This window comes from Rhinolophus ferrumequinum, chromosome 9 (assembly GCF_004115265.2).
Source record: "Rhinolophus ferrumequinum isolate MPI-CBG mRhiFer1 chromosome 9, mRhiFer1_v1.p, whole genome shotgun sequence".
In the NCBI taxonomy this organism is placed as follows: Eukaryota; Metazoa; Chordata; class Mammalia; order Chiroptera; family Rhinolophidae; genus Rhinolophus; species Rhinolophus ferrumequinum.
Genome location: NC_046292.1, coordinates 69,224,567 through 69,512,924, shown reverse-complemented (window position 1 = coordinate 69,512,924; position 288,358 = coordinate 69,224,567). Strand labels below are relative to the sequence as shown.

The following is a 288,358-nucleotide window of genomic DNA, read 5'->3' as shown; positions in this document are numbered from 1 at the left end:
ACCAAGGTATACCACTGTCTTCTTATATATACAATGGAAACAATATTAAGACATTTCTGGAAAATTATGATATGTTTACAACTTAGTAATATTAGTATCTTTAATAGCTTAATCAATAACTTATTTCTGTCCTTTCCAAAGCAGACTACTAGTTATCAATAAAATTATCAATAAAAATTTATTCTTATTAGTTATAATTTTCTGTGTTCTACTAAACAGCTGAATCATAGTTACTTGACAAAACAGAAATTTAATATATTTTAAATACATGTCTAGATCTCTCCCACAGCCTCCTTAACCCAGTAAATTACAGACCTCTGATTTTCTTGAAATACTTTTGGTTCCTTTGTATTCTGTTCCAGATGTTTCCGTATTAGTTCCTGTGTTCGAGCTTTTACTTCTTTTTCTATTGCTGCTTTTCTAAATTGGTTGAAAAGCTCATCTGAGGATTTAAGTACACTTGAAGTTTTGACTGGTTTGCCTAAACTTTTCCAAGAGTCTGCATTCTTGATCTTTATATCCTAAAACAAAATTTGATTCAGTCTGTGTCTACAGATGTCAACCAAATTTTGGAAGGAAAACAATGTTTTTGATACAGTAATAGATCAAATTAAAACTCCAAAGGCTTCATGTAATTTTACTAAGCTTATAAAGTTAAAGTTTACTGAAGTCAGAAAAAATATGAAAATATAAAAAACAGGTAAGCTAAATTCAATTATTCACCTAAGACCAAATTAAAACAACATGATTGACAATTATTTCAATTCAATGTAAAACATGTATTAAGGATATGACAATCTGCAAGCAATATAAAAATAAATAAACCTGTCACTGTAATGAAGATATATATGATCTTATAGGGAAATAAAAAAGCAAACATACAATGATTAAATAAGAGGCAAAGTAAGATGATGCCATAAGAATGACCGTATTTTTTTGAGCACTCAATAACATAGCTATTTTTTCTTTCTTTGTTATCTAGAATAAATTAACGGATTGTGACCACTGTTCTTAAATGAGGTATGCCATGGTCTAGATGAGTGCTGCCCAATAGAAATATATGTAGTTTAAAATCTTCCAGTACCACATTAAAAAGTTTTTTGTAAAGTAAAATCTTAACGATATATTTTAGTTAACAAAATACCCAAAGCATTATTATTGATATGCAATCAATATGAAAGACTAAAGATGATTTTTTTCAAAATAAGTCTTCCAAATTGGTATTTATTTACATTATGTTATCAGTAAAACTTATTTTGTTCTTACCCACAGAATAGGCTAAAATACCAATTCCAGAGTTCATTTGACTACTCAGGTCAGTTAAAGAACCTCACCTTCAGATAGAGATTTGAAACAGAATAAGTAATACCTGTTCTGTAGAATCCTTCCTATTTAATAGGAAATAAGCAGAGGATTTCTGGCTTTGTGCCCGAAATTTGTTTAATTGGAATGAAATTTTGGCAAACCCTAAAACAGAAAAGCTCTTAAGTAGGTTTGGAGTACAGGGCAGTTTTTCAGGTATCAGAGAGTAAGAAGACTTTTAAAAGGCAGAGATGAGGATGGAAAACATTCCTCATTGAAGAAAGAATATAATTAAATGTATTACTAGTTGTAGCTAAGAAGAAATGAGTAGTTCAGTTTCAGTGAATTACAAGGCATATAGTTAAGACTGAAACGCTAGATTGGGTTCATAATGTAACAGTGTTTAATCTTCATTCTGGAGAAAAGTTAGAACTGACTGAAGATTTCATACAGATGACTAATTTGATCATAGTAATTCATGAAGAGGAACAATGTGATAATGTTAAAAGCGGTATGAATTAGAACACCTAGGAGGGTTAAGTTAGTCGGAACAGGTATGAATGTGAAAAAGAGCTCAGATTGAAGGCAATAAGCCCTCCTTTATGAAGTGGAAGTGGAAAAGGAGACATCTTGAAAGTAAAACCCAAAGAATTTAGCAGCTCCTTGGCTGTAGGGGATTGAGAGTCGTCAAAAATGATGACAACTTACAGGAGGTGAGGTCTGGAGGTGTATATTTGAGACTATAACTGAAATCTCCATAGTGGATGTTCAGAGAGAAGTAGTAAAGACCCTCGTTTCTCTCTCACCCTTTGAAATTTTGGGGAGGGAGTAAGCAATTTTAGAGATCATTGGTTCCTCTGATAGGGCAAGGATAGGAGAGTGGCTAGAAGACAAATAAAATTAAGGCATTGGTTTTCAACCGGGTGTGATTCTCCTCTGCCCAGGGAAGATATCTGACAGTGTCAACACCCATTTTTGGTTGTCATATGGGATGGGGGAAAGGGTATTACTAGCATCTAATAGGTAGAGGTTAGGGTTCCTGTTAAGCATCCTACAATGCACAGGCCTACCCCCAACAAAGACTTATCCAGCTCAAAATGTCAATAATGCTACAGTTGCTATCCTGGTTTAAGATGTAAACAGGCAGTGGGAAAATAAGACAAAAGGAATAATAGCTAGAGACTATAGACATGGCAGGAGAGCTCCACAAACTGCTGAATGAAAGAAAAACTGAGAACAGAGATAGATGAGTTGGTCTCAGCAAAAAGGGATGCCTTTTCTTGAGGTGGAAGTAAGTAAGAGAAGAACGGCAAAGCTAGGACTTCTGAATAAAAAGATAAGAGACTGAGAGTTTGATGAAATATTTGGTTTTAATCCCAGCTCTTATTTGGGCAACATGCTTGAACTGTCTCAGCCAATTTATTCATAAAGACTAATTCTCAAAGATCTCTTCTGGCACCAAAATTCTGGATCCTCTCTTTTCAAAAAGTGAATGTGCCGTGATAGTGAGGGAGCAAGGGTGGGAAATAATGTCAAGAATGGAAACAGTTTGTTGTGAAGAGAGCAAGCCACACAATCCTATTCCAGCGTCAGCTTTCATTTCAACATTTTAGTTCCTACTACATGCTAAGCACTGGGAATAGCTGGCAAATACCAGCATTATAGAATGTATAGTTAAATACAATCATGGGGAAAGATGGTAGAGGAGGGGGGAAATTTTGTTTTTCAAAAAAATAAATAGGCAAAAATTAGGCTTTGAGATCCAAAAATCTCATTCAAGTTAGGGCTTAAAATACCTCTTGTGCGTGCCACTTCCATATTTTAAGATTTCAAGATTTGTGGGAAAAAACAAAAAAACATTACTCTTACCTTCTGCACGGGAACTTGACATTCAGAATCTAACACCACTGTATCATCGCCAGACTGATGCATCACAGTTAGGTCATTCAAGCGTTGTTCAGAATCACCTAAATGCACATTTTTAGAATAGTATAAAGATTTTTCATCTTGCTTGTCCAGAATGACTTTTTCCCCCCTCTAGGTCAGAAACTATGGAAACAGAATGACTAATTTTTTGATGCTTCTTAACTTTGCAGTATTCTTCAGTTAGAAACCATTATACTGTAAAATAAATACTTTTCATTTGAATTTTACCTCTTCTATTTCTTTTCCTTTTATTTGACCTCCCTCTGACCCCCATTTTTTCTGGTCGGCCAGATTGTGGTTCACCCACCAAAATCTGTTTTATTTGTGCCCATGGTACAGCAGTCTTCCAGTGTGCAGACTAAGCTCAGCTCCAGAGACGGGTCTCTATTAGGCCAAGCCAATCATTGTAACCCCACCCTCCTACCAGTCAGTCAGTCATTTAGGAAAAAGAAGCCCTAAGCCAATGTAGGGCCTCCAGGGAAAGATGCATCCGGGTGGCCAAACTGAAAATAGAAAATACAAAGAATAAAAGAAGACACCAGACACCTATAATAGCTACTGAGGCGATGGGAGTAAGAAATGCAAAGGTTGGTTTAGCTCTGATGTGAAGAGAATGAACGATGCAATCCTGTTAACTAAGTTTCACGTATTTCATTTATTATGGGTGAAGATAACTACAGAAAAAGAGCTTACACCTTGGTTAAACCATGCCTAAACAACCGACCTACCCTGGGACTACTAGTTGTGTATGCTAACAAAATTCCTTATTGTCTAAGCCAGTTTGAACTGAGTTTTCTGTCATTTCTGACCAAGAGAATCCTGATACATAAAACTTAATTTGGTCATTTTTGTTTCAGTTTTCTCTAGTTTTTGACTATAAGTCCTAACTAGTGGCAAAAAGACAAAGGCAATAAATGAAAACTGAATTGCTAATTTTGTTAATTGACTCAAGCTCACAAAATCCTGGCCACTTACACACTGTATTTTAAACTTCTACCACCTATGAATCCTTTGAGTGCTACTCTGGGTAAATTACACTAGTTGAAGTTGAGGCTTGAAGAGGGGGACATTAAGGGATAGGAGTGAGCATGGAGGGTGGGACAACACCCTGCCAAAGGATGTATGAATGAAAGAACAAAGTTTAAATTTACATGTCCCTACGTGGCCCAATGTATCTGTTTCCTCAGTTCAACAAGGAATGGAAAAACAGGGAGGAAAGCTATAAGTACAGAACTACATTCCTTTTCTGTTTAGGGCCAACTATTATTTATGAAGTAGAAAGTATATATGTCCAGAGAAATAAAGTCTAAATGACTCTCAGCTTGCTGACTCTAAGTTGGTAGGTGCGGGCAAGTGCTATTATCAAGAATTAAAGAGGAAAGATTTAAACGTGGGGATGAAAAGGGGGAAAATTCAGTTTTGATGTGCTATGTTTGACATGCTTGTGTGATGTTTAAAAACAGATGTTTAGTAGAGTTGTATAAACATGCCTGGGGCATGGATGCTTGAGTTGTAAAAATGAGACTAGAAGTCATAGACGCCAAGGAGATCACGCGGGAGGAGTATATGGATCACTGCCTTCCAATCTTTTTACATGTCATGTTAAGCAGGAAATAATCAAAGTATGGGACACCTGAGTAAATGGGAAGTTGGCTCCAAGCCTATTGCTCTGAGAGCTGAGAGGATCACTAGCTTAGTAAACCTATGTTTTGGAACTAGGCTGGAAAGCCCTGGAGTAAAGTAAAAAGATAAGGTGCTTAAGGATGTATTATAACTTTTAAAGGGAGGTAGATAAGAAATGTCTGTAAGGAACATCCAGACATGGGATGGTTGAGAGAATAGTGTCACAGAAGTTAAGGAGGTATGTCAAGGGTCCAACTCTGAAAAACATTTTCATGTGGATGATGACCCTCTGGTACTCAAAACACTACAGTACTCATCTTTCCTCAGACATCTGTGTTCCAGGTCTAGCAACCTGGACCAGTATCAGGCTAGTATCCTGAGCCACCAAAGCTATATTCCTTTGCTATTAAAACTTAACATATATTCATCTATTGCAGACCTGCTCGGTCTACCCTTGTAATTCTTTCAACTTTCCCTTTTTCTTTCATCACTTTACTTCATTTCCCCCCCTACCTTTGCAACAGCCCAGTTGGTCTCCTCCTTTTCTGTTCTTTATGCCCCATTCCTCTAAGTGACCTACATAATAATGGCCGATTACTTACCGTGAGGCACACCTTTTGCTCAAAAAAACCTTCATTGGCTCCCTACTGACTATACCATTACTATTATGTCCAAAGTTTCTAGATATCAAGGTTCTTTATGATTTGAACCTAGTATACTTTTCCAAATTAATTTCCTTGTATTCCTGTTTATCCAACCAGAGCTTTAATCACATCGAACGATTGGTTGCCTAAATACCTTTATTCATGTTACTTTCACCATACAAAATGCCTTCCAATCCTAGATATACATAGATAAGTCTTACTTTTCTTCAGTATGCAGCACAAATGATACTTATTCTGTAAAAGACACATCTGCTAAAGAGATCAGTAACTGCTTTCCTCACCTCCTGAAATTTCAGTTTTGCTTTTTTTAGGGCATATTATTTTTAGTTTATACTCCAGTTGTTTATTTCTCCTACTAGATGGCAAACTCCTTGATTTATCTTTTCATTTGCCATGCTACTTCACATTGATATGACAGCGTAAGTATTTGTTTTTTACAAAATCTCGATACAATTAAGTAAAGATTTTTATGAGCTGGGAAAGGTTAAGTTGTAAGGATAAGGTAGTAATCCTTTGTGACTAAAAACATTAAGTTATTTTAAGGAAGAAAATCAGACATCTTTCAGTTCATGTAGAGATAAAGGCACAGGTTTTGAAGAAAAGTGGTAACACTTAAAAATTCAATTTTTAAAATCTTTAATATTTTGTCAAGTTATTTTTTTGTTTAAAAATTTTAGTAAAAATTTTCTTACTTTCATTATTTAAAGGTTTAACCAAAATAAATGTATTTCCATCAAGACTAAACTCCAGAAAAGAAAAATCTATATGTATTTTATAGCTTACATGCACTTGAGTTTCCCTTGGGGATAGTGCCACCTGCAGTTGGCAAATGCAAACTACTTTGCTTCTGGAAAATTTGCTAAGTGCAGAACAGCCAGCCACTCTAGCAAGATCACACAAACCTTCCCTTTACACATTATGTTACTCACAATCACATGTAAACAGAAATGGAAGTAATACAATAAAGTGATCCTGACTGAAGACTTATTTAAAGCCTGACTTTTCAGAGGACGTTTTCTTAAAAAAAAGAGAATCTTGACTGCATTCTTTCTATTGTTTTCCATTATTTATTCTTCAAGGCTATCCCCTACCATTCTTCTATGAACTCACTATAATGAAAAGAGAAACTTCTCCCTATCCTTGTTCTTCTAATCAACCTTCAAACATGTTCAAATCTCTCCGATTCAAAAACTCAAAACAAATGCTCCCAGTCTTATTAAGAAAAAAAAGTCACCAATAAACTTCTTGAAAGCGATTTATATTCAGATTCTATTACTTCTCAATTTACAACAATCTGGCTTCTGCCCCAATTACAAATGGCTACTAAAAATGCTTTTTGCAAAAGCAAAAAAAATCTCACATTCCCAATTTTAACCCTCTCTCCTCATTTCTCATCCTACTTTAATGCTTTGTAGTATGTGATACTCTTGATGATTTTCTCCTAAAAACCCCTATTCCTAGATTTCCATTGTACCAATTTTCCTTCTTCTTTTACCTTTGATTACATCTTTTAACTTATTTTTTTCTACTTTTACTGAGGAAGTTTTTGTTTCCTAGAATTTTGTCCTTGACCTTTCTCTTCCTGCTCTACACATTCTCCTGGGTGTTTTCATTCATTCATTCATTCACTCACTCCTCATGGCTTCAAGTAGCTTCTACATACTGGTAATTCCTAAATTATAGTTCTTTTTATACCCTGCTAGTTCTAACCTATTTCTAGTTGTATATTTCCAATTAGATATTCTGCAGCACCGCACATGTCCAAAATAAGCACTGCCTCTTTTTTTCAACCCAACTATTGTATAATAAATACCCTGGTAAGACACTCATTCTAACAAAGCCTATCAATTCTGCACAAAAATATCTTTCTAATTTATTCACATCTTTTCTTCTTCTTTTTTTTAATCCACATCTTTTCTATACTACTATTTTAGTTTTGGTCCTCATAATTTCTTTCTTAGGCTATGGAACTCAGCTTCCCTACTTGACCCAACTATATCAGAGCATCTTTATCTTAACCCACGCCCCCATATAGTAAGCAGCAATCTCTTCCTAAATATAAAATCCGATTTTGTTATGCTCTTGAAGTTACTTGTGCACAAAATAAAAGACCCACATTTAGCACTGGCAATTCCCATTTGATTCATGACCTAGAATCAGTACATCTTCAGTTATTTTCCTGAGTATCTTGAAAATCTTTTTCCAAAAAAGGATATAAATATTTTACACTTTGGATCTTTGTTTATTCTTCTTCCTGGGATGCCCTCCAGTGTTGCCTTCGATATTTTCTCTCTTGATCTCCACTCCCTTCTCCACAATGAAGAGCTATAACTCAAGTTAAATACAAAATGGAATACTCAAACACAGAATAGTAGGGAACTTTTACTGGAAGCAATAAAAGGAGGATCAAAACCTCTCTGTTCCTCCTACTCTATGCTTCAGTAAAACAAGTTAGAAATTTCTTCTGCTTTGAAGAAACCCTTGCCCTTGGAAGGCCAAGTGGAATCCAGAGAGCAGCCTAGAGGGAAGGAAACATGGATAAGGAGTATCCGCATGACCTCTAGTTAGGCCTGAATGCATTAGAGCAGGGGTGTCCAAACTGTGGCCCGCGGGCCAATTTTTATTGGCTTGCAGCAAATTCCAAAAAATATATTTAGTTTACTTAAATAAACCAGGTGAGGCAATACGTACTTCACCTCAAGTGAGTGGCCCGGCTGTTTGTGTATTTTACCACATATGGCCTTTGGCAAAAAACATTGAAAAAAGTTTGGACACCCCTGCATTGGAGTCTCAAGCTCTCCCTAGGGTGGGCTCATCACTACCAGAAGTCTCCTTTGTGCCATGTATCCCCAGGAGCACCATGTTGAGACAGACAGTAACTTCACTTCTGACAAGACTAACAGAAGATATTTATAAAGTCAAATGAATTTAACAACATAAAAAGTTAACCAGCTTTGGAAGATAATTTTGGTAAATAGGAACCATTAGACAAGCATTTCTGGCCCAAGTTTCCTTAACTGTAAACTATTTTTAATGTATATAACTTTATTCCTCTATCTATGGAATCTCTAAATATCTTTTCCTTATTCCATCCCACCTTTCCAACCCATATAGACATAGGTGTCATAGGAATTAGAGCAACATTTCCCAAGTCTGCTTAGAACTTGGTAGTATGGCCTCTGGCAGTGACAGGTTTTAATGTATGGCCCACATGTCAATGTATGTAATGTACATGAAAGTTGCATGAGAACTGTACATATAATTTTTCATTCAAATATAAAGAGTACCTTTGGGTATAAATTTCTAACAGTGTCCTTCAGTGATTATTTTAACTGGGAATTTACTAGTTACGATTTTCAGTATCCTAGATACATAATAATTAAGATAAACTTAGCATTTTCATATACAGATTTAGAAGTCAGTTTCTCAATTGCGGTCATTTACTTGTTAATTTCTTACCTGAGCGAGGCAAGATTTGTATGGGTGAAATGTTTTTCACACTCTGTAAATGTTCTAATTCTTGATGAATAAATGCTAACTGGTAGTGATTTGGTAGCGTACCTCTTGAATGTACAGTTTGATCAACAAGGGTAGTAGAACAAGAGATTGTATCTTGCATAGAAGATTGTATCTGTTAAAACAAAGTTGAATAAAATTATCTTTCAGAGTTTTAACTACACAATATAACTAAGAAAACAGAAACACAAGAGGAAAGAATATAATTTAATACTATCCTTGAATATATTATTTAAGTCACATAAACTTAAAAGGTATAAGTATTTCTATGTTACAGATGAGAAAACTAAGGTTTAGAAAGATTACATATCTTGGCCATCATATTGCTTATAAGTGGATTTAGTCAAATCCTAGTATCTTAGTTATTATTAGTACACATTATTAAACAGTGCTGCTTATTTTCAAATGCTTTCCTGTGATCTACTGAAAATAAAAACTTAGCTTTTATACCAAATCTAGAGACACATCCACTTTTACTCTTTTTTCCTTACTGAATTAGGCATAAGTGGGGGAAGGAGTCAAAATCACATGATGGTCAACCCATACCAATGTCAACAAATTCTGATTCAGCACTCAGTTAACTATTAAGTAAAAGCTGTATTATAACAGCTAAAATTTATTTAATGCTTATGATGTGCAAGGCACCAGGCTAAGCCCTTTATATAGTTTTTTAAATTTTCACAATAATCCTTTGAGTTCAGTGTAATTATTATCCTCACTTACAGTTTATAATAGGACTTAAGATATAATGAAAGCAAGTTAATCAAAATCTCACATCTATTCAGTGGCAAGCAAAGTTATGGTACCAAAGCCCAGGTACCTTATACTACACTAAGCTTTGAGTTGTAGATGGTAGAGGTGAATAAGACAGTCTTTCTCTTCTGTTTAATGAAGGGGTTAGAGTACTGAGTAGATAAGGAAAGTGTTTGAATACTTATGCTAACTTGAATAAAATTAATGCCATAGGAATGTTTATCCTAACAATAATGTAGATCCAAGCCCAAAGCTTAAAGTCAAATGCTGAGGTTTAAATCAGCAAAAAAAATCACTTTCTGAAACAGAGAAATACACACACACACACACACACACACACACACACACAATCTGTATTGATTCATGATCCTATAAATATATTCCCTCTTTTATCATAAATGGGCATTCTGTTCCTCAGTGAGTGACACTGAAAAATTTTTGGCCACATACAGATCACAAAAGTAGCATTCTACATGCTATGTATTGAGAATGCTTCCAAAGTTCGTTCATAACTTGACATAATTTTCTGATTCTGCTAGTACCTATGGCAAGACAGGGCTTGAGCTCTTGCTCTTAACAACGTGGTTGCCAGTTCAATTCCCGCATGGGATGGTGGGCTGCGCCCCCTGCAACTAAAGATTGAGAATGGCAACTGGATTTGGAGGTGAGCTGTGCCCTCCACAACTAGATTGAAGGACAATGACTTGGAACTGATGGGCCCTGGAGAAACACACTGTTCCGCAATATTCCCCAAATAAAAAAAAAGTATTTAAAATTAAATAAATAAATAAATAAATAAATAAATAAATAAAATTAAGTCCCTCATCTGTATGTCAATATAGTAACCACTTCTTCTCTTTCCCTGTAATATAAAAACCATTTTAAGCATTCCCTCCTTCAGGTAGTGTGTGTGTATTTCTTTTTTGTTACTTCTTGCAACTTGGAGCTCCTTCAAGACAATGTTATTTATGTTGTATTCCCCTAACCTATTTAGATGTTGTTAAATAAGTTTGTAATTTAACAAAAGTATACGCCTGTAATTTTGTTATTTGGGAGGGATACAAAGAATTAAAAGTTTTATGAGGATAACAACCTGAATTAGTAAAAGATAAAATAAAATCATTTCTATCCTTTTCAAAGCACATCAAACACTAATCAATCAAACAGAGATGTGCTAAAATAGCTGGTAATTACAAGCTGTATCTTTAGAAATCCTAACTACCATTTGCCTCCTATCTTTTTTTTGAGAAATTCCACCCTACTGTACATAAAGCTACTATACCAGTGAGTTACAACATACTACATAATTTTTAAATTAAGGTAAAAATAAAGAATTAACTTACCTTCACTTTCTCTTTAGAAGGAGAATCATTCTGTTTTACTCCAGTAAATTTAGATAACATTTCTGCAAATGTATATAAATAAGTATTTCAATTTGCCAGCTTCAAATTACATCTAAATTATTTTTTTCATATTAGAAATAAAATGATGATTAAGAAAATGCCTTTAACACCAACCTCTTAAATCAAGAGGATCTTTTATAGTTACCAGGTTTTTGCCCTCTTTGAATCAGTCACAATTTCCAAAGGGATACTTGCTTTTAAAGGGGATATTTTCTTTACATAATGGAATAAATATCCACTCACATATTTCAATTTGTTTTATTTAGGCAAAAAAAAAAAAGTGTTACTTCACAGTAAAGAGCTTGAAATGTGATGCTTTAAAAGGAACAAGTCACAACAGAGAGATTTTAAACAAACAGTACCAATTATACTAAAATCATCTTTACCAAGTAGTCAGAAATATATAACCATAAGGTGTTTGATTAAAATAAGAATTCGCTATAAGAGAAGGGTGTGTTATTTATCTAAGAGGATAGTCTTTTATCACAAGTGAAGCTATTTGATTTCAATGCTCTGCTTGCTAAGCATTATAATAAAGATCCCATCTAATTAACACTCTAGTTGCTTCTCAGCTATTTGGGAGCCTCAACTATATCGCAACAAATGGGTTTTATAATGAACTCCTTTATCTTTACAAATACCTTTAAAGCTGACACTGGCAGTAGAGTAGGCATATCAAGATATCTCTCTGACATGGTGCTCATAGGTTCTTTATCCTAAAATTGATTATTGTTCTATCCTTCCCAGTCGCAAGCTTAGGTCAATGTGGTAAAGCACCAAACTGGTAGTTGATGCCTTGACCCATCTCCCCAGGCCACCTTTCGTGAGTACCCTAAGCGTTATTTGCTTCAGGCTCCAAGGCACCAAGGCTGGTCAACACGAAATCTTATTCAAACTTAAAACATTCTAATTTTAATAATTACCTTCTGCTTCCTGAAATGCCATCAGTTTCCACTGGATGTGTTACTGTTCTTTCCTCTCCTAAAATGTTTGATGCTGGACATTGTTAAAATTGCTAAATGCCACTCAATAACGTGCTTTAAAGAATTCAAGTATTTAAAATGACATGAACCATATTAATGTCACTCCACTAAATATATTTAAGTGTTGGAGGGTTAGTAAAAGGAGAAGGGGAAAGGACAGACTACAAAGATTGAGGTAGCTTTCACATATAGGGGAAAAAATTATGGTTTCATCTTTAAACAAAAACAGACTTCATTAATATAATCACATACTATATACATATCTTCACATCTAACTTAATTATTCAAATATGTGCCTAAACTACATTATTCTATGATTTAAACTCTAAAGTATAATAAAAATATGACATACCATATCAGTGTTCTGCTAAAAAACCCAAAGGGCATTCATTATCTTGGGTTTCTGACATATAAAACTAAAGCTCCAAAATACAAAAATAAGCGCCTCAAAATCTGAAGACACTAGCAAAAGACATCAAAGAATTTTAATCATTAAGAAAAAAATCAAAACCACCTAATATAGTATGTCTCATAAAAGTCTTGCAGACTATAGATAGATGAGTAAAGATAGCCTAAAACATAGCATTGTGCTTCTCATTCTACTCTTACATCACTGATTTTACAGGAACATAGTAAGTAAACTTCGTATTTCTGTTTATGAATTCCTGGCCTTTGGAATTAAAAGGCAAACAAACACATTTTCGCTCTCCAGCTTAAGATCACATTTCAATTAGCAAAGAAGCCCTACCAGGTCTTGCAAACATAAATGAAATTGAAACATATATGAAGTGACAACATATACACTGTCAACTAATTTCTCTAGGGAACTGTGATAGCATGCATACCTACCTTATGAGGATCAAATTGCATAATATACACAACCTACTAAACAAACGCATACTGTACACATTATGTAATGTGTTTTATTTTCACATCTCCCCAAAACCCCAATATAAAAGATTAATTGGAAAGTCTTCATTCTAAACTAAGGCAAAAATCACAGAATAAAAAAGAGAGAGCTGAAATCATATATTTGATGAAAGGGCTTGTTTAATACCCATCACCTATCAAAGCATTGAGATAAATGCTCCAGAGATACCAAATATTATCTGCAAGCCAATATGGACTTAAAAACTAGACAAGTTGAATACAAATATAACACTAAAATTCAACACCAGAATGTAATGCCATATGTAGCAGGAAAAAAATTACAGAAGCTTTTTAAATTAGAAAAACAAATCATACTTCCGTTATGTAGAGCAGGGTATAGAAAAGTGATTGGAAATCACTACCTGGTTCCGCTACCTCATTTTATAGGAAAGAAAGCATGTCCAGAGACGTGAAAAGATTTGCCCAAACAAGCTTATTACCTAAGCCATGTTCTACTGATAAAAATCAAACAATTTGTTTTTGAGCTGAAAAAAACTGGTCTCTTTAAAGAATGTTTTTACAACTTTCATTGAACTGTTTGGTGCTTATTTTAATATAGAACAAACTGATTATAAACTGTCCATTCCTTTTACCAAGGTAATTTTAACTAGAATTAGAAAGTGGAAACCAAAGGAAAAAACTTAGATTGATGGTTCTTAAACATGGCAGCACATTAGAGTCACTTGGGATATTGTTAACACTGCATATACCTGCCCTCTTCTCCAATCGATTCAGATCTGGACACTTAAAAGTTTTACAAGTGTTTCTAATATACTGCCAAGGTCGACAAACACTGTTCTACACAGCCTGTTTATTCAAGAAGATCCAGTTTGAACAGAAAAATTTTCAATACACAAGACAAAATTTATCACTATTTATAAGCCTCAAGGCTCAACTATGGACCTCAATATATGCAAATTTTTAATCAAGGCTGAGTCCTTGAATTTATCCTTTTGGTGCTTTGAAAACACTTTGATGAGAACCTAATAAAAGTTTTAAAAATTTAAATGATGAACTCTATCATTTCTCTTAAACTTTCTAGCTTGAAAGGCAAAGATTACTCCAAAACTGTCATTTTGTATTTCCTACATTACTAAACCATCCTCTCCCTAAAAAGGTAAAACATTTAGACTCAAACTCTGTTTGTCCATTTCCCTTTGTACGAAAAAAAAATCACATCCTTGTTACTTCTACAGAAGATCTTGGTTGTGGTACTGAAAAGAAAAAAAATTGTTTTCTTTTATTCTCTCACCCATAACTAAAATGTCATTTTAAAAAACTATTGTTAAAGAAATTCTTGAATTTCTTTCTCTGAACATTACACCAAAACCAAAAAAAGCAAAAAATATAAAGAGGTGACAAATTCATTTTGTCTTCACCAGATAAAGAATTGATGCCATAACCGTTGAGTTGCTTTGTGTGTTACTGTTTAGCAATTGAAATTACAAACATTCCTGAAAAATATTCTATTCCACACTAATCAAGTAGCTGAGCTTACATTTAGACAGTTCCTGAAGTTATCTCCTATAAGATTTCAATCAAAAGCACTACTACCAATGAGTTGCTTCGTTTGATTGTTCTCAGTAATATTAGTCACAGGATTAAATCTAATAATTACATTCCTATTACATCACTCAAGATAGCTATTGTTGAACATTAGAAAACTCTTAATAGCTTATTATGCGTACATACTAGCACAGCCTAGCTTACAAAGGATGTACACATATGGAATTCATTTTGTCAAGCCTCATTTACATCTTTGATCTGACATTTAATGAGATTTTGATGGTTATGAAAAATAGTTTAGGAAAGTTTTATATTTGTACCAATGTTTAATAAATTTTCTTGACTTATCTATCTGCACATGACAAATTGCATATGCTGATGTCAGTCAGGAATATAATTTAAATAAGATCACATCACCCTGAAGTTTGCAATTAAGTACTGCTTTTAGCCCAAACTTCTCATTTATATTTTTCAAAGATATGGGATTTCTTTACTACTCTATCTTGGAACTGACTTAATATCTTGTTTGAAATGATAATTAATTTTTTAAATAAAACTTTCCTGGGAAATCACTGCTCTGCCACTAATTTATCCTATTTAACAAAGAAGAAATAAGTCCATGTTTTTATAATAAGGTCTGAGAATACCTAGAAGATAATTATTTAATTAATGTGGAATAAAGAGCTCTAACACTGTTTACAACTGCTAAGTGTTTTTCACAGATGTTACCCTTAAAACATTTTGGTACACCTAAACAGAACGATATTGCAGCAAAGAGAGACCAACTATAATACAAGATAACTGTAAGAAGAACTTTAAGAGTCAGTAATGTTAAGAAATTTAGGAAAGTTAATTTAGAGCCCTGTTCCTGATAACCAAAATTATAATAATTTGTAAAGCTATAAAATCTTGTATTTTCAGTTAATTTTTACTTATGCAACATAGTTTTTTGCTAATGTATCTAATTTTCAAAAATTCTATTTTCTCAGTAAATAGTCCTGTTTTCCCACACCTTGAAACTGAGACTTGGGGATTGGTCATTTCCTTGAGAATGTCATGTGCATAATTAAGAATGGTAGATTGGTAGATGTTTTACTTATTTTTACAACAGTTATTATTGATATGGTCTGACGATTATTTTTCATAGCCTACAATCCCTTTATTTGTAGTTTTTGTTGTTCTCAGGAAAGTGAAAAATGTTCTTAGCTTACACTAGAGATGAAGCCTTACAGTATTTTAATGGGTACAAGTGAAGCTAATATTTAGGACAAAAGGTCCTAGTGCTACATTTACTAATTTATTAAGCAAAAATATAATTGTTTTTCCTCATTAAGTTAGGCATTATGTTTAGAATTTATCACTTATATATGTAGTGTTTTTTCCAATGAAGTACAGTTTGAATGTTCATAAAACAATGAAAATTTCAAAGGTAAATGATAACTCAGACAATATCATGTTAGAAGATAAACTGACTTTAGTGTCACAAACCTGTATACTATTGTAATGCAGGCTGAAATATGAAAATTTGCTACTTGGATTTTAACAATAATGTTTTTGAAACTAGCCCGTTACTTGAAAAAAAATGACATTAAACAAGAATGTCAGTCATAATAAAAATTCAACACAGTATTTTAAAATTAGAATTCCAAGACTGAAAGTTAGGAAAACATATAATAAATATCACATCATTTTAAGAAAACATAGTGGATGATAAACATTCTTTCCTTTAAGCTGTATACTGGAAGATTCTATCAGAAACTGATCATTCTAATTAAAATTAAGGTACTATATTGAAGCAGTTTGTATATAGTACTATTCCTCCAATACTCAAAGCATTTATTGATCAGTAGTCATACAAATTAGATAATTCAAACTAAGTTTCAATAAGTTTTATCCTACAAATAAGAGACAAAGTGCTCTAACTTATTAGGCCACAAATGCTTTATTAGATGAAATTACAAATGCTAATTACAATTTAAAATACTAAATGCAACTTAGAGTTTTTCCAGCATTGTTTTATGCTTAAAAGTCAAATGTAAGGAAATAATGTATAATGGCCCTAAATTAAAATTTTTTTCTAATGAGAAATTCCAATAAAATTGAAAGTTCTGTTTATTCTAACAAAAATGTTTACCACTATATACTTTAGAAATCTAAAAACAAAATGCAGCAGTCAGCACCACATAAATGCAAACTAAACAGAACCAAAAGTGAAAACAGAATGTACGAGCCAGCAGACCCTTACTACCAGACCAAAATAAGAAAGGCTTACAAACTTGATGTAACAATATTCTCTACGGGATATGTGTTTTGTTTTTTTAAAAAAACAACAACTGAATTTCATGACAAACAAGAAACATCTCATTAAAAATAAAGTAAAATTTTAGGCATAAAAGTGCTCTAAATTCTGAATTTGCCTTTTGGCAAACTGGTGGAATGCCACGCCAAGTCAGTGTCCTTGGGGCAGTGATTACCTGTCAACTACATAACCATCAATGAAAGAGCACGAAGAAACATGAATGAGTTTGATACAGATGACAATGAACTATACAAGGTGTATGTTATGTCAGCATAACTGAGAATCTGAATTCAAATACATTTTTCTATAAATGGAAGATAATATTCTACAGTGAAGAAAACAGAGGTGAAAAAAAAGTCTGTTTTACACAGCTTCCAGGATGACTGGTCTCTTAATTCAAAACGATTATTCAATTCAGAATATATTGTCACAACAGGAGGTGCTTTACAACATTAGCATGATCTGCTATATCATGAAGAGTGAAGTGAAAGACGTCCTCAAATAATCTTACATTTTATAAAAAGCAGATCAGCGTTGTATTATTTGATATTTTCTGGTATTAAGATCTGGTGTTATATTAAGAGACTATCCCACCTTTAGTAAAATTATTTTTAACATTACAAGCCAACAAGTCACATACATATAATATGAAGTTTTATTTTACACAGTATCTCTTTTAAGGAAAATAGTGAGACCATCAACATTGAATTAAATAATAAGTGTGGCATCCAAGCCATAGATTCTGGGTAAATAACAAACATGTCTTCAAAATGTAAGTCTCAACATTACAAGAAAATATTTCCCCACAACCAGAGGTACCCTTAAGGGGACAGCTAACCTGATTCGGAATCACTGCTGTCTGAAGAACTTGAATCACTGCTACTACTTTCAGACTCTGATGAGCTGCTGCTGCTGCTGGTTTCACTCAATCGGGATCCACTTCCAAGAGACTTGGCTGGTGGAGTTTTCTCAGCTACAAAATACGGAAACACATTAAAATGCCAATAGACATAAAGTCACAGAAACATTTGAAAACTGCCACCTACATTTTGCTTGACGTTTTCTGGAATTTAACTGATTATTGACATCCAGTAACCGCTTTTCCAACTCCTGTTTTTTCTGTAACTGAAGTTCTTCTTTGGACTTCATTATTTTCTTACCTGTGTGATTTAGGACAAAAAAGAGTGAGTATAATAACTCACAACTAATGAATACCAGACTAATTTCTACTAATATACAGAAAAACATACCACGAGGTTTTAGTGGTCTTTTTCTTAGACATGAAGCAACATATTTTTCTAGTTCTCTCAGTGTTGTTGTTTTCAGTGTTTCAAAGTCTATCTCTATCTCATCAGGGTTGGAATTTCTCAGTGAAGGTTCTCTTGATTGTATTATATGTACAACTTTCCCCAGTTTATCTCCAGGGAGTTTGTTTATATCCAAACTTAACTGCCTTTTCTCATCATAGTTCATAGGTTTAACATTATCTTCATCCTCCGATTTCACAGGAAAGACCTGTTGTTTCCTCTTCTTTGGCTGACTATAACAAAAATTAAATTTAGTCAAATTTGTTTTAGATAATATTATTGTTTTAATAAGGCACCATAAAAGACACTTACTTGCTCTTGGACTTTAATTTCATTTGCTTAATTCTTGGATTTTCATCCCTGTTATTAAACTTTTCTTTTTTATTTTCCCTTTTAGATTTCTCATTCTTTTTCTTTAGCTTATGAAAAGGTACTTGGGACAGAACCTGTAGTTGTTGATGAACAGCTTTAAGCTGATAAAGGAAAAAAACATCATGGCTCTAAATAACTAAAGACACTAGAAAAATATGATGCACTCAAAAGTCAAGAGTGTCCTTCATGAAATTCTTTTCATATTACATTGCTTTCAGGTTCTTATTTCATTTCACAAATTCATTATCTTGAAGGGCATACATTAAATTACAAACACTATCATGTGCTCAAACCATAAACTTAAATATTCATCTAAAACTAGACTAAGAATAATTAACATTTTCAGGTAGTTTTAAGTTTTTAATCTTTGATATTTCAGGCCTAAGCTTAGAGCAGGTTAACATTTTATCACAAAAGGTAGCAAATGCTAAACAAAGATCTCATCCATAATTATCTCCAACTGTGTAATATAAATCGTTTCAATGCTAATCAACTCATTGTGGTTAGGAATATAAATAACAGAATTTTAAATAGATTTTTTTTTGATAGGAAAGACTATTAAGCAGTACAAATATACCAATACATAGAGCTACAGTTGCTAAGTGATCTAAATATAAGAGCTTTTAATCTATAAAAAGGATTTTATAAAAGATCAGCGGCAACAGCTCATAGAAAGAATGTAAAAACTTGTATCAATACAATCAGCTACCTGCTCCTGAAGATTTGCAAGGCGCTGGACTCGTTCATCTTCAGAATCACCAGAATTACCTTCAGAGGAAGACTCACTACTGCTTTCTCTACCAACGGTTTTAGTGGTATCTGTGCTGATGTAACATACAGGCATAGTCTCAATAGGTTCATCTGGGATCTTTGCAAAATGCATTTCAAAAACATCCTATAATGGTGGCATATGAAAAGAGAACAGGTTAGCACTCTCCTTGACAAAAACACCCTAAAATGGAAAATTAAGACTGTTTCAGTTTTCTGCATTCTTTATTTAACGCAGCAATATTACCTTTAACAAAAGGTAAATTTTAGTGTCATATTTTGACAATTCTATTTTTCCTTGTGGCAATGATTTTGTAATATACACATATATCAAATCATTATGTTGTACACCTTAAACTTATACAATGTTATATATCAATTATATCTCTATAAAACTACAAATAAGATTTACCAGAAGACATATAAGACTCAAGCTTCTCTGCCTGCCAATCTTAGCAACTTTTCTCCCTTTTCCACGTAAGACAGCCCTCTCACGTTATATAGGGGCCCTTCTCAAGGATCTGCTGCCCTGTGGTTGGTGCATGATTCCACTTACCTCCCAATGGCTCAGCCTCAAAAACCCGGGCCTTCCCTTCAGTGGGTCATGGAATCCAGTCGACCCTATCTCGGATATCTACTTGTGCCCTTTTCACTAATATTTCCTCCAATATCCTCTATATGCAGGCAGCTTTATTAAAAGATTTGCTACTAAAGGATGCTATACCTCAAAAAAAAAAAAAAAAAAAAAAAAAGAAAGAAAGAACAGAAAAGACCCACACCCTTCCCAATTTTTAAGAGTATAATTTATAAATTGTGTCTTACTACTTGGGGCGGGGAGAAGTGGGAGTGTGGTTACTCTTTATCTCTTGAGTTATAGTTCTAAAATTTCTAAACTGTGTTCAGAGGAAATGCAGGTTCAGAGCACATGTAACAAGTCACCTGGAGCATTTTGGCCATTCCCACTACTTCGTGATCTGGAGCATTGTATTTGTAGCAATTCATGAACATTAATCTAACATCTGCAGCAAAGTCATACGCATCCTTATATTCTTGCTTATCCATTTTTCTCTAAATTAAGGAAAAATTAGAGTTCATAAACAACATAGCTCGATAATTATTTCGGCACATATATTAAGTGTTCATATTATGAATTCAAACATACAGATAATGCCAAAACAGATACCCATCATCTAGATCTGACAAATGTTAAAATTCTGTTCTATTTGTTTCATATGTTTAGACTTTGAAAAATCCAATAAATTCCGACAAGTAGAGATAAGAAGTCATTCAAAGTAAGGAAAAGAACAGTAATAAAATCACAAAAGCAGGAAAACAGGATATTTCCAGATAATCTTGGATAGACAAGTCTGATTGTAGGAAAGCAGTGAAAAGATAACTTAAACCAACCTTTAACATTCTAAATTTAAGATTTATATTAAAATTATCCTGGGAATTAAAAAACAGTAAAAATTGAACAGAAGAGAAGTATCAGCACAGGTTACATTTTTAGGTAGCTGCATATAAAGTAGATAGAAGAATGGGGACGTGGAAGAGCCAGTTAGGTAGACACACTAAAAAGAAAAACAAGCAAACATGTAACAAAATCCTATAGACTACTGGGCAAAATGTGTGTATATTAATGGGTAATTCATAAACAAATACAAAAAGCCAACAAATAAATATAACACACCAGACCGCTCATTTGTAATGAAAGAAATGCAAAACTAAAACATGAAATGATTTTCTACCAATCAGATCACTGGTGATTGGGAATGATTTCAGAGCACTAAATTAAAAGTCACCATCTTCTTACCCTTGGAATCCTATAATAGCCTCCTAACCAGTCTCCACATTGCTGCTTGAGAAATCATTCTAAGAGTCAAATATGAGGACATAATTCTCATGTTTAATGGCAGCTCTTGGCCTCTTTACAATGAGGGTCTTTCATATTCAGGCCTGTTTCCTTCCAGTCTCATCCTCCCCTAGTCACTGCTTCATATTCTCCATGTTCCACGTTAGACTAAATAGATGATTCTGGATATGCTTTCCTCACCTCAAGGTCTTCCAAGTTGCTCCCCCTGCCTGGAATGTCCTATACTTAAGTCCTATTTATCCTTTAAGATTCAGTTCAGGTTTACCTAGTGCAGGTAATGTTTCATGACCTCTCAATCTGTTGATATACAGGGAAAAGTATAAAAGCATGTTTTGAAGAGAAAAATGGTTAAGTGGTTTTTCAAAACTTAAAACATGAGCTTCAGATTGAAAGTGCTAATTTCCAATCAAGATTAATAAAATTAAATGCACAACTAGAGAGAATAAAGACATATTACCTACAAAGGCACAAGTAGACTGACAGCAGATTTCATATCAGCAATAATGGATGCCAGAAATATCTTTCTAATGCTGAGGGAAAATAACTGTCATTCTAGAATTTCATAGTCGAAGAATCATTCAAGAATAAAGACAAAATATAGACACATAAGTACTTGGGGATGAGCCACAAAAAGTTTGCACTTTAGCAAAAGGAAAAACAAACCAAGAGGAAAAGAGTAAGATGAAAGAAATAAGGTTGAACACAAAAATTAGTAACCTGTTAATAAATTTAAATGTTGATGACAAAAAAATAAAATTGTTTAAAAGAACCAAACTTCTAGACAATAAATAGAGTACAATGAGTAGTCATTCATGGGGAAGGTTGATAATAATTTTGTAAATAGTACAGTTCTGTGTTTTCAGTAGCTTCCTTTAAAATTAATATAAATGTTGCCAATAATTTAAATCTTCCAAATCAACAATAAAGAAAACTTACCAATCCAGCAAAAAACAAAAAAAATGGAGAGAGGGTTAGAAGCTACATAAATGCCTTACCTCAAAAAAATTTTTGAATTAGAAATATGCATTTATTATAAATATTCCTGAATATAATGAGAAAACGTCCACAATATAGTAAGTGAAAATTCAGGGTACAGAGGTATGTACTGTAACTCAAATATTGTGGTAAAGAACCATGGATGTGTTTGAATAGAAAATAAAAGGATACATTTTTAAATGTACCCATGATTCACTCTAGGTGGTATGACTACTGGTGATTTTATTTTCTTCTTTATCATTTTCTGAATTTTAAATATTTTTACAAGGACAAATTACTTTTATAATCAGGAAAAGAAGTCTTTCCTATTAAGACAATATTTACCTTGATAGTTCCAAGATCCATTGGATTTTTCACAATATCATAGTAGTTATGGAGTCCCAATGCATTAACATCAACAGGATTATAAAAGGGCCATGCATAGGAAAAGTGTTTCTTTGCAAGCATTTCTTTAAGAATCTCACTACAGTGCCTTAATTGTTCTGTTACGTTAACACTCTTTACAATGTTACATTGTTGCTGAGACTCTGGCAAACCATTCTTTAGCACAGTTTCTTTTATAGGTGGCATTTTCGCTGATTTTTTTTCTGTAAGTGCTGGGGAATATTCATCACTTGCTTTAACTGCTGAAGTTGTAGGAGTTGTTGTATCTGCTTTCCTCTTCACACCCCTTGTAACCTAAAACAAAACAATTCAACAACAAAAAAACCATAATTAAGGTGACATTCAGAATGATTTTCAAACTTTTTTTTGATCATTACCCTTATCTGTTAAAAAAACAAAGGAAAAAACAAAGAAAGGAAAGGATTACTAACACCAAGTCTTCCATATACTAAATATTAGTATAAGTTAATTTCTCTTTCATAGGCAAAATGAATAGTTCAAATATTTTTTCCCACACCCCAAAGAACTATCTTGTGTAAACCTCTGAGACAAATGAAATACAGAAAAAAAGTCATGATTATACCAAAAAGCTTTCTGAATATGTGAAATCAGCTAGGGTATACAAATTTAAAGACAGTTATCAACCCACCAAACTGTGAGTTAATAGAAGTTACATCACACACACAAAAAAAAGAAAGAATAAAACTACAAAAATACTAAACCTCTTCAAATTCTACCTAAGAAATCTACAGAATTTGGTTCACATCCTCGGTCCCTGTTCACAAAACATATACAAAGGGATTGATTGCTGCATGCTGAAGACCAATTATCAACTTAAAAAAGGTACAGATATCACAACAACCAAATTTACACTGAAATCTTTTAAAGCTACAGTAAACTTACCTGGGTAACTGTTTGTGAGGTAGAGTTGGGTGGAGCACCCTGTGCCATATCTAAAGGAGAAACAGATGTTTCAGGAAATACAGGGGGAGTCATTTGCCTCTTAAATACTTTTTCCGATGCTTTAGGGGACTGTTTTTCTTTAATAGAAGAAACTGCTACATTCTGTTGGGTGCCTAGAAAGTGTGAATCAGAGTCAATATTTGAGTAAAGTATAAAACTAACACATTTTTCTCTTAGTAGTCTATTTTAAATTCACTTAGTTCAGCTTTTGAGAAATATAAACATGGTAGACTCCCATTCTCCTTTGAAAACTTTCCCCACACACTTGCTGATAGTGTTAGACCAATTTAGGTATATAGAAGACTTCAAAACCTGTTACTAATGTAATGGTAGGCTGATCAATTTTACTCAAAAAGATGTCCGACTTAAATTCAGACTAAAAGACAGGTAGCTGTAAACATAAGCAAAAATTTCAGACATCCCAGGAGTATTTGAGATCCTGCTCCCTGGCTGGCATATGTCAGTTTGGCTCAAATAAACTTATAAAACTTCAAAATTTGTTTTCAAATTCTTGGAGACAAACTATATAGTACTACGTGAGGTCTTCAGAATGCTTGGCATAAATATCCAAGGATTTCAATATTGTTCCAGACAGTCTATCACTGCATCAATATAGCCTTTTAGACGATTCTGTCAAAGGAACAATTGTGCATGTTCTGCCCTGTATGTTCCCAGAGAATGCTATGAATTTGGATCACTTCATTCTGAAGTGTATTTCACAAATCTATTCTTCCATCAAGGCAACTGCATTCTTCTAACTGCTCAGTGCAAACACCTTGGAGTCATCTTTGATTCCATTTTCTCTCAAACCCAGTAATATCCAATCCATCAGCAAACTCTTTGGCTCTACGTTCCTATCCAAAATCCAGCTATAAACTTCTCACGAGTGGTAATTACCCTGATCCAGGGCATCATCTGTTCTCAGCTGGATTATTGCAATGGCATCCTAAGAGGCTTTTACATCCTGTAATCTATTCTCAAAATAGCAATCACAGTGAACTTTTAAAATTCAAATATTACACTTGTGCTCAATGCCCAGTCACTACTAATCTTCTCTCCAAGTGAAAGCCAAAGTCCTCACAACGGCTTGTAACCACTTGTATGATCTCTCAGCCTTCTTCCCACTACATCTGCCCTCATTCCAACCTCACTTCCTATCACTTTTCCACCTCACTTATTTCACTCCAACTTACTGGTCTGGCTGTCTTCAAATTTGGTTAAGCATAAGCAGACTATTTGCTCTGTCTGGAAACACATATCCTCATGACTCACTATAGCTATATCATTCCCTTCAGGCCTTTACTCAAATGTCACCTTCTCAAGCCAGCCTATATAAAACAACCCCTTTCTACCCACCACTCTCTAGTTTGTTCTCTTATTCTTATTTTTACCACGCCCTTATCATATTTGACATACCAATATATAGGTATCCCTGACTCTCCATATTCTTGCTAAACAAACTCAGGAACCAAATAGATTTGATGAACCAAATAGATTTTAAGATAGGGTTGGTATTACTCAATCACTGAGTTCTTACTACTCATTAACTAAATCTTAGGAATCAAAAAGATTCAGACATCCTTATATGCTTTGATATTCTCCCAACCGTTGCTCTTTGAAATCAGACATGTGTAACAAGGAATACTTAAAATTACTTAATCTTATCTATTTCCTCAACTAGGACAAAAAGCTCTGTGAGGGGAAGGGGACTAAAGGCAACCCACTGAATGGGAGAAAATAATTGCAAATCATATTATCTGATAAAGGGCTAATATCTGAAATACAGAGGGTGCCAAAAAAAATGTATACACATTTTAAGAAAGAAAAACTGTATTAAAATTTTAATACTCAATATATACTAATAACAAAAAATGAATACAAGTCACATTTGACTTCTGCAATTACAAGGGGTGCTCAAAATGGTTACCATCAGCGTCCAGACACTTCTGATTACAGCAAACTACTGCTTGAGCAATGTTGATCAAAGTGTCCACTTGTATACATTTTTTGGCACCCCCAGTATATATAAAGAACTCATAGAACTTAATAGCAAAAAATCAACAATCCGATTAAAAAATGGCCAGAAGATCTAATAGACATTTTTCCAAAGAAGATATACAGATGGCCAACAGGTACATAAAAAGATGCTCATCACTAATCATCAGAGAAATACAAATCAAAAACCACAATGAGATATCACCTCACACCAGTCACAATGGCTATTATCAAAAAGACAAGAAACAATAAGTTTTGGTGAAAATGTGAAGGAAAGGGAACAGTACACTGTTTGTTGGTGGGAATGTAAACTGGTATAACCACTAGGGAAAACAGTATGGAGGTTTCTCAAAATATTAAAAATAGAACTACCATATGATCCAGCAATTCCACTTCTGGGTATTTAACCAAAGAAAAAGAAAACACTAATTTAAAAAGATATCTGCACCCCCACATTCACTGCATCATTACTTACAATAGCCAAGATATGGAAACAACCTAGGTCTCCAGTGATAGAAGAATGGATTAAGAAATTGTGCCACATAGATACAACGGAATATTATTCAGCCACAAAAAATCTTGCCATGTGACAACATGGATGGACATTAAGGGCATTATGTTAAGTGAAACAAATCAGACAGAGAAAGACAAATACTGTATGATCTCTCATATATGGAATCTAAAAACAAACAAACAAATGAAGCTCGTAGATAAGAAAACAGAGTGGTGATTGCAAATGGGTGAGCTTTTTGTTTTAATTTAAATAAGCTGAATGAAAAATTTAAAAGGCAAAAAAAACGAAAATCAACCTCTGCATCACCCCACACTAAAAGTCTGTATCTCAGCCACTTAAATGTATAGTTTATACTTACAACCACAAAAGCTAAGTCTTTCCCTGACATTATAGGTGAGAAAATTAACATGGAATGATAAAACAACTTAACAAAGGTTATACAGCTTGAATGAACCAAACATAAACCAACATTTGATCTATGACAATCTGGTTAACCTCTACAATATATCCATTTGACTAATTCAGAATAATTTTGTAATTTCATATTTAAATATTATGATTATTAGCTGTAAACAGTTTCCCTCTAAAATTTTTTTTGAGTTAATAAAAAGAGGTATGTCAGACGGTAACATTTCATTCATATAGAATCTTTCGTTACAGAGAACATTGCAATTTTGACCCTCTTATTAGTATAGCAGATACAAGATCCACTAAAAATAGTAATAGTGGCGATGATTTATTGGGTTTGGATGCTTACTATGTGAATGGCACATGCTGTCAGAAACTTGGCTCCCAAGTCATAATCAATGCAATCTTCCCTCATCTCATATGATAGCTATCCTTGTGCTCAAGGTTTAGCAGACTATTTAAACCAACATTTTATACCAATAGAATAGGATGTAGAAAGACTTTTGGATGTCTCCTTGAGGATTTATTATTAAGTTCTAGCCATTATATTTACACACACACACACTCACTCATATATATATATATATATATACACACACACACTCATTTCATATATATATGAAAGAGAAAGAAAGAGAACATAAACCTTTTACTGGCTTACCTTTCTTTATTCTTTCCTTACCACCTACAACTTGTTCTTCTTGTGGCATATGAAATAATTTCTGCTTAAACAACTTCTCTAGAGCTTGTGCCATAAGAACAATGTCATCTCCAGGCTAGAAAAAATATAAAATATACCGTAAGTTTATACAGTATGGTCGCTATACCCAGTTTCTATAATTCAGGCTCTTATAGAAGGCAATAACAAAGTACTGTTAGATAGTATGTATTAAACAATATTTATCAGTTATAAATTAAGTTTATTTATACACACACACACACACAGACACACAGGGTGCCAAAAAAAAAGTATACAATTTTTAAGATAACATCTCTTAAAATGTGTACACAGGGGCAGCCAGATGGCTCAATTAGTTAAAGCGAGAGCTCTGAACAACAGGGTTGCTGGTTCAATTCCCACATGGGCCAGTGAGCTGCACCCTCCACAAGTAGACTGAAGACAATGAGCTTCCGGAGCTGGATGGCTCAGTTGGTTAGAGCATGAGCTCTCACCAGGTTACCGGTTCAATTCCCACAAACGGCAACTGGACTTGTAGCTGAGGTCCGCCCTCCACAACTAGAATGAAGGACGATGGCTTGGAGCTGATGGGCCCTGGAGAAACACACTGTTCTCCAATATTCCCCAATTAAAAAAAAAGAAAAGAAAGGAAAGATTAAAAAAAAAAGTGTATACATTTTTTTTTGGCATGTCCGGTATATGTACACACCAAGGGTGCCAAAAAAATGCATACACAATTTAAGGGAAAACTATTAAAATTGTAATACTCAATATATACCAATAACAAAAGATGAATAAGTCACGTTTGACTTCTGCAACTACAAGAGGTGCTCAGCGTGGTTACCATCAGTGTCCAGACACTTCTAATTATGGCAAACTACTGCTTGAGCAACATTGACCAAAGTGTCCACTTGGCATCCCGAGTGTGTATACAAACACACACACAGAGTAACACTGATAATTATCTTGGGAGCAAATCAAAATCTATTATATTATAGTTCAGTGTCACAAGTGATTCTGAATAAATATGGTATGTTTTAAAACGTTTAGATATCATAGAAGAGCTTGAAAAGGATGTAGTATTCCTGGGAACAGGAATACTATATGGAGGAAAAATTGAATACATAAATCCAATTTTATAGATGAAAGCAAATGTGAAGATTATATTCAAAATGTCCACATACATTATCATACACGTTAATGCATTAATACAAGTGCAAATACTACTACTGGGATATTATAGAAAATATGTCCGATCTTTAAATCAATTTATTATGAAGTTTAGAAGTATGTAATTTGTTTGGTTTCTTAGGTTATGGCTGAGATCCATACCGTGAAAATCTAAGCAAGATTACTGTATAATCTTACAAGTAAAATGGCAGAAGTGCAGTAGAGAACACTGAAATAATACTTTACTCACAGAAAACAACTATCATTGGTATTTCATTTTCTAAAATATGTTATTACAGCTATTCAGGCGGAAATATAGCTAATAGATTGCATAAATATTGACATGAAAATTATGAAATGTGAAAAAACATCCTTAAAAGTATGTAAAATACCTCAAATTAAGACTTGAAATCTGAAATCAGCATGTTTGTTTAAACACATCTCCTATATGTAACAGTAAAGAATTAGCAAATACAGCATAAGGCTTACATACCTTGTTATATAAATAACAATTTGAGAACATTTTGTTGAAGTCTTCTATACATTCTGAAGCTTGCACATAATATTTATGTTCCAAGCGCTTCTTAATTGTACTTAAATCCATTGGGTTTTTTATAATGGTATAATAATCCTGTGGTTTCAAAGAAGACATTATAAATGTATTAAGAATGAATGCACTACAACTATTGGCACACAGAGAAATTTAAGAAACTACACACCTGTAACTAGAGAGAACAATTGACTACCTTTAAAAAGCTGTAATCTGGACACCAAAACCATTAATAATGAGAAAAAAAGCTGATTGCCATGACATTATTTTTCAGAGGAAAAAAGAGCCAAAGAATAACTAACACAAGAATGTAAAAATGGAAACCATCCTGGAAAATTAAAAAATGAAAGGCATGAAGAAAAAATAAACTAGTATTTGTGGAATCTGACAGATCCAGAGTACAATCCCAGCACCATGGGTGCTAGCTGTATTACAGATTACTTAGCGATTCTGTTAGCAGATGGCTGCAAATGCCTAACCTAAGACCTAAAGTTGAATTCTGTGCATGATGCAACTAAGCCTGCCAGGAAGTGTCAAGAGTGACTTCATGGAGAAGGTAATATTCATGACAACCCTGCATTAATAAGAACAGCATGTACTATAATTTACCACAAACTGATAAAATAAGAATTTCAGTGCTCAGGGGCCGGCCCGGTGGTTCAGGCTGTTAGACCTCCGTGCTCCTAACTCTGAAGGCTGCAGGTTCGATTCCCACGTGGGCCAGTGGGCTCTCAACCACAAGGTTGCCAGTTCAATTCCTTGAGTCCCGTAAGGGATGGTGGGCTCCGTCCCCTGCAACTAAGATTGAACATGGCACCTTGAGCTGAGCTGCCGCTGAGCTCCCAGATGGCTCAGTTGGTTGGAGCGCGTCCTCTCAACCACAAGGTTGCTGGTTCAACTCACGCAAGGGATGGTGGGCTGCGCCCCCTGCAACTAGCAATGGCAACTGGACCTGAAGCTGAACGGCGCCCTCCACAACTAAGATTGAAAGGACAACTTGACTTGGAAAAAAGTCCTGGAAGTACACACTGTTCCCCAATAAAGTCCTGTTCCCCTTCCCCAATAATAATAAAAAAAAAAAGATAGTGCAATTGGGTGTCCATAGAAACAAACAAATGAAACATGACCTAGGTCTTACACTTTATACAAAAAGTTAAGTCAAAATGGATCATGGACATAAATGTAAAACTATAAAACTTAAAAAAAAAAAAAGAATTTCCGTGCTCAGAAAAAGGAGTTTTGGTTAGGTAAAAATACTCATTGAGATATTCTTCAGTGGTGTTGAAAAAATATATTAAATATATTTTATAATATTAAGGACCAGTTTATTTCTTTCAGAATTTCACAAGGTTTTCTTTTTTCTGTTTTTAACTAACATAACTTTAAGACACACTTACAGGCAACTTTAGTTTCACGGCATCCACAGGCTGCTGAAAAGGCCAGGAAAAGCTATGCTTCCATAAAGCCTTCAGGACAACTTTTTGTAGATACTGTAGTTTATTTGTCAATCGTCCATTTTTCTTAGTGTTTACATATTCTGGTGGTGGAGGGTTAACAATAGCTGTTTGTCTACTTGGCAGAGACATTCTTAACTGCTTCAAATCCGGATATTCTAATGTTTTCTACAAGTACATGTCCTAAAAAAAAACACATACACACACACAAACTGAGTTACCGTCAAAGTACTTTTTAAATGGTTTGTATAGAAACTGAAAAGTGTTATTCAACATTAACAGAGTATTTTTAAAGCATATAATAATTTTTAAAAAGCCAAATGATAAGTGAATTCATTTTTAAACAAATACAAACCTTTTTCTATATGAGTAATAAAAGTTGTTTCATTCTATACGCCTTAGTTTTGGATGATTTAAGTTATTTCAATCTTTCACAGTATTTATGCCTTTCTAAAACAAATAGGTCTTAATAGGAAAAGTCTGTACATTCCTGGTTAGAAAAAATAACAGGGAATGTTAAAGGTAATATTAGTATATAGTGTACAATCATTAATTCAATGAAGGGAGAAAGGTAAAACAAAGGCTTTTTCTGGCTAATTTGAATAAAACGATTTATTTTAGAACAATTATAAGAAAAATGACAAGTGTTAAAATACTACTCTTGAGTGCGTATTACTACACTTAAAATACTTTAAAACTTCACGAGTATTTTAAAAAGACAGCATCTAACATAACTAGACAGCATTATTATTTTAAGGATAAAAGAACAAAGGTACTACCAAGTTTGTCAGCAAAATGAAAAGTATGATTATCAAATAAATTATCCATTTTTATAGATCAGTGTTATATTTAACCAACATATCTGTTTGCGTTAAAGCAGTGTTAGTTCTCAACTCTTTCTGCATATTAATCACTTGTGGATCTTTTTAAAAATTCATTAAATTTTTTTCAGTGACACTAGTTAATAAAATTATATAGGCTTCAAGTGTACACTTCTATAATACACCAATATATTGCCTTGTGTTCACCAAAGTTTTAAACCTTCAGTTACCATATATCTGACCCCCTTTACTATCTTCTACCTTTCCTCCTCCCCCCTTAGCTTCTGGTGACTACTTATCTCCTTTCTGTTTGTCTTGTTTGCTGCTTGGTTTTATATGCCACATGCGTGAAATCATATGGTTCTTGACTTTTTCTGTCTTACTTCACTTAGCATGATAATCTCAAGATCCATTCATGTTGTCCCAAATGGTAGATCTTTTAATTGTGGCAAAATACACATAGCATAAAATTTACCATCTGAACCATTGTTAAATGGTGTGAAGTACACATATTTTTGAGCAACCAATCTCCAGAACTTTTTCATCTTGCAAAACTGAAACTACATACCTATTAAAAAACTCCTCATTCTCCCTCCTCCCCAGCCCCTGGCAACCAACATTCTATTTGCTGTCTCTATGAATTTGACTACTCCAGGTATCTCATGTAAGTGGAACTATACAGTATTTGTCTTTTTGTGACTGCCGTACTTACCTTAGCATAATGCTCAAGGTTCATCTGTATTGTACCACATGTCAAAACTTCCTTCATTTTATAAAATTGTATATATATATATGCCATATTTTGTTTACACATTCATCAGTGGACACTTTGGTCCTCCTCTTGGCTATTGTGAATAATGTTGTGAACATGAGCATATAAATATTTAAGATCTTTCTTTCAATTCTTATGGATATATCCCCATAAGTGCATAATTGTGGGATCACATGGTAGTTCTATTTTTAATGTTTTGAGGAATCGCATATTGTTTTCCATAGTGGCGGCACTGTTTTGTACTACCACCAACAGTCTACAGGGCTTGTTTCTTCACATCTGCACAACACTTGGTATTTATTATGTTTATTTAAAAGTAGCAGACCTAATTGGTGTGAGGTGTGGCTCATTTTTAAAACAGCAATCAATGCCCAGGCCCCAACTTCCAGAGTTAGGGCTTGGGAATCAGTTTCGTTTGCTTTTCAGGTTCCTTGGTGCTGCTGATCGGTAGCCAGAATTAACTACCACATTAAAATGAACTAACTTGGAGGTGATTACCAATCTTATAATTTACTTCATCTCATGATTTCACTTTTCTTCTCATGTGATACATATATGAACTGGAACTCCTACAATCATTGAGAACAAAGGGGATATTCTAGTGTTTCAACTGAAATTGGCTCTTATTATGGTTTTCTATTTAAAGCTAGCCTACTTTTTGAGTGTTCCAATCAATACACCCTCCCTCCTCCATTCAAGATAACCACTGCAATGACTTCTATCATCGTATATTAAGTTTAGTGACTTCTTTTGAACTTTACATATAGTAGTTTTACTATGTATTATGTTGTATCTGTCTTTCATCAACATTGTGTTTGTGAGATTTAGCCATGTTATTTATTGCCTATGTTGTTTGTTCATTTTCTTTGCTGTGTAGTATTCTACTATAGAATCACACCATAATTTATCCATTCCAACTGGGACTTTTGTGTTGTTTTCAGCTTTTGACCATGACAAATAATGCTGTTATGAACATGGTTGTAGTGTACATGCATTATGTTGGTTATAAACAAACCCAGAAGTGAAATTGTTGTCACAAATTATGTGTTAATGTTCATCCAAGGAAAAACTGCTCTAAATTAAGACATAATAACCAAACTCAACTTATTCTATATCAAATCTTAGAGATAGGCTACTGAATATGTTTTTGGGATTAGGGAATTGTTCTTTTTGTTAGGTGTGAGAATATGGTGATTGTGTAGGAAAAACGTTTAAATGTAATCTCAAAAACATTGGTGTTGAATAGTCACATCTGTAAAGTACGTTTAAATGGCTTTGGGGGAAAAAATCTATAAAGACAAGCAAACATGGCAAAATGTTGACTATTGTTGGTAGATATCTAGTACTCAGTACTATTTTATGTTTTCCTATGTTAGAATTTTTAAATAATAAACTTAAAATGCACTGTGATTGAAGGCTGCAGATGGACTGGCCATGAGCAAGGGCTTTGATAATTATCACTGGGCGAAAGAATAGATAATGTTGATAATCTAATGATCTCAGGAGTAAACAATCTTCATTACTTGGCTGGAGGCCCCGGTTTCTAGTAAAGTGAAGCTCTCCAACCAGCAGTAAAGGACTATAGATTGTCCTCTTTACAAAATATTCTTCGAAATTACCCCAGTCTTACTATTCAAAGTATTTTAGTTTTGTTTATGTAAAAATTTTTTTACAGAAGCTTATGTGGCTTTTTATGACACGTGGCAAATTTCTGTGTTAACTGCCAATTTCACTAGTTTTCACTTTCTCTAAAGTCTTTCATTATTAATGTAATTATTAAAACAAAAAATGTCACAATGGCCCAGCATCACATCCCAAGAGATTTTCACCTCATCTTGACCTTATGATGAGTCACAATCAGTAAGGTGACTGACAAATTATCAGAAATAATGTCCTTCATTTAAATAGATGGGTTATTTCAAGGTTTTCTCTAAAATCACTTATGAAGTTACAAGTACACTGGCAACTACCATATTTTGCTGTGTATAATGCACTTTTTGGCCCTAATTTTGTCAGGGAAAAATAAGGATGGGCATTATACTCATAGATGGGTGGTACTAATTCCTTATCTATATAAATGTTTTTAATTCTTTCATTTATGCTTATGAGTTAAAAGGAAATCTAGAAATCAATAAAAATATCCATATGCAAAATAATACCCTGGAATATGATCATCTGTTTTGTTGAACTTACTACAAACTCACACTGATGCAGAGTTCTTGGCCTTCTATGATGCATAAATATTGTAAATTTGTTACGGTACATAAAATTTCTTGTACCTTTTATCTGTTCTTGTGTAATTATTTCTTACATAAAATTTCTTGTACCATAATATGTTAAAAAATAAATGCTAAAATTCCTTTATAATGCAAAAAATAAGTACCTAAATGTAAACAAAAATTTGAATTAAAATGAAAGACTTTTTCCCCCCCTGAAAGTTTGGGCCAAAAACATGGTGCGCTTTATACACAGGATTTCATTATACATGGCAAAATACAGTAGACATAACCTGTCTATGTGAAAGTCCACTGTTGTTTCTAATGTTTATGGTGAGTTGTCATTTTATTGTTATTTCTGCTTTCAAAACAGTTTTTATGCATGGGTACATTTCTAAAAAGATGGCACGGGCCGATGAAATATAATGTCAACAAGAACTGAATGCTATGTAACAATCATCAGTTACAATTGATCAAACTATGAATCATAAATGCTGATGAAAAGTTCTGGTTTACTTTGATGAAGACAATCACATAATAATGTAGCATCACCGTGTCAAATCATTCCATGGTTCCATGAGCAAGTTGCCTGAAAATCAGATCCTTTTTGCCTACTCAATAGCTCACCATAAAAATCTTGGGAATTCTGGAAAATTCTTAAAAATAAATGAATTTATTTGAATTGTAACATCCACATAGTATAAAATTTTGATGAAAATGGTATAACAACAGTTTCCATTCCCATTCTTGACCCCCAACCAGTCTTCCTCCTTACTGTTAACAATTTCATGAGTATCATTTTCAAAAATAATCTTTTTACAGAACAAGAGCTCTGCTAACTATCAGAGCTTAATTCATCTCAGAAAATGTCCCACAGCAGAACCCTCCCTTTAATGGCTGCCTAATGTCATATAATGTGGACATACAGATATTATATATAACATTGGAACTAATATCCTCATAAATACATCATTGCATATATTTGCCAATACCTGTTAGATACATTTCTTTTTTCCTTTTTTTTGCCTGGCCTATTGGATATATTTCTATTAACAATTTCTGGGCCAATGTTTTTAAATTTTGCTAGATGTTTAATTGTTCTCCTGAGGTTATTTATTCCAACTTCTATTCCTATCAACAATGTACAAGAATAAAATGTTAAACTTCTAAGAAAAAGAGAGCCTTTGAGGTGGTTGTGAATATTTCAAAGTCATCCATGACAAATACATACAGACCAAAGATATCCCAAAATGCATGCATAAGCTAAAAATTGTTTCCAAAATGTTACAAGAAACATAAAAGTTCACTGCTAATTCAAAGGACGTGCAGAGTCTAATCTCTTTGGCAAAAGTTTCCCACTTTCAAAACCACCAGGACCAACTTCGTGGGTTTGCCAAGAAAAGTGTTTAATTCCTCAATTACTACGACCTCAGTAGTGCAGGTATTAAATTGTGTTGCCCTATATGCATACTGAAGTCTCAAGGAATCAAGCTGATTAAAAAAACAAAAATAGGTTAACCTATCTTAAGCCTGGAAGCCTCAATTTTAGATATATTTGAACTTTTTGAGGTTTTGAATAAAGATTGTTTAAAAAATATTTTCCATCCATTTCAATAAATGGCAGAGAATAAGTTATTCTGCTGGGTGGTGTCACTTTTGGCTGGACTTCAGAGTAGCTCACACATGAAGGGAAGCAGTACAGCATGAAACTAAAGAGTTTGGATTGTGGATATCAGATGGCACTAAGGCTTAGAAAGGTCAAAAGTCATCTACCCTGTGATGAGCTCAAATACTCTACCTCCTGCATCATCGAATGAGCTGTCTCCAGTTCAAGAGAGAAAATGGTTTCTTCAAAATAAAATCAAGCCTCAAAACCTGGAAATGGAACTACCTTATGACCCAGCAATTCCAGTCTTTGGTATCTATCCACAGAAATCCAAAACGCTAATTCAAAAAAATGTATACACCCCTGTGTTTATTGCATTGCTATTCACAATAGCCAAGACATGGAAATAACTGAAATGCCCATTGGTAGTTGACTAGATTAAGAAACTGGTACATTTATACAATGGAGTAATAGTCAGCTATAAAGAACAAGGAAATTTTACCATTTGGAACAATAGGGATGGACCTAGAGAACATTATGCTAAGTAAAATAGGTCAGACAGAGAAAGACAAATACCATATGATCTCACTTATATGTGGAATCTAAAGAACTGAATAAACGAGCAAACTAAACAGAAATACTCTCAGAAATACAGAGGAAAACCTGATGGTTGCTAGATGGGAGGGAGGTGGGGATGAGGGAGAAGGTGAGGGGATTAGAAAGCGCAAATTGGTAGTCACAATGTTGCCACCAGGATATGAAAGCGTTTGGGGAATATAATCAATAACGTTGTAAAGACTTTGTAGGGTGTCAGATGAGCACTTGTTGTATTAGGGAGACCACTTCATGGACGGTATAGATGCCTGACCACTGCGCTGTACACCTGAAGCTGAGTAATACTGAATATCAACTATAATTTAATATATATATATAGTCACGGCATATGGAGTACAGCATAGGGATTAGTCAATGGAATTGTAACAGCTATATACGATCATGTCAGAGGGGTAATAGATTGCGGGAGGGGATTATCACTTTGTGAGGGGTATAAATGTCTATTACATTGTTTTGTACACCTGAAACTAATTTAAATAAGTAAATAAATAAAAATTAAAAAATAAAATAAAATCAAGCCAAACAGGTAATCTGTAAAAAACGTATATTCTTCACATTGATTCAATCTTCTCATCTGCTCTTCTGTTCAGTCTAAGAATGAGGTATACCCTTCCCATCTAGAACTCTTCTCAGTTACTCTGGATAATGACGCCGCCTCCCGAAGGTCCTTGTTCTCGACTGTATGTATCTTCAACATTTCTGTACTAGCTTACCTTCCATATGAACTTTCTTAAGTCTCCTTAAAATTCTTCTATTAATCCTATTGTCTCCTTGTAGCCTTAATCTTCTCTTCTATACCTCACACCAGAGCATCCTAAAAATGACATTGTCTTTACACCCCACCTCACACTTGACTTTTCCCTGCCATTCCTCTAAAATTCCTTTTATTCTAAGATTAATACTTACCATACTTAGCTGTTACATCCAATGTATTCTTTTTGAATCCTCTCTTACTTGACCTCTCAGCAACATCTGTCACTGGACTATTGTGATTCTCTTGAAACTCTTTTCTGGTTTCCAGGATACATTTTCCCCCAGATTCTATTTGTTCATTTATTAAATATTTATAAAGCACCTACTACAATGGGGCTAAGCACCCAGCTAAAAATTGGGGATATAGACCCTTTATAGAGACTTATAAAACAGGCAATTACAAGATGACACATATAATTACTGCTATGCCAGAGGTAAGAACAGGGTGCTAAGGGAACAAATAGGAGGGTTAGAGTGGAATTCCAGGTCATCTCCTTCATAATCTTATCTTCTGTTAATCCATTCATCTTACCCCGTTATTTCTTTGCCCTCTTTTTTATTCCATCTACTAACTCCCTTAATGCAGATCTCATCCACTGCAAGATTATCAAATACGTCTGCACAAATGACTACGGAATATAACTTTACATATCCCGAATACTGTGTTCCTATCCTTCATCCTCCAAACCACTTCTTTTGTTCAGTCACTTGTTACTTCCCATCTGAATTAATGCAATAGTGATGTTTTGATTTTTGTTCATCAATTTAAGGTCATACTGTTCAACTCACTGCCTGTCATGATGTACAAATATATAAACCCTTTTATGGCCCCTTGTGTATCTCACTAGACTCATCCCTTGCTACACAACCACCAACACTGGGCCAGCCACAATGAACAACCTGCAGCTCTTTACTGTCCCTCTCTACTGTGCTCCCACATGCCCAAGCCTTTGAATATTTTCTCCTGACCAGAGCCTCTCTCATCACTCTTGAATCTAACTTCTTTGTCTCCCAAAACACAGCTGTTAACCCCTTTACCCAGAAACCTCCCTCATTCCCTTCCATCCACCCATGCCCTTCCCACGGGTCCCAAAGCACCCTGTACATACCTCATTTAAATTTGAAACACAAGCTAGTGCCTTGAGGTCAGGCCCACCTCCAGAGATTCTGCAACACCCAACAGAAGGTTAAGCGTGTTCCAAGGACTTGTTTAATTGAACGAATAAATGAATCAAGGACGGGAAATCTCCTTGTCCCAAAAGATGACGCCCAGAATAAACACAACAAACGCGCCAGCTGCAGCCAAAGCTCCGTACTCTCTCCTGCATTCCCAGACTACAAGAGTACAAGCTGAGATCCAGCAATCCAAGACCTAAGAGAACTACAAAGACTGTGGGTGTTTTTCGAGATGGAAAGGAGGTGGCTGCACAACTGGAACTCCCCAACCTCTAGCCCCACCCCCCTTCTTTCCATCCCTTCCTTACAAAAAACAAACAAAATAAACCATACATTTAAGAGAAGAGCCCCCTCCTCAAATTTTAAAGCGTCCATTGAGGCAATGAGCTTGCAGTTGGTAAGGCCAAAGGAAAGCAACTGGCAGCTCACCTGGGCTGCTGGCAGGCCCTAACTGCCGGCCCTTCACACGATGTTGATGGGGGAGGGGAGGAGAGAGAAAAACGGTTGTTCCCCACCCAGGGACCCCCGCCCAAGAGCCCGGATCCCAGGATGATGCTCCCCAAAGGAGCCGTTACCTCTCGCGAAAAAGGATCCTGGCCAATCGCCCCCTTCCGCTTGCACAAGATGAAGTGGTGCAGGGCAACGGTTCTCCACCATCCGTCGCCACCAGCTCTCGCCCTAATGGCGGTAGCTCACCAGCAGCGACAGGCGCCTTTATAGGAGACCCGCTGCGGGTGGCCCGCCCATTGGCCTGAGCGTGTCACGTGGCCCACAGAACAGTGTGTGAGGTCGGAGCTCAGCGGCTTGGGTTGGAAGTCTTTCACTCCCTGAGTTCACGGCTGTGGAGCACTTACTGAATGCCAGGTATGGTGTAGAGCTAGGGGATTAGTAGGAGCGCCACGCTGGAAACATTGAACATTGACACAATTCTTTCATGTAATCATCAGTCCTATGTTGTTATTTTGGAGATTGGTGAGTTTTGGTTTGCAGTGTTTTCATCATTTCACACTTTTCTCCAGCCCTCCCCAAAGCTCCAGGCTTTTTTGCGTGTAGTGAGAGCTTAATATTAGGTAGCAGCTGAGATAGGAGCTGACATGAGCTCACTGGGTTTAAAAGGGCACTTAAGAGCAGTTTCACAACAGCTGCCTGAGGAGAGTGAGTTAAGATTTTGAGAGTCATGGTGACTACCTCCTCATACTTTGTATACGGTGTAGTAGAAAGATGTATTTAGCACAGTAGTTGCCATTTGGGTCCAATTGCAAACAGTGTTTCTAAATTCTTAATCTATTCATTCCTAGGTGGATGAATGCATGGAAGGATAAGTGGGGGAAGGGAGGACAAAAACAGCTGAGGAGCTGCGGGATAAACCTGTCAAAGCCAATCAATCGCTAGTTTCCCTAAGTGCAAATTTGGGCGTCATTACAGCACAGTTTGTCTTACTCAGTTGCTTTTATGGAAGAGTGAAGGTCCTCAGGAATAAGTGTTCACAAGAAAGCAACACACTACTAGAGGTCACATAAATAACTGGAGATGCAGGCATTTTTACATAAGAAAGGCTCTTCTTACTCAACACACTGAAAATGGCTTGCTTTAGTCAAAGAAAGGGTTAGAAGGCCTTTATTTCCAAGTAACCCAATGAGCAAGAAATATCCAATCTAAACAAAATAGAGGCTATGGGAGAGTCAATACCATACCGGTCCACTTTGTTTAGATTCAATATTTATTCTTGTTTTGTTGTTTAAAAATCTTATTATGTAGGGGAAAGACAGGACTTAGGGTGTGTCTTAGGTACAGACCTAGGTGTGGCCCTCACACCAGGAAGGGTCTAAGCAAGGTCAAAGAAAATAAAAGCCAGTAATGACTCAGGGCAAATTTTGTTCAACTGTCAACTTTTCGGCTCTTCTCCTGAGAACCAATGGAAAGGAGAAGTTCACACACCACAGAGAAGCCTGAGTGATCTTTTAAAAAGCTAAATCTCATCTTGTTAACACCTGTAAAACCGTTCAATTACTTTCATTACTTTTAAGATTAAGATCAAAACCCTTAAGATGAGTTACAAGGTCTAACATGATTTACCTACCTTCAGCTCCCACAACCCCACCAGCAGTGCCCCTATCTCCAGCCACACTGACCTTTCAGCTCTTCCCAATGTCCTGTGTTCTCCCTTTCTCAAGGGCTTTTATAATGAACTCTTCTCTCTTTTGTCCCATCCCATACTCAGGTATCAGCCTAAAGTAGTTTGAAGGAGGCCTCCACTAGATTCTGTCTTCCTGTTACTCTCATTATGATTGTAGCACTTATTACGATTGTAATTATATAGCTAGGGGTATATTTAACACCTATTTTCCCCCACTAGACAGTAAGTACCACAAGTACAATGCATCAAAATCCTACAAAGTGTGTTATATCATTAAGTACCGATATTCTATTCTTCGTCCTGACAGGTTTTAAGTCCTGTGACAAATCGGATTTGAATTATGGGGAGAGGGAGATTGACTAAACCAGATTTGAGTTAAAACAAAACAAAACAAACCTTAGAATGGTTGCAAAATAAAGAATATGGAGAATGGATTTATTTGGTGTTAGGGTGGATGTGAAGATGATTTGGGACTTATGGCTTGAACACTGAAGGAAAGCACCTTTTACTGGGAAGAAAATTGTAGGAGGGAAGCAAGTTGAGGGAAAAGGAAGATCATTAGTTCAATTTTGAACATAATGAATTCAGGGTGCCTGTGAGATATCTGGATAGAGTTTTTGAAAAGAGTTTATGACACAGTTCTAAATAGTCTAAGCAGGAAAGAGCATAGGAGACTGGAAAAGGTTTAGAATAGTTATTACGGAGATTGGGCATATGTGTTGATAAAACACATATCTGAGACAGTTAAAACACAGAAATTGGTGAGTACTCATGAAGAAGTAAAATAGTTGCTTTTGTACAATATTGAGATTTGCCAGGGATGTGTGACAGAAAGACAACAGAGAAAAGTAACATAAAATATTGAAAAGGAAGTGGCTGAAGATCATCATATGGAAATAGTTGTCGTTAGGTTTTTTAAAGCATCAAACATAGTTACATAAAGTATACATTTTCATTTAAGTCAAAACAGCACATGAACACAGCTAAAAGACATTTAAAATTTTTCATTTTCATTCTAGCATCAGACTCAACAAGAGGAAGTCCATCTTTCTTGTCTCCTATGGATTCATATGTGTCCTCAGAACTCGCAGTTAAAGAATTTAAATTTACAAATAGTTTTATATAGGAACTAGGAGGCAACATAATACATTTAGACATAGGGGATGATTTATTACTACAAATAAAAATATTTACCTCTGTGTTGCTAAATCCCAAAGTCAGTTCTTGCTGATTTCTTCTTAATCTTCCATTTTCCAAGTTGGAATGCTCTAGTGCTCAGTCCTTGGAACTCTTCCCTATTGATAAAGCCTTAGGAGCACATCCAGTCTCAAGGCTTATTTGCTCTTAGCTTCCAAATGTATATGCTTATCCTGACCTTTTTCCTCAACTCCAGACTCATATATCCAACTGCCTACTGCGTATGTCCATGTGGAAAGTCTCAGAGGCATCTTAAATTTAGTATGTCCAAACCTGAACTCCTGTTATCCCCCTTCAAACTGCTCCATCCACAGTCTTCCCCATCTTAGTGAATGGCAACTCCAATCCTAAAGTTACTCAGGCCAAAGGTTTTGGTCATTCTCTTGTCTACTTGTCACATCCAGCCAACACGGGCAGTGAGAGAACGAGAAGGGGCGGCGAAGGGTTAAGAAAGAAACAGAAGTTAAGAGATTTATGCACTAGGGGCCAAGGGTCTCACAGCCTCAAAGGACTGAGAACCCCGAATCAGGCCACCTTGTAGCTTTTATTGATGTACACACAAGGAAGTAACATTGTTTTCTCCAGTCTGTGAATTTCATACATTATACTAGGAAACTGATTCAAACCAATCACCCTTGCCTGCGAGCAGCCAGAACCAAAAGTCCCAGGATATCTTAGTAATTGTTGTATGTATATACCTCCCCAAGGCACAAAACCTTTATGCTGAAACTTACTGATATGAATAGATGGAGAACTGATGTTATCACATCACTGAATCTCTTCCCAAGCAGGTTGTGGGAAGGAATATAGCCACAGAGACAGAAGCTCTCCTTAGCTGGGGGAAGGTGAGGGTCTATGCCCACCTCTATCAACCCTGTGAGTTCTCCAGATGGCCCCTATGTGACTGTGCCTGGCTTAGGTTGTTCCTTCCTTGAGGAATCGTACCCATCATTGACTAACCAGCCATCCTTTGGGGCCAAACAGGGAGACATAAGGTGTAAGCACAAAGGTGAAGAAAAGTCCCTGAAAGGGACAGTCTCACAGACTCTCCTTTCTTTAGGGGCATGTACGACGGGACAGATGGGTAGGCTGCCGCATGACAACATCTACTGTCTTACAGCCCATCAATTCTAAAAGGATTTGATTCATCAGCAAATCTTTACAGCTACATTTTCGAAACCTATCCAGAATCCAACTAGAACAAGTAAACACAATTTTCCATTTATTTTATTGCAATGGACTTCTAACTGACCTCCAATGCTGTTGCTTCTGCCCCTCCTTCAGCCTAGCCTCGACTCAGCAATGGAATGATTTTGGTAATCAATTCATGTCACTCCACCACTCCTCAGAACTTTGCAGCGGCTCCCCATTTCCTGCATAGTAAACACAAAAGTCCTTGCATTGGTCTTCAAGGCTCTACATCTTCTGCTCCTACCCTCCCTGTTGTTATTTGATCTTATCGCCTGCTACTCCCCTCTCCCAATCAGGTTAACTCCACTGCAGCCAAACTAGCCTCCTCCCTGATCCTAGAACACTCTCTAGGGGTGCTTCTGACAAAGAGCCTTTGCTTCAGCTGTTCCCTTTGCCGGGAAGGCTTTTCCTCAAAGTGAACAGCTCACTCCCTCATTTTATCAGGTCTTGCCTCAACCATCAGCTTCTCAGTGAGATTTTTCAAAGTTGACTTATCTAAATTAAACATCACATACATACACACATACACATATTTATTTGCATTCCTGCTTTACTTTTCTCCTTAATTCTAATCACTAACATACTATGTAATTTATTTACCTACACTACTAGATTGTAAGCACCTCAAGGATTTTTATCAGTTTTGTTTATGATATGTCCCAAATACCTAAACCAGTACCTGGCATATAACAGATATTCAATAATTATTTGATGAATGAATTAGTTAACACATACTTGGATTGTTCTACTGTATCACAGAAAGAAGCCATATACTTATGACCATTTAATATGAAAAAAGACAGTTGAAATAAAGAGCTGGCATAACCTGTGTTTTTACGTATATCATCATAGGCCAGTTTACCTGGGAAAACTTCCTTAGTGAATCATATAGTAAGAATGAGTCAATTTTGGGATGCAAGATACTCAAAAGAAATACAAATATGATTTTGAGAAAAGAGAATGATACTAGTGACAGACAGGCTGCTCCATAATTGTTTGAAGAAACAAGGCCTGTTAGTTGACAAAGCATAAGAAAAGGTTTTGAGTCAGGTAACACATAAATTAACTTCAAAAGAATCATAACTTGTAGTCCTTATCTTGTTTCCTTCTTATTCAATTTCATAGTTTAAAATTTTGACCTCTTATTTGCATTTGACATCAGTATTTTTATAGCAGCTTTTCAGCTCTGATGTTTCTATTTCTTAAAAGAAAGTGAAATTAAATGAGTATTTAAATTATTTTGACAATAAAATATACATTTACCACTAGGTATAATCTTATAATTTCCTTTAACATATTTATCTTAGAAGGAGTATTAAATATAATTAAATAAAGTGTTCCTTATATATAGCTTAAAGCACAGAAGATTCAAATTTGGATGTGAATGCATATGTATAGGAAATAATGAATTATCTTAATATAATCATCTCAAATCAAAAAGGATTACAAATATTTTTGCAAAGTGGGCAGTAAACATGGACCTCATCTGTAAGGACAGAAGCCATAAATTTTATATGGTACTTCCACAAAGCTTAAGAATTTAGGGGGCGGATGGGTGGCTCAGTTGATTAGAGCGCCAGCTCTGGGCAACGGGGCTGTGAGTTCGATTCCCACATGGGCCAGCGAGCTGTGCCCTCTGCAACTAGAATGAAGTCAATGAGCCGCTGCTGAGCTCCTGGTTGGCCAGATGGCTCAGTTGGTTGGAGCGCTGGCTTTCAATCACAAGGTTGCCGCAAGGGATGGTGGGCTGCGCCCCCTGCAACTAACAATGGCTACTGGACCTGGAGCTGAGCGGTGCCCTCCACAACTAAGATGGAAAGGACAACAACTTGACTGGGATAGAGCTGACGAGCCCTGGGAAAAACATACTACTGTTCCCCAATAAAGTCCTGTTCCCCTTCCCCGATAAAATCTTCAAAAAAAAAAAAAAGAATTTAGTTCATCAGCTTAAGGAAATTTGTAAGATTCTGTCCCATTAACCCTATAAATCAAGATTTTTGTAAAGAGCAAAATAACACTGGAAAACATTAAAAGAAAGTTAATTTTGCATCTAGAATTCTGAAACCATATGACACAAAGTATTTCTGAGAGCAATAAAAGATATAAATCAGGTACAGTAGGAATTTACAGAGAATGTGTGGGGACAGAGCCAGGAGAGCAGTTTCCAGGCTCTCGCTCTCACGTGGAAAGGTGTTCACTCGGGTAGTAAATGGCCATCAACTGTGATTGGATGGCCATCAGCTATGGCTACTTGGCCGTCAGCTGTAACCAGTGAGTCATTGGCCACTAATATAACTGCCATGGCTACGCCAGCAGCAAACGGCGTCTAGCAAGAAGGTGGTGGCTGAGCTAGCAAGCGGCAGAGTGTGGATTGCAGATTGCAGAGAAGCGGATTGCAGTTAGCAAGTGAGGTTGGTTGGCAGAGAAGGGGACGGCAGGTTGCGGATCGTGCGCCTCCTGCTTCCTGTGTCTCCAATCCAGCTGCCAGCGAGACTATAGCAGTATGACTCCCCTATCTATGGCTCCGTGGGTGTTCCTTTTTGGCCTCACCATGTCCTGCGTTCTTGTGTGGGGAGCGGGACCAGTGACCCTGCCTGACATCCTGCATGACAAAATGTCTCTGTGAAATAGCTGTGACCTAATCTGTAAATTCTCAAAAATTCCTGAGTCAAAAGGATGCCTGTTATTTGGCCTTGATTGCATTTTCAGGCTCCTCCTGAGAAGAGGAACCATTATGGAGGAGTATGTGTTTGCCCAAGCCTGGATTCCTAAAGAGCTGAAGAGAGATTTTGGTGATCCCCATCCTCCAAAATAAACCCCAACAGGGCTTCTGATTTCCATCCCAGAAAGAAATTAGGAACCTATGGACTCCAACAATTTTTCACCTCCACTGGGATCGTTAATCCATTAACCCTATCACCTTTTCACTATTGGTCTTTTGTCTGCTGTCCTCTCTTCCCTTCTTACTCAGCTTTAATGCTATGCTCAATCATAATAATCCCTTCTTGCAATCACCCTCAACTCCTCTGCCTCCTCTTGCTTTCTCCTCATTTCACGCTTGGCAAGATCACAACCTTTATTAAATCCTTATTAAACCTTAAATTAAATCCTTATTAAGTCTGCATCTACTCTGTGCCCTTGTAGCTCAGTGTGACTAAAGGAAAAGTCACAACTGGGCTGTTAGGTCTTCCTTTAAATTTATCACCATGAACCTTAAATGGGCAATTATACTATCTTTCTTAATTCATCACTTTTTCACTCACCTTACTGAGACCTTCTCTCACCATTCTATTTAAAAGAACAACCACCACTGCTACTCCCAAACTCCCTATCCACTTTCCCTGCTTTATTTCTCTCCATAACAATATAACCACCTGACATACATATATAAATGTTTGTTTAATACCTCTCTGTCCCTTGAATGGAAGCTCAGAGAAGGGATTTTTGTTTTGTTCACTCCTTATCCTCAGTACCTAATAGAGTATGTATCTGGCACATAGCAGGTGTTCAATTAATACTGGTCTAATAATGCATAAATGATTTATGCCTAAAGAACCAATTACACCAAAGGTGAGAATGGAGGGGACAAAGAGGTAAAGGGAACAGAGAAATCCCTTTGCCAAAGTAAAATTAGAAGATGGTGCCCTAAATTGGGCCTGAGAAGAGGCTTAAAATTCCCTGACATGGCTCTATATTTACTGTAGAAGAGACTATCTTGTACTGAAGAATGGACCAGGAAACTGGTCAAGAGGTGTAAACTGCCAGTTCCAAGATGAGTAAGTCCCAGGGTGTAACATACACCATGGTGCCGATAGTTAACAATACTGTATAGGGTATGTGAGCATTGGTGAGTAAAACTTACAAGTTCTCATCATATGAAAAAACAATGTCTAACTGTGTAGTGATAAATATTAACTACACTTATTGTGGTGATCATTTTGCAATATAAATATGTATCAAATCGTTAGGTTGTACACCTAAAATAAATACAATGATATATGTCAATTATATCTCAAAACAATAGTTGATCCTTGAACAACACCGTTTGAATTGCATAGGTCCACTTATATGCAGATTTTTTTCAATAAATGTACAGTCAGCCCTTTATATCCCTGGGTTTCACATCCAAGGATTCAACCAACCGCAGATGGAAAACAGTATTTTTGATCTGCAGTTGGGGATCTGCAGATGCAGAGGGCGACTGTATGCATTATTCTACACTATTTTATATACGGGACTTGAGCATCCATCCTTGGATTTGGGGATCCGTGAGGGGTTCTGGAACTAATCTCCCAGGGATACCGAGGAATAACTGTAGTTATGTTTTGGAGGAGTCAAAAGTCATACTCAGATTTTCAACCGTATAGGGCGTCAGCACACATAACCCCCAGTTGTTCAAGGGTCAACTATATTAATAAAAAAAGAACAGATGGAGTTCCTAAATAGTTGCTGGGATTGTCCAGCAATTTAAGCAAACTACCAGCATTCAAATATTGTTGAAATTATCAAAACCCCTACTAATTGGCTGGAAATTGGCAAGTACATTATCTATTGTATTGGAAAAGCAAATACACCAAAGGAAAAATGTATGCATGGAACAATGACCTGGTCTTTTGGCTAGTTTTGTCAATTACGATCCATGTCAAGGGACTGAAGAAGATACCTTCAGTGATTCAGTGGGTCTTTCTCACTAAATTCTTTGATCAGAACTAAAATAAGTAGTTCATAAAGGGGAAAAATCCCCTCTGACAGAATCAGAGGAAAGAGCCATGATAGAAAAATTAGTTATAGCATTTAAAATAAATTTAAAGAAAAACAAACCGTCAAAATAAAATTTTTTTATTGCTTATTCATTTCTTAGGAGTCTATTATTTAGTGAATTCTCACCCCTTATCCAGACCCAATAAATTCTAAAGATGCATTTCTCTTAGAAATTTGCAATTGTAACTCAACCACTTCTTTTTTCCCCCCCTGTTTCCCCCACCCCAGTTCAACTTGTGGGAAGCATTTCACCAGTGACTTAAGATGCTTCACAGACAACAGCATTAAATAACAGGGAATCACATGGTCATAAAATTATTCCATGTTTGATTCTCTTTCAATTCCTCTTATTAAACTTAGGAGAATATCTTAGTTTAGTGCTGGTATGTCTTGAACACAAGGCTCAGGCAACGGTATTTAGGGGGTACCCTGAGGGATTCTGATGTAGAGGTCTACAAACAACGCTTTGGAAAATCCTGGCCTAGACTAATCCAAAATTTTGATCAAGTAACCCATTAGTAAAATATTTTTAGCATACACCCACAATATTTAATGTAATGAGTGATAATTGTGAAAGCAATGCATTTATACATATTTGCTATTTAAAAAAAATCTTGGTTAACACTTGTGATACGGCAATTTAAAGATCTAGTTCAGGGGCGGCCGGATGCCTCAGTTGGTTAGAGCGGGACCTCTCAACAACAAGGTTGCCGGTTCAATACCCCCAAGGGGTGGTGGGCTGTGGCCCCTGCAACTAAAGATTGAAAATGGCAACTGGACTTGGAGTTGAGCTGTGCCCTCCACAACTAGATTGAAGGACAACAACTTGGAGCTGATGGGCCCTGGAGAAACACACTGTTCCCCAATATTCCCCAATAAATAAATAAATAAATAAATAAAGATCTAGTTCAGTTTATTTTGGTATTTGGTTTTAATGAAGTCCTAGCTGATAAAGATATCTTATTAAGATACAGATTCAAAGGGAAATACACTATTGTCTGTATTACTAAGTCTTGATACTCATTCTGCATTTTAATCTACCAATTTTGCAAAGTTTTTGTTAAAATCTGGCTAATAAATTTCTTTACTTCCTGCTGTGTCAATCAATGTTTTTGTGAACTAACTGAGAGGTTTTGTGTTTTTAATGTTTTTAACAAATAGTTTCAAAACCCATTGAAACTTCTAAACAAATGATAAATTATGTCTCACTATGCAGATGAGACTTTAGAAGTAACACGTTATATTGTTTTAGGGAACAAAATTACCAAACAATGAAAATAATTTCACACATCAGTTTTCAAAATACTCTTTTCATAACATGAGTTTCTTTTTAAAAAGTAGATAATTTCTTATTCATTAGGTAACTGCTTGTAATATAGTATTAGATTGTCACACTGTTTTTACCTAGCTGATAGAAATCTTTTTCACTTTTGTCATTTTCTTATTTGCTTCCATTTGCATTATTATTATTTTCAATACGAGGTCTGACAATTAAGTTCTTGAACTTACCCCCATGCACTTACATTGGTAGCACTGTACAAACAGCTCAGTAAAATGTATCAGTGTCTCACAGCTGTGTTTGTGTCGACATGTGGTGGTGTGTTGCTGAGTGGCGTTCATTATTGTTGTTGCGTGTTTTTGTGTGCCGTCGCGAGAATGTCTGAGCTTGAATTAGAGCAATGAACATTAAATTTCTTGCTAAACTTGACAAGAGTGGAAGTGAAATCAGGGACATGTTAGTTCAGGTTTATGGGAATTAGGCCATGAAGAAAATGGCAGTGTACAAATGGATTAAACGTTCTTCTGAGGGGAGAGAATGTGTCACTGATGAAGAGAGGTCAAGGCAGCCAGTAACGAGCAGAACTGATGAAAACATTGCAAAAATTCGTCAAATTGTGAGTCAAAATCGACTGACTATGAGAAGCATAGCAGACCAAGTAAACATCGATAGAGAAACAGTTAGGAAAATCTTAACTGAAAATCTTGGCATGAGAAAGGTGTGTGCAAAAATGATCCCGAAGGTGCTCACCAATGAACCAAAGCAAAGGAGAGTCCAAGTTTGCCAAGACCTTTTGGAGAGGCAAGACAATGTTTCGGGCTGTGTTATCACTACTGATGGAACATGAGTGGACCCATACGACCCTGAAACAAAGTGTCGAAGTGCACAGTGGAAGTCAGCCAATTTTTCACGACCAAAAATGTTCCGTGAGTCCAAATCAAGAGTCAAAACAATATTGCTAATCTTTTTTGATATCAGAGGGATTATTCATTATGACTTTGTACCAACTGGACAAACAGTTAACCAAGTTTACAATTTGGAGGTGCTGAAAAGCCTGTGTGAAAAAGTTAGACAAAAACAACCTGAACTTTTTGCCAACAATTTATGACTCTTGCATCATGACAATGCACCAGCTCACACAGCACTCTCTGTGAGGGAGTTTTTAGCCAGTAAACAAATAACTGTATTGGAACACCCTCCCTACTCACCTGATCTGGCCCCCAATGACTTCTTTCTTTACCCAAAGATAAAAGAAACATTGAAAGGAAGAGATTTTGATGACATTCTTGACGTCAAGGGTAATTCAATGACAGTTCTGGTGGCCATTCCAGAAAAAGAGTTCCAAAATTGCTTTGAAGGGTGGTGCTAGCATTGGTGCATAGCTTCCCAAGGGGAGTACACTGAAGGTGACAATTGTGATATTCAGTAATGAGCTATGTAGCACTTTTTCTAGGATGAGTTCATGAACTTAATTGTCAGAGCTCGTATGTGTCTTCTTGGCAAGAAACTTTTAAAATCAAACTAGATAATATTCTGTGTGGTTTTGCTGAACCCAACAACCAATTCTTCAACATCAACTTGACTTCCAATAATTTAATTAAATTCTGACACTAGCTGTCAGGAGTCAGCACAGACCTCACAGGTTAAAAGTCTCAGTCCCACATGACTGCCTCTACTTTATTTTTTTCTTTTGTTTTTTTCTTCCTTTTTAGGACTGCCCCTACTTTAGATGCCAGCTGCAAATTTGGAGCCCAGGCTACCCACACTTCTACCTTGCAGACTAAAAATTTTGGGGTTCCCATGACTCGCTCCTTAGGTTAGTAATTTGCCATAATAATTCACAGAACTGAAAAAAAAAACACTTTACTTATGTATCAAGATTTATTATAGGGGGTCGGCCCGGTGGCTCGGGCAGTTGGAGCTCCGTGCTCCTAACTCCAAAGGCTGCCAGTTCGATCCCCACATGGGCCAGTGGGCTCTCAACCACAAGGTCGCCAGTTCAACTCCTCGACTCCCGCAAGGGATGGTGGGCTGTGCCCCCTGCAAATAGAAAAAAACAGCAACTGGACCTGGAGCTGAGCTGCGCCCTCCACAACTAAGACTCAAAGGACAACTTGACTTGGAAAAAAATCCTGGAAGTACACATTGTTGCCCAAAAAAGTCCTGTTCCCCTTCCCCAATAAAAAAATAATTAATTAAAAAAAAAAAAAAGATGTATTACAAAGGATACAACTCAGGAGCAGCCAAATAAAAGAGATGCCTACGGTGAGACACAGGGAGTGGTGAGGGGTCTCACAGCTTCCGTGTCCTCTCTTGGCAGACACCATTTTAGCACCTCCATGTATTGACCAACTGGGAAACTCTCTGGATCTCCTTTAAGAGATTTAATGGAATTTAGTCTCTAGTCGCCCTTTCCTCCCTAGAGGTCTGCGCAGGGGCTGAAAGTTCCAATCCTCTAATCAAGTGTTTGGTCTTTCTTGTGACAAGCTCCCAATCTGAAGCTATCTAAGGGGCCTCACCCTCAGCTGCCTTGTTAGCATAAACTCAGGTGTGGTTGCAAGGGGCTTGTGATTAACAAGAAGACACTCCCATCACCCCTGTCATTCAGGAAATTCCAAGAGTTTTAGGAACTCTGTGCCAGGAACAGGAAAAAGACCATATAAATATATATTTATTATACCACATAATACTCTATATGACTCTTAACCATGCCCCCTGTAAACTGCAACTGCAATGTGCTTACAATGAACAACTGAGAGTGGGGGCCACTGTTAGCTTCCAGTTACCACCAAGATACCTGGCTGCATCAGTTAGGTTTCTAATTGCAAAGAATAGACTCCACCCTAGCTAATTTAAACAGTAAAAGGGTTTATTAAAGGCTATTAGGGAGCTGACAGAGTTGTTGAGAAGTTTGGAGAAACCGACTCAAAGAGTCTGTTTTAAAAGTTTGAATCACAAGAAAAAATTTTGTAACCATGTGAGGTGATGGATGTTAACTAAGTTTATTGTGGTAATCATTTTGCTATATATATATATCTATATATATATGTATCTATATAGATATATATATATCTATATATCTATATAGATCTCAAATCATTATGTGGTACTCCTTAAACTTACACAATGTTATATGTCAATAAAATTGGCACTTATATCTTAAAAGTGATAATTATATCTCAATAAAACTGGAGAAAATAAAAACAATTTGTTTCTAGAACAAAAGTGACAGGTATATCTTATTAAGAATGTGAAGAAGATGGCACATCTCCATATCCTCAAATAGTTTAGTTGCATCTTTTATTTGCCAGACTACCCATGTATGTTATATCTGATTAAAAAAAAAAAGAGTATCCTTTAAAGAGTAAAAACAAAGTCCAAAACATACCAATTTATACCCCTCCCCTTCCCGAAAAGACCTTCCCATCATGCCCTCCCCTATGATTTCTCACTGGATGTCTCTTTCTGTGCTCCTCTTGAAATGGTCTGAATTCCCAATCTGTGTGAGCCTCCTGCTCAGGTTTGCAGAGTCCTGCTCAGGTTTGCAAGGATTTCTCACCCTTGTCCAGCGTTGGGCCCACTTTATTATTGCCTCAAACTACTGGTTAGTTACTCTCCTTAGGCCTACTGAAAGGGTTATGACCCAATTCCACCGTGGGGGACACGGGGTTCCCTAAACCTGTAAATAATTCTTGGACACCAGCTGGGTGTCCAAGAATTTAACTCAATTATGGACACTATCCATGCAGGGATAGCATCAGATTCCACAGGTTGAGGGCTCAGTCCTACAAGACTGCCCCGCCCTCAACCCCTCACTTCAGATGCCGGTCAGAAGCCCAGATTGTGGCTTGTGCTTTTGACCAACTAACTATTAATCGGTTTCCCACACTCCCTCTGTAGGTTCGATTAATTTGCTAGACTGGCTCACAGAACTCAGGGAAAGTTTACTTACATTTACTGCATTATTATAACAGGTATGGTAAAGGGTACAGATGCACATCCAGATGGAAGAGATGTGTAGGGCAAGGTATGTGGGAAGGGACACAGAGCTTCCACGCCCTATTGGGGCATGCCAGTCTTCCAACACCTCCACGTGTTCACCAACCTGGAAGATCCCAAAGCCCCATACTTACAGGATTTTAACAGAGAAGGCTTCATCCACAGGCATGATTGATCATTAACTTCATTTAACTCCATTTTCAGCCCTTGTCAAGAGAATGGAGGGCGGGGCTGAAAATTCCAAGCTTCTAATCGTGGCTTTGTTCCGCTCAACCCCATCCGCCCTCATCCTGGAGCCCACAGTGAAGTTGCCTCCTTAGAACAAAAGACACTTCTCTCACCCAGGAAATTACAAGGATTTCAGGAGTCCTCTGTCAGGAACTGGGGTTAAAGACTAAATATTACAACAAAAGATGCTCCTAGTGCTCTTATCACTTAGGAAATTACAAGGGTTTCAGGAGCTCTGTTCCAAAAACTGTGAGCAGGGACCAATACATATCTTCCATTATCTCGTACCTATTTACTTCTTTCCACCTTGCTGACCACCTAGTAGCTCCTAGGCCTACATCCTTCTTCTAACCATGAGGCTCCATTCCAACCTGGTTAGTCATTTTAAGAATTCCATAGGCTCACTTTCTTTTCTTGCTGGTGATGTGCCAAAGCAATGGGCTGAAACTCAGGAGTCTTTGTTCTGGGTCCAACTCTGTCACTAACCAGTGGGATCTTGATGGATCTGGTTTTCCTCTTTTGTAAAACAAGCCTGCTGGATTTAACCATTTCCAATTTTCCTTCTAGTTCTTTTCTTCCTTTTTAAAAAATTGAGGTATAATTGACATATAACACTATATTAGTTACAGGCATACAATATAATGATTCAATATTTGTATATATTGCGGGCCGGCCCGGTGGCTCAGGCAGTTGGAGCTCCGTGCCCCTGACTCCAAAGGCTGCCAGTTCGATTCCCACATGGGCCAGTGGGCTCTCAACCACAAGATTGCCAGTTCAATTCCTCAACTCCTACAAGGGATGGTGGGCTGCGCCCCCTGCAACTAGCGATGGCAACTGGACCTGAAACTGAGCTGTGCCCTCTACAATTAAGACTGAAAGGACAACTTGACTTGGAAAAAAGAAAGAAAAAAAAAGAAGTCCTGGAAGTACACAGTTTTCCCCAATAAAGCCCTGTTCCTCTTCCCCAATAAAATCTTAAAAAAAAAAATTTGTATATATTGCAAAATAATCACCACAATAAGTCTGGTTAGCATCCATCACCATAGCTAGTTACAATTTTTTTTTTCTTGTGATGAGTTCCTTCCAGTTCTAGAATTCGGTGAGTCTATAATCCCAGCATAGCCTCTTGACTTTCTTGGGTTTTGTCCTAGATGCAGGCCACCTCTCCTGGACCCTGCCCTTGCCCTGTTTTCCCTGCCTCAGTTCCTGCTTGGTGTGTATCTCTCTGTGGCTCATACATTAGCACAGTCCCTTCTCCTAAATGCTTTGGTCTTGGCTCTAGCTCTCCCTCAGCATTTATATATTGCCTTATATTATCATTTCATATGCATGTTTTTTATTTCCTAGTTGTATTTTAAATGTTTTAAGGTTAGAGCCCTGTCATGTAACCCAAACCGACCTTTCCTAATCACCTGGACATTTAGTAAAAATTAATTTCTTCATTGAAGAGTGTCTTGAGAATTTATGCACCATTCTTATGAAAGCATTTTAAAAAAAATCTTGAGTAAAAGAAGCTTTGACTTGCCTGACTTAACTTGTTTCAGTGTAAAAATGCTATGCATTCTTCCTCTATAACCCTCCCTGTGAGTTCCCTTCAAAGAGCTGTTTTCACAAACCTTTTGAAAAATTTGTGTTCTTATGGGAACCATTTCTCCTGAGGCGTTCCATTAAACTCGTCTGTCAGGTTATTTGGTATTTTATTTTGTTTGTCAGAGAGTTACTCAGAATTATTGGTCATTTCCCTACTCAAAACCCTCCAGTGTCTTCCTAGTTCTCTCAGAGATTCCCAATGCCAAGTGTGAGTTCTCAACCATGACCTATACTGAGCTGATATCCCCACCACCTCTCTGACCTTGCCACCCCCTCACCCTCCGTTCCACTGGCCTCCTTGCTGTACTTTAATCATGTTAACCATCTTCCTCCTTCAGGATTGTGTACCTTCTCTTCTCTTGGCCTGAAGAACTCTTGCCCTCAAATATCAGCGGGGTTTACCCCTTCACTTCCTTCAGATCTTTTATTGAGAAAAGCCTTTCCTGACAACACTATCTAAAGTGGGGCACACAACGCCTTGTCAGTCATTCTCAAGTCTCCCTACTCTGCTTTGTTTCTCTTCACAGAATTCATCATCAACTAACATATTTCATATTTATCCATTGATTGCCTTCCCCTCTACAATGTAAGCTCCACTGAAAACAGGAACTTTGGTTAGTTCTCTGCTTCTTCGGCACAAGGTAGCACCCAATAAATAATTACTCTCATGTTAAATGACTATATGCTGGAAAAAAAAATTGACTTGAAAAAACTGTAGTGGTAAGACAGGTCATTCATTTTAGTTCAAGTAAATTACACTTACGTGATTATGTTTCTGCCACTAGTTTTTCTGATGAATTAGTGATATAATATTGACAGAGTCAGTAAAGATTAATTAAAATTGGATAAATTGAGAGGATTGGCTCAAAAGTTCTAAAAATCTTAACAAGGTACCTTTCATTTATTTTAATACCAAGAGCATAGTTAAACATTTCTTCATATGGACACTGGGTGGCAGGATATGCACACATACTTCGCAAATGGAAGCGTTTGTCCCAGGTTCACCTTTAGCTGGCAGTAATACTAATTCCCTCATATTTGATAGAATACTTTCACAAGCACTATCTCCTGATGCCCCTGTGAAGTAGCGAAGACAGGTATTTGTATCTTTTTATTGTTAATGTTTTCTTTTTAAACAGGTTAAACTGCAGCTCAGAGTTTAAGGGGTTTGTCCAAGGCAGTAAACAGCAGAGCTAGAACTGGAACCCATGTCTGGGCATCTTAGTCCAGGGCTGTTTTCACAATTCACTCAAAGAGGGGAAGGTAACCTTCCAGGAAATTTGATGTTGGTTCTAAACTTGCCCTGATGAAATAGTCTGGAAAATATAATTCCTTTTTAGCTTAAAAAAAAAACCAAAAACATAAAAATGTCCAACTCCTCCCTTTTTATTTTGGGATGGATCCTGAAATGCATCTCCTTTTCGGTCTCCCCAAACTTCAAAATATGTTGAGAGGGGAAAAATAGTTTGTTATGAAGCTTCCGCACTATGTCAGCAGACAGGTTCAGTGGGTAGCAGAGTGTCTAGTCATGTGACAACAAAAGTTTCTGCCTCTTAAACAGTTGAGTGCTTCAGTTATGTTTTGTGTGAAGAACTGGGGTGTGCGTTTCCCATTAGTATTAATGGGAACTGCCCTGAGCCCTGGATGAATCTGGAAGAATGCTAACGTGGAATAGCAAAAAAGTCACCTATATGTAAAAAAAAAAAAAAAAAAACCATTTAAATCTGTTAAATATTGCTCTTAGGTTTTCTATATTTACCATAAGCAACCTATTAGTGTATTTTTAGCACAAGCTTCTATTGGCAGAAATGTGATTTAACAAAATTCCTTCATTGACTGTCCTTGCTATAGTGTCACGTGGCATATTAGAAATAACTTAGGCTTTGAGGCTAAATTCTGTGGTGTGGTCCTAGTTTAGCTACTTGCTGATTGTATGATCTTCAGTACACAATTTAATCCCTCTGATCCTCACCTTCCTCGTGTGTAAAATGGGTATAATACTACCTGTTTTACAGAGTTGGTTTGAAGATGAAATAATTATTATGAAAATGGTTTCTCAACTAAAATTCCTGTATGTACGGTAATATTATCAGAGAGGCAGGGTGAAAGCATGGGATTTTTAACCTGGAGGACTTGGGCTTTGTCAATACTCGCTGTTGACCTTGGGTTACTTTGCTTGAATTGCTGAACCTCAGTTTTCTTGCTGGGAAAAAAAATTAAATAATCAGCAACTCATTTATTATTTCCTAAGTACCAGAGACTTAATTCTTTACATCTAAGTTCATGTAATAGCTAGTTTAAATCTCTACACTCATTTATGAAATGGATTTACTAAAATTGATTGATTATTAAAATCTTGGCATTTCAGAACTAGGAGAACCTTAAAAATAATATGTTCTAACCATTTTATCTTACAAATGAAAAGAATAAACTACAGAGCTGAGACAGTGCTTGAGATCACATAGCTTGTTGTGGGCAAAACTGAGACTAGAAAATAACCACTGGCTGGTGTACAGGACATTTCATTGTCTCAATTGCTATAATGGTCAGTTCAAAGAAGTATAAAACAGAGAGTCACTTTTATACCTTTTAGTCCAGTTGGAGGGATAAGTGAGACTCCCCTGAGGCAGTGAAATTGTGGTTACAGCAGCTTACGTAGGAAACAGCAGAGAGGTGGGAAAGAATAATGTAGGTGGAGTGATGACAGAGGGCTTCCTGGAGGACGAGAGGTTTCAACTGGGCATAAAAAAAACAACTAAGATGTGGTAAGAAAAAGGGAGAATAGACATTTCAGAAAGAGAAAATGGCATATGTTAAAGAGGAAATCTACCATGTGCTGTGCTCAGCTGGGCACTAGATATATAATGCTGAACAAAAGGGGTTTGGTCCCTGCTTCTGGGGGTTCAACGTAGTGTGGAGAGATGGATGAGAAACTGGTAAATGAATTGCAGGTTGAGAAATGCTATAGAAGTCATGGGGTGCTGTGTAAAGAGTAGCAGAGAACGCCTCCTTACACAGGGCAGCCGGAGGCAGCCTCTCTGAGCAGTGAGGAGGAGGTGCATGTAGCTAGAGCGCTGTTAGCATGAGGGGCTGGAGGAGAGGCTGGGGCAGGGAGCTGCGGCTGGATAATGCCGGACTTCGTTCTAAGTGAGCTGGAGGTTTAGAAGCAGGTGAGTGATAGGGTCTGATACATATTTTTAAAAAGTCACTCTTGGCTACTGTCTAGGGGATGAACTGTGGAGAGAGGGTGCCAAGAGTGGCAGCGGGGAAACCACTGCTGCTAGGGGCTCCTGGCAGAAATTCTCAAGAGAGATAAAGATACCTAGAATCGAGGTCATAGCAATGCAGTAATGAAGCATAGCATCTTCATAGCAATGAAGATGGGGGACTTGTCTGAGAGATACAATTTAAAGGTGAGTTCTTCAGGACTTACGAATAAATTGGCTGTGAGGGGTAATGGAGAGTGAAGTGGGTTGAATGATGGCTTTCAAAAAAAGACATCCATGTCTTAATTCTTGGAGCCTGAGAACGTGACCTGATATGGACAAAAGGTCTTTGTAGATAGAATTAAGTTAAGGATCTCCAAATGAGATCATCCTGGATTCTCCACATGAGCCCTAAATCCAATGACAAGTGGTCTTACAGGAGACACTGGAGAGACACAGACAAGGGTGGAAAAGGCCATGTGAGGACAGTTGCAGTGGTTTTAGTGATGCAGCCACAAGGAACACCTGCAGTCACCAGAAGCTCCAGAGCAGGCAGGAAGAATCCTCCCCTAGAGCCTCCAGAGGGAGCATGGCCCTGCTCATACCTTGTTTTCTGGTTTCTGGTCTCTAGGACAATGAGCAAATAAACTTCTGTTGTTTTAAGCCATCAATTTTGGGGTAGTTTGTTACAGCAGCCACAGGAAACTGCTACAGGAAGTGGGGAGTCCAGGATGGATCCCCAGGTTTCTGGGTATTTGGTGTTGTCATTTACTGAGTTGTGGAATTCTGGTTTGTGGGGGAGGGGGTTGGTGCAGGGATCAAGAATTCTGGTTTGGACATGTTAAGTTTGAAATGCTTGTGAGATGTCCAAGCAGAGAAGGTCGGTAAGTAGCTGGATGGAGGAGTCTGGAACTAGAGGAGGGCCAGGAGGAAAGATATAAACTTGGCATCATCAGCACACAGATTACATTTAAATCACAGAAATCGATGCACTCTCTGAGAAAGCGTGTAGAGTAGAGCTGTGAAAGATCTGTGAACAGTGGCATGTGTTTTTTGGTCCACCTGTGGGAAATTGGTCAGTCCTTTGCCTTCTGTTATTTCTTTTTCTCACCTCTGCTGCCCACCTGTGGTAAGAAAGGCAAATAATAGGAAGAGCATAGCTACCTGGGAAGGTAGTGTCATTTCAGAACAAAACAATGCCCTTTTGCCTTCTCAAATACTATCTCTGGCTGCTGACTGATGCCCGACCTTACATGAATTGAGATTCATTTCTTTAGGTATTAAAACAATTATTCGGGGGTAGCTGGTTGGCTCAGTTGGTTAGAACGTGGTGCTCTTAGGAACAAGTTTTCCGGTTCGATCCCCACATAGGCCACTGTAAGCTGCGCCCTCCACAACTAGATTGAAACAACTACTTGACTTGGAGCTGATAGGTCCTGGAGAAAAACACTTAAAATAAATGAAACAGTTTAAAAGAACAACAACACATAATTATTCTTTGGGAGAAGACATTCATAACCTTCTCCTTTGCATCTTAGTGAGAATTTGTCCGATACTTTCCTCAGAGCAGGTGATGATGTGGGAGAGCAAAAGCATGAAGTTTGGGACATAAATTAGGGAGGTTGAGTAGGAAAGGGCAATCAGGAGAATGTGGGGACCCTGAAGTCTGACCACGTCTGCTCTCCAGCTTTGCGTGTGAGGGGAAAAGCAGCTATAGAAAGATTCCTCCCTTCCCTGCCATAGCCTGAAAACTCACTAGCAAACTTCTTTCCTCACCCCCTAGTATAGCACTGATGGAACCTGAGCTTGACATGCCCGTCTCCAGAACGAGAAGAAAAGTGAAAGAAACACCAGTGACACACAACAGGTGGCTTTAGACTATTACGAGAGGAAATCTGGTGCTTGGACTTCGCGGCAGTTTAAGGGCTGTTCTGAAGTTTCTGCTTTCTCTGCGGTGATGGTTATTTTCCCTGGACTGTCAATAGTACCTCCTTTTGTCTCCATTGCTACCATCATCAGTGTAGCAGCAGCCCCACTGGGATTCCCCTTAAAGTATGGCAACAGATCCCCACACCTAGCTAGGCTCCCTGAATTGCCTGTACCTGCTCCCAGATCATTCTGCTAGCTCTGTTGTCAGAATGAGGGTTTCAAAATGCAAATACACGTCTCACCCTTCAGTAGCTTCTCGCTGCTCCTTGGATAAAACAAAAACAAAAACAAACAAAAAAGCCCTAAAGTTTTTCTTGATCTAACTAGTGCCTATATTTCTGGTTCCATCTCATGCTCCCTTCCTGCTCACTTTGCTCTCTGAGATCTAGTTGCACTGGCATTCATTTAGTTTCTCCAACGCCACAAGTCCTCTCCTGCTGCTCCCTGGGTCTGGAGTGCTCTCTCTGCCCCCACCCCACCCCATCCTCCCTCACCCCCATCCCCCACCCCTCAGTACAAAGAACCACACACTTCATTAGGGAAGTTGTCCTGACTTCTCCCCCCTCCCCACTATATCCAATCCCCCTATTTTCAGCCTAATGGCACTGTATACCTTTTCTGTTTAGTCCTTACGACGGTTGTAAATGTGTGTGGGGGGTACACATTTAAACACAATTATTTGATCATTGTCTTTCCCTACTAGACTTTACTCTTCATGAGGGTAGGTATCTTGTTCGTGGTGGCATCTGTAGCATTAGCCACCTTGGCCTGTTATAGGGTCTCATTGTATGTTGGATGAATGGACATATATTGCCACTAATTATTGAGTTACCAGGTGAATTCTCAGAATTCTTCGGATGGGTCACTTCCATGTAGCTCTTTAGGGTTTGAAAAGCGATTCGAAATAATATTGAATCTGATTCTCCCCTCCTGGAGAGAGCTCATTCCTGGCGCACAGGGAGGAGAATAGTGCTGCCTATCAGTTTCCACTTATGAGGATCAATTTCCACCCCAAGAGATAAGGAGAGAAATTCTTAAAGGCCCAAGGAGACATGGTGTCACTTTTGTGATAACAACCATGTGGGGACAGAGCCCCAAAAAGCAGTTTCCAGGCTCTCGGCCTCACATCGAAAGGTGCTGGCTCAGGTAGTAAATGGCCGTCGACTGTGATCAAATGGCCATCAGCTGTGGCTAGTTGGCCGTCAGCTGTAACCAGTGAGCCATTGGGCACTAATATAACTGCTGTGGCTACACTAGCAGAAAAAAGGGGGAGCTAGCAAGAAGATGGTGGCTGAGCCTGCAAGCGGCACAGTGAGGATTGAGAATTGTGTTGCTCCTGGTTCCTGTGTCTCCAACCCAGCCGCCAGTGAGAGTATAGTGGTGTGACTCCCCTCCTATGGCTCCGTGGGTGTTCCTTTTTGGCCTAGCCATATCCTGCGTTTTTGTGTGGGGAGTGGGACCAGAGACCCCGCATGACACCCTGCATGACAAACCAGCAGGACGGATTTCTCTGGCTATTAATTATGAATGAAGAGAAAGCCCAGTGAAGGGTGATGTCTCCCTCAGCACACAGAGATACCCCCCCAAACCCCCCACTCACACCTAACAATATGCACTGGATACTTGAGGATGTGTTTGGCCTCCTGAAATAACACAGATGATACCCAAATATAATTGCTTTAAATAAAAAGGGGAACATAGTGGCTAATCATGATAAAAATTACCAAAGAAACATTAATTTAGGAAAAAAGCAGCGTGTCTCCAATGTAGTTCAAATGTTGTTTCTTTTGAATGTGAAGTCTCCAATCCATGACCCCAGTCCTCAGAGTGATGAAAATATGGTGTACATCTGTACATTTGTTTTCTCATGGTTTGTGTTTAATTATCCACACACACAAAAAAATTCACAAAATGTTTCATGTTCTTCTCTTTTAACTGCCAAAACAGGAACTTCTGAGGCTTTCACAGAATTGGTTACAATCCCTTTGAAAGTTTTATTAACGTAGGCAGAGTATGTTTTTAATCTTTTGTATTATGATCACTAAAATGTATTTTCTATGATTTGTTTATGTTTGCTTCTATCATGTTTTAAGTAAACAAGGAGTCAGCAGCTTTTACCTTATAAAATATATTGGGCTTTTAAAATTTCAGATGATGATTAATGAACAAACTAAATATTAAATCAGAGGATTCTTCCTTGTCTAGGACGGAAAGGAAGTCTTGAGACCTTTTGAGAGATTAGGATCTACATTCATTTTAATGTAAACATCAGAGAAATTCCACTCTGAACATATTTCTTTCCTCTAAAAAAATTCTGTATATGGATGTTATATGTTCTGTATATTTGTGGATATAGAAATGTAAATAAAGTGATCACTTTTTTGTCTCAATCGATATTTTGACTCAGCAGTTGAAACTTAAAGCAAGAAGTGTTTTTTGTAAAGTACTCTTAAAAACAACAGTGTGCCTGAGAAAATGTTGAATTCTTAGTATAGCTCACCTATTATCATAATTGTCTTTGTTATTCATGTTTTTCAAAGCTGCATTCCAGTTTTACAGACCTCATTGTCAGGGTCTATTTAAAGTGTTTGGAACACAAATAACTGGCTACCTATCAGTAGTTGCCTGAACTGATGTCTTCTAGATGAATCTGTAAGAAGAGTTTAGCTCAAACAAAATAGATTTCTTAGGTTAAGTCTCAAAATAGACATAATTAAGGTAGTTTTAATGTAATGCCCAAGCAAGAAGGTACTTTAGTGAAAATGAAGGTCAAAACATTTGATTCAAATAAGGTAATACCATCTTTTTTTTTAACTAAAAGTTTTTTATCTTTTAATTTTTTTTAATTGGGGAATATTGGGGAACAGAGTGTTTCTCCAGGGCCCATCTGTTCCAAGTAGTTGTCCTTCAATCTAGTTGTAGAGGGTGCAGCTCAGCTCCAAGTCCAATTGCCGTTTTCAATCTTTAGTTGCAGGGGACACAGCCCACCATCCCATGCGGGAATTGAACCTTGTTGTTGAGAGCTCATGCTCTAACCAACTGAGTCATCCGGCCACCCCTAAAAGTTTATTTTTAATTAACCATTTTGACCTTGTAGAGTCAAAGCCTCAGATCTTTGTTTCTTTTTTATTGTTGTTAAAATTTCACTATAATCTGTATCTACGTAAGTTTATAAACAAACAAACAAACAAATAAAAACAGTACTTGAACAGATCTTACCTGTGTTGCTAGGTTTTACAGAGATGTGGATTCTCTAGCCTAACAGACCATCGAAGGACTGAAAGCATGCCTAGAAACGGAAAATCAACAAGTTCTAAACTTCAGGTTACCTGAGATAAGAGTCCTGACAGCATGTCACAAAGAACCATTTTCCACCATTCTTTTATTTACCAGTTGAGCAAGTATTCAAGTGCCTCCCACATACAAGGCACTATTCAAGGTGTTGAGGATACATAAGTGAACTAAAGAGATGAAACCTGGCCTCTGAGAGCTTCTCTTTGGTAGGTGGAAGTGAAATGGTTAACATTTAACCGCATCGTTTTCTTAATCTAAGAACAATTTACACGCTGTTAAAATAATCTCTAGATCTTCATCATAGATTGAGTTCAAGACCACCAATGGGATAAATAATATATCACCATATATTATTTTTCTTGATTTAGAAAAGTGTGACATTTCACCCTATTAGCTCATTTGACATTAACCATAGTCGTGGTCACTTTCTTTATGATTCAATTTTATACATCTCCTTAGGAAATTATGCTTTTCTCTGTATTTTGCAAAGGAGAGCCAAAAAGTTTAAGGTTATCCAACTAGTTGGTGGCAGAGCTGGTAATAGATTCTGATGTTTTATCTGCTACCCTTTGATCTTATTAGTCACTTTATTTTAAATTTAGAACGTTGTTAGCGTGATCAGTTCTGAATTGGAGAGTGGGAACTGCCATTTGTTAAGTACCTACTGTGAGCCCAGTACTTGACATGTTTGGAGAATCAGGTATGATCAGACATAATTCACTTTTCTGAACGCAAATAAGACCGAAGTTGGGACATTGGTCTTCAGCTTTCTACTGTGCCAAACCACAGCTAAATGAAAACAGAACATCTGTTTTAAATTTAGATTGCCTTTTAGATCCCAAATAGAGATATAATTAACATCTAAATTAATGTCTAACAACAGATTCTAATGATAACTAACATTTAATAAATACTTGCTGTGCTAGGTACTTTGTATGGAGTATATCATTTAATCTTCACAGCAACAATTATCAACCCTAATTTATGGATGAGAAAATTGAAGTTTACAGAAGTTAAGTGGCCCTTGCTCACACTGTTAGTAGAGACAGGATTCAAACATGAGATTCTTGCACGCTCGAGCCCAGACTTCTAACCCATTTCTTCAGTAAATGTCACCAAAAGGAAATGGTAAGAGGGGTCAACTAATGGAGGGAGGACTGCTACCTCTGGGACAACATTGCAGGTGCGAGGGCAACCTCTTTCCTGGGAGGAAGGTCCTTAGTATGATGCACACTGAGCTGAGCTGTCCTTCTCTTTCCAAACCTAGATTCACCAATTTAACTCAAAGGGACCCATAGAAAGGAAACTCTGACTCGAGACTTGATGTTGTAAACTGGGGTGGGTGGGGTGAAGATCTACAAGGGGTTTACTGGAAGACAACAGAAGGGTGTAGTTCTCTGCTTGAGTCATGAGCATTTCCTAAACGCTCTCATGAAAGAACAAAATCATAGTTTCCTCACATTGGCACAGCAAAATGGGAGTTGACAGCAGTGTAAATGCTGGCTACAAATACGTATGGGGGACAGTATCTTCTATGTTTTGTAACTTTTCAGGGATTTTAGACATTCATTTAAGGACTACTTTCTGAACACCTAGTGTATAAGTGGCTCTGTGCTCGACAAAGTGAGGACACAATGGCACACTTTGCAGGAAATTGGACGTGCAAAGAGAAGGCTACAACCGATTTAATCTTAATCCAAATCTAAATGGATTTAAAAATCTAAATAAAAAAACGAAAGAGGGAGTTTACAATGAAATTGGAATGTTTAGCGAAGAAACTTGATCATTCAACATAGCTCTAACACAGAATTATCCAGAATAGAATAAATAATCTATCTTAATTATGTTTACTGAATAAATTGCCCAGTCTATCTTTCACACTTAGTTGTATAGATACCATCAGTAAAGGGCGGAGTGGTTACATTTTATACCCCATTTAGGTAAATTGGGATGGTATAGGTAAGGTACTGAAACTCTTATGATAGAATTTAGTAAATATTTTGAGAATATTAGAGGAAAAACTAGATTTTTATAAAGTGATTTTAGTTACTTACCATGTATAGTAAGGCATACCATGTATAGTAAGGCATTCTGCTTCAAAAGGGCTCTGGAAATACACCAAAAAAGTCTTGGTGTTCAACTCACTAGTTGCAAAAGCTTTCTTTTATTTATTTATTTGTTTATTTATTTATTTATTTAAATTTATTGGGGTGACAATTGTTAGTAAAATTACATAGATTTCAGGTGTACAATTCTGCATTACATCATCTATAAATCCCATTGTGTGTTCACCACCCGGAGTCAGTTCTCCTTCCATCACCATATATTTGATCCCCCTTACCCTCATCTCCCACCCCCCATCCCCCTTACACTCTGGTAACCACTAAACTATTGTCTGTGTCTATGAGTTCTTGTTTCTCATTTGTTTGTCTTGTTCTTTTGTTGTTTTTGGTTTATATACCACATATCAGTGAAATCATATGGTTCTCTGCTTTTTCTGTCTGACTTGTTTCGCTTAGCATTATACTCTCAAGATCCATCCATGTTGTCACAAATGTTCCTATATCATCTTTTCTTACTGCCGAATAATATTCCATTGTGTATATATACCACAACTTCTTTATCCATTCATCTATCGAAGGACATTTTGGTTGTTTCCATGTCTTGGCCACCGTAAACAAAGCTGCAATGAACATTGGAGCACACATGTCTTTATGTGTAGATGTTTTCAGATTTTTTGGGTAGATACCCAGGAGAGGGATTGCTGGGTCATATGATAATTCTATTCGTAATTTTTTGAGGAACCTCCACACTGCCTTCCAGAATGGCTGCACCAGTCTGCATTCCCACCAACAGTGTATGAGGGTTCCTTTTTCTCCACAGCCTCTCCAACACTTGTTACTATTTGTGTTGTTGATGATAGCCATTCTGACTGGGGTGAGGTGACATCTCATTGTGGTTTTTATTTGCATTTCTCTGATGATTAGTGATGTTGAGCATTTTTTCATATGTCTATTTGCCATTTGTATGTCCTCTTTGGAGAAATGTCTCTTCAGGTCCTCTGCCCATTTTTCAATTGGGTTGTTTGTTTTTTTGTTGTTGAGTTTCATGAGTTCCTTGTATATTTTGGATATTAGCCCCTTATCGGAGGCACTGTTTGCAAAAATCTTCTCCCATTCAGTTGGTTGCCTCTTTATTTTTTCGATGGTTTCTTTTGCTGTGTAGAAGCTTTTAAGTTTCATATAGTCCCATTTGTTTATTTTGGCTTTTACTTCCATTGTGCAAAAGCTTTCATCATTGCAATATTTCAGTTCTAGGATACCAGTTTATTACATATTCATTAATTAGTTAATGTTTGAATTTGATGCCTTCCGGATGAGATTTTTATGCAGTATCTTGGTTTAGGAAGACCCTCTGATGTTATCAGTAATAAGGTTTCAAATTTTGGATATGTCACTCTTGGGAAGATATCTTCAGATGGTTCCTCTCATTCTTTTTTGTGTTTCCATTGAAAAGGGTGACTTTGCTTTTTTCTAACTTCTTCCTCATATTCTGTTCCCCATTTTCAGATAATCCAACTCAAACTGCTTGCTGTGGGCATCTATTATTTTTACCTGCTCACTCTGCCATCCTCCTTTGTCAGGACTAGTCCTTATTTGGATTGTGTACCCCCATATACTAAGTTCAGAGAGTTTATATATATAGTATGGATTTCTTTTTGGTTTTTTAAAAAAAGTTGTATTATGGAGCTTATGTAAATATTTCCCTTTTTCCCTCCCCGATCATAAACTTTCCCTCACTCCTGGATTTGGAACATAACCAAGCTGAAAGATGAGATCATGTTTGCAGAGCACAGCGAGACTCTTCTAATTTGAGAGGCATCAGTATTTTATGCACTCATGTGCTAAAATGCTGAAGAATGAAATCAGAACTTTAAAAGTTATTTTCAGCATTGGGGCTAAATAAAGGAGATAGGGTTTTCTTTTTTGTAGTTTTTTTTTATATTCAAAATTACTTACTTTCCCTTGCAAATATAATTCTGTTTCACTTAGAAAAATTGACTCAATAGTCATTTATTAATGCAAATAATGCTAATGTCTTCCTTTTATTTTATTCTGGTAGTATATATAATGTTAACTCTTTTGTTCATATTTTGAAATTGGCAATATTTTAGACTATCATTTGTTAATTGCCTGATTTGCTTTTTTAATGTGGAGACATTTTTTCTTGTTTCTTTTCGTGTAGTTGTACATGATATTATTTATTAATAGTCTTATTTGTTTATTCAATATGGAAAGATGATTTTCCCTTTTTTCGTGTAATTACACATATGCTGTACTTCTTAGGATACAGAACGGATGAAGGTAACTATACTTTTTTTTTTTTTTTGCAGCTGTTTACACACGTGGAGCTTAGCATGAAGAATAAGCATCAGTCAAGTATGCGCTGCCCCAGTGCCCCTTTGGAACATTTTTATGTGGTTCCATGAAATAGTGCATATTTTAATAGATGGCCTGACATGATGGCCATGCTGAGGTCTTTGTTTTCAAACAATCCAGCTCAAACTACCTGCTGTGGATGTCTGTTGTTTTTACCTGCTCACTCAACCATCCTCCTTTGTGAGGAATCAGATCTTGATTTTCTTCTGGGAATCATCTGTCCCCAGGCCATGTCATTCTAGTGAGACGACCATAGCGCCCACTTACTCTGAACTAATAAGAATCTTCTCTACAATTGGTTTCTCTAAGATTTATAGCTACTAGGAGGGAGAGGAGCTCCCTTTCTCTGGGCTCTCGAGCTAAAACCACATAAGCCCGAAGCTTATGGTCCTAACCCCAGGCTTCATGGAAGACGCCCTCTGATAATGATGCCAACACATGGAGGGAACCAGAGCTCTGGCAACATTTAGCACCCTCTGAAGCTACATCAACCCTTAAAGTTCCCAGTTATTAGAGCCAATACATTCCCTGTTGCTTAAACTAATTTGAGTTGTGTTTCTATCACTTTCAACCCAGAGAGATTTGCATGTTGCTTTCTGTCTAGATGTGAGAATGATCAAGTAGGTGCCAGTGAAAATAACTCCTCAACAGTTCTGAGTAAGAGAAAATCTTATCGAAATCTCCTTTGGATAAGTAGTCAGTTTTTGTTGGTTTAGAATCCTAAATTTAGAAAGCTCAAATAACTAACATTTTTATGTACCCTAGAGACAAGTGTTAAATAAACTAACTGATCCCGAGGATTATTCAAAGATGTAATTCCAGGTTATGTCAGAATGTCATTATAGATTCAACTTAATCACCTACCTTTTCAACATTAATGGGATTAAACTACAGGAATTGATGCCAGGAGAAATGATCCCAAGGCTCTGTGCTAATAATAAGCTTCAACATATTGACACATTCTATGTGCCAGAAAGTGTGAAAAGCCTGTCATTATTTTACATTTAATTCTCACAGAAATCCTAAAAGGTAGATGTTATTGTTCCCCTCTTACAGATAAGGAATTTTAGAGAGGTTCAGCAATGTGCTCAAGTTCACACAGCTGACAAACACGAGTAGAACCGAAATCTAAGTCCAGGTGTTTCTAATTTTAAAGCCCAGGCTTTTAATCACTGTTCTCTAAGTTTCTGAAGTTCATATGAATCTGTTCAATTATCAATTTTCTTAACATATTTTGGAGATATACCTGGCTCATCGTAGATATATCTTTATCGATGTAAATATAGATGTATAGGTATAGATATAATAAATATAGTATAGATAATATATATAGTAAACATAAGTTCTTATAAGCTTATAAACATACATAAATATACATTAACATGAATACATAGAAATATATATTTATATCTACTATGAGCTAGGTATAAGAATTTCTAATTCACAAGGCAATCTTATTTCAAAACTCTTATGGAAAAATCAGAATCGGCCATCGAAATTTCAATATCTGCATTGTAAATTTTTTCTCTTATGAGAGAAAGAGGCCTAGGCTGACATTAAAAACAAACAAACAAAAAGCAACCAGTCCAGCAGACTGCCAGCAGAACCTAGGATTGCTGCTTTTTCCGAAAATGCACAAACCCTTGGTGGTTTTGGAAAACTTGGAAGGCATCTCAGCCAATCGAATGAGACGCTAGGCATAGCAGGCAGGAAGAGGGGAGTGGAGAGTCTGGCACCGGCCCCCATCCACAACCTTCTCCTTGCAGAAGCCAAGTCTCTGGTGCGGATGTGTGCTTCTGACCCCCATCATCTGGATGTGTGGCAATGCCTTGTTTTCATGCTGACTTTTCACAGCTGGGAGCTCTATTGGCATTGCATGTTTGTTTTAACTTTCCGCAGAGGGACCAATTCCGAAATGTCATTAATTGAGCCTCTATTTGGAAAAAAAAAAATGTGTTCTGTGCATCTGGAGACCCCAAAAAGATGTGTAAAAAAATATCTTCAAAACTGAACTAATTCAAATAGAATTATGTTTTCTAATGGAGGAGTGAAAAGAAGTAGGGATTTGGAGAGAGAGTACCTTGCTTTGACTTTTGGCTAACCACTTCTTAAATATATATCTTTGGGCAGATTGTTTCCATCTCAGTTTTTTAATAATAATGTTATAGGGCCCAGTTGGGACCCCCACAAAAGAGGCCTTGCAATGTCCCTTGCCTTGCCTCTCCCTGCCCTAGAGCTTAACAATTGTTCAATCCCCTCCCTGCAATTTAAGCTTGGAATGGCGCCTGTCCCTGTTCCTGAGTTTAGAATATCCCTTGTCCCAGTTCCTTGCTTTGGATAATTACCCTGAAACTTATGCTTGCTTATGATCACAATACCTCATGCTTACTGATCACAATCTCTATAGCCTAGCATTCCTTCCAGGTTACTGTCATCATTGCTCCTAGGTTGATGAGCAAGTTGGAGAGCCACATCGCCAGAGGGAAGCCTCTATGTAGACTCCCGGAGGAATGCCCAGATTTTCCCTTAAATATCCCAGGCTGGTTCTGAGAATGTTAAGGCAGTTTTTGGAGGTGTTAACCTACTGCCTTCTCACACCACCAGTGCTCTGATAATATGACCCAACTCCTGTGTCGGTCTGTTGGCTGAGTGGCTCAGGCAGCACAATCCCTGGAACTCGTTTGGCCTCCAGTTTCGATAATATTCAGCTCTTAAGGATGTTGGGAAGATTAAATAAATTAACACGCATGCTAGTACTTTGTAAGTTTAAAGCACTAACGTTATTATAAATTAATAGACCCTTCTAATATTAATAGGAAAACTTCCTAGAAATCCCCTGAGTATCGGGGAACATATACCATTCATTCTGGTATGTTTGTTTTAATAAAATTTCAAGAACAGTTGAAAACGTCAGCTTAATATCTTTAAGCATTATAATGCAGTATACGATAGGGTTTATAATGTTTAATGTACAATGCCATTATTTAAACAAATAGCTGAGTAAAAACAGATTTAAATCCTTGTCATCTTGATCATATAAAAGATCAAGCAGTTGCAAAAAAAATTAAATTGTTTTATTTTGATTTTGGGATATAGTTTCCCTTAATTGTGTATTTGTAGATATTGTTTCTTACTGTGCTTTTCTTTTATGCTGGAGAAACCACTTATTTTTCTTTAGAGACCATTTGTATGTGTTCCAGATAATCAAGTATCTGGATTAATGAAGAGTTATTACATATTTTCCATAGAATTAGAACCAATAAAAACACACTTAATAAAAACTACATATGACTATCCAAAAAACAAAAACACAACTCAAAAAAGAAATGTAAGGATGTGGAGTAATTGGAACCCTTGTGCACTGTTGGTGGGAATGTAAAATGGTGCAGTTGCTATAGAAAACAGTATAAATATTTTTTATTATATCAAAAAATGAAAAATAGAAATACCATATGATCCAGCAATCCCACTTCCGGGTATGTATCCAAAAGAATTGAAAGTAGGATCTCAAAGAGGTAGTTGCACACCCATGTTAATGCAATATTATTCACAATAGCTAAGAGGTGGAAGCAATTCAAATGTTCATCAGTAAATGAATGAATAAACAAAATGTGGTATATACAAACAAGTGGGATCTTATTTGGCCTTAAAAAAGAAGGAAATCTTGTCACATACTATAACATAAATGGACCTAAGGACATTATGCTGAGTGAAATAAGCCAGTCACAAAAAGGCAAGTAGTGTATGATACCATTTCTCATCTTCTCTCTGGAGCTGAGGAGAAACAGCTCAGATATTTGACCCAGACTACAAGGGTCAGAAGTATGGTGGTCCTCATATCCCGTGCTTGACTCAGGAGGAGATGCGGGTGAGGTTTCAGGTCAGAGAGTTTCTTATCACTTTGTAAGGACTAAATCCAAGGCCATTTGTAGGGGGGAAAGGGTGACACATGCGGAGAAAAGGGCCTGAAATTTGGTCCAGAACTCTTTCTCTGAACACGTGAGTCAGGGACACCATTCTGAAACCTCATTTTAGTAGATATCAGTCATCAGCAAAGGAAATATTTGTTGATGAAATACACTGATGAAATGCATTGTTTAAATCAATTAATAAATCATATTTTTATCCTGTATCATAGTTTCCCAAAGTGTGTTCTGTAGAACATTAGTCCTATGGGTATTACCTTTTTAAAAAGGGTTCTGGGGTCAAAAAGCGTTTGGAAAAGGTAGGGTTAAAAAGCCTTCTCAAAGGCTTTACTACGTTAATATTAATGTTACTATGCCACTATTAAATATTAGATGTGATTATTTAATGTTTAATATGTTGCTATTCGTGTTAATGTACAGCAGGTCCTCGAATAACATCGTTTCGTTCAGTGTCCTTTTGGTATAATGTTGATGAAATGTCCTAGGAATTCAATTCAAGCCTATGGCAAAATTGGTTTCCTTACACGCCATTTTGCTTTCATTCCAAAACCGAGGACGACATTGAGGATTTACTGTATTAATTAATATTCATGTTATATATCAATATGTTTTTCTTAATCCCATTTGACCAAGGAAGCAGTCCTTGGCACACCAGTGTGAGAATGCTGCCCTCTATCATAAAAGGCGTGATATTTTTGTCAGCGGCTTTCCTTAAGACAGGAACTTTCTTTCATGTCTTCTGAGTTTGCTGTGAAGCCCATTCCTTTCACTGTACGTACCACTGGGGAAATAACCAGAGAGTAGGGCAGTAGCAGTTTTAGTATTTGTTATTTTGAGATACTGCAAAGCTACATGATGACTCAGCTTACCTGTAACGCCCAACAATTTTCCAAACAGAGAGCACCTGTTTCCAAACATGGACTACCTTATCGATTTTGCATGGGTGGCAACAGAAGAGTGAGTCAAGAAGACATATTGCAAGGTGAAAATGGTCAAGGTGTGGAGTTTCTTATATGTTATACTTTTCTGTTTTGTTTTATAAGAAAAAACAAGGTACTGCATTAGGACATTACAGTTGGCATATTTTGAATTCTACTTACTAGAGATTTTAAACGTTCCTGGTACTAAAATGATGATAGTTAGCTTACAAATGGCCCATTTAATAGCTGAAAAATTAGATTTGAATAGTTAAGCTTCATAAGAATGGAGAGTGATCTCTAGGAGTATATTTTGGAATCTGAAAAGAAAAACAATTACAACAAGTATCTGCACACAAAATTCAACCAACCCAGCAATAAGAGAGTCGAAGCAGTTTCTTGACATTTTAAGATGTCTTGCCATGTGTTCATTTTTCAGCTAAAAATTCAAGGTTGCTACAATTACACTCAGTTAATGACCTTTGTTTTAATTAAAGTGAAAACCAGGACACAATAATACAGGGATGGAGGGAAGCCTTGTTATAGACCTTTGATGTAAGTCCCTGATAAAAGTCACCTTTGGTTAACACATTAGCACTAGAGGCATTTGATTTTGAACCTGAAAAGTAGAATCATCATCTAAGTCATTACAAGAGATGATGTGATTAGGAGAAAAAAGTATTGACTGTATTTTTAACTCTTTTTTACTGTATAGTTTAATCTTTAGGAGAGCACTATTTCTGAAATTCCTCTTCTGAAATCACCTCTTACCCTGCTCTTTTTATTTATTCCTTCAGCAGGTATTTATTGAGTACTTATTATTTGCTAAACATTGGGTTGAGCACTGAAGATATTTGTTTTGCTATCATATTTAGGAAGCATATTATTGTTTGTAGTAAGAAAAATTAAAACAGCTTATTCCCCATGGTGCACAAAAATGAAAAAAAAATTTAAGATACCAGTTTAAATATTAACTATATGTCAAAGTTTTAGTATGATTGCTTTTTGATAATTGTTTTAAAATTTCTTTTAAGATTTTTTCTGTCTAGGAACTGAACATGCATCACTGAGGAGGAAAACTGAGTGCTTAACAAACATGAAAGCATGTTCCACCTTAGGAGGAGTCAAGGCAAAGCAAATCACTCTTCAGATTAAACAAACCTGGAAAGTCTAACAGTATCAATTTGGTGAGGATTTGGACAAGTAGATGGCTTGTTCCATTGGAGGGAATCTAAATTAATAAGACCCCTATGGAGTACATATTGACAATATCTGTACAATTTTAATTGTTTATATCCTTTAACCCAACAATTCCACTTCTATTCATACATCATAGAATAGATATGGGGACAGAGTCCCAGAGAGCAGTTTCCAGGCTCTCGGCCTCACGTGAAAGGTGCTGGCTCAGTTATTACATGGCCATCAGCTCTAATCTGATGGCCATCTGCTGTGGCTGGTGGGCCATCAGCTGTTACCAGTTAGGTTAGCCATCAGCCACTAATATAACTGCTGTGGCTACGTTGGTTGGTTGGTTGGTTGGTTGGTTGGTTGGTTGGTTGGCAGAGAAGCGGACTGCAGATGGTGGATCGTGTGGATCCCACTTCTTGTATCTCCAACCCAGCTGCCAACGAGAATATAGTGGTATGACTCCCCTATGTATGGCTCCGTTGGTGTTCCTTTTTGGCCTCACCATATTCTGCTTTCTTGTGTGGGGAGTGGGAGCTGAGTCCCTGCATTACAATAGAGAAATTGTTGCACGTGTGAACTGGGAGACTGTACAAGTCTCTTGGTCATTGAAACATTGTTTGTAATAATAGAAAGTAGTGTCATTCAGGGACTCTAGTCCTGCTCCCTGCACAAGAACACAGGATATGAGGCCAAAAAGGAACACCAATGGAGCCATAGATAGGGGGTTCATACCATTATATTCTCGCTGGCAGCTGGGTTGGAGACACAGGAAGCAGGAGCCACACGATCCGCAATCCGCCTTCCGCTTCTCTGCCAACCAACCAACCCCCCCACCCCAGTGTCAGTGACCCTCCTTTCCCAGGACAAAAGCTGGCATGTATCCTCCCAGGTGGAAGGGATTTGCCATTGTTGGTTCCTAAGACTACTATTTCTTTCTGCCCGTAGGTGCGTGTAGGCTAATATGGCACAGGGCTCCTCGTGGAAGACACTTGTCATGTAGATTGTGAGGCCAGACCCTGAGGGGTGGAGTGTGGGGACAGAGCCCCAGAGAGCGGTTTCCAGGCTCTCAGCCTCACGTGGAAAGGTGCTGGCTCGGTTACTAGATGGCCATCAGCTGTGACTAGTTGGCCATCAGCTGCTACGGGTTAGCCATTAGGCACTGATATAACTGCCGTGGCTACGCTGGGCAGGGGTGGGGGGGTTGGTTGGTTGGCAGAGAAGCGGAAGGCGGATTGCGGATCGTGTGGCTCCTGCTTCCTGTGTCTCCAACCCAGCTGCCAGCGAGAATATAATGGTATGAACCCCCTATCTATGGCTCCATTGGTGTTCCTTTTTGGCCTCATATCCTGTGTTCTTGTGCAGGGAGCAGGACTAGAGTCCCTGAATGACACTACTTTCTATTATTACAAACAATGTTTCAATGACCAAGAGACTTGTACAGTCTCCCAGTTCACACGTGCAACAATTTCTCTATTGTAATGCAGGGACTCAGCTCCCACTCCCCACACAAGAAAGCAGAATATGGTGAGGCCAAAAAGGAACACCAACGGAGCCATACATAGGGGAGTCATACCACTATATTCTCGTTGGCAGCTGGGTTGGAGATACAAGAAGTGGGATCCACACGATCCACCATCTGCAGTCCACTTCTCTGCCAACCAACCAACCAACCAACCAACCAACCAACCAACCAACGTAGCCACAGCATTTATATTAGTGGCTAATGGCTAACCTAACTGGTAACAGCTGATGGCCCACCAGCCACAGCAGGTGGCTATCAGATTAGAGCTGATGGCCATGTAATAACCAAGCCAGCACCTTTCCACGTGAGGCCGAGAGCCTGGAAACTGCTCTCTGGGACTCTGTCCCCATATCTATTCTATGATGTATGAATAGAAGTGGAATTCTATTTCCCGGTTTGTGGTACCAGACCTTTATGGCAGTGCTTGGGAACCCTTGTGTAGTTTCAACATGTAACAGAACAAGGGATCCCATAATAGGCCATAGCGAGAGCACATAGGTTCCTTGCAAAGTCGTCCCGGCATCGGGACCTCAGTATACCAAAGTCACTTGCGGTGGCCACTCAGCCACCATCCCTGGCGTCACTTGCAAATCATGGGTCAAACCAGCCCCCCATGGAGCTGTTAGGCCCAACCACCAACAGTGGGGGCTTTTGATCTGCCAGGGCCAAGTCCATTGCTGCCGTTCCCCTGCTTTCAAGCATGTGGGTGCTGGCAGCAAAATGTTTCCATTTCTGCCACATCCTGGGTTCTTGTGCGGGGAGCGGGAGCTGAGACCCTGTATGACAGTAAAAACAATTGAAATGGGAATTGATTAATTTTAAATGTTATATTAATACTGTGGAATATTGTCTAGCAGCTAAGAGAAATGAGCTAACTCCATACGCATATATAACACAGATGGATTAAAAATCATAATGTTGAATGAAAAAAGCAAGTTGTAGATTATGTGCTACTTATGTAACATTTTAAAATGAACACATACATTCACATTATAAAGCATTACTCTCTATATATACATATATGTGTGTATGTACAAACACACACACACAAACATATATGTATTTGTAAAAGTATAACAAAACACCTTGAAAAGATATACAATAAATTCATGAAAGTGGTTTCCTCTCAAGAGTCTGAGAGAGTAATTGGTCTGGACTGGAGTTGGGAGGAGGTCATGTGGGCTTTAGTTTTTTATCTGTAATGTTTCATTTCTTATATAGAAAGACAAAGAATTTGTCAAAATATTAACAGTTAACAGTTCTGGGTGTTGCCACATGGGTGTTTGTTAGATTCTTTGCATTTTTCTGTATTTTGAAAATTTCTTGTAAACAAGATCTCTTCTTTTTTGGTGGGGAATCAATCTTCTCCTTTGGACCTAGGTTTTGAAAGTTGTGCACGTTTCAGCACACACAATAGTGATAAACAGGTCTTGGAGTGAAACATACATAATCCTCTGCCTTGCTGCATGGACACAGTCTCATCAAGCCAGACTAAAAATAACTGGGGAGTAAAAGTATTATTGGGTAGAGGCCCCTCAGATGACCTTCAGGACTTTTGGGTTGTCAATTCAGTTAATCTTGTCACAATCATGTAATTATGAGGTTGGTTTGAGCTTAATGAACCCAATATATACAAAGAAAATATGCTGTAACCAGAACTGTGCCACATCAAAGCCCTTGGGACATGATGCTTTTCTAGTGTTTCTACATGAGGTTTTCCTAAAAATAACAAAGCCTTTTAAAATATGCTTTTCAGGCATATCACTCTTTCTAACAAATATACCTCTTTCCCAAGTCAAGTTGTATATTCCTTCCAAATTTGCTGATTTTGCACATCACCACATAAATACCTAAATGCCGTTATCCTAGTGGGCTAGTTTGACAGTACATATAAGACCTATAAAAACAGTGGAGCTGCAAAACTCTATTGAAAAGACTATTCTCTGAAAGAGAATCTCAAAGCTGAAATACCAGTTAGTAAAAAATACAGGAAAGAGAAAAGCAACCAGGCAAGGATACAAGTGCACTCAGGCGACACTCAAAATTCCAGCTGAGTTGAACTTGGAGTTATTTTAAAAAAGTCAAATATCTGAAGAACCACTTTGGGAGCTTCAGTCTGTCTTTTTTTTTTTTTTTTTTCTTTCTTTTTTTTTTAAAGATACATACCACTTAGCTCTCTGGAAAAAAAAAAATGCTGAAAGAGATTTCTAGCCAACATAATGAAACCTGAGACTATCCCAGGTCAAATGTGAAGTTACCGTTCAGCATTCCCAGTGCAGTTTTCTTCCCTCCAAACTTTGTATTTTGAAAAATTTCAGCCTTGAGAAAAGTTGAAAGAATACCCAGTGAAGTTTTGAAGCTATGTGGCACAATGAAAGACTAGAAAATAATTCATATGAAGAATAAAAATCTATAAAATGTACTAATGTATATGTTTATTTTTACTTATGTGCACAGACTCTACAAATGTATATCTTTCGCTTACGCACTTAAATTTAGTAAAATTTCATTTAAGCAAAAACATTGGAAAATTTGGTGAAGAGAAAAGAGAAGTGAAAGAAATGAGCAATAAAATGCCATATAGAGTGCTTATGAAGCTTTTGGTTTTTAAATAGACCTGAAAAATTGGTTTGCTTGATGTTTAAAACAGAGTTGAAGTTATTTTCACATTCTATCGAGAAAACTGAAGGTGATGCTAGTGGGACCGGGTAGTGTAGAGGACCAGAGGCAAAAAAGGAACTATGCTGTCTTTTCTCAAAGGGAAAAGGTGAGTGGGAAGGGAGGAGACTGTTTAAGTTAATGAATGCTTCCTTCCTTTTTCTCACACTTGGGGAGTAGCCAAAAACCTTTTAAGATCTATTTCTTTTTCCTTTAGTATCAGGGCTTTTAGCACTTCAAGATGGCCAGCATTTTCCAGCAATAATAGTAGTTTGGATATGATTTTTGTCTCTATCAACGTAGTACAAAATAAGGGTGATATCTAAGACATTACACATTATTCCCGCTCTTAGTGTTACACGACTCTCTCTTTTCAGCTAACTTTAGTCAGCATGGTGATTTGCTCCAGCCTGGGGTCTTGATTTATCGACTCTCTTTTAACCGGCTGAGATAAGGGAGCCCCTTCCTCATGCTAGAAGCTCTGGCTTCCAGGTCACGCTTCATTCATGCTGCCTGGACAAATTGGTGCCAATTCTTCCAGGTCCGATGTATTCTGCTGCCTCCCAAGTCCTGGCCTGCATAATGTCCAAAGCCTGTGGGTCAGTCTCCTGCTGAGCCTCTAGAGGTGCGTCTCTTTCTATTGTTGTTGCAAAACCACTATTCTCTTCAGTTTCTCAACTGGTGAGTATCATCTCTGGAATGAAGCCATCCATTAATTCAATGTTTATGGGATACCTGTTAGATGCAAGACATTCTGCTAGGAGCCTGGAATACAGTGTTGATTAAGATAGCCATGGTCCCTGTCCTATAATACTTGTAGTCTAATATAAACATATAAACTTACATAGGAAGCTTGCTCTAAGGAGGGGCCAGGTTTTATTCACTAAAGTGCACTGAGCGTAGAAATGACGGAATACGTTTGTGTGCATGCGTATGTACATGTTGGTGGATGGGAAGCCAGATTAGAAGCAGAAGAGAAGTAAAATAAACTTCTCGGAGGAGAAGAGAGTGAGCTGATAGTACGATTGTTGAGCAGTGCTAAGAGCCTCCTGAGGATTGTGGGCATACATGTATAGTGGTCAGTCACTGCGGAAAAGCCGTGGGGACAATGGATTAGAGATCCTGGTGGAGTCAAAGAACTGCTGGAATCGAGATACTAGAGGGAATGAGTTGGAACAATAGATGGGTGATCAGAGAGGAATGCTTGAAATTGAGATTCGGGAGGTGGAACAGTTATTTCTAATGAAAACAACCTGGACATAATCATGGCACTAGGAGACCGAAGTAGGGCAGAAAAACAGGGAGCTGGAAGGGAGAACGTCAAGGAACTGAGAGACCAGAGTTTTCCAGAAGGGGAATATACAAAGGATTTTATGGTTAATTTGTCATAAATTCCAGAGGGCAAACTGGAAGGGTTTGGAAGGTTGAGAAAGATTGAATTAGGGTAGGGGATGTTCAGAGCCATATCGTGGTAAGTGTTCTGGTGATAAGCAATGACAGAAGGCTTGGACTTCTTATGGAGACGGACGGATATGCTCCTGGGAGGTCCTCATAGTCTGTTATGGGGAGGTGAACAATCTGTTCTTATTCTAGCTTCTTTCTGGGGACAAGTTTCTGAGGCATCCCTGCTTTAAAGCCTTAGGATCCCTTTGCCATTGTTCAGAATGTTCTTTCCGTTCTCTGCATCCACTGTATCCTCATGTTACTTCTTACCTTGCTCTAATCATCCCAGACGAAGGATCATCTCAATCCTTCTAGCACTTACAGTCACATTTGATAGTTAACATATAATACTTTTCTGTTCCTTACTTATCCTTTTATTATATTTCCCGTTACCTCTGTATGTATCTTTCACCTCTTAATATGGCTTAGCAAATGTCAATGAATATTGGTTGGTTTTTGGAACACGAAAAAAATCTAACATCTTCCAGAAAGCAGCATAAATTGTATGACTAAACTGGGGAAACTTTAAAGGAAATTTTAATTAAAAACTTTATAGCACATTTCTCAAACGTTTACAATGTAAGTACCCCTTTTAAAGAAAAAAAATTAGGGGCCTCTGGGAATAAGTTTCCTACTTTAAAAAACACTGACTTAAGAAATTAAAATATTTTATTATGGGAAAGTCTGTTGGTTTTTTATTTCCCCCAACCCCCAACCCCCCAAAAAAGAGGGTAAAATACTTCTTTTTAAGATTACTAAAACAAAAATACAAACTGAAAACAAATTTCTTATAGAATTTATCACTGAATCTGGGACCCAGTTGAGAAACTCTCTCTCTCCTTAGATTAAAAAAGCATTGAGTGGACTAATGAAATGTTATAGCAGGTAGTTTTATAACAAATGCATGGAAATAACCATTTTCAAAATATGTCGGGAAATACATTTTAAAAGGCTAGGCTTACAACAAATCCTTGCACAGAGTAAGTGCTCAATAAAGGATAATAATAGCAATAATAATTTTTCAATTTGGGTATTTTTAGAAGTAGAGTTTTAGCATTTCTTGTATCTGTTAATATGAAGGCAATGAGATTTGTAACATTCACAGATACTGATACATGTCTTGGGTGCTCCTCATCATTTTTTGTTTCCCTTAAACACAAAATAACAAGTGTTTAGTTCGCGATTTTTTTTTTCTTCTCCAGGTCAAAACAAAAGTTCTCTGCAGGGCAGCTATGGAGGTGGAGGCCGGGGCGACGTCTTCCCTCTGGAATCCCTGCTCCGGAGGCCGGCCGAGAGAGTGGAGGCTCTGCCACACCCCCTCCAGAGCTAAGACCACAGGGATTCAGGGGGCGTCTCGCTGTTACTTTGAAATTGTGTGAGGTTTCCTGCTTTGTCAGAAGTCCTGCAGAGGGGGAAATTGAAGGTGCATTGTGGAAACCTCCATTGGAGCACAGGAAATGACAAGTTTGCAGGAACTCATGATTACTGTAAGGAAATTTACTTTGGATTTTTCTTTCCAAGTTCTCTGAGGAATGCCCCAGGCCTGAATCAGGTGTCTGTTTTGGGCTCTGCTCTGCATACAGGTTCATCTGATAGTATTTTTTCCTCATTAATTTGGAATTTGCCAGCTGCAAATTTTATCAGAGAAAACCAAATTCTAATCTTGGATACAGATATGAAAATGTGGTTTTAGATTATGGCCTTAGATTAAGGTGATATTTAAAACACCTACAGGCACGAACTGGAATCTTTATGGGCGAATTTTAGAAATAAAGTAGTAAATCTGTCTGTAATAATCAGTCAACCGAGCAGAAAATAGGCTCACATGCTATATAGTTTGTAGACCAGCATGCTGTCACAACAATTTTGGAACATTTGGTTCATGTTCTGTCACACATTCTTAAGAGTAGTTATGCAATTGCTTCTAAGACATTGGCTGTTTCAGACAAACTTTAAAGTTGGTTCTCTTCTCCCCTCTTTACTGGACGAAAGGAATCTATTTTTATGTGGTGGTTCAGGGGCGGGGTGGGGGGGACAGGGATAGTTCTAAACAAACTTGTTTTTCCCCCCCTTTCTTCTACCTCCCCCCGCCACACACACACACTCTGGTTCAAGCTGTTGTTTCTCAGTCTAATTGTGTAGGACTCAGCTCCCTGACCCATGCTGGGATTATGAGCCTTGCGCCCCCACAACCCCAGGCAGTGGGTCACTAGCTGTTGGTCGGCCGCTCAGGTCGGCCGGCCGCTCACAGCAGCTCACGGCAGCTCTTCCCTGCTGCCGGCCGTTCACGCTGGCTGCCAGCCACTCATGCTGGCAATCGGCCACTCATGGTGGCACAGGGCAGCCCGTAGCAGCACACAACAGCCTGCGTGGCACCACTCAGCAGCCCACGGCAGCTTATGCCAACCTCCGGGTGCGCCAACCTCCAGCGCAGCCAATCTCTGGTTGCTCACCACCGCCCAGCTCTAGGGAGAGCTGTTGTTCACAATCTTAACTGTAGAGGGCGCAGCTCACTGGCCCATGTGGGAATCGAACTGGCGGCCTCAATGTTAGGAGCACCCCATCCAACCACCTGAGTCACCGACCCGGCTCACAAACTTTGTTTTTATCATTTGAAACTTTTAAAGAATTGGGCTTAAAAAAAATAAGACTCTCTCTATGATTGGAAGAGGGCTCCCTTTCACCTGTCAGCAGCACAGAGTAGAGGTTCAGAGCAGACTCTGGAGCCAGAGCACCTGGCTCTACCACTTGCTGGTTGTGTCACTTTGGGCAAGTTACTTAACCTCTGTGTGCATCATTTTCTAATCTGTGAAACTGAAACCCAGGGTCCTTATGACTTTGATTAAAGTTAGCTTTAAATCCTAGCTCTAGAAATCATCTCTCTCCATATGTATACTTCTGACAGACCTAGCCTCCCCGCTCTTCCTCCCCACCCCCCACCAATAATCAGCAACCCGAGGCAGCGAAAGATAGTAGCCCAGACCTGACTAATGGTCACCAGGTCTAGACCTCTAGCAGGCTAAAGATAACAGCTTGAGCTAAGTTATGTTTCAGCTCCTGAGCTTGAAGGTGGAATGACCCCCTGGCTACTTTACCATGAGACCAAAGGGATGCGGGAGCAGACCTCAGAACTCTCCTCAAGACCTGAAGAAATGATTTATCACCCTTACCTCACCTACAATCCATCAACTCCCAGCATGCCCCAGGCCCCTAACCCACCATGTCTTCTGATTTTGCTCTATCTAATCTGTAACCTATACACCATAGTCACCAGAGAGTCGGGTCTTTAGAATATAAGCTCCTTGTCTGCAGATTGGCCAGTTCAATATTAAACTATTTTTCTTTCTATACTGCAAACTCCTGCTCGTGCATTTCTTTGGGCCAGTGCGGGCAGGCAGATGGACTCTAACATTGGGGTCCTGGTAACAAAATGAGGATAATAGGGCTGTTATAAGCATTTAATGAGTTAGAATTTGTAATGAGCAAAGCATGTGCTAAGTAAGCACTATATGAGGACTTGTTAAAAAATAAAAAAAATTAATTTCTTTTAGAAATTTGAGGTGTTTGCTTCTGTAAGGAGCATAAACAGGTTATTATGAATTTGTTCAGTTGTCTGCTAATTAAGAGAATCCGGAGACATGCCAGTAAATATGAGTCATCATAAAGGAGCAGGTTGGTACCTATAGGAGGGGTGGTTTCTTGGGAGAAACACAGCTTCAGTAAATCACCGAAACTCTCTTCTGTCAAATGCTTTTATACAAGTGAGATAAAGTGCACCTTGTTATTTATGCCCCCCTTCCCCCTGCTTAGAATTGTTTTTGAAAAATTCGGAACAAATGACTGAGATACCACCTTGGATCAAAGGAAGCTTGTATCTTACAGTAACAAAAACTGTAACTTGAACATTGTCCTAATTCATAAGAAACCAATGAAAAGACAGGATTCATCCCCTTAGAAGTCGGTTAATACTGCCATTAATAAAAGGTAGGGGAACCTTACTTCTAGAGCTTTGCTGGGAAACCAAACATTTAAGTTTATATTTAAACCTTTGTTCTATGCTTCAGGTGTCTGGATTTCTGCAAATAATATCACATTATTAGTGTAAAGATTTAAAGAGACAACGTCTCTGTAGACATTAGTTTTAGAAATATTGATATAAAATAAATTCTTGTGTTTTTTCATATCTTCTACAGAAATGAACTAAATAGCCCTGAATTTTAAAGATGTTTCCCCCCCCAAAAAAAAATGTTCCAACCAACCAACCAACCAACCAACCAACCTCTTCCTCTAAGCCTTTCATTTTGCCAATATGTAAAGCTCTTGTAGTACGTATGCCCTGGTTTGAATCCTGGCCCTCCCACTTATTAGCTATACTATCTTTGCAAGATGTAAGGCCTCAGTTTATATGTAGGTTTGTGCACAGCTTTATAGAGCTGTGAGAACTAAATGTGTTCACACATATAGAGTGTTGCAGACTCTGCTTGGTACAAAGTAATTGTTCAATACATGTTCATGGTACACTGTTGAGAACCTGGCTCCATTGTGAACAGTCACTTCATCACTCTTTGAAGACAAGACACTCCTAAGTTATCGAGGATTTGGTTTTTCTCTCTTCTTCTACTATGCCATTTTATTTAGAAATTAGAAAGCCTGACTTAACATGATTGATACATTCAAATGTAGGATTAAATATTCACACCCAGTTCAAGTGTGCATGTCTGCACTTGAAACTAAAACTTGACAATTTGAGGCATGAATACTATGTAATTCGAGTCTATGAGAAAGCTAACACCTTATATCTAGAGAGATATCAAAGCTGAAGCTAACTCCACCTAGACTGTTTGTTCCTTCAGGGTACTAAGCCTATGTGTATCTCCAAGGCCTAGCTCAAGCCTCTCCCACAGTAGATGAGCAACAAATATCAGTAAGGAATGAATAGTTCTTTGAGGTGGCCTTCGCAGTAAATCCAGGTGATCAATGATGATTTGATCTTTGTGAAAGTTCCTTCAATTGGGTGGATTCTTTATGTGTAGGTACAAAACAAAAGCATGAGAAATACTTCCTCTTTTCTCAAAGTAAGGAAATCCAATAGCTTTCCAAATAATAAGCAATAAGAAACCTCCCAATTCCACTTGCCGACTTATTAAAGGCCTAAGGCCCTAACACTTTAGACCTGAAAGACATCTCCTAGTTCAAGCTTCTCATTTTTACACAGGACAAAAGAGATATGGAGAGCTTAAACCATTTGTCAAAGGTCCCACAGCTAGTCTAAGGGCAGAGTCAGGAATGGAAGTCCAGTTTCTGACACCTGTCAGCCAATGGTCATTTTACAGCCTCTTGGTAAAAGTGTCCTGTGATTTAAGTGTTATCTTTTAATAGAAAAACGGGGTGTAAACAGGAGTATCAAAGTGGTGTTCTCACTAGTGCTTTCATCAACTCTTGTAGGGTACGGTTCACAGGCACAGGTATGCAGGAAGTTGTACCGCCACCGACAGGTTGATTTATATTGAGCCAACCTTAGGGCAGCGCCAGTTATGCTGACCTAGCTCCTTTATTTGTATTAATTTATTTAGCTAGCGAGCAGGCGATCAGCTGGGTAATGCACTCTCATCTGTTAGGGAGGAGGAGGCGAGACCCGGCTGGCGGTCACCATCAGAGCGCATCTTGAGATAACAAGCAGGACTGGAGATGGGAAAAACAAACAGCGACAGAATGAACGTGTGCAGGGGGTTTGTGCTAGGGAGTGGTCAAAGGGTGTGATCAGATTACTGGAGGTTTTAGAATTTTTATATCGAGACGGAGGGAACCAAATAAAAACTCAACTCCTGAGAGCCCTGGAAAGTCTGAAGGACCTATTTGAGGGAGCGAATATCTACAGCGTGCACCCGCGTACTCAGGACCCCACCGTAACCTTTCTCCAGGACTGGGACCCCCCCCACCCACTGCCCCAACCTGGGCATGCAGCAGCCCGGCTGTGCCCCGTTCTCCTTTCCTACTCTCCCTCCCTCCTCGGTCCGAAGGGAAACGCAGGCTCAAGCAGTGCTCGGGGCTCATCCATCAGTCCCGGAGGAAAAAGGGGAGGAGAGAGAAGGCGGGTGACGGGAGGAGGAGTTTCTCCACGGCCCGAAGCCCTTGGTGGGGCGGGCGGAGGAGGAGCGCCCTTCCCCCCGCGCGCTGATTGCTGTGGCGTCCTGCCTGTCCCCGCCCGCGTGTGTGTGAGGGCGAGCGAGTGCGCTGGGTCGGCCCGATGGGGGTAATCGAGGGTTTCGGGGACGCTGAGCGGCGCTTTCCTCTTCCCAGTGAGTGAGTGAGGGGAATCGGCGGCTCTAGTGCCAGGCCACTTTCCCTGCGTGATTCCCAGAGCTCCCTGCAGGAGGTGAAAGTCCCCGGCGGGTCCGGGTGGCGTAGTTGCGCCGTAGCGCAGCAGCTACCGGAGCTCGCTGCCGCCGAGCGTTGGGCGGAGAAACTTTCCTCCAACTTGCAACGGGTGGATCTCCGCTTGACACACCGCCCCCGAGGTACGTGCCGCCCGGCCCCGCGACACTGCAGCCCTTGCCGGGACGCCCCTGGGTGCGCCGCTAACCCAGCACCGGTCCCGCCGCAGGCTCTGCAGGCTGCGCGGTTCCTGTTGGAGCTTCGCGCGGCTCCGTGGCTGCTTCATGGCCGGGGTCGATCCGACTGCCTGGATCCCCAGGCTTGGGAGGGCGGCCTTAGTCGGGCGCCGCGGATTCGGGACCCGTGGCTGGTGGTGCGTTGGGAGCGGCCGCCCGGGGTGGGCAGCGCTTGGGGCGATGCGCTGCAATGGGGGAAGATTTCTCCTCTACGCCCGCACTCACTCTTTGCGGTTTCTTCTGACTCCCACGGGGGTGCGCCGGCCACTTCCAACTAGGCGCGTGATAGCGTTGTTGGGAAAGGTTTGATGTGGGTTTGCACTCAGTTGCCAGTGCAGAGCCTGCGGCCCCGGGACTCGCGCTCGGACAGGAGCTGCGCTCTGCTCGGGCCGCGCCCTCAGGGTGCTCGCTCTATGGGCGGTGCGGAGCGCTGCAGCCCGGAGCCCCCGCGGAGAACGCGTCCCCCGGTAACTTAAGAGCCCTACCCAGTTTATTTGGAAGGTTTCTCTTATTCATTTGGTTAGAACAAGCTTGTAAATCTGTGTTGCTAGGAAAATCTGCTTGCTTGTTCTTATTAGGGCATTTGCCCCACTTTCCAGTATCACGTAGTGTAGGGAACTGGCTTGTCAAGCCTGAATTACCTTGGCAGAATACAACTTAGGTGTACAAAAAAAAGCTAGAAGAAAATCGCTCCATTTCTTTAGCTGTGAAATGGGAATAATAATAGTACTTGCCTCATAGGGTTGTTGTGTTAGTGCAGCTTTTCCTGAGCCCAGAGGTGACAGGAGACAAGCGAAGAGGGTAGAGGATGGTAGGAATGACAGTCTGAGATGGGGAAATCAAGCGTTTTCTAACTCCACCTCCATTCCAAGAAAAGTAAGCGAGGGGTTTGGGAGGACAGAAGTCTTCTACAAGTAGCAAAGCATATACCAAGACTTTTTAATTTTCCTGAAATGGTACTTAGGCTGCAAACAATTACTTCAGTGTGAAATTAGCAATTTCTTTTGGATCATAGTCCTAGCTAACGTGTATTGAGCCCAAACCGTGGGCCAGACAGTCTCCTAAATGCCTTACGGACACAATTGCTCTCAATCCTCATACTAGCTATGTGGTAAAACCACCATGAATAGCCCGATTTTACAGATAAGACACTAGGTTAGTGACTTGCTCAAGCCCCTACATAACTTTCTGTTGTGACTCCAGAGTTAGCTTAGTCACTGAGCAGAGAGCAACAAGTGCAGTTAGATTTGTGTGCAGCCAGTCTAGGCGTCTTCACCCCTTGTTCAGCTTCCCATTTGAGTTCAGCACATCACTTAAAACACAAATAAAGTATCTGTGATTAATTTAGGTGATATACTTATGGTGGTTCCAAATCCCAGCTCCTTGGAAACTGGCTCCAAGTAATTATATATAGAACTCTGAATTGTATTAATTAATATGGATCTTTATTCTTAATTTCTTTCATTAATTCTCCAGACATTGTTGGTCAGCGTTACTTGGTTTCCTTAGGAAACAGCTTGGGGTTGGCACAAGAGGCAGGGAAATAATTCTTACCCCCTTAAGGGCTATTAAAATGAAATCGACTTCATGCCATTGTGTCAGTTAAAGGATGTAGCTCTGTTTCTTGGTGTTCTCTGCTTTTGGCTTTCATTCTGCATTGTTGAGTGTGTCAAGGCTTCAGCATATTTTTTGCCCTTCAGTTTGTCATTTGTCAACTTTAATTTTTCCTGTTTTGATGGAATCTGACCATTACATGGCAACTTTGCTTAACAACTGTTGATCCAGCTCATGTTTTTAAATGTAAAAGTCACCAACTTACTTTTGAACCCCAGCACTTCAAAGGCAACCCCTGGGGAATTCATTGTTATTTTGAATATTAGCCAACAGGGGGAGCATTGATGTCTATTAGGCTCATAAGCCAGTTTTTAGGGTATTAAACTTATACTTCAGAAGTGGAGAAAGTTGTGACTTTAGCAAAATAACCAAGTTGATTTCTGAGTTTACAATGGAGAACTGGGTTTAATTTTAACTGATGACAATGAGAATGACCTTGAGGAGAGGGCCTGTATGTTGCATATATGTCAAGAACTGTTATATATTAAACACACACATGTAGTTTTTTTCCATTTGTTTTCCTTAAGAGGTGTATGTAAAGTAGTTTTGTGTACTTTGAATAATATTTCAAGTTATTCAGGAGAGAGCCATTGTGAATCTTTTTGTAATGATCCTCATTTATCTTTTGTAGAAAACTGCATATAGTAAATTTATTCTCAGGGAGGTTGGTGAGTTCACAATCCTGTCATAATCACTTTTCATTAACATCTTACAAGTGCAAGAAATAAGGGATTGTTATCCTGAGTAACAGCATTTCTATTACTGTGCATTCCTCAGAGGATTATATTTTAGTATAGTAATAGTTCAGAAGTATCCTACTTATCTAGTTAAGGTGTGATGTGTCTATAGACACTCTGCTTGTAAATATAATATAAATGATATTTAAGAATGAACATATTTGGAAAAACAAACTGACTTTTACAAAAGGTTTTCAATCTTAGTCTGCAGTTTCGTAGGCCAGTTTCCTTTCTTGTTTCTGTGTATCAGGTAGTATTGACTTAACTTTATTTCATTTGTCAAAGTTAGGGTCAAATTTAGTCCCTTGTTTCTAAAGCACAATATTACACTTACACTTTAGAATAGTAGTCTAGTTAGGGTCTAATTTAGTCTTCCGTGCTGGCATCTCGTTTATTCATTCGGCAAACATCTATCAAACCCTAACTCCCTAATAGGCTTATGGTTCCTGGTCTTGGAGTTCAGCAAATTAGTTGTCCTCTTTTAATCCTCTGATAGCAGGGGGCCAAGATGTCTTAAGACTTCCTAAGGCTTTGTCATGGAAAGGCTTTATAGATTGACAGAATTGGTTTGCTTAAAGGCAAGTATTGTCCCATTCTTTTTAAGGCTCAAAGGAATTAATCTTTCCCTTTTGTAGGCAAACTTGGTTGTATCTTGTAAAAATCATGTGTCTGCTGGCTTTGCAGGGAGCAGAATCTGGGCCTAAGCGCCCAGGGCCAAAGGACTCTAATGTCCCTTTTGTACTAAGAAGGTGATCATTACTGACATCTTTAGTACCTAAGTGATGACCAATTTCCTGGGATCATAAATCTGTGAAAAGTTCTGACTTTACATTTCAAGCTTAGCAGACAGAACAGTTAGAATTTAGAGGATGACTGGTAAGTATTAACATTGCTGTAATATTTTTCCTGGATGAATTTGCTCTGTGGTCATTTTGAATTACCCTCGTTCTTGATAATCCACTTTGAAAATGTGTGTGTGCATGTGTGGTTTTTATGCCCTTGCTTTCATTACTATTGGGCAAAAACTAATTATAATTGTCAGGTTTGTTAATTAATGAGGCCAGTCTTCAATTTTTTCCCTTCTTAACAGTTTAAAAAATGACGTTATCGCTGTTTGTCTGCTGGAGCATTTTCTTTATATTTTAAAACTCTTTTTGACATTTTAAAACTTAAAAAACTTTAACTACTTTTTGATATTTGCGTTACTCAAGTTAGGTAAGTGTTTTTAGGGATCTTTAAAAGTAATCTTGAATTGCCTCTAGGAACATGGACAGTTAGTTAGGAATGAAAAAGAGTGAATTTAGGTTATATGAAAAGCTAGCCTTTCACAAATTATAGTTAGCCTTTAATAATTTCAGTGAGGGCTGAAATTATTAAAGGCTAGCTATAATTTGTGAAAGGCTAGTTTGTGGGTTTCAAAGTATTACTGCAACGCCATCCAATGGCAGTATTTCTCTGGTTCCACATCTTCAGAGTAACACTTGGAATGTAGCATTTCATAAAACATAAGCTATTGCTAGTTTGTTCAGATTCTAGTCAAGCTGAAATAAATCAACATATCTTAAAAGGGCCTTATAAAAAGGATCTGGGTCCATTTCTTAGGCTCTGTCCACTTATACATTTTCTTGTTTTGTATCTTTTGAAATAGCACACTTATTTGCTAACTGATGTTGAGCTTTATTTTCTCTGTTTGCAAAGTCCTTGCGCAGATTTAGCACAGATTTCCGAGCATTCTTCCTTCTCTTAGAGAAAGAGTAATGATTTTTATCTCTTAACCAAGATTAAGCAATATTAAGTGTTTGAAGCAACATTCATAAAAATTTAGTGTGGGGCCACTCTTATTTGGACCTTGTTCTACATTTTTCATTCTTCACTTTTCCAAGCCAAACATCAAGACGTATAGGCTAACAACTATGGGTATATCTGTAAGGGATGGAGACCATATTTAAAATTGAGATTGTCCGTTAAGGTCTGAAACATGGGCCCCAGAACCATGCCCGGGTATCTTCTGCTTAAGATAGATAATCATCTGGTGTTTGTGATGAAAGCTTCTTCAAGTTTGGGAAGAAGATTAAGTGATAGCACAGCCTAGCAAAATTTATTTTTAGGATTTAATGTTAAATTGTTGCCACAATAATAATTTAGAATTAAGTCTCAAATGTTAGCTTCAGCTTCACTTTAAGAAAAATGATGATAATACAGAAACATATACTCTCCCTACCTCTTGGACACTGGACTGGGGGGCAGGCGAGGAGGGAAAAGAGGACTTCAGAGTTGGGTGCTGTTTGCAGAAGGAAGAAGCACCTGCTTGTCTGTCCTTCCAAGTTCATAATTCATTTTCCTGCTACGTGCTGAAGGTCAGGTTTTTGTGTGAAATTGCAGATGGACCATTTGTTAAAACACATTTGAGTTGATTAGTCCTTGAAAAAAAAAATGATCTTTAGAAAACAGTCGCTACACATACTAGTCCTTGAGCTTTCCTGTTGATCAGATTGCCCTGGGAGAAAGTCTGCAGTTTTACAGGCTCCATGACTCAATCATCATTGACAGTAAGAACACCAAGTGGGTCAGGTGGAGCACCTAGCAGAACTTGGATTTATTTCTTTTATGTTTATTATGCTATTTTATTATTTGAAACTTGATGAATAGTTAATTCTATTTGCTGTGTGAAAAGATTCCTTTTTGGGAGTATCATTTGGTTAGCATTTTTAGTGATTTATGTGCTTTGACAATATGAAATTGGTCATTGGATGCAAAAATATACCTATTTACACATTTTATTTCGTAATTAACTAACTGTATGATGATTGCATGAGGAGAATGTGGCTTTTTTTCTTTTCCTACTTGGAAGGTTATTTGAGGTGAAATACTTAGATTCAAATCCCAAAGCCCTGAAATCATGTAGTACTCTAAGTACTTTTGTGTTATATTATCTATGTTGTTATGAATTACCTCTTTTCTGGTTTTTTTAATCATACTCAAATACAAAACTCTCTTCTGATTATCCATAAAGAATAAATGTCTCATTTTGTTATATTAGACTTTGTGCAATTGTCTGGCAAATTAAATTCAACTTTGAGGGAAAGCACCATTGACTCATTACATACATTTTGCATCACTGTAGTGTAAGGTCTTCCCTATGTGTGTGGGAGAAGTTTCTGATCTTCTAAATGGGCATGTTTACTATTGCTGGTCTCTTTTTGCCAGTGTTTCTGAGCAGACACTCTTCTTACTTTTCTTATTTTTTTGTCTTTATTGAGATTACTGTCGTCTATTCATAATATACCCTCTGAATCATGAAAAATTAGGCTAACAACCCATTTTGTGAAGATGCACCTGTCTCTGTTTTGAAGCCATCATACTCATCCATTATAATTGCTGCACAGCCATTGGATACATCATGTTTTTGACATAGGAGCCAGAGGCAGGATGACTTACTTGACCCATTGTGCATTTTTCTATATTTATGGCTTTTTCAGTTTGTGGCATCTTTATTTCATTATTAGCGTAGTTGCTTTCTAAGACATTCAAGGCTTTAATTTCATTCAGTGTGTGGGCTAATAAGGAGGTTTCCTGTAGAACCAGTTCTACTAAATTCTTAAAAATGCTTCCAGAAGGTATCCCATATAGATACCTAGCTGGGTAGGGCTTTTGGTAATGTTCAAATGGGAGATAACTGAACACAAAGCAGGATTCTATTTAGCTTAACTGGGTATGGAGGCTATGAAAAGGAGACGAGTGTCTAAATTGTTGGGAGAAAATTCATTTTTGCATAATAATAAGGGATTTAAATGTGTTCCCATGGAATTACTATATATTTCAAGAAGGTACACAGGTAAGAGGTTTGAAAAAGAGATTTTGCTAAGGTTGAGGTTCTGTAGTTGGCAACTCTTATAACCCTGAAGATCCTGTTCGCTGAAGCCAGGAAAAAGCAGTCTGTTTCCAATTATATATCACAAAAATAGGGAAATTAGGCCAAGAAAAATGATCATTTGGTGGTTTGGTTGCTTTTTTGTAAAGGGTAAAGGAGAAAAGACCGTAGATGCACTTAAAAAGTGGAGTCTGTTTTTATGTTGGCTTTTAAGTTTTTCTCATGCATTCTCTATTGGAAATTAATAATTTTGGGATTGAAGACTTGCCTCTGGGCTCATTTTTGTTTCTCGGAGAGCAAATAGAAGAACAGTTAGGCAGTTTCTGCTGACACTAAGGAGTTTGGTCCCAGTGTTCTAGGACTGACTGGTGTTTCTTGGTAAAGCCTTTTCCTGATTGAATGGTGCCAGGTTTTGGGCTCCCAGCGCTATACCAGGTAGTTGGTGCGATGCTTTTTTGTTATACTGTTTACCCTGCTTTGAGCAGAAATGTAGTTCCTGCTGCTTAGTATTATTCTGCTAGGGGGAGAAGACTAGGGATGCTAGTGTGAGAAGAACACAGAGGTGAGAAGCCTAACTGGAAGTTGGATGATGTGTGGGTGAATATATTGTCCTCACCACTTGTCAGAAGCAACTAGCCTTTCTTAAAGCCCACTGCTAGTTTCAGGATTAGTGGTCCCATGAGACCCAGGTGTTAACTAAGAGAAGATCGCCCCCAGCAGATCTTAGTTCCTGTTTCTCACACCTTACACCTCCACAGAGTGTTGAATAAAACTTTCCTGGTGGTACAGAATCTTTGATAACAACGAAGTCTGTCAGGGCTAGTGGTGGTTAGTTATTGGCTTTATTTTTTCTCACCTCCCGTTAATTCCTCGGCCTGCTGCAGGTGGGCTCCCACGCCCACCACACCATGACAAGGTGCTAGGAAAGGTGCAAAGTGCAAAATTTCATGCTTGTTTTCAGTCAGCATCTTCATTGCCCGCCCTGATGCATTTGCTGCTTTACTCTCCTCTTTTCTCCACATTTTATTATCTCGACTTCCCGGAAACTACCTCTCTTGTTTTTCCCCTTACCTCCCTAATCTCCGTTCAAGTCTCCTTTTTAATGCTCGATCCTCACATGTTGATATTCGCCGAGGTTCCATGTTCCTTCCTTTCTTAGTCATTTACTCGTTCATATTTCTATGCTTCAGTGGCCACGTCTGTGCCAGTAAGTCCCTTCTGCTTAGTTCTCCTAGCCGAATAACACCAATCTCGTGGCGTCTTACCTTCAGCAGGTCTCACTTGGCATTTTCTCCATTTGCAAATCGTCATCTCACCTGGACCGTTGGAGACATCTTCTAGTTGGTTTTCTTGGCTTCAGCATCTCTATCTCAGATTATGCATCCATCATGGTAGATGCCTTTTAAAATACAGATGTTTTCATTTCTTACATTTTAAAAATCTGTGCTGTTCCATTATCCTTGGTGTGGGTGTCCGGTTATTAACCACATAGCATTAGCCTACTTTTTCAGCCATTTTTTCCTCCACTTCTTCCATGAACCTCTCTGTCCTCATACCAGGCTCCTTATGGCTTCCAAAGCATGCCCTGTGTTCTCATGCCCTGTTCTTTTCACACTTGTCCCTCCTCTAGCACCCCCTCCTTTCCCTTCTCTCTGGAGGACCCCAGCTTACTCATCCAGGCTATCTGTTGTCAGCTTCTCTGGTGATACTTCACATGGCTCCTCCTGGCAGGTGTTTGGTTGCTTCCTCCCTTATTTTCTCTTACAGTGCTTCTGTTGCTGCCTCATGAGAGCTTATTTTCTTCTTGGGCCAGATTTCGGACTTCCTAGAGCAGGAGTGAGTCTTGTCATCTTTGTTATCCTGGGTGTGTGGCTTGGGCTTGGCATATATGTTGTCATCTTGAATTCTTCAACTCAGTTGTTAAAGCTTCATGTCAGTTTAAGCTTTGGGGAAAGATCAAATTTATAGTTAATATAAATTATCACTAGAGAAAAGACAAAGAAAATCAACTTGGAACCATACAGTTTAGGGTTAGAAATAATCCTCTTCAAGTCCCTCTAAGGATGAAAACAACCACCGAGAGGTTAGGTGGCCTGCCCAAGGTCACGTGCTGGGGAATAGTGCTTGCTTCTGCCCCTCTGCAATATTCTCCACCCAATAGCCAGAATGGCCCTGATAAAAACTAAGTCAGCTCCTGTCATCCTCTGCTTACAACACCCTCCTGTTCCTTTCTTTCTCAGAGTAAAATCAAAATCCTTACAATGACCTGTCAAGTCCAGCGTAGCCAGCCCACGACTCCCTTTCCTATTACTTCTTTAGCCTCACTCCTCCAGCTCACTCTCTCCGTTCCAGCTGCCTGGCCTATTTGCCGTCCCCCTAGCGGGCCACACATGCTCTATCTCAGGGCTTTTGCATGTGCTGTTTTTCTTTTTTTTTTTTGCCTGGAATGTTTTTCTCCCAAATATCTACAGAGTTCACTTCCTAGAGATCCTTACTCAAAACAAAGAAACGAACCAAACCAAAGACCCCCAAATACTTCCTTTCCCTCTTGTCTGTTTTGTTTTCTTAGCATTTATCTCTATCTCATATACAATTATATATATTGTTTGTAGTCCGTCTACCCTGGATAGAATGTAAGCTCCACAAGGGAAGGGATTTTTATGTGCTTTATTCCCTGTTGAATCCCCACACCTAGAACAGTCCTGGCATTGAGCAGGCATAGATAAATAATTGTTGGATGAATAAATGAATGAGAATTAGCAAGCTTTTGTAGATTTCTTATAGTTAAATGTATACTTATGACATTAAAAAAAACCATGAGGTCTGTCTGGAAGAAGGAGAATCTGATCTTTAAAAAGCGACATTCAAGGCCTGTCAAACTAGAACATTGACCTCTTTTTAATTGTCTGACTTGAAGCAGCCACCGTGGGCTCTCCCCAGCCTTACAGCCTTACAAGTGGTTTGGGAAGACTCCCATATTACCTCTAACACGCTTCGGCTTGCTTTGGTTTCTCTCTGCCTGTGGTTTGCCCTTTAGCCCATCGGGCTACAAAGATGAAAAGTAAACACAGCATTAAAGAAAAGAGCTGGGGGAGAGGAGCAGAATTTCCTTGTGTCCCTGACATCTTCCCTTGGCTCTAGGCCCATCTGCAGGGCAGCTCACTACCTTCTGGAATTGCTTTGGGCTGTGCTGTAAGGAACGGTCTGGAGACCACCAGGCCAGATGATGCTTGAGTTTTGCTTTGATGTTCTAATTTCTTTGAAATGTCATATTACCTTTAGACAAAAAGGACATTGGAGAAAAGATCTTTTTCAAAGTTAAATTACCATTTTAATTTTGAAGAGAGGTTTTAACCCTTCTCAAGACAGAGGATTGCAATTGAAATTACCATTTGTTTCTGTCAGTGGTACAGTGAGGAGGCAATACCGGTGGTAGTCCGTCCTATGAAACCAGTGACTTAAATCCAAGGGACTTAAGTCACTGAAGAAGCATCTGATTCTTGGGGGTGGAGGTTGTGTTGAATGAAGAGCTAATTTATGTTAGTATAACAGTGATGTTAGAGTGATTTGCTTCCCGCTCTTTGATAACGTCAGGATGGTTCCTACAGAACCCTCCTTATCAGGTCAGGAAGCCCAGCCAAGGAAGTCAAGGGCTTCGGAGGAATTTATTGGCCATGTCCAAAGTCAGCAGCATAATTTAACTCTGAGATTCAAAACTATCAAATTGAAAATAAGTTGTCTTGAATGGAGCTACCAATGACCTCGTTAAAAATCATAGCTACCATTTCCTGAACCCTAAGAACATATTAGGGATTAAGTGCTTTACATGTTATTAATTTACTTAATCCCCGTAACAACCTCCTTAGGGAAATAGAATCATTATCTCTACTTTACAGATGAGGAGGCATGGAGGTGTTTAGTAAGTTGTACATAGTGACACCACTAGGAAAAGGCAGGGCAGGGATTTGAACCCAGGTCAGCTTGGGTGGGGGGTCCCACACTTTCTACTACACTTTATAGTCTGCTTCTAGAAGACACTAAGAATGCTCTCACTGCAGGGCCTTTGCACTTGCTATCCCCACTGCCTGTGATGCTTTTCCTTCAGATATTGTCATAGCTCTGTCTCTCACCTCTGTGCTCAAATGTCACGTCATCTGACAGACCTTCTAAAAAGGGTTCTGGTCACCAATTCCACTGTGTGGGAGGGGTGTTTCCCCCACACCACCAAGCAATTCTCAGACACTAGCTGGGTGGCTGAGAATTCAAATCAGTTCTGACACTATTTACTGTCTACCCAGAGACAGCATTAGATTTCCACAGGTTAAGGGCTCAGTTCCACGAGATGTCCCTCCACTCAGACACCAGTTGCAAGCCCACGTTGTTACCTGTGCTTCTGACGTAGCGCTATAGACCGGAGGTTCCAACGACCTCCTCTTTGGGTTTGATTAATTTGCTGGAGTGGCTCACAGAACTCAGAGAAACATTTTACTTACTACGTGACTGGCTGACTGGCGTATTATAAAGTAATATAACTTAGGAACAGCCAGATGGAAATTGTGCATAGAGCAAGGGACACGGGAGAGGGCGCAGAATTTCTGTGCCCTCTCCAAGCACCATACGCCCCTAATCTCCCTGTGTTCACCAACACAGAAGCTCTCTGAATCCCTGGGATTTTATGGAGGCTTCATTATGTAGACGTGATTGATAAAATTATTGGCCGTTGGGGACTCATTCATCCTCCAGCCCTTCTTCCCTCCTCTGAGGTAGTGGTAGTGGTGGACTGAAAATTCCAACCCTCCAAATACATGGTTAGCTCTCCTGGCAAAAAAAAAAGTCCATCCTTAGGTGGAGTCCAAAAGTCACCTCTGTAACACAACAAAAGACACCTGTATCCCTCTCATCACTTAGGAAATTCCAAGGTCTTAGCAGCTCTGTGTCAGAAATGGGGAGGAAGACCAGTTAAATATTCCTTACTATAAATCACACTATCACACCTTCCCTGACCACTCTATCTAAAATAATATCCATCCTCTCCTCACTTGTTCTCTTTAACATGCCTTATTTTCCTGCGTAGTACTTACTGCCCCTTGCCACATTATATATCTGTTGTCTGTCTCCCCCATTCGAAGGTTAACTCCATGAACAGTGTCATGTTTAGTGCACTGCTGTGTCCCCAGATCCCTGAATAGTGCCTGCAACAAGGTATGTGCTAATAAATATTTGTTGAGTGAATGAATAAAGTAAAATTAAACTGCTGATTGAGCCTTGCCTCCCTGGTTTCAAAACGAAATAATATCCCTTATGTCAGATCTAATCACCCTGCACACTACCAGAAGGTGACTGCAGGGCCTGGTTGGCGACCCTAGGGGAGGACTTCCTGTTTGTGAGCTTATGGTCACGGGCTGTGGCATCAGACAAACCTGGGCTCCAGTCCTGGTGCCAAGACCGATTAGCTCGTGACCTTGGAGTTGTGTAACATCTTGAAGCCTCACTTTTCTCAGTATAAAGTGGAGTGAAGGACATCTCTCTCCTTGGGTTGTTGAGAGGATGAAATGAGAAATTATAAAAAAAACACAGTAGGTGCTCAGTAGGTGGTAGCTGAGACTGTTTGATGGGGTGAGAAGAAAGCAGGGTGTTAGCCTTTAATAGGAAGGAGAACGTGGTATAAACACATGAAGAACCACAGAATAATTACAAAGCAGCATGTGGACAAGTCTTGGCTGTGCTCCTAACTAGCTGTGCAATGGTGGGCCACTCATTGAGCTGTTCTAATTCTTGGTTTCCTAATCTGTAAAATTAAAGGGTTGCAGTAGATGTTATCTATTTCTAACATTCTGAGTTGGCCCTGAGTAGAAGATGTAACATGGAACAAATTATATACAAAATGTCAAGGAGACAGCATTCACAGTGGGATGGGATTAATCAAAAGTGGCTTTTGGAATGAGGTGAATGGAATGAGTACATTTCATGGAGTTTGAGGAATAGAATAAATATTGCAGTTTTGATAAAATGGGCAGATCTGACAAAATTCAGGTTTCGTGTGTGCTTACATTGCTCGCAAGATAATTCATTTAAATTTTTTTGTTTATATAAATTGTGTATTAAAAATAGCCAGTGTGGTATTAGTACAGGCATACCTGTGGGTTCGGTTCCAGATCACAACAAATATTACGATAAAGTGAGTCACACAAATTTTTTGGTTTCCCAGTGCATTAAAAGTTATGTTAACACTATACTGTAGTCTATTTAGTGTGTGATAGCATTATGTCTGAAAACACAATGTACATGCCTTAATTAAAAAAATACTTGATTGCTAAAAAATGCTAACTATCATCTGAGCCTGTTGGAGAAATGATAGACTTGCTTGATGCAGGGTTGCCACAAACATTCAATTCGTAAAAAACTCAGTATCTGTGAAGTGCGAGAAAGCGGGACGCAATGAAACAAGGTATATGCCTGTATTTTATTTCCACTCACGTTGTCAAGTTGAATGTTATTCTTAGTTATTCCCAGTTTTGTTAAGTCATTCCCTGCTAGCCATTATATTTCAGATTTCCACGAGTGTGTTGGAAGTCTCATTTTATAGGAGGGATTCAGGATTAGTTGTTAGTCCATATAATGACAATTCTAAGGTATAGAATAAAAGATTTCCTTGTTTAAGCTCATCATATTAGAGATGAAGAAATTAAAGCCCAGAAGGAAGTGACTTGTCTGAGCTCGTAAAACGGGTTGATGCCAGAACTCCTGCCTGTCCTCTTCCTTTGAGGCTGCCTGAGGTATAGGTTCTTACACACAACTCTTATTTGTTGGTTTATCATTTATGATTGAGAAATGATAATTCACCCTTCCATACTACTATATATATTTGTGTGTGTGTATATACATATATATATTATGGCAGTTTTGATAAAATGGGCAGATCTGACAAAATTCAGGTTTCGTGTGTGCTTACATTGCTTACATATTTACTTATTTTTGAGTGGCCTAAACAACAGAAATTAATTTTCTTACAATGCTGGAGGCGAAACGTCCCAAGATTAAGGTTACCCACAGGGTTGGTTTGTTCTGAGGCCTCTATCCTTGGCTTCCTTCCATACTGCTTTTAATTGTAACATACATAATAGTATTTTATACTTGCTATCCATTATGGTACCTTTAGTAGATGCCTACTGTGTGCCAGCTGGTGAGCTAAGTAGACTATGATCCCTCTTTCTGGAGTGAACAGACGAGTGGGAAAGCCATACCTGGACGGAAGTAATTACATAAAGATTTACCTGCAGGGTTGAATTGCACTACATTCCAGATGTTCAAGTTTAACTTCGTCTGAGAGAATCAGAGGAGGCTCCCTTAAAGAAGTCATGCTTATACAAGACCTGAGACCTGAAGATGTCAGAAAGTGTCCATGTTAGGGGGACCGTGGATTGCCATTGAGTTCCAACACAGTGAACATTGCTTTGGGAAGCGAGGACTTGGCCCTTGTATGGGACCGAATGGAAGCGAGTATGGTCGGAGCGTGCAGAGGATGAGGTTGGACTAAGTAGGTAACATCCGGCAGCCTGTGAAGGGTTTTGGTCTTTATCCTGACAACAGTGGGCAATCATCGAAGGGTTTTAATTCTTAATGTTTCACATGGCTGGCCTGCTGAGCCTTTTCCTTACCAAATAATATCGGTTAAATGAAATGTATCTATTGAGGGATTACCCCTACCCAAGAGAAATAATTTTATATTGGAAGTCAGTGATAGGAATAAAAAAATGCTGTATTGCAATTAGCAAAATTGTCTATTCTGGAAGTTTATTCTGAATTCATATATTTGCAGAACCCCCATGAATATAAATAAATATGTAAATCATATAGTAAATTACTATATAATGTACAAAATAGTCCACTGGAGGTCTAGTAGATGTTGCTTCTCAAAAGCTGTTTTTCATGCCCTGGTGCTTGCTAGGGCCTAAGGGATGATGATTGGTGTCCTGAGAATATTCAGATGTACTGACTTTCCCTGGAATAATTGCAGCTTCATGATTTAATAAGCCCTTGTGGTGATAGCTGATTCCTCACTCCGGTCAGCTTGGTTGGTTTGGTGGCAATGCCAGGCTGAGTTCTGCAGCCGCCTGGCTACACCCCTGAAGTGACTTTGGGAATCATAATGTAGAACTGAGGAGGGTCCTGTAACTCATACCAGAGATGTTGAGGCCGTCCCTTCCCCACCCTTCAGGAATGGCTTTCCCATATTATGACCGTCTTTAGGACTTATATCTTGTACTGAGTTTGGAATCGTTTTTTGGTGCTAGAGGGAATTGCTGAAATTCTAGTGGGTAACATCTAATCCAAAAATTAATGCAAACTTTCGTATGATCTACTCTTGTTACTAGTAGTTGGCTTGGTTTTTTGAAAGCCTCAATATATTTTATGTACCATAAAAACTCCAATGAATTAGTTTTTAAAAATGTCCTGTGTGGGCCAGGTATTGCTTTACGTACCATGCCCTTATTCTGTCTGTCTCATATTGCAATGAAAAGATCATTACCATTTTACAAATGGGGGGGGGGGCGTTTTTGGAGGCTAAATGACTTGCTCAATGTAACACATCTGGGTAAGCCAGGTTTGCAACACTGAAGTATAGTTCTCTATTAATTATAGCTTAAAATTCTGAGCAACAGAAATCGTTGGATGCAAAAATATTACCGGGTTTCCCTGAAAATAAGACCTAGCTGGACAGTCAGCTCTAATGCATCTTTTGGAGCAAAAATTAATATAAGACCCCATCTTATTTTACTATAATATAAAACCAGGTATAATATAATAATATAATATAATATAATATAATATAATATAATATAATATAATATAGGACTGGGTCTTATATTATTTTTTGCTCCAAAAGACTCATTAGAGCTGATTGTCCGGCTAGGTCTTATTTTCAGGGAAACAGGGTAAATGTGAAAGGTGGTTTTTGGAATATTGCAGGAGCGAGTTAAAAATCCATCCTAGTTTGAGAAGCTGCACAAAATGTGGTCTTGCATAACCGTGTGAAATGTATCCATGCCCACCCTCCCCCTTTTATAGCAGTTTGCTTGAGCAGTGAGGTTTGTTATGTTTGGGATAGACGGAAGGGCTTTTAAAGACTGACTGAAGGTCAGCCCCAAGGAAACTAAGGATGTTGGGGCCAGAGATGTGTTGGTCACACAGTCAGCCAGGAGTGACGGTGGACCAGGCCCTGGAGGGTCAGGGGAGAGTGAGTCCAGCTTCTCTGCACATCTTGTACCCTCCGTGCTCCTGCCTCCCTTCCCACCCGGTCTTCATGTGGAATTTCTGCCTACAAGTACAGGTAGTTCAAGAGTAATCTTTGTTCCCTGCCACTGGCAGCCACAGAATGTTGGGACTTTAATGAATCTTAGGCCTCAGGAAGATAATTCTCTTTGGTAGAGACAGCCTGCTAATGATAAATAATGATAGCTTTTATACTGTTACCTGAAAACTCTTATTTGATTCTTGCAATAAACCTGGGATGTAGGTAAGTTTAGTTTGTTATTTTGTTAAACACGAGGAAACTGAGGCTCCACTCTGATCTAAACCTTCTTTCTTGTCTGACCTGCTTTAAGAGTCTTAACTGATCTTCCATCCACTTTTGGCTTCCTTCATTCTGCTCTCCATACAGTACCCAGGGAAATCTTTATTTTTTACCAGTTTTATTGAGATGTAATTGATATACTATATATACATATATCGCCAGAAGTGGAATTGCTGGCTTATACAGTAGTTCTGTTTTTATTTTTGGAGGAATCTCCATCCTGTTTTTCATAGTGCCCAAACCAGGAAAACCTTTAAAAACACAGTTGGATCACACCACTTCCCTGCTTAAACCATGTTCCTCTCCTTTCCCTTTTGGCTTTGAAGCCATGCTCCCTTCAGCATCAGGGACCTATAATGGTTCATCTACCTGTAATGTCATCCCTCACCTGACCTTTTAAATTTTTACTTATCCTTCAGGTTGTGGCTACTTTTTCTTTAGGGCTCTTATCATAGCATGTAATTACGTACTTGTGGCTATTTGTTGGTTTACCCCATCTTTAAGCGCACAAAGACAAACAGTATGTAGTATGTCTCTTTGGCCATTATGTTCCCATTGCCTGGCATGGAGTAAGCAGCTAATAAAGATTTACGAAGGAAGAAATGAAGCCCTGGAAATTAAATATCTTGCCTAATATAGTAAATGGTGTTAGTTTTACAAGAGTGTAAGCTCCATGAGGGCAGGGTTTTTGACTCCTTTTTTCACTGCTATACCCTTGGCATCTTCAACAGTGCCAGGCTCATAGTAGAACATGTTTGTTGAATATTGATTGTGCTTAAATGTGATTCCAAAGATTTCTTATCCAAAGCCTGGACCTTTCCTCTCTTTGTGCCAAATCTTTCTGAAAATGGGGATTTGGAATAATTAGTTTCTCTGCGTAGTAGAGAAATCTGAGAGTTGCTGTTGGGACTCAGTAAGGTGGCCTTGCTTTCTCTGTGTACAGTTCTTAAAGGGCACCCACGTGTCATCAGACAAACAACAGTATCTGCTCTGCATCCTGTACATCCCTTTTTATAGGCTGCCAAGCTATATATTGATGTCATCCATCCTGCCTCTTTTCTAAATCCCCTGAATAACATGTTGAATAGCCATCAGAACAATTCCTCTACCAGCTTTTATTTAACCATTTGTAGACTTAACAGTTTATTTTTCTCCAAAGCATTCACTTAAATGGCAGGCTAGACACATTTTAATGATCTGTTAGAAAAGCAGTTCATTATTCAAGGTGCCAGAAACTCAGGTGTTATTTACTATTTACATTTAGGGAATGGTAATGTTTTTCTTCCACTCGATATACGCCTGTCTTTAAGATCTTCAAATTTGTTGAATATTTTCCTGATTAGGGGCTGAGCAGTCTTAGTGTTGAGATACAACAGTGCACAGGTTTGTGCTTCATCTTGCCCTTCGCGTTTTCAAAGAACTTGGAGTACTACTGATTTGTGCAGAGTGCATGTGTCAACGTGGAAATCGCAATGTCTGATGGCAGCCATGGCAGGCTTTTCCCTTTCTCTTGGAAAAAATGTTCTGTTTTTAGAGATTGAATATTGAGGGGGAGAAAATGGTTTCTAGTTTGTGGTGACAGACTTGGAGCTGGGACGTAGAGTGTTGGTTATGGAAAGACCCGCTTTCTACTTTTGACCCTGCCATATAATTTTGGGTAAGTGCTGTAGGCTTGGAGATTGGGTTCTTCTTCATCAATGAAATCATGTTGACCTCTTCCGACTTTAAAAGCTATTCACACATCTTTAGCATGCCAATTCTTTCAGTTGAGAAGTTGATTGGCTGCAAATTAATTGTAAGTGAGTTTTGATTTTGAATAATCTCATGTATATAGCCAGTTGTGTTAGCCATCTCAGGGGAATTCAGTAATTTTTCTTGCTGTCTTTTAGCCTCCTGCCAGACATCATTTTGCCACATTTTCTTTCTAAGATAGAGTAAGATTTGCCCTTTAAAAAACATCCTGGTCAACCCAGGGAATACTATTCCCGCCCAATTCCGTTTGAGCATTGGTGGTTTTCAGGACTCATGTGGATGGGGGTTTTTCAGCTAATCCTGGTCTTTATCGTGTACTCTGCCTGATCGCTAGGGAAGGTGGGGACAGCATGCTCAGTTTGATGGCCTCAGAAGTAGGCACAGAGAAACTCTGAAATTAGAAGAATTAGTATCACATTCATCTTTTTTATTTATCTATATTTTAAAATCCATTAAGCTCTCATGCAGTATCTTTTTCTGTTCATTTGTGCATACTAAAAGCTCTGGTACCCTTTGATGGAACACATTGCTTTGTAATGTGGGCAAAATGACCAGACCTCAAGTTGTTCTTTCAAGACCTCAAAGTACCCTATTCGTATTTCTAAAGGAAGCATTTAGTTCATAAAGTCCAAGCAGATGCAGAGAGGTCAGAAAAACAAGGTGGGGAGTTCCTGGTCTTAGCAAATTGGGTGTGATATAACCTCACAGAAGAAAGAGGAGTTTGTATTTCCCTTGTTTAACTTCAAATTCAAATCCATAACTTTTTGGAAGCCTTCGATTATCCAGCATACTTCTAGTTGGGGAACTGATACCGAAAGTTGTGTGTTTTAACGCGCTTGATGTGTGAAAGTCTTGGCCAAAACTGGCATTCCACTGAATAGGAACAACTTGCTTTCCTTTTTATATTCTTCCGCCTTAGGATCCTGTCACCACATTGGGAAGATTAGACAAAAACTCCCTGCAGTTTATTTTCTTTTTGAACAAGTTACATTATGGAGGGACTTTTAAGCTAAAGGAAGAAAAGCTCCCTCTTTGTTAGAAGCAGCAGTGTGTAGTTTCAACTTGTCTTGGACTTCCTCGGAGATGTTTTAAGATCCGGTGTAAACTTGCTGTGGTTTGCCTTTGGGCATCACACTGTTTGGCTTGGCTCTATTATATCTGTAATTGCTGCATTTTAATAATTGCCCAATATTCTTGTCAGCAATTTGCAGTCTATATTTTTAATAGAACCGTTTGCCTTTCTTTTCCACAGGTTCATTCGGACCTGGTTTAAGCCACTGGATTAGCCAGCACAGTCCCACAGACCCATAGACCCTCTGCAGCTGTGGGAAGCGGGTGACACAAGCTCATTAAATATTCCCACAAGCCTTGGTTATAGGTTATGTGGTTAGGTGTTCCATAAATGCTCTGGGAAGCCATCTTCTTCTGAGATCCCCTTAGAAGGTTTTGCTTTATGAAAATTGCCTTTAGCATTTGCAGAAATAGCATATATATGTATATGTATGTGTATGTGTGTGTGTGTGTGTATATATATATATATTATTTTTTTTTAATTGGGGAATATTGGGGAACAGTGTGTTTTTCCAGGACCCATCAGTTGTTGTCCTTCAATCTAGTTGCGGAGGACGCAGCTCATCTCCAAGTCCAGTCTTTAGTTGCAGAGGGCACAGCCCACCATCCCATGTGGGAATTGAACTGGCAACCTTGTTCTTGAGAGCTTGTGCTCTAACCAACTGAGCCGTCCGTCTGTCCCTGAAATAGTATATTTTTTTTTTTTTTAAGAGAGGGTTTTCCTTATCAATCCATTCAGGAAATCTAATTTTTTGAAGATGAAAAATAGGGACAAATCCTCTTTGATGTTGTGACTTTCTAAGTTCACAGATGAGACTTCCATTTCATCTGAGGTGATGTGGAGTTTGGTGACAGAAATGTTGGACTTCAAGGGATGATTGAAGTTTATTTCATGGCTTCCAAAATTGGCTCTATAATTGAGTCAGTTTTTGAAATAATACTCTTGTGCCACCAGTGACATGTGCCTCAACTTGAAGGGCAATTTTGTTCTTTTAGTGATTCCATTCTTCAGCTTATCTCCTTTTAGCATCTGTTGAAATGTTTAGTTTTCAATAGGTAAAAGATTTGAACTGGTTTCACACTAGCTAAGAATTGCATAAATAACCACACCATAATTTCTTCACTTTATTGGCATTAATATACCTCAAAAAGAATGGCCAAGTAGTGATAATAATTACTAACATTTATCATTTGCTTGTTATGTGTTTGGCAGTGTTTTAAGTATTAAATATACATTAATGAGCAGTGTGTGTGTGTGTGTGTGTGTGTGTGTGTGTGTGTGTGTGTACTCGGTCCTCCACAGCCCACAGGAGAGGTTCATGTATGCAGATCAATCTCCCCACCATCACCCCTTTGGTAGGTGGCCTAGTGGACTCACACCTGGGCAGGCTTTTAACTGCCATCATAATTTATATTTTATTTGTAGTAGGTTTCAAATCACTATCACATACCAAGGTTGAACCACAGTACCTCCTGCATATATAATAATCTAGTTTCAGGACATACCTAAAAACTTCTTTTTGACATTAAAACTTTATTGTTATTATTGCTGGATAGGTAATACTTGTAGGACCCAAATGGTACAAAACTCTAGTGGGAATTCAGTGAAAAGGCTCTTGGTTCCTCCCACCAGTCCCCCAATCACCCTATTTCCCTCCTCTGGTGGAGTGAACTAAGAACACTTAATTAGAAACTCATTTTGCCATTTTTATGTTTTGTTTTTATATTTTTGTACGGTATCTACAGGTGCCCAAACTGGCTTTGTCTCTGGGTAGCAAGCTGGTTCTGTGGATGGTATTTCCTGGGTGAGGGTAGCAAGGCTGCAAACCCAACTATTTGAGATGGCTCCTGGAAACTCCTTGTCCAGGGCTGAGATCAGCAAGGATCTTTGTGCTTTTGTCCAGTTGTTGGACAGCTTTTATTCCTGAGGAGAAGGAATGATGTTCTTAAACAATGCTTGGAACATACAGTGTGCTCAGTAAATGATTGGTGAATTGACCAACTTCTGTGGGTTGTGCCAGGCTCAGGGATACAGGGCTGGAAAATATACTTTGGAATGTCTAAATGAGGTAATTTTTAGGGCCATAGGAGGGATAGTCAAGTTAAACAAACCACCACAAAACTTGCCCTTGAAGGTTCTGCATAGGAAAAGTTTAGAAAGGACCTTAGGATCCTCTAGTCCAGTAACCAGATAATCTCAGAAGGGGTTAAGAGACAATAAGATTTTTCTCCTGTTAAAATGTTGGCAGACATTTTAAATGAGAATTTTTGCCTTTTAATGGTTCTTTATTATCCAGATTGATTCTAAAGGTATTTTAATTTGATCTTTGTGATAACTCTGCCACTGTAACATTAGATTAAGTCTTTAATCAGGATTGCCTGTGTTTTCTTGTTAATACTAAGGAACCCAAGTATGCAGTGTCTTTGATTACTTTAGTGCCATAACATAACTGGTGATGTTATAAGTGCATCTTGATTTTCTTCTGTAGTCCTGAGACTTTTATATAAAACCAAAGACTTAAAATGTCAACCATAAGCACGTTTTTGTAAAAATAATGCTATAAAAATCTTTATTAGGTAATTATACTTCCCATCTCAGGTTGCTTGCGTGCTGTCTCAGCATCTTTTAAGATAAATTTATCTTACACGTTTTAGAAATTCTTCATTTCACTCTGATGTGTGTTTATGAAAAGAAGTTCCTGCATTAATTTTTCGTCTTGAAACATGCTTATTTTTTACAGGCAATTTGAAAATTGGAAAGGAGTTTAAGACCACTTCTGATTTGCAAAGATTGTCTATGATCTGAAGAACTGGAGGCTGAGGTGACAACGGGACACACTTCTGGAGAGATAAAAATGACTTCTCATTATGTGATTGCCATGTTTGCCCTGATGAGTTCCTGTTTAGCCACTGCAGGTAAGTTGCATAATATAAATTGCATGTTTATTATATTCTTTTGTATCTATTTTTCCTCCATCTCTACAGTTTAGAGAAATTTAGGACGTGGTATTTAGGCAAGACTTGCGTATTTTATGTTCTTCAGGGAAATAAAATATGTGACTACTATATAGATACATAGTATGTTTGCCTATGTTACATTTTAGTAGACTGGTGCTACATGTGCTGAGAAGGTCAGTGACGCAGAAACCTAACTAACCTTCAGTGGTGAGATGGGTAGCAAACAAATATGCTAATGTTTAAACCCATTTAATTTTGCTACATGCATAGATTACATTTACTTTCTTGTCCTAAAGAAGAATTTTAAGAAAGTCTTTTTGTTCTTCACTACAAAATAAATAGACCTTCTAGATAGAGGAGACACTCCTGGCAGAGGCTGTTTAGAAGGTATTTAATTTTGCCTGTTTCAGATATTGTAATATGTAATTTTTTTAAAAGTATGGAAATATATACATCAGCGTATGAGGTTGGAGGTAAGAAGAAACAAATGACTTGGTTGGAACATTGTTGCTTAAGTAAGAGTATCAGATGCCCCCCATGTCAACGTCTTAGTGTTATAGTCAGTGTTACATAATAAATGTGGAAGCTTACTTTGTTTTATTTTGGTGTAATTTGCTTTGTGTCTGTTCTGTAATGGGCTATGTAGAACTAATTTGTTGGACCAGTTCTGGAAACTGGCTGGTCTCAACTAGAAACACATTGACCTGAAAAATGATTAGCCTCTTGATTTTGGCTGTTGAATTCACATACAGTTGAGATGAGTTCGCATTTATTGAGTGAGCAGTACAGCCAGGCACTGGGCAAAACAATTACAGAATATAACAAGGAATAGGATATTCTTATTTCATGAACTCACTTAATCACAACTCTGAGGTAGGTATGATTATTTTTCTCACTTCACAGATGATGAAATGAGAGATTAGGCAACTTGCACAGCGTCATGTAGCTAGGCAGTGTAGGAGCCAGGTTTTACATCAATGCTGTTAACCTCGGTGCCATATTGAAGAAGCCAGACCACCAACCGAGGCTCCAATAGACTCAAGCCAGCCGTCGTACAGAGGCACAGACTGAGTAAAAGTCAGTGTGCCTCGTTGCAAATGTCTTGAGAGAAAATTGCTAGTTTTCCTTTTTTGAATGCTAGCATGTGAATTTGAACCGCCCATTCTCTCTGTCAGCAGTTTCATTTTGTCTCATGATTGAAGAGTTATCTACCTTTTAGCCTGTGTATTAAAATTGATCTTAATTAAAATCTCATTTAAAAGTAGTAGCAAAGGAAAAAGGAAGAGAGAAATGCCTCGATGGAAAATGTGCTGTTTTGATGACAAGATGTATAATCATACCTAGTGGGTTTGAGGCAGAATTTTCTGCTTTCATTGATGGCCGGGGACAGACTGAAAAATATAACTGAAGAAGGTACTTCACGGGAAAGCAGTAAGTTGAATGGCTCTGTGCAGCCTTGATGTATTTGATAGTGAATCAGTTTTGCTTAAGACCTTCCTTCCTCTTTTAAGCCATGGTAAAATATTGTTTTGAGTTCTGTACACACGTCAAGCTTTGCTGAGGTATACAGTAAAATGGAAGGTACAGTAGAATTACGGATTTTGTAGCCACTTGAGGCAACTGATCAGTAGTACAGAGGTAGAGATGCCTTTTTGAACAACCTCATGGGCCAAATGAATGAAGAAGGAGGCAGAAATGTTTTGTATTTACGTATATCCAGTAGCTTTCTGTATAGGCTCAGCAGACTTTACAAAATGCTTTTGGGGGCATTCTGGATGAGTTGAACTTCAATTGGATGGTAGTGATAATAATAATGAATATTTACAGAGTAATTAATTAAATACAGTGTGCTAGGCCCTGTTCAAAGTATTATCTCATTTCATCCTCATAACTGCCCTAAAAAGTGTAGGTACTTTGTTTATCCCCAGTTTACAGACATGGAAACTGAAGCACAGATAGGTTAAGTAACTTTCTCAAGGTCATACATCTAAGTGGCAGATTTAACCATAAACCTACTTAGTCTAGGTCTGCAGATTGAGTCTTTCAGTCTCTATACCATGAGGGAGTATTGATCAGAAGGGTGTTTGTTTAAGAAGAATGATAATGGGTTTGCTCTGTGCCATCTGTGCCCTCTTGAAACATCAAGTAAATCACTTAACTAAGGATCCCTGCTAAGTACGAAGCATAGTACAAGCCACTTAGGGATATACAAAGAAATGTAAAGTTCACCCCTTCCTTTGAGTCGCTTGTACTTTAGTTAGGCAAAATGACATATGACCATATATATAGCAAAATAATCAATATATGGTGAGTGCCAAGTAAGAGCAAAAAGACCTTAGAGAGGTTAGAAGTGTTAGAGCAGCCTGGGAGGGCTCTGTGGAAGTGCTAAGTCTTGAGCTCTGTTTTGCAGGCCAGGCAGAATCTACAAAGAGGAGGGCATTGGGTCGACCAGATGGGAGAACCGTGACTAGCACAGTACAAGGCACTTAGGTGCTTGATGTGTTTTTAAAGATTGGATTCCCTGGAAAACTGCTATGGGAATGTAGCAGGAGGTCTGCTTGGAAGGAAGGATGGGGGTTGGTTGTGTAGGACCTTACATGTTAGAATGAGGCTTCTGGATTTCATTTTGAGGTTTGGATGTTTTCTTCTTCCATTCTCCTGTAGCCAGAGGCATACACTGTTAATCTTAGAATCCAAACTGTGACCTTAAAAAGTGAGGCAGAGAATATGGTCTCATTAGCTTCAGAGATAATAGTGCCTGGCACATAGGCTGACATTTAGCAAGGGCTTGTTCTCTGTCAGCTCTTTTATTAGGACACACTATGAGGTGGGTATTAGTTTTAGCATCATCTGCATTTTACAAACAAGGAAACTGAGAGTGGACTTGGTTAATAATTTGTATAAAGTCTCATAACTAATAAAGGACAGAGCTGGGACTTGAACCCAGGCAGTTTGGCTCTCAAGGCCGGCCTGTCAGCCACTCCACTGGAGCCTCTGTGTAGGAGAACCTCAGTGTGGAATGAATGAACCTCTGCGCTTGATTGAGTAGCCACCAATGAGACATCCTGGAACCAGATTAAACTCAGTTGGCCTCAGAAGAGGTGTATGTAAGTCACCAGAACTGAAGGAACCTCAAGTAATGAGCCTTCTTTATTTGTATTCTTACTTCACTGACATGGCGTTGAAACTCTGCTGTGGAGTTCTTGGCAGCAGACGGGGTGATGGCTGTAAAGGGCCTCCTTTAGATACATGGCCAAGGAGGGACAGAGCACACGTCAGAATGGCAGAAGACTGCTTTTCCAGCCCCATGCAAAAGCCTTCAGTGCAAGCCTTCCCGTCTCTGCTTGAGGCTGAGGGTGAAGGAGGCAGTTGCTTTGACAGAACTCACACTTTTCCTTCCCTCCCTTATTTCTTGGTTATTGTACAGCATTGTAGGGAGGGAAGGCTGTGCTCTTGGAGAATAAGAGCGGTGTAAGGGCCATAATGCCTCCTGATTAGAAATTACCTTAGGTGTTTGGCACCTTACCTCTCTCTAATCTCTCTAAGAAAAGTGGGATGTTTAACAAATAAATGCTTGCTCTTATGGGCTTAAGGCTCACTAAGTTTTCACTTTAAAAACTGTTCTGCTACACATCTTTAAAAAATATTAACTGCTGCCTCTGAGGCTTGCCAGAGTTAGGTAGGGCTGTGTTCCCAGGAGCCTTAATAACGACAAAAAGAGGCACACACAGAGAATTCAGGGAAATCATTTTGGTTGGAAGGGATGGACTTGCCTATACGCCATTGGCCCATTGCGCCTGGTCAAAGGGGTACCACTGAGGTGAACTCTGCAGGAACACTTCTGGCTCCATGCCTGCGGGGTGGGGATGGGATGGATGGCTGTTTCCCTCATTCCAATGTTTCCATTTGGTGCCTAGATGCATCCTTTGGAGGTTTACCCACACCCTGCACACACATTTCTATTGAGCAGACACATTTCTTTTTATCTCTCCTGGATGCACCTGGAATTCCAGGTATAATCCACAGGAAAATAGAGATGTTTTTAGTTGGAACTATTTTCCTGCTAAGAAAGCTCTGAACTCTTTCTGTCCATGGGACAGTAAGCCGAGATAGTAGCTGGTTAATACTTGGTTGAGAATGGGACAAGCTGGCAGCCTTGGGGAGAGGCTAAACTAATAATAGAGGCATGCCTCTCTTTATTGCGCTTCACAGATGTTGTGGTTTTTAAAAGTTGAAGGCAAGACCCTCCACCAGCACAAAGATTACAACTCGCTTTATGATAATAATCGCTTTATTGCAGTGGTCTGGAACAGAACCTGCAATATCTCTGAGGTATGCCTGTAATATCATTTTATATTTATAGTTTTCAAAATGCTCTTATACCTAGTACTTCGTTTTATTCTCATAGCAGTCCCCAGGGTAGGCAGGTATTGTTTTTTTCATTTTCAGAAAGAGAATAATGGGACTTACAGAAAGTAATTTAGAAAGATAGTTCAACTCTCGGTCAAACCAGAACTGAGCACACTTCTGTGGACAAACTGCACCGACGAGTCTTAGGGTGTTTTTGCTATTAGAGCACCCCTTAGCACCTCTTAAAACAGTGCCAGCTGGGCACTTTATTGGGTACCTTACACGTATCACTTTGTTTAATCCTTACACTGAGGTAGGTATTTATCCCACTGAGGTAGGTATTTATCATTATCACTGTTTTTGTAACTATTACCAAAGCCCCCACTCCTTCTATTACTATTATTATACTCATTTTACCAATGAGGAAACCGAGGCTTAGAGATGAAAGATGTAATACATAATGAGAGATGAATCAATTAAAAAAAAAGTTAAAATGGACATTTATGTACAGTCATAACACTGGTAACTGGCAGAGTTCATGCTCTTTCTATTCTGTCCGAAGGAACTGGCTGCTCTTTATCTCGTTGACATGAACGGCCTGAGAACCGCAGACGCGGTTCTGCCGTAGATGTCGCCTGAGCCTGACTGCCCGCTGAGTGATCAGACGCTGTTCCTCATAATGGCAGGAAGGTGGGGAGCGTGCTGGTGGGGGGCTGCCACCAGGGAATGGAGGAGGGACGGGCTTGAGGGTTCAAAGCAAAATCAGCAAGGGCTTCTGTTGCCTACCCCTACATCTCTGGACTCAGCTTGTTGATTTGGGTTGTGATTATTACTGTTTTTAGGTAGTTATTATAACCACTTTTGTGTTTAATTCCACTGTTGGATACACAGGGAAAAGATACGTCAATTGTGATGCCAGCTATTACCTTGGTGCCAACTTTCTATTTGTTTTAAAGAGCGAAGAACTGCATGAAAAGACCCAGAGTGGAAAGACTGGCTTGTACTGTAGGTTGTGTTCCCTTTGGGGATATTATGCAGAAACGGGCATGATGAGGGCCCTCCCCCTTTATGTTTTTTTGCACAGAAACAGTACACACACACACACACACACACACACAGACACACAGAGTTGGGATAGTTAGCAGTAGTCAAGAGAAAAATGAGTTCGTTTCTCAAAGATTTCCTTGCTCTGCGTGGAATATGGATGGGTAGAATATATGATAATCTAATTTGCAAGGAGAGTTTACTAATGATACATAGTTGGGCAACTGGTTGTGTACATAGTGTAAGAAACATACTTACCAAGAACGTGAGTGCGATTATACATGGATTTGATGTCAAACAGATCAACAGAACACAGGTTTCTCTCTCCTTTGCGTGCTTATCCTAGATTGTGTAATCACCACCCTGCTTTCTAGAGTCCTGATTTGTGTGGGTTATTTTAGGACATCAGTATTGGTCTGTTTTGTAAACACTGGTCAATATTTTCATCAGGACAGAGCTATATGTGTTGCCCACACAGCTGTTTAATTGCTCAAAGGTTATACTTTCACACATTGTGTATATAGGAAATTAGGCTTTCTTAGCTACTTTGTTTTGATAACTAATCCGTCGTACTCTGGGCCACCTTGAATCATTGATAGAGCTCCAAGCACTGGTTTGGGAACAGGGAGTATTCCGGGAAGTGTTCTAACACGAGGCCTTCTCTCAGGACTCGCCCTGCCATCGGCCATCGAGGCATCAAGGGGCTTGCTCCTCTTGGAAGATTGGCCCAGCTTGTACTGCAGCCATGTGAGCTACTGACTTTTCCTTTAAAGTGTTCTCTGCCAGAGTGGCCTCAATGATTTATCCTGAAGTCCCATATAGTCATATTTTTGTTCTGAGAGGAGATTGTAAATCAGGTGGAATTCTAGAGGCTTAAAAATGCACTTGCTCTCAGAATGTTCCTTCAGAGGAGGTGGTGGCAGGTGCTCTGGGGACTGAGGCCCAGCTATTCTCCTGCCCTATCCTGCCAACTCTTAGAAATCTTAAAATACATCTAGAGTGGAATGTGGAAAATCCTACCGCCTTCAAAGGAAAATGTTGATTTTTTTTTTTTTTTTTTTAACAAACGCTCTTCTTTCTGTTGGCAATAAGGGGAGCCATATAGTGAGAGGTGGTTTTATGGCAAAAGGAAAAATTTCCAATAAAACTGCTTTAGGTTCTTTGTGTTCCTTCCCTTTGTCCTCACATGCCTGAATAACTTCTTCCTAGCCCAGACATAGACTTGAGCCATCAGAGTCACACCTCCCTTCCTTCCTACCCTCTGTCCCATCCAAAAGGATGGTCAGGCTGCACAGGCCCAGGGGAGAGCAGAGCGTAAGCTTCTGGAGTCAGCCCCTGCTCTGTTGTTTCCATCAGTGATGCCACCAGCTGTTGCAGCACTTTACTACGACCAGCTTTTCCAGTGGGTCGCAACTATACCTGCCAATTCTGTTGTTTTGCTGCTGCACAGTGAAGCAAAAGGCCACCTAGCTCCCACCCTCCCCTTTCGTTTGAGTTAGAGGCAAGAACAATTTGTCATTTTAAGTAACTGCTGTGTGTAGATGAGAACTTGTAGTCTGGTCGATAAACTTCGAGTGCCTGCTCAAAGTCTCAGGTACTTTGCTAGCTTCTGAGAAACAGAACGGGGCGACTTTGTAGTTAGTGCAAACAATGAGTTTTTTCCACCTTTCAAACACTGTTAAGTTTCCTAAGGTGTTAATTGATTTATTCAACAGGCATCTATTGAGCAGTTGAGACACCATTCCAGGTGTTGGAGATAGGCAGTGAAAACAGACAAAAATCCTTGTCCTCATGACGCTTACATTCTAATGGGGAGAGATAGACCAGAAACAAAAAAAGTATGGAAAATTTAGTAAGTTCAATGGAGAAAAAGCAAAGAGGTTAGGGATGTTAGTGGTGGAGTACAGTTTAAAATAAGATGATTAGAGAAGTCCTCACTGGGAAGATATTTATAGCACATTTGAGCAAATATTTGAAGGAGGTGAGCTAAGTGGATATCTGGGGGAATGAGCATTTCAGGCAGAAGGAAAAGCAAGTGCAAAGGTCCTGAGGTGATGGCTTGCCCGCGTTGCTGACCCAGTAGTCAGCAGGTGAAGTGGCTGCTAGAGTGGAGAGTCAGAGTTAGTTGGGTGGTGGTGGGGATGGGAAGTGGGGGGCATATGTGGGGCTGCCTAAAGCCTTGTAAGCTCCTGTAAGGTTTTTTTACTCTGAGTGAGATGAAGCCGTTGGAGGGTTTGAACAGTGGAATGATACGACCTGAAGGATGTTTTAACCGGATCACTCTGGATGCTGTGTTGAGAATAGACTGTCGAGCAAAGGTGCGTTTGGGGATCCTGGTTGGTGGCTGTCATAATAATTGAGGCAAGAAATGATGGTGGGTTGGATCAGATTTTAGAAGGAAGGACCCTTGGGAGGGATATGCTTATGAAATTAAGAATGATTTTGTGATTTCTTTCAATTTGTTCCTTTTGGGAAGGAAAGGGAATAAGGACTTACATCTCATATCAGTGGAATTAACTATGTCATAACCTAGTAGTGAAGATAATTACTTCAATATAACAGTAAAAGCTATATCTTAAAACACAAAATAACCCCCAAACCATCTAAAGACAGTCTCTTTGCCCTTGTGAATGACTGTCCTTCAAAAATCTCTGTCTTAAAAGCCTGGACTCTGTCTTCCTAACTTATTTACTCTCTGATTTAGGTCTCATTTTCATTCCCCAGGTGGCCTGTTTTTCATGATTATGGGTTTTGAGGGTCTTACCATCTTTTGCAAAAGTGCTTCTCATAGCAAAACTAGTGTTTCAGAGAAATACAGTTGCATCTCGTTTTATATAGTAAATAAGTGTGTGTAAACTCATTTTTATTAATTAAGCTACATTTTGAGCGTGAGCAAGGAGCTTGATACTTATATCAAATTTTTTTCTGTCAAGAAAATAGTCACTTTAAAATGTTTTTGTAATATGGATCTTCATATTGGTTTTGCCTGAGGGTGAGATATACCCACCTTGCTTTTGGAGTTGGAAGTTACAAACAGACAGACATTAGACCAGTGTGTTTTAAACTTGAATGTGCAAACGAATCACCTGGGGATCCTGTTAACGGGCTGATTCTGTTTTAGCAGGTCTTGATGGGTCACAGATTGTGCATTTTTTTAATGGGCCCGTGTGATATTGATGCTGCTGGTCTGAGGATCACATTTGACCGCATAGACCATCAGTTTTCTTAATGCACAAATTGTAACAGAGCCCGCAAACACCTTCTAGAAAATTCTTACTGTCATTAACAGGGAGCTTGGCTTTAGCATGCTTTTGAAACAGCAACCTTGAAAACTTTTCAGTAAACTCATTTGGGTCCGAGGGATCCACGTGTGGGAAAGGAGACTGGTTTGAGCCAGTGAGTTCCAGACGCCTTGAGCCCTCCAGTTCTAAGTGTGGTGCACTCTCAGAAACTAGGTACATCTTTATTATTTATTAGCTGGGGCTACACCTTGACATAATCACCATCGTTGTTAAAGGAATTTCCCGCCTAGTTCTTCCTTCTATGTGCCTCTTTTGCCTTTTCCCATTTCTTGCCTTTTGACCTGGTAGACCAACAAAGGAGACTTCTGTTGAGTCAGTGAGCATGGGGACATTCGTGTAGGCAACTATGGCTGAGGAGACTCTAGATAATGAGGGATGGTACCAGCTGACTGGATAAAGGGGAGAGTTGAATGAAGTAGGGTAACGAGGGCGTTAAAGAGGGTGTTAAGTGGGGCACACCTCATTCCCTCTGGAGCTGTACTAGTTTTTAATGCCGGCCTCCTCACTTCATGCCTACAATCAGACTCCAGGCTAGAACTTTAAAAAGGTCACATGTTTCAGAAGGGCAAAAAAATTCCCTAAGTTGTTACTGATGTTTACTAAATACCCTGACACCATATTTTTTAAAAATTGAGATAAGACATTGAGAAGATTTAACCTCTGTGCCTGTATAGTTGTTTTTAAAATAACTTTTATTTGTTTATTTTGCCACTGAATAGTTTATAAGGTTTTCTGATTTGCTTTCTCAGACCTCATCCCTGTCATTGGTTGGGGAGGGGGCAATGAGCGACCTAAGTACGGCCCTGGGGGTTGCCGCAAGCCCCAGGTGGTGGTGGTTCTGTTTTTGAAATTACACCAGAAAAGTCTAGAGGAATGCAACAACATTTTTACTTCTTGCCCCCTGCTAGCTTTTTTCTAGGCTTCCTAAAAATGTGTTTATCTTGCTGGCCATGCATGTGGAGCGGTTTGGAATTCTGTGTGGCATTAGATAGTGAAAAAAATAGAAAGATTTCCCATATGACTAAGGTTATAGGAGTGGGAAATCTTACATTATGCAGGACTCTGATTGAAAGACGGGAATTTTAGGATGAGATTGAATATTTAATTTGTGCAACTATACATTAAAAAATTTTTTTTAAACCAATCTCTTTGCGGGTGGAGGTGTGGACGAGAGGCAATACCAAACTTTTAAGTATCAAATTAAGAATTTCCACTCATTAGAAGAAAAAAATGTCTTTAGGGTGAAAAACTCGTTTGAATTTCAAGAGCCTGATAATTATATAATTTGAGAGCAAGGTCTGGCACATTGTAGAGGACCTTGAGGACCTGAACTTCGCAGCCCCCCACCTTCTTCACCCCAAAATCCTCTGCATGGATAGCTTCACTGTTACCAGCCAGGTCTAGGCCTGGCCCTGTCGGGTGCCTGGGGAGTCTGTGTCCTCTGTTTTGCCACGTTTAATTAGCTCTGGAAGTATGCTATCAAAGGCAGTCTGGCAGTGTTTCATTAATGGTGTGGGGTGAATTCAAAAGCACTAATTAATTGTTTTAGATTATTTGCAAAGCCCATGCAGAAAAATCTAATGCCTGGAGGAGAAAGTTGGCAGAGAGGCTATTCAGAGATTAGCCTGGACATTACCGGCTCAATTGCCTTCTGGAGTTGGGCCAAGAGGGGAGTTGTTTTCCTTTCGGAGAAGTGCTTGTGGCCATATTGTTCCCTAAATTTCCAGTGTTCTACTGCAGGCTCTTGGCTGATGGAATGCATGTGGCCTTGCAAAGCTGGGGAGCCCAAAGAGTATCTTCAGAAGTTTTGTTTTTTGTTTTGTGAAACACAATTACTTAACATTCATTAACTAAATAAATACTTCCCAAGGGCCTCCTCTTAGAGGAAAGGGAGCTCTAGTTTGTCATGAAACATTTCAGGTTTTAAGTGCTAAATGTTCAAAGGCATCAGGATTAGGCCTTAAAGTTTTTGGTTGTTTTTTTTTTTTCCCTTCTTCTTAAAACAAGTCAGATTCCTCATTTCCTCTGTTTGGCTGGTCCAGGGCAGCAAATTGCTACTGCATTTGGAAAATGGTGTTTAAAAAAAATCTCAATTTGAAATCCAGTGCATGCCAATTTAAATGCAGGGTATACTGTATGTATGAAGGAAGAAATAAATTTGCATTATTTGGCTGCATTTGTAATCTCTTATAGGATAATCATACCTAGACTTAGCTGATCTTGATGAATTGTAGAAAAATGATAGAAGTCTCTGCCCCTTAAAGATGGAAGAGAATTGAGGCGTATTGAGCCAAATGCCAGTTCTGGTGACTCAGAGAGCAGTTGAAGATGAAAGCAGAATATTTCAGACTTATCTCAGAGCCAATCGAATGTTATATAAGGAGCTGTTTTCTAATTAGTATATAGCTCTGTTTGAAAACATCCATCCAGTAATCTTGCAACTCCTGGCCCTGGCCCTGCCTCCTACTGGCAGGTCTCAGCATCTTTTCCCGTCCTTCTGGCCTGGAGCAGCCTGTGAGTAAGTAGTTACATACAAATCCCAGGGCCAAATCATACCCTATTAACATGATTCAGGAGAAAAGAATTCTAATGAAAAATTTTAGAGGACTGTGTTGAGCTCTTTCATGATATTGTCAGATCTTCCTGAACTCAAAGAGGGCCCAACAAAATCTATTATTTCTGTTTGTTCCTCAACTTGGAATCTGTTGGAAAAAGCTTACATGAAAACCTCAGGAGGGTATGTGCTGGTTGAGGAATTTATTCCTGAGTGCACAGTGGCCTCTGTTTACTCTGTGTGAGGCTGGTTATCCTGAGGCTCTGGGCAACCTGCCTCCTCCTCAGCCAGCAGGTCTGGAATGGCAGCTTGGGACTTTTAACCCTTTCTGCAGAGGGTCCCCAGGCAACTTTATGGAGCTGATAGGAGTGCAGATCTCAGAGCCACGAGGGATCACAAAAGATATTTTTTAAAGTTAGGAATAAACTTAAATTTGCACCAATAAATAATTGATTTTTTTTTCGCTGCTTTATTTTTTTCAGTCTCATTACACTTTTATTTTAGAAAGTAATTCTGTGCTACAGTGTTAAGACTTACTGGCATATCCTGGTTAAGTTGTAAAAGATCATGAATAATGTCACAACACATAGTTAAATGAATGACTTTAAAGAGTGATTTGCTTTAAAAAGATAAAGCAAAATTAAAGGTTACCCTAAAATAACCATGGTTATTTGCATTAAATGTATTTGAGTGGGAGAGACAGGGGTTAGGGTTACCATTGATAAAATGAAAAGCACACAGACTCTGTAGCGTGTCCTATCTGTTTTGCCATCCATGGATGTGGCATAGCCCCCATTTATTCAGGTTTTCTTTCAGCGCTGCTCTTGTAGTTCTCAGTAATTAGTTTGAAGGCTATAGTGTATCCAAATGTGAACAGTATTCATCTTTAGAATTAGTTTTGAGGACCTCTATTTTAGAGCTATAATTCTATCTTATTTAAACTATTCTTCATTAATGATGATGAAAACTGGCTATCTGGAGAGTGAGCTCAGTCACAGATAACTAAGGCCTCTTTCTAACGTGAATTATTGCCCTGGCTGGGTCTGCTCTAAGTTGTAGGAGCACAGAGGTCAGTGTGTACTATAAGAAACATGTTCTTTAGCTGAGGCTTACACTGGTGTTGCTGAGCAGGGGGTATCCGTAGCATCTCTTCACTGTGGTAAAATGAGCATTCTTGTTCCTTTAGACTAAAGGTCAATGTCAGGGGTGGTGTCAGAACCCAAAGATTGAAAGTTGTGCCTGTTTGACAGGCCCTTGGGTTTTCCCAGCAGATTTTTGCAGTTACTCCAGTGAAGCTTTATTTGGGGCTCGTAACCAAAAGACTTTGTAGAGATTTTACTCTCCAAATGTGAGGAATGCCTGAGCTGTTTATCGAGATGGAGAGTAACACGGTTGGACTGATATGCTTTTATTTAGGAAAAGTAATTCTGTACTCCAATGTCCAGTCTTGTCAGAGATGTATTAAAAGTCAGAGAGTCAGGATCGTTGGTAGTTGTGACCTTGGGCTGTGGATTCTACCACAGGTTCAGACTCCAGCTTTGCTGTTTGCAGGCTGCATGACGATAGTCTCAGCGTCCTTCTATGTAAAATAGAGATATCGACACTGCCTATCACACTGTGTTCTTGTGAGCATTATAAACGAGACAATGCATGTAAATCAGAGGGTCATGTTTATTTTAAATGAAACGATTTAAAATAATGTTCTTTGAAAATGTTAGCATGGTGAGCATATTTACCCAGTTTTAAAAGTTGTAAGTCTATTATTCAGGCCTATTTTTGGTACAAAAATCAGATCTGATCCTGAAATACAGCGTTGCAGATGGAAGACTCTATCAATGCCTAGTTTCTTTATTTTCTATATGATCTGCTCAGAGCAGTACAGGGGACACAACAAAGTGGTACAGTGGGACTGATGAGTTGGGAGGAGGTTGTAAATAAAAAGCTCTCTTCTTGTTTCTTGTTTTGAAGATCTGAATTTGAGTCCCAAGTTTATGATTTTCAGAGCCTCTGTTGCCTTACCTAAAGAATATTGCTAATTATACTTATTCCATTGATTGTTGAGCGAATGAACTACATGTAAAGCAGCCAACAGTTGATAGCATGTAGTAGGTTTTCAAAAAATTAATCTTTATTTAGAGGATTCATGTATTCAGGAAAAGAAAGAGAGCTAGGATGAACTTCTGATGGACAGAATGAGGTTGCCGTTTAGCTGTGTGCTCCCAACAGAGAAAAGGCAGGTCCGGGTATTTCTTTGGGTGATTTGCTGTTGGTTGAGCAACAGACTCAGGTGGCTTTGAAATGAGCAGCTTAATAGCTGAAGAGCTACATTTGGAGCTAGGACGGAAAAGACCTTGTTCCTCTTGAGGATTTGACCTGACCTTCAGCTGGAAGTTGGAGGGTAAGCATGAATCCTCAGATAAGATGGTAGTGGCACCAGGATTGGGGCCGGGAGGAGATAGAACACAGAAACAGTGGAGTGAGACCACCTATTGGTAATTTCCTCATCTGGGGCCAGTCCCAGCCTCACCACCCTATTTAAAACTGTAATCCCTCTCAACCCCTGGTATTTCCATGCCTTCTTAATCTTGCTCTATTTCTTTTTTCCTCACAGCACTTATCTCCTTAAAACATGTTTATAATTTACTTTTTATGTTTATTATTTATCTTCCCCCACTAAAATGTAAGTTCCATGAACGTCACGTCAGTTTGCTTTTGCTATGGTGCAGCTTTTTCCATATATGTGAAAATTGTCAAGTAGAGGAGTTTCCATGTTGTCTTTGTCCCTGCTTGAATGTGACCTTTGAGGGAGAGGGTGGGAACACTAATAAGTCCCCAGTCCTCAGCACACAGTTGGTGCTTAATATGTATTGAATAAATCAGTAATTATACCCCGTCTCATTCATAAAGTACAATAAAGAGAAACAACTTTGTTAAAATAATAAATCTGAATGTTAATGTATTCTGTTTTGGAGGTAAGAGGCTGTTGAGATGTAGGCTACCCCGTGAAGACTGGGGGAGGGGTCACTGTCTTCAAATTCTTCGATAAAACAGTGTCTGAGTGACCAATGGTGGTTAATTTAAAGACAAGAACTGGATCTGTCACTAGATTGCTATGAGTCTTTAACAGCAAGGAGCTATTGCTTCTTGGTAAACATTCTGTGACACTTAGCATAAGATTCTTAGAATTCTATGTTGGCCAAGGGAGTAGTGGCCTATTTCATTGAGGAGCTCAAGGTTAACTCTTTGAACCAGTGGTTCTCAAAGTGTGGTCGTGGATCTGAGATCTTTTTCAGGAGGTCTGTGAGTTCAGAACTATTTTTATAATAATTCTAAGATGTCTTTTTCATTGGGTTAACATTGCAATGATGGCATAAAAGCAATATTGGATGAAACAGCTGGTAATCTGGCAGGGACTGAGGCAGTGCTTCCCTATCACAGCAGTTTCATTTAAGAAAGCTATTGATAAAGCAGTAAAAACTCCAACATATGTCTTTTTTATATTCTGTATGATGAAATGGGAAGTATGCCCGTAGCACATCTACACTCCAAAGTATAGCGGTTGTCTTGAAGAAAGGCACTTGTACAGTTGTTTGAATTTGAACTGAACTAGTCTGTTTTTCATGGAACAGCATTTTACTTGAAAGAATGACTGACAGACAAATGATGGTTATCCACACTTTGGTATTTGGCAGACATTTTTTGAAAGCGAACATAGTGAGCCTGCTGTTTCAAGGAAAACAACTGACAGTATTTGTTGCCAATGATAAAATTTTATTTTTCAAGCAAAAATTAAAGTTTTGGAAAACTTATGTCTGTCACCATGACTGTGGCAGTTTCTCAATAATTAAATACTTTTCTGGTGAGATCAATGGAGATATTAACAAATGTGATTTTTTTTTTCATATTGTATAAGAAATATGTCAACATTTGGAATATTTGCATAACTCAGTGAACCAATATTTTCCAGATGACCAATACATGATGTTACAAAATCATGTGTGCGTAAAAGATCCCACAGCTTGATAGTACAAGAAAGAGCAGTTGATTTTTCAAAACTTTTTTTTGAGATAATTTTTAGACTTCAGAGAGTTGCATAAACAATACAAAAGTTCCCATATACCTTCTTCACCCAGCTTCACCTTTTGATGACATCTTATATACTCATAGAACATGACCAAAATTAAGAAATTAACCTGGGTGCAATATTATTAATGAAAGTGTAGAATTTATTTGGATTTCACCAATTCTTCCACTAATGTTCTTTTTCTGTTCCAGAACCCAACTCAGAATCTCACATTGCATTTCATTGTCATGTCTCCTTGTTCCCTCCAGTCTGTGACAGTTCTCTGACTTGCAGTGACCTTGACACTTTGGAAGAGCGCTGGTCAGTTGTTTTGTAACATGTCCCTCAATTTGGGTTTATCTGATGTTCTGTCATGAGTACATTGCAAGTATGCATTATTGGGACGGATACCACAGAGATAATGTGCCCTTCTCAGGTCCTCAAATCGGGGCTGGGGGAGGGGTTACATTCTGTTTATATGTCTCACTACTGATGATGTTAACCTTTATTACTTGGTTAAGGTAGTGTCTGCCAGAATTCTCTGCTGTAAAGTTACTACTTTTCCCTTTGTAATTTACTCAGTATTTTAGGGAGAGCAATGGATTTTATGTCACAAGGTATGAAAAGTTTATTATGTGATTCAGATCCCACATTTCAACTGACCTTTAAGAAATGACTGTTTACTGATTGAGTTTAGGTATAATATCAAGGAAGAAATAGGCACAAGTATATGAAATAACTTAAGATTTGTATCCCTTTTTTAACTTACATATCTGTGTGAGGCCAGATTTGTTCATATCCCTCAACCAGAATAATGTATCATAACAAATTGAATGCAGAAGTAGATCTGAAAACCCAGCTGTCTTCTATTAAGCCAGAAATTAAAGAGATATGCTAAAAGTTAAAACAATGCCACTATTCTCACTATAAATTATTTTATTTCAGAAAATATTTTTCATAAAAGTTACTATTTGTGTTAACATGCAGTGGGTTTATTATTGTTGGTTTTAAATGAATTAATAAATATTTTTAAAATGTCTCAGTTTTTATTTCTTCTATTGCAAGTATATGTTGATAGATATAACTCATCTCAACAGAATGTCTTTGGAACCCTCAGTAATTTTAAAGCATAAAGAGATCCTCAGACTAAAAAGTTTGAAAATTGCTGCTTCCTGAATGAAAGAAGAGGTATTTTGGGGTCTGGGGTGGACCTTGTCTTCTGGTCCAAATGAAGATTCAGTGAAGGGCTTTGCTAGGACTCTTGGCCTTTGGGGATGTCACTCACTTAGCATCTCTGTATCAGTTTCTTCACCTGGCAGATGAGGGAGATTGGTCTAAGGATCTTCAAGTTTCTTTCGGCCCCCAAATTCTATGATTCCAAATCACTGTTACTGTCAGAGATGCCATCTTGGCATCTGTAGGAGCAATGTAGGTGATTTCTAGAGGGTGATGGTTGTAATGTTAATGATGAAGAAAATCATATCTAGAGGATGTGACATGGTAATGTTTTGAGGCAGGGATTTGAGCCTTGTTCTGACTTTTTGGGACTGTAAAATCATTTCACTGTTCCCTTAAAAAAAACTGTAGTTTTTATTATGATTGGATTTTATTGTAATGCATAAGGGAAAGATTTTAAATTCTTGAACAGTTTTGTCAGTTTATGTATATCACAAATTATAAAGTGCATGGTTTCCTAGGATTCTTTGCTATCATATTCTCTATATGTGTGTATAAACTTCTTTTGTGTGAATATTTATAAATATTTACATAAATCATTTTTATTTGTTATGGTTCTTAATATACCACTGATATCTATACTGAAGCAGGCTCAGGTTATAGTATCCATTATATACTTATAATTTCTTGAAGTTAATTAGTTATTTTAGTACTTGTTTTTTAAAAAGTTTAAGACTCTTTAGGCATCATTAATATTTACAAACAGACTTTTAAAAAAATGCCAGCTGCAATGTATTAAGAATCTCAGATGTTAAAAGTAACATTTTTCTTTTTTAGTTTAAATGGAAGGAGACTAGATAGCTTTAATGAGGGAAAAAAGAAATGAGGAGACAAAAGGGAAGGCGAAGCCAATAGTATATTGTCGTATTAAGTATCAGTCTAAGTCAGTTTTTAAACAGGATCCTGCATTCCTGGAAAGTGGATTTTGTAATGGAAACTGCCACAGTTGAGGGCCAGTTCTGTCATAATCACCAATTTGGGCATCTCTGATATTTAGCAGAAATATAAATATCTAATGCAGTGTGTGTTTGTTACACTGTCATCGGAAAATTTTGTAATTGATTTTGAGCCAGATTCTTCCCGTGTTTAAGCTACTACTTGGAAATAAGATTTGGAGAGTGAACTAACTTTCTGAGCACTTCTACAATTTAGTAAAACAGTCAAGTAAATTTAGTATGTATTATCCCTAGAAAAAAAATTTATGATTATCTTATATCAAAACAGTTTCACTCATCAAATTTCAAAATTTCCTTTAAGTAGTTAGCTATTTTAGGATATTTATGTAACCCAATCTAGGAGGAAAATGCTCCCCAACTCCCAACAAGATGCATTCACAGAGCCTACATAGTGTTTCAGGGCACAGACTTGAGAACCAGCTGCCTGGGTGCAAAGCCCGGTCGGCCATTAAGTAGCTGTGTAACCTCTGTTTGCTTCAGTGTCCGCATCTATAAAATGGAGCTAATAATAGTGCCCATTTCACTAGGTTGTCTTAAAGATTGAGATACCACGCTTCAAGTGCTCAAAACCTGTGTGTCACTTACTAAGCACTGCTAAGCTGCAGCCATTAGTATTTATGTGCTATTAAAATTACTGTTTAGTTAACATGTGGTATATTTTAGGTTGCTTATTTTCTCATGACATCTGAATTTTTATCTCATTACCAATACTATTCTCAAGTAATGTTTTAGGATAAGTTACATTTGGGAAGATTTTGCATTCATAAGGCATACTACTAGAGTTCTAGATTTGTGGTATGTTGCTATTTTAAGGATCCTTAGAGATGATCTGGTCTAACTCAGCCTGATACATAAATCACCTTTCTAATATCCTGTTGACTGAGCCTCCAGCCTTTGCTTGAATTTAAAATATCTCTGACTCTTGGGAAATTCTTCCTTGTGTTGTGCAATCTACCTGGCTGTAACCTCCACTCTCAGTACCTAGTTCTGCCTTGTAGAGAGCTACATAGAATTTGGCTAACAAATAACCCATCTGGATGTTGACAGTGAAGTAAATGGATTCTGGACAATTAAGGGTTGTCTAAAAGTGACCAGATGGTCAATGTCAAAGTTGAGGGGGCTGCAAGGACTTTGCTCCCAGTTGGTAGAAGAAGAAAGGCTCGTATTTGTAGATAGAATTGCCCTGAGCTAGTTGGGAACACATGTGGCATAGAAATTTGTCCCACGGAGCCTTGCGGTGGGGCTGTGAGCCAGAGAGGGGAAAGGCGGTACCTGTGCCGCTGGGCCCCCCTCTCGGAAAACAGAGCCCCATGCATTGTTCTGCATGTCTTTTCCTGGAGGGGGAGCTTCTTTGTGTTTTAAAAATGTGATCTCCCATTTTTTTTTTTTTAATTGTCTATTTCTCCTTCTACATGTAATGGAAGCTCCATGAAAGTAGAGGACAAACTGCGTAACTTATTCACTGCTGTGTCTCAGCAGCTGCAGGAACTTTGGGTATAGTAGGTGCTCAATAGTCAAATGATGGAATTAAATATTGAACACACAAGTGTGGCCATGTTTTCAGTTTAGTGCAGGGAAATAAATATCACTTTGACTTGTAGGTCATGGCCCATTCTTTGGGCCTGAGCTGAAGGAGAACCTGTCAGAGAATAGGAAATGAGATCTCAGAAAAAGTAGTTATTATTATTTGTCATTTTTGACACATGCATATATTTTTATGCAAATATATATTTTCTGTTTTGATATGTGAGGTTTTCTTAGAAAGGAAGGAGAGGTTTTTAATTTTGTCAAAGGCAGAGTTATATACTATGCTATCAGAATTGGGGTTTTAACTCAGCCCAGCTGGACAGCAGCTTCAGACTATTGCCTGGGCCATGGTACATGAGCTTAGCTCTACTGTGAGTGCTAATGAAAACAGTTTGCTAGAAACATGAGTTGTAAAAGGCAATCAAAATATTACAATGTAGGAGAAAAATGGAGTGAGAATTCCAACATATAATGTCCAAATAGTTCATTTTTCTGAAGGCTTTTAAAATTTCTCATAGGTGACTTTTACAGACAATCTAAAGTCATAGAAAAGAGATGAAAAATTAAAATGACAGCTGAGAAGTTTGAACAGTTAATTAAGGGAACCTGAGCTTCCTTTTTTCTTTGGTGTTTGTTTCTCTCTTTAATTTTCCAGTAGTTGAGTTTTCCATAGAATGAGGACATATATTTAGGTCAGAACTACTTGGCATATTCCTTGGGATATCTTGATTCAGTATTTTTTCTAGGAAGAAACACTCTCCCCCTGCCGGCTGGTTTCCTCTTAGTCATTTGACTAAGAGGAGTAAGGCAGTGACTTATGAAGTCAGTAACTCAGAAATTAGTAACTTCCCGACTTCGAGTGAGTTACTTGTCATCATTCTACTTCAGTTTTTTCATCTGTAAAATGGAAACAAGAGTAATATATCTCAAGGTGGTTTTGAGGAACAAATACTAAGTAAATACAAATGAAGTGCTTAGAAGAGAGCCAGCCCAGCACATAGTAAACATCACTAGATAGTAGTATTATTGTCAAATGTGGATATTTTGAGGGTAATTGTGGGGACAGAGCCCCAAAAAGCAGTTTCCAGGCTCTCGGCCTCACATAGAAAGGTGCTGGCCCAGGTAATAAATGGCCATCAACTGTGATCAAATGGCCAGCAGCTGTGGCTAGTTGGCCGTCAGCTGTAACCAGTGAGCCATTAGCCATGAATATAACTGCCGTGGCTACGCTAGCAGAAAAGGGGGAGCTAGCAAGGAGATGGTGGCTGAGCCTGCAAGCGGCACAGTGAGGGTTGAGAATTGTGTTGCTCCTGGTTCCTGTGTTTCCAACCCAGCCGCCAGTGAGAATATAGAGATATGACTCCCCTACCTATGGCTCCGTGGGTGTTCCTTTTTGGCCTCACCATGTCCTGCGTTTTTGTGTGAGGAGTGGGACCAGAGACCCTGCCGGACGCCCCGCACGACAGTAATGCAGTGGAAAACAGATAAAATAACTTTGCACATTTAAAATCGCTGTACAAATTCAAAGGAATATTGATGATTTGTCTCTGTGATGACTTTAGTATTTGCAAAGTTCTTTCCCATTTAGGGCCACTCGCTGTGCTTCATTTTCACTTCCCTATGCGAGGTGTGGAGTTACTTTCTAGGTTTCCCCACTAACCATGAACTAGGAATGCTCTGAGGAAAAGTTTGAGTACTGACTGGTTAGAAAATGAAATCACTTTGAATTTCCTAAGCTATACCTTTCCTTAGAATTTTAACTTTGTTGACTTTCTAAGTAGGGGAGGAAAAAACCTACTCTATTCCCTTCTGAGAATTCAGTGTTCATAGGCAAGTGGGCAAAAATAGGTAAAATCACAATTTTGAGGGGAAAAGATTTTTTTTTTAAATAACTTTCTACATTAATCAAATTGTATGGATGTTGTCTTAATTATCACTTTGTCTTTGCAAAGAATGAAGCAGATTTTGAACATGCTTTTTTTCCTTAAAATATATTGGCTGTTATATTTAACAGACTTTAGGTTTTTGAAAAATAGAGGTTATTAATTGTGAAGTTATTTTGATGTTTAGCAGGCCAAGGAAACACATTACTTTGTGTAAACAGAGGTTAATATGGAGTCTTTGAAGTCTTAATTATTGAACTATTTGCCTAAGGGCAAACTTTTTAACTGTTTAGGTTTCCTCTGGCCTGTAATAAACTACAGTGGTGGGACTAACACAAAAACATCCTGTGTATAAAATATTTGGGTCCTGTTTGCAAAGCATGTTTGATCCAAATTGTCAGCTTTACCTTTGACTTACACTGACAAATTAGGGAACTTTCATCCCATTTTCCTCTCCTTGTAACGGTCAAAATGGCTCATGGTTGATAAAGACAGAGCATATGTTTCTGGGAAAGGTACGTGTTCATTTTGTTTAAGTTTGAAGTGATCACTTGTCTCTGGAACTGGCACTGGGACCAAAGAATGTTTATTACTTCCATGTTGTTGACATGGGAATGGGTCTGAAAGATGTTAAGTGAGTTTTATGTCCAATTCTATTCTATAGATTTCTTGGGCCACAAAAAGGTAACTTGGTTTGGTAAGGGCCAAAGGGACCTACCTTATAGAGCAGTCTCTTTTGTATAGCGTTTTTCCGCCTGAAATCCGAAAGCAGCTACCTTGAGGACAGAAGCTCTACTTTGCAAAGTGAAAACAATTATTACTGATCTTAGCAAATGAACAACCACCAGGGCAGTAGGCAGGGGCACACATGTTTCCAGACACAAATTGTGCCTTATACCTGCTCTGCTTGTGTTACTGGTCAAGCAGATTTTGTGGCCTTTACACAGGGTTGCCTTGGGAAGGTGGAAAGGCAACTGATAGTTTCTAACTTAGAAAGACCTCTGGGACTCCAGACAGAAGTTTTGTTTTTAACCTGTGTATGTCATATGATGTGTTTCCTGCTGTGGGGGTGGGGACAATGCTGTCCCACCTCCATGGGGAAGGAAGAAAGCATCTGATTGGCACACGTGATTTAGAAGTGGCACAGGCCCAGCTCCACATTGATTTTTCCAAGATCCTTCCCTTTGCATTGAGCTCCGGCCCTGACCCCTCTCACGCTCTGGGGACTGTGGAAACCCCGGGGAGGAAGTTGCCACTCCGTTTGCTCTTTACTTTTCCTATGCCCCCAGGCTGAGATCTGTCAGGTGTTCTGGGCACCCCCTGAAATCACATTTGTATTTAGCAGCTTGCTTGGCAGTTCCTCCTCAGCGCCTGGGCTCCTGTATGGAGTATTGGCTGGCGGGACTGCAGCTCCCGTTAACCCTCGTACACAGAGGCATAGGAACAGAGCTCCAGACTATAGAACCCGAAGAAAGCTGTGGGTGACCTCTGCTATTTAGCAGCTGCTCCTAACACCAATCACTGTGGCAACTGGGCTCTGTTTATGAAAATGAATGAAGACCTCAAGCCCGGGGCATCCACACCATGGACAGAGCTCCCCCTGGAAATACACTGCCTGCCAGATTGCCAGGGCTAAACCAAAACAAAGACATACCAAACAAAAGTAGCCAGGGAAGTGTTCTGCTCTTAGGGGACATGCACCATGGCCCAAGTCTCCTCCTTTATGAAGCAGGACTTTGCTAGGGTGACCTTATTTTAGTTGGGTCAGAGAAAGATGGAGGCAGAGACCCTGGTACTTGTGTGGGCAGTTTTCTGAGGCTTTGCATACATAGGCCTGGGCTCGAGCTGTGGTTTTCGGAGGAAGCAGTGTTTAGTACCAAGGATCTGACTTTTTGAAAATCTTACGTTAGGTTCTGCTTTTATGCACTTTTGCAGCTGCATCTTAAGAATGGACGCTTGTCTGGAAAACTTGAGTTTGGAGCTTGTCTTCTTTGAGTCCTTGCTTTCACAGTGATGGTCCTTTGAGTCCACAGCACCCTTGGTAGTTATAACTTCCCATGGGAAATGGTGAGCTATGAACATCTTTGAGCACACTTTGAAACGCAGAGCTTCCTTTGAGGGGACTGTGTTCTGGGTGCTTGTAGCATTTTCAGGTTTTATGATTGTAGGGCTGGACCCTTCCAGCATATGTGTCCTTTGGCCCACTTAGATGCTCACTGGGACACTTCACTGGTGGACACAGATAGTAAACTATAGTTTACATCGAATGGTCTTAAAATTTTGGAGCTGGAAGTGCTCATAGAAACCATCAAACCACTATTTTAAAGATATCTAAGCCAAGGCTAAAGGTCACTCAGCTAGTTTGGCAGAGCCAGAGCTAGTGCATGGGTCTTCTGATGCCATTCCCGAGCTCCCTTCCCCACACCATGCCTCGTCACTGTGAGAGTGTGCTTGGGCTGTGGCTGAGGTGTCCTGGTGGAGAAGGGAGAGTTGGGAGGTCAAGAGGTAGTTTGCAAACAGAGCAGAGATGCTCAGGAACATGACATGTTCAAAGAAAGAGGGACTCCTTCATATCCATGTAAGTCAGCCTTAGCTTTAAAGTATGAAACACCCATTCACTGCATTCAGGAGGCCTTGAGGTCTCTTACTTGCTTTCCTTGATCTGATCAGATATCAAGGAATTGGGGGATAAAGGAGGAAAAGGACCTGGGATAGGTGCTACTGGTTGTGATTGCAGTGAGAAGAACATGGGCTCAAACCAGAGTTCCTTCCTAGAAGAATTCAGGTTTGCTTCTGCCCCAACAGCCCGTTTCTCCCTAACTTCAGCAATATGTCCTGGGGTTTGACCAACTGCTGCCCCTCATGAAGGTGATCCATCCAGAGGGGCACTTCACTGTGGGGAAGGGAGTGAAGCTAAGTCCACTTGCTCCTCCTTCAGGACTTAGGCCTGTGCAGTCACTGAGTGGCTGCCACTGTTTGCTCATGATAATTCCTAAGGAACTCTCCTGTTGATAAACCAAACCAAATCAATGGTAGTTTTCCTTTAACTGAGGATTTAAATGAAAGTATAACCATAAGCATCCTGTTGGATTCCATTCACTCAGTACTCAACGTTTGTATGTTGGGCTGTGGATTTGATTTTTCCACCCTGTCTTGGCTGAGATACCAAGACAATGTGAAATGTGAGTTTGCCTGTTTGGCAAACTTTTTCCTTTGGCTGGTTGGTTAATGAAGCTAAAACATTGATGGGGCTGATTGATCATATTTTGGAGTTCATCATGGACATGAATATTGGTGAATCCTGTGCCACTCTGAGTAATTGTAATCAGGGGCACAAGTAAACTTTTCTAACTTTTATTCTATAACTGTCATGACATCCAAATTCTGTTGGGGAAGGGATAAGGAAGAGGACAGATCTGTCCTGTGCTGGTGTTGTTAGGCTTTGAAAAGCAGACCTCAGGGTGATCTGAAAAGCCGGTACCCTGGACTACATGAAGCCATTTACTAAAATGAGGTTCTGGACAGTCTGACAATGAACAGGCTTCTCTGGTAACTGTGAGGTTAATAACAAGTAAGCTGGGAGTCAACGCTTGGGCTGGCCATAACTCACTGGCCATAACTCACAGCATTCTGGACGAGGGTCAGAGAAACTGAATCGATTTATTTATTCAGTAAGCAGTGAATCAGAGCAGCCTTAGCTACAAAACCAGATCTTTTCAGCTTTTTGATGACATGTACTATTATTGTTGTTAACAGGTTGGCCAAAAAATCAGCGTGGGAGAGTCAAAGCATTATTCCTCTCTGTCCAACACTGAGATGTTTTCTCCTAGTTTCCTGTTGTCATTTAGTAAACATTTATCTGCCTACTATGTGCCAGGGATTGTGTTATCACTGTCAGTAACTTATTCTTAGTTAATGAATGATCTCATGCAGCAGGCACACAAAGGAGCCTTACGAAGGGGAGGGTAATTTGGATCTTTTGTGTCTTTTCCTGCTCATCCTTTGGTGCCTTCACACCAGGGAAAGGAAGTGGAAGTCAACCTAAATTAGTTTCCTTTGGTAATAGCAGTTTTAGGAAAGGTTTGGAGAAGGAAATTTGAAACTATTGAGAAACAGGAGGTTTGGGGACTACTGCTGGCGTTTTCTTATACTTTCTCGCCCGGGGACTCTGTCCCAGTTACCACTGATAATGGACGCTTTTCATGTTTAACTGTCTTGTCAGTAAGTCACTGACACATGCTGAGAATAGAAACCAGTACCATTCCATGTCGTAATCACCAGTCCATACACACCCCACTGGTTCTGTTGTGATTATTGCAGTGGTGCTTAACATTAAGTGCCAGCCATTGCCTGTCACTTTACATTACATCTACAGGGTCCTACCCCAAGCAGCTTACCTTCCCTAGAAGCACAATGGCATTTCTACATTGGCACCACAGGAAGTGGTAGAGGAAAAGAGACAGACCTTCCCTCTCTAAAACGTGGTCCTTGCTTGAATCAATAAAGGAAACTATGTTTGTCTGTGTTAATAGGTAAGACCTTTATTTAGGTAATTTTTTTTCCTGTTAAATTCTGCTTTTAAAAATATTTAGGGTTGAATGTATCAAGAGCAGACCAACAACTTTGTGCATTGTTTTCTATTCTTTCAGAATTTGTGACTTGCTGTGGTTGGTTACGTGCTAGACTCTGAGGGAGGAAATGAAACAGAGATGTACTCTCTATTCTCTGTTCTGGAGGTGCTTACTGACCAGTGAGGGAAGAGAAAACATCAGGTGACGTTGTCACGAGCCTTTTAAATTTAATGGTAGAACAGGAGAAAATGGAAACTTGACTAATTTCATTCAATTTTTAGGTTGTTTTCTCTCTCCACTTTACCAGCCATAGGGTCATCTTAACTGAAGATGGGTCTGCTTGTGGTTTTAGGAATGGCCGTCAGCGTGTATCAGGGCTGTGGTCTTATTCGTAGTCGAAAGAAGAGTGATGCTGCCTTCAGCTTTCTTAAGAGTAAGAGATCTCTTTTCCCCAGACTCTCAGCATGACTCTCTTTGCATTCATTGGCTGAATTGACTTAGCCCCGCCCATCCTTGAACCAGTCCCTGGCAAATAGTAATGGAGTTGCCATGACTGGCTTAGACTCATCAGCTGAGAATTAATCAATCACAGTGCTCACCACACGGCCTCTTACCAATATAAATGTGAGCAGACCTTACTATAGAAGAAATGCACATCCAGTAGGACCATGATACAGGATAAGATATCAAGGGCTAAGTAATGGAGAGGAGGTCGTGGCCCTTGTGTGTGTTCCCTTGGTCCCTAGACAGCCTTCTCTGGGGCCCACTAATGTGCTGCTGCACTGTACCTGCCTCTCTCGCCACTCCTAGAGTATAGCTTCTTAGACGCTAAGGTACTCTGTCTCACTCAGTATTTGTGGCCACTGTGCCTAGCACATGATAGGGACTTAATATGAGTTTGAACAAATTGAATGAAACAGATTCTTTTGTGCTTAACTTTTATCAAACATTCCTTGAAATAAGTGGACTATTGACATTCTATTCTTCATGAAATACTTTATAACAACTTTATTGAGATAATAACTTACATACTGTACAATTCACTCATTTAAAGTGTAAATTCAGTGGTTTTTAGTATGTTCACAGAGTTGTGCAACCAACACTATAGTCAATTTTAGAACATTTTCATCACCCCCACAAGAAACTCCATATCCATCAGCAGTTCCTCCCCACTCTCCCCTCCCTCAGCCTTTGGTAACCACTAATCTACTTTCTGTTTCTATAGGTTTGCCTGTCTTAGACATCCCACATAAATGGAATCATATCATATGTGACCTTTTGTGCCTCGTTTCTCTTACTTAGCATGTTTTCAATGTTCATCTATGTTGTAGCATGTATCAATAATTTCTTTTTCTGACTAAATAATATTCCATTGTATGTATATACTACATTTTATTACTGACTCCATTATCAGTTGATGAATATTTGTGTTGTTAACTGTTTGGGGATATTACAAATAATGCTGCTGTAAACATTTGTGTACATGTTTATGTGTGGACATATGTTGTTTATTTCTCTTGGGTATATATACCTAGGAGTAGAATAGCTGGGTTATATGGTAACTCTGTTTAATCTTTTGGGGAACTGCCAAAATATTTTCCAAGGTGGTTGTACCATTTTACATTCAAAGCAGAAATGTGTGAGGGTTGTAGGTTCTTCACATCCTTGCCAACCCTTGTTATTTATTATCTGTTTTTTTTTTATTATAGCTTTTCTAGTGGATGTCCAGTGGTATCTTGTGTGTGCATCAATTTTTTAAAAAAATAAACGTTTAATGGGATGTGTCAGAAGCTCTCTGTTATGTGTGGAGACACAGAGATGAGTAGCCTTTGACTCTCCACCTCTCTATGAGTACTAGTAATCTTACCGGTTAAAATCTTACACAGCCAAGAAGTCATAGAGCTGGCAGTGTGGCTCCAGACTCGGTGTTCTTGAACATTGTGCTATATGTTTTTTTCTTTGAAAATCAGCTTTGTTGAAGTATAATTTAATAGATTAAAATGCACACATTTTAAGGGGACAGTTTGATGAGTTTTGATAAACACTTATAGCTCTGTAACCACCACTGTAATCAAGATATACAAGAGATACATATTTTTCTGTCACACCCTCCTCTCCCCTCCCCCAATTCCTCTGCCCCTTTGCAGTCAATATCCCCTGTCCCAGACACTTACTAATCTGCTTTCTGTCACTATTAGATTTGTTTTGCCCTATTAGACTCTTTTGTGTCTGGCTCCTTTTGTTCAGCAAATATTTTTGAGAGTCATCAACCGGTTGTTACATGTGTCAGTAGTTTATTCCTTTTTGATGCTGAGCGTGTCCACTGTATGGATGCACCTCAATTTGTTTATTCATTCCCTGTTGATAGACATTTAGGTTGTTTCCTTTGAATATTATGAAAAAATGGTAATGAACATTTGCAGACATGTCTTTTTTGGGGACATATGTTCTCACTTTTTTTGAATACCTAGGAGTGCAATTGCTCTGTTGTATGGTAAGTACATGCTTAACTTTATAAGAAACGGCCACCCAGTTTTCCAAAATAGATGTGCCTATATTGATTTTAATACAGATTATCCATTCCTATTCTTTTTGCTTGGGTAACGGTAGCCAATGACCTTAAGAATGACCTCAGACATTGTCTGCCTAGGAAGCCTTTCCTGACCCTTTCATCTTCCCCTTCCTTGAGGTGGATTAGAGGGGCTCCATGCTCCTGTAGCACCTTGGTTACTGAAATTGTTCATTTGCCCATATTTCCTATCAGACTGCGAACTCCTTGAAGATGGAGAATGTATTGTTGTTTCTGCATCCCTAGTAGGGATTCCAGGCGGGAATTTCCACCCGTTCTCAGGAATTTTTTTTGCTTTCCCGTTCCCGAATCCTGAGAAAAGTTGGTTGGGAAATCGGAAAAATAGGCTCCTTGAACCCAGGTGGTTGGTAGTATTGGCCATCACTTTGTGGAAACGATTCATTGTGGAGAACAGAAAACAGTTTATATCTCGGGATTCGGGAATGGGAAAGCGGAAAAAATTCCTGAGAACCGGTGGGAAATTCCCGCCTGGAAATCTTAATGTTGGATGGTACTTACCATCTAGGTAGGTGCTCAATGAATGTTTATGAATGGGTGACTGAATGGGACATTTATTGGCTTATAAAAGAATTTAGGGCCCTATAGGCATGCAAATAAGTATAATATTTGCATGCAATATAACAGGCATGCAAATAAGTAAAACAGGCATGCAAATAAGTATAATATAAAGTAGAAATTGACAATTGAAGAACAAAGTCTGTGGGAATTCAGAGAGGGGAGGAAGGGAGAGGGGAGGGAGGGCGGGGAGTGGAGAGGAGAGCAGAGAGGTGGCTTTAATGGGGACGATTTGGGAAGATTAATAGCGAGGTGTGAGTTCAGCTGAGCCCCAAAAGATAGATTTAGACTGCAGACATATTATTGTGCACTGGTTCTAAAGGATTTGACTCAATCTTATGTCCCAAAGATTGAGAAGGCAGCAAAATGCAGCCTGTGTTTGGGAAACACACTAAAATTCATCTATTTTGTGATGCTTTGCTGTCTCCAGCCTACAGCAGGCATTGGGGGAAGTTGAAAATATTTTCTATTTGGTAGTAGAGAAATATGAATACTATGTCTGTCTGTCTATTATTTCTCCAAATCTAAGTCTTCTAGATTCTAGACTGGAGGAAAGGCTTCTCTTATCCTCTTTTATTCTTACCCCATTATGTGCTAACAGTCACAAAAGTCACATCATTGTCAAGGCCCTGTCTGAGAGGTTGTCTGATCTCTTTGGTCCCAGCCACCTGGCTGCACTGTTCAGCATAAGTTTGTCCACTTCTCTCCTACAGCACATGTGCATAGGATAGTAGAGCTGGAAGCTTTCGAAATACTCAAATGATAGGCCGTAATTTTACAGATGAGAATTGATCTTGAGACCTGAAGAGTTCCTTGGTTAATAATGGCAATGATAAAGCTGCCAATTATTTATTGCGCACTTTGTATGTGTCGAATAATCTCTGTGACAGCCCTGCAAAATGTAGATAATTTTTTACATATGAGGAAACTGAAGCAAAATCTCAGATGATACACGGCAGAACCAGGATTTAAAGCCAGGTCTCTTCACTACAGAAAGAGGTAGAACCACAGGTTTGCAGTCACTGACCACTGAGAAGGAGAGGTTGGGCCAAAATCCTCTAGGTGAGGAGAGACTGTTGTCACACAAGTGGAGTAGACCAGGGTTCTTTGCTGTCCAGAGTCACTGGGGTTGTTGTGTTTTGAATTGCACATCATGCTGTTCCAAAATAAGACATCCAGAGGACAAAACTAATCAGTCAGCATTGGGTATAGCAGAATTATTTGTATGATAAAGTAGGGCATAAGTTTTTAGTTTTTAATTCTACACATAAAAATGTTTATTTCATTATACAATCAATACTTAAAATATATATGCATGGTAAAAGAGTGAAATATTGTAGAAAGGGAGCAATGTCACAGTTCCCATTGATCTTTCTGACCCTGTTTACAATTAGAATTACATATTCAATCCTTTTTCCATGCACTTATATACATATGTATGAGCATATACACATAGTTTTAGGGTAGTTAACAAATTATATTCTGCAATTTAAAAAAAGGTTAACAATATGTCATTAAGATTTTTCTGTTAGTACCTATAGTACTATTTTAACTGCAGCATATTTCATGGTGTACCCTCATGAACTTTTAGGTAATTTCTTGTATTTTCCTATTGTAAATACTATGGCAGTTAACACCTATGTGTGTGACACCTTAATACCTTTACAGTGATGTTGTAAAGTTATGATGTAATACAATTAATTGGTATATTTACAGTTATGCCAATTACAATATGGTCTAATTACAGTTAGAGGGTAATACCTTTACAGAGATGTTGGGCACTTCAGTTGCTACCCAGACTTAGCTGAGAAGATTGCAAAAGGTTCAAAATATTCCTATAGGTCTTCATTATTGAATGATCACATCCTCTGAAAAGTATTAAATTGAGCATTATGATCAATTTATAGGTAAAAGGTTAGTAAGTACTTAATATGTGCTAGGTACTTTATTATGTATTATCTCATTTAAGCCTTTTAATAATCCTGTGGAAAATGCACTACTATTCACCATTTCTCTGAAACCAAGACTGAAAGATTGTGACTTGCATAAAGTGACATGGCTTCTAAGACGTCAGTTCAAAATTTGAACCCTCGTCTTTGTATTACCAATTCAGTGTCTCTTTCCCTATGGTTCTGATGCTGGCCCATTCTCTTCTCAAAGACTTTAAGGAGAAAAATTATAAGAGGCAAAATGTCTTTGAAATAATGGAATTGTAGCAGGGATGGAGAAAGGAAGAGCAGGCATCTTCACATTGGGAAGGTTGGTGAAGGCTTTACCCCTGTCATTGGGTTTGGAGGTGTGATTCATGACTTCGGGGAGCTGGATAGTGGCAACACCAAGAGACCTTGGAGCACTGACAGCAATGTCCTGCTATTGTGAGCTGTGGATTTAGTAGCACGCTAAGGAAAATAAATCATCGCCAGGAAAGGCTGTGTGTTTAGAAGCAGCCGACTCCTGCAAGCCCTCTCCCACCAGGAGAACGGCCCTCAGTGAATGAAGTGTCCCAGCTTCCTTTGAGTTGTAATTTCTACGTGGGTCAAAAGGTTATTTTCAGCCTGTGGGATGGCTCTTTGAGAGGTGACCCCTGTTCCAGGGACAGTGGAGTGAAGTGATGGTAAGGATTGAAAGGTTGTTTCCAGCTCTTCCTGGACCCTGTGTTTCCGTAGGTCCCCTGAAGTAGGTGTCAGCAGCCTTTTCTCCCAAAGGCAGAATTTGAACAGTGTGAAGAGAGAAATCATCTCGACTCTCTGGCAAGCTGACCTGTGTCCACGGATCATAGGAGGATCTTGGCAGTAAAATAATAAAAAATGTAAAAATAAGTCATCAAGTGGTTACTAGACTTATTAGGGAGATCACATCATAAATTATATAAATGTTTAACCACTGTGCCGTACACCTGAAACTAATATAAAGTAATATTGAATGTCAACAGTAATTAAAAAAAATAGTCACGGGGATATATAATACAGCATAGGGAATATAGTCAATAATATTCTAATAACTAGTAGTAGTGTCACCAATAGACTTATTGGGGTTATTACTTTGCGAAGTGTATAAATGTCTAATCACTACGTTGTTTTGTACACCTGAATCTAATAAAAAAAATTTGAATAATGTTTTTTGAAAATTGGAAGTATTTATATTCCTGAAGTTACTAAAGCTTAACACTGAACTAAGACTTCTGGAATGCTCTGTATTATAAATATATTTTCATGCCATTAGTTATTCTTAAAAGTGGCTAATAGGATTCTGTTATATTTGTATGTCATAATATATTCATCTAACCCCTGTTACTATATACTTAAGATTGTTTCTTTGAAGAGGTCATAAAAAACATAAAGATAGGTAATTAAATTGTTGTAAGTTGCAAAGGCCCCACCCAGGTTAGAATTATATTAATATATTAAAACCCTGGAAAAATAGGTATGAACCTTTAAAAAATGTTTAATACATATTGTCAAGTTATCTTCCAGAATGGGTGACAAGCAATGATGTCATCAATATTAGACATACTTAGAGTAAAATAGAAATGTCTTGAAAAAAAAATCAAGTGTATTTGAGGAAGAAAGCTAAGAAAATCTGAAAACAAAACACAACTGAACACAAACCCATGATAGAGTAAAGGGCCTTCTTGTAATGAATGTGTCAGCATTTTTAACAGATGTGTACTCAAGTGTGTGGTGATGCAGTATGTATATAAAAGTCAAAAGCACAAATGTAGTTAATGTTTACATTAAACCTCCCACCTCCAAAACACACACACAAAAGGTCCCACTTGTGTATGTGTAATTACATCTCTGAATACTCCCTTGGTCCCCTTTTTCCCCTCCTTTCCCCAAACACATATTTTGGTTACTTCCCTTAAGATACATGATATATATGAGGGAACATGCTCAACTGACTCACACCTCTCGGAGTAGTGTATAAAGTGTAACGTTTTGAAACACCAGGGACACAGGTCCACCGGGAATCCTAAATGCTGGTTTCCAGCCACAACTGTGCTGGAATGAAAATAGAAAACAATGAGGCATGTGCAGAGTCAGCTTTTCTTTGTGTCTCAGCTCAGCAGTTTTCCTGCTGTCCTAAACTTTCCTTAAAAAAAAAAAAAAGAAAGAAAAAACAAAAAGGCTGGGGGGAAAAGAGGAAATGATGCAGTTTAAAATTTTTCATCATGAAGAGTAGAAATATAAAATAGCAGCTAAGGCTGTGGGAACACTTATAAAAACATCGAAACTGAGTTCATGGTGAGAAATCTCACTGTTCTTTGCTTGGTTGTGAGGACTTGCATGTGTGTACACACAACACAGTACACACCTTGTCACACATAAATACAAACGCAGCCATGGATTTTTGTGGCTGTGTGGTATAAGCTGTTTGTGGTCATCATGAAGCATGGGTTTTAGTTTTGCTTCTGCCTAGTTGCTGTGGCACCTTGGAAATGTCACTTGATTCATGAGTCAAGCAAATAATTCAATTTAACAAATATTTATTGAGTACTTATTATGTACAAGTCCCTATCTAGGTATTGTAGAGAATTGATGAGAAAAACTTTTCTCTGACTTGAATATGCTTAGGTGCTGGGGGAAGTCCTGCAAGCAGTGCTTAGCTTTGCAGCTTGGTGCTGTGGTGTGTGTCCCTGAGAGGAGAACCAGCCTGCTGCAGGAATCAGAAGAAAGGGCAAAGTTGTAGCTAGCCGAGAGAGGCTTTGCAAGGCAGTGAAGACCATCGAGGTGGGTTTTAAAGTCTGAGTGGGCTTTCCACACATCACAGACAGGCAGTGAAGATTAGGTGCCTGAACTGGGGCAGCACGAAGCCTTTCTGGGCGACCAGCCCCCAGAAGAAGGTGGCGCTCTATTGTGGTAGGTGTTGACCACCAAGCTAAACTGGCCCTTAATTTCTCTGGGCCTCAGCTTCCTCATCTGCATAAAAAGACAGTTGAGATTTCTTTTTGTTTCAATGCGCCAAAGAAAGAAAGAGTGGTATGTTTGTAGTGTAGGCATGCAAATTACCCCTGGTTATTATGCCTTAGTGCTTGGAAAAAATTAGGTTTTTAGCCCTTTGTGAAAAGTAGACATCAAAAAACTTTCTCTCCCCCCACCCTTGCCCCACCTTTATTATTTTCACTTTTTAGTACCATTATCACTAGAATACTTTCAACTATAAGGAAGACTTGGGGAAATTTGCTTGGTGTGGTAAGTAGGAAAAGAAACCCTAAATGATATGTCAACCTTTTTCACGAATGGTGCAGGAATCCAAATTTAGACACTGTAGTTTAATTGCAAGCTTCGTTAGTAAAGTATTATTTCAAACATCTGTATATACATCTGTAAGAGGAGAAACAGCCAAGACAGAGGGAGATGTGAACACAAAGTACATTCACATTTTTTTCCCTGTTATCAGTAGTGTCCTTCAGAAAGTACTGATTAAAACTGAAGGCTGTTTCCAGTTCTTGGTTTACTTGCTTCATAGCATACCAAGTCAAGGCTGAACCGGGGGCCACCTTCCAGAAAACACAGACTTCCTTTCTGATTGGAAATAATCCGTATTTTGTTTGACCTTCAGAATATTCATGGCCTGGCTGGAACACATGGGCCAACATTTGTCCTGGCAAGGCCAGGGCAATTGAAGATTGGTGTCCACAGGGATTGGTTTGTAGGCAGTTAAAAGCAGTGGGGTAAGGTGACTATAGTGATTTAGATATTTGCATCTTTTCCGGCTTAAAAATCAAGGAGATGATTTAAAACAGGCAATTTTTTAAAACAAACAAAAAAACCCATTTCCTGCAGTTCCTATTTGTCTAAACCTTTGAGAACTTTGCCAAGGTCAGAGTGTTCTTTACAAGTGACCTTGTCATGAAGAGGGGATTACATCTCATTTATTATACTATGCTAATACCTGCAATCCTATTCCAAAGATTGCCAAGTACACACCTTGGAAAGCGCAAGCTCTATCTATGCCTTTCGAAAACTACATGCTTTATGATGCTTTGTTTGTAAAAATATTGTCAGATGGCTACTGATTTGCATTAACACACTAATGCTGACTGGAGTTAGGCCTCATGGTAGCTTTTTTATAATCAAGCCAGAGACAGAGTCTGAAGCCTAAGGTGGAGTTAAGAGTTACTGCTCTTATTTTAAAGCAGGTACATAACTAGAATTCTTATTGTGTAGTGGGTTCTTGAGTTCTTAGTGAGGCCAGTAATTCTCCGTACTTAGGGCCATGGTTTGGTTCTGTCAAATGTGTACTTGCAGAAACGATCAATGATAAGGAACTCAGGGGTTAGATGAATTCATGTGTGGTGATGTGCGGATGTTTTCTTTAATAAGAGTATCCATTATATGGGAGTAATTGAAAATAATCGTACCCTAATATAGTTAAAATCCTGTGTTACTTTAAGAGAAAAAAAATTAAATTAGTATTTTGTATCCTGATTGTGTAAAGGGATATAAAAGAATGTGTGTCACTACATTTCTTAATGCTTCATTTTGCTTTTGATATGCTCCCACTAGGTAAAGTAATACTTGAATATTAACGCTTATCACGTGAGTCTAAAGTTTCAGTTGAGGCCAATTGATGGGAACGACAGTCTCTAGTGATTTTCAAAATACAATCCTTTAAAGATGAAGAGACCCCACCACTGAAACAGATGGTATGCTCAATTTAAGCGAAGATTTGGGAGTCCAGGAAGAATCTGACACTGCCTAATTGCTGTCAGGAGTGATTCCAGCACCGTGGCTTTGCAGCGGCCCATTTTGTTGGCTGTGAGTTGTATGTTTGCTGTTCACTCAACTACAAAAGGTAAATATTGGCCAAAAGAAAAAAAAAAGAGAGAGAGAGAATAGATAAAAGAATATGTTACCCATTGTCCATCCAGTCCAAATTTATACGTATTTGCTTATTGCAGTTGAGAAAGCAGGAGTGGTAAGTGAAGCTCAAGAGTTAGGCATGAAAAATAATTGAGAAAAATGAGTAGAAAGAAAGAAAAATGGATGTTTTGATAATCTTTGTCAAATGTTTTCTCAAAGACCAGCCTCAGATTTAAAGTATTATGCAGATGTAAGCTTTGGCTTCCAGTAGTTTTCTGATAGGAATTCAGCCTTGAGTTGAACTTCGAGATAGGTTATTTTCTTTTCTTTTTTTTTTCTTTTTAATTACTAAGCGACCAATCTGTTGTACTTTGTTGATCTATTTCCTCCTCTTACTCTCCTTCTATTGCTTTCTGCATGAGCTGCTGTTTATTCTGGAATGCTGGGCATCCACATGCAGAATTAGGGTTTGCCTGCCTCTGTCTTAACCAGGAATGGAGAAAATCTGACCCAATAGTTCAATTCACAAGTTTAAGTGGACTCTGAGGGGTTCTAATCCACAGTTATTTGCTCTAAATTCCAGCTTCTAAAGCCCCCATTTCTTTACATAGTTAATATGTGAGTTCCCCCTGTGGAGGCTTCTCCCCTCTGTCTTTGCTTAGCCTTTCTTCTTCTTTAAGGAGTTTATTTAGGAAGGGTCTGATCGATCACCGCCAGCTTCTTGTCAATCGATTTTATAACGGAAAGTCCAAACTTTTTGTTAGGCACATCCAATTCATTAAATTGTTTTAAGCTTATGGAGTATTTTGCTATCCACTACTTCAGTTTATTTTGGGAAGATAATATTTCCTCACCAGTTTATAGGTTAGGAAACTACTAAGTGAGGTGGCCCAGGTGAAGCAGCTTGTTAGTAGGGGAGCTGAGACTAGAACCCAGGACTTCTAACTCCAAATTCACCTTTCTTTCCTCTATATTCCTAAGGTCTGTATCGTAAGTTGTGAGCTTCTTGTTTGGAGGGGGATGGTAGGATGGTGAGGAGGAAGGAGGTTCTTTTCTATTGGTTTTTCATATATTTATTGGTAATATCTTTATATAGAGTTTCCCAAAGTAATAAAAAAAATCTTTCAAGTGCATGATCTTATTGATCTTTCTAACAAACGTGGGGATCTGGTTGTAATATCTCCATTTTAAAGATCGGGAAACTGAGGCTCAGGGAAGTGATACTTTGTTAGGAATTAGAGCCATAACTCAGACAGGGCACTAAGACTAAACTGAATGAGAATTAAATGTGAGATTTTCCTTCTGTAACATACATGGAGTCCCAGTTGTGTGTCAGTTGATGGGTCAGATGTTACGGATTCAAAAATACCTATTTTTAAATTGGCCACAGTATAGAAGATTTTGGAGTGGGGGGGCGGTGCTGGGGGTTAAGGAAATCATTTCTCTAGCATGGAGGAGGTGGTAAATTTGGAATGCTATGTTACAGAACTGTAGCCAGATGTATGTTTACTCTTGTGAGTGCCTATTTTATTTGCTGGTTTATTCATTCCTATGCATTAGGATAAAAAAATAAATAGAGTTGTGTTTTGGCTCCCTGAAATGGTTTTTATATTTTCTGGAATTTCCTCACTTATTGTCTTTAATATTCCAAAGTTTTATTATGACTCATTTTGGCCATACAATAATAGAAGAAGTAGGTGTAGGCCTGTTTGAAGAGGTTCATTAAGTCATTTGGGGGAAATATATTTTTGAAGCCTGTAAATGTTAATTTTTTTCTTAGTCTTGAGATTTGTTTCATGGGTGTCAGTTCTGCATATTCTTGTATGTTTTGGATGGGAGAGGGTGAAAAGTTAGTTGTTAAATGAGCATAGTTGAATTTTTCTCTTTGGCTCAAATATGTAGTTTTACCATAAATGACTGAAAGTTTCCTGTTCTTGTTGATAAAGAAGTGTACTTCCATTCATTGTTTCCATGTAACTTCCTATACTTTTTTACAGTACAAAAAGTTGAAATCTAGGATAAATTATGAGTTATCTCTGGGGCAAAAGCACTCTTTCATTTCAGAAAAGAACTTTAAAAAGTGAGTATCCCTGAGTCTGTGAAACTGCAATAGTCCTCAGTATACTCATGTATGCTTTTCTGTACATAATCATGATTTGCAAAGAGTGCAGTGTGACTGGTGCTTCTAACTAACATGAGCAGGCAGGGACGATTCCATGTCATGACTTGATTTTAGAAAGCTGTGGATGATATTATTGGATTGTAGAGGGGCTTTTTGAGTGGCCTTGTTGCATGCTTTCTTTGTGAAATGGCACTACCCAGCTTGCAGCCTGCCCAGCACCATACTGGACATAGTGGACCATTTGTACTGACCCAGAACAGGGACGGACCACTGATTTCCATGTCTGCTAGCACTGATGGGAGAGGGAAGAAATGATTACAAGTTCCATTGAGGAACTACAGTGGAAGAATGTGCAGATGATGCCAAAATTGTAATTAATCTGGGATGTGCAGGTTAAATATCTCTACGTCTTGAAAAATAAATAAGAGAGGGAGACACCATGAGACCTTAATTTGTATATATACATACAAGAGTACATATCTATAGAGATACACAGATATGTATAATGAGCTAGTCATATATTTGCTTTCTCCTCTTCTTGAAAAGATAAACTGTCTAAGATGCTTGAAGCCCTAGGAGCGTAGGACTTTTAGCATAGTTTTTGTGTGAACTAAATTCCCAACAGTTCACCTTATGTACCTTAATTCTTTCACTGCGTTGATTTCAAGTTTTTTCCCCCCAAAATGTGTCAGAAATCCACACACACACAAATTGATATTTTGACTATTTTATGCGTTTGACAATAACAATTTGAGCTGCTTAGTATATAAGTGACATTATTTTCATGTTTAAAAATTTCGGATATATTCATTCGGATATAACCAGCCATCGCGGCAAAAGGGGTAAGTAGAGCATAAGTTTCACTTTCTTGATGGCTTGCCATTCGAATTAGATGAGTGTGGTCAGTGTCCCTAATATTATTGCTAATATTGTCACTAATATTATACAGTGTCAGTTTTACAGCCGGTCTGTGCATCTGGAGCACATGAAGGAAGCCAAAATGTTTGGTGAGTTACAAGAAGGATAGCTGTCAAAAGTCTACCTAGCTTACTCTGTAGTTGAGAGGGACTTCATCCAGAGCTTGTTAACTTAGAATTGAGGGTAGAAGATGGCATGTGATGGGCTTGAGACAGAGACACAGGCCTGTAGCCAGAGTTGAGAAAAACAGAAGTATAGGCAGAACTATAAAACAGAAATATGGGACCATTTGGTGTAGAGATAAAAACTGAAATGCCAAGTTTAATAATCTGTAATATATATTCATAATGATGGCCTTAAGTCCTCAAAAAAATTTCACAAGTGATATTCTGGATGCCCGGAATATTTAAGATGGCCAGGAAGTAATTATGTATGTAGTACATTTTAGATAGATTTCCATGAAAAATGACTAAAGTCATTTTCTTTGTTGAAAGGAGTAAAGTTTTAGTTATTTGGAAGATCTGCTTATGTGGTATATCCCATTATCAGTCATTGCTTAGTAAAAGAGGCATTAATTGTTTTGTGGTAAGGTGGTTCTCTGGGCCCGATGAAGTAAGGTGGAAAGAAAAGAGTATGATATAAAATACTGAGAGAAGAAATTAATTATTACTTTAAATAATGGATTAGTATAGCTTTGCTACATTTTTCTGTACAAATCTTGAAATAAAGCCCTTTTTGTTTTAGGAATTGGCATGCAAAGGATTTTATTCTCAAGTTGACCATTTGAAAGTACTAAAGTTTGTCTCCATGTGAGAAAAGGTGAATTCCCTTTGGTAGAGAGGTTTCCGAAGGTTCAGTTGGGAGGAAAAGAGAGGAGCTAGTTGATCCAGAGTGGAAAAACACTGAAGAAAAGTTTTCTCCAAAATAACACACAGATTTCAGAAAAACAGAAATTGCTTTGATTGAATGTGACAAACTTAAAAAAAAAATTGAGCTTTGAAACATCATATGACAGATCTGTTTTGAAAGGTTGCTTTGTCAGGTACAGATACGTGTTTTACAGTACTTTACTGTGTGTGAAATTTTATCGTGGGCATGCTCAGTAGATGTTTTTCTGAACAGGTATCACATTTATCCCAGTTTTAAATTTTGGGGGAGAGTTTATTAAACAACAGTACAGTAATTTATTTTATATGTATCTTAGGTTAAATACAATTTGATCGAATCAAACCCTTTTATTAAACTGCTACCTCTGTTTAGATTTTATCCTTTCAAAAGTTGTTTGTTGACCCAGCACAGCAAAATCCAAAACTTTTGATTTTATTGCATGGCTTATTTTTAAAAATTGAGATCACAGAATCCCGCAAATGCCTTTAGCAAATTAATGACACTTTGTTTTTTGCTTTCATACCCACATTTGTGTGAATTATTGGTTTAAAAGTAAAAAAAAATAAAAATAATAAAAATTCTTCCAATTCTAGAAAAGGAGCTTTTGTGCATACTAGAGAGAATTAATTACCTGGAACCCTGAATGAAATTCACTATAGAGTATATTCCCTCTATTTTTAATGAGGCCATATAAGAAAAGTTATGTACCTATGCTTTTAATAAAATGACTCTTGAAATCACTAATCCTTGCATTATTGTAGGCTTCTTAAATTCAGACTTAGGAAAAATATTTCCTTATCCAAAGAGCTGATTTGTTTCCTTTTTATGAGATCCTGTAAACATCACATTTTCTCTTTTACTTTGGCTGCTAGGAAGCTCAGGGCTAGGTTGGGTGCTCAAATGAGGTAATTTCTTCTGGCTCTGTTTTTTGGTAGATTTCTTTTTTTGCCCATAACCACTTTTTAATTGATTGGCAGCTAAAGTGGGCTTTTGTTTGTATTTTATTATAAGCCCCTCATTTCCTTTCTAGAAGTAGTTGACCATATAAATATTAAAGGAAAATAATAGCATGCCATTTCAGCTGGATCAGGAATTTTCTAGTAGAGCCCACTAGAACTTGGTCAGTCTTATCTTGGTACATTAATTTTGCATGTCTAGGACTGGAAACCATGGCAGAACTAGTCTGAAAATTAGGAAGGATTGGAAGAAAATTAGGAAGGATTGGAAGAGAAGGCCTTTATATCAACTAGTTTATAGAGGTATCATAAGGCCACTGGGTGATAGGGAGGGCATTGAACTACGTGGAACCAAGATTACTTTCTAAGTTCTAATATTCAGATTCCTAATGCAAAAGGAGATTGAGATAGGTTAAAAATTATTTTTTTTTCCAGAACACATCCCATAGTTGTAGAGATGGATATAATAATTATAGTTATGTGATAATTAAAATGAGTTAATCCTACCGTGTTTCCCTGAAAATAAGACCCGGCCTTATATTATGTTAGATGAGACCCAGTCTTATTTTACTATAATTAATAAGTAAAATAAGACCGGGTCTTATATTATGTTAGATGAGACCTGGTCTTATTTTACTTATTATGGTAAATGTTATAGTCTTATGTTAGATGAGACCGGGTATTATATTAATTTTTGCTCCAAAAGACGCATTAGAGCTGATTGTCCAGCTAGGTCTTATTTTCGGGGAAACATGGTAATACCGTGTTTCCCCGAAAATAAGACCTAACTGGAAAATAAGCCCTAGCATGATTTTTCAGTATGACATCCTCTGAACATAAGCCCTAATGCGTCTTTTGGAGCAAAAATTAATATAAGACCCGGTCTTATTTTCGGGGAAACACAGTAGCAGTCTTATGGGGCAGGTACTACTATTTTCCCCATTGTATAGCTATAGAATTAGAGACTCAGGGCAGTTAAGTAACTGCCCCAGGTTACAACGCTAAAGTGTGGCAGGGCTGAGATATAAACCCAGGAGACTGGCTCCATGGTCCATAGAAAATTAGGGTTTTGGTTGTTTTAGGAATTCATCACTCGGCAAGTATTTGTGAATACCTGCCACATACCAGGCGCTGTGCCAAGCACCAGGATAGATGGAGAATAAGCAAAAGAAACATGGTTCTTGTCCTCATGGGGTTTCCAGTTAAGTAGAAGACACACAAAGACCTGCGCAAATATATGAAATAATAGATTCATAACTAAAAACTGATAATTGGCTATGATGGAAAAGTATAGTAGGTATAACAGGCTTACGGAGTCTCTGAATTTAATCAGGTACAAAGATGTGGTTCTGGGCCAAGGTTACTTAGCTGGGCACAATCCTTATGTCTTTTTACGGCCCAGTGTTCCCATTCTACACTGAGAAGTCCTATCAATGGCGCTACTTGATTGGTCCCTACGTGCTGCAAAATCTGGAAATACCAGCTCCATTGATTTTCTTGAGCCCTTTAGCTTCACTACGAAAAGAATGAGAGCACACTAGTTATTCATAGAGCGCTCTACAAACCATCATCTCTTTTCCCCTCTTGACAGAAGAGCCTGAGAGGCAAGCTAGCTAGCTTGAAGAGGGAGGAATATGGTTTAATATTGTAATGGGGTTTGACATACACATTGATGCTTGATAAACCTGGCATTCGTGTTAAGCATTTCCTACATTCCTTTAACGACCAAATTGTTGAATACCCTGATAAAATCCTTAAAGCAAATGATTTTCAGTTCATGGCCCAGTTTGTACACATGGCTGTAATTAGTAATATTTTGCATGGCCAAACCCAAACTTGGTAGATTTTGCTTTTTTAATCGCTTGTCTCCCACCTATAATCAGGACCAATGGTTACAGGCTATGATTCAACTCCCCAGCAGTTGTGGTTTTCCCCTTCCACTCTTCCTGACCATCCCCCCACTTATAGATTCTTGTCTTATTTTTCCAGACACTGCACCCCAGCCCTAACCAAGGGCTCACCAGTCACAGACAATCCCCTATGTAGCGTGTTAGCACACCTCCATGTTTCTGTGCATGTCCTTACCTCTATTTCTCCCATCTTTTTCTTCTTCATTAGACACAGCTTGGTAGAGGTAGAAAAGAGAAAATTAGTTTAGTGACTATTTTAGTTGTGTGTATAGTCGAGGTATGAGAGATGAACAAGTTTGGTGGTGTCATCCGTTAGGGTTAAGGAAGGGCCGCTTTTCAGACTGGCAACTCTCACTTTGACACAAAACAGTGCATTTGTAGGAATTAAATTATAATTTTTATTGCTTAAGTGCCTAAACTGTGTATAATATTTTGAAATCACTTAAGTATTTTCCTTTTAATAAAGAAGTATGCTTTCTTTTCATTATTTTGTGTATCTCAAACTCACATGGTCGGAGAAAACAGATTCCATTTTCTTCCATTCTCCAAATCTGCAGATTTGTTCTTGGTCTCTGTGCTGAGCCATTTAGGCAATAACATCCCATAAATTCTAATCTTCCCGTAAATGAATACTGTTGCCAGTGTTTCCTTCATCCTCAGCTTCCTTTAGATCTTGTCAGACGAACAAGAACAGGTGTACTATCTTATAGATTGAAAGTAAGCAACAAGAAAAAAAAAAAAAAAAAAAAGAAAGTAAGCAACAAGAATATCAGCCTAGATGGGGCCAGATTACCTCTTTCTGGATTGTGTAATTCCCTGGGGGGCAGAAACATGGATTGTTCTCACCTTTGGGAGTCGTATTTCCAGAATGTGCTCAGAGAATAGGAATTTTTACTCTAATACCGTACATAGTTTTATTTTAAGTCTTACCAGTGTAACTGTTAGAAATGATTTTTGGGGAGTAATAGCTAGGGAGTAGTATAAGAACATCTTATCTTAGATATTTTATTAATCATTCTAAAACCTCATAAAGAAAACATTTTTTCAATTAGAGAAAATGTTTCATTCATTTATTTCTCCTTCCCCCAGGGAAACTTGTGTCTCTAATAGTATTTTTTTAAATTAATTAATATTTTTATTATTAGTTTCAGGTGTACAAAACAACATAATGATTAGACATGTACACCCCTCACAAAGTGATAACCCCACCCAGTCTACTGACATCGTACAGAGCTATTACAATACCATGGACTATATTCCCTATGTTGTACTAGACTTATCGGGGGATCACTTCATAAATTATATAAATGTCTAATGTATGTGAAATTTGTAAAGGATTTGTATGTAGAGTGTCTCATTTGATCTACAACTCAAGCCTGTCATAAAGTAAAAGAGGGAGATTATGGAAAGCTTAAGGACAAGGTCAAACAACTAGTAAGTGGCAGATCTGGGTTTAAAATGCAGCTCTCGTACCTCCTGGTCTAGAGCACCTCCTGTACCACCGTATCTCAAATACAAGGACTCTTCTCTTGCTATGCCCAGTGGTGACTTCCTCTGCTACTGTTTCTCTTCAGGTTATAAAAAACACAGAATGAGCCAACATCACTTTCTTCACAGAGCTGCCTAAGTCTCCTCTGAAACTGCTTGGTTGTAGAGTGGTATCCTGCTTCGATAGAAGAGCGAGTGCCCTTTAGAACTTGGCACTTCCCAACACTTTGAGAATGTAGATTCCTAAAGAAGCTCTGCCCATTGTTTCCTTTTGAACATTGAAAAACACACTTGAACACAGGAAATTTTCCAACATGGGTGCACCATGGTTTCAACACAACAATATACAAATATGCCCTGGCTTTTGGCCAAGCAAGTTGGTGGTTGACTTCTTGGAAAAGGGTTGGTTTGTCAAGAGGAAGGTTTAGATTTAGATATCCACTTGGAGAACGAAAGAAACTAGGATAAGATATGCTTAAGGAGTTGTGCTGTAGAAAAATCTGGCTGTTTTGTTTCTGAGAAATCCATATTAGAGGTTTTAGGACTCTTCTGTGTTTTTCCTACCAGGGATAAGCTTCAGCCTTAAGCCAAGTTTTATTGTTGAAAACCCCAGGTGGGGGCTGTGGTAGAAGGGCCCCCTTTGGATTTTAATGGTGGTACATTCCGCGGCTCTATCCCCAAGGGGCTGTAGCTCCAATGAGTTGTAATTTGATATGGTATAAACATGAGCATATGTTGTGTACACTGCAGGCGCTCTTGAGCTCAGGGCCTTCCAGGTGTTTTTTCTTGGAGCTTTGCTTTTGCATCATATCCTGGTGTTTGTCACATTCCCTCTCATAAAGCTCAATTAGAGGCAGGTTGTGCTATTGGCTGGGAAATCATCTCGAGTGCCCTTTCTTACAGATTCTTGCATCCCATGGGGGTAGAAGGGATTTTCAGCTCAGGCAGAATAGATCGTGCAGTGCCCAGTTCCACAGTCTGTGGGAGTTTGTCCCTCTTTGCAGCTGACAGCATTGCAGAATTCCCTGTGGAACAATAACAGAAACCCTTATTAGCCAATGGTGTTGTTGGAATAAAATCTCCCCACTGCAATGTCTTGGTCCCAGGCTATAATATTACCCCTTGATTCCCTCTGCATCTTTACCAGTTTTATTACAGCTGAACACACGCTCCTCATTAGTACTCTGGGTGATACGGGGAATCAGTGTGCTGGAAATTATGTGGAATAGGTACCAGATGTTTGTGTCAACTTAGTATGCATTGGTATTTAGAATGCTTAAGGATCACATTTATTAAATGTGAAAATGACTGACTATATCCTCCCCCAAACAATAACTATCCCTCCCCCCAGTATTTTACTCCATGTTGCATGAGGTGTGATATTAATTTCTTTTGGGACAGATTAAATTTAACGTGTGTGCAGCAAATGCATCTGTTCCCAAATGCTTTGTCTGCATTATGTCAAGTCTCAGGGCTGGCCTGCAGCCAGCGTGGATGTGGGGGTTCTGTCACTGAGATTGGAATGCTGTGTTGTAGCAAAAGGACATAATGAAAGGGTGAGTCCATTTGCATTTTTTTTTCTTTAAGTGGAACTGGGAAGTTAGACATTGATGTTACAGCCAGATCTTAGGAACATTTCCCATGTGTGGAGATAAGCAAGCATTAGTGAGAAAGACGAAGAAGACATTTAGTAAAATGAGAAATGAGTTTGTGCTTTCTCATTACACTTAGGCAGTCTTTTGAGTCAAGTGTGAACCAAGCAGTTTATTTTATTTTATTTTTTTATCGGACGTGAATTAATGTGTATGTTTGGCCAGTAAGTGCATTCAGAGGTGAAGGACTTTACAATGAAGGGTAGAAGAAGGCAGTGCCTTCTGGTCATGGGAAGAGCTTGGACCTGCAGTCTGAGAGACTCAGGTTCGAATCTCATCCTGCCACTTACGGGAGGCCCTTGACCTTCGGCAAGTTACTTAGCCAGTTTCCACCACTGAGACCCAGTTCCCACCACTCTAAAATGGGAGTGTTAACACTGTGCGGTGTTACGAGGATTGGAAACAATATGTGCATAGCTTGTGGCCCAGAGAAGGTGCATGATAACCTTATGCATTAACAACTAAACCCTTCTCACAAGAGGTGAAGCCCTAGATACCACCATGTGCTTCACAGTGTTGCCTTGGGGACCTGCTTTGTGATGGAAGCCACTCCGTTTACGCCACCTGCTGAATTTTTCACCAAAGGGTTTACTTGAATCTGTGCCATCTGCAGGTCAGTAAATGTTTTTAGTCAATAGAAGTAGCAACTTGGGGCCAAATAGAGGCTGTGTGTCTACCCTGGTCGAGGAGGGTATACTGACCAGGAAATATGGCGTCTGACTTCAGGTTAGGAGGGAGGAAGACAGGTGAAACAAAATGCAATACTCAGCAAAATTTTGAGGTCAGGTTGCTTGAGTAGCCAGTGGAGAAGGATAAACTCAGGTCAGACTTTGAGACCAAGAGAAAGGTAGACTTTGGGAATTACTCCCAAAGAATCCTGGACAGGGTGTGTCCTAGATGCCCAGATGAAACAGGAATATCCAGATTGGGAGGCAACAGTGAGGAATGGAGGTGAGCCTGTATGTGTGTTACTGTCAGGAAGCATTTGACCCAAATATGCACTGAGCTCTGTGGCTTGCAACAGTTTGCTTATTACGGTGGGATAACATCTGTTCTACTCACTTTACAGAGTTTCTCTGAGTCTTCAGATAGTAAAATATCTGTAAAATGCTTTTTAATTAGAAAGCATGGTGCAAGGTTAACAGGAGTGTGTGTTTATGATATTGGTGCTTTCAGTCAGCGTTGCTTTCCCTGTCATCTGTGCCCTGGTTGGTCCTTTGTGGTAGAGAAGCTTTTGCTGTGCTGATTACCATCATCACCAGAGTGTGTTGTTCGCTTGTTGTTGACTGTGAGGAAGAGATTGCTCAGGGAAGGAAGGGCTGTGGGTTTCCAGCAGTGGCCACAAGAGAAACTCCCAGCCTTCTGAGGCTGTCACTGAGAGCCTAAACTAGCAGCTTCAGGGCTGACAGGTCACCGCAAAACTGAGCAGATGAGTCAGACAGGGTTTCGGAGCATGTTTGTGGCTGTCAAGCGCCACACTAGGGCCCCTTGATGGTCAAGCGAGAATCATAGCTGCCTTGTTACCTCAGGTGTGTATGGTAGAGGCTGGGGGTTGGATCACCTTGTTCTCAGGTAGAAGTTTTTCCGACTGGAGACTGGTCTGGCATTGTGTGGGCAGACTGCAGAAGAAACCACGATGAAGTGAATGGGGGTAGGATGCGGGTGGGCTGTGGCTGCGGGAGAGGGGCAGGAAGGCTCGGGGCTGACTCAGGAGGTAGCAGGATGAGGCTGGGGCATGGTGTACACATGGCAGAGGCGCCTGGAGAAAAGGGCTTTGCCAGAAGACTGTTTGGGATGAAAGGACCAAAACAGGTTTGCATTTTTGTCTTCTGTGACATTTGAGGGTGGGGAAGCCCCAACGGGAGCTTGATTCTTAGCAACCCAAAATGCCACCTCCTTTATTTCATGATTGATTTTTTTTTTCTTTAGTACAAGATTGACACTTTGGCTACTTGGTAAAGAGTGAAAGGAAGAACTCTAGGTAGAGTCTCCAATTGGTATGAAATCCTTTGAGCATGGATCACCTCGTGGTTCTTTCCCCTTTCCTCTCCCACCACTCTTCCATCATTAATATTTGAGTGCATGCTGTGTACCAAACATTATGCTGGGATAAGGGATAAAGCAATAAGCAGAATGATCAGATGCCATTCTCTTGTGGTGTTTGCAGTCTTTGGGTGTATTCAGACATTAAACAAATAATTGCACAAATAAATTATACAAGTATAGCCACATGAAGTTCAGTGAAGAGAAATAGAGAGTGCTATGAGAGTATAAAAAAATGCGTATCTAATGTAGTAAGTGAAGTCAGAGAAGCTTAGGCAGGGGAGAGGAACAGGAATGGTGGGGAAACTATTCCTGGAGGAAACCTCGTATGTGGAGGCTTCAGAAAACCCAAAATAATATTGTCTTGAATAAAAGAAAAATTTACATGTGTTTCATATGAAAAGAAACAGTCCAGAGCTGATCTAACAGGTCTAGGTTCATCAAGGGCCCATGCAACTTCTCTTTTATTGCTTTGCCTGATTCAGGATGTTGCTTCCATCTTATGGCCCAATATGGCTGCTCTAGCTCTACCCATCACATCTGTATTCCAGCCAACAGGAAGGATGAAAGAGCAGAAGAAGACATTTCATTCCTGTCAGCGTATATTGCATATATCACCTCTGGTTATATCTCGTTAGCCAGAAATTGGTCATATGGCCATACCTAGCTGTAAGCATTAGCAGGACTTGAATGGAAGCGTTAGCTTCGCCTTATGACTGATCTTAGTGAGAAAGCTTCTAGTTTCTCACCATTAAGTATAATATAATATTAGCTGTAGGTTTTTGTACATGTTCTTTACCTGGTTGAGAAAGTTCCCATTTATTCCTAGTTTGCTGATGGGTGTTTTTTTTTTGTTTTGTTTTGTTTTAAAATCATGAATGACTATTAGATTTTGTCAAATGCTTTTTCTGCATGTATCAGTATGATCATGTGATTTTTTTTTTGTTCTTTTCTTCTTAAGCCAGTTGATGCAATGGATTACATTAATTGATTTTTGGACGTTGAAGCAGTCTTCCATACCTGGGATAAATCCTAGTTGGTTGTGGCATATAATTCTTTTTATACATTGTTGGATTTGATTTGCTAATATTTTGTTGAGGATTTTTGCATCTATGTTCATGAGAGATATTGGCCTGTAGTTTTCTTTTCTTGCAATGTTTTTGTCTTGGTTTGGTATTGAGATCACGCTGACCTCATGGATTGAATATTCCCGTTGCTTCTATCTTCTGAAAGAGATTGCAGAGAATTGCTATGATTTTTTTTCTTAAATGTTGGTTGGTAGAATTCACCAGTGGGCCCAACATTTTTAAATGAAATTCACTGGGCCCAACATTTTTAAATGATAAATTTCACCATGTTGTCCTTGGAGGCAAGTCTGAGTCCGAGGCCTTGGGTGACTGAGATAGTTAAGTTTATTGAGCTTATTTTCCTTTTCTTTTAAACGGGGATAATACTGCCTCCTTATGGTGTTGGAAGGATGTACAGTACCTAGCACCGCCCAGCCCAGCCACAGTGAGCACTTATAAATGGGAGCAATTTATTTTATTAGACCAGAATGACATTATATGTTGAACTGTTGAACTCACCATTTCTTGTATACTCTTGGGGATGGAGGTGGATAATTCCTGATTTTTTTGGTCTTTTTGGCTTAAGGATAACTTAATCATATGTTGGAACTTTTTTCTTTTTCTTTTTTAAAAAATTTATTGGGGAATATTGGGGAACAATATCGCCATTTCAATCTTTAGTTGCAGGGGCTGCAGCCCACCATCCCATGTGGGAATTGAACCGACAATCTTGTTGTTGAGAGATCGCGCTCTAACCAACTGAGCCATCCGGCCGCCCTTCCGGCAGCTCAGAGGCAGCTCATTGTCTTCAATCTAGTTGTGGAGGGTGCAGCTCACTGTTCCATGTGGGAATTGAACTGGCAACCCTGTTATTCAGAGCTCGCGCTCTAACCAACTGAGCCATCTGGCCACCCCAACTTTTTTCTTTTTTAAACGTGGAGGAAAAAATTTCAATAAGGAACCTCAAAAACAAAATACCACTCTAGTGTGTCCAATGGAGAGGGATACTCTATACTGAGTCTGTTTAAAAATTGACCCCAGAGGGTCTCTGTAAAGAGCAGCTATCCGGTCACTTGATCAGAGTATGCCTGTGCATTGTTTTCTTCTTTCTTTGACCTTGGACTGACTTGTATAAACCTTGGCTGGTGCTGCAGCCTATAACTTGGGGGTCTGTCGGTCCTGGACTGTGGCAGGACAGAGAGCATAGATTCTAGGCTCATCCTCAGCACTGGGGACGTCCCTTCTCTGCTTCCCTCTAAGATCTTATCCTCTGATTTATTTCCAGTGTGTTCGCTCCCACCCCAGTGGAGATGGGCAGTGTGCTGATTTAAGAACCCTGATGGGTGATGGTGGCATGGTCAGGAGGAGGACAAGTCAAGCAGATTGCAAGCCTTTTTGCAGACGTGTTTCGGGTAGATCTACAGCCCAGTCAGAGCTTTGCACATACATACAAAAATGGAACTGAAAAGTATTTTTATACGTGCTTGATTTGTGATAATGGCAAATTCATGGCAGGAGCCTATGAAACCAAATCAGAAAGGTTTTTCAGTGTGGGTAGCGATAGCCACTGTGTGTCCCCTACTCCAGAGTTGAGTAGGAGTAGGAGACTTTCTCTGGAGCTTTGGGGTGTGAAATTCACCAGACATACCCACCACGGCTGGTGAAGGCCAGAGGGGGAGCAGCACAGAGCAGGCCCACCTGCTCACACTGTTTGCCCTGTGAGGGGGCCTTCGGGGAATCATACATTCAGTACCTTCTGCCTCGGCTGCCGTGACATCTCTCTTCACTACCTCTCTTTCTCAGAAAGCAGCTGGGCACAGTGCAGTAATAGAAAGGGCAGCAGTGATTATTTGAGAAGGTACATACTTCATTTCAGACCAGATAACTATTATCAGCCTAGATAATTTCCATGAGTTCTGAAATAGAATTGGCACACACACCAGGCAGCCTGTCTGCTTATGCGCTAGCAGACGGGGTGCAGGACAGCGGGTTCTGAAGTGCATTTGCAGTTAGACCAGAACTGCAATCCTGGAGAGTGTCTTTGTTATGCAGAAGTCAGGATGAACTACTGGGAGTGCACTCAGGTTTTTCATCTGGTTCCATTTGGAAGACCGAGGTTTAGTGGACACTGTATGTTCAAGCACCAGTCTTTGCAGCTGTCAAACGGGGGGCGGATAACACCAAGTCACAGAGGTGTGTGAGGTTTAAGTATCGAAGTTTCCCCTTCTTCCTGAATGTCTCTCTGTCAATCTAGCCAATGTGAAATGTGTGTACCTCACATCATTGTAGCAATCTGTTTCCCACATCAGTTCCTTACAGCCACATCCAAGTCCCTGGAATCGGGCCCTAATCACAGAAGTGGCAATTTTTTTTTTTTTAAGCTCAGTGATTATTTAACAAATATTTTCTGAGCCAGGCACTGTGATGGGTGCGGAGGATACAAAGATGAGTAACCCACAGCCATCAGGGAGGTCACACTGGACTGGCAAAGACAGGTATATAAACTGATGGTTATAGTATGGAAAATGAAACAGCAGAGATAGGCAGCGAGATTATAAGAGGACAGACAATGAGTACCTCCCCCAGTCTGGGGTGTTGTGGAGATGAAATTAGAGTGGAAGAGGAATTTGGGCAAGGGAACAAGCTTGAATAAAGACATGGAGTTGAGAAACATCACGGTACGTTTGGAGACCATCAAGGCAACTGGTGTTGCTGGAGTGGGGAGTTGTGGGGCTGGAGAGATAGGAATTGGCTAGATTGAGAAAAGCCTTGGGTGCCAGGTTAAGGAGCTCGGGCTTTATTTACAAGGCCAGCAGTGTTCCAGGGACAGGGCCTGCTTGCGAGATTGGAGGGTCAGGCTTTTGCATTTGGAATAACCATTGAGTTGAGCACCCCTGGGTTAGGTGGGCAATGCTTATATGGAAGGTGGCTTGGAGAGCTGGGCACCTGAGGCTTCTTTTAGGAATACCTGCAGCTGTCTGGGGACAGAGACAGTGAGGGCTACAGGAGGTACAGATGGAGATAAGTGGAGGGATTTAGGGTTTAAGGTCTGATTGATTAGAGAAAGGGTGAATGAAGAAGCAAGAGCCATGTCTGACCAGGGTTCTCCTTTTTCTATCTGAGGCTCTGCTCACACCCTACCTCTCTTGGAAGAATTTTTCTGACCACTGGCCCAAACTTTACAGCTCTAGCCCCATTTCCTCCACTCATTGCATCCTTACTTTTTGTTTGAAGTTTGTTTTGTTTTCCCTAAGAAGGGGTGGCAATTAAAAAGTAGGAACTGCATCTTATACTTTTTGGGGGGTACAATTTTAGGTGTTTAATATTATTGATGCATAATAATTTGGGGCTTTAGGCAGTTTATTTCATTTATCTCTGGCTTTCTTCTAAGAGAGGAAGGAAGAATTGAACACAGATGTCAAATGGGAGGTTTCCTCCATCCAGAGGAATACGTTCATGACTTGTACATCAAAAAGGGAATGTAAATAATCAAATACACATTAAAATCATCCAAAAGGAATTTCAGAGATTGGGGTTTTAGAAGAATAGGCTAACTTTTCTGCCATTTAGTTCTGGAAACAACTCACCTGGAAAGACTCCTCTCTGGTGGGCTAGCAGTGGCTTGACCATCCGGAACAATCAGTTTAATCGTGGCACAATTGATTGCGGTTTCTGAGGGGTTCGTGCTTGTGATTCCCTCTGCAGGTCCAGAGCCCAGCGCCCAGTGTGAACTGTCGCCCGTCAATGCCTCCCATCCAGTCCAGGCCTTAATGGAGAGCTTCACCGTCTTGTCGGGCTGTGCCAGCAGAGGCACGACAGGGCTTCCACAGGAGGTGCACGTCCTGAACCTCCGTACCGCTGACCAGGGCCCTGGCCAGCCGCCGAGACAGGTAGGCACAGGTGCCAGCTTTCTACCCATTGCCCCTCTGAGTTTGTAAAGACACTTTTCTGAACGAAGGGTCTTTTTTTTCTTCATTCTGAGTCTAACAAGGACGCTCATGTATGAATGTACGTGGGGAGGAGGACACGCCATACACTGGACAGAGGAAGATTTCAAGTAACAGATTGCTCTCTGGTCTGGGCAACTCGAGGATGTCTCTCTCTAGAGATTTCATGGCTTTCTAAGTTTTCTGGCCCCCCATGTTGGAAAGAATGTTCTCAAGAATTTCATCTTTTAAACATGGCTGTGAAAAAACAAAATTAGGTGCCATTTCTCTGTAATTGTAAAATGCCTTTCCCATCTCTTCCTGTGCCCTGTCTTCCTTCTTTCTTTGCTTTGTCTTATGAACCTCTTGCAAGTTGAGTAGGGAAAAGGGAACACTCTGGAATAAAGATGGCAATATTTTGTACTTGCATGAAAATCCCTGGGGGTAGTAGCTCCTTATGCTATCCAGGCAGGTTCTTGAAGATACCGTGTTTCCCCGAAAATAAGACCTAGCTGGACAATCAGCTCTAATGCGTCTTTTGGAGCAAGAATTAATATAACACCCACTATTATTTTACTATAAGACCAAGTATAAAATAATATGATATGATATGGTATAATATAATATGTAATACTGGGTCTTATATTAATTTTTGCTCCAAAAGACGCATTAGAGCTGATTGTCCAGCTAGGTCTTATTTTCGGGGAAACAGGGTAGTGGTGGTTTTGTGGGGGATGATTATAGTGACTCAGTCTTTACTCTGTCTCACCACTGTTGGAAGCACTTATGTATTTATTTTATGAAGTCCTATTATTATCCTCATTTTACAGGTGACAGGCTGGTGCAGAGATAACTTACTTGTCCAAGGTCAAGGGAGTTAAGAGAATGAGTTAAAACTAACATTAAGAGAGAACTGGCCTCCTTTTTCCTGTGGCTCAGAAATGACCTAGATTGGGGGCGAATGGTCATCATACTTTTTAAAAGATGACACACAGTTGTCATTCGTTCTATTTCTAAGCTTCTGTCTGTCAGAAATGTTATCACTCAAGTACTATCTCTCCTGGGGGAGAGAAACCACAAAAAAATTCTGATCACAGTGAATTGCACGAATACTGATGCAGAACGGAATTTATCTTTGAGCTTTCTTCTGGTCAAGAAAGTTAATTGCCAGAACCATTTGTTTGTGTGCTTCAACCACTCTGCCTTTTTGGGGGAGTAGAAATAGGAGAGGTAAGGTGTCCAGAAGGAAAAGCAAACTGATTTTAATCTTGTGAAAGTGTGCAGCATTGGCTCATTTCAAAGACAAATCGTCTAACCTTTCCAGCTACACTGGAAATTATTGTTAATAGTCTTGGTTGCGTGCCATTGTAGCTGCAACACATATTTCAGGTCAGATTTCTTTATCCCAGTAATATGTCTTTAATTCTTAACTTACGGGGGAGAATTTGTGGTGGGAGGGAAAGGAGAAGAGGAGGAAATGCAGTTCCTATGAAGTGTTGCTGACTCCAGCAATTCTTTCGCAGCAGTAATTACTCATTTTATATATGCTTCTCAGAGGAACCAAGAAAGAAGAGAAAGTTCGAGCTCTAACAGAAGCAGCAATAGCAGTAAATGTTGGATGTTAAATTGTGCGGTACCATTGTTGACTCTGAAAATAGATTCACATAAGACTGTTGGACAACAGAGCTCTCCCACATTTGTATTGACTGGAATTCCTTTGAGGACATGGCAGTCCTGAAGATACATAAAAGTAGCAGCCATCAGGGACATAGTGCGTTCAGTGAGGAGTAAAGGAAGAGCCTGTGGAGGATAGTCTCTGAAGTTTTTTTCAAAATCTGACTGTTCTTCTTTCTTCAGTATTTATATAGTATTAATATGTATATGATTTTGGCTTAGTGATTTGAAGATATTTCTGAGACGAGGCAACGGAGGGAAATTGCGTTCTTTCCTTCTTTGGGGACTTTTAAGAATTAGATGGCTGTAGTTCAGTCCTGTTTGAAAACAAGATGTTGGGATAAGTGATCTTTGGAAATTCCATCTGGCTCTGAGCTGCTCTCATGTAGTGGACCTCAGAGTGTTTGATGTGTATGGAGTGAGTATAGAGGACATCAGAGCAGGAAGGGCCACGACAGAGAGAATGAAAGAGTTTGTTTGTGGGTGGTAAGAGGGAGGTGGAGAAATATTAAATCTCTCTCACTTTCTTCAGATATGACTGTGGAGATACATTACTGCAGCTGTGCGAACAGTTTTTAAAAATCATTTGAACCATATGACCCAGCAATTCCATTCCTAAGTCAAATGTACTCGAGAGAAATGAAAACATATGTCTATACCAAAGTTTGTCCACAAATGTTCATAGCAGCATTATTCATACTAGTCAAAAAGTGGAAACAATCCGAATGTCCATCAACCGATGAATGGATAAATCAAATGTGGTATATGCATACACAGGAATATCATTCAGCAATAAAAATGAATGAAATACTGATAACATACAACAACGTGAATGAACCTTGAAAACTAAGAGAAAGAAGACAGAGACAAAAGACCACATTTCATCTATGATTCCATTTAGATGAAATATCCAGAATAGACACATTTATAGTGATAGAAAGTAAATTACCGGCTGCTTCGGGCTGGAGGGTAGAACGGAGAAATAGGGGTTGACTGCTAATGAGTACGTACAGGGTTTCTTTTGCAGGGGACTAGTGTTCTAAAATTAAATTGTGGTGATGGTTCCACAACTGAATACACTAAATGCCAAGGATAAATGTCAGTATACTAAAACCCACTGACTTATACTTTAAATGGGTAAATTTTATAATATGTGGATTTTATCTCAGGAAAGCTATTTAAACAATAACTTGACCTGCCAATATTTCTAATTAGCTTGTCAAGTTTACCTTAACTGTATTCATTTTTTTTTTTTTTTTATACCAAGATTGCGTCCTCCAACGTTAATTTACCCAACTATTTCTGTCATTCTTCCTTGGTAATTTGATTTTTATAGATATGCTATTATATGTCTGTGCTAAAAATCACAGCTGATCTGTTTTCAGGGCAGTGGTGGGAGGACCAGAGGCAGCCTTTGTGGGTGTCTCTACTGGGTGTTAAAGGAAAATATTTTTCAAAATGAAATGATAAATGTTGTTGCTTATAAATTAGCATAAGGAATGCTCTCCTGGTTCCAAGCCATAATTGAGCTTGACTGATGACCGCTGTAGTTGTTTTTTGTGATGTCCTCCTTAAATGTGAGGGAATTGCTAAATCAACCCTACTTCCCCTTGACTTGTTATTGGTGCATGATCAGCATTAAGACCTATTATAAATCATCCGTCTCTAACATTTGACTAACTTCCTACATCCCAGGCACGTTAAGGTGTTCTTCAGCTGACAGGAGGCTGCTGCTTTTTCTGTGTGGTGGAGGGGACAGCCTTCACTTGGAGGTAATAACTACCTCAGGTTGACAAGATTTGGAGAAACAGTTACATTTAAGTTAGATAAAGACTTGTGCAGGCCAGCAGAGAATTTGTGTCAGGACTCACTTGTTAACAGTAGTGTACATAGAGCCTTCTGTGGCAAAGCCCTGTTTTGCCATTGGCCTCCCTGCTTGGTTCTCATCAGGACAGCGCAGACCTATAGTGGTATTTTTCATCTGAAACCCCACCTCTCATTTGTAATCACTGGTTTTGGAAACAACAGCCTTGGAAGGGAACAGGAAACTGGAAAAAGACTCTCTGGCAACAGAGGAGGGCAGAAGAGGGTAAACAGCCTTGAGAAATCAGCTCTGTCGTTTAGAATAAGCAGGCCAGTCTCATCCTCTAAAACCAGCTCCTTGTACTCTTCGACTTCAAAGTGAAATGCACCCCTCATCCCTCACCCCCTGTCAGTTTGGCCCCTCAGGGTGTTTCCTAATTCCCCAGAAGGGTTATAGCACCACCATTTGCTTGTTTACAGTAACATACTTTCATTAGTTGCTGGAATGGCAACAATTTTGCTTCCTATCTAATTTATATTGTGACCTGCTTTTATGTGGTGATGGGTCTTTTCTATTTCCGACCTACCTAATTGCTTGCTCATTATGAAAAGCTGCTGAGGATAAGCCTCTGGTTAGCATTACGTAGTGTATATGGCAGACCTTGTTTCATTGTGCTTGGCTTTATTGTGCTTCACAGATGTTACATTTTTCACAGATCCTCCACCAGCAAAAAGATTACGACTCACTTTATTGCGGTGGTCTGGAACGGAACGTGCAGTATCTCTGAGTATGCCTGTAAAAGATATGGGCGTTTAAATTTATGTACTTGTTTTGACATTAAAAGAGCGACTGTTAATGGGTGTGCCAGTGACTGGCTGTAGGGGTGGAGTGAGGACCTGGAGGCTCCATTGTCTTGGGAAAGGGGCCAGGTTTAATAACTTGAGTGTCAGAAAGCTCAAAACCCTCCTCGCTTTCATGCATTTGCTTATTCTCTGCCTCATTCCAAAAACAGGATTTGGGATGGGCTTACAACAATAGACAGACCAACAGTGTAAGCAGAAATGCAAAATGAGGACAAAAGGAAAAAGAAAAGTGTAGTTTGTTAGCCATATGGGTTAATGTGGTTGGTATGATTGAGTTTGAAATTTGGCTCGAAGCTTCTTGGCAGGCAGGGCCAAATGGGATGTGTGGTTAATCACACATGTGGCTCCGAGTCAGTTTTACTCTGGACCTTCTCTGAGGACTGTGGCATAAAGTTGTCCGTTTCCTGGTTCTTTCTGAGGACAGGAAATACCACAATCGGGAAAAAGAGAAGGAAATAAGCACATCTAAAATGCCAACTGTTCTGCTTGCTTCTGAACAGCTCCTTTGCCCCTCAAGTAACAGGAAGGGCCGGGTAGGGGTGGTGGCCATGCTTTCTGTGGGCCAGGCCCCTGCCCTGCACTTGTCTTCTGTCTGCCAGTCCCCAGCAGCCTGAAAGGGGGAGGAGGCTGAGACAGCGGACCCTGGGTCCTGCAGCCCGCTTCTGCGCCCGGTCTGTCGGACCCAACAGTACAAGCTTTCCCCACACTTCCAGTCCACTTCCCTTTTACTAGCAGCGCTTTCCTTGTCCAGTCTCGGCTGGCTCTACGTCTTAGGATCTTAGGATCTTAGGATTTTAGGATCTTAGGTGATCCAGCACATCACCTCCCCAAGGTTTGGGTTTTGTGCGTAGGCTCATGTGATAGCTTTTTCCAGTGTTCGGAGTCCCTTTTCATTTCCTCCCTTAAGACTTTGCGGCAGTATTAAGGTTGATCTGTGTGTGGCAGAATCTGTTTTTTCCTTTTGGGTTTAGGAGAATACATCAAGTGTCAGTAATTATAAAATGCAGGGCTGAGCTCAGGATCCCTTGCACTCTATGGGACTGGTACTACTCACACAAAATGCCACCTCCTGACTTGGTTATTTTCCTCTCCTCCTTCCCCCCATGAGGCTTTCAGCTGCCTTCACAAAAGTAACTCACCTGTCCTCTGCTTCTGAGCCGCTTCTTGTAACCAAACTTGCTTGAACTGTGTGATAAGGGAGAAGAAGCACATTCAGAGACTCTTCCTGCTGTGAATGAAATGGGGATTTTTGCCATCTGATTTGCCATCTTTCTTGCTTACGTTGAGGACTCTAGCAGTTCAGGGATTAAACATTTTTGGAGATTCCTACCACCTACCTACTTACCTATCTATCTAGATGTAGTCTTTCCCCTGTTTCCACAGTATTAGTAAGTGAACGTCTTCTCTTGTCCCCCTCCCCCGCAGTTATTAAAATATAGACACACCAGTGCGGGGGGTGGGGAGAATGGTTGTGTGTTCTCACGTTTACCCATCACCACTAAAAGAACTAATACAAAATTTCAAGACTAGCTTTTTGGGGAGTGCATGTGTGAGAGCAAAAATGGCAAACGAACACGAGCGCACACTGGCTGCATTCCTTCTCTATCTGGGGCGTTTTTTGCCTCTGCTGTTATTCATGAAAGACTTCCCAATGCTAGTCCTATGTGGAAGCAGAAAAACAAATCAAAACAAACTGAAGGCTATTTATGTTTCAGAGATCTTATAGGTAGTACGTCTAAGCAAGTGTCAAGACCCCCCCACAGACACTGGATATTGGTGAAATGCAGTTAGTACTAAACAAATACCTTCTACGTATAAACACTGTGTGGTATTTGTGTCAATGGAGGTTGCTTTGGAAATCACCCTGGGATGACATGTAAGATTGCCACTGCACTGTCCATTTTGTCCCAGATCTACAGCAGATATATCAGAGAGTGACACTGACAACAAGGGTCACATTTCTCAAAAAACATTTCTCCCCTCCCTCCACCTCCCCTTCTCCTCTTCCCCCCTCTTTCAGCCGCCCTCTCCCCCTCTCCCTCTCTTCCCTTTCCCTCTGTCCCCTGCCCTCCCTTCCCTCACTAGAGGGTTGCTGTGGAAGTTACTTGATTAACTTGAAAGGCAACTGAATTTGACTCTCACATAGGATTGGAGGCCCTAAATGAATAGGACAGTCACATCATTTAAAAAGAGTTGTCCCCTCACATGAAGATACTCAATGCAGTTTAAATGATGACACCCCACTGGGCAGTATGAAGGTACCAGAAGTGGACAGAGGAGCAGGTGTGAGAACAGGAAGGCAGCTAGACATCTGGCTGCTGTCTCAGTAGAGGACAGTGCAAGCCGGTTAAAACTGGCCGTGCTAGTCGAGGATGGTTTTCTAACACACTGGGGCAGGATGTTCAATCTGAAACTCAGCTAACTCTCAAATAGGAACTCTCCATAAACCCAGTGTGAATTTTAGAAAAAGTGAAAGCAGAAATCAGAGTGATAATAGTAAACATCAGGGTTTAGTAAACAAATCAGAATACAAGCTAAGCAAAGAAGTTACATTGTTCCTACCAAGATGCTGGCTGGCCACATTGCTTAAACCCTGTCATTTATCACAGTAACGTCCAGATGCTATAAAATTGCCCTAGGAAAGCACAGCCCCCTGCCCCGCCAGAGGGATTGGGCCTGGTCAGACTCTGCCATTTTAGTATGAGGTAATGCTGGGTTAAGTTGTTTGCTGGCTGGGAGCTGACAGATTGAAAAAGCCTCTCTTATTGCCTCTTCTCTAGTCTGGAGAAGAGACTGCCTTGACCCCTTCTAAAATTTGTCTAGCAACAGCATTTTCCAGCTTGTGTGGTGTTTGTCTTTATGGAGGTTAGGGTTACAACCCTGACCCATACTACTGTTGCTATGGTAACTTCTCTTGACTTAAAAAAAAAGAAATTGTATAATTTCCTGAAAATGTTGTTCGAAAATGTTTCTTCAGGAGCACCCTCCACATTTGCAAATGTGACTCTTTGCCCTTAGAACTTTTTGGAGAGAATTTTAAAAAGCAATAGACTAAAGTAAGGAGCTGGTCTCCAAATCTGAGACCCAGATGTGCTGGTTGGGCACATGCCCAGTTTGATATGTGCAGACTATCCTGATAGCCAATTTGTGCTTTCTTGTTTCCATTGCTTATCTGCTGTCTTGACATTTTGTTTGAGAATAAAAGGAAATTTCCTGCTAATATCTCTGATTTTTAAAGACACAAATTCTGCAGAAGTAGTTATTACGTTACTTTCAATCATTCCCCGCCACTGTGTTTGCTAAATATTCCTGTGAATGGTAGACACGTGTTTAATTATTTTACTTTTCTTTCTCCCCTCGTGAAGAGGCTATGTATGAACTTGGCCCTGCTGATTACCTCTCCACACCATCTTAATTCCTCTTTTCCTAGCCTATCCCACCTCTTGAATGAGTGAATGTCTGTGTGTCTGCCTTTCCCTTCTTTCCTCTCTGCAGCGTGACTGCTCCTCTCCTTAACTTATCACTGGGGAGTCCCTGATGATGCCCTTTTGGCCAACTCATGGGGTGCTGGGACTGGCGGCAATCTAGTCCCAACCACGTTACAGAAGAGACCACACCCAGGGAGTGAAGCGACCACTTATTCACTGCAATGAAGGAATTGGTGCCATTGCTGGATGGAACCCAGGGATGCCAATTCCCGTCACTGATCTTGCTTCCATAACACCTTTCTGCACTGTTAACTCCTCCTCAGCTCCTTTTTCTGCACTCCCTTTTCTGGCATCTCTCTTTGGGTTTCATGATGTTGCCTGAGCTTGGTTCTCCTTCTAGCTTTCTATCTGCTTTTCTGTTTCTTTCCCAGCTGCTCTTCCTTCCTTCTTAGGGGGTTCTTGACTGAAGTGCAATCCTTGACCCTTATTTTCCCATCTATTCTCCTTAAAGTGGTTTGCCTGTTCTCAGGATTTTGGTTGTCACCTCCATGCCAATGATTCCTCCAACTCTCTCCAAGCTTCTCAAGTGGAGCTCCAGTCAGTCTCTAAAGCAACTTACCTTCAGGTCCTACCTTTAGTTCCCGGGGCCTGAGATGTGCTGTGGAGGAGTGGCCCTCAGGATGGTTCTGTCTGGTGTCAGATAGAGGGCAAATCTCGGCTCCGTCACTTCCCAAGTGTGTCACTCTGGTTGAGTCACTTAATTCTCTATGCCTCAATTTCCTCATCTTGAAAATGAAGATGATACCATAGTAGCAGTTCTTTAGAGGGTTCACCGAGGATTGAGAGAGGTCTCTATAGCACTGGGGCTGGGTTTTGTGCCTGGCACATAGTACACAATCAGATATTAGCTGTTTTTCATATCTCCAAAACTGAAAGTAAGAAACTTCCTGAGCCAGTCTTCCCCTTACCCTAGTGCTGGTTTATTAGTCCAACTTCCCTGTCCCGTCAGTGTCACCGCTACCATATTTCTGGGGACTTTTGAACCATCTTGGATTTACCCATTCTCTTCAAACCCTGCATTTGGTCAGTCACCAAGTTTTATTGATATTTTCTCTGCAATTTCTCTTGAATGTCTGTGTTCTTCTCCACTGATCCTTCAGCTTCCTTATCCAGTTTCCTGAGACTGGCATCTTCAGCCTTAGGCCCTTATTCTTTTAGTCTAGCTTGTGGACCACTTCACAAAATCAGTGTTTCTCTATAAATACTCCCACAATTGATTCATTAGTCCATTCATTTACAGACCTATTCAATGAGTTATTTATGGAGAACCTACGGTGCTGGAAGATACTCAGTTTAGGTTCTTATTTGTCTTTACAGCTTCATCACTTGTTTCTCACATTTAATACAGGGTGACAGATTATATAACCATTATTTGTTACAAAAATAACAAATTTGCAGGAGCCCAACGGAGGGAGTGGTAATTCTATCTGCAGGTGAGGGAAGGATTCCTAGAAGAGAACATTTGGTAAAGGCCTTGAAAGTTAAGTAGAAGTTGCTGGTACAAGAGAAGGGAAGCCTCAACACACACAGGGAAGAACAGAAAACTTGTGTGGAGGAAAATTCTTCCACGTATGTGGTGTGGCCAGTGTGCAGATCAGGGAGTGGCAGACTATGGCTTTTGGGCCAAATCCTGCCTGCTGCCTGTTTTTGTATGTATATTATTTACATACCATACAGCTCACCTGTTTAAAGTGTACGCACCAATGGTTTTTAGTATATTTATAGAGTTGTGCAGCCATGGTTCTTAGAGTTGTGCACAATCTAATTTTAGAACATTTTCAGCACCCCGAAAGGAAACTTTGTACCCATTAGCAGTCACTCCTCGTTCCCCACGCTCCTACTCCTTGCCCTAGGCAACCACTAATCTACTTTCTTTCTTTATAGGTTTGCCTATTCTGGATATTTGCTATAAATGGAGTCATATATAATATGTGTGACTTTTGTGACTAGCTTTTTGCACTTAGCATAATGCATTTGAGGGTCATCCATGTATTAATTATTTCATTCCTTTTTATTCCTGACTAATATTCCATTGTATGGCTATACCACATTTTGTTTGTCCATTCATCAGTCTGGTACCTGTTTTTGTAAATAAAGTTTTATTGGCGCATAGCCAAGCCCATTCGTGCACATATTATCTGCGGTGGCTTTCTCAGGACAGTGGCACAGTGGAGTAGTGTGACCTGCATGGCCGGCAAAGCCTAAAATATTTATGAGCTGGCCGTTTGCAGAAGAAGCTTGCCAACCCCTGGAATAGAGGAGGGGGACAATTGATGGGGTGGGGTGGGGCCAGGAAATGGAAGATGAGAATGGAAAGGCAGCACAAGTAAGGATTTGGACTTTATCCTTTGGATCAGTATTTCTCTAAGTGTGTGTGCTATGTGAACCCCCTGTGTCTGAATTCCTTGGAGATGCTTAAGTGCATATTCCTGAGCCTCACCCTGGCCTTTCAGAAGAATGCTTTGCTTCATACCTTTTTTTTTAATTCTACCTGAACTTCTTTCTTAATTCTCTCAATCCCTGCCATGTGAGAAGCCCGTGCGTAAGTCTTAACTTGTCAGCAAACCCTTTCTTGATTCCTTAACCCTCCGCAACCTCTCTCTTTTCTAAACATTGCTCTGAATCCCTTCCTTCTCCTCAACAGAGTCTGCACCTCCCCAAAGTGTGGAATTATGTTTTCTTGTATTATATGAATCATGCATGTTACTCTCACATACCTAGCTGGAGAGTGCACTTCTTAAGGGCAGAATCCAAGTCTTGGCCCATGTGAATTGTGCATATTGGGTTCTTGCATGGTGTCAAGGATGTTATTTAAAGTATCACTGAAGTCTTCTTAAACTACTCCCCCTTTCCACAGTTTACCTTTATTTGATTTGCATTGTATCAGTGGACCCGATGTTTTGTCCCCAGGCCCCTCTTTAACTTCTGTAGCCCCGCAAGTACCTTCCATTTTGTATTACTGCTTTGATTTATTTTTCCTAATTAAATCTCATGCTACTGCAATTTAAAGTCTCCAGATCTCTGTTTCAGTCTTTCCCCAGCCCAGTTTCAGAGTTTTGTTAACAGTTGTTAACATTTTTTCGTTACTTGTTCAGATTTTAGTCATCTGCTAGTCAACTAGTTAGTCTTTTCCCTCAGTAGGGTAAAAAGCTATAAATGGGTTTTGACTCCATGCTGCTCCCTTGAGTGGCTCATTTGATCTGAGCCGGGTTTGAAGTTGGGCCATTGAAAATGATCTGTCCTCATGATGTAGGGGGTGACATCCAGCCAACTCTTAATATTTCTGGAATTAATTAACCTTGATTCTTCCAATTTGAAAGAGGTCATTTTACATTACCTTGTATTGTTAAATACCTGCTGGCTTGATTTTTTTATTTATTTTTTGTTTTTATTTTTTGCTCAGTGAGCACTTAAAATATCTCTGCCTGTATAGTAATTTGTTCCCTGTTTAATGTGGCTTTTTCCTTTGTTTACTCTGGACCCAAGTCTTTCTAGCTTGTTTTCTAAGTCAGCTCAAAAGTTGCTGCTCATTGGATTTGGCACCGTTTGCAAGCCTTACCCACCAGAACCCTACAGGAAGTTGTGTGTCGGCCAGAAGAGTCTGTTTATTTAGAGCATGGTGTCCAGCAGAAGCAATCCATTTATGAAGGTCTGGTCTTAAAGACACAGGAATCTGAATCTGTATTTGGAAGACCTGCTGCTTTGGCTTCCAATGCAGTTGTGTGCTGTGTGCTTTCCTGTGCGGATTGCCAGGGCACCTCACCTGGACTGTTGGGTAATTGAAATAGTCCTTTCCCTGAGTCCCTTGGCTTTGTCTGAAATAATAAAATATCAATGCCCAGATACTAGACAGCCCCTTTAAACTCATAGGAATGGGATTACATTTTTTTATGTTGTGGCTTTTGCAAGTTTATTGATCACCATTTTCCAGTATTCTGGTAGGATTTTGATCTGCGTGCACTTCTGATTTAGCATGCTAAAACTAAGTTGAAATAGCTATGCTTTGGACTCCTGGGTATGGTACTTTGCCCACAATCATCTGGCATTATCTGGGTTCTCATCCAAGATACCCTACAATAGTGCTTTATATTTATGGCATTTTTTCCCTGAACCGAAGTCCTTTGGCTGAATCTAGCATTTTTACATCCGTTGGGGGGAATAGAGACGAGCTACAGGTATGATTTGGCTTCTTTTGAAGCTAGAGAGACTAGATGAGATGTTAACCGGGTCTAACTACATGTTAACCGGGTCTAACTACATGTTAACCGGGTCTAACTACATGAGTCAAGGAGAGCCAGCAATAGGATCTAAGGATTGCTGCAATAGCTTAACTCGTGCCTGGAGCCCAAACACCACATTGTACACGTTAAAATTGCCTTTCTGTTTGTTGATACATGTGGACACTCATCTGATTCTTACTGTATTTGCTTCAGCAAGTTGGTGAAGTGCCTGTAGGTTTCATGTGCCCAGCACTGGGCTTGCCACAGGGTAGGTACTCAGTACCTATGCGCTGATTCGAATGGAAGCTGCATTCATATCTTAAGAGGTATGCCCCCCACAAGTGTGACCTCACTTCTGGTGATGTCTATGCATAGGTAGGGGCCTCGGGAGAGAGGAATAAAGATACATGGAGCTGCTGAGAAGACTGAGGAATGAAAGGTAGAGAGAATGAGACACTACGGGTCTTAGTTCTGGCCATGCTCCTGGGGGGTGGGGGCAGGGTGTCCTTTGGTGGTCGACAGTTGGAATTTTTGTGAGGTGGAAGTTACATTGATATTTCTACCTCAGAATAGCTCTTCAAGAGCATTGACTTTCTTGAAGTCTTAGGTAAATATAACACTTAATGAAGTTAAAAACACTATTTGACACTTTCTTCTCCCACTCCTCTCAACCTCAAGTGGATAGACATGTTGGCAACGCTTTCCTTGGGAATCAGGTTTCTGAAGATAAAGGAGAAAGCTGAAGTCCGAGGGACCCAATGGACATGGACATGCATGCTTTGGTGTGAGACATTGGTCATTTAGGGTGTCTCCTTTGCTTGCTGTGCAGAATCTCAAATTTGGGGGGTCTTCCAAAATCAAGCAACTGAAGAACTTAATTTCTATTGATGAGTCACACTTGGGCATTTCGCTTCCATCATCTGGTTGCAGAGGACTTTGGGGGGCCAGTTACCCTCCCTTATATTCTGAACAACCCCTAGATTTTCGTCTGGTACAGTTGGCCAGAGGGCTCTGCCTTTTTCCCACTGTGCGTTCTTTCTGCTGAGCCCAGCACCCTTTAGAGGCTGTAATTCTGTCCCTTTATTGCTCTGTATATTGTTAGTGCATGTGTTGGCTATTTATTTTTGTTTCCTGCTTTCATATGGGTTGAAGATTCTACTCTTACCCCTTTATCACCGCTGGTTGTTAACATAGTGAGAAGCTAAATGAAATGGTAATATTACCATTGTGAACAAGTATTTCTCTAAAAAGATCTCTTTTTTTGTTCCTTTTTAGTGCTGTTAATATCTAATTCCCAGTGTTTTAGTTGGAAGCTGTTCAAATTTCCCAAATCATAAAATCTTTCAAAGCCTACTCCAAGTTACTTTTTCTTCATTCAGTGCTCCTCCTATTTGCATTAAGTAAAAGAAAAAAGAAAAGCCTGCCTATTTCCAAATAGGGAAATTACCTATGTTTATTAGAGACCAGAGTGATATGATCCCCTGACGCATGATGTGAGTTTTTTAGATGTGTTTTGGAGTTGTGTGCAAGGGTAATTTTTAGTCCTGTTTTTGCCATGTGTTCTTATATGCATTTCCTAAACACTTTCCCTGGCTTGGTACTATTACTGTGTATATGACCTACATGTGTTTCCTATTTTTTATGACTCATACTTACGGTACTCATAAAGATTTATCCTTTATCTTGGCTCTGAGTAATGAGCCCACTTGCGCATTTCCAACAGAGATGTGGGTTGGGACTTTTGCGTTTAATCCTGCAGAATAGGCCTCTTGAAGGCATAGTGAAGGAAGCATGACATACTCCTCTGAAGGTACTGCTTACTTCTCCCTGAGGAAACAGTCAACTCAGTTTTTGTGAATTTATTAATTTGTGTTTTTTAGGTTTTCCTTTCCCTTTTAGCCATTTTGCTGCTTGCAAGTGAGACCACCAGAGGGTGACTAGATGGAACAAATGCTCTACTTTACCCTGCTGCTCACTGTACTAAAGGGATCTGTGGAGGAAGAAATGGAAATAATTAAACTGAAATGATGTTTGTATTACATGTGGCAACAAATGCCCAGGGGGTCTTCTTGGGTTCAAGTACACATTCAAACCCAAGAGACTATCTATCACAGGCCACAGGAGGCTTCAGTCTATTCAAAAGGAAGGCTTACAGCAGCGGGGCAGCATGCCGGTCCTCTTTTTTGGATGTCTTGTGGCTGCCTACACATCCATTTATATAGAGCCCCCCCGGAGCTCTCCAATTGATGGCTCAAATGCCAGGAAATCTGCATGGGAGGGTGGTGGAGGGTGTGTGTGTGTGTGTGTGTGTGTGTGTGTGTGTGTGTGTGTGTGTGCGTGCGCTTGTGCATGTGCGTGTTGTCCTGATTTAGAAGCCTCTCACCTCCCAGAAATTAACTGGCAACTATGCGCCATAAAAGTAGTTCCATGGTGCCTACGAAGTACATGCCTGGTTTATAAGAGTCACTGCTCTCAGGGAAGCTACCAAATATCTCTTTCTATCAGATTAAAAAAATTTTGTTTCCAATCCTCATACAGCTAACCAATCAGGCATAATTTTAACTATAAGCAAGTTGCCTTTTATTACAGTTGATATATTGTTTTAGATTACCAGGGTTACAGAGTTGACAGAGTTAATAGAAGAGCAAATTCCCATGTAGAAGAGTATATTTTGCTAACACTTTGTCCATACCTGTGGATTTTATTCTTATTATTTGTATTCCTGGTTAAGTAATGGCTCCCAAAGATATGCCCACAGCCTAGTCCCCCCAATCCTGTGAATGTTACTATATGAATGTTCTATAGAAATAGTCTTTGCAGGTGTGATTAATTGAAAGATTTTGAGGTGAGAAGATTCTGCTGGATTATCTGGTGGCCTCTAAATGCAATCACATGTGTCCCTTACAAGATGGAGATTTGACATACAAGAAGAGAAGACGATGTGACCATGGAGGCAGAGATTGGAGTAATGTGGCCACAAGCCAAGGAATACCAACAGCTATGAGAAACTGGAAGAGGCAAGGAATGGATTTTCTCTTAGAGCTTCTGGAGGGAGCACAGCTCTGCTGACACCTTGCTTTTGGCTCATTAATACTGATTTTGGACATCTGGCTTCCTGAATTATGAGAAAATAAATTTCTGTTGTTTTAGGCCACCACGTTTTTAGTAATTTGTCACAGCAGCCACAGGAAACTTACATACTCCCTATCTCACGTTAGCTTGGGAGATTATCTTGAGTTCCATGCAGCCCTCTTGTCGCCATTTTGTTCACTGCTTGTGTTCTCCCATCTCTGTAAAGGATGCTACCACCCCGTTGCCAAGGCCAAAAACCTTGGCATTACCCATGACTTCCTGTGTTTTCTCAGATGTCATATCCAATCCTATTTATCCTACCATAAAAATATGTTCTGAATTAGCCAACCTTCGACCTCCATTCCTCCCACCCCTCCTACCTTTTATACCCACCTCCCCGACAATCCCCACTACCACCTTTGGTTTGAGCCACCATCATATCTCTACTTGTGACACAGTGGACCCCAACCCAGGTTCCTTAAGAGGGCAGAATCTGGATGGAGCTAGAATGCCTGTGTTGGAAGCCCAGTTCCACTGTTTATGAGCTCGGTGACGTTATACTACCTATATAGTATCTAGTTCATTTAGGTTTCTATGACAATTAAATAATTAAAATGTGACAAGTGCTTAGAATATGATAAGCATTCAAGAGCTACTGTCCTAATTAGCTAATAAGATCTGTTCACATAGCAGCCTGAATGATCTTTTTAAAACTTAAGTCCAATCACAAAAGTCACCAGCTCAACTTCCTGTAGTGGCTTCCCATTACATTTAGAATAAAATCCCCAGCCCCCAGCAGAACTTTCATCCCTTCCCCCACCACTCTCACCATGTTCACTGTACTGCCGATGTGAGCCCTACTGTCCTCCAGGGATGCAGAGCACCCTCCTGCCCCACATCCTTTGCCCGAAGCACTTCTCCCATTTATTCACAGGGCTGGTTCCCTTCCTGCACCCAGTCCCTTCCCAGCGGTTACCTCGGCAGAGAGCCCTTCATTGACCAGCCCATTTAAAATAGCCATACCCAAAAGAAAAACCAAAAAGTAAAATAGGCACACCTCCCACTGTGTCCAAACCGTTTGACATTTTTAAAATAACTCATAACATCATCTGATATTTATTGAAATGTGTTTGTTTATTGTCTGTCCCTTCCACTAGAATATCCGTGAGATGTTTGATGTTGTGCACTGTCTCCACTAATTAGAACATACCCAGCGCATAGTGAGCACTCAATAAATATATGTGAAATAAATTCTTTAATGAACAAGTGAATATGATTTTAATACATAGTTTAGTTTTATTAAACAGACTGAGTGAGAAATTTTTTTTTATTTGGAAATTTCTTATAGTTTCTGGAAAATCTGGTTTTTGATATTGGTATGTATGGTTCAGTCGTAAAAAATGTTTCTTAATCCAAGTTTCAAGGCGTAGAAAATAGCTCTGGATTGTGAGTTTTAATAAAAGGATTTGATCCGTCATTTATCAAGATCTTTTTGGTTTCACTTTGAGCATATCTGTAGAGCCATGCAAGTCTCAGTTTCTTCATTAGTCAATATTAAGAGGTTGGGAAGATTGAGATCTAATACTTCTCTCAGTGCTATTGCTTTTTTGAGTCTACAGAATTAAAGGAGCACTTTTTAATATAGTTAGTCCAGATCTCCAATATGAAAAAACAGCATAATTTGCATTAGGTAAAAAATACCAATTAAAAGTAGAATTGAAAGTGTTTCTGGAAATCGTTACATTGCAAAGCATCCTTACAGACACCCTCCGCATACAGTGGGGGAGGAGCCACCTAAGAGCTGAAATGTAAACTAAGGATATCTGATGTCTTCTTACTGTGTTTTTTTTAAAAACTTGCATTAAGTAGGATTTACAGATCCGGGGGCAAAGCTGGTTTCCAAATATAATACTTAGGAAAATGCTTTTTAGATTCATCCCTTTACAGATCTTATTGCCTTGCACAGAGAAATTTTATGGTTTCCAAATAGCCCCACTGTTGCAACAGGACAGAGTACACATAATGAATGTTTCTCCCCCTCTCTTTTATTTATTGAAATACAGACGATTAGAGGAGCTAATCATTTCAGTTTGCAGAGCAAAGGCCCCTCCCCTCGTAATTAGAAACAGGCAGCTGGACAGTCATGGGCGGGCAGCCTTCGCGGATTGTGCTGCACGCAAAGCATTGTGGGAGTGACGCAGGCAGCAGCCGTGGAGCTCACCATCCCATATGTGGACCAGGGCAAAGAACGACACCTGTAAACAGAAAGGCCAGAGACATAGAAACATATTATTGCCCTAAACACACATGATAGAAACTTAACCAAATAGACTTAATCAACTACAGCTGGGCTGAGATAAACACAGAAGTGCTAAGGAAGCAGGCATGTTGGAAGGACGCGGGGCTGGGGTTGGGGGAGGCTCCTCGCTGGGGTAATTGGAGCCAGGTGTGCTAGCCTGGCAATGCGTTTTGGAGGTGAGAATTGGGAGAGGTTTGAAATGGGATGTGGTTTGGCTGAGGGCTGGAGCAAGCATTTTCAAAGACAAGGGAGGAGGCTGGTAAATAATAGAGCCAAGTTAAGGAGTATGAACTGTGTTGAGGACAGCGAGTACCTGGGCGGCTGTGAGAGCCTGGGTCTGTTGATGTTAATGGTGAGAGAACGCGTGCTCATCTGTACTACTACAAGTCTTTGTAGTTGGGTGAATTGGTATCATCTTGAACACTGGAAAAGGCAATTTAGACCTCTAAAGATAAATATTTGTCCCCAAACTTCCCAGCCACCGATTGGGAGAAATCATCTAGCTTTACCTCATAATCCGGTGATTTCAGCTGCTTTTTTGTGGCTTTAGCATTTTCTGTGTTCCTATTTCTTTGAAAGGTATACTCCAGGATGGAAAGGCAGGAGATAGAGTTTCTGTCCCCAAATCTGGGGCGTCCTCAGAGCAGATGTGGTGTTGGGGTCTGATGTGGAATGAATGTCGTATTCTCGAGACCATTCTTTGTGGGATTTCAGAGTCCCCAAAATTGTGATGAAATTTGGAGAGCAAGACTTGAGGCTGCTCAGAGTAGCCTTGTCTAAACAGGAAGACGGTTGCATTTGTGCTTGTGCATGGTCTTTAATGAGACCCAAATCCCAGAGGTTGAGGGGAAGGCTGGGAAATGGCAGAAAAGCTGTTCCTTCCTGTTCCTCAGGAAGGCTGAGCGTCATGTGTGCAGGTGTCATCAGTTTGTGATCCTGCTTAAAAATCCAGCAACCCGTACACAAGAGGTAAAGGCACCACATTGGTTGGAGCCAAAGACAAACACAGATAAGCTGTTTTCTTAGAGGATTTCATAAACTGCCATTTTGGTCAGTTTTTTCAACACCCCTAACAAGGGAGTTGTTGGAAGCTCTAGTTTACGGGCATGGGAATTGAGGCTGAGAGAGGTTAAATAGTCTACCGAAGGCCATGAGCTGGGTGGTAATTGGTGGAGCCCAAGCTTGAATCTGCAGCAGACACCTCCTATAGGTGGGTTTGATGTGCAGTGAGTGGCTGTGGGCAAGGTGGGCTTTCTCAAGGTTGAAACTTTTATTCAATCATTAAATCAGTGTTTACTAAGCACTTGTTATTTGTCAGGCACGGTGCCAGGCACTGGTAGTCCTCACACCCCCGAACTTTGAGAATTTGCCAAAGGTGGCAATGATAGAGTGGATAGCAAGTTCTCCCCCTGTTCTCATTTAGATGATCTCAGCCTCTTTGCTCTCTTTAAATGTGGGCTTAAATATTGCTCCTGGTGTTGTTTGTTGACTTTAATCATATTGGAGGTAAGTCTTTGAGTTGCAATAAAATAGCCATCTGGTAAGAATTACATGTGAATAGCTCGGTTGTCACCTATAGGTTAAGAGCTTAGAAAAAGGAGCAGTTTGGATCAACCTGTTACTAACGATAGCTCTGTTCTGTACAAACCACTCTCTTTACTGGATTATCTGTGCCAAAACATTACCAAATAGCTTGGAAACGGGTTAGTGTTTTGCCCTGTAGGGAAAAAAAGAGCATGGAGTAGAATTTGGAAAAGAATCTTGGAAACAATAATATTAACAATGTATCATTCACATGCCCAAAACTTCAGCACTGCAGGCCTCTTGCTGGCAGAATCAGGTGAACTATGAGGTATATTATGACTTGATCTTCAATGCTTGCATATCTTGAGTAAGTTGAAAATTAGGTTATTTCTGTTTTGTTAGTAGTGACCTTTTATCAGAACTACTTAGGAGATATGCTTTAGATAGAAGCACTGGTAACTTTCTATATCTATAGCTGCCTTCTTTTTCTCTTCAACTTTATAAAAGCATAATGGAAGAATTTCCCAGCATCATGTTGTGGAGTCACCCCATATGTTGGTTCGTCTTTCCTTTGTCTTTCATACATTCATTAATTCATGTACTTAAAAAATGTGTTTCCAGTGTGCAGGTACTGTTTTAGAACTAGAGATACAGTGGTGAATAAGGCAGAATTTTAGCTCTCGTGATGCTTACATTGTTTTGAACTCACGGTGACAGGAAGAGGTGGTGGTTAGGAAAGACCTCTTTGAGGAACTGCACTTGAAGACAGACCTTAATGATGAAACAGGGTACCATGCACAGATCCAAGGGAAGAACAGGCCAGCCCCTTCAACGTGATCTGCTGATGTCAGGGCCCTAAGCTCGGAAGCAACTCTGCAGGTGTGGCTGGAATAGAGCAAGGAAGAAAGTGGTAGGAGATAGGAGTAGTTAGTACAGGGTCAGACCATAGGGTGCTTTGCAAGGGAAGTTGTTTCTTGCCATTTCTTATGTTTCTGCATTCTTGTCCAGTGTTTAAAAAGGCTGGCCCTGAATTCTGAAGACTCAGGGAGTCCTTTCCCAATAACAGAGAATTGGTTCCAGAAGGAGAGACATGGATAGTCCCACTAGCAGGATAAGTAGAAGCTGGATTACTGGAATGGATATTTCGGTTCTAGTCCCAGTGATGCCATAGCCAGGTGTGGAACTTGAGTATGCCATTACCTCTTTGGGCTTCAATTTCTTTATTTACAACGAATACCTGGAGTAGAATATCTCTAAAATCTCCTCCATCACTGAATCAATGATTTTTATTATACAAAAAATTTCATTTTGGGATAACGCTTGCTTCTTTTAGCCTTTTATTAGCACTGATTGTAATAACCAAGTAAACTGGTTCTAATTTCATCCCTTTCCCTGTTCCTTTGCTTTTAGAACAGCCAGTGAAGTATTTGGGGGGTGGGGGGAAATGGCAGGAAGAAGTAAACAATGGAGGAAAAATGAGAGAACGTCATAACTTCACACCTTGGATACAGAGCTGACCAGGGTGCCTAATACACAATTTAGCTCAGTGCCCATTGGCCTGAAAGAACGCCCAAATGAGTCAATTGTAATGACTGAGACTTACTCTCAGCCTAATGATTTATGGTTAATCAAGAGCAGCCATTGTTCTTATTAAGGAGGATTATCCCATCAAAATGGTGTTTTTATAACCTGACAGTGTAATAATGTTGTTTGTGTTGACTCTTGTTTTTAAATCATATTTTGATTTATTGGAAGCCCTGTATTTCAATAGATAATAGAAAAATCTGCCAGTCTTCCTGAAATTCAGTATAAATCATGTAGCTCTCTCATTGAAAAGTATATCTAAAAGAAATCAGCAAAACCAAATAAATTAACTTGTCTTAAAGACTATTATCTTGTCAACACTACCTATTTTAAAAGACACTGTGAATCTTAATTTACCCTTAGGATTAGCTTTGAGTATTTTGTGATTTGTTTTGCTTCTGCCAAGAATAAAAGACGACACGGCACACACTGACCCAGAATTAAAGGAAGAAAAAAAGAAAAAGGAAAGGAAAGAAATTTTCTAAAACATAGTGGTCTGACAAGCTTGATAAATTCATTTTGGGATATTTTCAGTTCTATTTTGTTCTCTTGTATTCACTTTGGCAGGTTAAGCTAAACTTTTGTCAATCTTTCCCTTTAATTGAATACACAAATCACTTAGGGTGACTTGGCATTTGTGAATTGATGATTCAATTACACCAGCCCATTTATTCTTTCTTGTCAGCTACATCTATTCCTAGGTATCTGTCTTGAGGCCTGTTACTGACACTACCAGTTGTTCAGAGAACTGTAGGCTTTGGTCTAACCTTTTCATTTAGGGGGACACTGAATTCCAAAGTAAGATGCTTCAGCAGAACATTTTTTCTTTTTCTTTTAATGAATGATATGTTCAGAATCTGACGCGAGGAGGAAGAAGGAAGACGAGACTGGAAAGCACCAGTGTTTGTGGTATATAGTGAAAGTTACTTTGCTCTGTTTCTCAGGCATGGATAATTAACTTCTCCCTGAAGGCAAACAAATCATTTTCTGTAAATCACACAAGACTATTTTTATTCTAAAATTGCTTATAACAGTTCAGTTGCTTTCTTTTTTGAAAAGAATACTGTAAGAGAAATTATGACCCAAAATTGTTTCACGTGAGTACAGGAAATACTAGAAACATTGTTAGTTCATGCCATGATTTAGGGCATATCAAGAAGACATCGGTAGGGTGGAGAATGGTAACTTTAGGGATGGTAAAGTAGAGAGATAAGAGACTCTATTTCTTGCACAATAGAGAACCAAAGGTAGGACTTAAGAATTTTTGCATAGAATAATATAACCAGGACCAGAATTATTACCAGGCCTCATGAATTGTTCCTTGTAAAAAAATGCTCAAGGCTGGTAACTCCCTGATTCTTTGATTGTTTATGATTAAAATATACCCCAGACTCAGCTAGTGTGAGGGCCTGTGAGCTGGGGACCAAGCTAGGGAACAAACTCCTCAGGTCTAGGAGACTTGTGATTGAGGACAAAGGTTTAATTTTCTTACCTTGCAAGATACTCCTTGGTAATTCAGTAACAATGAATGACACTCTTGGAATGGGATCCTATACAAAATGGGCTTTTTTAAAAACCCTGTTGGGCCGGCCCGGTGGCTCAGGCGATTGGAGCTCCATGCTCCTAACTCCGAAGGTTGCCGGTTCGATTCCCATGTGGGCCAGTGGGCTCTCAACCACAAGGTTGCCAGGTTCGATTTCCCGCAGGGGATGGTGGGCAGCGCCCCCTGCAACTAATGATTGAACATGGCATCTTGAGCTGAGCTGCCACTGAGCTCCTGGATTGCTCAGTTGGTTGGGGAGTGTCCTCTCAACCACAAGGTTGCTGGTTCGACTCCCACAAGGTATGGTGGGCGCACCCCCTACTACTGGCCATGGCGGCTGGACCTGGAGCTGGGCTGTGCCCTCCACAATTAAGACTGAAAGGACAACAACTTGGAAAAAATCCTGGAAAAACACTCACTGTTCCCCAATAAAGTCCTGTTCCCCTTCCCCAATAAAATCTTAAAAAAAAAACAAAACACCCTATTATGATATATTGTATATTCATTTGAGCAAATAAGTGAGGCGATTGACATGTGTTTAATAAATTAATGTGTTAATGTGATTAACTAAGTGACACTTGATATGCCAGAAGTTGATGTACCCATTATTTATCTGGAGGTAAGCCATGGCCACATCTCAGTGAATTAGATTACACGCTATTCTTTCAGTTGCCCTTACTGATTAGCTAAGCTTGGCTTTCAAGGCCCATTGAGATCTGGCCCCAATCTACCTTTCCAACTTTATTTCTCTATTTTTCTTTTGTATATTTCCTCAGCTCTGTTTGAATTAAATGTTCCCCAAATCTACCCATGCTGCTCCCCCCGCCCTCCACTTTGACATTTCTCTTGAGGTTCTCCCTGCCCTGTCTCCTTAGTTCTGCCTGTTCATGTCCTGTACACCTTTGGGGTCCAGCAGAAGTGGGCCCTTTCGGCTCCCTACAGACACATTTACATCTATGTATCTTTTTTGCCCCCATGAAACTGAATTTCTTGAGAGCAAGTTTTATATCTGATTCGTATTTGAAACCCTTTCATACATAGTGCTGTTTCCCAAAGATAAGTTTATATATGTCTTTGTGGTTTTTACAATATTCATACATATACTACCTGTATTATTATTTATCTAATATTTTTCTTTAAATCGAAAAACACCTCATTTCACACTACACATCCTAAACACGAATCACGTTTTTAATAGCCATAAAGATAAACATGTAAGCAATTTTTAAAATATGGTTTATGTATCCCCACGCTTTGAGAAAGGTTGACTTACCAAAGTGCCTTCTTCTTACACGTAGTAGCCACTTGTTACCTGCAGAATGAATAAAATGACTGCAGAAAACATATAAAGAAAGAACATCTCCCAGTGAGCTTAGTAACTTCGTGGTTGTTAACCTGGAGATAAAACAGGGAGAAGCTAGCAAAGACTGAGCAAGTCTTTACGTGGAGCCATTCCTTCCTGTCTGTGATGCATTTACGTGTTAGACATTGCAAACTGCTGGGCCATTGGGGCTTGTGGAACAGTACGTTCTGTGGGTAGCAGACTCCCTGCTGATTCACGGAGCGTCTTGCTGAAACCCCAGAAATTGTGCAAGTGGACTCCCTCTCCATAACAGATTCCGGAAGCAGCACTATACATGGGATACATCAAAAGAAGGGGAATGTGATGTGTGTGTACACATCGTATTGTTCTAATTGAGTTTCTAAATGTTCTGTTCAGGAAAATTTGAGTTACAGAGCTCTCCCTCCCAGTAAGTGTTTCCTATGAATGCATTGTGTACTGCCAATATAATTCTGAGAATTTTTTTTCTATAAATTTTTGCTAATGGGAATTGCGTTTTTTTTTTTTTAACCTAACTTTTGAGGATGTTATAAGGCTACTTAGGTGTGCTGCTTTGAAGTCCTTCAAATAAAACATAAATGTTCTGTATGTTCAAGCTATAGTTAGCATAGCTAATAATTAACTTTAATCGTGTTAATTAAAATTAAAGGCTTTTATAAATCCGTGAAGAAATTTTTGTTTATAAACTTTATCGTTGCTGTTTCTGTATAGTGTAGAAACAATATGCTATGCTTTCTTATTTGCTATTTAAGCTATATAGCGTAGATTATGGGTAGTAGATCAGATACCATAGAACAGGTTCTTTTCCCATTTAGTCTTAAATAAGGTTTAGATTTTTTTTTTTTAAATATGTAGGAATTAGTCCATGTAAAGTCAGTATGGGATAAAGTCTGTTTAAGGCTTTATATTAAAGAAATCACCTTCTCTCTCTTTTTTTTAAATACAGGGTTGGGATCAACAGCTGTTCTAGCATGGGCAGGGTAACTTGATATAATGGCATACATTTTTACCCTGGTCTGCTCTTAGAGCAAATTTGAAATGGCTGTTTTGGAAAATGTGCTATGAATTTATCTCTAGACCTTCACACCAGAGCAGTTAGTTCAGCCCAGCAAATCCTTGGCACTTGAAGTGCATCTCTCATAACAGAACTTTGATGCTGTGACTTGATGCCTTGAAATCAGCACAACAAAATGGTGCTTGAAGAACAGTGTTTACTTTGATCATTTTTCAACTTCTGTGCCCCAGTCTTTTCACGGAGTACAAATTGCTTTACCAGAGTTATGGGGCGAAGCTCATGGACTGTTTTTGTAGTCTGGTTGCTGTGGTGATTCTTAGCCTCCCATGAAACTCCATCTCCAGGGAAACAGAAACCTTTGCAGCTGTCTCAACCTTTTTGGTATTCTATCTGGTGGAGGTCTTCACCCAGCTTGTAGCAAGCATGAGAGTCAACAGTTTGTGTCAGGGTAAACAAATACATGGAAACAGGGCATCTTATTCAGGACATGCTGTATTTCAAAACAAACAGCTCCCTTATCCTTCTCCCAAATCATATGGGGACTTTGAAGTATCTCCAAGTCTGGCTGAAGCCAGAGTTTCTTGAGCCATGGAGATGTTGTTGGTCATGATAGTGATGTGAGTAAGAGCTTTGGGAGAATGGCTGGTGACGTTTATGGAGTAACCAGGTGGGGAAGAAAGAGACTGATGGTAAAGAAGAAGCTTTAACAGGACTTGTGTGTGCCCAGGGAGGAGAAGTTGGTTGAGGAAGAGGGTGTGGGCTGAGTCAAGGATGGCAGCAGTTTGGTGTTCGAAGGACTTTGACGTTAAACTTCAGAGGAAGGCAGTATAGACAAGACCTTCCTTCCATAGGAACCAAGAGAATGCAGAAACGTAGCCATAGTTTTGGAGGGTAGAAGTAATGATAGCTAACACTTAAAGAGCACTTACTATGTGTCAGTCACTGTTCTAAGTGCGTTACACACATGACATGTTAAATCCTTTGACATATGATGGAATAGGCACAAGCATTATCCCCACGTTACAGTTGATGAAACTAATGCCCATAGAGTCTTAACAGGCTCATGTCCCTGAGGCTGGTAAATGGAGAGCTGAGACTCCCACTGGCTCTGAATCATTGCTCTTAAATACTAGGTCAAACCGCCTGTAATTTAGAAAGGAAGGCAGAGTGACCCAAAGGATTGGGTGACAGTGGCCAACTTGTAAGAAAGTGTAGATCTTGGAAGAGAGTTATGCCTTAAAATGTGTTTATTGATTCGATCATTCATTCATTCTCTCATAATTAAATATTTATGTAGTACCTATTCAATGCCAGTCGTTAGACTAGGCGCTAAGGTGATAAAATGACAAGTCCCAACCTCGCCTCTCAGATAGTTTATATGTGCAAAGTTACCTAATACAAGGAAGCAGGTGCTAGATGCTATAAGAGAAGAGTCAGGAGCCTCTGCTGGGAAGAGCTTTCTTCCTCTGGGTGCATTGATGACTCCTTAAAAAGCCTGGTATTTTTTTCTATGATGAGCAGAATTGATCCCATGTGAGAATATGCAATTGCAATTAACTTAAGTGTGTTAATATGAGGTCTGACAATTAAGTTTGTGAGCTTGTTGCAATGATTTTTCTAACCTTTTTTGATATCAGAGGGATTATTCATTATGAATTTGTACCAACTGAACAAACAGTTAATAACCAAGTTTACTGTTTGGAAGTGCTGAAAAGGCTGCGTGAAAAAGTTAGACGAAAATGACCTGAACTTTTCACAACAATTCATGGCTCTTGTATCATGACAGTGCACCAGCTCACACAGCACAGTAAACAAATAACTGTATTGGAACACCCTCCCTGTTTACCTGATCAGGTGACTTCTTTCTTTACCTAAAGGTAAAGGAAATATTGAAAGGAAGACATTTTCATGACATTCAGGACATCAAGGGCAATACGACAACAGCTCTGATGGCCATTCCAGAAAAGAGTTCCAAAATTGCTTTGAAGGGTGGACTAGGCACTGGCGTCAGTGCATAGCTTCCCAAGGGGAGTACTTCTAAGGCGACCATAGTGATATTCAGCAATGAGGTACATAGCTCGTTTTCTAGGATGAGTTCACGAACTTAATTGTTAGATTTCGTACATGCCTCTATTGCTTTCCAAATAGAACTGAGCGGTCTAACTTGCTGAGTTTGCATATAGTTTGTCCTTGAGAATTTCCAAACTACAGTAGAGCAGTATGTCCTTTTTATAAACAGCTCTGGTAGGAGTGGATTCCAGACTAGCAAATGGAGAGCGCTTCACAAGAAGGAAAAGGGTTTGAGAAGGCTTGGGAGATCCATCTTTACAGGAGAAAGTTCTCATGATGCCTCAGGTGCAAAGTTCCTGAAATCTGTTGTGGGCTTATATATAACTAATACATAATTTTAAACTATGGGGCAAGCATGTTATGAGTGCTTTACAAGTATTAACTTAATTACTCCTCATAATTTATCCTGCTTTTTAGATGATACAATAATGGCACAGAGAGGTCAAGCAATTTGCCCAAAGTTAAAAAGCTAGGGAATTAATGGAGTGGGAGTTGAATTCAGGGAGTTTGGTGAAAGTGTCCATGCCTTCAGTCATTGTGCTGTCCTGGTTAGTCATATTTTATGCATCCCATTTTGAGCCATAAAATAATAAAAAAGCAGTCTCTTAGGTGCTAAGATATTCTTAGGATAGCTTGAGGTTAATATAAGGTCCCCTCTCCCCATGAAACTGGTCATTCACTGTTTTAGGAGGGATGATACCCCACGTTACTATTGGCAGAACTGTACATTTTGCACACCATCCATACTTCATTTCTCAGTACGAACTGGGAACCTTCCATTGTGAGTGGAACATTTATAGAAGAAGAAACAGAAATCATATAATTTTGCTACTTGTTAATTCTGGTTAAAATGTCTGTTTACTTAAGTCATGTGAAATCTGATGATTACTTTGACTTTATTAGGTTTTTCTCTCTATTCTAAAAATGAGGATATTTTAGAATATTTTCCATCTGTACTGGTCTGAAAAATTTAACTTTTCATCATCTTTCTTTGAGAGAATAATACAGTTTTCCTTACACTTCAGAGTTTATAAAGAATTATGTTTATAATAAATATAAATTAACCTTTTCAACAATCCTGTGTGATTGCTCTTGTCTCTTTTAAGGTTAGGGGAGATTTAATAATTTATGGAGAATAATGTCTTGTTCAAAGCTAGTTCTAATTTTAGAATCTAGGCTTATAAGCAAAAGGCAACAAGCAGCCACAGACTCACATAGACCAAACATGGGCAGCTGTGACTTGAACCTACCATAACATATTCTGAACTTTTTATGAAATAGTACAGAACTGTCATCACGTCCCTAATAGATTTGCTGTATCCTAGTATATTGTTCTGAAATAATTACTGTTGAGGAACACTCAAAGAATTTATTGCATTGCTTACTAAATATATGGATTTCTAAAAACAAATTTAGCAAACTTCTTTAGAGAAGAAATGAAATAGGAAGTGGGTAAAGTGATTCTGGAAGTCTTTCCCCCCCCAACAGGTTGACAGATTTTGCTTGTTTCTTACAGGGAAGTTTGGGTCTAATTTGTTCTGCCTGGAGAACCAGCCCAGCCCAAGTGGCTGTTGCCTATCCAGACCCTTGACATCTTCTTCTCTTCCCACATACCCTGGACATAGCTCAGTACTGGTGTTGTCTGATAATCGCCTCTTCATGTGTCTGTCTGCCCTCTAGACTGTGAGCAAATTGGGGAAAGATAGGCTACATCTTCCTCATCTTTCTCTTGCCAGTAATCAACATGGTACCTGGCATGTCACAGGTACTTAACTAATGTTTGAATAAATGAAAAAAAAATGCGTAGGGGACACAGGTTACTCTCGGAAGCTAGCTTAGTGTGTGGCTTAGCTTTGGCTGCCTTAGAGCTGAGGATTAATGGGACCTCTCAGCCTTCTAAGAGAAATTGAGTTCCTTGTAGTATCACAGGAAGGTCTTTACAGATGAGATTTAAAACTCAAGACTTGATCTGGTCCATCCCATATGAAAATTCAAATCACATTTTTTTGGTATGTGGTAAAAACACATAACATAAAATTTATCATTTTAGCCATTTTAAATTGTACAGTTCAGTGACATTTGTACATTCACAGTGTAGTGCAACTATCACCACTATCATTCCAGAACTTTTTTATCACCCCAAAGAGAAACTCCGTACCAATTAGCAGTCACTCCCATTCTCTCCTAGTCCTAGGACCTGGCAACTAACTATATACTATACTCTGCTTTCTGCCTCTGGGTTTGCCTGCTCTGGCCTTTTCGTATAAATGTAATCATACAACATGTGTCTGGCTTTTTTTCACTTCACATAATGTTTTTAAGGTTCATCCATGTTGTGGTATGTATCAGTACTTCAATCCTTTTATGACTGAATAATATTCTGTGTGTGGCTATACCACATTTTGCTTACTTCAGATCACATTTTATAGAGAGATTTGTGATGAGTCAAATTTCTCTTTTCTGCTCGTACATCATAAATGACAGAATCTTAATTACTTCTACATGATACTGGTAACTTTGGAAGATTTAAATGTATAATCTAAGCCTGAATATTTTGTAATGCAACGCCCCTTCTTCCCCTTTTACTTTTCCCATTTTGGCTCTACTGACTGCTTATTAGTGGTATTTTCAAAGAATGAGTCATTGACAGAATGGTAGACTATAGTAGTTTTGCTGAAAATGAGAAGACTAGCAGCTGTTGACCTAATAGGCATTTGGGACTTGATTGAATTATGAACCAGTTTAAACTGTTTGATCTTGATAGCTTTTAGATATCTTTGAGATTCTAATTTCAGAATTAGAAAATTTCTTCAGAGTTATATTATGAAAGAGAAACTTGTACTTTCAGAGTTAGAAAATTTCTTCAGAATTGTATTATGAAAGACTAACTTGTACTTTCTCCATTTGCATGGGAAACTAAGCCTTTGTAAAACTCTTCTTAAATACAGGTGCTCCAACTGTACGTGTGCCTTCCATGTTTAACATGCTGAATAAAATTCAGAGATTAAAAGCTTTTTGTTTTCTCATTTTAAGCATAAAAAATGAGACTGTATAGAAAGTTAATACACAATTAGTATTTCCAAATGTTAAGGCAGAACCTCGTATTTCCTAGTATCAAGTAGAGGAAACAATTTTAATTATTCACTTGGAAATGAATTGATATCATCCTTTTTTCTTTCTGTTGCTCTATACATTCACTAATTCCCAGTAATATGAATTGATTTATCACGGTTTAAATTTGCTGACTACGTGTATTGTTTTGACAGGATTACAGTATTTTCATTATTGGGAAATGAGTGACTGGTATAGTATAATATTAGTTACACAACTTGAAAATCGAACGGTTTGTGTTAGAATTTGCACTTGTTTCATTCTGAGGTAACATTCATTCCTAGTCCCCGCCATGACACTCAGTTCTGATTTACCTATAAATAAATGTCAACAGGATCATTCTTGATCTAAATAAGGAACATTGTTCAGACTTCCTGCAATTTAAATTTTTTGCTTCTTCTTTTACTTTCTATTTTCTTTTTTCCTCCAGGTTATTAATAAGTACTTAAAGGGTTTTTAAGGATATAGAGTCACTATAATAAATTTGTTACCAGATGTTCTATTCCTTATTGTAACTTTGTCCCTTTCCGGTTAGAACAAATGTATTGAACTACTGTTAATGCTGCCTCAAGAAAATAAATAGGAAATTTAAGCCCTTCAGTATTGGCTTTAGGAAGATATTGTCCCATCTTAGACACTTATCAACCACAGCATGCCAAGTTCTTTATGCCTTTTTGGCAAATTTCCCTCTGCTTTCTGTGATCATAGGTCTTGCTCTGAAAACTCATTGCAGGGCTCAAGGGAAACTGAAGCTGAGTTCGAAAACAAGTAAAAGTACTGAATGTAAATACTACAGACTGCTTTTGCTCTATTGTGCATTAGGCTGTCCTGACACAGTTCACTACCTGAATTAAAAACATTTAAAATTCTATTGTGTATATATACGACATCTTCTTCATCTAGTCATCTATTGAAGGACACTTTGGTTGTTTCCATTGTCTTGGCCATCATAATTAATGCTGCAGTGAACATCGGGGTACATATGAGTATATATCTTTATGGATAAATGTTTTCATGTTTTTTGAGGTAGATGGTAATTCTATTCTTAATTTTTTGAGGAACTTCCATACTGTTTCCATGCTTCTAAAAAATAGTGGAACATTTGATCAAAGAAAATAACGCCTTTTCAGGATAAATGCTCCCAAAACATAGAACATCATCTCCACCTTTGACTTCTGAGTTATTTCTCCCTCTCAAGATAGGCCGTGTAACAATGAAACTAAAGTTCCTCTAAAAACATTTCCGCTTAAAATCATAATCTGGCTGGATGAGACCAGAATACCCATACGGGCCAATATTGTGAACTTCAGGAGTTGTTTTTTTTGTTTTGTTTTTTTAAACTTTTATTTATTTAGGTGGGTTTTCCAGGACCCATCAGCTTCAAGTCAAGTAGTTGTTTCAATCTAGTTGTGGAGGGTGCAGCTCAGAGTGGCCCATGTGGGGATCGAACCAGCAATCTTGTTGTTAAGAGCACCGCGCTCTAACCAACTGAGCTAATCGGCTACCTCAGGAGTTGTTTTTTGTTAGAGCTTCCAAAGGAAACTAGATTTCACAGAATTCCCAAGATTTTCCTGCCCTGACCAGAACTGAGTTTCCTTGGTAATTCGGTCTAGTCCATATATTAACTGGGAGCTCCTGAAGCTCAAGGTATGACTGGCTTGCACCTCTGCTAATTCCATGGTCTCTAAAAATCCAGAGGAGGGTATATTTGGCAGATTGCCAGAGCCTTAGAGTTCTCGTGGCCATCTCCACTTCCTGGGTTTATAATTCTATGTGTGATGTGTCTGAGATACACTTGATTCGCTTGGATTTGAAACACCACCAGCACCATTTTGAGTTCCATAAAGCATTTGATCATGGGAACAGTGAGCATTCTAAAAGCTTTTCTAGAGGAGGTAGAGGACGATTTCCATCAAAGCAATGCAAACAATTTTAGCTGGCACTATAGACATCACTGTTGATAAAAATACTTGTTGACCCATCCCTGTGGAGTTTCACTGACCTCTCAGTTGGTGCTAGCTTCCTGTCATCTTGCTCACAACTCAATGCCCCCCCCTTCTTCCTTATCTTTCCTTTTCCAGATGCAAAATAGTTCCTGCCTTTTACTCCTGTAGAGTGGCCTCATGTGAAGCTGATAAATTGTAAATGGGCATATGGTGTCACTTTTGCCCCTAGGCCAACACCCAAGATTAAGGGTGGGGTGGGAAGGTAGGGCGCAAAAAAGAGAGAAGACAGCGACATTCATTTTACTCCTAGCCCTGCCCCTTTCTAGCAGTATGACTTTGGAAAAATTATTTATCTCTGAGCACCGATTTCTTCATCTTTAAAATGGGAATAATTAGATGATTATGTAAAGCACCTTTTTCTGCTGAGAGCATCAAGTCTTAACCTAATAGAAGGACCGTGGACCTGCCTATTGTCTTTCCTTGGAAGGAACTAATGATGGCTGTCACTACAATAGTGACTGCCACCACTAGTCTTACTAACAACAGTACCTCAAGTGTAATGTTATTGAACTTCTGTATCTTAGTAATTACTCCTCTCCAGATTGCTCTTTTGTGCTAGACAAATGACACTATATGCCCATTTAGAATTTCTTATCAGCTTCAGGTTAATATACTAGCTCAGGGGAATTCAACTGCCATTTTTTAATGCTTGGAGCATCTTAAATTATCACCTGAACACCAGTGCATTTTGTGTGTTTTTTTTTTTTGTTTTGTTTTTTTACCCTTACAGATTTACTAACTTTAAGGTGTTGCTTAAGAGCAATCTCTGTGACTGCAGTTGGCGTATGGAAATGATTAACCCAGTACTAAGATCATGTGGGAATCGGGTTCTTGCTGTGCCTGCTTTTATCAGCTTCTACTGGTCACCCCAGTAATTCTCTTTGTTATGCATTTCTGTTGTTCACCACAGTACTGTCAAGCAGACCGTTTTGGCATCCTATTATTAATAGACATGTACATGTCAAAATACCATTTTACTAAGTAGCAAAAACAATTTTAAGCCCATTACAAAAAGTAGAAGTTGAGAGGAAACAATAATGAAGTGTTTGGAGTGAACTTGTTTATTAAATGTGACAAGGAATATAAAAAACCTTTCTGCACATAAATCAATGTGAAGATATTGAGTTCCTTCAATTTGTCTAAAATTTTAATTTCTAACTGTTCTAACACACTTCACTGCCTGAATGACAAGCATTTAAAATTCTGTGCCTCTAAAAGACAGTAGAACATTTGGTCAAATTTTTTTATCTTTGTTATCTATCCCTTAGAAGGAAAACATGCTCCAAAGGTTTTTGTTTTTTTTTTTACATTTTACATATTTGTACTTGCATAACTGTTAAAGATAACAGGAAAAAAAATGGTTTCTTTTTTTGCCCAGTGTGGTCCAAATACGTGGCTTAAGTACTGCTCTATCTACCCTGTCCTGTTCACACAGCCAAGGATGATAATCAGGGCACTTAGTCCCACAAAGCCTGAGTGTGGCCTCAGAATCCTTTCCAACATACATTCTAGGCAGCCCCTATCATTTATTTTGGTAGCATGAGTTGGAATATGCTTTTCTCGACTGTTTTCAAGTTCAAGTCAAACTTGATAGTGACGTTAATGTTCTCTTTACTAGATGCACCACCCCCCCCGCCATTTCTTTGTTGGATGCCAGAAAAGCATGGCAATATGACTCTGTAATAATTACTTGAATCACATTTCATGAATAGTTTTTTTATGGATTCCTCTAGAAAACGTGTGGACTGAACACTAGATGTCCATCCCTGTGCTAGGCCCAAGGATGCAGACATGAGTGAGACTCAGTTTCTGCCCTTGAAGAATGCCCTGAGGATTTCACAGTGTAAAGGGAGGGGAGTAAATGGCAGACATCTGACCAGATCATTACAGTGCCATATGGGAGTAGAAACACGAGTGTGGTCTGCAGGAACCTCTGCCTGTGGATGGGGAAAGATTTCACTGGAGATTGCATCTTGAGCGGGACACACATGTCTGTGCAGGAGCTGGGGGGAGGGTGCTGGATACCAGGGTCCTGAAAAGCCATGGTGTGTTAGTGACATACAGTATGATATTCAGATGGCAGATACTTAATACTAAAGGACAATGGGAAAGGGCCTGTCAGTGTTCTCAGACCTGCTGTCAGTCAGCAGTGGCCTCCTGAGGGTTCTAGCAGCAGGTTCCTATCCCAGGATCTTCCCACATCCAGTGTCTCCCTTTCCTTGCCCCTCATCCCCATAGGAACCAGGCTATGGGCTACTACGGGAAGAAAGGCACAGGGTCCCTAGAATCCCCATGCAACTCTCCCAGGACCCCTCTAGAGGGTCATGACCTGTCGTTTCAGAAATACTCTTCTGTTTATATGAGTTCTTGTTCCTCAACCCCCAACCCAAATTTAGTTCCGAGTATTTTTCCAGAGCTTCAAAATATAGAGCAGAGAGGGCAGACTTATTTCTGCATCAAAAAAAAATAGTAATTTCTTTTTTCCTGATTTGTGGTCATATTAGCTTATATTCAGAGGCTCCCAGGGAATCCTGAATCCTGTCCTTTTTGGAGGGGTAGGAATTCGTTTTGGAATTGACTGGCTGTGTCCCCCTCATCATGTTGAGTGGTTTTAAGACAAAAGTTAAGTAGCAGCTTGATATCATTTGCTGTAGCAGTGTGAAATCTTTTTGATACAATTTGTCATGGCAGTGTGAAATCTTTGACCCCAGTACTGCTGAGACCAGGGAGAATGGTCAATAGACCCCGCTATTGATGACAAAGACAGTTAGGGGGTCGAGATTCCTTGAATTCAGCACCAACTGATTAATGTGCCTCTGGAAATTCAGAGAAATGTTAAAATAATAAAGAAATTTTTAAAAGCTCCAAATCCACCCCTCCAAGAATATTTTGAGAGAATCTTTTGATACAAATTCACAAATGGCAAAAGACAAGCAATGGCAAATAAAATGTCAGCTGTAGGGGTTCCTCACACCAGAATACACTTTAAAACACTACAACAGCAGCTAACGACTGTTCCACACTCCCAACAATTGGTTGCACATTTCACATGCATCTGGGGTCAGATTTGAATTCCTAAAAGTCTATTGCCCAAATGTAAGTGAAATTCAAGTTCAGCTGTGGTACCCTAGTATCCTGAAATAGAATTGTGTCTCACTGTCTGTGTGGGTAAATTATGGGTGCTACAAGACCAGATTCACGATGTTTTCAGTTACTACCAATACTACCATGTTGCCGCAAAAATCAGACCTAGCCAGACCATCAGCTCTAATGCGTCTTTTGGAGCAAAAATTAATATATAGCCCGGTATTACATTTATATTATATTATGTAAGACCCGGTATTATATATATTATATTATACTATAGATCTGGCCTTACAGTAAAATAAGACCAGGTCTCATATTAATTTTTGCTCCAAAAGACGCATTAGAGCTGATGGTCCGGCTAGGTCTGATTTTCGGGGAAACACGGTACCTTTGAAGTGGGCATAGGTGATGGCTACATACAGCCAAGGATGTGATTTTATGGGTCTTGGTTATAGACACACTGCTAGAGTTTTTTTCTTATCTCTCTTTGTAAACGGATGATTGGATCATCCATTTTGGAGTGTTGTTTGGTCTGGTTTTAGAAAACAGGAGTCTCTCTGGTAGTGTTTGGGATGACTTCATTGTTTCATAAGTCCATAGGGGCTGTTACAGGAATCAGAAATGTTGAAATAGAACCTTGCTGACACGTTAGCAAAATTGGATAACTGTTAGACTCTCTTATCAGTTGTTTCACTCAATTTGCTTTTGTTTTAACAACTCCCAGGAGTAGGGGGTCTAACTAATAAGAAATTTTTTGATATCCCTATGGTAGAAATATCTTCCATCTCTACTATGCATCCTGGGAAATTCAAAACAATTTTCCTGTGGCATTTTTCGATAAAGAGAGTAGAGGTTTCTTTTTTTTTCTTTCCTGTAAGAAAATACATAATTCATTTTCATAACATGATTTACAGAGTTCGAGACAATATATAGTTTTTGCTTATTAAAGATAATCTTTGGAGAACGGAGAGATCTTCACCCTAACAAGGTCCAGAGAAAGTTGTCCTGACTGTTTTCTGGTGACAACATGGGCAAGGAAGGAAGGACATGCTTCCTAAATGGGAGACACGAAGGTTGGTTGTCTTTCCACTTGGATACTTGATGCTCCTTAGAGTTGGCCTTGACTTGGGTCAAAATTGTGTTCAGATTCCCCAGAAAAGTACTCAAAATGATTTACTTTGAATTTCTTTATGAAATAGGAAAAATATATTAATTACGACTAAGTTTGTTGAAGTACACAGATAACCTCAGAAGACCTAGTATAAATAGATGTCATAGAGCAGATTAGACCAATTAGTTTTCCTTCATTTAGGAGAGGGATCAGCAATCTATGAGGGGCAGTGTCTACATATGGAATGTGACAGATCAGATGTACTTGCATTTTCTCACGGCATTAGGAACACTGAAATTCAGTGCTGTTTGTGACAAACATGATTAGAGCAGGAACTCCTGGACTAGGTTTTATGGTTAAAAGAGATCGCTGAAGCCCCAGAAACTGCATGTGGAAGTCTTTTAGCTCTGAGTTGTCAGCTATTAAGTTCTTTCCCTGAGAAGATGACATCTTAAGACCAGAGATCTATTCTAGTTTAATTAGATGGAGTTTTTTGTGTTGTTTCTGTTTCTGCCACTAGAATTTTCCTGCTCTTCTACAATGAATTCCTTAACCTCGGTTAATGTGTATTTAATGTGGAGTTCATGGGCCTGGCAATGGATGTATTTGTATTTCCCTGACATTGCCTGTAAAATTTAACATGCATGTGGACGTGTGTGTGTGTGTGTGTGTGTGTGTGTGTGTAGAGGGTTCATATCTTGCATTAAATTCTCAAATGCTCTGTAACTCCCAAAGATTAACCAAGAAGCCAGTAATTTAGAGAGTAGTCATTGCTCCCTCATTTGGGATGCATCCTCCTTGGTCCCATAAGCCTTCACCGTCACATGGTCCCTCGGTCCAGTTCGGTATTATGAAGCCCATGAACTAAATGGTGACCCTTAATTTTATGTAAATTTGACATTGGATTGGTAATCAACTCTTTACTATTTGGATTTCTGAGCTGGAAACTTACTGGATTTTTCCATGGGCTATTTCTTTACTGCTGCCTGCCTCAGCTCTGGTAGTGTTTACACCGTGATCACTGGACAGTAACCTACCCATGAAAAACTTTAGCAGTATGTTTTTATCTTTGTCACTATAGTCTATCCTGAGCTATAATTCATTCTAAAGAAGATTTTCTTTCTTTTTTTTCCCCCCAGCCTGAGAGAAATTAGGTACTTTAGGCAGGAATTCTTTAAGAGATACCCAGGTATGTTCTCCCCACATTTCTGGGAGCTCTTACACCTTCATTTCTTTTGTTGGTTGTTTTTGGTTGTTCCCTATCTTCCCTTCAGCAAGATTTATTCAAGTGGAGGAAGGATAGAAGAGGAAGGCTGCTGAGGGATTAGGTGAGCGGGAGACTTTCTGTTCCTGCCAAATGATCTTTTTAAAAAAGTACTGAGTATGTTTCTTTTAATTTCCTAATCATAGTGTGAATTCTTCTTTGCCAAATGGTTTTGGGGCTTTGCCTGGGCCCCATGTGCCAGAGTCGAGGATTCATCTTGGCTAGACATTGCCACATATTGAAGAGGGAGCCGTTTCCAGGAAAGCTCAGAGAGCTGTGGCTCCTAGAAATCTTTCCTTGATTGTGTGAGCCAGGCCTTGACACTTTTGACCATCTGGAAAATTTTGGACCTAGGCACCAATATCTGTCTTATACATATTTTTCTTTTCATTTCCTAAGTTTTTAAAAAAATATTGTTTGTTTGAGATATATATTTATTACTATTTTATCTACACACTCCAAGAAGAATTATATGCCTGAGGGCTGCAAAGAAAATCATCAGAAAAAGAGTCGATGTAGCCTCTATGGATATGCATTGCTATTCTTTGTGCCATTATGGTGCTCAATAAACAGTTTTGGAATGAATAAATCTGGAAACTCTTTACGGACACATATTACTAGTGACAGAGTGTTTCTTTTTTCAGGTACTCTTGAACAGTAATGATTTCATCTCTCCTTTCTCCACTCTCCATAGTGTGTGCTTTCTATAGTGTGTGTCTCTCTGTTTAAGTTAATGCTACAGTTTGAATCTTAGCCACTGCTCTGTTTCTACAGCCGCTCTTGTTTATGGTGGCGATCAATCTGTGTATTACTAGCTGCAGATAGGGTCTCCCAAATGCTGTGAGGTAAAGTCTGTACAACCAAGGAACATTTTATTTTGTTGTAGCTGTACTTGACATATTGCTCATTAGTACTCTGCTTTTAGTACTTTTCCTTATGCCAAATATAAAAGTGATCCTAGCTGTCTTGGAGACATAACTCATCGTAGTTTGAGTATTGCTCGTTTTTTTCACTTTTCTGTGAACTGGCTAGCTAAATCCCTTTGAACCTATATGCAGCCTTCTTTACCTTTTAGGTAACATACATTTATGAATTTACTGTGATAAGCCAATCATTTAAAAAATTATCTACTCTGTGTTAAGCATAGTATTAAACATAAGACATACCTTTGCCTACTGAGTATTTATAGTCTATTTTGGAGATGAAGATACACACTCAACAGTTAATGAATGAGATTGTATTATATACTATAATTATATACTATATGTATATTATATACTATATATGTATGTATATGTATATTATATACTATATATGTATATTATATGCTATAATACCATCTCATTCATTGTAAATTATTCATAGAATAAAATACTTTCATGGTGTTGAAAATTAGAACAATTAGGGGGCTGGCCCGGTGGCTCAGGCAGGAGCTCCGTCCTAATGCCAAAGGCTCCCAGTTCAATTCCTACATGGGCCAATGCCAGATGGCTCAGTTGGTTGGAGAGCGTCCTCTCAACCACAGGGTTGCCGTTTTGACTCCTGCAAGGGATGGTGGGCTGCACCCCCTGCAACTAACAATGGCAACGGGACCTGGAGCTGAGCTGCACCCTCCACAACTAAGATTGAAAGGACAGCAACTTGACTTGGAAAAAGTCCTGGAAGTTCACACTGTTTCCCAATAAAGTCCTGTTCCCCTTCCCCACCCACAAATAAAATAAAATAAAAATAAAAACTTTCTCAGAATATTTTAAAAAAAGAAAGAAAGAAAGAAAGAAAGAAAGAAAGAAAGAAAGAAAGAAAGAAAGAAAGAAAATTAGAACAATTAAATAGCCAGTTGGCATTTACTGAGAGGCTACCATGTGCTAAGGGTATCAGTGCCTTATCAGTGACCTGTGAGTATACTGCAACGCGTGACACTGGTGTCATAGGCAGTCCCTACAATAAAAGGTAGAGATACATGAGGATCTCAGTAGGCCGGCAGCCTCTGGGAAGATATAAAGTAGTCCAGCTTTGAGTGTTCTGTTCCTGTTGATTGTATGGACTCAGAGCCTAGATCTAGACCATTTAATCCTCATAAGGATTATGGCTGAAGATGTACAGTTAGTCCCAGTGGATCATTTATTCTGTGTCTCTCCAGCTGAAGCCCTTTTTTACCCTTCCCCTCCCTTATCACTTTTTGACGCTCTTTAGTGAGTTCAGTTTGTTTAAATATGTGATTCTTGGGTCTTGCCTCACCCCTCTGTAGAGAAAGCCAGTGTGAGACATGCTAATGTGAAAGCATCTGCTCAGTTATTTCTGTATCTACTGTTTTGCTTTCCTGTGTTCATGTTGACCAACCTTGACTCGTGTGCTCCAGGAGGACATTATTGAACCCACTGGTTCCTGCTCTCCTCATAGGTGCTTTCTGATGGCGTTCATGGCGACACTGGTAACCTACAGTAGTCCTTGATCTGCTATCAAAATGGCCATAGTTTTCCTATCCAGGCTTATGGTTTTCTTCCGTTTCCTTCCTTCCTTCCTTCTTTCCTTCCTTCCTTCCTTCCTTCCTTCCTTCCTTCCTTCCTTCCTTCCTTCCTTCCTTCCTTCCTTCTTCCCTTTCTTCCTCCCTCCCTCCCTGTCCTTCTCCTCCTCCTCTCTTCCTACTCCTTTCTTCTTCTTTTTGACTGGGGCTATATACAATCAGTTTTTATTCTACGTGTTCTCTGTGCTTCATTTCTTTGGAAAACCCCTTCAAGCTAATAGCAGGGATGATGAAAGCACTGGCAGCTCACTTTGGCAGCCCCTTTCCCTTAGCTTTCGACACTTTTCTTGGCAGAACTCACGTAACTTTATAGAGGTTGGAGATTACCTGGAAGAGAAGAAAGTCATTTCTCTGGTGATCAGAGGATGACCTGCCCTTAGAGGGTTCTGGACTCCAGTTTTCAGCTCAGTCATTTGACTTGAAGGATAAGGCAGGCCTGAGGAAAGGTAACTTTTATTCCGCCTTTGCCGACTTTGAAATCAACGTGTTCTGTTTATTTGTGTTCCACTATTACTGGGAGCTGAATCATGTTTTAGTTGAGATGAATGTGGATTAAACCCTATGATATAGCCGTCTTTGTAGTAAAAAAATGGTCAAATATTGGCAATGTCATCTTTTTCAACCTAATATATCTTATCTATGAATCTGAACTAGCTTATAGCCTCCTTCTCTTAGTGGGGAGCTGTAAAACAGTATTCCAGATGCTACGCTAAGTGGTTTTAATGGAAAGCCAGTGCTAAGATTCCTCTGTTTTGCTTCCTAGGTCACTCTACACCTGAATCCCATCTCCTCAGTCCACATTCACCACAAGCCTGTCGTGTTCCTGCTCAACTCCCCACAGCCCCTGGTTTGGCATCTGAAGACAGAGAGGCTTGCGATTGGGGTTTCCAGACTTTTCTTGGTAAGTGTTTGAAACCCTCCCACAGTGGTCCTTAGCACAAGGCTATAATGACATTCAAACTTTGCAAGCCTTTTTTCTTTCTTTCTTTTTCTTTTAAGATTTTATTAGGGAAGGGGAACAGGACTTTATTGGGGAACAGTGTGTACTTCCAGGACTTTTCTCCAGTCAAATTGTTGTCCTTTCAATCTTAGTTGTGGAGGGCACAGCTCAGTTTCAAGTTGTTGTCCTTTCAGTCTTAGTTGTGGAGGGCGCAGCTCAGCTCCAGGTCCAGTTGCCGTTGCTAGTTGCAGGGAGCACAGCCCACCATCCCTTGCGGGAATCGAACCGGCAACCTTGTGGTTGAGAGGACACGCTCCAACCAACTGAGCTATCCGGGAGCTCTGTGGCAGCTCAGCTCAAGGTGCCATGTTCAATTTTTAGTTGCAGGGGGCGCTGCTCACCGTCCCTTGTGGGACTCGAGGAATTGAACTGGCAACCTTGTGGTTGAGAGCCCACTGGCCCATGTGGGAATCGAACCGGCAGCCTTCGGAGTTAGGAGCATGGAGCTCTAACCGCCTGAGCCACCTGGTCGGCCCCAAGTCTTTTTAAAAGGCTTGTTTCACTGAAATAATACCAGACTCCACAGTGTGTTAAATTTGGAGTATGCTCTTAGTGATACTTGGATGGCATAGATAAGCTTTCATAGAAAACAAACACCACTCACATGCCTTCTTCTGCGGATGGAGAGTCAGGTCTAGTTTGCACGTCAGAGCAAGACCTGCAGTCATATTCTGTGTGGCCTGAGCTTTGGTCTCAGCTCTGAGGTCCCCTTTGTGGCATCATGAGCAATGTAAATATTATAAATAGCCATTGGGTGTGTGGTCTGTGACCACAAAATAAATGGCGTGCAAACCCATTCTATTTGTATATAACACAGGCCTCATTTCTGATACGAGGATCTGTTTGTTGAGAAAGTGACACAGTGAGCTCCAAAATGAAAACATTTGTATTTTATAAAAAAGCTGGAACCCAGCTCTTGTGGAAAGATCCAAATATTACCTACTATTTGTAAATCATGTCCTTTTAAGTTTGCCAGAACATTCAAGTTTGCTAGTTGTGGAGAAATTGATGGGTTGTTTGGATGGAATTTTTGGGGTATGATATCATGTCTGATGATGAGCAACGCTGCACTTCACAGTGATAGCTCACACTGTCTATTGCTCGAGCTTCGTGCTAATGTCCTCAAACTTGCTAATGTCCTCAACTGCAGAGCCTTGGGCTTTTAAACCTCTCCTGCCCACAAGCATTCAAAACAAGAAGAGGCCTCAGTTAATAGTCTTTCTCTTGCATAACGAATAAATTCTTCCTAATTAATTACTCTTGATCCAGATATGTAGTTTCTTGTCACTTGTATTTGAAAAGTACTTTTAAAAACTCCGTGGTACCCATTACATAAAGTAAGACTCCATAGTCAATACAGTTAAAAAGTAGCTAAAGAAATGAGTAAAACGGGTAGAGAGGAAAGCTCCCTTTTATAGTAGCATGCCAGTCTATAAGTGGAGAAGGAATGATGGAGTTAGAAAATCATCATTTTGCAGCCATCATAATAAAAGTCGATTATTCAGGACACATCAGTAGATGCTAAATCTTGTGGAGGCGGAGGGAGTTTGAAGAACAGTACATTTTCATAGTTTCAAATTACTTACTAATGACAAGGCGAACTAGTAACTGTATGTAGGGGAGCTACCCAGCAATACCTTTATTAAAGGATCCAAATTAACATCAATATGATGAAGATGGGCATTGTGTGCCTCTAGATGTGATAGCCTGAGAACAAACACAGCATCGCTTCTGAAGTATTTTAGCCCACAGTGCACATAACCTGACTCGAATCATGAGGAAACTTTGGAGAAAAGCAAATTGAATGACATTCTATAAAATAACTGGCCTATGCTCTTCAAAAATGTTAGTCATGACAGACAAAAAGAGGCTGTGGAGCCATTCCAGATTCAAGGAGACTCACAAAACATGTGTGATCCTGAACTGGATCCTCTTGGGTATGTGTGTGTGTGTGTTGGGGGGTGGGGGGACACGTTGCTATAAAGTACATTATGGGGATAAAAGGCAAAATTGGAATGGAGCCTATAGATTAGAGTATTGTATCAATTTTATATTTCCTGAATTTAATAATTGTACTGTTGCTATATAAGAGAATATCCTCTTTAGGAGACATAATACACTTAAGCATTAAGGAATAAAAGGCCAAATAGTTCAGGAAAAAAATACGATGGATTAATAGAATAATAAAACAAATATGGCAAGATGTTGAAAGCTGGGAAATCTGGTTAAAGGTCATACAAGAGTTCTTTGTACTATATTTGCAACTTTGTAAATGTGAATTAACTTCAAAATAAAAAATTTTAATTCAAAAGTACATTTATAAGGTAGGAATTACTAATAACTTAAAGTGTGGCCTTTTTTTGAGACTTGAAACTCTCATTACTTCTAAATTAAAAAGGCCAAAAGTCAGAGTTGTTATTACTAGCACATTTATTTAGCACTTAGTACATTCCAAGTATTGCACTAAGTTCTCTGATACTTTACCTCATTCTCACATTAACCATATGACGTTGGAGGTATTAGTTTGGTGCAAAAGTAATTGCGGTTTTTGCAATTTTTTTTTTTTTTAAACCTTTTAAACTGCAATTACTTTTGCACCAATCTATTTACCCCATTTTACAGATACTTTTACAGATGAGGAACTAAGACTCAAGAGAGGTTAAGTAGTGACCTAAATCAAACGGTTAATTACCTGGCAGAGCTTGGACTCAAACCCAGATAGGACTTACTCTACAAACTCTTATGGTGACTTGGCTCCCTTCACACTCATAGTCATCGTCAGTCTCCTGTAATTAAAGGTATTTGTGATAGTAAGACTAACGGCCACATTCAGAAGGCCATATACATACACACTTAGCCTTGATAGTGCAGAGCTGTGCTATCCGTTACTCGCTATGGGTAGCTATTTAAATTCAAATGAACTCAAATCAGAACTATGGTTTCTCAAGCACACTAGCCCCACTTCAGGTGCTCAGTAGCTACATGAGGCGAGCGGCTGTCACATTGGTTAGGTTATGGAGAGGTTATGAGCGAGGGCTTTGCTTACCTTGGTTTGAATCCAAGCAATAATCGGGGGCAAATTATTTTATTTCTCGAAGCCTGACTTTCATCAGCTCTAATATGGGAATAATAACAGTCCCTACATCATGGGGTTGTTATCTTGATTAAACGCGCTTACGTGTAAAATGTTTAGTACAGGCCTTGACATTAGTAACTTCATGAGCATTACCTGCCTCGTTTGTTCCTGTTTGTTATTAGTCATAGTAAAGAACACTTGGGAAGGATGTTGAATTTACATTTCTAATTATAAAACATCTAGTTTGGCCGGCCCCAGATTGAAAGGAGTTCCTATTTCCCTGGGCTCCAGGCCCAGATGAAAAATGTGGGGCACATATACCATAGTTGTACTGGTCACTTACTGGATTCCTTCTTCAATCTGCCACTCCATGGGGTTTTAAGGGAAAGTATCTTACTCCTAGTTATGTATTTGCTTTCATTTTGTTCAAGATCTGTTAAGAACTGCCTCTTGGCCATTAGTGTAAGACGTACCAACAATGACACAAAAAGGAGACAGTTTTAGTAAACAATTTAACATCAACCCTATTTGGAGTTAATCACCATGTTAAGGAGATTGCAGATTAAGGGATGAACCTAAAATTACCAACATGGGGGAAGCAGCAATGGGATAAGTGTAGGATTTGAATTCTGGGACACCTGAACTCTGTCTGCCTTGTTGTCCAGCAGGTTTTCTTTAGGGAAGACGGTTTTCTCCCATCTGTACATTTCTTAATGGCCTGGATGAGAAGGGGGAACATCTGTTTTTCATTCAGTTTCTGAGATCAGCAGAAGACGAGTGTTGCAAGTTCTGTCATAAGCTGGGCAGCTTTCTCTAATAGAAAGTGTGCTGAAGTAAAGAAGACAAGACTTTCTTATAACCTGAAATGAATTTCAGAATCTACTCATCCACTTGACAGCCATTGCAGAAGAGCGATCAGCTGCTGGATAGAAACCCAGTAGTGCGTTGTTTATCTACTTACAGTAGTTAAGAGTTAAATTTTGTGGATAAGGTAACTAAATTATTTGGCATAAGATGTTTTATCCAAACACTTCAGAAGGCCCATGGAATCTTTGAAAACTGAGGGTTAGCTGTTTCCGTCACTGTCTTTTCCAAGGTTAGAGAGCTTAGAGAAGCTGAGGAGAGAGTGGTGGGTCTTTTAAATTTCAGTTTAAGATGCCTACTTCCTTGCTTCCTCCCTGACATGCTGCTGAAGGATTTGCATTACTGTCTTAATTAAAGCTGTCTTTACTTTCTAGGCAGAGCTGTAATACTTTAACAGTTTGTTTGTTTGTTTGTTTTTCTAAGTAGGGTGGTAAGAAAAGTTCAAGCAATGGCATCTACTCACCTATCTGGATGACTTTTTAATTTAAGTCAACATGTCTGCATTATCATAACTAAAAAGGAAACCTTTAAAAAAAGGAAACCTTTCATAATTTCTTAGCAGGCCTTGTGTTACTCAAAATGTCTCAGCCAACCATGAGGATGACTAAAAATATTGTATAGCAGGTCCTCAAACAGTGTTGTTTTTGTTCAGCATCATTTTGTTATAACTGGTGATAAGGAAAAAAAAAAGATTTCCAGCCAGGGCCACTGTCTGTGTAATTTGCACGTTCTCCCCATGTCTGCCTGGGTTTTTCTCTGAGGACTTCAGTTTCCTCCCACATCCCAGAAATGTGCACCTGAGGTGAATTGGTATGTCTCAGTTGTCCCAGGCTGAGTGAGTGTGAGTGTGTGTGAATGGCCCTGCAACGGAAGGTCGTCCTGTCCAAAGTGGGGTCCCACCTTGCATCCTGAGATGCCAGGATAAGCTCTGGCCACCCGCAACCCTGATTTGGAATAGGTGGAAAAGAATTTTCTTACTTGTTTTTATTAATATTTCTTAAATGTGTGTATAGCTCACATTTAGTTCAGTGTTTAATATTGAAAGTGTTTTGGGGTCTTTATTTAGAAGTTTGGTGATGGTTATGTGACCAGAAATATGCCATAGGAGCTTAACTCTTGTGTATATCGATTAGCCTATGGTAAAACTGGTTTCATTACACATTGTTTTGCTTAGTCACAGTTTCTAAGAACCTATCGATGACATTAAGTGAGGACTTATTGTACTTTAATACTGTCTAATAAAGGTATCATTTTTTGTTCTTTCCTGTCAAATCATTCCAGTCCTTCTCATGATTTCACAGTGCAGGCAAGTGGGAATGTATCAGGCAGGGAGAAAGTGGTATTGAATTTCTTCTGCAAGTCTAGTTAGTTCCTTTATCTGGTTGTTCTGATTACCAGGAAATGGGAGTGGGGTAAAGAATGATTCTTTTGGGCTGAATCTCAAGTAGTGGATCTTTGAGTATAAGCCACACACACACAAACACACACACACACACACACACACACACACACACACACGATGGAGTTGTCACAGCCTTGTAGTTTTTCTTTTGCAGAGTGTATGGATGGCCCAGAGAATATTGGGTAGGTTAAAGTTGTCCCTTACTGCAATCGGAAATAAAAATAATGCTACCCTTTCAGTCTGTCCCATTTAAACTATAAGTAAATTTCTCTTAGAAGAGTCATTTAAGCTTATTTTTATTTATGCAGTCGTTTCCACATTGAAGAAAAAGTAGGACAGCTCAACTGGGCAATAGAAGTCTGAACTTTCAACCTGAGTTTGCCAGAAAACCACAATACTAGGTTGTCTTTAAAAATAAACTGCAATTTGAATAGACATTTCTCCAGAGAGAAAGCACAAATAGCCAATAAACATATAAAAAGATGCTCAGTATCATTAGTCATTAGGAGAAAGCAAATTTAAAATCACAATGAGATGTCACTTCACACCCACTGGGATGGCTATAATAAAAAAGGCAGCTAATAACAAGTGTTGTTCACTATGTAGGGAAATTGAAACTCATATACATTGCTGGTGGGAATATAAAGTGGTGCTTTGGAAAACAATTGGGCCAAACATATGTCCACAGAAAAACTTGTCCACAAATGTTCACAGCAGCATTATTCATAATAATCAAAAAGTGCATACAGCCCAAAATATCCATCAACTGATTAATGGATGAAAAAAATGGTATTATACCCATACAATGGAATATTATTTGGCCATTAAAATGCTGAAGTAGTGATACATACCACAACATGGATGAACCTTGAAAACATTATAAAATGAAAGAAGCCGGACACAAAAGGCCACATATTGTGTAATTCCATTTATACGAAATGTCCCAAACAGTCAAATTCATAGAGAAAGAAAGTAGATCGGTAGTTCCGAAGGCCTGGTGGGAGGAAAGAATGGGGAATGACTACTAAGGGTATGGAGTTTCTTTTGTGGGTGAAAAAATGTTCTGGAATTAGATAGTGGTGAATATTAGCACAATTGTGAATATACTGAAAAACACCGTTGTATAGTTTAAAATGGTGACTATTATGATATCTCAATAAAGTGAATTATAAGGGTGAATTATGATATTATAATATTTATGTAATTTATGTAATTTATATACTTATAGTAAGGGTGGATTATATCTCAATAAAGCTGTTAGAAACAAACTTGCTGCAGCACACTTTTTAAAAGGGATGGTATTAAATTTAAGGAACTAAATATTAAAATCTTTTTACTTTATTCCATGTACCGATCTGATTTATTTAGTTTTTTAACCTTTCTTTTTTTGCATATTCCAAACATAAACATTCTCGCCTGCAAAGTCTACAGACTTGGGGTCCTGGGAGAAGCAGAAATTCTCAGGATGAGATGCTAATACCTGGCTTCTAATAACATAAAATGTCTAGTCTTGAGGCTTTAGCCTTTAGTATCAGGCTTAGTTGCTTTAATTGCTCATAAGGAAAAAAGGTGTCTATGATTAGGAAAGCCTCAAGAAATAAGCAGCAACTTCTTCCAGCCTCATTCACTCTTAGGGTTACGGTGCTGTGGTTTATTTTTTCCAGCCATTTATCATTAAAATCAGGAAAGACATGTACGTAAATGTGTGTATGTTTGATTGGACATGTGGAGTCGGAGGGGATATTGGTCTCCAAGGGAGGTTTTCCAGAGTTAATAAAGATAAAGAATGCCCGGTTAAATTCGAAGTCAGGTAAACAACAAATAATTTTTTAATATGTCTAGGCAATATTTGGAACATACTTTCACTGAAAAATTATTCATTGTTTATCTGAAATTCAAATTTAACTAAATGTCCCGTATTTTATCTGGCATTTCTACTCAGCAGTAACTCGGGCTTTTGTTTCTAGTTAACACCCTGGCCTGTGTAGCAGGAGGCCTGAATACTAGTCTTGGCTCTGCCACTAACTAGTTATACGCATACATTACTGGACAAAATCACTTAACTAGGCAGGCCTCAGTTTCTTCATCTCTAAAATGAGGAGGTGGTACCAACCAATCTCTAAAGTTCCTTCCAGCTTTCAAACGCTGATTTTTTTTTTGATAATACAACTGTTAGATATTATATCCCAATTTAATTAGAAACAGAAAATGGTAATCTGAACATTGCCTCTTCAGCAAATCCAAGTAAATATCAGGGCAGGGCAGTTGAAACAAATGAGAGAAACCAAACTCTATGCTATTGGCTTTGAATTAAAAACAAATCAAAATTTAATCCTAATGAAAAATGTAAATTAATACCAGGAACATGCTTAATATTTAAAACCTAAGTTTTGTGTTTCTGAGAAGGTGGGGGAGGGGGGATGGGTGAAGAAGCTGGGGTTGCCAAAATCTGGTTTATTCCTCTTACTTAAACTTCGGGGGGGGGAAAAAAAGGTCCAAATATTTTGGGCCTCGGCCATCAAACCACAGGCAGTTCTCTGGTCTGCATTGCAGTTTGGATGACTGACAAGGCTCAGTGAAAAACAAGTGCTATTTGTTTTCCTGTGCCCAGTATTTAACTGGAAATCAGAAGGCGAAATTTCCAATCAGTTGTTAAATAGCCCCAGATGTGTGCTTAGCTGTGCTCTAGGAAGGGACGTACACAGCCTGTACCACGGCGCATGTCCAGTCGTTCCTTTTTATGAACCTGAGTGATGTGTAATTGAGGGTTGTGGGGTCCAGAAATGCCCCACGAATAACTCAGACATTCAAGTTTGCTTGTGCAGGAGGCAACTTATAAAAATTTTCTGTATTCCCTACTGCATTGCATTAAAAAAATCGGGAAAAAAAATTTTTTTTTTCTTTTCTAATTTTCTCCTTTCTCTTGTTTGGTAGTTCTCCCACGTTTAGAAAATCATGATATTAGCATACTCAGTATGATGGTTTATGTATCTCCTTGTTCATTCATCCAACACCCAGTTTTTAGTGCCTTCAGGAGGCTGGGAACTGTGCTAGGTGTGGAGGGTCCAGAGGGAAATGGAGTGAGTGGATTGCCTTTCCTCGCAGAGCTTCCCATTTTGTGGGAGAGGTGGTTCAGAGATTAGCAGTTATAGTTCAGTGTAATAAGTACCATTGTTGGATCCTGAAAATTGGACAAAATGGGAACCCTCGTATTCCCACTGTGAGGCTGACAGAGGAGCAGCCTGTGGCAGGTGGGTCAGGATTGCAGACACAAACACCGCTTTTGTGCTCAACCAGAAGGGTCACCCCTATATACTACGGAGCTGGGAATACCATTCTGGATTTTCCAGTGAGGTCTTGCCCCACTGAAGTTGTCTTGTCTTATAGGCAGATTCAGTAACTAAATGTTTCAAGATTAGTCCTTCTTTTTTCTTGTTTTTTACATGTCTCTTGTGGAATGACTCACTGTGTCCTGTGGGACAGTCCAAGTGGTTGTGTACTGTGCATTTTTTTTCCAGCGGCTGCTTATCTGTTGGTTTTGTGGCTTGTCCGAAACAGCCCTAATTATAAGAGGCTTGAGCCTCTCATGAACTAGGGTCAGTCAGCTACCATATTTCTTAGGAATGAATTTTCACCCTTTTGTGGTGAGAGCTCATTTTAAATGTCACTGTAACAATTAGAGCATTGGAAAGAGTCCAGTTTTCACTGGTAAATCTGGTCCACAAAGATTTTTTTGAAAGACTTAATAGATTTATCCTGCCTCCTAGGTTAAGGCTGGTGAATGTTGCCAGTGAGTGGCTCCTTGCCTCATGAGGTTTGCCTGGGTGTATTCTTCCTGGTCAAGACATCCTGTCTTGGAGGGATCAGGCAAGCGTAGACTTTTCCTGGCTCTGCTGGACTTACTGTGTCATGTCTGTGTGCAGCCATGGGCCCCAGCCCTGAGAAGGCTTTACTTTCATTCAACATATTCAGGTTAAAGACACTCGATTTCACCGAGGGGGGAAGTTTGGTGTTTCTTCGTGTAGAATCCCATGACGTCCTTTAAGGTTTTACTGCTAAAGCTAGTCTGGTAATTTGATGAATCTGCCCTTCCCGTGGGTTGGGCAATTATATCAAATGTTACATCTCTGATGCCCTTGGTTAACATGGTGGGCAGCCTCCGGAAAGCTGTTTGGTAGAAAAAGCAAGTATTTTGTTAAAGGAGGTTGCAGAATAATTTTTCACGTCATGGAAGGGAGGAACATCTGTCTCCTAGGAGATTCTGGTGAGGCCAACTTGAAAGCTCGTGGCTGTGCCTGGGTCCTCTCATAAACTGCAGACAGTGACAGTGAGGCCCTTTGGTAGGCAGTCCGCAAAAGTGGCCCACATTCCCTGTCTCTGGAAGGGACTGCAGGATGGCCTGACTCCTTCCTGGGCACAGAAGAAGTTTATTTGAGTCAACCCACTTCTGGCACTCCAAGTATCCATAGCCTAACTTCCTGGCTTGGAAGCAGATTTCTGCAGGGGAGGAAGGATTCCCTTTAGTCTTTCTTGTTTCTTTGTCCAGGGTAGAATTTATTTCCCAAGATCTGCTTTTGCCCTTGGTCTTGACACCCTATCCCCAGAAGGCCTGGGGTGTTTGTTGCACATTTGGGCTCTTAATGCCATTGGGCCAGAGAGTTGTCATCGGTCTGCTTCTGTTTTGTCCTGTTTGAGTGGCGAATGACACATCTGGGATATTAGGGCTGAGGGTGCACCTGGAAGTCAGGGCCTTATCCATCTGCCACCTTTGGCAAAAGCCCACAGTGGTCACTACCCATTTGATCTGCAGCCTGCTCATCTTTATCACAGAGAGCCTGTTCTGGAGATCCTCTGGTTTCTGGGTGATACGGGATGCTGGGTACTATTCAGCGCTGCTGTATGAAGCCAACACTGCCCCAACCCTTGAAAACAGGATTCACATATCCCTTCCTAGCAGCTTGGACATTGCCACAGTGGCGAATGACCAGGGGTCTGTCAGCCTGAGGATCTGTCAGACAACTCTGTGACGTGTTGTGAGGGTATGCGTATGTGTATATTTAACAAACACACTGTGCGCCACGTGCTAGTGCTCTTCTATGCACTTTAGATATCTTATTTGTCACAACAAGCCTAGGTACTACCAGTACTGTTATCCTCATTTTGAGATGAGGAAACTGACACAGAGAGGTTAGGTAACTTGTACATGGTCACACAACTAGTAAGTGGTGGCTATAATCCATGTAAAGTGCTTAGAATAGTCTCTGTCCCATAGTAAGTGCTCAATAAATGTTAGCAATAGTAACAATAAATGTTTTTGAATGATGAGGCTTAGTAGTTTGGGCTAGATTTCCCCTACTTTCTCCCTTTACATCACATATCCCAGATTTTGATCCTGGGATTGAATGAAGTCATACTTTGAATGAGAGCAAGTGGGTATAGCCAGGGACACTGGATTCTAATTGTCCACTGTCATCTGGACCAGGGTTCTGTTTTTGTAGAGGAAAACACTTAGGTGAAGTCCTGTTCCCAAGACCTAGATGTGGCAGGTGGTCCTGATCGCATCTGACGACATGTAACAACAGCGTTCCCAGATACCATGTGGAGCTTTTGGAATCCTGTCGGCAGTTGTTCCACCAATGGCTGGAAGGTACCTCGGTGGCTGCCACCTTAAAAATAACATAATGATTAAACCTCCCAGGTGTTCTAAGTCCATTTTTTCCTGATTTTCCCCCTCTCTGGTTGGAACCCCTGTCATTATCCCTTAGTCACAGATAGTGGTAGGAAGGTAACTGGCTGACCTCCTAAGGGACAGACATAATCCAGGTGCCCCCTACGTCCCAGAAGGGTAAATGGAGACCTCATTGGGGGCAGTCACATGCCGCCTGACTCGGGCGTGACTGTGATGTCATCTATCACACTGGTTTCCGGCCTGGAGCCGCGAATGACTGTCCTACAGACAGGGCTTCAGAGCTGAGCTCGGAGGGCCACATCAGGGCCTCACTCCCTGACCCAGTGAGGAGCTGACATGGATCACCTATCTGGTCTCATTTCAGCAAAGTGTGTTGTGAATCCTCAAGTACTGGGATCTAGGGCATGCTGCTATTTCGCTAACGTAAGCGTTTTAAAACTGCTTCTCGATTCCTTTCCCAACAGCATGTTCTTCTGGTTGGTGCGTCTCTGGCTCAGCTACACCAGGAGTCCTTGCTTAATATCTGCATCCATCCTTGGCAGTCTGGGGATTACTTTATCAGAGATGTTAAACATGTTCAGTCCAGCCTTCTTGGCTTTGGCATAGGAGATCACCTTGCTCTTCTCCAGAGACTTCAATGCAGGCTGGAAAATGGGGCTGAGCACAGGAACATGGCCTGCGTTTGCTTAAGAGCTAATGTCAGGAAGTTCAAGAGGGATACAACCAGTTTTGCAAATGAAGGCCCTTCCTCCATACTGCTCCGCTCTCCTGGCCCAAGGAAATAGCCTTTAGAAACTTCCCACCTCCCCCTGACCCCCCTACTTCCCTCCCCAAAAAAAACCCCAAATAACTGTTAATTAGGTCTGTGGTTGCTGGGCTAGAATATGCATCTCCATTCCTCTTGGGGCTTGCAGCAGCCATTTACAGAAAGCTGTATCAGTCAGGGGTTAGCCAGAGAAAGAGAACCAGTAGGGATATATATGAAGAGATTTATTGCAAGGAATTGGCTCACGCCATTGTGGGGCCAGGAAAGACAAGTCAGAAATCTGCAGAGCCAGAGGTCAGGAAGAAGGGCCGCTGGAACTCTCCAGCATGAGCTGAGCCTCAGCTCTTCTCTTAAGGCTTTTCAGCTGATTGAATCAGGCCCGTACAGATAATCCAGGATAATCTCCCTTAGAGCCACCTGATTATGGACTTGAATAACATCTACAAAATACCTTCAGAGCAACTGTCTAGATTAGTGTTTGATTGAATAGAGACAATAACCAAGCCAAGTTGACATGTAAAACTGACCATCATAGAAGCATTTACATTTTAAATCTATACAACCTGACATTCTTGCCATGCTGTACCTACCGTATTTTCTATTCAATCACCTTCAGAGCCTTCGGCAGTTTTTGTTGTTGTTAATGTTTACTATAAGAGACCATTTTTCCAGCCAAGCAGTTATTTTGTTTCCATATAGTTATTTCCTGTTTCTGTCTGCCCCTCCATTCCCTTTCTCTTCTACTTCCACCACACAGCTCCTCAGGCCCCTGGGGAAGGGGAGAAAGAGAAGGAAGCAACCCAATGGGGAGAATCTCTGTGCAGGAGGCAGGCAAGGACATAACCCCTGCTTTGCCTCACTACCTTTTCACTCTCAATCTGGGTTTGTATTGCATAGTTTTTGGAGACCAACAGACACAGTTTGAATTTGCACTCGTCTCTGGCTAAAACTATGTAATCTGGGGCTTTACCCAACTTCTCAGAGCCCCAGTTTCTTCAGTTGTCAGATGTGAGGATTCAGAATCTATGGAATGTGCACTTAGTAAGTGATCAGGAAGAGCCCTTATGGTTATTATCTCCCAGTGTCCTCTTAGTGGGGGGGTGAGTACGGCTCTGTCTACCCACGTCCACTGGTTTCTTGAGTTTGGTAGCTGACTCCATGGTGGTAGAGTAGAAAGAGCTGTAGAGTGAGTTGTAAGGTCTTTGGTTCTATTGTCAGCCCTGTTTTCTACCAGAGCTGTGCCTCGGGCAGATTCTTTAGCTTCTATGAGCCTTCCTGTCCTTTTCTGTAAAATGGAACTTCGATGATCAGTCTTGACAAAGAGGAATGCTGTAAAGAGAATTCTAGGAACCTATTTGGAGCCAAGTGTTTGTAAAATTCAGTTTGTGCCCTTGAACCAGGGTTGGCAGATTGGATGCAACTTAAAAGAAAAATAAAAGAAAGAATCCTCCCCAGTGAGGGATTTCCCAGAAGCACATTTGGAGGGTAAAAATAGATTGAGGATCGTGGCTAGTAATAGTAATGATGCCAACATTTTATTTTTTCCTGAAAAACACCCTTTAGATGGCAAATGCCTTTTAAGTTTTGGGTCAAGCTTCTCCTAATATCATGCTAACACTGGAAGTTGAAAAGGGTAAATTTAGTAGTCGGGAGAGATCATTTGGCAAGGCCAGTGAGGATCCCTGTGTGGCCTGGGACTCTGCTTTGGAAAACTCGACATGATAAAGCAGCTCACGCGTCATTAATTTGGTATCCTGTGGGGACTGAGTCTGTCTTTCAGATGAGTGAGAAACTCTGCTTCTCTTTATATATATAGGCATATATACACATATTCACATATACTATCACTTTTGTAACATTTCCATGGGAGATTAGAGTGTTGCTTTTGTACTGGCTCACATTCAAGTTTGTGCATGTTTATATTCGAAGGGCAGCATCTCAGAACTTTCCTCTTGGACATGTGTAAACATGTAGGGTGTTAAGAACAGAGAGTGGTTTCAATCCTTAGTTCTTTATATTTCAGCAAAAATAAAAATTAAGAGCAGAGGGTGATCATCATGAATGTTTTGAGAAAAATTGTTGAATATGTTTTAAGTCATCTTTTTGAAAGAAAGTAATCTAATTATGGATACGAAATAATAACACCCAAGAGTTTTTAAATGGTTACATGGATTTGTGTTTCTTGAATGCGCGATTGGCAGGTACCATAATCACATGGCTCATGAATATGTAGCTTTGCAAATTATGACTGTATGTTCGTGGGCATGGAACTTATTATTTCTCTAAAACAAACTTAGAAAAACATTGAGTCATGATATATGGTTAATAGAAAACATGTTTTAGACCACATTTCACGTCACGTGGCTTTGGAGGAAATAAGCAAGCACAGCCCTCCCAGGAACTGGGTAGGGAGAACGTGTGATTTTCCTCTTTCAGAATGTAGGGTTCAGTCCTCATGTGGGAGGTAAATATTTCAATTCCGTTCCAGCACTTTATGTAAGTTTGGTTTTACTGGATTTTGTGCACAAAATACATCAAAGCGTCATCTCCTTAATGCCTTTCTGTGTGGGCACTGTTACGAGTTCTAGGACCAACGCGCATAGATCCTACTTACACATAAACCTGAGTTCTAGAGAAATGCCTATTCTCTTTTACTGTGCGTCTTTTTTCCCGTAGAATCAAACTAGCGAATACTTGGCATGGCAGCTGTTTCTGAAATGTCAGTGTGTTTTTCCTTGCTTCATCTGTTTTCCTTGGTCTGCTCTTTCTATTTCCTAAGCTGGCAACTCCAAAAAGAAATTTGTCTGTGTGCAGGAGTCAGGAAAAAGGAATAAGGAATAGTAGAAGTTGGGTGTAGGGCAGGACAAAAGAGGGAAAGGAACGGATTCTGATTGTGCAAGTGCTGAACTTTTCACCAATGCCAAAGTTATGTAAATGTGTGAAGTTGGGTGTACGAGTCAGAGCAGCCCCACAGAGCTGTAACCTGAATAGCAGGCACTCACCCAACTGATAATTCAAGCTGCACATGGACCATAGCCGAGCTGTTGTGTGTGTGTGTGTGTGTGTGTGTGTGTGTGCACGTGTGTGGGTCTTGGAACAGATTTTCCTCTGAGATCTCAGCAGGCTTTTCTATATCATTGGGGAGCTATGGCTCCTCTTATTTCACAAGGCTCATTTCTTTCTTTTTATATGTGCAAGAGGATGACTCCATCCGTGACTTGACGTGGCTTTACTCTCTCCCTCTTGGCTTTGTTTTTGTTTTTGTTTTTTAACCAGTGCAAGGGGAAAGACTCTTAGCTTGTTCTTTGAGCAATCAAGTTAATGCTTTACAAAGGCTACTTGTATCTATGGCTTAGAGCTGTGATCCTCAATCATGGCGGGGAGATTATAAGGCAGGTTCCTGGACCCTGCATGTCTATCCCACCCTAAAATCTGCATTTTAATGTGCTTCTGTCTGTGGTATACCGTTCCAAGGATCACACTTTGGGAAGCATTGGGCTTGAGATGTCTTCTTGATAGTAATTTATGTTCTGAGACCAGACCAAGAAGTGGGTGGGTAAATGGACATTATCATTTCAACTTTCCTTAGGGTCATATTGGAGGAGGCGCTAGAGCAATGCTGCCAATAGAAATAAAATGCAAACCACATAAGCAATTTTAAGGCTTCTATTAGTAAATTTAACAAGTAAAGGAAGTAAGTGAATTTAATTGTAATGGCATATGTTATTTAACCCAAGATATCCAAAATAATATCATTTACTATGTGATCGATAAAAAAATTATTGAGATTTTAAAAACTTTTTTCGTAACTATAAGACATAGCACAAAGTCTGGTATGTATTTTACATTTACAACACAGGTCAATTTAACTAGGAACATTTCACATGCTCAGTGGTGGCTAGTGGGTACTGATTACTGCAGAGCAGGGACAGCCCTGAGTCGCTGGCAGACACATGGCTGACCACGGCACTCATTCCCAGTTCTCCACTACTCCTCAGTAGGACCTCAGAATCCTTCTTAGCACAGAGCTTTAGGGAGTCACTGCCAGTTAGTTGGATCTCAAGATGCATTCATTCACTCATTCAGTCATTGGACAAATACTTATTGAGTGTCATTTCTGTACCCATCACTGTTATCGGTACTTGGGATATACCCGTGAACAAAGCATACTGTAACATCCCAGCCTCTGAAGGAGCTTGCATTCTAGTGGGAAGAGATGGGCAATAAGCATACTAAATAAGTAAATTATATGATAGTTTGCAAGGTGACTGTATTATACTATGGAAATAAAAACACGTAAAACAGGTTTGGGGGGAATCAAGATTGCTAGAGTTGGGGCTGCTGGGTGTTTGGATTGTAATTTTAAATAGGCCCCACAGAGAAGGTAGCATGTGAGTGGACTTGAAGGAGATGAGGTGAAACCTCAGATGAGACTTAATTACCACCTGTTATCTAGCATTTTCATCAGGACTGTTCATCGGGAAGCGTTCTTTTAGGAGTGGAGGGAGTCAAGGAGACGGGCCGAGAGGGACAGGTCTAGGTGAGACCTTACAGCAAGGCCCTGTCCTCAGCAGAGCTCCTCCCTCCTTCCTCCCTGAAGATAAAAGCAACTTGGGGGCAGGCGGCCCAGAGAGAGACCGTGATGCAGCTGCCAGACCTCTGAGTCAGCTGATGTGCTGAGATAAGTGCTAAAATGAAGAACTCAGTTCCAGGAAAATGGTGACTGCACCCGTGGGCCAGGATTTGTTCACTTCACCCAGGCTTGGCAGCTCCATCTTGAGGCTTCAGCGGATCTGCTTAGGGATTGAAGAGTTAAAGCTTCACGCAGGTGTGGAAACAAAAGGGCCAGTTGCCTCTTTTGCTTTCTGCTTGCTCTTTTGGACAAGGTTGTTGAATCTGATCCAGAAAAAATAATAAACTTGGCTCTCGTTGCCTAGCCGTAAGTTCTTGTAATAAAACTCCCAGCACTGGCAGATAGACTAATGTTCTGCTCTTTAAAAAAGTCTGGTAGCATAACTAGAATTTAAAATACAAATGTCGTGCGTAGTTTGAGTAGGAAGAGCATTCAGGAGAGGAGGTGGCGCAGTGTGGGTCTCGGCAGCCTGGGACCTGTGGGACAGTGACGTACGTGCTTCACATTTGCCCCTTCCACAGATGCTTGCTAAGTAAGAATCGGTATTCTTGGAGCTCAGGGCTCTGTTCATTCCCACAGGAAGACGTTTGTCATGTCAGGGAATGTCAGAGGATTGGGTTTTAATTAGCAAGCAGGAGGAAAGATCAGTGGATTCTGGGGGAAACCACGGAACTACTAAATGATTTAATAATCGGTTTTTAGGTGGAGTTATTGAGTGAAAAAAATCAAATCATTAGCCTTAAAGCTTGCGTGAATAATCATTTCCTGGGCAGTGAGGGAAGTAAGGGTTATAGGAATGAAATTATGGCGTATCCTTTCCTGTAAGTAACAGCGTTGCGCTTTCATTCAACAAGCAATTATTGAGCCCCTGCTTTGTGCCAAGCACTGTGCTGGGCCCAGGAGATTCAGAAAGAACAAGGTGTTTTTGCCCTCGAGGAGTTCTTTGTCAGTTGAGGGTGGCAGATTTGCTGATAAATGATGCAGTTCACGTGAGGTGTGTACAAGGCCCAGTGGGAAGCTTCATCCTGAGGAGAGAAAGGGAGCCTCGCTGGTTTCACAGAGAAGGTGATATCCGTAGTAGGGCAAGGAGCAGTTATCAGGTGAGCAAGGCGCGGAAGAGTGGTCCAGGCAGGGAGCAGGATGTAAAATGACCTGGGAGCCTGAAGCAGCATGATGTGTTCTGCCACCGTGAGTGGTCCATATGGTGAATCCTGGGTACATGGGGAGTGGTGGGAAGTGGGGTGGTCAGAGTCCCTCTCTGGTCATGTACCAGTTAAAATGCTTAGATGTTATCCTGCCTCATCGCGGGTTTACTTTTTAGAGAGGTCTCCCAGGTGTCAGGGTGGAGGAGAGGGAATAGAGGGAGACAGAATTGGCAGCTTGCAGGATAGGAGGTCACGGTAACAGTTTGGTTGAGATGTAAGGGCCTGAAATGGGAGGTAGCGTGGCATGGACCTGCAAATAAGGTAGAGGATGGCGGATAGAATCAACGGCCCTGGAAAGTTTTCGATATTTTATCTGACTATAAAATCCTTGCTCTTAACATTTTAAAAAAGCAATTTCACATTCACTCATGTAGTTATTTTCCTTGCAATAGTGATTCTAACCCTTCCTCATATTAGGAAATTATTTTCCTTTCTTCTCCTTGTCTTTCTTCCTGTTCCTCTTCTTCCTCTTCTTCTTCTTCTTCTTCTTCCTCTTCCCGTTTCCCTTTTCCTTCGCCTTCTCTTTCCCCTTCTCCTTCTTCTTTGCTAATTTCTTTACATCTATGCTCTTCCACAAATTTTAACCTAAGCCAGACCATGAAGATGGCTGGACTAGAACTTTGACAGGAAGAGTAATGACACTGATATATCATGTCTTTATTTTAGCACGGCCCTTGACAGATTTTAGCATGATGCCCTTACAACATGGGGACAGTTTTTGGGGTCACTTTGTAGTTGGCGAACAACCTGGGACCCCAGTAAGGGCTGTATAATGTGCTTGGGTCAGTGTGGGGGTATGCCTGTAAGTCACAGACCTCAGCCTGGTCTTGTTCAGCTTCTCGGGAATTTAGATGAATGTGCAGGAAGCACTCATATGAAATTGAGATATATTGACAGCTAGCAGAATAAGGATTTTTATATGGTCTCTAAAGACTTGAAATATGGATCTAAAGAATAAATATAAGCCTTATTTTTTTTTGTATTAAAAGAATTACTGGTGTAAAGAAAGGATGTGAAGAGCCTCAATCTCATCAAATAAAGACCTGGGGATTTAGGTACCATCATCTCCACCACCTCCCCGGAGTGACCTGCCACTCTTTCTCCCCTGGATAATTTCAGAAGTCTGTCACTAGTTTCCTGCTTCTGGTCTCCCTTCAGTCCCGACGTGATGCAGCAGCCAGAGTGATCCTGTTCCAACATTTGTTAGATGTTTTCATGAACTGGCAGTGGTGGCCTATCTCACCCATACTAAACATCACACTCCCTAACAAGGGTCTGCAAGGTCCTTTTGGACCTACTGGTGTCCTCTGTGATCTCTCTGACCTTCTCTCTTACTCCTCTCCTGCTCACGCATGTGCTGCGGTCACACTGGCCTCCTTGCTCTTCCTTCCCCTGCCAGAACTTTTCACTCACTGCTGTCTCAGCCACAAGTGCTCTTCCCCTAACCACAGGGCTTACTCTTTCATCTCCTTCAGGTCTTTAACTGTTCAGTGACTTTCTCAGACTTTCCCCATCACATTTAAAGTATAGTACCCCTCTCCTCTTCTCTGAATTTATTTTGCTCCATAGCACTGGTTGCCATATTAGATATGTTACTTATTTTGCTCCACTGGCTTCCTTACTAAACTGTAAGCTCCACAGGGACAGGGAATTTTGTCTTTCGCCTTCTCTACTATATCCCCAGCACCTAGAACAGTGCCTGGCACAGAGTAGGTGGGTACTCAGTATGTATTTGTTGGATGTATGTTTAAAGCATAAATTAATGAATATGAGATAAGAGCAGGGTTCAGCTAATATGAAAGCTAATGTCATCTTGGGCCATATGCAGTGTCCCCATATACACAGAAAGAGACTTATGTCAGGAATTAGCTCACGTGATTATGGAGGCTACCAAGTCCAAAATCTGCAGAGCTGATATTCCAGTTTAAGTTAGAAAGCCAGTAGGCTGCTTTCTAGGACCAGGCTGCAGTAGGACCCGGAAGAGCTGATATCCCAATTTGAGGGCTGTCAAGCAAGAGAATTCTCTCTTATTTGGGGGAAGGTCAGCCTTTTGTTTTATTCAGGCCTTTAAGTGATTGGATGAGACCCAAACACATTAGGAAGGGCAATCTGTTGTACTTAGTCTACCAATTTTTCAATGTTACTCTCATCCAAAAACACCCTCACAGTTATACTCAGAATAGTGTTTGACCAAATATCAGGGCACCCCTTGGCCCAGTCAAGTTGACACATAAAATTTGCCGTCATAGTACATTGGTTGGACCACGCTCCAAACCCTGAGTCTTGTCCCATGCGCCACATTTCAGACTCTGCTGGTGGAGGTCTTGACAACCATGGTGTCCGTGGAGGCGTTGAGGGGGCTGCTATAGTGCCCTAAAGAAGTGAAGTCGTGCGTAGGGTCGAGTGACATCTTCAAACATTTGAAGGCTTGTCTCATGGAGGAAAGAGGAAGGACTTCTTTGGGCTGGAAGGCACAGTTTAGACAAATGGATAGAAGGCAAGTCTTATAGATAAAAAGTAAGAACTGAATTCTTCTGCCTTAGGAGCTAGTGAGGTCTTCCTTCTGGAAGGGTTCAAGTACAGGCCACCTGTGACCAGAAGTCGAAAGTCTCCCGATCATACCCCGGTGCTGACTCTCTGACCTCAGGTGGGCCTTGAGATTCTCTGAGTTTTCCTCCTCTCTACCAGGGAAATCACAGTAGCTACCTCACAGGTCTTCCCTCGGAGGATCGGGGGGGAATAACAATACCTTCTAAACCAGGTGGGGCTTAGGGCAGGCCTTTGTCAGCATCCAGCTTTGTCAGAGCCAGGAGAACTGGTCGTCAGCCGGAGTGCTGACTAACTTTGCCACAGCAGAAAATTTCCACTGACCTGCAGTCAGGGACACTTCACTGCCCCTGGCAGCTCTGCTTCCTTTTTTTTGGAATGTGCCTGAGGAGTGGCAGTTAGCTCCTTTTCCAAATTCCTCAGCCCTGAGAGTATGATCCTCGTTACCGCTGGCCTGGGAGATGACAGACTTGAGCATGGTTGGTGGTGCATAGAGGGATCAGCCAGGAGTTGCCCCTTCTCGAAGCATCAGCTATCCCATGGTATCACTTGTTAATTGCTTCAGGATACATTCCGAAGTTGCTCCCTATTTCTTCTCTTATTTACACTGTTCACATTCTTGCCTCTGGAATGTTCCCAGGTGATACATCCACCTTCCACTCTGAAAAAAATGTTCTCTGTGTATGTCATATTTAAAACCCCAGCGTTTTATTTGATGGCTATAATGCAGATGAGAACAAAAGGAACAGAACATTCAGGGATGCTTGCCTAAGCATTCAGAACTGTGCTGGCAGTGGGACAGAGGTCTCTGGACTCTTGTGGTTTTCTTCGGTGACAGGCTTAATAAAAACGACTTTTTAGCACAAGTGTTTTTCAGTGAAAAGAAGATTGATTTTTACTACAGTGCTTAAATCAGAAAATCAGATAAGTGTTGTTTGAAGTTCAGTTGGTGAGTAGCTAAGCCTCAGAGGATTTATACACGGGTTGGCATGGCTATTGTAAATAGCTCAGGATGGGGGTCGGGGGGGGGTTTTTATTTAGGCGATGTCAAAACAAGGTTGAAGCTAAATGGTCCCTGCTGGTTTTGCTTATAACTGGCATTGGGAGATTTGGCAAATGTCATTAGCACACTTGATAACACTTTGTGGTGCTTAATACGTAGTAGGTATTCAGTAAGTGGTAACTACTATTCGTGGTCATAGTTTACGGCCAGCTTATGAATGATTAGTTCGAGGCTTTCAAGTCAATACAAACCAGAATTGTTCTCTTACTCTTTATTAGGTACTAAAGAGCCCGATTTCTAGCATAAAAAGGGCTGTCAATTTGGGGCTCCAGTAGGTGTTTGAGTGGTAGTAACATCGTCAGTCCAGAGTGTAGACCGGGATTTCTCAGTCACAGCACTAGTGACATTTTGGATAATTCTTTGCTGTGGGAGCTGCCCTGTGCATTGTAGGATGCACATCCCTGACCTCGACTCACTAGCTCCTTTCTCCCAGATGTGACAATCAAAAACATCTCCAGACATTGCCAAAAGTCTCCTGGGGGACAGAATCACCCATGGTTAAGGACCACTGGTGGAGAGGAAGCTGCGAGGTGCCCACACCGGGCCTGACCTACAACAGTGTTTTTCAACCTCTGGATCACTCAGTACCCAGTAAGGCAGGGCTTCTCAACTGTGGATAAACAATGGAATCGCCCAGGGAGCTTTAAAATATACTGATGCCTGGGTCCCGCCCCAAAGATTCTCACAGATCTGGGTTGTGGCCTGGGCCTCAGGATATTTAGAAGCTCTTAGGTGCTTCTAGCTTTCATCGAAAAGGGAGACCATAGCATTTTAATAGGTCATGGAATCAATTTGGTGAAGTACTTCTTTACCAGCATTAAAAAATATATATGTATATATAATTGAATAGAAAATATTAATGCCTAGCACAATAGGTAAGTACTATTTTGTATGCGTGTTAAGGTTGAAAATGCTGCTGTAAGCAATAGAATCGTAAGCAAAATCCTTGCCCTCAACCTGTTTTCAGTCTGGCTATTTATAACCTCTTTTGAACCTGCTTGCTTTTTGTTAATGATAAATAGCTAATATGAAATGTAATACGAGACATATATAGTTTTATGACTTGGGAATTTGTGAGTCTTTTTGCTCACATTTCACCCTGACATTGATAAAATCAGTTATTTTATAAATGGTAGCCAATAGGGATGACATGCATATTTTCACCAGCAACTAAATTTGATTATAGTACAGCAACACAATGATAAATGTCCTCTTTTGAATGAGTTAATTAAATATACTATGATTTGCTAGGTCAGCGATGGTCTAAATACATGCAGCAAGGAGGTGGCTCTTGCATTCTGAAAGTTTTACTAGAATGAGTCCAAAAGCCTCTTGACTTCATTATCTATGGGAATTTGGGGGCTCTTACAAAATAAACTAATACAGATTCATCTCACTGCTAGGAAGTAATGTAATGCGGTAGGAGACTGGCAACCTCTGGCTATTTTGTTTATCTCAGTGCTCAGAACATGAACTAGAGGGACTCTGGCTGTGCACCTGTGGTGATGGAAGACATGGAAGTCAAGTTCACTTGCCCTGATCCTGAAGCCCATTACAATTTCATGACAACACTCACCAAAACTTCCCACTGGACTTGAAACACATTACTTGAAATTTAGATACCTGGAAAACAGCAATGATAATTTGTATGATTACTCACAATGCATTCTGTAGTCTGTTCTCCCAAAGTTCTTTAAAAATTCAAAGGGACATTCTGGTCGATGGTAGCTTTGACATTAGCAGATAGAAGTAGCTTTGAGGTTATTTCTTGAATCAGCTGCTCAAAATAGATCATCTGCCTGTATAACAAAGGGAGGAGGTTGGATTGACAAATAAATCGTTAGTTGTCTGATAAGCATTCTCTCTTTATGATTCAGCTCCAGGTGACTGTACCACATTAAACATGCAATTCTCTTTTCTCTAGGTGTCTGAGGGTTCTGTGGTCCAGTTTTCATCAGGAAACTTCTCCTTGTCAGCAGAAACAGAAGAAAGGCGCTTTCCCCATGGAAATGAACATCTGTTAAATTGGGCCCGAAAGGAGTATGGAGCAGTCACTTCATTCACCGAACTCAAGATAGCACGGAACATTTATATTAAAGTGGGGGAAGGTAAATTTTATGTGGTTTCAAATAATGACTGATTTATGACAGTCAATTGTTTTCTTTTCTGAGACCAGGTGGTTAGGGCAAGGAATCCTATAATTACAGAATTGGAGCTGGCAGGGACCCGCGGGATCACTGGGGCCCGTTCCCCACACATCCCCTCCTTCCCATTTTCCATCTGAGGAAACAGGCCTGGTAATGGCCAAGCGAGAAATGGGGGAGTAGCTTCACTGCGAGGGGAGGAGGAGGTTGTGGTGTAGGATTCAGAAGACATCCATACACGGAAGTCAGAAGAAGTGAGTGGAAGGCGAGAAGCCAAGGGTGTGGGAAAGGAGGTGATAACTGATGGCAAAGAAGGAGGAGTTGGCAGGTTGGGTCAACAGCAGGCTGCCTCTTACCTATTATTGGCAAACATTTGAAGCCAGTGTCAGTTTACTATTTCAAGACGTCAGTTACATTTTGGACGATAGCAGAAGAAAAGTGTTTGAATGTATTTTTAATACTAAGGCCTGCTACAAGGACAAATTATTGGAGAAAGGAACTCTTTGGCCTTGATAAGAAATTGCCCATTTTAATTTCTTTACCTTGCGGAGGGATAGAAATATCTGGTGACTCAATTTTGAAAGTGTATTTTTTTAAAAAAGAAATTTTCTCATCATTATTTTTAGTTGAGTATATTTGGGACCCTTATAAATTACTAGAAATAACAGCCCTTGTGAATGGGTCCTTGTTATAGTCCGGTGATTGCGTGAAAACTGCATTTCAGGTCTTCAGCATCTATCTGCTTTCTGTTGAATCCTAAAGCAGGTGTCACCTCCTCCACAGACAGCGTGGCAGTGCAGGATGGGTTCCTGAATGCTTGTTCCCAGCCCTCTTTTGGATCTGGGCTTTTGGACAGGTGCAGGAAAGATGGACACTGATATTAGAGTGCATGCTGACTCTTGAGTCTAATGCCTGTTGCCTGATGCTGTATTTTAGCCAAATCAGCACACTCTAAAAGTGACAGTGGGCTACCTGGATGGAAAGACTTGTTTATCAGACTAAAGAGAGGAGAAGTTTTAGATGAGAGTTGGGTTCAAAAAGTTGAACTTTGTTACTAAATTTTCATTGCAGAGGTCAAGTCCCATCGGAACAAAATAGAAAATCTCTTGTAAGAGATTTTCTAAGCCCTGGCCAATGGTCTGCATTTCTGAAGCACAATTCTATATAGTAGCATGAAAGAATGTTGATTGCCCCCCTTGGAATTCTTAGAGTAAGAAAATGTGTTATAGTAACATTTAAAATAATGGGCTCTGTTCTCTTGACAGTGAAAGTGCTTCTATGCACAGCTGTCACCTACCCTGAAAGTGAGGGATTAAGTGACGTCCCCAAGGCCACACACTAGGTTGGGGAAGAACTTAAAGGACCTGGTGTCCAGTTCAGTAAAAACTGGTTAACTCCTTGGTAACACCTTTGGAGCCCCTGAAATTTGATGCCAGCCACCAGTTGGGTATGTCACTGGTGCATACCATGGGGAGGGGCAGCTAGGGGAAGTGAGAGTCCTTGGTTAGGCCGACGGACCACAAGATGATGTTGTTTTATCACCATGGATCAGATTCCTCTGAACAAGCCACCTCAGCTAGCTTCCCATAACCCGAACTTCCCTGACACCCCAGGGACCCCAGGCCATGAGCCTCTCTTGTTGCTCAATCCCCAGTAGTTCTCAAAGTGTGGTCCCTACCCCGCAGCACCCTTAGCACCTGGAAACTTGTTAGCAATGCCTGCTGTCGAGCCCACCCCAGACCAACCGAATTGGGAAACTCTGGGGGTGGTGTCCAGTCATCTGTGTTTTAACGAGCGCTCCGGGTGATTCTGAGGCTCACGAATGTTTGAGAACTACTGCTCTAAACTGTATACCTAGCATAAAAAGAATGGAAGAGTTTTCGGTTCTTACCCCAGCTGGTCTCATTAACTGTGAAGCTTCAAGCCTCAGTTTCCACAGCAGGAAAGTGAGGAGCTTGCGTCACCTCCCAGGCTCTCAGAATATATCATTCAAGGTCTCAAAGTCATTTGTCAATCTTTTCCTAAAATACAAATAAGCTCCCCCTTCCCCCCACTACCCCAAACATGCCAGGTTTCTACCCGGGGATTCCCCTTTGTGGTTTCCTTTCTACTTGGCAGTTGATGTAAGTTTTGATGCCAGGCATGCAGAAGGTCATTTGGGGGAAACACACACACACACACACAGCAAAAAGTGATCAGCTTATTCAACTTAGTGACAATGGCATCTGGGACTTGAGCCCTTAGTAACAGCAACTTTAAAACCATTAAACCTTCACTAGTGGCTTAGGAGGGTCATGACGTGGGTGAGTATTTTATTATTTGTTTCAAATCTCACATCACCATTTGTTCATTCAGGAAACCTATCCCATGGACCCTACTATATACCAGGTGCAAACCAGGCACCCTGTGAGCTGGAGATACAGGCCAGTCTCAGGAGTTTCCTAGTCTCTTGCGTTCCAGACTGGCCCGCCCGTGGCCCATCCACACCACCTCTGATTCTTGATGAAATTTCAGCCTTGCCACCCCAGGATCATTTTCCATCCTGTGATCTGGGGGAGGCATCCGCAGGGCTGCAGCTGCAGGGCGTGCATTCCTCATCTGCTCCTCTGGCAAAACCCTCAGCAGATGTGGAGAGGAGGCTGCTCCAGCAGCCTGGGTTGGCGGAGTCCTGGCCTCTTCTCTCTGAGGGGGTCGTTAGGGAAGAATGCAGCCTTCAGAGCTTACCGCTCTCTTGCAATGAGCCTGCGAGTGGGGCCTCGTGAGCTCCTCTGGTCCCCTCTGTTCTAGGGGTGGCTCTTGGGGTGCCATGGTGCATGGAGCCCTGTCGCCACAGTGTGTGCTGTGGATTTCAGCATAAGGGAGGTTTCACAAGCTCCCTTGTGAGGGTGGGGGTGGGGAGAGGGCAGTATCAACCCAACCTTGGGATCTCCTGGACTGATGCTTCTCAAAGGGAGACCTGCACGTGAATTTGAACCCTGGCATCCTGTCCATTAAATGAAAAGGGCAGAAGTCTGTTTCATTAAAGTGCCAGGGCTCTGATTAATTACTCCTTCTAAAAAGAGCTTGCTACACCTAGAACTTCCTTGACACTGGTCCCAGCTGTCACACTGCCAGCAGTTTCAAGTTCTGTTTAAACATTTAAACCACTGAATGGAAATCCCATCAACCACAGTGTTGTGTAAACGGCATGTGCCGTTGGGGGAGTATCTTCAGACTCTTGGTACTTGCATCGCTTTTCCTGGTAGAGATGCTGACCAGCCCTCAGCACAGTGAGACAATACGTGTGAAAGCACCTTGTAAACAGTCAAGTGCTGTGGAAACATTAGTTGTCTGTGTCAAGATTATGAGAAAGAATGCAAGTTTGCCCTCACTGTGTCCCCGAAACTCCTACCTCCTTTAGAGCATCAAGTGTTGTGAGGAATAAATACGAGGGAATGATGATTTGTACGTGGTGGGCCAGAGGATTGCTAAGGTAGCTGGTTTTCCTACGAATGAAGCAGCAACTCTCCAAGGAGGAGCGTATCTGGAGATAGGGTCAATAATTTGATTCAGTGTTGAGTATGCCGACCGTGACATATTTAGTGGCGCTTTAGTTGGGAGGTGCTTGGAAGGCAGGTGATGGTACAGGTCTATGGCTCACAAAAGGAGTCATGATCTAGGTACAAGCTGAAGCTGTGGAAGTGATTGAGATCGTCTAGGAGGAATATAAGGCAAAGAGAAGATTGAGGAAGGAAGTAAGCTTCTTAGTCTTGGTTTTATATCAGGATCAATTATGGAGCTTTTCAAAGAGAGAGCTTCCTAGCCCCACCTAGATCTGAATCCGAGCCTCTGGAATGGGATCCAAGCAGGCGGATACTGACGTGCCCCCAAGGTTAAGGACCACTGGTTTTTAAAGGATGGGCAGAGGAGGAGGAGCCAGTGAAAGAGACGGAAAATGGGTCCGAGGAAATGGGTGAGGACCAAGAAGTAGCACAGAAAACAAGAAAGGAGAGGACTTAGACCAAAAGAGGCCATTAGAGGTGATCACTAGGGGGTCACTAGTGACCACAGGGTGGCATTTCAGGGCAGTGGTTGAGGAGATCTAAGGCTCTTCCTTAGCACTTGTGGTTCCCTGTATCCTTCCCTTGTTCAGTGTCACCATCACCTTCTTTCCATTGAGTCTGGTTACCACCACATAGCTCAGTGGTTTGACAGATTATCCTGTGCTTCTTTACTTTCAGATCAAGTGTTCCCTCCCACGTGCAACATAGGGAAGAATTTTCTCTCACTCAATTACCTTGCTGAGTACCTTCAGCCCAAAGCAGCCGAAGGGTGTGTGATATCCAGCCAGCCCCTAGATAAGGAAGTACACATCATCGAGTTAATCTCCCCCAACTCTAACCCCTACAGGTGAGTGTGTGTATGTGAGTGTTTTGAAATGAGCAGGCATGAAAATAAAGATGTTTCCTGACTTGAGGTAGGGCGAGGTGGGGCCCTCCCTGTGCAGGAGGGAGGGAGCCATCGATGTTTTTGGTGAGATTCACAGAAGCTCTGAAGAAGGGAGTAAAGGCACCAGTGGTACACTGTATTTCCTGCATCTGTCTCTAGGTCCCCTATATTCCAGATGAGTTCCTGAGGCCTATTCTGAACTTCTTGGTACTGATTAGGACACAGTCAGTTTTGCTCCATCATTATCTCCTTTGACTGAGGTTATCTCCTGAGACGAAAATTATGAAATGTGCCTTATTCACATAATTATTATTTTACTAGCACTCTGATGGTGTAAAGTTCTGTTCATAGTGTCATCAGAGCACTTTTGCACTCGTCCGCGCTACATTAAAGCTGTGCGGGTGAGTGTCGCGGAGTAGCCCTTCATAGTGCCACACCGAATAGCCATTAGATCTGACCTAACTGTCCTTTGTGTTCTTGTTCTCCTTCTCCCACCCTCAACTTCCTGCCCCAGGACTGGGAATTGAACCTTCCCTATCAAGAACAAATAGGGAATTTTTTTAAAAAAGAAACAAAAAGGAAAATTTGGCCCTTCTTCCACTTTAGCCTGCATTTCATGTGGACTAGTGTCTTAAAATATAAATTTATATTGTAGAAGGATTTCAAAGTTAAAATTCTAATCAAATTTTATTTCAAAAATGAATAAACTAAGATCAGTTTTGGTGAGATTCCATTGTGTCTCCTATGAAGAATTTTGTGGAAAATGAAAAGAGAAGAAGAATAGAAACACTGGCAAATGTGCTTAGATATTAAGCCTAAGGCTTCATTTGAGTGTATCATTCATTTTATAATTTACAAGTGTGTAAAACCAAGATGGAAGGAAAGTCTTTCCTTTAAATTCAGAATGACAGAGATGTTATTGTTTGGTAAAAATTCTCTTTTAAGCTGAGTTCTTAGAAGTTTGGGTTGTGTTCATCAATTTTCCAGTAATCACTTTGTTGACCATCTGTTTTCTTTATTTTAGTAACTGTATATCCAGAAGTTTGGGAAAGTCAGTGAAGATAGGATTCTGTAGCAAATGTTAATGGCTTAAGCAAACCTTATATAAATTCTCCAGCCTTTTGCCACTTATTCTGAAGTTCCCTATTTTTTTTTATTGCCTCTCTCTCCCAGCCCCCTACAAACACCACCCCCCTCCCTGCCATCTCTCCTTCCCCCTCACTCACCAAACTGCTGCCCACTTCTGGTTTTTAAGGATTTTGAACATATAGCACTTTGGAAAGTTACACATTGAAGCACTGAAGATATCGAAGGTTGAAAAAGCAACAGTTCTGCTTCAGAAGTAAACTCTTCTGGTTTTTTCAAGTCTATGTCAAACAGTGGCTGCATTAAGTAACCACCTTTTTTTTCTCCCCCCAAGAGGAGAAAAATTTTAGTGGCTAATTATCAGCAGTCATATTTTTCTGTTGTTATGTAAGACCATTTTGTTATGTGTGCACTAACAATCTGTTTTGCACATGTCATTTGCCTGGGATCTACTCCAGCTTTTTAATCAACTGGCCAGACACTGGAAACATGAAGACTTGGAAGAGGGGAGATAGTTGCAACTTTCTGGCATTTGGGTCCTAACCCTGCCTCTGTTTCCCACTCCTAGTGCTTTCCAGGTGGATATAATAATTGACATAAGACCTTCTCGAAAGGATCCTGAGCTGGTCAAAAATCTCATCTTGATCCTGAAGTGCAAAAAGTCTGTCAACTGGGTGATCAAGTCTTTCGATGTGAAGGGAAACCTGAAAGTTATTGTAAGTTGGTTGAGGTTAAGCATTTCTTTGGTTTGATGACTGACAATAATTTAAGCCATATTTGTCTGTGATATTATTGTAAAGTTTCTGCCTCTTTGGACTCTCTCTAAGCTCTCTCAAAAATTTTTCACTTTGCAGAATAGCCTGCTCCTTGGTTTCTCCTGACAATGGTGAATAGTGTGGTGATTAATATTATGGTCTCTGGGGTCAAGACAGACCCGGATTTCAGTCCAGACTCTGCCATTTACAAACTGTGACCTTGGGCAAGTCCCTTAACGCCTCTGGACCTCAGTTGCCTCATTTGTGAAACTGCTGAAATGCATCACAACTTTCCAGTTGTAGTGTAAAATAACCAACACAAGCCTTTTATGATTGAGTCCTGTAAGGTCTGCACACTTGACTTTTGAGATAAATACGTGATACTGGCATGTCTTTTCACTTGCTTCTAACTAATAAGGGTGAAACACGGATAAAAGATTCACAACAACGGAGAGGTGAGATGACGCTAGAGAAGTCTCCCCCAGCCTGTTCCTTAAGCATTATGTTTCATGAAGGAAATATAGTGAAGAGGCTTAGCTGGTTGGCAGGATAGACAAACAGTAGCTAGTTTCCTGAAAAGTTAAATGTTGAAATTTGGTAAAAATAAATCTTTTTCAAATATGTTTAGGGAGATAACTATTTGACAGAATATTGGAGTGAATTATATTGAAAGGTTAAGGAAAACCCCCCCTTCTCATTTTTAAGAAGATAATTACCTCTTTAGCATCTCATTTTGTAGGCTCAAATTTTTGTGCATTGTCTTTTAAAAAACAGACAATTGTGACCAGTTCCTCTTTCAGTACCTGTATTTAATCCATTGGAGTGGGTTTTATGTTTTTGATGTTTTGGGAGTGGAATGCCTTTGGTTTGGGTATTATTCATTCATTGCACCTTCACGGGATGAAGCAGTGAACAGAGCCAAGGGTCCCCTAGGCAACGTCATGTCCAAGCACTCACCAGAGGCAGCAGGCAAAACCGCGAGCACACACATCTTAATTTAAAGTAATAGTTTCTGGTTCCTCTGGGGTGTTTTTTTTTTTTTTTTTTTTTTTTTAAACTTTGTGACTATCCCAGTAAGCCATCTTGTGTAATGGTGATACATTAATTTGGTGTCGAGCACACAGCCCAGCTGTGATTTTCTGAAGTCAGAGCTGTTTTGATTGCCTTCACTGGCATGGCATGAGGGAGGGTGGTGATCCGAGGTGTCTGCAGCCTTTGCTGCCTGGCACACCAACCAAATGTTTTTGATTTCAGAATAACAAAAACAGGAAGGGGAATCATGCTTTGAAAGGCAAAAACATACGGTCCATTTTAATTCTCTGCTGGAGTTCGTGTGTAAATGTTCTTTCAGCCCTGACCCTTCAATGGCTCTTTCTCTCCCTGAGCATGTGTGCCTGGTCCGTGGCAGTCCTGGAGCTCGCTTTGAATGTTCCCTACTTCTCACATGAATCAGAAAGGCTAGAAATGAGATTGCTCATCCCAGTGCAAGATCTGTTTATATTTCTTTCCTTGGCTGTACTCCTGTTCCAGGCCAATTTTGGACAATGCATGACAACATTACTAAACAATTAGGTAATGTTTCATGATGTTCTTTTTTATTCCTCCAGTTTCATGCTTTGTGATTTCCTAACTCCCTGTCTCAGATGTGAATTCTGACTGTGCTGTGAGGGAAAGTTAACCTGTTAATAAAAAAGACATACATTTGTGCTTAGAAAGAGGGAAATGGTTTATAGTGACCTTGTTTCAAGTATTTCCTTTGAAGACAATAATGGTAGAGTGGAAGGAGTCCAGGCTTTGGTGCTAGACAGGGCTGGATTCAAATCTCATCTCCAATCGTCATTACTCCCAGTTAATACCGGGCAATCCGATTGAGCTCTGAGCCTGTTTCCTTATCTGTGAAATGGGTACAATGATAGTACTCATCTTGAGAGTTACTGTGAGGTTTAACGGAGTTTATTTGTTCATTCATTTGTTCATTCAACAAATATTTGTTAAGTGTCTACTGGGTGTTTCATCTAAAGCTCTCGGCACACTGCCTGAGGCTGAGTTCTCAGCCTTAGAGGTGCTGCTTAACTTCTGTGAGCCTCAGGTCCCCTTCTCTCACAAAGGAGCAGTAGTGCCTATCCCCTGATATTCTGGAGAAGAATTAAATAAGGTAACATATGTAAAGCTCCTAACCCAGTACGCATATACCGTAAAAAGGGAGTTCATCTTCCTTCCATAAGCAAGTCTTTAAAAGTTTGTCTGTAAGAGCAATTGATTTCTCTAAACAAAGTGAAAACAAAGCAAAATGTCTACTAAAGGAATTGTAAGGAACTTAGGATAAATTTAAAGAAGAGTCCTATTATACATGGATGGCGTGTGTGTGTGTGTGTGTGTGTGTGTTTGGGATGTTGGCAGAATGCACCCCCCAAATGACAGAATGGTCCAAGGACATGCAAAATGCTGTGCTGTGGGCAAGAATGGGAATACCAGAAATAATCTACATTGCCCTGCCCAGCTCTGGCTTTTTCTTCAGGTCTCTTACGGACCATGCATAATCACATTTTGGAAGAACCTCCAAAACATCAAAGAATAGATGGAGGAAATGTGTTAGAAGTTTCCTGTTATACTATGTAATGTAGCCTCAGGACTTCAAGGTTGGTGATAGCTGGCTTATTTTTAGAAAAGACATTGATTTTTAAATCCCAGTGGGAACATATGCTATACTTTCTGACCACTTCTTCCCCCAGGCCCCCCTCCCCTACGCCAACAGTTTTGGTACAAGTGTTTGTTGGGTGGTGGGGGAGGATGGAGAGGCCCTCAGATTTTACCTAGCTCATCATCCTTTATGAAGATGTAGGTGGAAAAGATGGTGGCGGTATTTGGAGACCCTCTTGAGCACTCCCATTTGGAGTAGCTACACTGAGGCCTTGGAAAAGCCTGGAGACTCCCAGAAACACAGGGTGAAGCATTCACTCATTTCTGGGAACCAACTTGCTTGCCATTTTCCGGAGCCTTGCTGCTTCACGAATGTGTGGATAGATTTCTAGCCTTGTAAGTCCCGAGGCGTAATCAGTATGAGTTGTACTGACAGCTCCTAGATTTCATGTGGAAAGGTGTAAACAAATCACTCCATATTGATACCAAAAGGACAGGTGGCGGTTATCATAATTGTATTCTGGAAATGCAGTATTTTCTCAGCTGTCCAACAACATGAAAGACTAGGGCAGATGAGGCCAAGTAGTAGTGTTTAAGCCAGTCTTGCAACTCCAGCCAATCAAAATGACATGCTGCTTTGAAAGGCTGGAAGAAGCTGTGCCTAAGAAACTGCCGTTGACTAAATGAATAAAAAGTTCTAAGAACAAACTGGATCCTTCGTTATTTCATTTTAGTTTTCTTTCTTTTTCTTCTTCCTTTTTTTTTTTTTTTTAAACCCTTCCTTCCCCTAAAGAATTTTCTCTGGCACACCAACCAGAGAAAGAGCTAGAATATTCCAAACCTGTGAAGCTGAGTTTTTTGCAAATGGCTATAGAACTTGGTTGAAGCTGGCTTGTTCCTTTGCATATATAATTGTGACCCGGCAGGCTGGCAGTTTTCCCTCAGATAAGCACTTTGGGTAATAGAAAAATATACTGGGTGAGCCCCTTTAAGCTTTGAATTGAAAATATGTATCCTCAGCTATTATCCCACAACCAAAGAGGCCAACAGAACTTAGAGCCTGTGAATATTCTATGGTTTTACAGTGGGAAAGGATTAATATTTAGTCATGTGAGGGGCAAACAGAATGGGAAACAAATGGGGAATTTAGGGAAAATGCTGCATGTATGCAGGAGAAAATAATTGGGCATGGAAATTAAAGTGATATTTATACAGCATGAAAATGTCATAATCTGCATGTTGGAAGGACTTTGCAGCTCAGTTGGAGCAGTTGTTGAAAATGTGGTGCCTTCCCTTTGGGGTTGCCTCTGTATCATTCAGCTCCCTTACCATCTGACCAGATCACTGCTGCAGGAGAGAGCAGGTGATGAGAACATTTACCTTCAATGTCCTGGTTACTCAGAGTCCTTTTATATCTCTGTGTTGGAAAGATTTCTGTCTTTCAGTTTTAATTTTGTAACTGCTTACCCGGTGAAAGTCAATTTTGAAGACTGACTTGCTGGATAAAACATTGATATTTAGAGGCATACGTAGTAACCTAAATTGATTAATATTTACAACATAAAATCTAAGCATATTCAGTTAATAGAATTAGCAGATGAATACAATTACAGGATTGCTAAATAGATCATAAATTGTAAATGAAATGTAAACATTGGTTATTGCACCATATGGAACTTAATAGTTTACAAAGATGAGATAGCCTCCCAGTTTACTGAAGCAAATAGGCTGAGCCTTCTTTCATTTAAATCTTGGGTAAGGAAGTAGGAACAGGCATTTTTTGGGGGTGAAGGGCAATATAAATGACGTGCACATCTGTATATTTTATACATAATTTTAAATAAAAATAAGAGAAAGTCTGCTATACATAACATATTTGGTATGTGTGTGTTAATAATTTAAACATTAACTGCAGTCACATACTAGATATACTTAGTGCGTAGCTGCTTAGCTGTCATTAGAATGATTTTTATCAACATAACCCAAGTAGTATGATCAAACAGCATGCATAGATTTCTCTTAATCCATTGTTACAGATTTTCACGTTGGTGTTCTTAGTCCAAGGAAAACAGAGATTGAAAGAATAGATAATTCCTTTATATACAATATAGAATCTGTTGTTTCAGATATGTAATTATTCTTATTTAAAGCACTGTTTTATTTCAGACTCATCAGTGAAAATTTGCTATTACTTTCAGGCTCCTAATAGTGTTGGCTTTGGGAAAGAGAGCGAGAGGTCCATGGTAATGACCAAATCAATAAGAGATGACATTCCTTCAACCCAAGAGAATCTGGTCAAGTGGGCCTTAGACAATGGCTATAGTCCAGTGACATCATACACAATGGCTCCTGTGGCTAATAGATTTCATCTTCAGCTTGAAAACAATGGTACGTTCGATTTTTTTTTTTAATTGTATTAAAAATATCACTCAAATGAAGCTTTCCAACGAAGAACTCTCATTTCAGGTTACAGGGTGCTGTTTTCCTATTGCAAATTTTAATGATTTGTTTAACTACTTTTTACTATAAAGCTTAAAGTTATCTTGAAGTGTGATAGATTATTTTGAGGAAATTATCTCTAATATAGATTTTTTTTAGTAACATAATGTTGATTGCATGTTAAAGAACTTTGTTAGAGATCAACTTCACTTTGGTTACATTAAGGATGCGTTAGCCTGGCCTCCTCTTTCAGAGGTACCTAATAATAACTTACAGCTGAGATACAGAGGGGTTGCAACTGCAGGAGAGAAATCTTAGCTCAGGCTGTACCTTACATAAAAATAGTCATGAGGCCACATACCAAGTGCTTTCTCATTCTCAACATAAGCAACCCAAATGGTATGATCAAACAGCATGACTAGATTTCTCATTCTCATTCTCACCTAGAGGGAATACAGGAGAGTTATTACCCCAGGTTGATGGAGCAGAAAGCAGAGGCTTAACAAGTTCTTGAGGTTTCCCAGAGTCTTATAGCGAGTGAGGCTCAAATCCCAAGACCTGTTTTCTGCTCCCCAGACCTGTTTCTCACCCCATGGTGCTACTACTGAGTGCAGTGCTGATAGGATGAAGGTTAGGAGAACAGCTTCAAGTCCCAGCTCTGCCATTTAGTCGCTGTTTGGCGTGGGGGGAGAGGGGGAGTTGATTAACCTGTGAGACTCAGGTTGTTCCTCTTCAGTAATATGGGGGAATAACAGGACCTACCTCACAGGGTTGTTGTGAAGGTTTTTGTCAAAGTACAAATTAAAAAACCCTCCTAAACTCTGACTTCTTTTGGACCCATACAGCTGTGCTTTTTTTTCAAAAAGATAGTATTGAAGGAGAGTTAATGTTCATTGGTCGTCTTCATTTTCAGCTCCCACTGAGATGGATTGACGCCAAGCATACATCAATTGGCTTTGGAGAGGGGGTGCATTTTTTTTTCTCTAAATTGTTGACAATATGGAAAAAACACTGAGTATTGATTGAATGGAACTATGTCTTTCCCTTTGAAGGTATAAGTAGCTAAGCAGCTTTTTTAGCAATAAAATCTAAGCAGCTTTTTCTTTTCTCCTTCAGGACTAGGTTCTAAAAGGCCAGGATACCTAGATACGTATTAGAATTTAGTAGTCAAAAATCAGGTAGCAAATAATTTTAAAATACCAATATTGTTTTAAGAAATGTTTACAGGGTATCCGATGGACACTTGTCCCATTAGGAGACCACCTCAGGGAAGATGTAGATGCCTGATCACTGCACTGTACACCTGAAGCTGAAGCTGAACAATAATGAATGTCAACTACAATTATACATACATACATATATATATATATATATATATATATATATATAGTTACAAGAAGTGGAGTAGAGCATTAGGAATAGAGACAGTGGAAATGTAATGGCTCTGTGCGATGTCAGAGGGGTAGTAGATAGGGGAGGGAGGTTATCACTGTGTGAGGAATATAAATGAAAAATGTCTATTACATTGTTTTGTACACTTGAAACTAATAAAAAGAAAGAAATGTTTACAGAAACTCTTCTGAAAAATCTCTAGATTCAAGGGAAGTATTTCAAAGGAATATGAGTGGACTAATATTGTCCCACATAACTTATTTGAATTATGGATTTTACAGTTTGTAGTGCTTTAGAAATCATCTAATCCAATGCATCTCAACCTTGGCTGTACATTGAAACCACGTGGGGAACTTTCAAACATACTAACAATTAGGTACCACTCCAGAGGGTCTGATTTTAAACTGGCCTGGGGTGAAACCTGGGCATAGCGATTTTTTTTTAAGCTCCCAAAGTGATTTTAATGTGCAGCCAAAGTTGAGAACCACTGATCTCACCCAACCTCTTAATTTAAAAAATTGGGAAACCAAGGCACAGAGAAGTAAGCCACTGGCCCAAAGCCACTCGGGTTAGAAGGAACACAAGGACTAGAATTCAGGCTTCCACACTCCTCATCTCTTTTATACATTACTTGTTAAGAGTAATTTTACACACACCCCTTCTCTGCTAATTCCTTCTGTTCTTGCCGCCAACGATGTTTGTGGCCTGGTATCAAACACTGATGAGGTTTCGCTTTCTTCTGTTGTCACCAGAGGAGATGAGAGATGAGGAAGTCCACACCATCCCTCCTGAGCTACGGATCCTGCTGGGCCCTGGCACCCTGGACAACCCACCCTTCCGGGGTGGGGGTGGTCGGAATGGAGGTTTCCCCTTTCCTTTCCCGGACCTCCCCAGGAGAGGCCAGAAGGAAGGGGGAGAAGATGCGATCCCTCAGCCAAAGGACCCTGTCATCCCCAGCTTACGACTGATTTCTGGTCCCAGAGAGCCTGAGGAAGTGCAAGGGAGCATGGATGTTGCCCTGTCAGTCAAATGTGACAATGACAAGATGATCGTGGCGGTAGAAAAAGATTCTTTTCAGGTCAGTGCAATTTCTTAAAGGAGAGAAGAGAAGGCCGCTTCCCTCCCCATCTTGCTGCAGTACGTGTTAGTTATTTCCCTCTAGCTCTTTTACTTTTGGACTCCAGAGACTTGATACTGTTTTCTCAGTTGGATAGGCTCACTTCCCTTGGCTGTGATTCCCAACCGGTTCCTGTTGTTCTCAGTAAGGGGGGTTCCAGATTCTTGTGTGTCAATATTTTGCTATTGAATTTCCAAGGCCAACAAACACAATCCTGAAGCTGTTGAGAGGTAGTAGGCTGGGAAGAGGTAAGGGGGGAGGGTGAATGCAGGCCTCAGCAACCTTTACTTGGAAGACCAGGCAAGATGTGTTAACTGTGTGCTGCAGAACTGCCTGTGGTTCCCCGCTTAACGTCTTTGGTGGTTGTTATTTCAGGCCAACAGCTACTTGGGGGTGGAGCTCACCCTGTTGGATCCTACCTGCAAGGCCAAGATGAACGGCACCCACTTCATTTTGGAGTCTCCTCTGAATGGCTGCGGAACTCGGCACCGGCGGTCAGCCCCTGATGGTGTGGTTTACTATAACTCTGTGAGTGTTTGCCAGAACAAAGCTTGGCCCTTTGACAGAGCCTTACCGGGTGTTACCCAAAAATTAGTCCTAAAATTTCTATGAAAATGAGGGGCATATACCCCAGGCCCAAACAAAGCTAAGTATCAGTTCTCGACCAAATGGGATGTATTTTGACTCTGAACTTTTTTGTTTTATTTGTTTTATTAGTGAATCTGTGGGAGTTGGGAGGCCCTGTTTTCTTGGTTGGAGCATTCATGGTCATCTCTTTCTCTCCTCCTTCCATTTCCGGGTGACAGAGGGTTCCTTGGCAAGGTAATCATGACCTATCTGTGTGGTCAAGCTGCAGGATCAAATGGCCTGGTCATTATGAGGATAAAGTCCAATCCCTTGGGCTATACGTGATCACATCTACACAACTGAGCCAATCAGAGCCCTGGTCTCATTTCACTCCTACCCAGAATTGGGAGGACTTCTCACCTCCCTCATTAATAAAAGAGCCAAAAGAGAAAAATCTGAAAAGGGCCTTCAAGAAATTATTAAGTCTCTCTCTGCCGCTGAGAAAGACCCAAAATTAAAGAAAATCTCCTACTTTTGAGGTTACCCAGAGGGAGATTTCACAGATTCCCCCAATGACAATCCATTGCAACAGCTAACCTACATTTTTTTCTGAAATCATTCTTGTCAGTTCATCTCAGTCTTTTCAGGTTAAACCTATTCTTGCAGAGATGACATTAGGCAGTGAATATTAAAAGAATTCGACACATGCTATCTCAGAAGAACTTGATATAGTGTTAATTTTGCAGTTCAGGTTGTACTTTTGATGGTGAAAATAAGGTTCACAGATCCATGTCCAGCTTCGACATGGTGTGTGTGTCTGTGCTCTTGGAGCCTGTCCCAGCTTTGGTATGGGGTGGGGAGCTGCCAGACTGCTCATTCTTATTCATCCCATGACCGGTGGATAGATACACTTGCCCCATCCAGAGAAAAGACTGGCCATCATGTATTCCAGTCATGCTGGGACTGACTCCTGTGAGCCCGAGTTTGTTGTTCCTCAGACAATCTTAGAATGTTTGAGCTGGAAAGAACCCTAAGATGGCCTTATTCAACTTCCTCATTTCACAGGTGAGGAAATTGAACTCCAGGGAGGTAAGGGACTTGCTTAGTTTTGAGGGACTAGTTAACGGCAGGGCCCAGCGGAATCCAGCCTCCTGACCTCTCATCCATTCATCTGTTCTCAACACCCAGCTGGCCCAGCTGATCTCCCTTTGTTACTGGAATTATCTATGAACCTTTGACCTCTATGATGAATACTTCCTGCCAATTCCAACTCTCATTTTCTTGTAATTATCCAGTTTTTCCAGATATAATAAATGTCATATTACTGTACTTGATTTTGGAATTTTAAACTTGTGTCTAAATTAACATCAGTAAGAGGCTACGGTAATCTGTTAAGTAAAGAAAAAGTGTCATTTGCCTCAAAAGAGCAAGGTATAGCATGAGCCAGCTCTTGAAAACCCTTTCTTCTTATATGTATATATCATAGTGATGATGATGGTGATGATAATGATGAATCTGATGGTGATTCTAGGATAAGCAATATCCTAGATACTTGCTTCAATTGCATCAGTACTTTTGAGGACTTGGTAAAGAATAGAGAGGTGGTTTTTCTATGTTCTCTTCCTTTTCTACTTCCTTTGCTGAATATTTTAGCTGTTTTCCAGTTTTAATTGTTTGTACTAATTGTCAGACTTATTATATATTTTTGTTTTGCAACATATTCAAAATCTAAACATGTGAGCAAAAAAAAAAAATGAAAAAGAGAGCAGCACTATCCTTTTTATGCAAAGAAATTAAGATTTTATTTATGGAGTCATGGTCCTTAGGTGAGTTTTTTCATCTTATTTAGAATTAACGTAGGAATAATCATTTCATCCAGTGTTAAGATAGACTGTCGTGGAATGAAACATGATGTTCTTTTATGCATCTATACGCTGTAGAGAAAGATACTGGGGAAGAAATGGGGAAAAGATAGAAGAGTACATACAAGAGAAAAGAGGAGGAGAGAATGGCTCAATAGTGAACATTAACTCCTTGCATTAGCTAGCTCTTAGTATTTCTTCAAGTTTTCAATATAAAGAGAAGCCACCTAGAAGAATCCCCCTCCCCCACGATATAGGACAGCCTATTTGACCACCCCATTCAACCCTACTTAAGTGTCTAGTGTTTTCTCACTATTTGAAATTATTTGTATTTTTTCACAACGGAAGATACATATTTTAGTTCATGTCCTAATCTGAACGTGCATTGGGTTTCTGTTTATTTTTCATATCTTTGAAGATGAAATCGTAAGCAACCTTGGAGGTGTGTGTGTGTGTGTGTGTGTGTATGTGCACGCGCGTGTTAGAACCAAATGCATAAATGCATGTAATGTTTTTATGACATTCTCTGTGCTTTCTTTACTTTTTAGATTGTGATACAAGTTCCATCCCCTGGGGATAGTAGTGGCTGGCCAGATGGTTATGAAGATTTGGAGTCAGGTGATAATGGATTTCCGGGAGATATGGATGAAGGAGATACTTCCCTTTTCAGCCGACCTGAAATTGTGGTGGTATGTGTTTGTTTGCAGTAATTAGTTTGTGGAGAATGTTGTTTTTTGGCTACCTTTAGATAGGAACTATTGGGGGGAAGAATTGGATATTAAAGGCCAAAGCTCAAAAAAGGCCTTCATTCTTCATTTGGCTGTGATTTATCTCTGTCTTGTTTTTCCCCCCAGTTTAACTGCAGCCTGCCCCAGGTGGGGAATCCCAGTAGCTTCCAGGACCCGCCCCACAGAAATATCACCTTCAACATGGAACTGTACAACACTGACCTCTTTCTGGTGCCCTCCCAGGGAGTCTTCTCTGTGGCAGAGAACGGACACATTTATGTCGAGGTGAGATTTCAATTTTAGCCGTGGCCTTCGGGTTAGTGCTAAGTTGTAGTAGCTCCTGGGGCATGAGCCAGAGCAGACCTTCCTGCTCTTCCTCACAGCCCTTGACCAGCTCTGGGTGAGGGTGTGGCTCAGAAAGTGTTTCCAGGTTGATTTCTGACCATAGCAGGACATTTCAGGATTTGCTACGTTTGCTAAAGGGAGAGAGTGTTTTATAGATGAATGTTTAAAAAACATTGTCAGTTCTTATTGAATTCTGCTAATAAAGCCCTGTCCTGGCTTTGTCCTTAGCATTTTTGGAACAGTAGTTCAGTAGTGGCAATGTCAGAGTTAACCATGACATATTTCAAACTACTTCACATACGTTATTATCTTTTAAATTGCACACCCTTTAGTGAAATGCTCTGTGCTACTATATCTCATGAAAATTGTTTTTTTCTAGATCATTACTTAAGTGTATCTATGCATTTATTGAAACTATTTCCTATATATAACAGTACTAATCATGCATAGCCTAAGTCTATGGAATGACTACAAAAATATTAGGGAGTAGTGGTAGCAATGAAATAACAGCTAACATTTATTGTACATTTATTTTGTATCAAACTCAGTTGTAAGCATTATAGTAATTTACTCTTCAGAGCATTCCTATGAGATAGAAGTATTAATATCCCCATTTGATAGATGAGGAGATTGAGACCCAAATTTGGCCAAGGCCACACATTTAGTACCTACTAGGGTTCAGAGTCAGGGCTAATACTCAAGCTATTTGGCTCCACAGCCCACAGTGTTACCCACTGGATGCTATCGTTATCCTCAGGTGCCATTTGGAAGGAGAGAAAATTGTAACCCCTTAGCAATGCAAATATACAGATTCTCAGGTTGGATTCTAGAGAAGATAAATATCCTTATGGCCCCAGGATGTGTACTGGTCTTACAGGAGAATCGCCATCTGATGAGCTGGTTTTGGTGCTAAGCTGCAAGCTGGTGTTCTACTTCATTGTGGGAGGAATGAAAAACTTAAGGGGTTGAATGGGATACGTCCATGTATTAAAAGTAGCTTCACTGCACATATTTCTATTTTAGAAAGACAAATTACTCTCACATTTGTACTGATTCTGGGATGGAGCCTGCTGGCTCTAGACATTCTCCTGGATCTCTTCTCTTTTTTAATTCCCTGTTTGAGAGATCTTCTCTATCTTTGGGTACACCTTCTTTCTCCACTGGGGAAAATGTACTGCTTTTTCTGCCTGCTGTTCCTAATCATAGATGTCTTCTAATCCAAGATCGTTGTTTTCTTCTTGCTTTCTGGCTGCACCGTCTACATGTGCAGTTGGTCAGTGACTCCCTGTTGTGCTATAGATTTTAGGGGTGCTGCTTAACTGCAGTTTGTTCTTTTCCAAATGTGTGCCTGGCTTTGCTAACTTATGGCTTAGCTGCTTTATGCAAATCAGTGGCCAGTCTTCCTCTTGTATCCAGCCCTGGGTGTTTTGGGTTTTTTCCCCTTTCCCCCAGTGCTGGCTTCCTTGAAATACGGGTTTTTGTTTTATTCCTATTTTCCCATTTACATCTTTTTAATATATTGTCTATATTTTTCATAATTAAATTCAAAGATATTGTCAAGTGATGAAAAAGAACTGGACCAAATCTTTTTGCTACCATTTTAAATATCAAGTACATTGAGGAGAATTTGAGCAGGGAGAAATGTTATAAACTGTTTTATTTTAAAGTTATTTTAAACCACCTAAAATATGAGAGAGAATCTGTATATATTTTGCTAAACAGGATAACTTCTATGCTTATTCTTTCTTGGTTTGGATTCCACTGCTGATAAGAAAATTTTTTTAAATGTTTCTTTAAAATTTTTTTAAAAAATTTTTGCTTAGGGTAAGTAAAACTTACTACATCATTGGCTTGGTCTAAAGAACTATTTCTGAGTTTCTTCTCTCGGCCAGCCTTATCACATCCCCTCCCAGAATCCTCTGTTCACTGTAGACCATTGTCCTTTCTTTTAATCCAAGACATTATCAGTTTTGCCACCTGGGCTTTGGTCATCTTTGGGTGACAGTTGGTCACATAATGGCAGCTTTTCTTTTAGTTCATTTGTCTTGAGGATTAAAAAACAAAACAAAACTATTTATAACACCCAAAATTTAAATCTAGAATAGTACTATTAATAATAGCTGGTATTTATTGACTAACCAGGAACTGTGTTTTTTGCATGTAATTTGGACTTTACAAATTCTCACAATAACTATATCTGGTAGGTAGTACCCCTTAGTCTGTGGGGGAGGAAACTGAGGCTTAGAGTTCGCTGTGCATGAGGAGCAGAGCATGAGATTACCTGGGATTGGTCTCATTCCATAGCTCTTCTACTAGACATTTCCAGTCCATTTTAGAGTAAAAGATTTATTAATAATTCTTTTCCTCCAAAACAACTTTTTGGAATACCTTAGACATTTCTGCCATTATATATTTTCTTTGAGATTAGAGAAAAGATTTGCATTTTTTCTGTCACACATTTTTGCATTGTGGGTTCTGAGTTCATATTGAAGGTGTCACTTTTTAGTAATGAGATATATGTAATTTGCCATCTTTCCAAGATAAAATGTCTTATTTTTCAGAAATACTGCAAAAATAATGAAATGTGAATATTTACAAACTAACAAAAACACTACTTCCTAGAAAGATTTCTTAACAAAGTGTTCTCCCAAAGCCACTTCTTGGGCCTGGTTGAATTGACCCTGTAGCTATAATGAAATAGTAAAGAGAAAATGGACTTGTGGTCAATATCTGAGTTTAAACTTCGGTTTTACTCAGCATTTGCTAGATACGATTTTGAACACGTCGTCTATCCTGTGTATTCAGTTTTTCCTCTATTTATAAAATGGAGATGAAAAATATTTATCTCATGATATTGTTCTGAGGGAATAAGCTTTAAGGCACAACAAAGTTACACAATCATAAACATCTTCATTGTTAAGTGTCTCATAGTTAATCACATAGGGATCTTTCTAAATAGCACTGTGGACTAAAAACCCTATGCGATGTCAGGGATTTCCCCTGGGTTTCTCAGAATGGAAAGTATGTTTATATCTCCATGCCTTTTGAAAGGATTCTGGGACTATTGGACTATGGTTAAGGATTAGCTTTTTATTTCGAAAGTGTTTAAGTTTATTTTGATCCTAAGTTTAGTCAAGGAATGAAGCATAGAAGGAGAGGCAGTTTGCACAGTGATCCATGTGTCACCAAAGGGAGAATCCAGTCTGGTCCCGGGATTTTAGCTGAGTTTAGGATAGTTGAGGTTTGAATTCTGTTTATACTTGGCCAAACACTACTTCCTGTTTCTAAAGAAAAGAACTTTAACAAGGTTTGGACATAGCCCATACAAATGTTTTGTAAGAGGGAAGTGTAAATGAGTCGGAAACGTTTCTAGATTAGATTTCCCTTAAAATTCCCTTGGGCTTAAAGAGTGAAGGGAGAGTATTTGGCAAGTCCTGGTTTGGATCTGTGAGTGGCTGGGACACTTCGCCAGGCCCATCCATGATCTCCACCAAATTACACCGTCGCTGATATCCAGCCCCAGGGGCCAGCTCCGCCTGCTCCCCATGAAGCAGGACTTTAGATGATCTGTAGCTTCACTGCAATGTTTCAGGCTCACTCTGACTTGTCTCAGATTAGAAATTTAGTACTCCCTGCCTAGGTTAAATAGATTCTGCCTCTCTATTTTTTGCGCAGTTTTTTAAAAAGAGCTTGCCTTATGACTGATGCACTATTATGACAACTGGCTTTGCCTGTTGGTGTTTTATTTATTTTGGAAAATCCACTTTAGGTGCATAATATGCTTTTATTTTTACCTTCCAGAGGACTTATAGGCGGTTGAAGAGACTTACTCATTTTGTATCTGGCAGGCTGGCATTTGAATTAAATAATTCATTGTCACTATCCATATCAAATTTAAATAGAAAACATCTCTTTCTTCAATGAGTTACTTTTGTAATTAAAAAGAAGACTGTATAAGTATGTTGTGAAAATTAAGCAATGTCTCTCATCAGAATGGCCAGGTTGGTATGTTATCCTTGTGCCTTTACGTAAAAGATGCCAACTTGTTTTTGTATCGATCTTTCTGTTTTTTGTAGGTGTCTGTTACTAAGGCTGACCAAGAACTGGGATTTGCCATCCAAACGTGCTTTATCTCTCCATATTCGAACCCTGATAGAATGTCTGATTACACCATCATTGAGAACATTTGTCCTAAAGATGAATCTGTGAAATTCTACAATCCCAAGAGAGTACACTTTCCTATCCCGCAAGCTGAGATGGATAAGAAGAGATTCAGCTTTGTTTTTAAGCCCATCTTCAACACCTCACTGCTCTTTCTACAGTGTGAACTCACGTTGTGTACCAAGAAGGAAAAGGACCCCCAGAAGTTACCTAAGGTTGGTGGGCCTTCATCCATTTGTACTATTACTTTGACATTTTTAGGTAATTCAGTGACCTTCCAGAAAAGTTGAATCACAAGTTATCGCAGGTTGGGGTTTTTAGTTTGGGAACTGCCTAGTTGAAGTGATAAAGTCTGTGTTAGCAGGGAACTGTGAGCTTTATGGATCTTAGAGGATAAATCCTGACAGTATGATGTTTTTTTCCGTACACACTACTTAATAGTATCTTATGAATGATAAATTAATACTGCTTTCCGTTGAGGGAGAGGTCTGGCTTTATCTTTGCTATTCAGATATTGTGCGATGCCAAAAGTACAGAGAGCCGAAAGGACAAGTTCAATGAGGATTAATTTTTCCAGGTCCCGCTGAGACTTGTATTGCAGTTGTGTTTTGACCTTTTCTGTGTGAGTTATAAGGTTGACTTGTCTCAGGAGGACTTAGGGAAACTAACAAATATTTAAATTTTTCTTGGTTTCATATCAGTTCATCATGTTTGCTTCATATCACTCCCCATATTGAGCCAGCACAACAGAAATCAGAACCCTTTGAACTTGCAGGAATGGCTAGTATGGGGGGCTGGTCAAAGTTAATTACCTCATTAGGTTGGCCTTGTGCATGAAAGGTGTATTCTGCTGTGGGTTGTTTTCCCTCTGTTATCTGCCATAATATGTATAATTTCATATGTGCATTTATTCTGTAGATGTAAAAATATATACTGTCACGCAGTATATATTTTCATCAATGTCTAAAAGTCTGATAATTGAGTTATATCATTAATGTATGTATGGAATTCTCTCAATACATAGGTTGTAAGAGGTAAGTGTAGAAGTAGGAGGAAAAAATATCATTATCGGATAGATTACCATTGATCTGAAACCTTTGCACTATTATATTCCCCTGAACATCCCTTTCCCTGATATCACTAAAGAAAATTTTATAGTACATATGAAAATACAGCATGTCTGATCATAATCATTAGGGAGCTTGTATGTATAAGGTAATTTAGGCTGCATTCTTTAGGTTGCTTATGGAAACATTGATGCCTTAGCTTTGTGGACATTCCCCTTCCAGAGGCCATCAAGGTTGGGGCTTAGTGGTAGAGAACCATATGGCACTTAATGCTCGGCTGTGGGGCCCAGCTCTTTCCTGCAGGCAAAGGATGACTTTTAGGAGTTAGGGATCCAGTATGGGAGACCTGGCAGTTATAGGGTGGGATGAGGTCTTTATTAATAGCTTTGGGTGTTACCTTTCACTGAGCCTGGCCTATAGCAGCCCAGCTTCATAGTGTGTTGATCTGTGAAAATGAGCATTCTAAGGAGAGCTCTAAGTCCCAGAGGGTGACATGGGATGTTAGCCTAAACTTAAAGTCACCATTTATACCCAAGGCAAGATAGTGTAAAGAGCATGGGCACTGACAATGAAGGGTGGCTACTTACTAACAGTACTTTAAAAAAATCTGTTGACCCCTCGGAACCAGCATTTCATCATCTATAAAATTGAAATAATAGTACCTGACTTCCCTCTTGGGTAAAGAAGCAAATGAGATATGATGACAGTCTGCCATTTATTGAGCAGTGGCTTAGAATGAGCTGTTACCACTGTCTCCCTGTTTACTGCTTATTGTTGATATTTCAATATTGCTGGTGACTTCCAAGTATTTTCCATGACGATAGACAGAGCCAAAGAATCTTCCAGGAGCAGTCTCAGAGATCATTGAGTCCAGTCTTGCCATTTACTGATGACACTGAGGCCAGAGAGTGCAGTATCTTGCCCAGAGTCACGCAGTGAGTTAGTTGTAGAATTGTAGATTTTTACTTAACTGAAGAATTAGCAGGAAAGTGATAAGACTTTTCCTAAAATGCTAATCTTTTCAATAATGATACCTCATCACAGAAAATCCATTGTTTCCCTCTACAAGAGGGCTGTTGTAAAAGCTTTCCTGTTTTGGGGGGAAGGGAAGAGCAGGAGTTGTCTGCTTATAATATGTGTCTGACTTGCATGTTTTTCAGAGCAGCAATGACAATAAAGCCAAAAGTCTTTGCCCTTTTGTGATTGGAAGAGCTGGAAGTTAACTTTGGGGGTACCTTGCTATAGAGTTTTAAAATGATTGATATATTTCTTCTTACAACGAAAACAAATAGATGTCATTTACAATAGAGCCTCACCTATTGATGAGCACAGACAAGGAACCAGTTATTTAAAAGGAAAAGTTAATGGATATGATCATATACTTTATAAAAAATTAAATTTTATTGGGGAATACTGGGGAACAGTGTGCTTCTCCAGGGGCCATCAGCTCCAAGTCATTGTCCTTCAATCTAGTTGTGAAGGGCACAGCTCAGCTCCAAGTCCAGTCGCCGTTTTCAGTCTTTAGTCGCAGGGGGCACAGCCCACCATCCCATGCGGGTATTGAACCAGCAAGTGAGAGCTCGCACTCTAACCAACTGAGCCATTCGGCCACCCCTCCAGAGGCTCAGCGGCAGCTCTTTGTCTTCAATCTAGTTGTCTAGTTGTGAGGGCGCTGCTCACTAGCCCATATGGGAATCGAACCGGCAACCCTGTTGTTGAGCTCATGCTCTAACCAACTGAGCCACCAGGACACCCCCGATCATACACTTTTAAAAAACAGATCCAGTGGGCTTGGGCATGCTAGTTATAAGTTTGGGGCCTTAAAATAGCTGGAAACAGCTGATCTCATGGCCTCCACACCTGGGCATAACTCCCAAAGACTACTTTGGAACAATAAAAGCAGATGGCCCTGGAAAGCTTCATTTTGCATGAGCCTATACCAGGATTAAAAATACAAACTCGACAACATGATTATCTTTTTGGACAACAAATGTAAAATCTGTCACCTTCATAATGCAACACATGAGTTTTCCCACAATCACAAATCATAAACATGAACCATTTATGTGAAGCCAGCTTGGTGAAAGGCCAACATTTGTTATATAGTTTCTTTATTTTTCACACTAAATAACACTAAAACTTCAGTTGTTTTGTGGGAAGAAAAGGGGGGGTAGAGGGAGGGAGGAGACAATATTTACAAACTGTCTATAACTTTTTGTTCCTTGAAGTACAGCTGAGAATATACTTCAAGTACAGCTTGCCACCATATCTCCCAGATTATTTGTAGTTCTTTGAAAAACACCCAGGTCTCCTGTTTTTCTGTGGTAACCAGTTGTGAGCTGCCTGATAAGGCGCTCAGGACAACTGTGCAGGCTGAGCTGTGAAGGCCCTCTTGAGTGACTGCTGATTCTTGCTTTGCTCTGCCTCTCTTCAGTGCGTGCCTCCTGATGAAGCCTGCACCTCACTGGATGCCTCGATGATATGGGCCATGATGCAGAACAAGAAGACGTTCACCAAGCCCCTTGCTGTAGTACATCACGAAGTAGAATCTAGAGGTGTGTTTTGGGAGGCTCAGTCAGAGAATGGGGGTCTCGGGGCTGATTGTTCAGAAGCTCCACTACTATAAAAGTCCAAGTTTATTCAAAAGACATATTAATGGCCAATTAGTAATTTTAGGAAAGGATTCTTTGCCCAGGGAATCTTTTATTTAGTTTATTGTCCTCCTGACATGTGATACGTTTGCAGATGATTTCATCTTTAAATATTTGATCAGAGTCACAAGTTTGTCTGTCACAATGTCATTATCTCTTGCATTTAAATATGCTTCCTTGAGTATGGAAGAAAGTATTAGAGCTCTTCCTGGTATGCTGGAATTGCACACAGTCCTCAGCCCATCTTTCTGTGATCTAATGGTAATGGTTGTGTTGGCTATAAGCCATTGCAGTGCTTTGTCAAGATCGCAAATGCTTTTGGGAAGGATGTTATGTATGTGAACACCATCTGTCTTAGGTATCACAGCAGAAAGAAGATTGAGAACTAGTGTTTAAATGTGTTTTTATAATTCAGTTTTCAGAATTTTATGCAGTCACATTTGTTGCTTGAAGTCAAGGTTGCCTTTTCCTGCACATGCAGGAATGTTCGGCAAGCTGCATCTTCTAGGAGAAAAGGAAGGATGTACCCTAAGAGGAGTGATATCAGTACTTGGAAGGACAAGCAGGGCAAAGCCAGACCTGGGATAGGTCAGGCCAGCCAAAACAGCAGAGAAGCAGAGTGGGCTCTGAGGGGATGTTAAGAATGGACTGTATGGAGAGCATCTGGCAGGGAGCAGCATCACAGTTCCAACAAAGTACTTGAAAAGCAAGGACACACCAAGCTGTTGTCAACATCTGACTGGGGGAACCAGATGTCACATGGGCAGTTACAGTTGTGACTATCTGAAGAAAACTTATGGTTATCCAGAAACATTGTCTAAAGATGCCAAACTAAGAGAAGGCTGGGAGAGTAGAGGTGGATTCCAGGCCTCGGGGGTTACATATTTGTGGGGCAAGAGCTCCAGAGGGGCAGAGAGGAGGCTGACACTGGCACCCAGGGCCTCGACAAAAGCCAGTGAGCAGTCTGACTCCAGTTACCAACCATTAGCTAGGAGACCTGCTGGGTGGTGCTGACACCAGATCTAGGCTTGGGGCAGCTCTGGGATGACATTTCTGATCCGAGCATTGTTGAATTTGGCAAGACGAGGCAGCAGGGGTAGTCCTGAAGCAAACAGGACCTAACAGAAAAGAGGCATGTGGATGCCGTCCAATTTCTTCTTTGGTTGAGTGACCTTTGTGAAAATAGCGGTGCCATTCCTATTGTCATATCTGGTGGTGACATCTGCCCCCTTTCCAGGAACATATTTGCTTCAGAAAGACAGGAAAGGGTAGCAGGGAGGGCACTGGCTTACAGCCAGAAGCCTGGGGGGTAGCTCTTAGCTTTCCCGGATAACTGGCTGTGGGACTTTGGAGATCTCCCATCATGGCCTAGGGTTTCATTTTCTTTATCTGGAAAAGGAGGCTTTTGGACCAGGTGACTTCCAGAGGCCTTGCAGCTGAAACACTCAGCTATACTGTTTGAAGAAGGAAAATACTCTTTTGTTCATTTTCCAGCCATCCAAAAGTTGGTGTGAAATGTACATATTAGATATTTATTGGTTCCTTAGCAAAATTTCTATTGTTGTTGTTGTTTGTTTGTTTTGATTTTTTTAGTTCGTTTTCAACCATTTGAAATAGTTAGAATAGCCATAGTCTTTTAATACATGGGTTGTCCAAATAGTTCCTTGTTTATTAGGTCCAGGGGAAAGAAATAAGAATAAATTAATTGTGTTGCAAAGTATATCACAGTTGGGTAGCAGCTGGCTCTGTTTTGTATTGTGAAAGTGGTTTAACAATAGCAATAGCTACCTTGTACTTCATCTGTTACTCTTACCTATTTTGAGAGAGGTAATTATGCTGGTAATTGAAGGCAGCAGCTTGCTTTTTCCTATGCCAGACAATAATTAGGCATTAATATTGCAGGAGTATAACTTCCAGTAATTCATTCTTTCTTCTTTTAAGTCTGGTGGTATTTTTCTAAGTAATTCCTCTTGTAAATTAGGTAATTACTTTTATTTAAACTTAGTGTAATTATCCTGAAAGTTCAGTGTTTTCTTTACATAAATGTTCAAGAGGAAAGTTTTGCCGAATATCAAAGTAATTTCATGCGATTTGCTAATTGAGACTAGATTTTTGTGGAGAAGCATGTAGCAAAAAAGGTTTACTGCTTAGATTTGTTAAACAAATTGAGGAGGTTAGACTGTAGGCCAGCCTCCCAGGGGCTGCATGCAAAGATGCTTTTTAACTGTGTACTGAATGGCGTGGCTTTTCTGGCAGGTTTCAACTCTGACTGACTCCTCTTACCTTTTATGTTTATTTTCCTTTAATATCATTTCTCCTCAATACAGGCCATTTGAGTCTATGCTTTTCCTCTGCTTCTCAGTGCCTTGGAATAGTCAATTGAAAAAGGAATATGACATTGCCTAATAGCACTGGTTTATTTGAATAGCAGAATCATGAATATTCTTCCTGCCAGACAGCTTTGTGTGTTACTGTAGTAAGACACAGATACTGTAGTATCTCTGGAAATGGGCAGGTCTGTTCTTGGGATTGCCATTTGGAGTAAAAATTTCCCAACCAATGGGATATTTCACTGTCCTTGTACTACACAGGTGCTCTTTGCAGGCCATGCCAAATTTCCAGCCCTCCCTGGTCATTTGGACCATCATATTTCTCAGTACTTGAGTCTTCTGGGGCAGCAGATAAAGGCTCTGGTTTTCAGCTTCACAGCCAGGCAGAGGATTGCTTGGGGGCTACCACTGCCGGTAGCATGGACACATGTCAGGCGGGGTTTCTTCCTTCTGTGGGGAGGGAGAATAGACCATCAAGACTAAGTCAATTCTGGGTCCCTCCTCTGGGCCACTGTTTTTAATGGAAACTTCCTGAGCTCCTGCAGTACATCTTTGCCACTTTCGCATTCTCAGTTTTGGGAACCAGCATTAAGTGAGCATTCTTTTGCTGTTTAAACTTTCAGCAAGAGGTGCTGGTGCTGGTGGTGATGATGGTAATGGACATGATGATTATCTAACATTTCTTGAGCGTATACTTATTAATACACGGTTTCTGTACTAAATGCTTTATATGGGCTATGATATTTCAGCCCCTTTGTGAAGCAGGTACAGAATGAGGGAAAGTAACTTGGCTAAATTCACACCACATGTAAATGGCAGATCTGGGTTCAACTCCAAGCATTTTGATTCCAGAGTCTGTGCTCTTAAACCCTATGCCTTATCCTAGGAGGAGGTTGATTCTAGTTTTTTTTTAATAAGAACTACAAGTAACATAGTTAACACTCTATGAACTGAAAAGAAGATGAAGAATTTTAGGAAAAAAACCTGTTTTTCCAAAGGGTTAAGGCATTAAGAAACATGTAAACTATTTAAGAGAGCGTTAAAGTTTAAGGAGAAATTCTGTGACTTTGAATTACAACTCACAAAAAAGCCCAGAAAACATGAATAGTTTATACATATTATGGTTTATGGCAAAACAATTAAAATAGTTGAGGTGATGCCATCCTGCCATATTTTCTGAAATATTTTGAAGTATAGGCATGTTAGTGCTGTTTGCTTTGGATGCCGTGACCACTTTTTACAGCATTTGAGAACACTTAGGCTTCCACAATAAAAATGATTTTACCACGTCAGTGATGATTTGTTTTAAATAGTGAAAGGGAAGAGTAATTATTTTTCTGAAATTTTGGGCTCTAAAATTTTGTGTGCATATACAAAAAAACGGGCACAAAAGAATAATATTATCCCCAAATTTGCCATGATTTATATACAATGTGTAATTCTCAGCAAGTTAAGATGAGTAAGTTAAATGTTTAAAATACTGAATTTTTTCCATATTTCTACCACATAACTTACAAAATAGAAGTGTTCTCAGGACAGCACCTGGCATATCATGGGCACTCCATAAATGTTAATTTCCTTTCCTTCCTTTTAACCTCTCAGCCAAACTAGGTTTTTTGGGGGAAGAGATGGGGATGGAAGGGAAAGTTGTGAACGTCAGTTGGAAGTTAATCCAAGAGCAGCGTTACTTTTTTGGAACACATTTGATTTTTCCAGAACAAAAATACTCTAAAGCACCAGCCAGGTTTTATCCTCAGGCTGAGGTAGCGATGAGGAAAGGCTGAGTAGAAAGAAATGCAGAAACACTTAATTGACAGACCGAGATACTCAGTTTCTATCTCATAAGGGGTGGGAGGGGGGTAAAATAAGGATTTTTTTTATTCAGTGTGCTCCACACTTTAAAAACTTTTTCCTCTGGAAAATTTCAAATATATACAAAAATAAGAGAGAATAGTAGAATGAACTCCCATGAACCCTCCATCTGGTTTCGACAATTACCGATTCATAGCCAATCTTGTTTTATCACTTCCTGTCCCTGGATTGTTTTGTAGGAAACCAGACATTTCATTTCATCCGTAAATATTTCAGGATACACCTCTAAAGGTTAAGAACCATCAAAAGCTCTGGAGTAGGGAGCCAATGATCAGATCATTTAGGAAGACTACTCTGAGAGCAGCATGAAGGTTGGTTTGCTGAGGAACGTACACAATAATAAGATATACATGGTATCTATGGTTACTTTTACTTTTTAAAAAATGTTTATGGAGTGCCTGCTATATGCTTGGCGTATAGTAAACACGTTATTCTGTCTTTAGGGCCTCAGAGTTTCCCAGCCTCAGCGCTGTTGACATTTTGGTTGGATAATGCCCATATGGCGTTTGTTGTGTCCTGTGCATTGAAGGATGTTGAGTAGCATACCTGGTCTCTGCTCACTAGCTGCTCATAGAAAACCCCTCCACTGCCAGCTGTGACAATCCCAATTGTCTCCAGATATAGCCAGATGTCGCTGGTGAGGGGAGAGGGGCAGCAAAAATCACCCCCAGGTGAGAATCACTGATCCTAGTGGAAAGAGGCAAATAAGTGACCAGGCAATTGCAACAAATGCCATAAGTATTGAAATAACCCAGAGAAAGGGTTCATTTACAGGGAAATAAAGTTAGTAGAAACAGTATCTTAAATTGTGACCCGCGCAAAGGCCTCCTGAGTCTCCAGCTTCTTTATCTCCTCATCCTTCCCTCTGCCAAATACCAATAGATGTGGGCACCACATCTTGTTAGACACCTTGTTTCCCTTTGGGCACCTTTGGAAACCTTGTTTTCCCTGCTCGGTCCTACCGTGTTTAGAAGAACTGAATTGAAAGCTGGAGGCCAAAAGCTATGGTCAGTTACTCATGCATAACCCCAGAAATATCCCGTTTGTGAAAACCACGCCTGACTCTCTGTGGAGGGAAATTTTGGTTCTCGATGTAGACCAAAATTTGCTCAGAGTATATGAAAAGATTTAATTCAGAATGTTGATTATAGTTTGTTCTTTCTGTAAAGAAATCTTTATTGTTAAAATTCTTTTTACAGTAATAGCTAGGATTCCTTTCTTACAATCTTACCCTGAAACCAAAAGTAAATATTGTTGTGTCCACTCTTTTCCTTCCAGCATGTCAACTCAATTATAGGGTTCCGGCGGAGATCAAACTCTTTTAGTTATACTCAGGGGTTATTGGGGATTTGGGAACAAAAAAGTTAGAGGATAAAAATCCTTTAACCTCAGTTCTGTAGCTTGTGCTTGTTATTGTTTATGCACAGAAATCATGGAGGAACCCCTGGGGACATAAGCAACAACTGTTTCTGTTTAGTTCTATGAGAAGGCCCCTACTTGGGGTGAGGGAATAGCATTAGATCATAACACAAGTCCATTAAGAAATTTAAAACAATGCCATCCATCACACAGGCCTTGCTGTAAAATCTAAATTCTTACATGTGAGGTCTCTTTAGGGGGGAATCATTATTTGAAACCTCTTGGGGATTCTGAGTGACAAAATTTAACCATGAGTAGTTAATTGGATGAAACTGTTCCCAGAAGTGTGTATATTTCTCACATGATGTGCTCCATGGAGACCTTAAATGCCTTTGGACTTAGTCCAGCAAATCAAACCACTACTTCTTGAAAGTAGGAGAATTTTATGGATAGACATCCCTATTTCATAGGGTTCTTGGGAGTTTACAATGAGAAAAATATAAGTGAAAGTTTGTTGTCAATTGAAAAACACTATACAAATGTACAAATGTAAGGCGTCACCGCCTTTTTTTTTTTATTGCTGCCAATGAGGCTGATAGGACCAAACTCCCAGGAGAGAGTGTCTTGTGGGTATTTTGTAATTGGCATGTATTCTGCACACTGAATTAGATTTTCTTAAAATCACACAATTATTTTAATTTAATTCAATTTTAGTGGCTTTGATTCATCTGGTAGCATTCCTTCCCCTAGAGCTGGACCATGATACCCCATGCTGCAAGAGTGTGGTCAACCCAGCTAAAATGGCTAATCCTGAGAATTTACAATCCTGTCTAGCTTCTTTATTTTTATAAACATCAACTCAAACGCTGCTTGTTTGGGGTCAATTTTTCACAACTTCTTTTCGCTTCACTGTGGGTTCCAACACAAAGTGTGTATTCCCTCTTTATTGAATGAAAGTGGAGATGAAAAGAGAGATGCTAAACACTTATCACTTTTAAACTCTAAAGAGAAGGGGGAGTGTCTGTACCAGGACTCAGCACATTTTTCTGTAAAGGATAGGGAATAGTTTCAGTTTGTGGCTGTACAGTCCCTGCCTCAACTACTCAGTGAAAAACAGCCACAGATAATATGCAAATGAATGAACATGGTTATGTTCAAATAAAACTTTATTTATGAAATAATTTGAATTTCATACAGTCTTCACATGTCATAAAATATTACACTTTTTTCCCCCAATCATTAAAAAATATAAAATGTATTCTTAGTTCACAGATCATACAAAAATAAATGGTGGGCCATGATATGCTACCCACTGTCCTGAGAATAGCGAGTCACTGTGCACAAGTAAGTAGCTTTTCAATCAATGCTTTCCCAGCTAAGGGCAGAGCAACCCTCGCCAGTCATTCAGGCCGAGAGACAGAATTCTGTTTCAACCCTTGCCCTGATGCTTTCCTGCTGTGACCTTAGGCTAGTCACATGATATCAGAGTCTCAGTCTGCTCATTTGTAAAATAGTGATAATTTTTTTTTCAGCCTCCCTCACAGGTTTGATGTGAACCTCAAATGAGATCATGGCTATGTAGCACTTTCTGAATATAAAAGCGTTATAGAAATGTTGGGGCATACAAGCTTTTTCATACATTCTTATTTCAAGTTTCTTCTGTTGCCTCTACTTTCAAAAAGTACATCAACATTCTAATCATCCTTCACCAAACACTTCTGGCAGGCCTGGTCTATACCGGGCTGAGCCCTGAGGATGTACAGATGAGTTAGAACTAGATCCTGCCATCAGGGAGGGGAAAGAGAATTACTACGTGATGTGGTACCTGTGTAACAGATAGAATGAGCAGAGGTGGGAGAGACCAGCCCTGCTAGGGTGTAGATGGGGCGGGGAGAGTCAGAGAAGGCGTCCCAGTGAAGCTGCCAACACAGCAGCTCTGGGGCGGAGGATACTTCAGGGATGGCTTGCAAAGTGTGATAACATGGAGCAGCATGGAGAATTTGGGGAGCTTAAATAGCTGTGAGGAGCCCAACATAGATGAAGGACCCCATTAGGAAAGGAGGCTGGAGTGAGGCGGCTAGAGGGGGGAGACAGAACTTTGTGTGCCATGCTAAAGAATTTGAATTTTTTTCCTATAAAGAAAGAGGGGAGTCATTGAATGATTTAATCAGGGCAGTAACGTAACCACCTCTGGGCTCTGGAAAATTAACTCTGGGCAGCACATGTGGAGAGGGAAATGTTTGGGCTGGGGGCAGAGGTGGAGGCAAGGAGACCAGTTAGGAAAGCTCTGTAATAATGCAGATGCGTGATGAAGAGGAGCTGAACTATAGGGCAATAGCATTAGGATAGAAGAGTAAAGATATTTAGAAAAACTTGTGTACAGGAAGTCAAAAGAATGTTTTAAAAGTGGAATAATTAGGAATGCACTGGAGAAACATGGTATTATAGATATCAAATCTTTTTCTAAATAAGTATAAAGGTGTATACACACAAATTGTCAGTCTCAAATTCCTTAAGTTTCGATGTTTGTCTTGAAGTTTTCTTCAAATTGGAGAGCCTGTACACTTGATTATTAGAGTACGATGCTTATAATTTCCAAGTAATCCATGTTAACACCATTGATATCTAAAGAGAGTAATTGACAGAGTTTTCACAAAGTAGTAACAAATAGAAAAGTGTCAGTCTCTGCTGAGATTTTAATGACCTTTTGCTTAAAACTTGATTTCTCTGTGTAATGCATCGTGATTTATGTTTTTGTTTCAGGAACAGGTCCAAGCTTTAAGGAACCGAGTCCAATTTCTCCACGTAAGTCTTTATGCAACTATTTCGAAATAGAGCCTCCTGGGCTTTTATAAGAATGAGTTAGTTATGAAGCGTTTGCCAGACTTTGAGTTTTGATAAGGAAATTTATGCTCTTACTCTCTCTCCTCCCTTTTTTTCTCATACTTTCTTTTTCCTTTTCGTCTGTCCTTATTTCATTCTCCTTTTTCCCTCTGTACCTTTGCCACTTTTAACGTGAATTTGTTGACTCATTAGTGTGTATGGCCATACTGGAAAGGTAGTAACTTTCTTAGTTTTAGAGAGAGAAGTTTGTCATTTGCCTACTTATGAGTTGTGATCAGAAAGCATTAACTTACAGCTGTGGGAGTGGTTTGCCGTCGTCAGCACTATTACCTCCTCAGAGAAGTAGGCTAAAGGAAAAAGTTGTACCTTCAAGACACCATCTCTAACCCAAGGGGTGCTGCGGGGAGAGGACTTGCAAATAAAAAGAAAGATGCCAACTACTACGAAAAGATGCATTGGAAAGTATCTGGGCCAATTTCATCACTTTATATGGAAGAAACCTCTGATCCAGAAACATGTAGTTGCCCATGGTTGTAATTGGCAGTGAAGCAGCAATAGAACCTGGGCTTTCTGGCTGTGCACCCAGAGCTCTTCTAAGTGATGGTGCCTTGTGAGGAGAATCTGCTTTTTTTTTTTCCTTCCCTAAAACTCTCCAGATCAGTCTTCATGGCTGACCCGATCACATGCACGTACAGTCAGTTTAGAGAATTCATTTATACAAAGCACTTTATAAACCATTCTATTAAGTGTATTATTTTAACAATACCATGGGACGGTATGATATTAAGTGTATTATTTTATATATTTATATATTATTTCATGTATATTATATGTTACTTACATATTAAGTGTATTATTTTATATATTAAGTGTATTATTTTAACAATGTCATGGAACCCAGAAAGAGACACACGGACACATTCTCTCATACTTTCCTAGTCTGATTTTCATAAATGACATCTCTTATCTTTAGAATTTTACAACGTTTTCACTAAAAGCTTTTAACCATGCCCCACTTTTGGATCTGTAGGCATAAAAAGGCAATTCATCTTTTAATATTGGTCCTGCAGACTAGATTAAATTAAATTAGGTCAGTGGCTTGGTCCATCTTAACCTCCAGAGAGTTCTTTCGAGTTCTTACTTCTTCTAGGGGATCCCCAGCTCTTTTACCAACTCCTTTTCTTCACACCCTGCCTTTAGCAGGTGGAGTAGTGCTATCCCCATGTTGCACAAGTTAAATGAACACAGCAAAGGGCACAAAGCTAGAAAAGTTGGGACCAGAACTTGGATCCTTCCAGAATCTTCACCATGACATACTTTTCCTGAGCCCTTTCAAGTGCTGTGGCTGCTCAAGGGTCACATTTGTCTACAACTGGATCCTTTACACTGCAGTGAATTGAAAGGCAGAGATTTAATTTGTATAGAGATCAGCTGGAGTTGCTTCTGACTAGAGAGGAACATAGAAACAATAGTGAAATAATGGGGAGAGCCTATATACATTTATATTATAAAAACAGAGACGTCAGAAATCTTCGTTCTACCAAAACCCACTCTCCCTTGGAAACTGATTTTGACTTTTTATAAGTGATTCAAAGAAGGTAGTTCTCTTAAATGAAAGGAAATGTTCTATTTCTGAGCCTGGAATTAGTTTCAAATATAAAAATCTTTGCCAAACAGAGAAACAATTGGTTCTATTTATATGTTTTGCTGATCAAAAAACTAACATCACTGCCCACTGAGAAGTATTTCCGTTCCCCTCATAGAAAGATCACGGTTGGAAAAGTGTTAAAAAGTAGATTGTTTTAAATGACACAATATGTAGTTGTTAAGATTGAGGATTTAATATGAGGAGATCAGCGAAATGTTATAATCCACAGGAATAGTTTATCCTTCCTCTGTTTTCTCTTTCTCACCCCTTCCTTCCTTTTATCTTTCATACTTTTAAATGTTCATGAAAACATGTTGGTAAAGTATTTGAAGTGTGTTTTCCGTGTAATGTCTTGTTGGAAGAGTTCAATGAATAAGAAGGAATAACTCAGATTTTGATAATGGAAGTTCACCTTATTTTCCCAAGCATCTTAGCCTCTGAATTTTCAAGCCTCTTACCATTTAAATATAGGTCCTCAGACTAAGACAATGAACCAGGGACTTCAGGTTTTACAGTTTACAAAGCTGATTTCTTAGTAAGTTTGTTGCTCAAAATATGGCACACTGAGGGTATCTTGGAAATCTGATAATTTTATTTTTCTTTCGAGAGGAAATTTGCAAGTTACAAATACACAGTATATTTTGCTAGAATTCTCCTTTCATCCTCAGACTTTATTAGTCAGTGCTCAGCCTTTCTGACAGTGCTTGTGAAGCAAATATAAAATTGCAATGTATGATGCAGACTCACTTAAAATGTGTATTGATTTCTCTTCCTTCTAGCAATTTTCCATGGTCTGGACACACTAACTGTGATGGGCATTGCGTTTGCAGCATTTGTGATTGGAGCCCTCCTCACGGGGGCCTTGTGGTACATCTATTCTCACACAGGTTAGTGTGACTGTTAAATAATAGTTGGTGAACATGCTTGTGTGTCTGCCACACAGCAGACGCTCAGCGTTTTGTGGCGTGAAGTAACGGATGAAATAATGAATGAAAGAGAAAGTTCATTCCCATGATTTTCATGTTTATGTATTTGACATAAATTGGGGCTTGCAAAAATATAATTTGCTCTAATTTAAGCAGTTTTAGGAAAAGGATGTGTAAACTATTTACGTTAATTGCAGTTGAGATGTTGGTGAAGTTTAGCTTCTAATAAAGCTATTCTGTGGTTTGGGTTTAATTAAAGAAAGATCTTGTAGACAAACTGGAAATATAAACTATTCCCCCAAAGCTCAAGACTTCAGACTAGGTATATATATGGGCAGGAAGGGAAAAGGGAAGCCAAGATTTCATTACCACATCTGCCACGGCCCCGAACACTGTCCATCAGAGTCTCTAATCAATGGCTGAAACCATAATTTCTTGACCTTTCAAAAATCCATACCATGTCCTCTTTGATAAACATGAAATTCTTATGTCTTTCTATAATGTTATTTAAGTTTTCAAAATACATTTCCATGAATTGTAAACAGAAATGGCAAAACAAACCGTTTTGTTTTCAACTTGCTCTTCCACCCCCAAAATTCTAACGTGTGCTTCCTCCTACCTACCCGTTCCTGCCAATCCCACCATTGAAACATTCTGGCCTAAGCAGAGGACCCTTTCTGACCCAAGTACAGATGCCAGCCCAGCAATTGGAGTCTATAGTGCAGTGGGGAAGGAACACATGGGCTTCCCTTCTATTACTTCGTCCTTAGGTTCCTTGTAAACATGGGAAGGAAAGACATCCACTTTGAGGCACATCTAGTGAGCTAGTTGTCTGTTCTTGAAGGCTTGCAGTTTATACAGCAGATCCTTGAGTAGTATTGTTTGGTTCAACTCATTTCATTATAATGTTGATGAGATGCAGTAGTAATACGGTAGGAACTTAACTCTTGTTTATATCAATTAGCCTGTGATAAAATTGTTTTCAGTATATGTTGTTTTGCTTAAAGTCGCGGAACCTAGAGATGACATTACGTGAGGACCCTACTGTGAACCTAGGTAAACTGTGCTGGACTGATCAGTTGGAGGCCAGTGGCAGGCCCAGCCTTTCTGTTTAGAATTTCATTAATTCTCCATTGAATCAATGAATGCCCCGATCTTTGGCCTTACCATGGGCCACCCAAGTAGCCAAGCTGAAAGGATGCCTGCTGTAAAGGGAAGAGAAGCACAGAAGGGCATTGAGAAGTCATATCTTGATCCTCATGAGAATCTTCATTTCAAATACTGCACCCTCCAACTGAGTTATTTCAGATTATGGCAGAAGGAGAGGAAGGAACCCTTTGGCACCTAGCACGGGAGAGTCACACAATCCAGAGCAAAAAGTGTAGGAGAGTTTAATAGTGGGGCTTTGAGTCCTTAATTTATTTTTCCTCATCAGCAACCTGGGAGTGAAGTGGATTTCATGTGTGAGAGAGAAAATGAGACTCTTAAGTGTAGTAATTTTGAGGATATTCAAGTATCTGTGAACCAATTTAGGAATAGTCTTCCTCGAACAGTTTATACAAGCACCAAAAGGGACAGCTTTCAGCAAAGTATCATTTTAGAGCAAATAATTTTGTCACAGGAATATTGACATTTTCAGATCTCAGACTAACTGTACTTTGCAGCTTTTTCCAACCTCCTGCTCGGCTGTGGGGTTCTAGAGCTGTTAGCAGCTTATGCTGTATATTGGGAATGAACTTGAAAGTACTCCAAGAGGAGGACACTGCAGCCCAGAGGATTTTCTGAGGATTTTCAGCCCATATGCCTGCTGACCTGTGACTGGCTTTAGTCACAGAGCTACACCCTCAAACCCTGAAAGCTAATCCCAGGCCAGGCAGGGCCAAGAAGCCAGGTCCAGGCGGACAGGAACAGGGCAACCAAATGACACTCACTATTGGAACACACCCCACCGAACTCCCTCTGATAATCGCAGACTCGTGTCCACAGCCACACTCACAAACCTGGTAAAAAGCCAAGCCTGATTTTTATGGCATATGTTGTTGCTCATTCAGTTCCGAGGTTTGTTGTGACGACTCTCTGCTCTCCCAAACCAGAGACGTAAGGAGGAGTTTTTAAGTTTTGTTAATATAGAAATGGATTTCTAAGTAGATTGAAGGAAAACAAAGCCAAAAATCCTTCCTATGATGGTTTCCAGCAAAATAAATTATGCTGTTTTGGAAGCTAAAAGGCTTACAGACACTGTCATTTGGGCTCTCAACCTGTTAGCACCATATATGATACAGCTTCAAAATAACTTTTTATTAAAAGCTGTAACATTTTAAAGACTGCTCGTAAGGAATAGCGTAAGTGTCATACAAGTATGAAAAAGGCTCATTTCGGGACCCAACGTTAGTTTCCTGTCCCCTCAGTTTCATACCTGGGTCAGCTCTCAGCAAGTTTAGATAAAAGAAATCATAATGCAGGGGCCAGTGAGGAGAGGTGTCTACACAAACACTGACTCAGTCCATTCAATTGCCACAAAAATCTAAGCTGTGGAACTCAGACCTTATATGGCATATTTGAGGGTTCAGGCAACATTTGCCTGTATGTCAAAAACAATCCTTAATTTGGATGACTTCCCTTTGATTAGCTGTCCATTCCATCTGCAGCACAGAGCACAAAACCAAGTCACATGTTTGAATTATGGATATCTACTTACGTACCTGGAATGTGTATTAGTGTCAAAGTGCTGGGTCCCCACTTTATCATATGACAGCTTTGGGCACAATAAGGGATGCTTTCTTAAAGCTGTATTAACTCTATTTGGAAAACTCCATTCCTAAAACTTCCACTCTCCACTAATAATGGTGCACAGAGGAGGGGCAGTCAGATGGAAATGGAACTATCGAATCTTCATGCTCCTGGGAGCCTAGCTAGTTCGGGGGTCCCTAACCACTCGTCCACGAAGGTCCCAAAAGTCATATGCAAAATTATGTGTTTTTGTTTTTGTTTTTGTTTTGAGGGGAGAGGGAAAAGCGTTTGTTTTTATGTTTTGGTAAGACCTTTTAGCTTTATCATAGTAGTATATACACATTGTTTAGAGGCTGAAATAGTATTACAAGACTTGTGATGAAAAACATGAGTCCCCTGCTGCCCACTCCCTTTTCTTGATCTTCAAAGTACTAATTTTTAATCTCATAGATATGGACATTAATCCATATTGCTAAATAACGTGAGTAAATTTCTACTTCTTGACTTATCAGTTTTAGGCCTTTTCTATTGACCTCTTACTATGGAAAATGAGAACTTAGTTCTCTTTCACCCCTGTGCCTCAATCATACATTCATGCCCTTCTTGTCCTCCTACCCCCACCATCCTCCTAATAGTGAAATTTTGGTTAGATCAGTATTTACTCTTTACATTGTTATGACTACCGAAATGTTCATCACAGTCTAGCCATGTCGTTAGTATAATATTGTTTCTTAGCATGACTTTTAATTTTCCCTAGAAGTAACAATTGTTTCTCCCGCCACTCCCACATTAGCTTAGTTTTCTATATGCTTATCACTAATTCGCCTGTTGACTCTCTGCCAGTTGTCTCAAACTTCTCTTAACACATTTAGACATCAGGCCTTCTACCCATTCATTTTCTTCGACTAATCTTAACTGGAGCTTTCTGACTAGCTCCTGTGAACTGGTTGCCCTCTAAGTTTGGACACTGTTGCCTTCCTACATTCTTTCACCACTATTCTGGGGATTCTCCACACTTTTGAGCTGAGGATGTCCCATGTCATGGATCCATGTCTTCCTCCTCCTAGGTTTAAAGGGTATGTAAGATGGAAATGTTTTTCACACCTTGCAGTCTGAAAATATCCTAATTTTATACAAACACTTGGTAGGTAGTTTGGTAAGGTATAGAATTTTAGATTATAAATAATTTTCCTTCAGAATTTTGAAAGCACTCCTCATTGACTTTTTAGCTTTGAAGATTGCTGTTGGGAAATGCAAAGCCATTCAGATTCCTGACCTGTTTGTTCTTTCTGGAAGAAATTTTACAATCATAGTCCTTGATTTAGGTATATTTTCATCCATAATTCTGGGCATTAGTGGAGCCCTTACAGTCTAGAAACATGTCCTTCATCATTAAGATTTTTTTTTTAGAATTATCGGGGGTTTTTTTCTCACCCCTATTTTCTCTGTTCTCTCATTCTAGAAATCATATTTAAAAGTTGAACCTCTTGAATTGTCCTCTAATTTTGCTTTCTTTCCTGTTTCCTGTCTTTTTCCTTTCTTTGTTTATTTTCTAGATCTCTTCATTTTTATCTTTCATTTTCCTATTGAGTTTTTAATACTGCCTTCAAAATTTTAAATTCCAAGAAATTTTTTTCTATGAATTAAAAAAATATATCCTATTCTTGTCTCATGGGTGCAATATCGTATCTCTCTGAGAATATTATTATAGGATTGTTTAAGAATAAGGAAGTTCTGAGCTTGTGGGTGGGACATATTGATAGTGAACTTCCATTTGGGTGATCTGGCTGGGCCTTTTATTCAAGAACGCTTGATAATCACGTCTTTGGATTTTTTTCTCTTGAGCTCATCAGGTTTTCTATAAAACAGGTTTTCCTGTTTCCTTCCTGAAGGGTGTAGGTTTGGCTGTCAGCATTCTGGAGGTCACAGCATTCAACATATAGGTGTTCCTTTAACCTTCCTTTTTCAGTATGGTTCTCTGCCCTCACCTAGGCCTCGTGTTGATCATTCCCGGAACCCTCAGTTTCATCCTCTTTAGAGAGTAAACTTCCTGTCTTCCTCCCGGATGAGGAAGGGCAGGGTCCCAGCTCCATGGAGTAAAGAAGGGGATTTAGAGAGACCTTAGTGCTTCTTATACAGAGGTTCAGTCAACCCCACTGTGTGTATCCCTATGTTTACCCTCTCTTGTAGGGGTACCTAATGCCAGCATTTCCTGAGCTGTTAAGGGTTCTGTGTTATAACTTGGCTGTTTCTCAGCTTTTTCTATTGCAGGCTTAGGCTCTCATCTCTTGAATCTGCTAAGTCAGTTACTACTCACCAGCTTCCAGTATTTTATTGCTATTACCACCACTCTGGCTTTCTTTCTTATAGGTTTATGCCTTTTAAAAATCTGTAAATTGTCATTTTGGTGAGATTTTCCCACAGGCCTGTGAGTTGGTTGCAATTTTGTACCAATTGTCTTTTGATATCCTAATTGTAATTATTTCACAAGGTCACTCCTATAACTAGATGACCTTTAGTTTAAAGAAGTTTTCAATCAGTTTTTATCAATTTCAAAAATTATCCCACCCATTCTCCAAGCTAACAGACCTTTCTGTGGCAGGCAAAACTCTGTAAGAGGGGTGGGTTAGGTGTTGTTATAATTTATCTGTACTTTACTTGCCTTTATGGCCCATGAATGAATGCATGCAAAGTTTGATGATAATAAGAGAAGGAAGAAGGGAACGAAGAGGGAAAAGGATTGGGGGCAGGGAGAAACGAGGGGAGGCCACACTCCACATGTATCTGTACAACCTTTATTCTGACAATACAACCTATTGTCAGAAATTGGACTTGAAACTCTAGTTTGTTCAACTGCTAGTCTTGTTACCAGATCCAGGTATATTAATTATGTTTCCCTTTAGTAAACAGAGATGATTCCTAAATCACTGGGTTATTGGAGGTGAGAGTGCTTAAACAGGAAATGTATGTGAAAAGCTTTCTGAACTCCAAAGTCCTACAAAAATATAAGATATTTAAGGTTACTCAGATGTGTAGGCAGAAAAAAAATCCAAGAGTGGAAGGAATACTATGTTTCACAGAGAAAAATAAAATGCTGAAGTCTTGAATTAGGTGTTCCAGTCCCAATCCCTCGGGCTTCTATTCAGCAATCCTCGGTTGAACACACCATGTGTTCTTATAGCACATACCCAGATCTACCTGAGTCAGTGCATCAGGAACAGATGGGAACTCTGGTGTAAATGTAAAGAAGGCAGGATCCACTCTTCACCCAGGTGCTCAGGTTAAGTTAAAGTAAGATACATACCCACCGAAAACCAAGTGCAGATGCAAACCAGTTGGCCATACTACAGGAATATAGAAAGAAAGTGGTAGGCAGGACATGTTGAAAGATTTTAATTCCTGCCTTGGATCATTTTTCCCTTTCTCCATAACTTATAACAACATCTAATCCCCCCACTCCTGCAGAATTTTGGCTGCAAGAAGAAGGTCTTGTAGCTTGGAGAGTGCGGAGGGACAGTTTTTGAAAATGATAAATAGTGACTGAAAATGTCTCTAAACTAAAGGTTGAGCTTATGAAATAATTACAATTAGGATATCAAGAGATTGAGGCATTAATTGGTACAATATTGCAAATAACACATGGGCCTAGAGGAAAATATCTTTGTTTTCTTTCCAGCATCAAGTACTATTTGGTTTTCAATTCAATGCTTAAATATCTCCTAAGAAAAAAATTCCATAAATTCCCCCCTATAACTAATCTTCATAATCAGCAAGTTATTTTCTGTGTGACCTAAATCCTTATCACTGCCATATAAACTCATTTCCTCATGTTTTGCCTTCAAGTGAGATAAAGAACAGCTGTCTATTCCTCTTTGTAATAATCCCCTATGGGCAATATTTGCAGTCTCCTTTGGGCTAAATAATCAATATTCCTCTTACTTTCTTTAAAATTCTTCTGTGTTGTGGTTTCCCCATAGAGCCTCTCCATTGTTATTCACATTTTTCTTAGATCAAGTTTCTTCCTTAGGACCCGCCACCCTAAAAAACTTACAGATAAGAGCCCAGTTGTAAAGTAGACCCGCCAAAGGGGTGGCAGGAAATCAGATCGGGACAACTCCATGCCAAGCTAAAGAAATAAAACAAATTATCCCTTAATAATCTTTTTGTTTTTATTTCTAAAATATCTCTGTCAATATCTAGGCTCAGCCACAGAACAGGGTGGAATTAATCCTTTTCCTAACATACCCTCCTCCTGAATACCCCATGCCTCTTTCCCCTCATCATTCTCCCTCCTCCCCAAATCTTTCTTCATCAGTGTGGGTTTGAGATTTTAGGAGCAAAGCATGAAGACTGAACACATTTCTGATGCCAAATTTGATATTTCTGAGCAAGGAGCTTTCCTTGAACTCCTTACATTCACTAAGTGGCTTACTCTGCTTAACCCTGAGAGTCTTCCCTGCCCACCTTCTCCAGAAGTACACTGATTGTTTTTGTCACCCAAGGGATAGTTTAGAAAAAGACAGTGCTCCAAGAAATCAGAGGTCACTGTGATAGAGAGCAGAAAACCAAAGGACCCATCTCAGAAAACCCTGGGTTTAAAAAAAATATTTTTAAGCAGAAACACCTGCACATTAAATTTTCTCATGGTGACTTTCTCTGTAGTGCCACTTCCATCTAACAATACAAAATAAAATAAAAAATACTTGACTTTCTCAAAAAGTAAAAAGTTTTTTAACAATTTGGTAATATTGAGAAATATCATGTCTTGCATGTGAAAATAGCCACAGAGGTATTCTAAAGAGATAGTCTAAAGAAGGTGTTTTCAACATTTCCAAGCAGATTCTCAGACGAAGATTCTCCTTGGCACATTATCGTCTCAAGTCAATAGGTTATTAGGTTGAAGTTGACTTGTCTACCTTGGTGAAATGTATCGTGCAGTCTCAAGTATTGGGGGCTTCTTTGTTTTGTTTTATGTGGGGTTTCATTTTGGACCGTGTTTTGCATCAGCAGCACAAGAGTTTCCAAAACTCAGGAAGTTAAAGACCTTTGTAATGGGCACTGATTAAAATAAACTGACATGGCAACAAATTATATTTGGCAAGTAGACGTCGGAAAGCAAATATTCAGGCTTCCTGGGCAGGGAGTAGTACTGGCACTTTTCCTGAATGTGAATAATCCAGCACACGTCAAGTTCTGGATGAGAAAGAGTGGTTCACTGTTAATAGATGAGCCACGGCCATCTTGCTTGAGCTGCTATCAGGCTGAACAAATGAAGCCCAGGTGAGCCAAAGGCCGGGGCGTTGGGGGTGTTGACTTACCTCCTGCTTTCCTGATGTATCCTTTATTGAAATGGGGAAAAGATATATTTAAAATGGGCTTCTCACACAGCCACATTGGTCCTTCTAATTAATAACATGAGGAGCCAGCTGGGTGTGGATCAACATGTGGGTTGTGAGGGGGCTGAATTTTTAAAGTATATCACGAGTTGTTCAGGTCTCTGGAGGGGTTTTCTTGATGGGGGGAAGGGGTTGTATGGACATCAGAATAGCTAAGAGATTAGATTTCCCTCTAGAAATAAAACTCCCACTGTGGGAAAAGTGAATTCCTGGCAGAAAGTCACTGTGTGGAGGCAAAGTCCCCCCACTTTTAATTATATATACACATGACGGGTAGAGGGCAGTGCTGGGGAGGGTCCAAAATATAGATGACTAAAAAAGAAGAGTGAAAATACAGTGTTTCTCGGCTTCTGAAGAATACTGACCCCCTATCTCCCCTTCATCCCACCAACCCCGGGAGAAAAGATAATCAGAAATACATCAAGGGCCAAATATGCTTGTCGCATGTAAATACCCTGAGGTTGATGCAAAAATGTGTGCTGTAGCTGTAGGGGTCTAAAATGGGTGATAGGGAAGCTGTAACCAGACCCAGGGGCATGAGCCGGTTCTACATTTTGCAGAACTGCTTGTTTGGCAGATGCTTTTGAGGGGCCCAGAAAGGGAATGGAAGTTCCTGTACTTGGAGGGCAGAGCCTTTGCTCATGTGTTTTCGACTGATAGCTGTGTATTTTCAGTGCGACAGGAAAGAGGAGACTCATTCATAAACAGATCTGCCCTCTGGGGCTTCCCACGTTGGAGAGGGGTGGGGAGAGACTGCGGACCAAACTTGCATGAAGTTTATACTCGGGCTTTTCAAAGAAGATGCAGTGCTTGTCGTTGGAGAGCCTTGGTCACTTTCCCCCACCTAGAGCCATTTTTGAGGGCTGCCCTGAGGCCAGTTTCAGTGAAGAAGGACTTAACTCTAGAGGCGTTTGCAGTGCTAAATGCAAACCATGTGTGTGACCCGGGGTTTCCTCCCTCTCCAAAGCACTGCGCATTTGGCAAAGGGAGAGGTTTAGCTCAAATGCAGTGGGGTGTGTAATGAAAAGTGGGATGTTTACTGTGTTAGGAGATACTCACACTGCACCCTACAGTGAGCCCCAAGATGGAGGGGGCCTGTTCCCTCGCAACCTCAGTCCCTGCAACCCCAGTCCCCATATGCGAACAGCTAAACCCCTTCCCCAAAAGATTTTTCTGAGAGCAGGCTCCTCCCACCTTCATTTCTCAGGTAGGTTATGTGCGTGGGGCACCGGGCTCTCTCTGCTGGGCATAGAGTGAAACCTAGGCTTTCCCAGCCCCATTTTGAACAGTGCATTCAGAAAAAGGCCCCTAAACTGCCAATGGTCTCTTATTACAGTTTAAAGGTCTCACCTCCCAAACCCTACAATGAGAAAAGATAGACACTGTTTCCTGAATACACGTACTGGTCAGTTAGATCACACAGTACAGCTGGTGGTGGTTTCTTCCAAGTTTTTAGACACTGAAATCCTGGGGCTTCATCCTGAACTATTAGGGGTCTTAACCATTATAACTGCCTGTCAGTCAACTAAAAAAAAAAAAGAAAACACACACACACACACACACACACACAAAAACCAGTTCTCATTTTCCCATGCAGGAATCTTTAAAAACAAAACATCAACCAAAAGAACAGCCTTATGGTATAAGGCCTTCTGCCCGTGATTGACAAGAACATCAGATAAAATGGCAAAGGGAAGAATGGTCTTTCCAGGAATGCACACACATAACGAGTCTTTCTTTTCCCCTTTTCTTTATCACCCACAGGGGAGACTGCAGGGAGGCAGCAAGTCCCCACCACCCCGCCAGCCTCGGAGAACAGCAGTGCGGCCCACAGCATCGGCAGCACACAGAGCACGCCCTGCTCCAGCAGCAGCACGGCCTAGCCCGGCCGACCACTGCCAAGGGCAGGCGGGGCCTGGCCGCAGGTGTCCAGACTCCAAGAAGGCTTCATTGTGGTTCCCTTGTAAAGAGAGTGAATTTCAATATAAACATCACCTGTTGTATTCACCCCACCACCACCACCACCCAGGGCTAACGTAAAGGCGACCCCTGGACTTCTGTAACACACTAGAGTTCATGTGCGAAAGCTAAGGTGGTGGCCTTCTCCACCAGCTCCTCCCAGGCCTGGGGATTTTCAATGTGAAACACATGCCAGTTTTTAAAATGCTGCTTTGTCCAGGTAAGAACAGCCATAATTTGGGGCCCTGAGTTTTACGCAGACTCAAGGAGTTGGTAAAAGGATAATATCCAGAGAGTAGAACCAGTGAGATATGGCCAAAGATTCTTTTATAACTGAACTAAGATGTAAACTAAGAAATGCTTCATGACTTTGTAAGTGCGTTCCTCCCTGTCTAATTTGCACCTTGGGGATGCACCCTTCTCACCTTGCTGCCACACCCTGTGGGGGCTGATGTGTCCGCTGGATGGGTGCCGCCCTCAGGGACTATATGCTGACACACATCAAGGCAACATTCCTTTCTTGTGCCCTGGGCCAAAACCCAGTGCTGATTACCTTCTCAGCTTCCTCTTTCTCCCCACACTAGCACACTGACTGCAAAAATGTCTTAATGCAAATTTTGTATTTATAGACATAGAAAAATTGAAAATGGCCAAAGTCTGGGACTGCAGATGCGGGCCTGTTGATGACACTGTGTTCTGATAAATTAATGTATGAATTGGGGCAAAATTCAATTGTAAAGTTGAGGAGGAATTTGCTCGGTGATATATATATATACCAGTAAAAGCATGTACTACGTCATCTGGCACATTCGTTTTCTCAGTCGAAGAAGAAAAAATTCATTCCCCTTTTAAAAATGCGTATGCCTTCAGAGTTGAAACTTATTCTTAAATATATTTGGGAGAATTAGTGTTTCCTCTAAAAACATGTTAACCTTTTTAATAGACCCTTTTATAAAAACCAAACTCTCGTAAGATGTAAGTGCATGGCAGATCCTATTGGATTCCAGTGGGTTATCTGAACAGTGTCACCACTTCTGCCAGGAAAGTGCTGAGATGTGGAAGAGGGCACTCATTTGGATTGCTTTAGTTCTCGTGCCTTAAATATAGCCCAAACTCAAAAAGGATTTGAGATGGAATAATGGAATAATATGATGCCACTTTGTAGCTAAAATAAGCTCAACTGATACCTCTATGTTAAAAAAGAATGCCAAGGGAAAATGTCCGTGCCAAATCATTTACTACTGAGGATAGCTTTATTGCAAATAAATATTATTCTTTGTCTATATTTCCCCCAAACGACTCAGAATTCTACAAATAGAGTAGGCTAGATTCTACCCGCAAATACTCATATTCGTAAGCGAAGCTCACTGCCCTTGAAATAAGGAAGTTGTTTCTGGTTCTCTGTGAATGGAACCTTAATGCTGATGACACCAAGACCTAAGGACAGTGTCCACAAGACACTGTAGGTGGAGGCAAACGATCATTCTTACTGAATTATAGATTAGTAGTCTGGTTGATTCGATAGGTGTAAACGTTCAATCAGGATAATTTTAACCAAAACACATTACTGGAGGGCTAAGATTTCCAAGCTGTCTACATTGATAATTTTGCATATCTCCACATACAAATGAAAACATGAGATTAGAGAATATTTTCCTTCAGTTAACTTTTTTTTTTTAACATAGAGGTATCATAGTGGAGGACCTAGATTACGCTACCTGTGTTTGAAAATAATGCGCTTTGCCTAACCTTCAGCAGAATGTATTGTTTTAGCATATTCTATGTATAAAAAAGTTTAAAGATGTCTTCAAAGAAGACTAGAGTCTTTAAGTCACTTATAGCTATATTTTACTACAAAAATTTGTGTATAAAGATATATTTAACTGTTTTAGATTTTAAAAAAAGTACTCCATATGAAATGTTTAATTTCAGTTACTGTGAATTTTTTTGATCAGTTCTTTGCTTTTTAAAAAACCGTCTCCTTCCTGTTAAAAAGAAAATTAGTTATTAGTTATTAAAAGATCCAGTTCTTAGATGGACAGGGTTAAAACCTTTTGTAATATATTTAAATGTATATTTTTGAGAGAGATGCTACATTGCCAATGATTTTATAAGTAATTTAAAATTAATTTACAAATTTATAGATGCAAACCAAAAGATTTTAAAAGAAAAAAGTCAGTTTTATTTGTTTGGGTCTTATTGTCAAAAGTATTATTTAGATCAAGAAATCCATGTTGATGAAACTGGATCCCATATTAATTGGAGAGTGAATGTCATTAAGTATTTCTGAAATGTTTCTTTAAAAAATGAACATAAAAAAAATAGTTTTCTCCCTAGCTTCTTGTCATAGCATTTCCAATTGCTTCATACTTCACAGTTTTAATACAAAATACAAGCTCAACTTTATAACACATTTTGCAAGTTTCTATAAAACTGTTGTTATATTCCAGTTAATTTCTTCTATCTGCAAAGTCTTGCTACTTCTGCAGGCTACAGCCCTGATTTGCAGAAGCCATTTTTGTTTTGTTCAGTTTGATGCTAAAGCTATTGTTGTAATGCTCCAAACTCCAAGGCAGATTGTATAACATCCTATAGCTTTTTACCATGTGGTGTTTACCAGCTGTTACTCTGTGTTTTGTAAGTCAGAAATTCCTTCTGTCTAAGCTGTTTCGATAGCATTTTCTAAACAACAACCAAAAAAATGGTCTTTTCATTATCTGTAATAAGATTGTAAACCCATTTCCTGTGTGTGTTCTGTAGTGGGCATGATTGTGAGTGTGTGTGGGGGCACGTATTTGCGTGCCAGTCTTTTTTGTACTGTAACTACCTCATAATTTGAGTGATGGCTGTACTGCTGGTTATATTAACAGAGCACATTTTGTTGGGTGAATCATGTGTGTGATTTTTTTTTTCCTGTTTGTTTTAGCTGGGGGTTGTTCATGAAACTGACATGGTTTTTCTAAAAAGGACTATTATCAGTTTCCAAATACAATACTTCTCTCTTCTGGTTTTTCCTGAATGAGCCTGATTTTGTTGCTGTTTTTCATCGTCTAGGAGGGTAAAAAGAGTACCCTTAAAATCCCTGTGGCCAGTTTGAACACCCCTGTTGTATGTAGTCTTTTCTCTGTTCAATGTGTCAGCAATTTTGTGAACATGCTTAGATATATAATTTTGATAACCACAGTTTTAAGTACTTTATCTGTGCATAATAAAAAGATATATATCAATTATTAATACATGTCTTGTTTGGTCATCATTAAATTCTACCCTCAGGCTGATATAAAACCCTTTTTCATTGTGACTGTCTTCTAAATTTATCTTCTGATACAACTGTGTTGATGAGAGAGGGGAATGGCTAAGAGAATACCCTAGACTCATTAGAGCAGAGGGAAGGGGTGGACAGACCAGAAGAAGAGTGCAGCAGGAGCTGTCACTCTTAGAAGATTGCGGCAGGAGATAGAGGTGGGTGTCAGCTTTGAAATCACTCCTGCGCCTTCTGTCAATCTCCTAGAGGCAAGGAAAGAGAAATCATATGTGTGTTGGATTTACTCTTTTCATTCCCTCCAAATACCCCAAGGGAGCTTCCAGCATTCTCTCTCAAGATGGCACTACCGTCTTCCTGCTGTCTAAGCCAGAGAAAGTTGGGAATCTTGACTCCTCTTTGGCCCCCACACTCCCAAATTAATAAATCCAGGTGTATTCTATCTTTGGAACATCTCTTTCTCCAAACTACGGACTTATTTCTACTCCGACTGCAGTTACCCAGATTCTGATGCCCATTATCTCTCAAGCTGAATCATTGCAACAGCCTAACTAGTATGTTGACGTCCCAGTTTATTACCCTCTAATTCTTTCTCCACCATGCAGCCAAAGGAATCCTAGAAAGACTCAAATCACATCACTTCCCAATTTAAAGCCTTTAAATAATTCCTCCATTTGCCTCAGGGTAAAATTCAAACTCCTAAACATAGTTTAAAGAGAATAATCTGCCTACCTTCCCCGCCCCTTCTCTCACCTCTCTGGAGCTCAAGTTCTATGTGGCATATAACATCCCCCCCACCACCACCAATTTATATTATGAAAACAATTGTTTTATTACTAAGGATTAAATTACTGTGTTTCCCCCAAAATAAGACGTAGTCAGTCAGCTCTAATGTGTCTTTTGGAGCAGAAATTAATACAAGACCCGGTCTTATGTAAGACCCAGACTTTTATATTTATTATATTATATTATGTTATATTATATTATTATATTAATTATATTAAAAACCCAGTCTTACAGTAAAATAAGACCGAGTGTTATATTAATTTTTGCTCCAAAAGATGCACTAGAGCTGATTGTCCCGCTAGGTCTTATTTTCAGGAAATATGTGTTTACAAACCACAGTGTTCTATCCCTATCTTCTCCCTTTTCGAGAATTAATGATTTAGATGGTTAGAAACAGACTCACAAAGTATCAAGGCCAGCAGCCCACCCCTCACACCTCACACAGGTAGGAGTCCACACAGCCCGTACAGTGTGAGGGGCTTAATCAGCATCACACTCCAGGATGATTGGAGTCCTTGTTACGGATGAGAGTCCAGCCATTTTCCAGGACCAAGATTACACCTTGGAGCCAGCTCCTCACTCAGAGGATGGAGGGAGAAATTGTCAGTTCAACTAATTTTTTTGCCATTAAGTTTTCCTTGTCTCTATTGGAACAGGAACATGGGCGATCCATAAATGGGCTTCCGAGAGTCTATTAACTACCTGAAATTGTAAAATTTTGCACTGATGTGTCTGGGCTTTTTGTTGTTGTTGTTTTGGGTTTCTTCAGTGAGAGAGTCCAAAGCCTTTTTGTAGTTACATCTTGTAAAATAATTATTTTTCTTGCACACACAATATGTATATATAAAATGAACGCAAACAATACAGACATAGGTAGCAGTGAAAATGTCGCCATAATCCTCGCAGAGATAATAATACTGATTTTGTGTATGTGTTCCCAGACATTTCCTTATGTTCATCTCAACATGTACATGTGACTATAATAAACATCGCATCATAACATTTGTTACTTGCTTTTTTTTCCCACATGGCGTATCTTTTATCAGCTTTCATTAGATGAGTGCTGATCATCACCTTTTTACTAGACTTTTCTTAAATTGCCAAAGTAAAACATGGCCACTGTAGGAGGTGAAATAAAAGTTATTCGTTAACTCTCTTTCCCACCTCTTCTAGTCACTTCCCTGGAAGAACTGATGTTACCTGGCCTTTTCTCTAACTCAAATGTGTTCACAAACAGAGAAATTTTAGTTTTGTTTACTAAAAAAGGGGATCACAGTATACATACTCTGAAAGTTGCTTTTTTCACTAACATAGACCTCCCTCTACATTAGTAGATATAGAACAAATTCATGCTTATTAATGGCTATATGATTCTTCATAGAATGAATTTAAGCCAATTAACTAGTGATGGACATTTAGAGGTGTTATTTTCAGGGTTTTGCCAAGACATTCTGCTGCAGTTAATATCCTTAGATATACACGTCCTTGCATTCTAGTGCTTTAAAGCAAAAAATAAGTGACAATGTCACAAAGAAACTGACAAATTCATCATCACAGTAGAAGATTTTAACATATTACTCTCAGAAGTTGATAAAAAGATTTGAACAATGCAATTACGCTTGACCTAATGGGCATACATAGAATCTTGTATCCCCAAATTAGAATTTTGTACATATGAAATATTTATAAAAATGGACTACTGCTAGACCATAATGAAATTCCCAGCAAACATCACAGAACTTAATCATACTGATCAAGTTCTTTAACCACAATGCAAGTAGTTTTGAAATCAGAAAAGGATAATTTAGAAATACTCCATACATTTGGAAATTTTGAAACAATTCATAGTTCAAGAAGTACTCATAAGAGAAATTAGAAAATATATACAGTTGAAAACTAATGAAAATACTAAATTCAAACATTCATCCAGCAGCAGTAATTTATGAGAAAATTATACTTGTAAAATGCTCCCAGTGGAACATAAAGAAAGGTTGAAAATGAAAGTTTATCCAATATGGCAAGTTAGGAAAAACACCAAAAATGAATTATTACTTAAAAAGACTATTAGAGATAGATAAAAAATAAGTAAAAATAAACATTTGCATTAGGAATGAAAAGAGGACAAAGCAATATATACTGCAGAAATTTTAATAAACAAGGGATTACCAAAGCAACTTTATTCTAATACATCTGAAAACAGAATATGTGGGTGATGTGTCAGTCAGGGTCCTGTTGGGTGAACAGAAATCACCCTAGGTATTTCAACAGAGAGAAATTAATATAAAGAATTAGTTCAGCAGGTGATGGGTGGTGGAAAAGGTGAAAGGAGGACACTGAGGTAACACATAGTTAATTCATGTAGGAAGAATTACATCCCTAGGGCTGGAGATTGTTGGAACTTGAAGTTGGGAATGGTTTGCTGAGTCCCAGCACGAGGTTCAGCAGGAAGATAGAAAAGGATATATAGGGAACTAGGAGACAAAAGCTTAGGAATGGCCTGGAAAAAGTACTTTGCCAAACAAAGAAGCAACAGAAAATCAAAAATACATTTAACCATTAAGAAAAATCTGTGGTTTAAAATTTACTCACAATAAAACAGAACACAAAATTAAAAATAAACACTGCCAAACTCAGAAGGTTTTACAGGTAAGTTTTACCAAGTAGTCAAAAAATCGGTAATGCCAGGATCATGGTGGTTCTTTTATTTTGGGGATGGCAGGTCAAAGGGAGTGAGTTTTTTAATATTAATATCTATTACCACATTACTTTTGCTAAATGTTGTAGCGAATCACACTGCCACAGGCCTCCCCGTCAGTAATGGGCATGTTGAAACAGAGCTTGGGTTCCGGGCATGAGACCACCTGGGTTTGAAACTTGGTTCTAACTATTTGCTACCTGAGCTATTTTCTTAATAAAAAAAAAAAAAAAAAATCTTAGCCTTGTCAGAACATTAAATAATTCACATTAAGTGTTTAGGATATACTAATCACTTAAAATCACTTAATAAGTATCATCTACTATAACCTTTACCAGCATTACCTGTTTTAAATTTTGCCAATCTGATGGTTGAAAAATTATATCATTATTTGAACTTATATTATCCTTATTGCCGATGTGTTTTAAATTATTATGATATAATTACTGGTCTTTTCCAGGTCTTTCTGTACATTTCCATTTCCTTTGCCCATTTTTATTGAGTTATATTTTTCTTAATCATTTCCAAATTAGTGATATGATATGTCACATATCATGCATGATAAATATTTTCCTAATCCATGAGGTCTTTTCATGCATTCTGTTTATAATGGAAATTGCCAATATAAAATGTTTAATTTTATGTAGTTGAATATGTTTATCTTTTCCTCTTGACTTCTGGGTTTCCTGCTTAGGGTTTTCTTGGCTTAGAGTCTCTCTAGACATATACTAATACTTTCATTAATTTATTTTTAAAATTTAAATATTTATTCAATATTTTTGTCCTATATGGGAGTAGGGGGGTCTGTTTTTGGTGGTTTTCAAGATGATTATTCAATGCTACCAGAAGCATTTATTTAAAAGTTCATCCATTTCCCACTGAATTAAAATTCTGAAAAAGAATGGTAAGAGTGATTTGGCCTTAGCAGATATTAAAATTTAGTGTAAAATTTTATTATAATAATTGTATGGTAATAGCATAGGAAGATTTAAGTAGATTACTCAAACAGATAGATAGAGCAACCAGAAATAGATCTAATTTATTGGGATCTTAGCATATGACTAGTCATACGTAGTTTTCATTAGATTCAAAAAGGATTCCATGACCCATAATAAGAGAGATACGCTGTCAGTTTTCCTTGTTAAAAAAAAAAAAAAGTCTTATTTTTTTTCCCTCTTATTTCAAAAATTTGTCTGAAAAACAAAAATTTGATTAATATTAAGTCTTTTCCAAACTTTTCATGGTTCAACAAGGCCAGGCCATGGGGGTGATGTGCCACCCCAATGGATCTGGAGAGCAGAGCATCAAGCCAAAGAGATTATTCTCAAGCCTTGGAGTTTGTCTTGCTAGATTTTGGACTTCCTTGGAACCCATAACCCCTTCCTTATTTCCTATTTCTCCCTTTTGGAATGGGAATTGTGAGGGAGGAAAATAATTTTCTCTATACACTTCTGAGTTCTCAGCTGAGACCCCCGTAATAAGAGACATATTAACAAGAGAAAAACAGAGGTTTATTAACATGTATACCTCATATATACATGGTAGATACCCAGGGATAAATAAGTAATTTAAGGAAATGGCTTTAGAATTCAGGATTAAATATCATCATATTAGGGAAAGGGGAGGAAGGATATAGAACTTTTAGAGGAGAGTAAATGATTTTTAGGAAAGATGAATGGTCCCTTAGAAGAATAAATGGGAGGTATGATAGTTTGTGACAAAATTTGGGTGTGGTGTCTATTTCTAATCTGCTCTCTTGTGATCAGTCAATCCTCCTCAGTTGATAAAACTTCCAGAGAGGGCATTTATGACAATTAATGACAGATCCTTTTGGAGGATTTGTCTTTAGTCAGGTAAGGAGAGTTCAGAGAAAGCCTCTTCCTGTATTTGCTGTCTTTCAAGTGCTTACAGCTTAAAATAATCGATATACCAAGGCAGCATATTTTGGGGTAGCCTGTCCTGAACTAGAGTTGTACTTTGGGGTAGCGTATTCTGCTGCCCTTCAGAATGTCTATCCTATTCCTGCCCCGCCATTGTCATTTGGAAGCACATAACTTGTTTGGTTTCACAGGTTCACAGCTGGAGAGGAATTTTGCCTCAGGATGAATCATCGCTACCTTCATTCTCACTCATATAAGATGTAGATGAGGTTTTGGGTTTTACAGTTGATGCTGGAGTGAGTTACTACTTTGGGACTGTTTGGATGGAATGAATGTATTTGGCAAGTGAGAAGACATGAACTTGGGATCCCAGGGGTAGAATGCTATGAACTGAATATGTCCTCCCACAATTCATATGTTGAAGACCTAATCCCCAATGTGAAGCTATTTGGAGAAGAGCCTTTGAGAGGTAATGAGGTCATGAGCATGGAGCCCTCATGATAGGATTAGTGCCTGTGGGGACAGAGCCCCAAAAAGCAGTTTCCAGGCTCTCGGCCTCACATAGAAAGGTGCTGGCTCAGGTACTAAATGGCCATTGACTGTGATCAAATGGCCATCAGCTGTGGCTAGTTGGCCGTCAGCTGTAACCAGTGAATCATTGGGCACTAATATAACTGCCGTGGCTACGCTAGCAGCAAAAGGGGGAGCTAGCAAGGAGATGGTGGCTGAGTCTGCAAGCGGTGCAGTGAGGGTTGAGAATTGTGTGGCTCCTGGTTCCTGTGTCTCCAACCCAGCCGCTAGTGAGAGTATAGTGGTATGACTCCCCTACCTGTGGCTCCGTGGGTGTTCCTTTGTGGCCTCACCATGTCCTGCATTCTTATGTGGGGAGCTGAGACCCTGCAGGCCGCCCCGCATGACACATGGCGAAGTCGGCAGGATCCCCTGCACTACAGTGCCCTAATAAGAAGAGACAGGAGAGGCCTTACTTCCTCTCCCCCTCGTGTAGGGATGTAATGAGAAGACAGCCATCCACAAGCCGGGAAGCAGACTCTCACCAGATCTGCCAGCACCTTGATCTTGGATTTTCAGCCTCCAGAACTGTGAGAAATAAATGTTGTTTAAGCCACATAGTCTATGGTATTTTTTATAGCAGCCCTAGCAGTCTAAGACAGAAATAGTTGATTTGTTGCTACTTCTTCCCTCCCCATAAATGTTTACAGAAAAATTAGTATTAACTAAGTAAACATCATTTATAAGGGGTTGATTTGTTCCAGCACTTATGAATGTTATAATAATTCTGTAAAGTGAAGAAATATTACCAAGTGCCATTTTAAAGGAAAATGTCAACTTCTTTTTTGTTTCAAAGCTGGTCAAACCTATAGCATTGCACTTCCCTAACTCAATGTGTTTGAAGATGGGCAAACGGCTTGTTTACATTTTATAGATATCATTAATAATCTAAAGTTTGAGCTTTTGCATATTTGCTGCCTTTGTGTCTAAATTTCAATCTCAACTTTTTCAGAGGAACTGAATACTGCACTTTATGTAGATTTGATTTCACACATAAAAATAAGGTCAAATTACATCACCTCCCCTCCCTCAGAAGATCACAATTTGAATTGATTTTTAATGACCTTCTCCATTTACTGCCTCTGAGATTTCATTAAAAGAAAGAAAAAGAAAGGAAGGAAGGAAGGAAGGAAGGAAGGAAGGAAGGATTAGCACGGTAGAACTACATGACTGAAGTGAACACTACTTTCACTTAAAAAGACACATACGTTTTCATCTAAGCCATTTTCCTCTTTTGTTTTTATTTGCATGTTCTCATATTTTCTTTCAGTTCAGAAGCCCCAGAAGTGATGATCAATTTATAGACCACAGCACACCAGCTGTACAAGAAGAAAGGGCAAGGAGAACAAGAATTTCTCAGCTTTAAAACCCAATTTGTTTCCTTTCATTTGACCAATCAAAGATCCAGAGTGGAAAGTCTTCATAAGTCACTTGGGTGGGGCAGCTTTTGCCGGTCTGTTACTTGTCCCGATTTATAAACTGCCTGACATAGCTCCTGCAAAGAACACAGTGCACTTGACAAGAGTGTTGAAATAGTGCTGAATTTTAAAAGGGGAAAAACACATGGATTCTGTTTAGTGGAGGCGAAGGGTAGGGAGGGATTGTTGGTATTAAATCTGAATTGTTGGTATTAAAACCCAACCAAGATAATAATAATCTTCCCCAAAGGTGGAAGCTAGAGCTTCAAGTATCTTCATCAGAAACCAACTTCTGGGGCCACTACTCTTTCAAGATAAGCACAGCATCTGCAGAAGAGTGTCTTCATTGAGGAGTCTAGTTGTCAAATTTTTTTCCTAAGTGGAGAGGGGAGGTGAAAACAAAAAGCTGCTTAGACTTCAAATTAGCCTTAAAGGTAGAAGTAGCTGTTGGAGCATCCAACCTGGACTCTAGGGAAATTCACCATTCTTTGCCACTCTATTACAGTTCTAAGAGAAGGTAATTCAGTTATCGTGCTGTTTACCTTAAACAGCCAGCTATTTCTCCAACAAAATGGGTTTGTTCAGGAACAACAAAGAACTGCGATTAGGAACATGCAGTCTCATGGCAAACCATGCACAAGTCCAGAGAACAAAGGAGAGGAAATTTCTTTTATAGAGGAAAGGAGGAATTCAGAGGGGCTGTTGCAAACAAAGAGTACATTGGAGGAAACTGGGAATTTGAAGTGTAATGGCTTTTCATTGGCTGAATTATAAAAGTCTTTCATTGGCTGAGTGGTTGCCAGCTGAGGAGATCCTCCTTCTTCCTGCTGGAGTAGCAGAGGAGAAGAAAATCTTCCTGATGGAAATGGAAAGTACTCCTCCTGTTTGGGCCAATAGACAATGAGTAGTAGGATGTGAGAGCTCCCCCTACAGGCTCTCCCATCTCCAATTTAAATGAACTTTCTGTTTATTAATTTTCACAGTGCCAGCAAAAGAAAAAGCCGCAAATCTTTAACCCAGCCAGATAGTCCCCATTTTGACTGGTTGATTTTTTTCCCTTTTAGCATATTTCTCAGAATGCCAACGTGCAATGTAGAAACTCTTCAGTTACTACAAGAAACAGTCACAGGAAGTGTAGGAAGCAGTTAAAAGAAGCATGTAATGGAAATGGAGAATTTGGTTGCAAGTCATCTCTTGCCCACAGGTCTAAATTGAGGTGCAGTAGAGAAAAATGGAAGCAACAATTAGGAGGGAGACTCATTTTGAAGGGCAGAGGCCTGCCCATGCCCCCTGCCCCTTGCCCGGTGCCCCCTGCCTGCTCCCTTCCCTTCTCCACCTGCAATGCCTACTCACCATCTCCTCAGAGCCTGACGTCCCTCTCACAGCTGTGCTGATAGGCAATATTCTCCACAAAACGTTACAAACTGCCCATCCGTAAGTTATTTCACCACTTTCTGAGCTCCGATCATATCAACATCCACCCCATTGCTCAAAGCAGAGAACTGTTATTTTCTCCACCCCTCACAGCCCATCCATCAGCAAGTCCTTTTAACTTTACTTCCAACACATATTCTGCTTCTCCCCATCTGCACCCCCTCCTCCTAAGTCATCCACATCTGTAATGTAAACCAGCACACCCCACAGACTTTTGCATCCTTTTTGTCCCATTGCAATTTGTTTCCTACTCTGCTGCTACAGCACTTTCTTCAAAATATGCCAGATCCTGTCAATCCCGTTTAAAACTCTATGACTTCCCAGCACACTTAGAATAAGTTCCAAATGCTTCATTAAGCCCGTAATTGTTTTTAGCGCAATCAGTGGGTTTTCTTATTTTTCATTTTTGTCTTTAGCTTTTTAAATTTGTTTTTCTAAATAAAAATCCACACGATTAGAAATTTTCGATGATATAAAAAAGTATATATTAATAAGTCTTGCTCCTCCTCTTGTGTCTACCAATTCGATTCTCCCCATAGGTATTCACTTTTACAAGTTTGTCATCTCTTAAAGTAAACTCAAGCAAATAAGAATCTCTGTTCCCCTTCAATACACACACCGTGGTAGCACACTACACATGTTCTACATTTGCTTTTCTCACTTAATGTATTTTGTTTCCATATCAGAATGTAAAACAATTCCTCATTCCTTTTCTATAGCCATGTAGGATTCTACTGTGGGAACATACCATGACCTATTTAACCTGCCTCTTTCCAATGCACATTTGATTTATTTCTCTTTTGCTATTACACACAAGCTACAACGAATAACCTCATATGTAGGTTCTTTGGTTTGTGTGCAGGCATATTTCAAGGATAAAGTCCCAGAAAAAGAATTACGAGACTGAAGAGTGAATGCATTTATATTTCTAATACAATTACCAAATTGTAGCCTATTGAAGTCCCACCATTTTATGCTCCTATCAGCAATGCCTGTTTTCCCATAGCTGCACCAGCTGAGTTCACTATCCAGTTCTGGTATTTTTGCCAATCTGGTGGATAAAAATGGTACCTCCATGTAATTTTAATTTGCATTTTTCTTGTGATGAATGAAGTTGTGCATCTTTTTATATGTATAAAGATCATTACTGTTCTCTTTCAGTGAACTGTTCTGTCGTTTGCCTGTTTTTATATTGGGCTGTTGTCCTTTACCTTCTCAATTTCTAAGAATTATTGTTATATTGGGGGATTGACCCTTTATCTGTGATTATCTTGGCATTTAAAACCCTAGAAATCTGACCCCTCCTCATCTCTGACCTCAGTTAATATAAATCTCCTGCCCACAGGTAATGCTCTAGTCATCATGTTCTATGATCTTTTTCTTGCCTGAAGCCTTACCTTTGCTGTCTTTCTTCTGCCTGAAATGCTGTTCTCCAGATCATCGCACAGCAGGCTCCTCCTTATGTTTCAGTTCTTGGCTTAAAAGGCTTTTCCGGATCACCCAGTCTTTAGAAGACACTCAATTTCTCTCCATCACATCATTCAGGTTTAATTATTTGCATAGCACTTACTAGTCACTAATAATTTTTCGTATTTGTTTTAGTTTGTTTATTGTCAGTCTCTCCCCATCAGAATAGATGCTCCGAGAGAAACAGGGTCTGTCTTGCTTACCACTCTATCCTCATAGTTTAAAGCAGTGCCTGGCACATAGTAGGCATGTCACACAGATCCTATAATTAATCAATCATCTCATCTTCTCTTTAGGCATTTTCACACGCCTTTACAATGAGCGTTATCTGTCGGATATCATCTCCTTAGAGGAGATATCATCTCCTTAGAGAAGCCTTCTTTAATCACACAAACCAAATTAGGCATCTTTCTCATTGCCAGTCAATCTCTATTCTGTTTTTTGGCTTTCATTTTTTCCTGAGTACTTCTTCCAATCTGGAATTCTTTTTCTTTAATGGAGACGTAATTGCCATATAATATTATATTAGCTTCGGGGGTACACCATAATGAATCGATATTTGCATATATTGCAAAACGATCACCACAATAAGTCTAGTTAACAGTCTGAAATTCTTACTCATTTGTTTTCTTGCTTGTTGCATGCCTTCCCCACTAGAATATGAGCTCCATGAAAGGGGCCTTACTCGACTTGTTCACGGCTTTATGTCCAGTGCCTAGAACAGTGCTCCCCACAGCAGATCTGAAATAAATACTGTGGAATTTAAAAATTAACAAGATGGCTCTAGAAGGTACATGGAAAAAACACATGGTTAGGAAACTAACCCGGCTCAGGGATATTCAGCTCCTATTACCATAACAAGTCACTGGGCTTTGGTTTTCTCATCTGTTAAGTCAAGGACTAGATGTTGTCTGTGGCCCCTTACAGCATGACAATTCTATAACATTGTAAATTATTTTTATGATTCAAGAGTGATTATCAAAGACATGAAGCTTACCCCTCTAAGTACAAAATACTTTCCAATTTTTTCCATTTGGGATGGATATAAATTCTTCCAAGAAGTATCAGATACTTTTCTGTCTTTTAAACCAAATAACCAGAACATCATTTCCCTTCTTATTGAATCAGAGTTCTCATTCTAAAAGTAAATATTGTACCATGTTGCAAAGAAAACATTAGGAGTGTCAGTTTCTGTTGAGTGACAGTTCTCCTCATTATGGGTTGCATCTTCCCCTTCTTCAGATGTCTAATAATCTTTGCACATTATGAAAGCTACATTGTTGAGGTTTGTATTTTGTTGTCTTCTTTAATAGACGGTGGGGTTTTTTTCTTTTAGCAGGCAGTTAATTTACTTGTGGATGAACTTGGGTTTAGAGTAACCTTTACTCTAAAGTGGGATGAATGCTTCTCCTAAGATGTGGCCTTCTTGAGGTCTTTACTGACTGCCTGGAGTGTTCAGTGAGACCTTTCTATCTGGCTGGTCAGAATTTTAATATTTCCCTGTCCTGTGTGAGTTTCAGTCATTGTTTAGTTCACAGCAGCTCAGTGGTTGCTCTTTCTCTGACAGCTGTTCTTGGCCCAGCCTTGGGGATTCTTGCCCCACAGCTTAATATTCAGCCAAAGCTTCATGGGGACCCCAGAGCAGATGTCTAGAGTTCTTTCTCTGAAGAGTTCCCTCCTCTCCAGGGCTTTATCCCACAAATTCAGACCACCTCAGTAGCCCTGAACTCTGATCTCTCTCTTTTCGGTTAGGCAAGAGGGCCACTCCCTGTTTGAGAGGCCACTCCCTGTCTGAGGGCATGCTCCCTGGACCACAGTGGGTCAAGAACATCCAGGAAGAAAGCTAGGGCAATGGAGAGGTTCATCTCATTTGTATCCATCTCTCAAGGATCACGGTCCTATCTAGAGTCTCAATACAACGATTTCATACTTTTTGTCAGTTAAGAGTTGGTTACAATGGGAGACCAGTCTGTATCACAATGGCTAGAAATGGAGGTTGACTCCTTGGGTGCTTCTCAGGTGTGTAAAATTTATTTGCCCCAAAACTAAATGACCCCAGAGTGCTATATATTTTTGTATTATTTCTCAGAAAGAGTACGGTGTTTTTTAATGCTCAAATAAACTCAAAACATACGAAGAAACTGATGTAATAATTAGACATATCCCTGGTGTAACTGGCTAAGTCATAGAGTATCAGGATTCAATAAAAGAATGACTAATAACAGGCCCCGTGACTAGAACATAAGTAGGTTTGTTTCTTTTTTTTCTTTTTTCTAGGGGAGATGCTTAAAGCCAAGTCCTATTTTAAATTCATTTAGTGAACCAGTTATTTAAAGGATTCCTGTGGTCAATCCTTTTCCAAAGCAAAGGATCCTTTTTGTGAAATGCGTAAACTCCTCCTAATCTTTTTGTAAATACAGATTTTCACATATTTGGTTGGCTTAAATGTGTTCTGTGAGGAGGAATTTGTTTGCTAAGGTTAAGTGTGGGTGTGGATATGGAAGTGTTTGGGAAATGGGTAAGGAAGAAAGAGCTTGGTTGTGCCATGTCATAAACTCTGTTGGTCTGGGTGGAAGCCAGGAGGTTTTAAAACTGTATTTCGAACGAGATAATAAGACGGTAACAAACACAGAATGGGAAATCCCTAGATGCAAAAATGAGGCAGCTGGTATACCAGTTTCTGCTGTTACCCACTGCCCCTGAGTTTTCACAGAATACTTTCCAAGAAGCTGGGAAGAAGCTTGCCAGGTCATATCTTTTGGCAGTTCACTCACTCATTCATTTATTAATTCATGCAACTAAAACTTCTTGAGCTCTCACTGTGTGTCAGGTACTATTCTAGGTATTGAGGACACATTAGTGAACAGCAGACCTGCCTTCAGAAAACTTACATTCTATCAGGGAGCCTATCAAATAAACAAATGATATGCAGAAAAATAAAGCAGAGTAAGAGTGTTAAAGAATAGGATAGGCTGGTAAAAAAAAAAAAAAAATGCCTTTTTGATATCCAGAGGGGGCACCCAAACAGAGCATACTTGAGCAGAGAATAAAAGTGAGTAGATGGTGAGGGAACCTACTAAATATCTATGAGGAAACAAGGAATGCAAAGGCCTGAGGTGGGAGCCGCGTCGTTGAGGTGCTGAGGACTGGCAAGGAAGCCAATGGCTAGAGTGAAATAAGAAAGGGTGAGATGTAAGGGTAAGAGAGGCAGGTAAGAGATGAAGATAGAGGTTGAGAGCGTCTTGTAGACCACTGGCAAGGGCTTTGGGTTTTATTCCTGATGAGACAGACAACCACTGGAGAGTGTTGAGCTGCAGATGTGAACAGAAGGATATGATCTTATGATTTAAAAGGATCATTCCACTGTAGAGAAGAAAATGAGGTGAGAAGTCCAATGAAGTAGCTCTTGCAATAGTACTGATGAGAGCTGATGGTGGGTTAGGCCAGGATGGTAACAGCAAAGATGGTAGGAAAGGGTCAGATTTTGCATACATTTCGAAGAAAAATCTGACAGTATATGTTATGGACTGGATGTGGGGTATGAGAGAAAATGCAAAATCAGGGATGATACCAGGTTTCTGGCCTAAGTGATTGGAAGAATGGCAATGCCATTTCTTGGTAACAATGAAAACTGTGGTGGTAGGAATGGGGGTGGTGGGATTTGGTGGAAAAAAATCAATAATTCTATTTTGAGTTCTATCAAGTTCATTCCTAGATATCCAAGTGGAGATGCTGAGAAGGCAAATGAATATCTAGGGCTGGAGTTCTGAGCAGCAGTCTGAGCTGGAGTACAAATTCAGAATCATCAGTATAAAGATGGTGTTTAAGACATAGAACGGAGAAGACACTCTAGTAACTGAGCTATTCCAGCATTTTGGGTCTGAACGAGGAGGAGGCAGCATAGTAGACTGAGACAGAGCCGTTATTACAGAGAGACTTATACCCATGTTACTGATTGTTTCTAATCCCCACTCTTTCTCTGTACAGCAGAGGTATTAATTCTCAGCTCATGGTTGCTGTGATGGTTAAATGAGATCAAGTACTGGCCCGGCAGTGTGTGCAGCCCACTCAGGGAGACGAGAAAGGGCTTTTTTTCCTTCTCAGTGGCTTCTCCCCTGTGTTTTCTGCATTGGCCGTCATGGAACTACGTGTGTCATTTCTCAGGCTGATCTAAGATGATGAGGATAGACTGGGCCCTGGGAGCCTGTTGTTTTACCAGCTCCTGGAGACATCCCAAGCCTGATCTCACAGGGCCGACAGCTGGTCTGTCCTGAAGGTGAGAGAGGCTGTGTGGGACGGCTGAGGAAGTTTGGAAATAGGTTAAGGAGGACTACGAGGGAGAATGGAGGGGATGCTGGATGTACCTTAGGATCCAGGCACCCATCCCCCAGCCACTGGGAGTGTTGGTAACTATGTTTGCAGCTGACTTTCTTTCTCTCAGGGAATTTCCCTCAGTGAAGAGTCACCTGCCCAAGGCTTTGTGCCACTCCCTGGGAGCAGCCTACATTCATTGATTGGATGATGAGGGGATTAGAGTTCTGGCCCCCTGGCCTCAAGACAGAACAACTCTGAAGGCCTATCGGGTGCCGTGGCTCCCTGTACGGGCAACTGAAATGTTTGTTACATGTCATGTTGCAACTGCCTTGTGGTTCATCTTCTCCCTCTGCTCAACCCTGCCTCCCTCACTCCTCGAGAGCTCTCCTAAATAAGCCTTCTGCACACAGAGCTCAGAGTCTTGCAATCTGTTTCCAGTGTGC

General features: G+C 39.6%; 2 protein-coding genes and 1 pseudogene across 2 annotated transcripts in view; 2 read left to right on the top strand and 1 right to left on the bottom strand.

Moving 5' to 3' along the window:
* The window catches only part of BRDT (bromodomain testis associated), a 40,289-nt gene extending 9,765 nt beyond the window's left edge, over positions 1-30,524 (bottom strand). Inside the window, 15 exon segments of the mRNA XM_033114958.1 lie at positions 316-521; positions 3,172-3,269; positions 8,976-9,147; positions 11,129-11,190; positions 17,745-17,879; positions 17,953-18,066; positions 18,157-18,446; positions 18,520-18,686; positions 19,295-19,480; positions 20,293-20,421; positions 22,547-22,900; positions 23,510-23,682; positions 27,148-27,262; positions 28,829-28,966; positions 30,283-30,524. Coding sequence (XP_032970849.1) covers positions 316-521; positions 3,172-3,269; positions 8,976-9,147; positions 11,129-11,190; positions 17,745-17,879; positions 17,953-18,066; positions 18,157-18,446; positions 18,520-18,686; positions 19,295-19,480; positions 20,293-20,421; positions 22,547-22,900; positions 23,510-23,682; positions 27,148-27,262; positions 28,829-28,966; positions 30,283-30,471 — 2,528 coding nt within the window. The 5' untranslated portion in view covers positions 30,472-30,524.
* On the top strand, positions 19,489-19,585 carry LOC117027886 (uncharacterized; annotated as a pseudogene).
* Positions 30,525-85,392: 54,868 nt separating the features above from the next.
* TGFBR3 (transforming growth factor beta receptor 3) lies at positions 85,393-270,723 on the top strand. The gene is made up of 17 exons (XM_033114407.1): positions 85,393-85,720; positions 107,174-107,348; positions 159,577-159,761; positions 200,162-200,299; positions 223,568-223,751; positions 228,008-228,176; positions 229,870-230,017; positions 234,895-235,084; positions 237,280-237,605; positions 238,020-238,172; positions 240,622-240,762; positions 240,928-241,086; positions 245,223-245,522; positions 248,809-248,929; positions 257,350-257,391; positions 259,858-259,965; positions 269,895-270,723. The coding sequence occupies exons 2-17, from the start codon at positions 107,288-107,290 to the stop codon at positions 270,011-270,013; spliced, it is 2,544 nt and encodes an 847-aa protein (XP_032970298.1). The 5' UTR covers positions 85,393-85,720; positions 107,174-107,287; the 3' UTR covers positions 270,014-270,723.
* Positions 270,724-288,358: the final 17,635 nt, after the last annotated feature.

Coding starts and splice junctions, on each gene's coding strand:
- TGFBR3 (XM_033114407.1), top strand. CDS start 107,288: ATGACTTCTCATTATGTGATTGCCATGTTTGCCCTGATGAGTTCCTGT. Junction 241,087..245,222: donor ACGGACACATTTATGTCGAG/GTGAGATTTCAA, acceptor TGTTTTTTGTAG/GTGTCTGTTACTAAGGCTGA. Junction 248,930..257,349: donor TCACGAAGTAGAATCTAGAG/GTGTGTTTTGGG, acceptor TTTTTGTTTCAG/GAACAGGTCCAAGCTTTAAG.